The following is a 236,585-nucleotide window of genomic DNA, read 5'->3' as shown; positions in this document are numbered from 1 at the left end:
CTCGTGCGGTGGAATCAATGGCTCTCTCCTGCCCAGGGTTTTAACGGGCTCTGTGCAGGCCAATTGCGGTTATATAATACCGGCTCTGAAGCAGATGCTGCTGTGTTCGGGCTGGGAGATTATAGCTGGAATGCACAACTAATGGAAGCTTTCTGACAAATGCAGCCTTCCCTGCCAGGCGGGGGATGGCAGCGGCTCAGCAGCCCCTGCCCCCGCGCTGCCGCATCCCGGGGCACCCGCACCCGGAGCTGGCTCAGGATCTTGGGACTGTTGCTCTTGGGCAGCCTTCACCCCCCCAAAAAAAAAAATAAATAAAAATCAGATGAAGAAAAATATCAGCAAAAAATACTCTCCCGGAGGTGTGCTGGAGGTTTATAACTGATGGACTGTAACAGTTGTCAGGCACGGGGCTGTTGTTCGGAGGAAGATGATATACTGCGTCCGGGCTGGTTAGTGTGTTCATGTGGCTGAATATCTGATCGAATATTTCTTCCTGCTCCTTTGTGATTCACCACATGTTTGGCGTATCGAGTGTCTCATTACCTTTTTCAGCGCCGTGACTTGGCCTTGAGGCATGCGCCGCGCAGTGCCACCACCAAAATGGAACGGGCCTTTATCGCGGGGAGCTGGGTACAGCCCCGAGACAGGGTTTAGCACCTCAGTATCAAAAGGCTATCTTAACCATCCCAAATCTGCTCTGACTCTGCTTCAGGCGATCTCACGTGTTGGTCCTGCCCAGGCACGGCATGGCAGCCTGACCGTGGGGCTGTGCTGCAGCACTTTGGTGGCACCAGCTTCTGCGAGGCAGGTAGGAGACAGGAGGGAAGGAGAAGCAAAATCCTGAGCTGTCACTTCCTACAGTCCTTGACTTTCTGTGTAGTCGATACCAATCCCTGATGTCCCCAAATGTCTTGCGGTTTGACAGACACAGCGCTGCAGCCGGCTGCCTCCCAGCACATCCCTCCAAAACCCTGGATAGCTGTTTCGTGTTAAAGTGGTGGACGGGGAAGAGCTGCTTCTACGGATTCAACCCACTCATTGCTGGTGCTTAAAGGTTGCTTCACATCTGAATCCCATTGCAAAACCTCTGGTGGCCTTTTACTACCTTTACAGAGGAACAAGCCATACTAGAGATAGGATCCAGCTGGATCCTTTCCTTCCTGGAACCAAAAAAAAAATATATATAACATATATATATATAATTATATATATGAGATTATATATATATATAAAGTAAAGAAAAGAAATCAGCTGGACACCTCATGCTCATCTTCATTTTAACAATTTCCAGCTTTACCTCTTCTGTTTTCTACCGTCTAGCAAAACAGGTTTTTTTGCTATGTCTGCCTGCATCTGAGGCTTACACCTTGAGACGTCCCGCCTGTCAATACAGAGCACTGGGGGGAACTCCCAACTCACTTCCTAAATCCCCACTGAAAAGGGATATTTCTGATTAAAAATAAACAACAAAGGGTTTGTGTATGTGTGTGTGTGTCTGAAAATCTTGTGGGTGCCTTAACAGATATTAACTTCTAATTAAGAAACTTTAGTTAATCCTTTGCTTTCTGTTATACCCCTCTATGCACAAACCCTCCATCCATCCATTTAGCAGAAGGCAGGTAAAGCAGGCAGGTACCTCAAGGGGTTAAGCCACAACGTAACCCTTTGGTTGCACTTCTTGGATCTTCTTGGGATACAGCCCAGTGATACCTGAGCTTGCTCTAAGCCTGCTGGCTGGCAGCAGTCTAGCTAAAACATCACAGAGGTCAGCATGGGCTGCATCATTTACCCAAGAAAGACGATAAATCAGTTTATCGAGGGCTCTGTGCTCATGTCTGTGGTTACATTGCCACCAGCACCTGAGCTGTGCAAAGTCCATTCTGCAAAGGCACATCTACATGATGCTGCAGCTTCCAGCAGTGGTGTTACCAGAAAAAAATCTCGAGCTCCCACCACTGCCCAAACCACAAAGCCGCCCTTTCCTCTGTGAACAGCAGCTGCTTCTCTTCCCAGAAGTGACCACATTTCAGCGGTGGCTGTTGCAATGTGAATGTTTTCTAGCCCACCAGAAACATATGGGCAGAGTGAGGGTTTATGTTTTTAAAGCAAGAGGGAGCCCTTTATCCCTGGGTTGGTTTGTTCACGGGGAGCACAAGACCAAAAAGTCACAGATTTGCTGTTTCAGAGCAATACTGTCAGCTGAATTCAGCTACAAATGGCTCAGTTGGTTATTTATGCAAGAATATTAGAAGTGTTGAACCACAGGGGGAAGAGCAGTGATCCTTTTCATGAACCTAACTGTAGCAGAAGAGTACCTGGCCCTCCATGCGTTCGGGTACAGACAGTGATGCTGGCACCGGGCACCCCACGGCAGCTCTTGTGCTTCATTCAGAAAGCAACACGAAATGGGACAGCAAGTCCTGATGGCGCAGGCTCTGACAGTCCCACAGCCAAAGCAATACGCAGAGAGGCAATATGTCACTGTATATTTGGAAGGAAGCTGTGGAGGAGATTATAACTGTGGCCACTTCCACCAAAATCCTCTAGGACTGTGGTCATTTGCTTTGGCTTCTCTGGGGAAAGCAAAGATGATAGAGAGGACAACACATGTTAAGCAAAAAAATTTGAGCAAAACAGGCTTCAGATAACAAATTTACATTGCTGCTTCTCAACAGGGTACTTCTTATCCCCTTTTTCATTTTTGCATGTGGTTGGACATAGCTAAATTGTTAATAGCAGAGAAATATTTCCATTCATTTGAAAAGATACTGGATGATCTTGATTCTTTACAGCATCAGCCACCTAGGGCGAAAAATATCTTTGTTCATGGCCAGGTCTGGGTTTGATGTACGGAGCCTAGCTGAGGAGTGGGCTGGCTCTGGGCAGAGCTGGGGCAGCCGCACCAGCACAGTGCCACGCTGCAGCAGCTCACAGCCACAGTCAGCCATGTGGGGATGTTCTCAGTTGCTACAAAAACTCTGATGGGCAAGGGAGATTTCACCTCCAGGATATGATGCATCTTCAGGCTGGAGTGGTGCTAGAGAAAAAAGAAATTCTTTGACGTGTAACACCAAGAGTGGGACCAGGGGCGTCTTACACCAACTGGATTTCCAAGTCTGACCAAGGATGGAGATGCTTTTAGGCTGAACCTTAATGAAACAGAAAGCAAAAAAGGAAACAGTGTATGCAGAGAGAGAACTGGCAGAGTTCAATATTTAAGCATGATATTTCTGCGTGATGTCTTCAGCCAAAGCTACCCCTAATAAATATACATATAGTTTTGATTCAGTCAAAATGTTTAAAATAATGTTGATCAAAATGTTTGAATTTGGGACTTCGCTTGGCTAGTGAAAGAAAAACATCTTCTGGCTGCATTTCCCCCCCTGAAAGTCAGGGAAAGTCCTGGCAGAGCTCACGACTAAGCAGCGATGAGCTGATTACCTCCATGCAGAGACCTGGGAGAGGGAAAAAGGAAAGGAGCAGCAGCATTTCCAGAAAGCACATGACTGCTAACGTCTGTGAGCGACACGGGACAGACTGCATCCACCCCGTGGCTAGGGGGCATCAGTTGTCTGCTCCTCGGAAGGCATCTGTCACAGAAAAGGGGAATCCTTGACTTATTTTCCCCTCCCAGAGACCTGGGTCTTGCCGAGCATGCAATCTGTACAAAGTCCAAGCGTCAGCAGAAAGCTAGCTCCTGGAGCTTGCCCACACTTTCTCACCGTGATTTGTGGCAGAAGATTACATTTGCTCTACATAAAAGCCTTTGCCTGTGCACGGCTGAATGATTAACCATTTTTAATGTGCTATGACAAGGACGGCTGGGTCTTGAACCTTTTGGCCCTGCTGCAAGATCACTTTTAGCCTGCAGTGTGGTTTGAGATTTCCTGCTGAGTGTGGCAGGAGACATACCAAGATTTCTTAGATGCCTCTGTGCTCTGAAGAGAGGGACAGCTGCTGTTACGAGAGATGCCCAGAGCATCCTTTATGGATCAGCAGTAGTCATGCTGCATGTGGGGGTAGGAGGAAAGCGAATTTACTGCTGAGTCAGATGCATTTGTCTCACTCTGGCCTTGGGTCCTGTGACAACATTGCCATCACTGGTGAGATGAGTTGTCTCCACCACAAGGAGCCTCCTGTCTCCCTCTGTGACCCCCTGTAAACAAACAGGAAGAGATTTAGCAAGCAGGAAGCAAAGAGGACTGCAAACCACACTCACATCATAGGCTGCCAGCTGCCTGGGGCAGTCTCCAGCCCAGCAGGTTGTCTCCCCAGGAGTGGGGACAGCAGTACCCAGACCGTGCTTTGCATTCCTTGTGGTCATCTTCTTGCGAGCCAGCAGACATTCGAACTCCACCAACATTAGATTTTGTGGTGAGCTTGTAATGTAAGTGTAACTGAGCCCTTTTGTGGTTTTGGCTTCACTAACGTTGCACTCGTTTTCAGAGGGTAAAATAGCCTTCCTTCTCCATCCTCTAAAAATGAAGAGCTTGCTTTGGCTCCAACAAATGTCTTCAGGAGCTCAGAATGGAGAAGTAGAGTCCTCTCTGAGTAAATCTCTCTCCAAAAATCCTCCTGCAGCTGTGTATTTCCACATACATATACGCAGACTTGCCTTTGTGTTTTTATTTTTTACAAGCTGATGAGATTGGTCAGCCTTGTGAAAAAAACATCAGACATCCATTTTTCAAAGCCCTCAGTTCCTAGGAGCTTGCAGGGAATATTCTCAAACCAGAATATATCACACTTTTTGGTGATTCGGCAGATCAGAGAGGTGTTTCATCAGGACTGAACAGACAGAGGAGCAGCCTGACTGGGGAGCTCCCTGGGTTACTCCCCTGGCATGTGAGCCCTTTGTCAATATGATTATTCCCATACCACTAAACAAGACATGGGCAGGCACAGACCTCAGTGGGGGCACACCATCGTCTGGACCCCATAGCTGTCATCTTGCTCCTTGGGCACTTTCTAGTAGTGGAAGCAGCTCTGCTTGGGGGTTTCCCCAGATTATCCCTTGCCACCCACATTTAATCCCCCTATCTCCTCATATCTCTTCCCTTTTCTCATTGCTTCTCTCCCATTATCAGCTGCTTGTCTTCTTTATTTTTCTCTTACCAGAAGCTGTTTTTTCTTCTTGGGAGGTCTCGAAGCTTTGCTGGAGGCTGGTCTAGCAGTCAGCCCTGAAGTCTGAACTGTGAAAGATCTCCAAGACACTTCTGATCTGGTAAATTTGCAACTCCCAGACATCTTCTTCAGGGTTCAGTCTGGCCAAGGACTGTTCCAGCTAAGCAGGTTGGAAGGTGAGACCCTGTTCAGAGGGATCAGAGTTTAGTCCTGCCATGCTATGTAGTCTCTAAACAAATGAACCACCTATGTCTCATTTTGGTTACCAGCATGAAGGTAAACTGTATGAGCTGGAAATACAGCACAAAAAGTGGTCCATGCAAGTAAAAACCTGCCTGACTCACTGCTCCAAAGCTACTGAGGTCTGAGGTTGACACCGCATTTTTATTGCACTCACCAAATTCCTACAGCCAAAGTAAAGAAATAACAATCAGAAATTAATGAGGTTCTTTGGGAGTATATCCCTACGAATAGGGAAATAAGCAGAAAACTAGCACTTGGAGACAGCGCAGAGAGTCTCAAGCATTTTGGAGGGGTAGGGGAGCAAAGCCTGTTTCATGCTGGGTGTGAGGCATTGCCTTGGGCAGTGTGGTTTAGCAAGTGCTGTAAGCTAAGGAACTTTGGAGTCGTACTCAAGAGCCCACCTTCTCACAGCTCTTCTCAGTGACATGACACCCTTAAGAAAATCTGTGTCCTGCAGGCAGACCTGTCTGACCCCATTAGCTGGGGAGGGAGATGAGTGTTTGTAATGGGAGCTCTCCTCCTCACTCTTTCAAAGACCAATAAGACGGAGCAGCAAGGTGCAGACATCAGAGTGACTCACAGCAGGCTGAGCTGAAATAGAGATGATATCGAAGCATTAGAATCTGCATCTTTGCACCACGGCATTTAGAAAGTCAACTTTAATTATGGCAAAGCACAGCAGAAAGCAGAGTTAAAGGATAAAGAAGCTGGTTGTGAGTGGGCATCACTGGAAATCTTCCTTCTTCGATAAAGGGAATTATTTGCTGAGTAGGCGATAACATCAAACTGACACCCCTGGAAAGACAGCATCCCAATTTAGGATAACATCACGAGTATGTTTTGCTAGTCGCTATGAAGGTATTTACATGCATTTAATCCATGCAGTCAGCTGGTGTGAGAGTCAAAGCTCTCAAATTAGAGCTGGGTAAGGACCTTAAGCTTCAGGCTTCAGGGGTTTGGACACAGCTCTGAGACCAGAACTGTCATACTTGCAACCATCAGCTACCTACACCAGGAATGCAGAGGATTACAAAAACTCAGATCACCAATTACAAACATCACCAGATAAAAAGATTCCTACAAGATCAAGTTCTAATCTCTCTCTCTCCATTTTTTTTTTTTTTTTTTACTCTAGAGAGCCCTCACCAATTTTATTTGGAGTTTCCTCCAAGACAAATCCCTAAGGAGGATGTACCCAGGTTGCTTTCATGGAAGTGACAATATGGTTTTGCTGCAAGTACCCTTTTGCTGCAAATTCCCAATCTGCGTTGTGACACTGAACTGACTTGAGAGGTGTAAACCAGAGTCATCCCCCACACCCCATGTCACGTATAACCTTATAAAGCCCTACTACCCTTGTTAGATTTGGACAGGGGCCACATTTACCGCCTTCTGGAGCCTGGGTAGCCCTTCACCTTCCCCTTGTCAATGCCCAGGAGTGTTTCTATGCCAAGCACTCCAAGAATGCAAAGGCTGACTAATCTTCAGGCCGATCTTCCCACAGAGGCTGAGGTGTGAGGAGATCACAGCTCCTGGGTAGCAGGTTCACGCTCTGGCCCCTGAAGCTGTTAAGTCCTTGAGACCCTACCCAAAAATAAGCTCTGCAACCGTGGTGGCTTATGGTTCCCAGCACATGCACACCATGCGTGAAATTCAGGACCTTCTGGTGGAGTGCAAGAGCATGGGTGAATGGTGGGTGACAGATGGGGGCTTTATCCTCAGTGGTCACACCTGACTCCTGCACACCCATTTGGCTTCTTCTTGCACCATGCGTGCCTATTTTTGCAGTGGACAACTTATCTTCAGATGCACTAAGGCTCGCAATAGGGTCAGAAGTCCAGTTTTATCCTTCTGGTCAACCAGTAAAAGCTTGCAGCAAAATGAAGACCTCCCTCAAGCCTAGCAAGCCTCAGTCCGAGAGGAGTTAGGTGGTTTCGCTGCTGGCCTCCATTCTCTTCTCAGTAAAGTGGGATCATTCATTTAGCCCTGCTCTATTTCCAGTACTTTTAAAAGGAGCTGCATTTTTGGCAGGCACACACTCCTGGATAAAGAAGTTTCACCATGGTTTCAACAGCAACAAATTTAAGCTTTTAAAAAAATAATAATTAAAAATCATGGTTTTTTTTTCTTACCTTATACCAACATCCATCTTTTCATTGTGCCCTGTTCTTTGGAAAGGAGAGAAACTATGTGGCTTAAAACTGTGAATAAGGATAGCAGCACTTTGGCTGAATATTACAGGGTTTCGGAGGGGCTTTCCTCTGATAATGAGCAGGAAGAGGACTTGAATCCAAGTCCCAAACTCAACCTTGACTTTTAGAATTCAAATAATTAAAGGGGATCTTATCTTCTTTGCCCATATTTTCTAGTGCCTCACTTTTCTCTTTTGACCTACTGTATCTCAGTGCTGTGTTACACTTTCTGGGAGGTGAATCCAATTGCAGGAGCACATCCAGACCGCTGCCCTCTGTGCCTCCCTGCTGCCTGGACCCAGCGGTGCCAGGTGAGGACAATCAGGACAGCCTTCTGGGCAGTGAAGCCCTGAGGCTGGAGAGCCTGCCCAGCTAAAGCCTGCAGCTTTTCTCAGGGGATGAATGAATATGGGAGCACCATCTGTGCAGATAAGCAGTTATCTGTGCTGCACACACATAGAGTGTCCATTGTGGCATTGCACACAACCCTGAGCTACATCACTGCTGAGTATTGAGTTAAACATCTCCTGTTCGAAGGGTTTTGTCCCAATGTCATTACTGCTGATACCTTTTGGCTTACCCTCTCACCCATCCACTGCTCAATAGCTTCTCATACCAAAGCAAATCAAAATACCCGTGTACTCCCATCCCACACCTTTCTCATGTTTTCTCAGTTCCTAAAGTATTTGATGAGAAAGTTCCCTTCACAGAAGTGCAGCAAGGGAGAGAGGCACACAGGCTGCTCTTACTCCTAAGATGCATCCTCCCATCTCCTCATCAAAATGTACAGTAGGTTCTGTCCTGAACATCCTCCCACTCCATAGTAAAGTCAATCCAAAGAAATCTTGAGGCACCAGAACTGACAACATCTGATTTCCCATGCTTCTCGCCATGGAGTTGACGGTTGCTGGTGGTTAAGCAAGTGCAGATTAATTATTCCCCCTTCAGCTGAGGCAATTTTAAGATTTGTCATCTCTATTAAAATGTTTTGTCTTCCCTTGAGACCTGAACTCCTCACAACTTTCCCTGCTCCCAGAAGCCCCACAGTGGGTATCACCCCAGATGCTTATTTTCACAAAACTTGTAGGAATTCACTTACCTTTGAGTCTCCTTTCCTCCTTGGACATCATCAAGACAAGCCATGCCCACAGTTTCTTCCTAGTAGGACCCAGGCGGTGCTCAAAATAAATAAATACATAAATAAAATTTCCTTTCGATGCAATAAAGATGCAATCCACGATGTGACCAAGTCCACCAAGGGCTGGATTGCCCTATGTCACATCGGGACCCGTGACTCAAGGTTTGTGTCCTCTGTATGAATCCTCCTCACTTGCACAGCTTGTCCCTGAGCTAAAAATGAAAATTATTTGCTTTATGCTTGGTCTGCAGGTTTGAGGAGATTAAAAATTAAGACTAATGTGAACAACTGGGACAGTCTGTTTGAAAAAAAAAAAAAAAAAGGGGGTTGCAAACCTGGCTGCCCTAAGGGCAAGTGCTAAATTCCCTTAGGCTTTAGTATGACCGATTTCACAGATAACACAGACTTTTTAAAACACAGGTATGCGCTTCAAGTCACCTTTTGGCATGGGAAAGGATTTTAACTCCTTGCAGGGCCACTTTGCATGATTTTATCATAACTTCCTCAGTCTTTGCTGCTTTTGTCTTAAATCCTCGTGTGTGTGTTTTTGTTTGTTTCTAATATAGTTAGTAAAAAATAAATAAAATCTTGAAAACATGAGCACAGAATCGCAGCCTGGTGAGGCTGGCAGCACCTCGGGGTCCCTCAGGCCCAGCCTCTGCCCCAGCAGGGCCACCCCGAGCAGGGTGCCCAGGCCCATGGCCAGGCGGCTTTTGGAGCTCTCCATGGAGGAGACCCCACAGCCTCTGGGCAGCCTGGGCCAGGGCTCCACCACCCGCCCGGCACAGCCTGGGGGTCAGGGGAACCTCCTGGGCTCCATGCTGGGCCCACTGCCTCCTATCCTGGCACTGGGCACCACTGAAAGGAGCCTGGCTCCGGCCTTATTACACCCTCTCTTCAGGTGTTTACAGATGTCGATAAGGCCTCACTGAGCCTCCTCCTCTCCAGGCTGCACAGTGCCAGCACGGCACTCAGTACAGCTAATTTCCAGGGCACAAAGCCCCCCTAAGGCCACGGGCTTCCACAGTCTCGCGGCCCACCACCAGGCAGGGTGACTGCTGGGATCTAACCCTGGAAGCTGTCTCCAAAACTTTGCCATGGCATGAGCACACAGCCCAGGAGCCGCTCAGAGGCTTGTCAGCTTGCTAAAATAGCTCGAGTGGAGGTGCTGACAAAACCGGGCCCACACTGCGGTCCAACACCTCCGGCCCTCACGGGGTTATCGGTGACGTTTGACTCTGAAGCATTTTTTGCTTGCTGCCAATAGTTATTCCCCTTGGCCTATTTGCTTTCACATGCTTTCCCTTTGACACGGGTGCTATTTCTTTGCAATATGTAAACACTCAGAAGGATTTCCATGTTTGTTCTTCACCCAGTGAGGCCCATCTTTCACAGCTAGCTGGCAGAACTGACATGCAGAAGCAGCCCTATTCATTTACAGTTTTGTGGGCATTTTTTTCTTTTTGTTTCTATTCTTTCTTTCTTTCTTTTTCTTTCTTTCTTTCTTTCTTTCTTTCTTTCTTTCTTTCTTTCTTTCTTTCTTTCTTTCTTTCTTTCTTTCTTTCTTTCTTTCTTTCTTTCTTTCTTTCTTTCTTTCTTTCTTTCTTTCTTTCTTTCTTTCTTTCTTTCTTTCTTTCTTTCTTTCTTTCTTTCTTTCTTTCTTTCTTTCTTTCTTTCTTTCTTTCTTTCTTTCTTTCTTTCTTTCTTTCTTTCTTTCTTTCTTTCTTTCTTTCTTCTTTCTTTCTTTCTTTCTTTCTTTCTTTCTTTCTTTCTTTCTTTCTTTCTTTCTTTCTTTCTTTCTTTCTTTCTTTCTTTCTTTCTTTCTTTCTTTCTTTCTTTCTTTTTCTTTCTCTTCCCTTCTTCCTTTTTTTTTTTTTGACCATGGTGCTGTCTTTTTTTCTCGTGTTAAACCCAGTTCTGTTCTTGTCTCAGCACCCCAGCATATAGGAGAAAAATTCATCTCTGTTGTCAGAAACGCAACGCTTGCTGTCATCCCACATGGGTGTCCTTTAATACCAGAACCCAGCACAAGCTTCTCACGGCACCACATTTCTTTTTACTTCTGCTTCTCATACAGCAGATTTTGGTTACTATAAAAACTATGTCTAAATCTAAAGCAAGCTGCTAATATGTGTGTATATCTGTATATATATATTTTAAGTGCTTGAGTTTGCTTGCACTGCTCTTATTGTCTATGCAAACACAGACTTATTTCCAAAATGATCCTGGTATTTATGAGCTGATTTGCATCAGAAGTAGAAAGGAACTGAAACCACTGCAAAATCACAGGGTGAATCTGGGTGAATCTGGGGATTGAAGGGCCTGACTCTAATCTCAGAGACTGCAGACAGGTTTGATTGACTAGGTTTGAGGATTTGTAAATTCAACACAATTTGATTTCAAAAAGCAAGCAAACAAACAAAAAACCTTTGTAAAAACTGGCATTAACTGAGAAGCCAGTCCTCTTGGTTCCCTCCTAGGGCTGGAAAAAAAAAAGAAATCCTTTTGAAAAAAATAGTCAATATATTTATGAAATTTCATCCTGAAATGGGAAATATCTTAACCTTTTAGAAATTTCCCCAAGTTCTGCATGAAAAGGAAGAGAGGCCCATAACCCAAAACAGTCCCAGCACAGTGATGGTAGCACACACATAGGAGTTAGGCAATTCTGGTAAAAATCTAGGCATAGAAATCTTCACAGTAGGGATTATGACTAAATTTCCTTCCCATGGGAATTTTGCTGACAAATTCTAACAAAGAACATCCTTATTTAACCTGACACATCTCTGTAGAGAATTTTTTATTTCAATAAATGGCTCCTTCCAATCAAAAATATATTGCTGAAAAAATTTCAGCCAGATTTATTCCATATACATGAATACTCAGAAGTCATATGATTACAAGACACATTTTAGTAAATGCTTATTAAATATATATATATATATATAAAAAAAAGTCAGACTGCCCCAGGTTAATGTAAAAGTGATAATAATAGTAAACTTATTTTATTAAACTAACTCGACTGATTGGACTCTGACTGTAGTTTAAACTGGCTCCGTTTTCTTCTGTTTTAATGTGATTAGAAACCTTTCCCTGTTTAACTAGAAATCAGAGCACTGAAAAAGAGTAACTAAATTGGTGCAAGCCTATGTGGAGATAAGGCTAATTCAGTCAATGCCGAGAAGAGTTAAGGGAAGAGCTCCAAGTGTGGTCATCCATCTCCATCCAGGATTATGGCATGGATGATTGTTTAGTGAGAATTTTAGCATATAATGAAAAAATAATAACAACCAAAAGGCAAATCTATGTAATTACACTTGAAAGTGTAAGAAAATATATTACGTTTCAGTTCTCTTAGTGGGATCTCATATCTTCGGTAAAACTCCTACTCCTCCAACTAATTCTACCAGGCAGGATGGGTTGAAATAACAATGCAAGGCTCGTCCTATAAATTACTGTCTTTGAAGAAAAGCTTTTGAGTCTGCTTCAAATCCGGCTGAAGTACCCAGAAATTCTCCATCAATTTCAACAAGCTTTGGCTCAAGCCTTTAATGCCCAGTAGTTAGCCTTACAATGCAAGATGAACTGGAGGGGATTTCATTGACTGGCCTTCTAACAAAAGTCACTCAAACAAAGGTGGTGAACAAAGCCAGAGAAATCACATAAATGTTGGTAAAATAACAAATAATAATAATAATAATAATAATTGGCACAGGAAATATTTGTTATCCTTATTTATTTAATAAAGAAACATAATAAACTTGATTTTTTTTTCCAGGTACAAACAGCTTAATATGTCCTATGATATCGGCTGATATTTTCCTTGCTTTTTTTTGTAGCTTGAGTGATTCATGTAGTAGCTTTTATTGAACAAATCAACAATAAAAATGGTAGCACTCACCATGCTTATAGACAGTGTGGGCCAACTATTGAGTCAGTATCTTTAACTAAATCACTACTGCACTGGGAGGTCATATCGTTGCTGGATTTGGATCAGCATCTCCATTAATAAAGATCTGCAACTGAGGATAGTTGAAGTTTTTGAGGGGAGTTCTGCATACCATACAAAGATACCATACTTTCTTTGGATCTAAAGAAATGTTCAACAAAATTGAAAACCCAATGGAAAACCAACCTTCCAATTACAAAGCCTTTGAAAGTAATTTACAATTCATTTTTTAGATAGTTGCACTGGAACCATCTATAGTTAAGATCCTCTTTCAGATTTTTTTTTTTGAATTAACATTTTTTTAACAGGTTTTGGGTAGAAAACACAATCAGTTGTATTGCATTAGTACTACAGGATCTCACAGCAAGGACAATAAAACCTTTAACGCGAGGGTGAAATGACCAGAGAAAGAGCTCTTCTCTAATATAATCATTGACCAGCTAATCTTCCCATTACATCCTATTCATCATTGGCCTCACTTTTATTAAGAATATCAGTTGAATATATTAAGAAGGCAAGTTCTAATATAAGTGGTAAATAATTAAAATATTTGTAAAACAGAGTGATCAACACAGCACAGCTGTGTGAAGGTTGTTATTTATTTTTTTAAATTTTTTTTGAACAGTTTATATTTTATGATAAAAATCAGATAAGAAATGCTTCTTTTTCTAAGTATTTTTCCTTTTTTTTTTTTCCTGAAGCTTTAAAAGGAAAATAATTTTACCAGTCATCAGCCAATAAATGCTTGTTCAGCAAGTAATTCATGTACTATTTCCTAATTAAACAGTTTCATTATAGGCAGCAGCTTGTTTCTAACGATCAATAAATCCCATTGAGAACAAAACATTTTAATCAGTAAGTTGTGTCCTCTGAGTGTCAGCCACTCTATAAACTCACAAGATACTTATATATGTATAGGTATATGTATGTGTGTATATATATATATATATATGCATATAAATATAAAAATTGCATTCTCTTTCTGGGTGATATGTACAGTCAGAATAAGATTACAGCATAAATACACAGGGAATCTGTATAAAGTTTCTCTAATTTGAGAAGCCTTGAGCGATTTTCTTTTTTGGGGGATGGGGGTGGGGACTGGGGGGAGGGTAGTGAGGAGGGAGGAAAGAATAAAGAGTGTTTTCACTTTAAGGAACAAAGAGTAGTTCCCTTAGGTTAGAATCTAATTACATACAAGATTTAAAGGCAACAAAATCTCCAGAGGAACAGCCCTATGTTATACACCATAGACATGGGGTTAAAAGGGCAAGAGAGCATGATTATAATAATACTTATATAGTACATTTCATTCCCTTATAGCACTTTGCAACCAGAAAGTCTTACAACACCCCTGTGAGGTAGGTAAGTATTATTATCCCCATTTTACAGATGGGTAAACTGAGGCACAGATAGGTTCAATTATTTGCCTAAAAATCATGTAGTAAGAATCAGGAATAGACCCCAGGAATCCTGATGGCAAATCCTCTGAATTAACCAATAGACCACTCTCAAGTGAATGCCTGAGACACCTCTCAATGAATGGAGAGAATATATTAGCCCATATTTACACAGATACATAGTCATCCTTTTGACATGTTGTCTTTACATATTTTGACTTGTTTAGAGGACAGATAACAATGGCCATAGACAAACTTCACTGTAACATGTTGCTTTAATTCTTGTTGCCAACCAACCCCATGTGGATTTTGACACCTTTACAACCTGGGATGTAACTAAATGTCAATCACAATACACCTTAAATACATTCTTGATATCTTTGCTTCTCCAAGGCGAAAAGCACAGTTACTCTTCCTTAAAGTGCAATGGCTCATTACAGAAATCTCAAGATTTTTCATCAAGTCCAACCAAACCCAAGTACAATCAGTCTGAAGGTGAAAAAGAAAGAACTTGTCTGCAATGACAGATTTCTCTCTACGTTCCATAAAGACTTTCTCACATTCTATCAAGGCTGAAAGTTTAATAATAAATAATAATCTATGTTAGCATGTAAAACCTCTAATACTTTTCTACAGCCACACATCCACCTTCCACTGTGTCGTCATTTCTTTGGCCTGAAGCTGATGGATACATCAGCTGTAAATATTCCTTTGCCTGCAGGAATGAGGATATTTGTATTTTTTAGGAGATTGTTATTATTGGTTCCTCTATTTCTTGTCTTTCCTCAGTACTCTGACTGTACTGTCTGATAAAATGAAGGATGGACACTGAGAAGACAGGTTTCTAAACATCAGAAATTACATACAGATCCAGGGGCAATTCCCCTCCCACCTTCTTGATCACACTGTTGCAGGTGTTCCTCGTGACCCAATTGATGTTGTTATTATTAATAGTACTATTTTTTGGAGTAATGTCGATGCTCAGAGTTTCCAATAAGGCTGCTTAGCTCAGTGTTCTTGGGAAAATGTAACCTATCCCACGCCCTTAACAGAAATTTTGCCAGCATAGATGGTGCCTTGGAGCACTACACACAACGTGATGCACTACTTCTACGGTGAGTTTGATTGCAGTATTCAAAGCAGATTCTTGAAACATACTAAAAAAAGAGTGCTTTTATTAACAGTTTTACAAACAGAATCCATTACTGTCTAGTTTCCTGAAGGATAGAACAAGCCATTTCTCCTATTATTTTGACATCATTTCCTTCTCTGTTGTTGTTTTTGTTTGTTTGTTTTTGTTTGTTTTTTATTCCTGCTGATTAGCAGTTGCAAGTCCCAACGGGGAGGGCTTAATGTAATAAACAGTTAAAATGTCGCTAATTTGATAGTTTACTTTGCAACAACTTTCCTCTTCAAACGATGGGGATCCCACAAGTTCCTATTACCTTGACTCAGAGTTCATCATGAAGAGTGTAAGGATCATTAATCTCCATGGAAAAAGAGACTTTTTTTTTAAGTAAAAAAATATCAAATATAATAAATTTATGAAAGACCATTCACAACATATACAGTAAGTGTTACATCTTGCTACAGCAGCTGTGATATATTTTTTTTTCTTTTTAGAATGCAAGGTCATACATCGCCATAAGTAAACACACTATTATGAGTAAGACCTTAAATGAATGTATACAGCCAGGCTTTATCTGTGGATAGATATACATTGTGTTTACTGTTTTACAGTTTAGCATATTTGTATTCACACCATTGATATAACAGCTATGACCCTGCCAAGATTCTTCCTGTGCATATATAAATATAAATATTGAGCCAAGTCAAAAAGAGCAGGGTCAAAGGTTATATGACTTATTAGACTCCTGTAGTTAAGGGTAAAAACTCCATTCTTTCTTTTGCAACTAATGTTTAATAAGAAGGCTGCTTCAGTCATGGTGTAGTTACAGCATTACATTCTGTAAACAATATTTTAAAGCATTCTAAACAAACATTTAAACAATTGATTCTTTATCCCTGTCCGGCGAGAGCAGACAATCTATAGCCTCGTCGCTTTTGCTCGAGTCTGTCAGCTTCAGCTGGAGATTATCGCTTGTCCCTCTGGTGACGCTGTCGTAGGATGGAGGGAAGGACGTGGAGGACAGTGTTTCTGATTTGTCTATTGGCCTGCCGTAGTTTTCATTCATCATGAATGCAATGAGACCCTCCTTCTCGGGTGCATCGTCCTCAAGGATGCTGCCGTCAAAAGTTCTGTGCCGGTACAAGTAAGACGCCTGCTTCATGGAGCGCCGAAACAAATGTCTCCTGTAGGCCCGCTGGATGACAATGGCGGAGACCTCTTCTTGTTTCCGTCTGAGAGTTGTTGTTATTGGTTCGTACGAGATCTTAGACGGATTCGCTGCCATGAACTTTTCTTCCATTTGTATTTTAAGGGCATCCATTTCTCCAGATTCTCCTAGCACCCTTTTTGTAAAAGCAAACAAAATATCCAGGCAATGGATCCTATCTCCACTGACCATGGGCAGGTCCATTGCTATGAGTTTGATTTTGTTTGGTTTCGCTATGCGCAAAGGTTCTGACAGTGCATCTGCAAAGTCTGAAAGTGCAGAATACTCAATAAACTGAGTGGCTTCAGGGTCAAACTTCTCCCAGATTTCATAAAACATATCAAAATCATCCTCACTTAGAGGCTCTGTACTTTCCTCAGTGGCTACACTGAAGTTCTCTAAAATAATGGCTATATACATGTTTACAACAATGAGAAATGATATAATGATATAAGTAACAAAGAATAAAATCCCTACGGCAGGACTTCCGCAGTCTCCCTTTGAACCATTTGCATTTGGAAGGTTTGGGTCACAATACGGTGGTCCGGTGTTCAAAATAGGATTGAGAAGACCATCCCAACCAGCTGACGTTGTGATTTGGAAGAGACAGAGCATACTGTTAGCAAAGGTTTGGAAGTTGAACATGTCATCAATCCCATATTCCTTCTTAACATAGGCAAAATTAGCCATACCAAAAATGGCATAAATGAACATGACCAGAAACAGCAAGAGGCCAATGTTGAACAGAGCAGGTAAGGACATCATTAAGGCAAAAAGGAGAGTTCGAATTCCTTTGGCTCCCCGGATGAGTCTCAGGATCCGGCCAATCCGAGCCAAGCGAATGACTCTGAAGAGTGTAGGAGAGAAAAAATACTTCTGAATGATGTCAGAAAGTACGGTGCCTTGAAAAGAAAAGACAAACAGTGAGTTAGTACCTTGGAAATAACCCCTGATTCCCTTTACAGAAATCAATGAGGATTATGGACAAAATCAATGAAAAGTTCCACAAACTGGAAGACCCAAGATAAAGGGAATGGCATTCTCATTAGCATTTTCATGCCCATTTAATCCATGCAAATTTTGTTGAGACTATGAGCAAAGGTGTTGATGGTAGGGACAGTTTATTAAGGGAAAACTCAATTATTGGGAATGAGAAACCAGGATCAGTTCAGACAGGACACAGATATTTGTAGTTCTTGGTCATGACCCCCCTGAGCCATTTATCTGGAGTGCTGCTGGTCAGAATTTTTATGATTTGAAAATGTTTTTCTTTGCAAAATGTCAGCATTGTGTGCTGGGTCTGTTTTTATGAACTATCACCAAAACGGTGCAAATTCCTACTGGAAATCTGATTGGTTGCTTGCTTATTAATTTTTCCACTTTTCTAGATGGGTGCTAAGCTTGCATCCCTGTGGCTAAACTCTCTTCCCTGCAGAAATAGAGCAGTTTTGTCCAATGCCAACAGTCTCCAGACACAAGGAGCAATGCCCAGCCCATGTCTCCCCACTCCCATGCTGGCAGGGGCTCTGTTGGATAGCCCAAGTCCCCCCTGTATCTGAAATCACCTGTTTGATGTGGGACAGTGCTATGGCCAATGTGACGGCTCTGGTTAACTGGCTGCTATGGACAGGTCCACAGCATCCAGCATCAAGGCTCTGATGACAGCTGTATGCCTGTGATGTTCCCTGGTGACCCAAATCTCTGAAATCTGTGTGGGCTTGGCTGATTCAGTGCCCCCAAAATGCAGGCTGATCTCTGGGCAGCAGGGATCTCCTGCATTGAGACTTTGCAGGTTTCCTGGTCCACCAGAGGGTTTAGAGCAACAGGAGCATCAGTCAATGAGGAGATAGTTCTGTTTTCCTAACAGGTCACCCTACATTCACCTATACAGGGCTGACAGCAGCGAGACTCACTGCACCTGCCCACAGCTGACCTGAAGGACTTTTTCATGCTGTTGACCGAAAAAATAAATAACAAAACAATAGCAATTCACATGTGCCCTTTTCACGTGGCTTTTTCACTTCTCTGTCTTAGGCTGTTATCCAGAACACAGGTTAAGTGTATGGAGCCAAACCACATTTTATGGTCATGTACATTGGAAGCAGTACTAGGGTGTGATAGGATGATATTTGTTATCTTCATCACTACCATCAGAGTTTTGGCACTGAACAGATTTGGTTGTCTAATACATCCCATCATATCCATGATTAACACAAATTAGGCAGTGTTACATTGTATTATTTAAATATTAGGATCCAGTTCTCTAAGTGCACTTTATTCCACGAAGCCTTCAACTCTGTCTAATTAAGTTTATGTCGGTCTTGTTAACTTTGGAGTTTGGGTGAAAATGCTTCCCTGCCACTCAGATTCACCTACCTACAATAGACAGAATCACGACGACAAAGTCAAAGATGTTCCAGCCATTGGTGAAGTAGTAGTGTCGCAGAGCCAGCATTTTGATGATGCACTCCCCGGTGAAAATGGCAACAAAAAGCATGTTGATTTTGTGGAGGATGTTCACTTTTTCTTGACTTTGATCATCCGTTTCCACCATCATGGTAACCATGTTAAGGCAGATGAGAATCATGATGGAGACATCAAAGGCTTGTTTTGAGACGACGTCAAAAATAAAACCTTGGTATTTGTTCTGGAGGAAAGGAGAGGGTTGTTAGGAAATTTGAACTGTGTCAAAATGATGACATGATTGTCTCCTGATTCATCAGGAAGTAGAGGAAAATAAACTACATATGGTTTCTGATTAAAATTTCAGAAACAAGAAGATGATGACGGATAGTTGGATGATAGGGTTTTAAAACTCATTTACTCATTACAAACTACTGGAAAAAGACATTGGACTGGGGCCATGAATTCATTCAATGCAGACACATGGCCACTGGCATGGCTGCGTATGTAAATTGGACTGTTAATCAATACGGCAGAACAGTGGGAATTTTATACTACACTGTTCAGTAGGCTTGCAAATACTGGCCAAAATCAAAATATGTAAATTCAGAGTGGTTTTCGTCTGGGAACTATCACCTTTTCTACGCTGGGAAATTGAATTACATTTATTCTATTAAATAAATCTCCATCTATTATACATCGTTCAATTGAATTACGTCATTCTTACCAGTGGCCTTGGGATTGGCTTCTGAGGTTTCTTAGATCCCAGCTTTTTCATTGCGTTATAATACTTTTTCTGTTCTTCTGTCATAAAGATGTCTTGGCCACCTAAGTATAGGGTGAGAACAAAGTTGTTACTTTCGATGAAAAGAACTGTCTCCATCCAAAGTCCAGCGCTGCTGGATTTCTCTTTTCTTGTTTCTCTTTTCATGCAGCTTTCATCAAATATCTAACAAGGGTCTGAGAAGATGAAATGCTGGGAGCTGCTTATTGCATGGAAGCGAAGGGCAGGAGACAGAGCAGTGCAGACCACCGGGGGGAGCGAGGCTAGGCATCAGGTCCTGTCTGCACTGGAGATAAGTGTAGGGCCAGAGGGAAAATAAAAGAACTTCAGCCCTCTGTTTAAAGCCTACAAAGCAGTCAGAAACACAGCTCTTGGGTCAGCCTGCTGTATGCCTGAGCATGCAGAATTTGCACAAGACCTCCCATCTGCCTGGAGATGCTTCACTGCTTTCCGCAAGAAGTATAATTCCCGTCAGTATTTTCAGGACACTTGTTCTATGGGGAGATTAAGGGCTGCTACAACTGTGCTTTTGTAAAAGTCCCGCAGGATAGTTGTGTTATTGTTAATCTCAAGGCTAACGTGGCAAAGCTGCTGCTTATAAATCTGTCCCTTGCCCTGGTCTCTGCAGTGCCTGCAAGGTGATATGCAGCATATGCAACTACTTATCTTTTTCTTCTGTTGGTTAAAATTGTCAATGATGACACCAATGAAGAGGTTCAGTGTGAAGAAAGATCCAAAGATGATGAAAATCACAAAGTACAGGTACATGTACAAATTACATTCCCATTCAGGCTGCTCCTCACACTGCAAAGGGAAAAGGGAAAACATGAAAATGACACAAGATCTGCACAGATCAAAACACTAATGCAGTTCAAAGAAAGCTGTCCGTCAGCAACAAAGATTATCAAAGAAGAAAAACAGTGTAACTGCCACTAGCAGAGTCAGCACTCCACAGTCTCTGCTGAAGTTTACTACTGGTATCTGAAATGCCATGGTCAATTCAGCTACATTTCATAATACTGTCACAGCGATCACACTGCTTCAAAAAGTGCAACTTCAGAATAAATCCTATTAAATGTTCTCAGCCTGAACCCAGAAGGGGAAAAGAATCAGTCTTCTGCTTATCCCTAATTTTATACAAAGTAATAGTACTTTGAAAAAAAACAAAAGTATGATCGCAGTATGATTAAATGTTACTGAAAAATCTCTGCGCTGAGAATAAAGGTATTTAGAAGTAAAATCCTTCTTTTATGATGAGTAGAAATGAACCGTCAGATGGCTGCTGTAGAATCGTAAGTGCCTTCTTAATAGAGACCTCAGTATGCAAAGCATTTTGATAGCAATATCCGCATCAGAAAGAACTTTCCTAAGGAGGAAATGGTATCCAAAAAACCTATGGCACAAACCTGGAGTCACAAATCTCTGGAGTCCTGGGCTTTCAACAGCTTATCTAGCTCAGAGAAAGGAACAAATCAGCCTCTTTCAAAAAGCCTGGTTGCAGCAGGGGTGGCTCTGCCTTTCCAGATTCTCATCTGCTGCTTGTGTGGGCACATGCTTTTTTGGGGGGGCGCAAGAGCTGCAATGCCAGTGTTTGACTCTTACTGCTATCATTTTTTGCTCCCATAGTGTCAATATCTTTGAAAACTTGCACTAGGTAATGTCTTCAACCAGCAGCAAAGCTACCAGAGATCTCGCTGAAGTGCCGAGTGATGTGTTCTGATAACCTTAAACCACATTTACAGCAAAAATACTCAGGTTTGCCTTACCAGCTCCAGGTATCTGACCAAGATGCTTGTACTAGAAGCTCACTTTTCCCTAAGTGCCATATTTTCTCATGTGTAACCCTTGTGCTTCATTCAGCAGCAAGGAGGAGGTACATATACATCTCGAAGAAGACTAAATCAACACCATGACTATGCTGTAATAGAATCATAGAACACAGAACCATAGAATCACAGAGAGGTTTGGGTTGGAAAGGACCTTAAAGGTCTTCCAGTTCCACCCCCCTGACATGGGCAGGGACACCTCCCACCAGACCAGCTACTTCTCTGTCTTGTTGATGGCACGAGGATTTTCCACCATTTGTCCTTCCATTCAGGGCTCAACTCCCTGTTACTCAATTCACCCTGTCAAAATCCCATTCATTCCCAGTAGCTACCTCAAAAATTAACAGTAAGAGTAATCTTGTGCCTTTAAAATTATTAAAAAAGAAAAAGGAGACAACATCTCCTTCTATTCAAGAAAACTAAACAAAAACCAAACAAAAAATAAACAAAATACAATAAAACATGCGCGCGCGCACACACACACAAAAACTTTTAAATAAGTTCCAGTAATCAAAAATTAGATCCATGAAAAATATGGTTATCAGTGGTAAGAGCAGAGGAAACACAGAAGACAATTTAGGTTTTTGGTAGACTCAGTCTCACTCTGGAGGTGTCATTCTGAGCTGGGAGTTTTGCAGTACAAATAGATAATAAATTGGTTGTATAGAACCGAGGGCTGCACTTGATTTAATCTCAGGGTCATGAGAATTCAGCACCAGCTGCAAAAAAATGAAGGTCTGCAATGGTCTCAAGCAAAGTAGGACAGGGACTGGCAACCTGCATGTATTTTTGTTGTTGTTGCTAAACATCGTGAATGCTGGAAAAGTCAATGGAAAAGGAAATAATTCCTTTCCTTGCAGTGACCTACCTCTCGTGAATCCACAGCTGCATACATAATATCCATCCAGCCTTTAAACGTGGCCTGAAAAGAAACCACATAATACATAATTAAGCATATTAAATAAGCCTATCTTGAAATGATATCATCACTGCGATGACTTTCCAAAACACAGTGTAGAGCATGTTCTTCACAACTAATCAATTGTTTCTCCTTTAAAGCAACATGTACCCATGGGTTTATGTTCATTTAGTCATTTAAAATTGTTCCATAATGGTTTTCTCCTGGAGACTTTCATGTTGTTCTCTGATTTTCCGCAATTGCAGGGATACAACAGAAGCTTTTAATAGAAATTGAAAACATGGCAATTAAATCTTGTGAAGTTTGAGTAGGAACTTCTTTTGACCAGGGGAGATGGAGCCCATCCGTAATGCTCGTTCAGACTGACAGCACTGGGTATGTTTTAGGTTTGCACAGAAGTTTGTATCCTGACCTCCTCTAAAACAGGATAAATCAAGGCAATGTCAAAGCTGGGGAGCTGCACAGATCATAGCTGACTTAAAAGGAGCAAAGACAAACAGCACCTGCTGTGAGACTGGCCAAGGAAACTCAGCCTGCTTCACTATTCAGATTTGCCTCTTTTTTTTTCTTTTTTTTCTTTAAATCGGGGTTTCTAATTATTTTTTTAAGTGTTTAAAAAAGGAGAGACTCCACAGAAATCGGTATCTATTACTGGAGCCTGCAAAGAAGAAAATGAAGAAAGGACAGTGCTATCAGCTCCTAGAGGAAACACAAAGAAGTGATTTTTGCTATTCCGTAGCAAAAGCCTGACTCTGCTCTCAATATATGCCTCTCATTAGACATGGTCTGGTACCAAACATACATGGCATTAGGTCCTGCTCTTGCCTAAGCCACATTACCTTCATAATAGTCTGCTGGTGATGTTTCTCATTTGACTTCTGACCCACTTAATCTTACCCTGGATTTAAAATCGGTGAGTAGATAATGAGGCATTTTTAGATGCATTGATTTAATCGGATTTGCACTAGCATGCATGAAAGACCCATGCCCAGTATTTTTTTTTTAATCCTACTGACAACTAGGTTGAATTTTCTCTGTGGTCTGTAGGCATGCAAGTCCAGATAATGCTAATGGGAATTTGGCCAGAGGTTCCCAGGAGAAAACCAGGCATTTGTGTTGAGCTGGGTACATCCAGTGGTTTTAGAAATGCTCCATTATATACTTTCTGTTATTAAATTAGCCCTGAAGGTAATGCAGCCATTCGGTTTTCCTCTGAACACTACTGAGCCAAAGGAAAATGTTGTACCAGAGGTCAACCATATTTATTTCTCATGAATGTATATAAAAATAGTGTTTGAAAGGGTATATTTCTTAATCTACTGAGTAAAAGAGATTAACCCCCCATATCAGAACCCTTTAGAAAATCTATGCCATGCTGAAAACACTTCAGATATAAAGTGTGTACAAAAATGATCAGCAGTTTTATCGAAACAACTAATTATTTAAACCTGTCACACCAAACCTCCTTAGCTCTTCTAATATTTTATTTTTTTGCTATTCTCTTTCTAATCTGCTGAAAGATTTACTGGTGTCATCACAGCCACTTGCAGCTCCCAGCTCAAACTGCTGTTCAGGAAGGTTGGACAGGATGAAACAAGAAACCCTTCTGCCTGTGTCACACAATGTTATGATCTTAGCCTGTACTTTTCTCCCACTTGGGAGGAAATCTTTCCTCTGGAGCAGCTATTTTACCTCTCAATGTGTATCACAGAAGCAAGAGACTCTACTGCAAGACAGTGGTTTGTAGTGATAACAGATGATGAAGTGTTCTGATGAAAATAAATACTAAGAGAATGAAGAACTGTGATTTTCTGCTTTTCCCAGTTGTCCAGAAGGAGGGGAATTAAAAATCCACCAGGCTTCTGGAAAGCTTCCCTAGACACTTCATCTGCAGAGAGTAAGAGATACTGAGAATGAAAGAAATATAACACTGGGGAAAGAAATTATTTATCTGGAATTAGTAACCACTTACACTCTGGATAAGGAAGTGACAAAATCTTCATGGGAGTGTTTGTGATATTATCCTGCCTGGAAGCTATCCAGAGAAACACCATTTTCTACTGAAACTGTCATGTGATGAGATTATCTACTGATAAAATCCTGGGATGGGATTACGTGCTGTTATTTGACTGGTGGTTAGAGCTGCAGTGCAGCAAATTAGTGGGGAGGATCGGTGGGCCGGCACTACATGCCCTCAAGCCATTTATTGTATAACCAAATGGTACCTTAAAATAAAACAAGCCTCTACATCTGCCTGAGGGAACTTTTTTTTTCTAGAAAAGGATTGCGATACTGACATAAAAATGACTGCTGTTGAAGACAGTAGTATTGGTCCCCACGTTTCTGAAATGCTTCTTCAAGCTTTGCTACTGTTGACAGAAATTTCTGAAAGCTAAGACAGAGTTGCCAACAGTACAGCCAAATTACTCACATTTAAGACGGCTGTCCTAACACCACTATCTGCTGGCTTTTCCGTTGATTTTTCCAGTTTGTTCAATTTCATTGTATTATCAATTTTATACCAAATATTCTTTTAATGATTATTTTGCTGGGGAGGGCACCACCGAGCACTGGACACACCAGAGCACCCCAGGTGCCTGCATAGCCACTGGGCTATGTGGGCTCCAAGGGCACTGCCTCCTGAACCACTGCTTGCTCCTGATCTTTGCACATACAGAGAAATAAGCTCTGGTGTACCAAAATATGGTTTGTTCAGAAACGTATTGATTTTCTGAACATTTTGCATCCATGGTGAAAGTAAAATGCAGTATATTGTTTAGTGGAGTGCAAGAGATCATGTCACTCAGTAACTTTAGACACACGCCACTGTCTCATGACCATTTTGTAGCTGATTTATGAGCTCAGTCGTGACTTTGCATCTGGCCTGAGGGGCTGATTTAACTCTACAGCTCCTGGTTGCTGCACTGGTCTAGGAGGGCTCCCGTTGTCTTTCCATTCCCTGTCTGGAGACCCAGAGTGACAAAGAGTTGTAGGACCGAATTGCTGTAAGTCTCTTCCCCGCTAAGGAGCTCTTTTCCAAGCAAACCAGATGCTGGGTGAGAAACGACTTGTTCTCTTGGTATTCTTCAATAGATTGCTGAAATTACAAGCAAAAAAATATGTGGAGGTGTTCATAATATGAAGGCAAGGATCCTGCATTGGAAATGAAGAATTCCTACTGGAAATTTAAGATATGTCTGTTGAGATCTGCAAAGCAATTCTGGGAATATAGAACAAGCATTACTGAAGCACTGGGTTGTAGTAATAATTTTTCCTAATAGATTAGGACGTTAAGGGATTAAATCCCCAGCAGAGTGAATCATCCTTCTTGTAAATTAGAAAGTCATGATAATAAAGATCTTCTCCTCTCCATGAATAAGGTATTCCCCTTGCTTGTAGAATGAGCGGAGTCTGCACCCTATTTTAGTAACCTGTTGTGAGACAGTCTTCTTGTGAGCCCGAGAAGCTTAAATCTGGAATCACCACTTCACAGGGACGTTTTCACAGACTCATTAATTCAAAGAGGTAGTAGCTAAGGCATCTTCAGAACAACATCACTGATCCTAAACGACGTAGAAAAAAAGCAAAGGCTATTTGGGAAAAGTTTCATGAGGTTTTCAGCTACGTTGTCAGAAAGTCTGCATCTGGATAGCTGTAAGCTTTAAAGGTGCTGTAGTAGCAACTTTTCATTTCTTTCAAAGGCACTGTAGAAGTGAAGACAGAACATTAGGCAGACGGATTTGCTTTACACATTTCCATTTGGATTTTCAGATATATATCCCAGCATCTAAAGGTAATTCAGAGTCATTTAAAGAAGCTGAAAATGTCAACACTCAAAAGACAAGTCCCACTTAAAAGCTCATATTTTGCATCCCTGCGGGTTGTAACCAAAATGCTTATCTCATCATTGCTACATGCTGTCTCGGCATGCACAAAGATGCAGCAATGTGTCTGTCCTCTTAGGCGAGCTGAGCTGTTAACTGATCCCCTGCAATTCCTAAAGCAGCTTGCTCATGAAATGCGAGCCCATATGGAGCATATTTGGCAAGAAGTACCTGTAACCGACACTCCTCGGCTGGAGTCTGGCAAAAGAGATCCAGATGTTTGGGCTCCTTTTCTGTGGGTGTCATCTTTACATTTTATTGCCTAAGCCTGTTGTTAGCAGCAGACAGAAGAGCTCCAGGTGCAGGATGAAAGTCGAAATCAATCCCCTAATGGCATCTGGCTCCTGCTCTTCCTCCTGGAGGAAGGAGCCGGCACCTGCCCTAGAAGCTGAGCAAGGTTTTAGGACTCCTTCATTTCCAGTTATTTCCAGACCAGCTATGTTTTTGCTGCCATCACTGATCCCAAAATAAGGCAGTCCCACATGCTGAATGCAACCAGTATCACCAGTACCAAGTGCACAGCAACTGGTACTGCAGGCCAGCAGAAGAGAACACCTCGGGTTACTCCCTTGTCAGTGCTAATTTAGGGAAAATTGCAGAATATCAGAAAGCTGGAGTTTGGGTTTTGTAAAAGAAATGGTGAAGGAATAACTCTACCCTTTCCATCAGCAGGACCCACAAACTCAGGCCTGTCTCCTTCCTTTTTAGATGATAAAGAGATCTCAGAAATGAAAACAACATAGGAATTCATTATCTGGAATTTCAGTGGCCATCTGGAAGAAGGCTGCTCAGGTCTGGGTTCGTAATATTTACTTAACTCAGAGGCAGGTCTCCATAACTTGACTAGAAGAGAAATTCTGATACCTTCCTAATTCCTGTGTTCTTTAGAAAAGCTTTGCTTGGTATACCCTCTGATGCATTTTTTGACCAAACAAATGAGGCATCTGGCATGCAGTCATGGAGGAGATAGAAGCTTCAGGTGAGGCGCAGTACTTTAAACCTGGAAAATTTTGCTCAGCTAGATTGGATGTTTAAGTAAAAGACAAAGAAAGCACTATATAGAATGGAAAATCTAATTAAAGCTGTTCAAAGTGAGTTAATATACCCTTCATGGGTGAGCTGAATATCATAATTACATGCAAAAGATGAAAGCTCCTACTCTCAGTTCAACTTTTTGACATGAAAAGAACCAAAAGGGGTTTTGCACATTCTAACCCTTCTGCTTTCCAGAGGCTATGAAAGCAAAGACTCCATGGACAGTATTCAAAAAAACCTCGAACTCCAATGTATATGTACCAAGACCAGAGTATAGAAGGCTAAAGGAGAGCTACTTCACAAAGATAGCTCATGTGCCTGTGAAAGATTAAAAATACATCTGGTGGAAAGCAAATTTGCATCAGGGGAAGCAGTAGGTGTGGAAGAGAGGATGGGGGACCTATGAGAGGCCCACGTCCGCTCAGAAGGACAGGTTGGGGGCATGAGGCATTGCAAAGGGTACTGGACGCCTATGTACGACAACTGAACCAAGCACCCAGCATGCAAGATTTTATCTAAGTGATGACGCCATCACAGGCACTTCAAGACAGCAACCTCTCTGTCCAAGGATGTACCGAAGGATTTGTTTCACTCTGCCTACATAAAATCCAGCACAACCAACATTCCTAGCATGTGTCCATCCCTTGCCATCACCAGGCTTCAGAGCAAATTAGGAACAACAGAAAGAAGTATCACTGCTACCATTTTATATGAGGGCCCCATGGAACTGAAACACAAAGCAATTTGCCTTAAACCACTCTGCAGGCCAATGGCAGAGTCTGGACAGAGGATGGAGTCTTCTGTGGCTGTACCCATTAGGCTGTGCTGTCTTCCAGCACCTTCAATCTCTGTGTATACAACCCGTTTATCCATGTTTTACATTTCCTACTGAAAAAGGTCACAAAAGTGTCTCACTTCTGTCTTTATAGATCAAACACAGCAAAGGACTGTAAATCAAGATTCCTCCACAACTCCAGCTTTATACAATAACTTAGCTGAGCAGTTGAAGGTACTGTAACTTCATTTTTTTTTTTCCTGGCAGGGAACAATGATGTCCCAGTTGATTCAGGCAGGCCAGTGCACTCTGCACAAAAAGTCCTCCCCCTGCACCAGGACTTTTTGTTTCTGGATCTGAACTTCTCTTTGGATTACAACATTGAAAAAATAGTCTTAATTCACCTCAGTAGCTCAATCACCTCTAAGAAGACTACATTAGTGATGCATCGGAAGCTCAGAATAAAACCAGAAGCTGCCATAAATACCTCTAGGCCAAATGAATATGCCATATATGAGTCATTTTCACTTGAGGAAAGGCATTCCCCTAATGAGCATGGCTCAAAACAAAACAAAACAAAACAGAAAACTATAGAGGTTAACTCAATCCTATGATTCTGATCCATTTCAATGGGAATAAGCAACACTTGCCCATTAGAGTATACTTTCAGGTGGTCGCACTTACCACTTGTAGCAGAGCCAGGTACCCAGCCCCAACATTATCAAAGTTAACTTTAACTTTTGTCCAGTAAAATGTGCCAGAAACATTATAGAGTATGCAGTCACTCATGTTGTTAATTATTTTAGAGTCTAAAGGCATATCTCCTTCTGTCTTATTAATGCACTTCCCAAACTTCCCAGCAAACAGGTTCACCCCCATGATGCTAAAGATGAGCCAGAAGATGAGGCAGACAAGCAGAACATTCATGATGGAAGGGATGGCTCCCACGAGGGCATTGACCACCACCTTAGGTGAAAAGGGAGAGAGAAAAAAAAAAAACAGAATTATTAATGTTTTTTCCAGAGGGAAGATTTTTTTTTTTCCAGAGGAATCTTTTAATTCAGGAGCGATCTGCAAAGTCATCATGACCTCCCAGCTCCTACTGGATAATACACTTCAGTCAGACAATCTCGAATAATCATGCAATTAATTGGAAATTACTGGGGCGCATCACTATCTCAAAATAGGCCAGAAAAGGTTTCTGAAATCTTTTACTGAACTCAAGCCTCCATAACGCTTAGATGTGAACTCTAGCTGTGATTAATTTGGTTTGTTTAAATACTAATTTATTGAGATATACCGTACTAAATCAAGTTCCTCTCCATGGTCAGTGCGCATGATTAAATCAGTGAAACCATTATAATTTAACAGAAACAAACAAGCAGATAACAAAAACAATAACAAAACACCCTTTAAGTTTTCCCATGACATGCTGTGAAGTTCCACCACACCAACCCAGGCAGGGCTGTAAACCCCTGTGTAAAACCATATATCAAAATGAAGTTCAGAAGGAGTTTTTAAGGTGTTGGCATGACAGCATGGGTAATGGACACCATTCTGAAGCCGTATGAAAGGCATAAAGGTCAGAACATCTACCGATGCTCTACAGCTGCCAGTTTTGAACACAGCTTTATAATACCAGGGGATCAACCAGTCAGCATGCACTTTATTTAATGTCTCAAGTATTAAGAAGTTATGCGTGCCAGACGTCATGCTAAAGATGATTGCTGAGAGAAGAGCCCTATCTCAAAATGTAGTTCTTCCCCTTCCTCTGACCATAGTTTATAAGGTTTCTCCATACTCATAGCTTTTGGAGATCCTGCCATTGCATGGTCCAGGCAAAGCTGCCTGATAGCACTGCTGAAGACACCAGCCCCTCTGCATGGATTTGTCTCCATCTCTGTCTCATGCTTTAGAGATTAAAATCTGGTAAGCAGACACTGAGCACTTCCCCTTCTATGTTTCTGAAAGCGAGACAAGGTGATATTGATCCATAAAAATTAAATTTTATTCAGTTGTGAATCTGATTATGGGAAATGTCAGCTCTTGTTTTCTCTTGTGTTACTGTCCAATTTTCTGACAAGCCAATAATGTAAAATTTGTTTCCCTGTCATTTTTTTTCAGTGTTGAGGAAGAAGAAAAACCGGAAGAGTAAAATGTGCATGTATAGCGGCAGCTTCATCTACAATATACAATACAAAATTATGTAAATCTTTCAAAACCCAGATTTGTATTTTGTGCATTTATGAATGAAGATAATTTTCACACAAGAAAAGCTGCTTGACCTTTTTTGTTGTTGTTGTTGTACAAGCTCATTCCTAATGACTTTTCATATTTTCCCCCTAATTTTTTCTTTCAGTTTTGGATGTTTTTCAATTCCTAACCTAATTAAGACTGAGTTTACTGTGATAATAAAAATGTGAAATAATTCCCAAATCAAGGGCTTTTTTGAAGACACTCTCAGCCCTTGTCAAAATAGCTTTAATTTGCTTCTATGTGTGGCAATGTTTTTGTTCGACTTTAATCTGTGCCAGCACAAAGCCACTGTACTTATGTCACATCTGCACCCACCTCCCATCCGTAACCCTGCCACAGGACACAGACATCCAGGTTTCAGCAGGGTGAGCCACGGCCGTGCCTGCATCCTGCTTTTTTCCGTCTGCCAAATTATGCTCAATAGCTCGTAGATAATGAAACATGACATGAAACTGGAGCAAATCCTGCAACACCTCTCCAAATGAATTATTAACAGAGGATTTGATTCTTCTCTCCCTGCTGCTGCTCTTACACCAGCCTGATGCCATCTGGCCTCCTGGAAGCGCTCCTGAATTGCACTGGGACAAGCAAGAGGTCTTAAAAGACCTGGATATGTGAGGGCAAGTTATTATCATAAATTCACATTAAAAGTTTAGCTACTAAACTTGCCATGGGAAGGGCTGAATTTCTGCTGCATCTTGAAACAGTGTCATATATAAGTACTTTTAAGAAAAGGTTTCATACCTCTTGGTTTCCATCAGTGCTTTTATAGGTGGAACCACCTTCCCAGTGACTTCTTGAGGGATAGCCTAGAAACCGAGCCACCCCATGCCCTAATTTTCAGTGGTCCAAATCTCTATCTTGTGTACTGAAGGACTGTAATAGTCACCTCGTTTGTCAGACCTGCCCAAAGGCCTGTGTCCTGCTGACCAGCAGTCCCAATCCCTAAGTCCCTCTTAGCTGCTGTTTTCCAAGAAATGTCCCCAGTGACCTACTTTCCTGCTCCTGCTGTGTATGATGTGTGTGGTTTTATTAAAATGCATGTTGCACAACTGATCTGTTTTTTGCTGTGATCCAGATCAGTCAGTATAATTCCCTTATCTGTAATATCACTTACTACCCCACTCTGTGTCCTGTCAGCAAAGATTTTACATTTTCTTCTAGATGCTAAAGTCCAGATTAAGGACAGTTCTTACTGTGAAGAATCCCTCACCCTGGGACACTCATCACTGAATTTACAATGTCATCACTATTTACAATTAAAATTTTGAGATCCACCATCCATTTTAAGTTAATTTAAAGTATGTTTACTTGGCTTGGTACAAAGCTCATGCTTTTTATCACAACATCCCGTGGTATCAGATCCCTCTCTGAAATCTAAGGATATTATATCAGCACAGTTACCATCATCAGCATGATTTGTAATCAAATCAAAGGACCATATCAGTTTCACAAGGACTATTCCCATGAAATCATGCTAACTAGCATTAATTATGCTATTTCTTTCCTGCATGTATCTTGTAGCAGCCTCACCATGACTTTGCCTAGGATCAGTTTCACATTAAACAGTCTATCATCCACCCATTTATCCTTTTGAAATACTGCAATAACCCTCCTTGCTGGGAAGAGCCTTGCAGAGAAGTGGAACCTCTGGAAATAATTCCCTGATGGGCAAGAGATGGGGAGACATGGAGACTGCACGACCTGGGGCAGGCAGACCTAAGCTAATTTACTGTGGGCATGGTTTGGAAAAAAGTGGTGGCTGATGGGCGGTGGCGGCAAATGCACAACATGACTGGTCCTAAGGTACCTTTATATACCGAGTGTATTCACTAAAGTGTTGTTTCGGGGGGACAGAGGGGCAGGATGGCCTTCTGCCTTATTCTGCAGACCTCTCTGATGGGATGAGGGGTGCCAACACACACTTACTTCCAACACACAGGTCATTGGCCATCCACCAATGTGCTACTCTGTGCCTTAGCCTCAGGACCAGTTGTTTCCAAAATTTAGGTACATGAACTAAGTCTTTTACTGCAGTGACAACTTTCTTGCTCCTGCTCTTGCCATGCAGAAATCCTTGAGTTATTCAAGAAACAGACTTTATACTAGAGCAAACTATTATTATTTCCTTACTGTCGGTGTTTGCTTCTCAACATTATCATGATTTAATCCATCACTGCGCTGGCAATTTTCCTGTGCATTCTGGAGCATATGAACTCCTAATAATAAAAGGTCTAACTGTCCCTAGTTGTGTTAAGTGTGGTTAGACACACCAAAAATAAAATGATTTGATTTTCCAATAGCACGTATTCTCAATTACACTTTATCATAGTTTACAAGCTAATTCACTACCTCTGGTAGCTCAGAAAGACTGAATACATTTCAGCTGCAGCAACGGTACAGGAAGGAAAAGTGATGTTGAGTCAGGCACCGGGGGGAGTGACAACTATGGTTGTGTTTGTAAGGAAACTTGCTGGGCTGATGCAGCACCACGTGTCTACGCCATGTCGGATCTCCACCAAGCCAACCTCTTGCTGTTCTCAGAGAGCCTCTCAGAGATGTGCGCATTTTCACATTAGTTCTTTCCTATTTCAGTTTCTCACTCTTCCAATGCTTTGCTCTAGTCTGCCCACTGCTTTTAAGTTTGAATCCAATTTAATTAAGCTGACACAAAGTCACCAGGGAGCATTCTTATGTCAGCTTAGAGTATCTTAAAGGGGTTTCACTTGAGTTTGCAAATCCACCAGTAGAAGCTAAGCCTTCATAAGCCAAGTATAAATTGATTTGAGAGAGTCCATGCCCAAATCACTCTGGTAGTTAAACTACTACAGCTTTTGCAGAACCAACTTTTGTTCAACCATGTATGTTTCGTAAAGATGGAGTGAGGTCATCAGATGGCCTAAGACTGAGACCCTTATTAACGTCAGTAGTGCAACATCACTTTGTACCAGCTGAGGAACTGCAGTTTGCTTTTGTTCTGTTTTATGAAAAACCTTTACAATATTGCCTGTGTTTGTTGGAAGGGGTGTGATGAACAAACAATGCAGGTCTGAGTGCCCAGATGAATAGATCCTTTTGAATCTTTTTGTTTTAATACTAACACAGATGAGAATGGTCTGTGGTTACATTTTTCCAATCTTCATCCACACAAATTATGTGATTTAGAGAATCACAAGTTCTGTGGAACAAAACCATAGATCCTTAACATTGGCTATCGACAGAACAGGCAAACTATGGATAACAGGTTCTCACACATTGCCCTATTACCAGGTTTCCTGGGTTGTCTCACAGGTTAGGCTCTCCTAGCCTTCTGTCTGTCTTACTGCAATGGTATTGCAATGAGAACATTGAATTGCAAGGAATTCCACGCATGAACTACATGAACTACATTTAGTTACTGATGATTCAGACCAAAATTTTTGCCTATGCAAAATTTTGCCCTGAATTTTGCCTACACAAAATTTTACCCTGAATATACCTCAGTATAAGAACTGAGGTTTCTTTGACCTAGTAGGGAGATGTGAGCTCTCCAGAGAGAATGTGTGTTGTCTTACGTGGAATTTTGTCACAGATTGGCTTTATCTTGCTATGCAATCTGCAAGTAGCAATTAGCAGTAACCTCAGCTCGTACAGAAGATAGTTCTCATCTTTTGCAAGTTATGCATGGTGCAAAGAATTAAATAAACAAAGCACCCATCTAGACTGTGACTGATTAGTGCAGCAGGCTTACAAACAGAGAGGTATGCTATGCTGATACACCCATGCCGGCAAAGGAGGGAGAAAGGGAGAGAGATGGATCCCCAAGACAGAAAAACAAACACTAGATACACGGTTTTAATGTTAGTCCTGATATCACACATTAAAACTCTTATCTGTTCAAAGGAAAAACTTTGTGTATTTATTCATTTGCTTTCCATATCTTTGGCATTTTTAATTTTTGCTCTAATTATCAGTGAAAAAGTCCTTAAGAACTTTCCCAGTCAGTCTTATTTTAATACACGTCAAAAGCAGGGAGCAAACTTGTAGCTTGGTTATTCCCCTGGTATGCCTTATAATTGAGAGGTAATTGTTAGCCAGATGCTTCCTCAGCCAAAAAGCTGTTTTTTGAAGTGAAATGTGACAAGTTAGGCAGCAGGATTAGTTTATCATGAAATCCACCAGAGGATAAAGCTGTAACGATACAATTGTAATCAAGACAAAGGAGGGATTTCTGATTTTGTTGTTTTGATGCAGCATTATCCGTCATTTCCTTTGGTAGACAAAATGAAGACAAAACCAAGTGCAACAGGGCCCCGTTCCATGCTTGTTGTCATGCATCTCAGCTTTGATCGGTGCTTTATGTACTCTTACCCTCATCCCTTCAAATCGTGACAATGCTCTTAGTGGTCTCAGAGCTCGGAGGGTCCTGAGGGATTTGATGGGGCCCATCTCAGAGTATCCAAGCGTGTTGGCTATGAGGCTTATTAAGGAAACCTGAATGGAGACACAAAGCAAGAATCCAATCTATTAGTATGCTTCTGCCATTTTCTTTCTCTTCTGCATTTCCTTCCCGAAAAGAAACAGATGGTTAGTGAACAGTGGGAAAAAAAAAAACTTAAGTGGAAGCCATTAGATTAGATAAATATGCAAAAAAAAGAATGTTTTTACATCCATGCATATGCAGAACTCTTACCAACTCACCAAACCTTTGTTTCCAGTTTAACCCAAACTTTATAGAAAGACATTTTCAAAGATGTCAGTTTTCTTTTAACTAAGCACACAGAAATCCTCTTAACATCAGCTTGCACGAAGTAGATGAGAAAAGAGATCACCATTACAAAACCAGCACTCTGTGACACCCATGCTGTAGTTTCCTGTATGCTTCCCAAGGTGTGTGTGCATCTCCCACTATTAAAGATATGATGAGTCATGTAAGTGCTATAATTTAGGGCTTTCCAGATGAAAGCACCTGTAAGATCTAACCATTTCCAGCAGTGATAAAAGATTTTAGCTTTACCATTCAATTATCCATCTTACACTTACTGATTAGAAAACAAGCCTGCTAGATTGCTGATAGATTTGATTTAATACCACAGGCTCTAAAAGAATTCTGTTCATGACTTTGATTCTGCACTTTTTCACTTTACTCTGGTTCCTGTGCAGCCTCTAAAGGAGAAGGAAACTCAACAGGTGCTCAGCATTAAGGTTCACTCCTCTCAAATACTATTTCTTTGAAATAAACTTTGAAATATTTCCAAATCTGGAGGAAGCACGGAAGGGTTTCAATGCTTTTCATGTTCTCAGAATTTCTTTCATAGTGTCCATCTGGTCAGATGTGGATGGTATCAGGCACGGGACTGGAGCCTGGATGAACCAAATGGTAGTTGAGATTATGAGTCAGATGAGCAGACACAGGGAGGAGCTGGGGTTTGTGTGTTCAAATCAGTGTTCACTGCCTGAATCCTTACCGAGCAGGGAGTGAGAAACAAACAGCTTTCCAACACCATCGGTGTTTTGCCAAATTTTATGTATTAGGAAAGGAACCAAAACAAATCCCCACATCTTATATTAAGTTCTTTTCCTAGAAGAAAGAGACCTATGCACACTGCTCATCACAGTTCCCTTACACCCATCTTATTTCAGCTATTTGCTCAGCCCTATCATGGTATCTGAGCATCTCACATTCAATAATGTGAGTGTGCAAGGCTTACCTGGAAGAAATGTGTTTTATCGCCATTTTAAAGATAGAAGCTAAGTCTAAGTCTGGGATACTTCTACCCTATATGAAAAATAGGTGCTTAATGTAACAAAAAAATTGAGGCTCCCTCTTGAATATGGCCAGTTCTGATGGGAAATCATCCTATCTGTTTTAGGATGAGATTAATTTTTCTCTGAATCCCATGATATTTGTGATAAGGCCAAAAGGTTTGTGATGTGTCCCATATGGAGCAGGCTTTCTCCTTAACACATATTCATTTATGTACAAGTGCTGTCTGCATAGCTAAGCATTTCTGTAAAATTGCTCAATTTGTTATTTACCTATTGATGGCTTTATTGTGGCATGCGAGCAGCAAGCTTAAGGACAGAAGGTCTCAGAGACGTCATGCCAGGGCTGGGTGCAACAGGCTGGATATCTGTTGGGACAAGACAGCCCAGTGCTGCAGAGGACAAAGCGGCACAGAGGCTGACTGTCACACTTCAGCATGTCCCCCTTTAACAAGGTGCGACACAAACTGACCTCCCGTGTACAGACCCAGCAGCTGATGCAGAAGGAAGGTCTTAACAGAACATTTTTGCATTTTAGGGGTGCATTTTAGTGCTGTAACACCACAGAAGACAGGCAGGCTGGATTCAAGGTCTGATTCTGTAGGACCCTTATACACTGGGGAGGTAATGTCACCAGTAAAGTCACAAAGTATCCTTTGCTTCCATGTCTCAGGAAGCAGACCTGAACCCATGATATGATGATGCCTAAGAAGTTATTTTACAGTAAGTTACATTATATTTTTCACATATTCATTAGCAATGCTTTAATTTCTCCTGAATCCTTCTCAGCCAACACTCACAGATAAATATGAAAATCTGAGTTTGACTTCACAAACCATTTCAAACACACCAACACTTCCAAACTGAGGCAGCACCCATATTCTGTCTTCCCTATTTCTTACCAGCCTTGATTACAACCAATACTCCAAAGTTGCATTAATATACAGCCCAAAGCCTACTCCTTTTGTTTACTCTCCCCATTGAGTTTAATGAGAACATTGCCTAAATAAGGAGAAAGGGCTGAAGGAGTTCTCTAATAGCAGTAAGCAAATGTTCAACACGCTTATAAACTAGAGCTGTTCAACTAAGGCCTCTTAAAATTGTAATATAATTGGTAGGATTGAGATATCATGCTAAGGGGGCAACTCAGTGACACATATGTCTGTCCTCGGTGGAGAGTTGAGTGCAGAAAATGGCTTTAACCCCACAAAACCCTGGAGCTCCTTATTCAGAAAGGGTAGAGGTATAAGAAAAAAATGTTATGATCAGTGACAGAGCCAAGACCTGTACATTCATACATTACAAGGCGAGCTCATTCACTTTAAAAAGAATGTACAGATTTAAAATAAAATGAATCACTACAGAGCACTCAACACCCCTCTTTTTTTGCTAGCTTTACCCAGTGATTGAAAGTAGATCTTTTCAAGGTTTTCGAACTGCCCTGGTGTGTGAATCTGCACACCTCCTCCTTCCTCCCAGATTTATGTCCTGCAAATCTCCTTTCTCTCAAGAGGATTCCTGTTCAAATCCTGCAGGACCAGCCTTCAGGTCTGAGAAGGCTACCATTTTCTCTGGAGTGCCATAAATGTCACCCTGAAACACATCACAGGTGCTGTAGCCCTCCTGACACAGATTTACACAGCATTAGATATCTGTTCAGAGGATTAGGCCATGAAGCTGTGTGATATTTGGCAAAGACTTACAAGGCTGGAGTCAGAACTGAGTTTGAGACAACTTGTTTAAATGCTCGTCTGTTTGTTTTGAAGGTATCCCTGTCAAATATTATTTATAGGAGAATCACTAGCACAGAGGCTTGCCCATTTGGACTTGATTAAAAGTGACCGAGAAGGCTATTTTTAGGGAAAAAAAAATCAAGCAGTTTTCAAAATTGGTGCTGACTGTCCCACATAATCATAGCAAAAGGTGCAGTCAGCAGTTTCTGTAACTTTTTTTTTTCCTGCTACAGGGCTGTGAATCCCAGAGCTACTCTAAGTTTCTGCATTTGTCCTCTGCTCAGTATTAGAATGCTTCAGGCACCCAGAAAACACCAGCAGGGTCAACGTTACCTCCAGATTCATAATATTGCATGTATTTCTAACGCTTCCAGTATGTTTGCAAATGGTTTTGTATTTTTTTCAGGAAAAAATACCTCTGAAGACAGGTCAACACGGTAACATTATGGAACACAGGGGAATCCTAAGGAATTGTATTGCCTAGAAGTGTTTCCCATAAAACACACAACCTGCTGTTGGGCTTGAACCTTCATCTTGCGTGGCACATATGTTAACAGGTAAGCTACAGAGTGTCTCACCCTCCTATGTACCTCTTCTGACCTGAGATGTTTTATTATTGTTCTTATTTGCAGATGCTCTGCTTCTAGCATCTCCCTTGAGGGGTTTTCCCGATTGTGTTAGATTTTGCTAAGAAGCTTTCACTGTTTTCTCCCTATACCTTCCTTCCCTTAACTTAATCGAGTAATAACACCCTCCGCTTCAGCTCTAGGCTGTTCCATATCCCTTTACTTGCTGTTTATTTGGTTCCTCTGAAATCCCCAAGATGATCCTTTCATTGGAATTTGCTACCCACTGTGAGCCCCTGTGCACAGCCTGGCCAGCAATGAGGGTCTGTAAGGCAGGGAAAGGCCCTCCTAAATCACTGTACAGGATCCTGCCTCTACAGACATTAATGGCATGGGTCCCATCAGTTCCATGGGCTGGGACCTCAGTCCCATGGCAGCTCTTCCCTTTTGTTTTCCTCAGGTCATCTCAGCACAGCCCAACAAGAACTCAGCTTCAATTCTCTAAGCAAACTCCTAAAGATTATTCCACCCTCAAAGAGGGAAAGCCCTGAAAGAGGCAGTGCTTACCACCCAGCTCAATGGCACAGTTGAATTTCCCTGCAAATCCCAGGCTCCAGGCAAAGCACGGGTTGATGCTACCTACCCACCTTGGCTTCTTCTTGCCACTGTAGTAGGTGGTGTTTGAGTTCTCTCTTATCCTAACATGTAGGGAAATTTGTCAGCTCTCTTTCTCACTTTTTTCCCCCCATATATCGTTTCAATTATATATATATAAATATATCTAAAAACTAATATATCTATATGCAATTTATTTAGATAGATTTCCTTTGCTGGGGAAAATGACAGACTTTGAAGGAGTTTGCATGGCAGCCTCCTGGAGCTGAGTAAAGGGAGAGATGAATGAACACCACATCTTTCATTTTTGCCATTTTCTGTGTTATGCTCAAGAAAATATGAGAGCTTTTAAATCTTGTGACCGCATTGAACACCAGAAACGACAGCCATGGGGATTACCAGGCCCGTGCATGGTGTTTTGAAAGCAAACCTGCTGTCATCTCTGTGGTTTAGCAGCATGGGCCTGTAGTACCCATTGTATGGCATTCACAGGTGTTTCCAGAGCAAAATCGAGAAGAATCAATGAATTTAGACCACTAGAATACAAGCAATGATCTCTAGAGAGATCTCAAGAGACTAGCCTCACTGGTAACTCTTCAAAGTTATTGCTAACATGCATCTAATGAGAATAATGCCTGAATTTCTTAGTCAGTTTGACAATGCACTACTAGATTGTATTTGACCAAAACAACGCCTTGTCCAGGAATCAGGGCATTTTTAAAGTAATGGTCACTCTTTCAGGTTTACCATTTTAATGAGATATTGTCATTCTTGAGATGAGAAACAAGACTCATCTGTTTGGAGCCAGGTATGGCACATTTAGTGCTAGGCTCCCACTGTGCTCAGTGGTGTCCCCACAAACTGGCCAGGGTGTGCCCTGTGTCCCTCTGAGAGAAGCAAAGTGGTGGAGACAGCAGTGAGCTCTTCGGAAAATGCATCAGCTTCTTCCCAAGAGCTGGCTTTATGGTGTGCTTCTTTTGGCTATCAAATGTTTCAAGCTCCTTGAAGAACTCTACAGGGAGCACATTGGTGCTCACATAATTCATGAGTTAACATATATGCAGCATTTCTTGGACTACTGAAGTTACAAACACAGACGTAAAATTATTGAATAGGTATATATGTCTTCACTATCTGACGGTGACTTCAGAATTGTAACTCATGCAAACCCCAGTAAAGCTGTCAAAAGAGGATTTTAAGGTTAAAAAAAAAAAATCACAGAGTAGGAAGTGCCATAATGCAGCCTCCCTTCAGCAGACACAGGGGAAAGGGTCTTTAATCAAGGAGACAGACTCTTTTACCCACGGAGCTATTGCATTTATAACAGTCGTGAGATTACTTCCCATACATGTAGACCTTAATAGCACATTAGGAGCATGCACACCCTACCCAGGCGATCTTGCTGGTGCCAGAGGGCACAGTCTTTGGGAGGAGCGTTTCACCTGAGCCTGACAGAGTTTCCTATAGCAAGGAGGTGGGTTTGAGCTGCAGTAGGAGCCAGCCCTTTCCTTTTGGTGCTCCTTCTCACCAGCCTAAAAGCACATCCTTACAGATAACCAGTGAGCATCCCCTGCACCAAGATGGAAGGGGACCTAAGCAGTGCAATGCTGCCCAGCCATAGACTGCATCTTTGTATTGAGTCACATCACCCCCAAGATGAATTAATAGAAGAGACCAAGGAACAAATTGTTCTGTCTGGGCAGCAGTAAAAATACTCTTTGGCTGGTAATTTAAAGCCTAAAACCTATAACAACAAGAAGAACCCCTGATAACTACATGCCCTGTAAGCTGCTGTCTGGGAGAGGAGCACAGACCCCCATCCTGGTTAGGGCCACAGCACAAGCTTTATGCAGCCTGGGGTTTCATCAAATTAACCTGCTTGCTCAAATGAGAGGGGAGGAAGCAGGAGGGAGAAGAGAAAAATAAAATAAAATAAAAAAAGGCTATCCAAAAGGGAACACAGCAGCTGAGCTGAAAGCTCTGGCCACTTATTTAAATAAGCAGTTTCAGCTAATGCAGGCCCCCAGTGCTTTCAAATAGCTCTTTACATGCCCCAGGAACACCTGTCTCTCTCTAATTGTGCTTAAAAAAAAAAAAAAAAAAAAGGCAAGATAGAAGAAAGAGAGCTTGGATTACTTCAGGTGCCTCTTCTTTTCCTCTTTTCCACCCAGGCTAGCTTCTCCTGCCTGTTGCTGCAAGGAATGCCCACAGAGCAGATCTTCAGATCCTCCCAGGTCAAGTGGCAGCTCAGTGTCTTTAAAGGCCAGGCCCATGGTTCCTAGCTGGCCCTTTTCGTGTGAAAAGGAACAAAGCAAAGTCTATACCCCAAATGCATACTGAGAGAGAAAACACAGGGAAAGGGGAATTTGCAAAAACAGGTGAAATATCTGGGGCTTCTATTGCCTCTCTGAAATACCCTTGGGTGAAAACAGCTTGTAATGAAGTTGGTGTTCCCCCTACCACGTACCACTTCTGAGCAGAGGTTTATCATCCTCTTAATCTTTTCCCATATCTGTTTACCCTTTTGCTTGGGCATTGCATTTTCCGCCTCACAGCTGCTTAGCTGCATGACTGCACCTGTAGATCCAGGAACTGCATGGTATTAACGAAGGGCAAAAAGGTAAGGATCTTTAATTTAGGAGGCTAGAGAGACTAAGGTGCTCTGCACCAAATCCCCACCTCTGCTGCCTGCTTTCTTGAATCTTTGCTGCTTTTCTGAACCCTTGTGTTCAGGTGAGGACCATGGACTCCTGAGGGCAGCTCCGGAGCTGGTCCATGGCACAGAGACGAATGTGTCTGCAAATGAATTATCAGAGGGCTGCCCTCACCGGCAGCAGGCAGGTTACTGCTCTGGAGTGCTCTCACGTACGGTAATATGATGGGACACATGAGTGCTTAGGTTAATTATAAACAAGAAATTATCTCCTGGAAAGCCAGACACTACTTCTTATAACTCAGGTTAAAAGAGGCTTTCACATCATCCACTCAGGCTTTTTTTTTCTTTTTTTTTTTTTTTCTACAAGGCATTTCCTCTTTTTAAAAAAAATGCTTTTCCCCATCTAAAGCTCAAACTAAGGCTGTGAAAGTCTATTAATATTCCATCTTCTCAGCTTGTTTCCTGCTCCTTGTGTCCACGCTTTCTGAGGCAATGTTTCCCTTGCAGAGGGCAGCCTTGTTGCAAACAGCATGTGCCGCTCCTGTTGGCATAAATGCTTTTAAATAAATCATTCCTGCATCCTAATTGCTTCCTGGTGGTTTCCAGAAGAACCTCTTTATGTCTCGCTGTTCTCTTAATCTGTCACCTCCTTTACACCTGCTCAGGCTTTTCTAACAGCTCCCGTGAATTCCCAAGGCATATGGCTGCGAATCAAGAATTAAACCTCAGCTAATTTCCAAGGGTGAGCCAGACAACCCGCTGCTGTGTTCTTGCATCCAGCGAGATAGCAAAGGGCTTGGCTGCCCTTTGGGATTCGCAGTTTTCCCACCCCGGCCACTTGGAATGGGGTTTCAGGCTTTCTCAGTCCACCTTGACATTGCACCTTCGCCAGACTCCTGGGTCCCATTTACCAGCACTGGTAGGGCTGGCAGAAGAATTGCTGTGACTTTTGGGGACCGCAGGATGCCCCTCGATCGATCAGACCTTGTCCTGGAATCAAAACCTTCCTCCCTTTTACCGCAGCGGTGGCTGCGTGGGTGCAGCTGCTTGGGAAAGGCTGGCATTTCTACCGGGATTTGCAACAAAAGAATTTCTTCATTGTCAACTCCATTCTGCTTCTCATCCAGGCGCCGTGCAGAGACAGCCTTGATTCAGGGCAGCTGAGCAGGAATGATATTCTCCCCTTCAAAAGATCTGTGAAAACACCGCACGATGCATCCCTGGGTACCCTCTTGATGCTGACTGCTGTTGCCAGGTTGTGGACGGGGATGCGCTTGATTATTGTTTGCTATTTGAAGATAGCATTGTAATGCCAGGGGTGTGCATGGTGATTGCTGAGAGAACATCTCCCTGGGGTTCAGCCCCAACGGATGTGCTCCACTGCCATCGCAGCCGGTAGGAGCTGAGGTGCTGAGCTGAAGGGATGCTTATTTCTGGGCAGGATTAGGCTCAACCTTACTCAAATATGACACAATGCATAAGGAAAAGAGAAAAAAATCTGGGTGGGTTGGTTTCACAAGGTGCAATTCTGTATTTCCTTGTTTCCCTAAAGCATTTATTTAATCAGATGGTCCAAATCAATAGGGAAAATACCAAAACTGATGTGGCAAATACGACTTGAAAAACATCTCTGCATAGTTGAATTCTTGAACCTGACTTGGTCCTGATATTGTATTGACTAGGCTAGGATGGAGAGTGACCCTGACAAATTATAGAATCTCCAATTTCTGCCAAAAAGGACCCATTACAATGGTGCCATAGCACAAGTCAGAATCTTCATCTTCATCCTCCTCAGCGCAAAGCACCCCAAAGCCAGTTTCACAGCCATGCCACGGTGGGAGGCCAACCCAAAATCTCTACACCACTGGTGCACAACTTCCAAGTTTCCTCTGAATCCCTTTGATACCCCTCTGACTGCCACCAGCCTCTTTGGCAGCCCCTTCACCTCTAGCCTGGATGGAGCCTCAAGGGTGGTGATGGTCAGCAGCTGTTGGGGTTCTAAAGGTGCTGGTCACTGGGGAGGAGAACCATAGGACAAAGCTCCTCCAACCCTGTTGGACTGCTACATAAGGTCCAGGTTTCCCTCCCAGCACTGATCCTCCACCCAAGGGAGGAAATATATTCCTCTACAAGGAATTTGGCTGCTGTGCTCACAGCCATGGAAAGGGCCAGGCAGGCTGCACGCAAGGGCTCAAGGCTAAAATATCCATTTTTTTATTTTTAAGGATGCTCCTCTGAAAAGGAACATTGAAATGTGTTCCATCTTTAAATAAATTCAAGAAGTAAAAATGGTTGGTAAATCTAGTTCAGCAAAATCTGAGCTGAGTTGGGCTTTTTACACCCCTTTCAAAAGCTGAAATTCTCCCTTAATAATGAATTCTTCATATTTTAACCATTTTGTAACAAGTAGGCAGGCAGTAAGCTAGGTTTGTTGCTGGACTTTTCTCCTCACCTTTGTTGACCGTCCCTTTTCCCGTGGCTGAAGCATTTTTTGCTGTGCTTTGCCTTGCCTGAAATCCAGCTTGCACTTCCACTTGGCAAAGCCGGGCTGCTCTCCTTTTAGCATCTATGTGGTAACTAACATGAGGTGCAAACCAAGATAAGAAAAGACATTTGGATGTTTTCACATGTGTTATGTTGAGATAAAGCGTGGGGAGGCAGAAGGGAGATTTACAGTGTCCGCTGACCTGCTAACACACATTAAAACCGCTTATCTCATCTTCATGTGGATTTTTTTTCACTTACCCTGAATTAGGCAACATGTAGTAAAACAGTTTTTTTTTTCTTTTTTTTTTTTTTTTTTCTTTCTTTGAAACAAGGCTCCCTGGCTTCTGGAGAGGGATTCTCTTTTCTCTTTAGTTAGCTGGGAGGTTTACGTCATTGGCAGAAGCCCAGAAGAATGTGCACTGAGACATCTTCAAAAATCCCACAAGAGCATTTGCTTTGAAGAACTGAAGAACTGGAAGGAAACCAGTCAAAAACCTGCTCTGAGGTAATAATGCTCCGCTGTAACCTGTGGATTTTCAACAGCTCATAGAGAGCACTAATAAATTCACTCATAAACTGGTTCTCCAAGTGACAGGCTGTATTATTTTTACTCTACCTTGGCTGTATTTTTGTCATTCTGTTCCTGTGTGCTTTTCCAAACAGAAACTAGATGAAATCCACATGCTTTTAAGATACTTTCCAAAGAATACAAATTGGATTTCAGTGCTGTTTGGGAGCAATTCATTACAGCAGATTGTGTAATTACTGGTAAGGCAAACAGAAATCACCTTGCTAATCAACAGGGAATACAGATGGAAAAAACAATTAAAGTAATCATAAGCCATCAATATTTACTTCACACAGCAAGTTTTTAATTGTCACTTAAAGACAATCCAACACAAGGGCATAATTTAATTCAATTCAATTTTCAGCTAGGGATAGAGACTGCTAAAATTGTTTGTCTCAAACCCAAAGATTATTAGCTGTTTTTTAACTCGTCTGGCAGTCAAGTATTCTAAGTAGAAATCTTAGAGCAAGTGCTTTCCAGGAAACTATCTTGGAAAACATAATGTCTGTATTTTTTAACCATTCAAAATGTGTGTTTAATGACTGAACATCCATGAGCAGTTCTCAAGCATGCAGACAGGAAATTTGGCAGCAAACGGGAAATTTGGAAAGGCGCTCAATGGGGAACACAGATCTCTTAAGTAAAACTCTGCAGTGCCAGGAAAAGACCAGAGACCTGTTCTGTTATAACCATTCACCAAAAGGGGCAACAAAACCCTACATCTTATTTTACTATCATAAAAGCGTCGACAAATCCTTTCCTCCTGGGCTTGCTGTATAACTCACTTGAGATGCCTGGCCTCAAAATCCACTGCTGAGCCTTGCTTGAATTATTTTGCAGACAGAAATGTTGCTTACAGCTGTTATGACCTCAGCCCCCATGGCAATGGAGCAGGCTCATGGGGAAATGGGCTGAAAGGAGCAATCTCTCTGTGGTGGCTCAGCTGGAGAAAGAACTTGGTGAGGCATCAGGGCAGAGATTGGGACCTAGAGAGCATCTTCCCCTCCCTGCTACAGGATGGAGCTCTACAGACCATCGCTGAAGAGGACTGAAAGGGAAGGAGGCTTTAAAAATCACTTTAGGAAATACCCTTTCAAATCTTGCAAGGTGTTATAATCTTATAAAGAACTTGTGGAGAAACTCTCACCTCCCCTCATTTCTGAAATCAGTAAACAACAATCAGTTGTGTTTTTTTTTAAGCCTCGATTGGGACTAACTTTTGGTCAATTAAATGGAACGCAAAAGCTGCAATGGAGACGATGGATTTGCGATAATGGACTTTTGTAGAGAAATGACATCGGTGCCCGCTTAAGAGGATTTTTCTGTGTATGCCACAGGCCATGAAACCTGCCTGTGATTTTTTTCCAAGCACTGTTGCTAATGAGTTAGGGCCCTTACATCCCCTTCCCGAGAGCTTTCCCATGACTGCTGCAGGGTAGCGGTCTCTCCCCTCTGCCTCCAGTGCATGATCAGCAAGCGAAGAAGCTGCTGACTGCAACACCTCCACCCTTTGAATGATGCTGAGCTCCAGACCGATGCCTTCCCTGAACTGACCACTGCAAAGGAATAATCTGCCTGCTGTCGGCAGAGGCTGGGGCATCGCTCAGAATTAATTGGCTGAAGCTCAAACTAGATAAGCTTGAGATAATATTTATAGGTCAGAGGAAACAATTGAAAGCAACATCAAACGTGATACCAGCAGGCACGACCGGAGGAGTTTATCTGCTCCCTGTTTTAAAACCCAACTGTCTCTGCCTGTCGCGGGACGCGCCTGGTTGAGAGCAGTTTTCATAAACATTTGTTCTGAATGCCATGCGCCTTCGTCTCTGGCCAAGTTTGTACTTCTTGTTTAATCTGCTGAGTACAAACAGGTTTTGATTGCACGAATGCTTGGGAAATATCAATTCTTTGTGAAAATATTTGCCTGTGCAGCCTAGCAAAGAGGCTTCTGCGTAAACACCATTCCTGATGGTGACGGTGATGCTGATGTCTGTCTACAGTTTGGATACGCTACAGACTCTGCTTTTTTCTCATTTTAAAATAGCTGTGACTTGCAGTCCCCATCACACAGTTTGTGTGCATAGCAAAACTACATTTACAGTGTAGAAGTGGGTTAATTTTAAGAACATACATGTTATTTGCAGGGAGGTAATGTATGATTGATGCATTAATGCTTTTTGTTCAGTATATCCAAAATGTCTGCAGAAGTTTAAGGCATCTCTCCCAAGTGCCCTAGGTTGAAACAAGCCTCAGTTTTGTGGTTTGATTACTCCTTTCTCCCTTCCTCCCAAAGAAATCCATTGCAAAACTTTATTGTATTGCAATGTACTTAAAAGCACTCTCTTTTTGTTTAGCTACACTTGCACATTTCTTTGAGATGCAGAGGCCCATTATCAGAGATCATCCTTTAGGGATTCCACATCCAGCAAAAATAGCCCTCAGTTTGTGGATTACCGTGTATTTTGATGTTCAGGCTGTGCAAGACAGAACTTCTGTTAGTAATCCACAATCACGAGACAGAGCCTTTGCTGCTCCACAGGCCCAAATCAGTGTCAAAGGTCTTTCACTGAGCAGAGTAAGTATGGGGAAAAATAATAATTCTTCAGCAATGTGCTTATAACCCCTCTGGGTTCACTTCCCATTTAGAAATAGTGAATACTTGCAAATTTTAAGATGGTTTTATGAATTATTCACAGCAGAGAAAGAGTTCTAAGTTGCATTTGTACAATAAGAAAACACAGATGATAGATGGTTTCCCATGTCCAATGAAAAATCAACCATCGCAGCTTGAATTTTGAATACCAATACCAAACTGCTAATGAATAATTTGCAGATCAGGAATTTTTAAGTGAATAATTTTAAACAAATAAATTTGAGAAAATCAGACAAGTGGTTCATCTGCTTCTTTTCGAGCAGCTAATTCACCCATTCACTCCCTTCTGCGGCTCAGTTGCAGTGATTTGGTTCTCAAAGGACCAAAAGAAAATGTAAATTGAAGTAAAAAGTGTGCTGGAAAAATGACAGCATGTTACTCTGCCAATTCAGAGTGGCAGGGTGTGTGAGCAATAGGCTAGGAGAAGAGCATCTGTTAAACATGCTAAAAATATAATACCGGTTCTCATAATCCGTGTTGGCAAATGACTGTGAAGGAAATAATCGGGCATGGGGAAAAGCTTTATTAATTGGGAACACAAAAGGACAATTTCCTAGAGTCAGTTAAGTAACCAAAACAACTCAAGGGTGGGACATCTTTTTGGCTAGCTTGGGGATCCTGCAAAAACAACATTTACATGTGGGTTCAGAAAATAAAGAAGTCTAGGCCAGTGGGTTTGCTAGGGACAGGGGCAGTCCTGGGGGGCTGTGGTCTGCCTGCCCCCATAGCACTGGTTAATGCCCTGAGTGCGCTGGAAGTGGCAAGGATGTGCAGCTCCTTTCCCCATCCCACCCAAGGCTCTCTCCGCTATCTGACGTTACATTCACAAACTCCACCATGAAAAGGCAAACATGAACCTTAAATTTTTGGGCTACGTACTGACTTTGCATTCTTGTATAGCTCCTATTTCAACTGGGATTTTTGCATGGAGGACAGAATTTTGCTCCATTGCTGGTTTACTCTCTTTGGTATTAATTAAATGCCATGCTTTATGTATACTTCTAATAAGGACAGAACTCATTGCAAACTGTTGGTACTACAGCAGAGCACCAAACTGCCTCAGTGAATTCACCATGCAAACTCTCGTCCCTGTCAGGAAGACCCCTACTTATAGTTGTGACAATATTCAGCTCTCATCTAGCTCTTCCAGAAGTTCATTATGAAGATTAGCTCCAACAACAAATTCCTGGAAACCCATATAATACTTTATCTGAGTCCTACTAGTCCCATTTTACAGATGGAGGAACCAAGGAAGAAAAGCTATGCCACTTGACCTAAACCGCAGTAAGCACAGTTTTCAGGTTTGGGCTGTAACTTAGGAGCTGGTGGTTTCCAATTTTGTGGTTACATAATTAAACCAGGCCTTCCTTTTCTATTGAAACTGATCTGTGAAAAATAAGTGCCTTCCCTTTAAGAGGTTTCCAAGCATGTATGTGAAGAGGAATTTATGACCTACAATTTATGTAAAGAACTTCCTTTTCATAAATCAATTTATTAAAGCTCTGGAGAAGCTTCCAAAGGCTCTGATCCAGCAGGGCACTTAGACGTGTCCATAACTTCAAACAAGTAAATCGCCCCATTGAAGTGCTTTTCTGGGCTGGGGCCAAAGAAAGTGCAGCTCTCCCCCGAGTCAAGGTTCAGACGTAAAATGGGGGAAAAAAATAATTTATCAGAAGTTTAATAAGTTACAGTCACGGCAGAACTCTGCTAGCCTGCCACATTAATACCCTGAGCTAATAAGAAATGGCCTCGGGGAGATAATTGCCTCCTTATTGATACGCTGTGATGAAACGTTAAACCTCATCTGGAGGATGCAGTGCTTCTGGCCTTTCTGGAATTCATCAGATCCCACATCCAGATATTGTGAAACTTTGGGTTTTATGTGCTCATACCTGCCGATCTTCTGCATGGGGGTCAGAAACAACTCTGGAGAGGGCATGGCTGATTCTAGCAACACTCTTGGGGAACGAACTCCCTTTTATTTAACTATTTCTTGGTTTTAAAGATTGTTCTCTCAGGAGAACTAAGCGCAGAGACATTTCAAGGATTTAGAGTATTTTGTATGGTTTTGTAGTAGTGAAATCACTTTAGGTAGGGCTATTCACACCTTCTTCTGGACTCCTCCACTTGTGAATACTTGGGAGACTGAGCATCCTGCGAGGTGCTGCTGGCAGCCTCACGGGGAAGCTCTGCCAAGGACGGCTTCTCTAATCTGCTGAGACTTGTGTGTCGAGGTCATGTGCGGAGCACTCGGAGGTAACCGGACCTTGTGCTAGGCGGGAGTGTGGGACCAGACGTTAAATGCTAAGAGAAAGAGCGAGTTCCTGGAGACTAGAGGGGAACGTGACTCACATTAGCAGGGTAACACCTCTGCACAGCGACAGGGAGCCGTTTTCTCCACCCTGGCACGCTGTGTGCTGGGGATGCACAGTCGCAAAACGGCGTCTGGCGACCTCCTTCGAGGTTCACCAAAGGTTGTTACTCGGAGTCAGAGCGACAGCTGTCATTTTGCAGACGCAAAGCTGCCAGACTTAACAGCCTCTCCTTATGCACACCATAAAATCACAACACAAGCAGCATCGTAGCTCCCAAATGGTACTTACATCTACAATGAGGAAGTCAAGCCAGCACCAGGCGTTGGTGAAATACTTCTTGAAGCCATAAGCCACCCATTTCAAAAGCATTTCCAAGACAAAGATGTAAGTGAATATTTTGTCAGCGTATTCCAGCATGGTTTTTATGTTTTTTCGATCTTCAAGATAAATATCTTCAAAAGCCTGGAAGTGCAAAATATTGATTAAAAGCTTCTGGTGAACTATGTTGGAAAGCATCAGTGCTGCACGCAGTCTCATTTGACGGGACATCATGTACTGGCAGTGATTTCTGATATATTTTAATGTTACCATCAGAACGAGTGCACAGTCATAGATAGGACTGATCCTAACCTAATAGACAGAATCCGACCCTTACATCTAGTCAGACACGTCTTACTGCTAATGATGACAAATTGGGTTATTAACATGCTTACGCCCGTGTTACAGAGCACAGAGTTCCCTGGCTTCTGTTCAGCCATCACATTTCAGGTAGCTACAACTATCTGCCTCAAGAAATGCTCATTATTATTAACTTAACAGAGCAATTATGTTTTAAAGGTCAAGGTATCTATCTACCCATCTCATCTGTCTCCCTAACTAAGCTTGTGCAGGGCACCATCAAAAGACATTCAGCATCTGCATCAAGTACAAGCAACTTAATAACCCTTTTAAAATATTTACGATATAAAACAAATGTGCCTACTAAAATAAAACATGTAAAGCTGTCCCATAATTTAGCTTTCACTTTATAATGCACGTCAAATAAAAATGCAGGATCCCGGTGTCAGGGCAGCAGATATATGGCTCGGCTGGGAGCTGCTAAGTCGAGCAGTGGCTTCAGCCTGCTTCCCAGCTGATCATTATCCAGTCTGCCTCCGTGTCCCTCCCACTCGGAGGACCCAGGCTTTGATATATTTCTCTTGTCCCACTGCATGATCCAGAGCGCTTGGCAGCAAGAAAGCACAACGTTATTCGAGGGGGTCTGTGCTAATCGTCTTAATTATCTACATTTGAGTATTTCGAGATCTCTCGCTACTTTCTGAGGAACTTCCAAAAGTTAGAAAGCACCCAGTGCCTGCAGATATCAGAAGCGTGCTGCCTGTCACTCAGGCAGTCACACTGGTCTTTTGCCTGCCAGGAAACAGTAATTAAACTGACAAGACAGCTCTGGCAGCCCGAGCCAAAGCTTGTCCATTTGTCCCCACACTTCAGGGTGACGTTTTCGCTGCGACCCAGTCTCCTATCTTGCCTTCAAAAATGATATTTCAAGGGTGTGAAAGAGCTGTTGGAGAAAGCCACAGAAAACAATACACAGACAGACTGGAGTTTATCGCTTCTGGTAGGGGCTCGCTCACTTTGTCAGATGACTTGCTGTACTTTGCAATTACTGCAAAAATAACAGCAAACTATTTAAAGTGGTTTCCTCCTCTCCCGCTGCCGTCGCTCTCCTTGTTTGCTACTAACTTGTCAGAAAGCACATTGTGTTTGCCCTACCAAGAGCAGACCGTGAGCCAGGAAGCAGCTTAACAAGGGGTGAAAAATGTGCTACCCAAATGCCCCAGGTGCACCGTGCTTCTGAGCAACCTATGGACATTACCCAAAAGATTAAACTAAACATTAAGGTTATTTCTTCTGAAAAAAAAAAAAAAAAGGAAAAAAAAAAAGAGAAGAAATTAAACAGAATACCTGCAGTGTTATCCACATTTACTATTAAAACACAGACTTCCAGTTTGGGTGTTTGTGGCTTAAATGCACAAGAAAGGTTTTCAGACCTTTTGCAGTAAGCTGTAGACATACCATGATGGTTTAACCACCACATACGAATATACATTGCTTTTTAAACTCCCTTAAAAACTCAGCACATTGCAGGGGCACGGCCAGATGAGCTCAGTTTTTGGAAAAGTTCACTCCAGAATAACAGAGGGAAAAAAAAGTGTGTGTTGCCTCCCACAAGTCCAATCCCTATCCTGAAGAGCAGAGCTGATATGTTGAAGCACAGTGCGGGTACATGAGAAAGTGCAGCGAAATTTGCCCTTATACAGAATGGTACTGAGTAAACTGAAAATAAATTTTTAAAAAGGCAAATGAATGTATTCAATGAAAACTAAATGAGATTTATATCACAGTCTTCAGTATCTAAGGCACTTTTAATTACATATGTAAGGAAGTGCATTTGTCTAAAGTGTATTATAGCAAATGACATGCCCCCTTTAAAATGTGTTAAAAAATTAACACGCTGATCCCCAAGCTGGTGCAAAAACTGTCAGACTCCATTGATTTCAGCAAAGCTATGACAATTGTCAGCAGCCTACTATCTGTACAAGTTTTTCGGCCTTTTTCTTCTCATAATAAAAGAAAATCCCCTGGGCAAAATTCCAGTCCATCCCTAGTGGTCCTGGAGAATTGTCCATTCTGTTCATTTTGCAACAACATTTACGCATTGCCATCTTCTTGCCTCCCTGCAGAGACTTTCTTTAAACTAAATAAGCCTAGTACTTCTGTGTTTTCCTCTTATTTTTTAGGCCACTGACAATGTGCATTGCCCTCTTCTGGAGTTTCTTCAATTAGCCCACGTCTTTCCCAAAGTGCAGTGCCCAGAGCTGAAGCCTTGTGCTCCAGCTGAGGCCTCCTTGATGCCAACTGGAGTGGAAGAACATGCTTATTTATACAGCCTAGTGGGGTGTTCGGCTTTTCTGCAGTGCTGTGATGTAGTTTCTTCTGTTCTGTTTGTTGCCTGTTCTCTCTCCAGCTCTTTTTAGTAAATCTGCTACCTTACCAGTCAGCCTGCATTTTGTCTTTCTGCCCTTGATTATCCCTGGTGAGGTGAAGCAGGCACCTTTCTAAGGTGACTTTCATTTAAATACTGAAGGCAGATTCATCCGCTAGGTAAAGTTAATCCTGAACTTCAGAAAAACACTGCTAACCTGTCCAAAGATGGTATTGCCTGTGAATTTAGTAGGTATATTTCTTAACCCCATCACTGAGGAGAAAATCAGTGATCACCAGACCAAAGTCCAGAGAACTTCCAATATGTCTCTTTGCCCTATGGCCAACTAAAACCCTGGGAGAAATCACATCAATTTCAGGGACATTCTTAACCATGTAAATGACCCATGCAAATGTATGTTCACTGGGAGCTTCAAGCAACAGCCTTAAACAGAGGTGCTTAAGTTTTCTAAGTGACCCTGGAGGAGACAGGAGGAGGGACAGAAAAGGCAAAGTTGAACAGCTAGAGCAGCAATCCTTGCTAAAAGCAGGCTGGATTTGGAGTAGAGTGAGCAAGCCAGCTTACCAGCCCAAATTCTAGAAACTGCATGCTGGTTGCCACTGCCACAAAGAGCCCAGGGCTGGTAATACAGAGTGGATAATCCCAGCACCCTGTGGGATATCAGATGATCCCTTATCAGAGTCATGGGCAATGACCAATTGGCCTTCTTGTGTGTGCATTTACTCGGCTCCAAGCAGGAGGTATCTGAGCACAGAAAGGTATGTTGGGTTAAGCTAAGGTGCATTCAGAACATGATACGCATCCACCAGCTCCATTGGTAGCTCTCTGATTCACTGCTCACTGTACTTTGCTTTGAGAAATGAACAATGAGGGTTCATAAAATCTTGGATGCACCTAACCTCAGGCCACCTTCTTTTAGATCCGCATCTACTTACAAACAACGAGAAAACCCTGTCACACTTACCAGGGCTCCACTGCTCAGCAAGATCATGAATATGATGAAAGTTTCAAACCAGTTGTGTTCGACAATTCTGTAGCACGTTTTCCGGAGCCTCCACCAAATTTTGCCTGGAAATTTTGAGATGTCCACTGAACAGCATGGGAAGAATCGCACACAAACTGAAAAGGAGAAAAAAAAAAAACAAACCACAAAACAATTGTTAAAAAAAAGCCTGATTATTTCATAAATCTGCAACAAGTGCCTGCTAAACAAGGTTAATTCCAGCAATAAGCTACTGAAAGGAGTGTTTCCTACCTATCCTCCCTCGTTCTTATCATCATCTCTTCTGCTTTGCCTTCTATTTCTCCATCTCACTCCTCTATTCAAAAATACTCAAAATCACTTTAAACCTGCCCCAGTGGTCTCTCCCAGTGATTTTTGTGGTACAGAATATTTTGGTCGTGAGTCACTAGTGCCCCAGGTTGATCACATTGTGCTAGCTAAGCTCAGGCAGCCCTGCTGATCCAGTCTAATGACTCCAGCAGGATATTACCAATAGTTTGCACATCCTTCTGAATGTAGGAAGGATATTTTCTTGGTATTATGGTACCATTCGAATTACTGATTAAAAGTGGCAACCTGATGAAAGGGAGACGAGGGGAGGTGGTGCAGCAATGCAGATGGGACCAATGTGCTGAAGAGACTCAGACAGGAAAAGCAGATTTTGATTTCTTGGTCTCTCATGAGCTTAAACGAGGCATCAGGTCAACTTTGCAAAGGTACTTTGGTGGATAAATCCCTTTTGACATCAGCAGAAATTCAGATATCCAGCCTCTGTCCACAGCAAGTTCCCTGCTGTCACTTACAGCACTTTCTGACCTTAGCGAGGTGTTGCAATGACAAATATGATAGCAAAATGCCATGGTGGTAATGGGGACCACAGAAGGATCTCTGCTGGCAAAACCTTGGCATTTTTAGTCTTCTTAGCAACATTAAATTGCTATAGCAAAAGAGTATTGTTGTTAGTAACAGATAGATTGGTCTTTCCCATTTAAAAAGCACCACGTCCATTACCTTGTGTTGGGTAGGAACTTAAAACTATGATGAGAGGACAACCTGGTAGCCAGGAGTTATTCTTTTCCAGGCTGGCCATTCAGCCTTACGTCAGATACTTCAACTCAAGTGTCAAAACATTTGCTGATGAGAATAACCCTTAGAAACTACTTTATTTCCAAAAAGCAAGCTTTTTACCCTGCATTTAATCCGTGTGTTGTATAGAAAGAGACATTGCTGTGGAGTTTTATAGTCCCATCATAAGATGATAAATCACAGGCCAGCTGCTTCCTTAGCTGAAAGGTGGCTGAGGTCACGGACACGTCTCGAAGCACACAACAACTGCTCAGAAGTGACAAGGGAGGAGATCTCACTCTGGTGATGTAATGCAATGCTATTGCAAGTAGAAATAATATTTAGGCAAGGCATGTGGGGAAGGAAAGAGGGTGAGTGCCAAGGTTACGCAGACAGCAGATCCTGTTAATTCAAGGTGGCATAACTGAGGCGCTCAAGCTACATGTGATTTGCAAGGAGATCAAGTGCAAGTCCCAGGATGCCGGGATTCCCATGTAGCTGGAAGTGGGGATGTGCTGGCAGCTGGCTCTGCCAGGAGGGAGCAAGCTGCTAAGTCTGCCGTGCTCTTCCCGGCATTTTCTGTAAGTTTATATTAGCCCACATCCCTGCTACGGAGCAGCAGAGCTGTAGGGAGCTGTAGGTTGTCACTGTCATCGTTCATATATGAACCACTCCCAGAGCTGCCTTTTCTCCCCCATCTCTGAGATGTTTGGAAGGTGTAGGTTCTTGGCTGTATGAGGTTTTGGTATGGGACTAGCAGGACAGGAAACCCTTAATGCAAATGTAATGTGACAGTAATGCAAGTAACTACGTGTCGTCTAAATACTTCCATCACGCAGACCTGTACTCCCACTGTATTCTGGAATTCAGAGAAATTCTGGGCTGAGCTGAAATACATTAAATCAATTGAATTGCTTGAGAAGAGCATAATGCTAGGAGAAGATGCGACTGTAAGGACCGGCTCTCTACCTCTTTGTGGGTCAGGTACTGCTCCAGCAAAGGAAAGTTTTATCCCTCTAAGCACTTTAATCCAAAAAAACAGAAAATTGTGGCAAAGGATATAAAGTTATCATGTTAGTCAGAACTTTTTCCTAAAAACAGTACGGGGATAGTAATGTGTGTGAGTTGGGTATTTTTTAGGAAGTAGCTCCACGGAACAGAGTTCGGGTACCAGATCTGTGGTGCCAGGATCCCTGAGCCCAACGTCCTCCCCTGGCAGCTCTGCTTGGAAATGCCCATGCAATATATTCCCACCAGCAGGACAGGACACTGGGGGCTATCAGCTGCATCTCTTAGCAGTGCTGCCAGAAACCTCTTACACCATTTCTCACCCCACAACCCATGTGGTCACTGCCACCTTGCAGACGTCTGGTCCACACTCCGTGCTGTTATGCAGGCTACCTCATGGTCAACTCAACTTGGCATCAGGTGGACCCAAGACTTGGACTCAGATCCCTCATTTATCAATTGAACAGCCTAATGAGCAGGGTGTTCACAACTTAAGTGTGGATTTCTCATGTTAAGCAGAAATCCCCCTTTGTACTAGAGATAACCACTGCTTCTAGCAAAAGAAACTTTCCACAAGACTACCTTGTTCTCATACATACTTCAGAATATTTTGAAAAATCTGGATTTTTCTGACTTAAGACTTTTGTCTAAAAACTCTTCTCTCTTTTCTCCTAAATTACTTCCAAGATTCATACTTGGTGTTTTAGACACTTAGGTAAAGGCCTCCGCTCAGCTAGCCATAGACTTCACAAGCAGGATTGGAATAGGTTAATGTCTTCCAGCAAGTGGTTCTTCCCCCCCGTAAGACAGTTGGATAAAACATTCCTGGGAGAAGTCTGCTTCTGTTCTTCAAGTACACAGTGAGCTAACATGATTACCTGAGCCCAGGCATAGCTAAAATCAGGGAATCATCTTCAAATGAAATACTAATGAGCAGGGCAGCATAAGACCTTAAGTTATTTCATTTGTGATGGAAAATAGTTTTTAAATGGTAAAAACAGGCTATTGCTGATATAGTCAGCTTTCATCTGATAATCTACAGGTACAGAGAGGTATATTTAAAGACAGAAAGGCAGCTAGGACCACTAATCTTTTTTTTTTTTTTAAATGCTCTTTGATGGCAATTTCACGCAATTCTGCTCTGAAAAAAGAAAAAAAAAAGTCCTAGTTACTGACAGTAATACCTTGAAAAATCCAAAATAGCCTCTCAGATGAGTCAGCCCAAAATCACAGCGCTATTAAATCCCATGCTTTTGATTGGGCCCAATTCAGAAATGTTTAGACCAGATTCTGATACAATTACTAATGTCAAGTAGCACTTCCGTGAATAATCATGCTGGTTGCAATTCAGATGAAATGCTATTTTTAACTACTCATAAATCAAACAGAAGAAAAGAAATCTGAAAGAAAAAGAAAACTGACCATAAATAGGTTTTTAATGAACAAAGTTCTATTTCCATTTTGAATTTTATATTTTCCCTCAGTGACTGCTCTTTAATACCTGTGCTTTCCTGGACTGTCTAGTAATGCTGGTAGCCTACTGTTCGGTGACCTTGACCCAAGCTTAAATGATGAATTGGAAGCTTTACATAACACGACAAAAAAGTTTACTTGGCCTTAGTCCATGTTCCAAGAGTTGTTGATGGTGGATTTCTGTTTGTTTGTTTGTTTGTTTTCACATTTCCATGAAATCAAAATATTAGAAACATTCCAGTGTGTTCTAGGCATGATCTGGTGAGGGTCTGAGCAATCATAACTCCAGCTGACTTCTACAAGGCAGGTGGTCAACAGACTCCAGCTCTGGGTCTAGAAAGCTATTTACTTGATCCATATGAAGAAGACTATTCATTAACACCTTTTAACACAGCAAGTGTCAAGACATGAATAAACCCTTTGGCATTTCTTATAACAGCATTACTCATGCTGCCTAGTCTAATAGATCTGTGCTATCCCCCTGAAATCAATGCTATTAGGGAACTATATAGGGTTGCACAGAAGAAGCTGAATACCTCATGATTTGGTCAGGACTTAGTTTTGCCACCCTAATTCATAGTGGGCTACATGTTTTTGGAGAGCAAAATGATTCATTTCCATTACAGCATTTTGGATAGTATATGTCTGCTCAAGAGAAACACAGAACAGCAGAAAAAGTCCCCCTCAAAAGGTCAAGCTATTTGCTGGCAAATCAGTGAAACTGTACTGAGCTCCATTAGTGGTCACTTTGCCCAAGAACAGTGGTTGTTTTCAATTCTCGTTTCAACATTACGTACCATTTCTCATGAAAAAGAGACCCATTTACCAAGAAACCTTTCTAAATGCATTGGTTACCATGATATTATTTATTATTGTTTGCTTCTCAAAACAAGGGAATTGTTCCCTTCAGTCAGTGGGGTGTCCTATGGCATGACCACAAACTGCAGATTAAAATGGGTCCTATACTGCATCTTCCACTGCAGGTGTGACAGAGAAAGCTCTTACATAAGCATCTGTCACAACAATGACAAATTAAAAAAAAAAAATTAATTTACGGTGCATTCTGTGTAAATATTCCTTTAGCTCTACACTCACATTTTCTAGCCTGCTGCATTATAATCATGGAGCTGTTAGACCTGATTGCATTACCTTGGTGCATTAGGAGAAAAATCTCCCTGTAAATGTGGGAGCTATGCTGCAATAACTTTCTCCTGCATGCACAATAGCCAGACTACTTATTTCAAGTTTATGAGCAAAGCCTCTACAAATCCACTGCTTGTTCATACCGATATATACATTTAAATTTGCATTAAATTGTTAGATATGTTTTGGCTGGATTGGGCTCCATATTCTCTTCAGTAAACCTGGAAGACCAATTAATTTCTTGCATAGTGTGGAGCAGTAAGTCTGGTACCTTGTGTTTAAACTACAATAATTTCATAGCTACTGTTTCAGAGAAGATCCCAATTATTAGGGTATTCATTTTTAGAACAAAACAATATTTTGCTTAGCTTTGAATGTTGGTTATGATATTGCTTGGTTTGACACAAAGAAAATACAGCTTCCTTAGCATAAATTCAAGCAAGGAAGTATTCATAACTCAGTTTTAAGACACGTATCTGTCAAGCTGGGTTTCTAATGACCAGCCTGACTAGCTGTGCATTGCTCAAGCAAGAAGGCAAGTCTGGCTTGGAGGGCACACGTATCTGCTGGCCCTCCTATCTGCTCCCTTTCTCATCCTCTGGCCCCACCAATTCTCTGGTGTGCATGTCTGGGTTTTATGCTGTGCAGCTCTAGGGCTAACACAAAAGAGATTTGCTATCACTGTCTCCAGCATTTGGGTGCCTGAGATACACGTGGAGATTTAAGTCTTTCCTTGTGTACTACAACCGGGAGCTGCAACGACACAGCTTCTGACAAAGCCACAGTCTGCCAGGTGTTTTCACTCTTCCAAAGTCTTTACAAGGATATGATTCTTGTTTATCCACTGCTACTCTCCTCAAAACATACCCTCCTGGAGGTCACTGCAACTAACAGTGTGATGCCTTGAAGCAAAGGCAGTGGGCAGCCTGGTCCACCAGTGCTGTGAGCCCTGCTCTGAGCAGCGGGTTGGACGAGTTGAATCTGGAGGTCCTGTCCACCCCGACTTACTCTTTTTCTGCACAAGTGATGGGACGATAAGTGTTTTCTGAGGTCTGAGAACTCTTTACAACAAAATACTAGCATGCCCTTCCTGACCGAAAAATACCCTGTATCTCAGGTATTACGGCTAGAGAAAAGAGACTTTCGAACTTAGGTTTGTTCCATATATATATATATATATACATATATATATATATTTTTTTTTTTTTCTAGGATGACACTTAACATGTTTTGCTGGGCTTTGTTTGGTTTTACTCAGCTTTCAAACCTCATCTGGTGGCACAGCCCACAGCTCAGTCTAGATGTGTTCAGTTTAGCGGTCTGTTGGAGCTCCTCTTGGCTTTTGCATTTCTGTACGGCTGCTAAGAGCTGCTGGGGAGGGCATGACGCAGACCCCACCATTAACCAGAATAACTTCAGCGCTTTCCAGCTGCGATAAATGCTCCTACACGGTCACATGAAAACCTGGTTGTGGGCGTCCTGGGCGTCACGAGTTGCGATCAACCGCGTGTTGATCAAGGTAGCTCATTCTCGCGCAACCATCTGACCATATCCCTTTGCCAGCGGGCCGTGCCCGGGGAATTACGCTTGAGGGCTTGGTGAAAACTTTCTCCTATTAGGGTCTGGGAGAGAGGTGTATGCTGCGGCCAGGGGCTCTCTTTGGATGACCTTCTGCGGGACACAGAAGATAATGTCCAAACAGACAACAACTTTTGGTGCGGAATGCATACCAATGGAGGTAACAGCACTGGAGTGTTGCAAGGCATCTGGAGGGAAAAATACCCAAATAGCTGGCATTGCCTAGATGTTGCTTTCCCATCAACTGGCAACAAGAATGATCTCTCCATTTCTATCAGGTTTTTCCCAGCAATACTTGACCTTGAGCTGTGACCCTACCTTGACTCCACATTTCCTGACCCAACAATATTCCCAGTTCAGCCTAATCAAAGCTATTTTGAGATGATAACGAATTAACAAGTCTCCCCAAGAAAAACGACCTATGGCTAATCTGGGTCACCCAACTCCGGGAAAACTCTGACCTCAGCAAACTTTCAGCAACTATTTCCAGAACGTGTATTATCTTTGTGCCTTTGTTATCTGAAAAAGGGGGCTGAATCTGGAACATATTTGTCCAGGACACAGCCTATGCTGAATGTGTTTAGAAATGTTATAGTTTGCATTTAGATAGCTGGTGAGCTAACAAGGTAAGAACTTAACTCTCCCTCTCACCTCTCTTCATTTTACCTAATATTCTTTCACAAATATTAGCTGGCCATTCTTCCGAATATTCCAAATATTGTATCTCTTTATTAGAAGATGGCAAAGGCAACACTAGATAAAATAGCCCAGTGCTTGCCCTTCAATAATTCCATTTTAGTACTTTTATAACCTTGTCATGTCTTAGCTAAATAGACTGGTTTTGTTTTGCTTTGCTTCATTTTGTTTTTAACCAGACTGAAGTGATAGCTGCATTAGGCTTAATTGCGATGCTCACTTTGAGGGAAAATATTGGAAGGCATTTAATAAACAAAGATTATGGGAAAATACTGTGGTTTTCTCTATAAATACAAAGGAGTCCTAATGTCATTGCAATAAAAGTAATTTGGACTTTCAGTTTATGTCCCTCTGACTTGAAGTTCAATGAGGGAACACTCACGTGCCAAGTTTACGCATTTTTGCCAAATCCATGAGCAATACAATCGCATTTAGCCTACACAGTAGCCTCTGAAAAATCCGCATGGACGCATTTTGCGTGGAAAGCAGAGCAGATGTACTGGGGATGCCATTGCCTGCAACAGCTTCCCCAGTGCCCCCAGCCACCATGCACAGGATCAAGGGCTGGGAGCAGCTTCTGCTTCAGTTCCCCTTTTAGTGCCCAAGGCTCAGCTGGCCGTAGCCTAGGAGAAGAGGAGGACACCCTGATTTCAGCAGAGGCTGGTGAGGAACTAGGAGAGGAGAGGAATAAAAGGCAGCAGCAGCCGTGTTGCGCTCAGGGGGAAGGGATCAGGAGCCAGAAGGATGGATGTGATCAAGGGTAAGCCTGGGGTTCATCCCAAAGCTCAATTTCTACATTTCTCTGTGGTCAGGATGACAGGTGGGCTTCAAAACTAGGTTAATGCTTCCAATGATCCACCTCTTGCCACTGCTACCCCACGTCCCATTGACATTGGCTTCCAGAAAAATGTCTGGGTATTGGCGTGGGTCTGCATGATGGAGATTCGGGCAGTTCTGGTTATTTCAAGAAAGAGAAAATTACAGAATCCAGCTGTGCTGGGAATGACCCAGGGCTGTGCACTGAATGCAGTGATGGGCTGAACGATCCAAGCCTTATTTGTTTTAAAAAATGGAAGGTGATCCTGGCCAACCACGGTTTCATCATTTGTAAACTGTCTGGCATGTGACTGGCACTGGTCTTATAATACAGGCTTGTTTGTGCAATTATATAACATAATTTCTCACTTTGCAGTGCACAACATAGATTGCTGCTCACTGGTCTCATTAAGAAATATATTATGAAAGAATGAAAACACCAGATCTAATCTCTAAATATTATTGTCTCGGCCAGAACAGTTACAGCACAGTACCATGCCTTCTTCAGTCAACTGCATTAATTTTTGGCTACTGCGTTTAAGCAAAGCTGCCAAAAAAATGTTTAGATCCTAGGGACATTTGTAAGCCCTGCAGGGCTCCCTTACCTCATTCAATCATCTTTCTCACACATATAGAGCTGCACATTTTTGCTGACTTCAGGGGCATTCGTATACCCAGTAAATCATTTCTGTCTGATCCCATCTGAGCAGCTCTGTTTTTATTTATAATAACCCTTGAATTTTCAAGGGAATATGCTAACATTCAGCTAACCCTATTTTTCCTAACCCAGATTTAAAGGAAAATGAGGAATCTTACTGAGATAATATTTTGAACAGAGCTCACTCAGAAGAAAAAAACTTAGAATGTTATTTTCCTTTCAAACGTAGCTAAAATAGATCTTTTTGTGCAGCTGGGTTTCAAATCCGTTTTGGGGTAGCATGGTGTCAAAATTTAATAAAATACTGGCTTATTGGGTTATTAAAATAGTTATCTAAATATGAGTTGTTATCTGAAATAATTAAATAAAATGCCCCAGCATAGTACATCCCGGGTCAAATTAATGTTACTGGACATGCTTATCTTCATGCCTTTTAAAATAAATGAAATAGAGTCCCTGGGACTCGTGAGCACTGCAGACAGTTTATATTAACTGCCTATATACACCTAAGCTATAGAAACATCCCGAAATCATTAGTTCTCTACCAAGTCTGATTATGCACATATTTTGGAAGACAAAAATTGTCATTGGCCAAATCAGAAATATCAACCTTATTATTATTATTATTATTATTATTATTATCATTATAAAACTCAATAGCACAAATTTTGATGAAAATAAGCCTAACATGTTAGAAGCTACACAGGAATTTTGAGCATGCATCTGGCTTATCTTGCCTTGGAAATCCAAAGACTAATGTTAACAAGTGATTCTGGAGCATTACTGTATCTAAGAAATGGAGTGCATCCAGTGAAATACTATTGCAAGCGGCCAGAGCAACTTAGAGTGAACGTGGAGGCACGTTTGATAAGAGGACAGGAGTTTTCTCGCTTCAGCATTGCAGTGAAATATGCAGGCCCTTACCTTCGGGGAAGCAATCTTCAGGCTCCATCAGCTCCTCAGCAAACTCAGGGATCTGCTCCAGCAGTTCTGCGGGATTTGTCAAATCCACTGTGCTGCCTTCAGAAAGACTGATTTCATCAAGCTTGTTGTCAACAAGAGCAAAGATGAGGAAAACAAATTGATCAATTGCCCCGAAGGAAGTAGCTGAGTTTTTATTCCACTAACCAATATCCCAGCCAAAGCAGACATGACAGCAAGATTGCCATGCACTTCACACGGTGCCCACTCCTCGAGTGACAGCTCTGCCTATGCCGTGGTGAACTAATGGTTGACCCACCACCAACAAAAAAATTAACAAACAATTCTTTCTTTAAAAAAAAATAATAAAAAGGAACAACCTAAGAAATACAGTGAACAGCCACTGAATATTAATGGTAGATGGAAGCTTGGAACAACTGAGACACTCTTTTTTTTTTTTTTTTTTTTTTTTAAGATTTCAAGGTTTGTATGTCCTTCCCTCATATATAATGAAATCAAACGGGGGGACCAGAAGTGGAACCTAGCTCCTGAAATGCTGGAGGATGAAGGACCTGTGTTGGGTTCCTGTCTCTGGAACCTCATTCCCGAGGCTCCCCACCCACAGCTGGTGCATAAAAACTGCACCTTGTTGGTTAGGTCCATGTCCTGTTCCCTGCTGCCCCAGCTTCTCCTCTGAGATGAGCAGAAGTCCTTCTCTCACCATTGCATAAGCCACCCAAATATGAAATAGAAATTTCATAACATGTCTAGGCTTTCTTTTGACATAAAACATTTTCTTTAGAAGAAAACAAGATTTGTCTTCAAAATTTTATATAAGTAGCCAAAATAAAACATTTATTTTGTGTGAATCCAAAACTATATTTTTCTTGATTTTTTAGTTTGGCCATTATAGTGGAAGGTATAATATTTACACAGCCCTGCATTTGTTTCTGACTGTGTAGGAGAGATATCTGGCACAAGCAGGCAACATCAAAGGTAGGATCTCCTATGGATCATGTCAATACAAAATGGCCTGACAAGAGTCAGGACAAGTAGCTTATTTGCAAACTCTCTTATTCTCTTTCCTGAGCACCTACTGAAACCTTTTTGTGCTTTATCTTGCAATACTATTCTCTCCATTTAAAAAATGAGGACAGTAATACTTACCCATGCTTTTAAACAACCTGTGAGATAGTTATACGAAAGATGGCATGTACACATAAATTATTATTTTCATGAAGATGGAGTTAGAGAATAGGTACAGCTTTATATATATTATTAATGTGAAAATGGACCCCTTGTTTTCCAGCATACAAAGGCAATGCAAAATTTATAGCTGAATTCAGAGAAATGCTGAACCTGGGGTAAAATGGGCAAGACTGAACATTCCAGCAATGCTTGTAAGAGGGGATGGAAGCTACTTCTTTGCAATTAGCTGCAGCATCCCAAAGGTCATAGTCTTGGCTAGGGTTTTTAATGCTCTACTCAGAAGGACTGCAAACAATTGAGAAGAGACCATTTAAAAAGAGAGTCAGAACAGAAAGCACAGGCCAACGGCATGGATAAAGCTTCTAAAAAATCCATATTCAGAATGCAGCTGTCATACAGAGAATAGCCTATTTTCTACAGCCTACAAACGGTATATGATGGTGGCAAAGATGTTGTACCAAGTTTTTTGCACAATCAGAACTTTCTGATACTGTTCATTAGGGAATGCATTTAGTCATTATTTGTTCTGTTATGAAGACGTCAAAACACACATCACTGAAATAATCCTAAATCATATACAGCTGCAGGATGTAGAAAATAGGAGTTCCAATGAAAAAAGAAGCCTCGTTGGATATAATTCTTACCAACAGAGAGAAATCAAAGAAAACTGTGAGAACAACGTCAGCTTGATAGCATTGTCAATGAGAGTGCTGTATTTAGCAGAGACAGGTTACGAAATTCAGAGAACACAATTGCAGAACACAGTGCAATTATATTAGACCACAGGGAAAACATCTTAAAGAATCAAGAATGCTCAAGAGTTATTTATCAGGAGGAGTTTTCAAAAAATATTAGAATCCATCAGTGTCAAAGGGAGATAGGGAACATGCAAGGCAAAACAGACAGGATTTCTTTTGAAAAGCCTTCAAGGAAGAAGAGGGAGTGAACATGGATTCAGAAAACACTAGACAAAGCTTTGAGGGTATGAATACGGACTAGAAAAAGAATGAACCACACATATGACAGAGGAGGGAAAGATTAGGAAAGCTTGTAGGAAAAGAAGCAAAGGTTACTCTTTGCCATAAAGGTTAAAAGGATTAACGTTTTCATGAACTCGGTAATGGAAAGAAAAGAGCAAGAGACGTAATAGCAATTGATGAGGGAGATGTGACTAATCAAAATTCAGTTGCCTCAGAAAATAAACCCTTTTTAAAAGAATCCAACAAGGCGATCAATAAAAAGGGAGTGAGAGCTTGTTAGAACTAGAGGAAATGTAAGCAGAGAAATATCTAGAAAACCTGAAACAAACGCAAATCAGCAGATCCAGCCAACGCACATTGTAGGGCATACAGGGATCTGAAACACTAAGGTAACACACCATTAGCAATCAATACTTAATGATCATGGAAAACTGGAAAGAGCCCAGGAGAGCAGTAATAAGTAAACACAACACCGAGTTTAGAGAAGAGGAAAAGGGAATAATCATGGGAACCACAGATCACTAAACTCTTGCTGTAGTTTGTGATTAAAGTGAATTAAACAAACTCAGTGGAGAAAAGGCGAGTACTTTCTTGGAGGCCAGCTGAGCGAAAAGGCATGGAGCCATAAAGACACCGAGGCAGCTCTCCTGTCTGCCACGGATGCCGTGCACAAACAGGGAACAAGGAGGCCAAAAGACAAAAAGGACGAATACAGAATGTACTCTTTCTTTCTTGGAATAAGTGAGTGGAGGAGATATGCCAGGCAGAGACAACATCAGGAGCCTCTTTGGGAGACCTCCCACTTGAGCGCAAATTCATGCTGCGGAGGGTAGTTTTTAATGTGTTTCTGAGTGGTCTGCTCTGTCTTAAGTAGCTGGACAGGGCTTTTGTCTCTTGTGTCAGACACCACTTGTGTCTCTAATAGTGGCAAATTGATCTGAATGCTCTTTTTTTTTTCTTTTTTTCAAGAAGCCTGCAGCAGTGAGAAGCTGAAATCTCATTGAAAGTTGATGTTTGCTAAAGGTTTAACTCTCTTATCTTTCTCCCTCTCTCCCTTCCCTTTGAAGATCACAGCCTTAATCTACCAAGCTGACAGACGATACATAAATCTTAATAAAATACCTATATTTCTATTATAGAAAAGCCTACTTTTGAAATAAAGTGTAATTGGCTCTGATTCACCCATTGCTGTATGGAGAAAAGCCATCCTAAGGACCCAAATGTAACAAAAACTTTGTCTTCAGAGGAAGATACATGTAGGGATTAGAGTCAGCATTATCTTCACTAAAGATACAGAAGAGATACTGACCAATATAATTCTTATATTGGCAGATAACATTAAATTGAAGAGAGTATTGAAACCAAGGAGAAAGGAAGTGAGAAGTGAAACATGGAGAGAATATAGGAAAATGAGAATTGACTCAAAACACTACAAAAGAAATAGTTCAGGAAAAATTTCAATGGAAATCGTGGAAACTTGTAACGACAAATCACCTGGGGTAATATTAAAAAAAATAGACATGATTTTGTCGTGGAATATAAAGATGCAGAAATCCTATATGAAAGTATTGTGTCTATATGCTGAGATAGTACTTCTCTTTATAGTTCTGTGGAAATTTCATTTGGAGTACTGTGTTTAGTTCTTGGTAAAACAATTCCAAAGAGGAAAAAATGAGGGAGTTGAAAAAAAAAAAAAAAAGGTAAAAGGAGGAACAATGGCATGTGACTTTAGGGAGTTAACGAAATGCAAAAGGAAGCTAATAACAGTCTATTAAATCAAGTGACATTAATTCATAAAAACAGAATGACAGATAAAATCAGTAAAAGAAAGTAATAAAATTGTATTTTAAAAGGAAAAGAAAATAGGCTGATTATTAAGGCAATACACCCAGCCATGAGATTTTTTTTTTCTAGCTGAGCAAACTGTTCCCTTTGATAAATGAAGAAGTCTAAGTTGCCTGATACGTTTAAAAGTAGATTCCACAAGGCTGTACAAAATATTTTATGGGGCAATGTTTTGGCAAAGAAATTAACTGGTATGTTCTCTGAGGTCTTATCCACCTGCGACACCAACAATTTTATTTCTATGGTGTCTTTCTGTTGATTTATATGGGATGAATTTTTAATCATATAATGTATCCTTTACTGCCATCAACAGTGTTTTATTCAGAACACATTCAGTGCTTCCTGTGAGCGACTGAATAACTCAAAGCCCTGTCTCTTGGGCATACCAAATCCGTTAAGTTACTTCCTTGCAGTTGCTGGCTTTATTTGGCTACTCCCGGGTTCTTGGGCATTCATCAAAAAGATTACCATGTCCTTTTGTGTCGGCAGAAAGATTACTTCTGAACAGAAGGACTGTAAGTATGTAATGTCCACACAAGATTTACCCTTCAAAAATAGCATCCTTTGGGCTTTGCTCTTTCATGTTGGTATTCATAGCCTCATGTGAACTTCCGTTTGATTTCAAGTCATCCCTGGATTATTGCCATATTCCTCCACCTCTCTTTAAGAAGCCACAAATAGAATCAATTATAGTCTGCTATAGAAAGGTGACATTTGTGTTCCAGGACCTTTTGAAAGTTGAGGGAGGAAATGGGGATTATTTCTTTATCACGATGTTGCTGAATATATCAGAGCTAGAATGTTCCCTTCTTATCATGACATTTCATTACAGCACTAAGAAAGGACATAGTTCTCAGGCCTTCATGCTAATATAACAGGATTTTTATAGCTTACTAATATGGTTAAACATGAAGGATACCAAATCCCCTGTGAGAAAAAATTCCTGAGATGGTCTTCTAATCCCTACTTGTTGTAATTCATCTCATTATTTTAAAATCTAATGTTTCTTTTGGGTAAGTATATATATATATATATATGTATACATTTTTTTTCCCCTGAGATTGGGAGATTGGGATATCAGATGCTTGAAGTCTCCTTCCTCTAAAGTACAGGACCTTTTCTTTCTGAAGATGAAGTTCAATATGCCAAGAAGTATTCTGGTGAGGATTGCCCCTGACAGAACCACTTCATGGCTAGAGAATTTCAGGTGAATATCAGTGGAGTTTAGGTCACCTAAGTGTAGATCTCCACAGCTCGGCTAGTTACCCTGGGCTCCCTTTATAGTCACTGGATAGAAACAGGTACTTTAAAATATGATTCATCTGACCTAATTTAAATGTTGATTTCAGGAGGAGATGAGACACTTTTACCTAACTATATTGGCTCCTGATCTTTGTTGACTATAAAAGGGGCCTCAGATGACACGTCTAGATGCAGATGTCTACAGTTAGTTCAGTAAATTCCACCCCATGTGACACTAAGAATCAGCAGGCCTGGATAAGGTGAGGTCTGGCTCTGCAGCAGCCCTGTTTCCATTGACCTGTCAAGATTTCTGCATGGGATTGCTCCTGCTGGGCACAAGTTCGTCAGCAGTTTTACAGCAGAACTGGGAAAGGAGTGATGATAATATTAAGTCATTCTTTCCCTTTCATTAATTCAAACTCCCCAGACTACCACTGGTTCCAGTCTCAAGCTGCTATGGACTTCCCCAAACTCCCAGGACATGGCTCAAAACCTCCAGTTTCTGATTTCAAAGATCACTCTCCAATAATAAATGCAACATTCTATCAATAAAAAACTAAATCCAAATGGGGAAAAAAATCTCAACAAGTCATCAAGTGGGATACAGGGAATTTAAAACCTGCAGTCACTCAGCGTAAAATACAAAATGATGCATTTTTGGTATTCATGTTTTTAAAGACAACATAATCCTAGAAATTGAAAATAAAAGTCAACGTAGTCTACATATTGAGAAACAAAGAGCGATCCACACTTTGGCCAATAATAACCGAATGATACCAAGGCTTGCCATATAATTAGTAATTTCATGTCAGCTACTTAAATTCTGGCACCTCTCTTGGGTCTACGGTGCTAACAGGAAAAGAAATGGTAATCTTCTACAGAGAACAGGTGCCCTCCAGTGAACTCCAGGTACAGATCTGCCAAGTCAGCAGACGCCATTCTTGGAGCTACTTTTCAAGGGCTAAGCACACGCACATTTTCTCCTAAAATAAGACAGTAACATTACAGATTTTTTTTTTTCCAAAGCCTCATAAAATCCCATCTTAATTTGTAATGCACATTTTCCAAGCTTTCCAATTATTTTTATAACAACAAAATCCTTTCTCCTTTAATAAAACTGTAATACCTACTGTGTGCTTCTGCTTCCGTGCCAGTTGACAAACACATATTTTTCCAAGCCCCAACCCCCCACAAAAATTGGTGGCATGCACTATGGAGCTCGTGTGATGAATTGCATGCAGTATCAGGTAGGAAATTGGTTTCTGTTACCTCTTTTTGCCCTACTGGAGGTGGTGGCTCAGCCTTCAACTGCTTATCCATGTGCAACTCACTTAACTCTTCACAAATCTCAGAGTTCTGACTCCGGGCGCCTGGGCTTTGACATCGCTGCCCCCTCAGCTGCAGCTGCTTTTCCTGCTGGAAATAATCCTAGATGGGTTTATTTTCTTTTTCTTTGATAGCATGCTTATTTCTTATGGAGAACTCCCCAGCTAGAAGAGAAAATAGCCTGAACTATACTTGTCAGGGGATGACATCTTAAGGAAAAATGGCAAGCAACAAGATTACACAAGCTTATGCTGTAATTTTTCAGGTTTAGCAACTGGATATGTCAAGATAACTGTCTGTAAAACCGGAAATTACAGATAGACCAGATTATTATTTTTGAGCTGTTGTTGTGGGAGGGTGGGAGGAAATTTCCTTGTGTTCTCCACTTTCCATCCAGTTTGGCGACACAGGTTCTTCCAGAGACCAGGGGCACAGAAGAGGGCTTGCAGTTCAGACAACGGGTTGTGCTTTGTTTTTGGTTTTGTGCAACTTGAGGGGTGTGCTCTGAAGCCAGGTGACTGGGCGATATTCAGCATCACAGATGGGAGAAAGGCACCAGTGCAACACCCAGCACCCTGCCATGGGGCTGCTCCAAACGGTGTAGAAAAAACTCACCCTAAGAAGACAAGCTACACGTGGAAGGGAAGGAAAATGCCAAGTTTGTAGGAAGAGATAAAAGGTATCTAAAAGTAGATGCGAAAAAAACCTGCAGGTAAACACGGAAACGCGTGCGGCGCCTATTCAGCAAAGCACTGCAGACTACTTTGCGCCCACTGATATCAGCGGGACTTAACCGCAGGTTGAAAGGAGAGCACGTCCTTAAGTACTGCACTAAAAAGGGATGCGCTGCGGAATCAGAGCAATATTTTTTCCTGCAAACACGTCTGACTAGCTCCAGTGCCTGCCAGTACAAGCGGTGCCATTAAATCCAGCCACGCCGTCCTGGGGCGATGCTTATTGCCTCTGAGCTCTCCAGAAGGGCTGCCAGGACTAATGGCAGAGGAGAGCGTGTTTGCACGGTTGGCCCCTGCATCTGGAGCCCAGGTTCGCTGCTGGTGTAAATCAGTTCGGTTTTATTGATTCACCTGCAAGAGGGGTTGCTCTGAAAACTCCACAGCTCATCACAGCACTACCATCGTTCATGCCATTACTAATGCTGCTACTAAAATATTAATAAAACTCAAGCTGATTTCAAAGGGTTGTGCTGAATTGCTTAGAGAAGGACTTCCATGCTGAGAAAAAAATTACAAGCATAACAGGATTTCAACAGTAATTATTTAAACCTATTTATCTTTCACTTGTCCACCTTTTTTTTTTTCCCTCGGCTTGAGTGACATTCAACATTATTCAAGTATTAAGTGAGTTTCCCTTCCCCAGGGAGCCGCAGCCTACCTGCCTCAGTTCTAAAGCCACATCACCACAGGAAGTCCCTCAAGAGGTACCAGCAGCAGAAAAACACTTTATTCCAAATATAACTATCTGAGAGAACAGATGACACAAAGGAAGCAGTTGGTTAAGCAAATTGCTCTCTCTGTATAAATACTTTCGGACTGTCAGGTTTGTACCAATCCTTTCAAATGTTGTTCTGCGTTTCTAGCAAATTAATTCAAAATCAAATTACTTGTTTCCTGCTTCAGAGGGCATGTGGTCTAAAATATAATCTAGCTTTAATAAATTAAAGTATGCATGTGCAAGCCTGTACCCTCTGCATGAGAATGTATTACATGCAATTTCTAGGCACAGTTTAGCACCGATCTTCACAAGCTGGAGAGTATTCCGTAATCACTGAGCCCCTGCCAAAAAGTAGCACTTCTTAAAGAGCATCTTTGGAAATACTGTAATACTCAGGAGAGACGCTAGCATGGAAAGCACAGTATACTCAAATAAGGTGCTCAGCCACACAAAATTTGTGTTTTTTCTTCCTTTATGCAATGTGCATACAACTTAGTACCAAGTAATCTTAATGGCAGGGTATCAGTTATAGCACTAAAACAACAGGAACAATCGTGTCACGTTTAAAGTGCAAGGCAATCTGGGGTGACATCGCGAGTGCACTTATGCAGAAGGGTTGTGCACTCAGATTCATTAGAAACGAAGCTGCGTACGAGAACAGACTGTGTAACTCAGTTGATCTGACGAATATTCAAGTTGTTAAGCAAATTATTGCACTGAATAATTAAGCTAGCATCAAATGCAAAGTTTACACCGTTTCTCTACTGACTAAACCTTCTGCGCGGCACCAAGATTTTAGGAACAATTTCCTAGAGACTAAACTCCAGGAAACATGGCCCCAGCTACTTCCCAGAAATCACACTTGCACCAAGCATCCGACTAGTTAATATTAATTAATACTGATGGAATATATCCTGGCAAATTATCCAGTAGGGTTAGGGAATTAACTGGGATTTTGCAAATGACTGATGCCAGCCCTGGCAAGCCAATGCCATGGGATGGAAGGGTCTCAGTTCCAGGACACAGAGCCCAAGGGTCAGCAGGAACCTGCCTGGGGCAGGGTGCATTCACTGGGGTTTGTTCAACTTTGGGCTGTTTGCTTTTGCTCTGCTTCCAGATGATTTGTTCTTCTGGCGGCAATGGCAGCAAGTTTATCTCCTGTAAAGCTCCCCACCGTGGGTGGTTTATATAATTTGTTTTTAATTTTTGTATCAAGTGCCATGTTGCCAAGGCAATACACATTATGGTAATATTTATTGATTGACTTGTTTTCACCGTTTATAAAGTAAAACTGTTCAGCAGTACGAAAACTTCGTGCCTGTAAATGGCCGGTTGGGAGCCTGGGACAGGGGTTAGCTCCTTTAGAGGATAAACTACAAGTTTGCTCACCCCTGCTCGTCTCTGGAGCCTCCGTAGGAGGGCTTATTGCATGTAGGAGGATGGACCAAGCGTTGTCCCCTTGCACGCTGCAGGTCAGCTGCAGCACCACGAAAACAGCAACTGGATTGAAAACAGAGCACAATCTGGGTGACATCCCAAGCGTGCGTGTGCACGGACCCACATACTTGTTGGCTGGCACAAGTAAATACAAAGGCTCCACACCACGTCCTGCCTCTGAAAAGCACGGATCAGCTAATTGTTTCGGGCTCAGATGGGGATTAGTGCAAATGCCGCTCCTTTGGAAAGAAGACTTGCTGCTGGCAAAACAAGACAAATACCTGTCATCGGCGCGGATTCGCTTTATTCCTTCCCCATGGAAATATCACTTTTTTCCATCCTGTGCAAACAAATTTAGAAAGATGATCCCCGGGCCTGCCTCTCACATGGGGATCAGCTCGGATGGGCTCTCCTGACACTTCACTCACTACCTAGATCGTGACCCCGGCTCGGAGCATTTGTTCCCTGATTCCCTGGGCACGGCTGTCGTGGGAAAGAAGACGTGCAAAGCCTTTGATAGCAGGAAGCTTCCTCTCCCTGCGAGGAGGGGAGGTAAGGACTGGGCACTGGGATGGAGCCCTCCCCACTTGCAAATGTCACTGCTGATCCAGTGGGCACAGATGAAGGAGGTGCAGGATGAAGTTAATTCAACTTATTTTATGAGGTGGGCAGGGTAATCCCCTAACGCTGCTGGGACAGTGCAAATACAAACTGCCCTTTACCCAGTCTATGGTGCAACGGGAAATATCCATCTTATGCATTTTCCCTGCTCCCCACCAGGCTCATGCATCCCTTTGGCACCATGAAGATGAGTTTTGGACATTGCCCATTGCGGGAAGCACCACCAGCAGTCAAGGATTCTGGGAACAGAGGCATCGCTGCCTTAGCCATTTGGAGACGACCGACACTATGACACCGAGCCTGCTCAAGAGATGCCACTCAATACAGCAACAATTAGTCCTTTAATAGCCAGAAACATATTTTAACCTGCAAACCTTCCTACGGCCAGTTTTGGGATATAAAAAAAAAAATAATAGGAGCCTGAGGAGCTTTTCACGTAGAGCAAACCCAGCTCAGTGGCACAACACGTGTAGTAACGAGAGGACTGTTTACTCTGGGAAGTAACTGTTGATGTTTATGTTCCTCCTTGCAGACAGCTATGGATTTCACAAAATTGCCAGGCCTGGTAGCTATTGGCATCCTTTCTGGGCAACAGTTTGCATCGAGTAACTGGCACCCTTCCTGCGCGGAGAAGCCAAGGAGTAAACGATTGTGAAAACCGAACTGTTTGCATCCTACCTCTGCACAAGGGGAGAAGCAAGCAGATTGCAGTGCTGCTGAAAAGCAGCGAGCTTGCCTTACTGCAAGGGCAGCACCTGTTTCGTGTGTAGAGTCAACAGGAGGCTACAGTCAGCAGAGCTGTCAAGCTGACAGCTCTCAGATATGCTGAATTCACTCTGTCTGAAAAGCCTTCAACAGTCTGGGCTAAAACGGGAGGGAAATAAATAGCCTCGATCCAGGGAAACAAATGGTGGGGTTTGCTACCATCATTTATGATCCTGGTTCTCCTCCCATGAATAAATGTAAATCCTTGTAGCACCAATAAAATCAGTGGATTTATCTTTCTGCACGTTCAGCATGCAAAGAAAAACCACCAAATACATCAGGAAAATCCCCTTGCTTCCTAATACGAGATGGGGAAGATTAATATCACTTACTCTGCTAGGAAGAAAGGAGGGCTGGCACGCAGCTGCCTATTTTAAGCGTGTATGTTCAGGAATCTCTCTACCCCCATTTGAGGAATTACTTCTGCAAAGCAGGGTAGCTACTGCTCGGTTTAATGAGAAATCAGAGGAAAACCAGGAGCAATATCAGAGCACAGCACTAGGGACAGGACTCATGTGGCACTTTAAAAGCACGTTTCATTAGCAGACACCAGCATTTGTGATGCTGATGTGAAGTGCCTGAAGTCCTACCTTGAGTTTGCAGCACAGGAAGCGTGTACAAAATTTAGGGGCTACAAATTCATCAGCAGGGGTGGATGGGTATGAAAGCAGGAAAGAGAATGTGTAAACCCGGTGATATGAGGGGGCATCCTTACTCCATCTTACACCACCAGCTCCATCACTCCAACAGCAACAACTACACATCAGACTAACTTAGCCTCTGATTTTTGCCCAGTTTTGCAGTCCTTATCTCCCCCTCCCAGTCTTTCCTCTCACCATTCACCTGTGCAAAAGCCAGTCACAATCTGACGCAAACTCAGTCATAAAATATCATCAGAATGAGAAAGTCCTGCTCATATTTCCCATGTAACTCCATCTATGTTTTTTGTTTGTTTTTGTTTTGTTTTTTTTCTTCTTCTTGATGACACAGCCTTTACAGGAACCTCATTTACTAAAACCAAAACCACTACCAGAAGCGTGCAGAAGAGCAACGCAGACAAAACAGGTTAGATACAGCAGTCTGAGAGATCAGAAATAACGCAAGCCTGTTGCCCAGCTCCCGGTGAATGTAACGGTAGATGAAATTATGCCCTTAATTTGGATGTTCACAGCTCCCAAGGGAATTTTCAATTGTGTTGTCATCTCTCAGAGTGAATGCCATTGTAGTTTGAACTTACACCTATGTGGCTAAACACAGGACTCCTGGAGAACCAGCAGCTTTATTCCCTGAAATTTGTAGGGTATTTGGAAGCAAAGATGAGAACTTGTTTAAAAAAAAAAAAAAAAAGTATCTGTGAATATGCAGCTGGAAAAAAATACCAGAATCTGGGCCTTAAAATTGAGAGTGGCTAAGGCTGGCCAGAAACCACAGCTGCTGAGCAGAGAGTGTTAACAGCAAAAACTCCTCTGGTACCAACCCATCTTGGCATCTTGGCATGTGTATATATATATATATATGTATATATACAGTCCAATATAATGTGTTTATATATATAATGTATGTGTGTATATATATATGTATATATATACACACACACACACACATTGCCAGCCCCTCCTGGATTTTTTTTTTTTTAATTTTGAATAAATGTGAACTTTTTCCCCTGACAAACATAGTGCAGCTACCAACTGCTGCTCTCTGCACCAACCCTGGGTGCTTTGCCAAATGCCTTCCCCTGAAAAAGAAAAGGGCACTTTCGCAGTGGTCCTTCTTGGATTGATCCAGAACATTTTAAGTGTTTTAACTCTGGCCCTAGAGGAGCAGGGCACGTTATTTCTAATGGTGTGGTCCTTGCTGCCTGAGATCTTTTCCCACACTGGGCAACACACTGCCCATAATAAAGCATTGATTCATTATTCCAAGGGTTCAGTCTTAAAATTGGTTTAAGTGGGAGAACTTGGCAAAAAGATGGACTGCCAAAGTTAATTTAGCTTGTTATCAATTCAATAGGCTTAAATAGGCAGTGAAAGTGTTTCATAAGTGTTCATTGTTCAGAGTTCAAGCTAATACCTTCTGCTAAATTGCATTTTGAAGTTTAATCACACTCTACTTTATGTTTCTTTTGGTAATTGGGATCTCTCCACAGTATAATACGAAGAACTCAAACTAATGGGCTCCTCTGATTGAAGCTTAAATTTTGGAAGTTTGCCTCAAAGTACAGCGTGCTTTGAGGGACTGCCTGAAATACTACAGGTCCTCTCACCCAAACAAGGCGGTAATGTTTTGATCATTAAGGAAGACAAATTTTAATACAGGCAATTGCAACAGAATAATTGTCAGACTTTTAGATGCCATTATTTTAAATGTTGTTATTTTGGACCATCATTGAGGGGAGTAATGTCAAGCCTTCACGCCCCTTGAACACGCACACCCTCTGTCTCCCCTTGTCACAGGAGCTGTTTGAGAACTGGCTGCTGTTCATTTTGTCCGAAATGTTAGATGTTGGCATTTTCCTTACCAAAGGCAGAAACAGCAAGAAATGCTCATTTCTGGGCAGCATTGTGCTCCGGGGAGGGACATGGATCCTGGGAAATGGCACCCGGTAGGCTGTGACTGACGCATGGTCCCCGGTCTGGGCTCTTGTCCAAATGCGTGTTGACAAGTCCGCTACGCCTGATATCGGCTCGCTCAATGCCAGGCTTTTCTTTTCTTTTTATTTTTTTCCTCTTTCTTTCTCCTATCATCTCCCTGTGTTTCCCGGACCTTAGGCACTATGCTGCAGACAAACATATTTCCTGGGCACCGTGTCTACTGGATAAGCACCCTAAAACCTTTATACGCGGTGTGACTGCTACGATCACGTCAGCGGAGAGATCTGACACTGAGTCTTGTGCTGCCCTGTTGTACTGAAATGAAATAAATACAAATGCCATTCTACGTGTAAAAGCAAAGACAAAGATAGAGGTGCTTTAAATCTGCTGCTATGATTTACAGTCCTTTTTTTTTTTTTCTTTCTGTTTTTTTCTAATGGCCTTGCTGCTATTCTTCCGAAGGTGATTAATACAGATATGTTCTATTTTATTGCTAAAAATAAGATAAAAGCAAATAATTGAGTTCTACGCAGTTTTTCAAGAAATGCAGACCAAAACATACACTTTCAAAAAGAGAGAAAATCAGGCAAAATATGTATCTAATGAGAACAACAACAAAAAACAACACTTGCTGACTTACTTAATGATCAGAAAAATATTGGCCCAAATAAAGCTGACATGCAGACTGCTGCAAGATTTACTGCACATAGTGCATGTGTACACGTGGGCTCACTCTCCTACCAGTATAAACTGGGGAGTCATCAACTGACTTCAAAGGTATTTCATCCAGTTGTACTAAAAGAAAATTTGTCCCTAGGACTGTAACGGAAAACAGCAAGAATATAAATATTGCTTGAAAAGGCATTACATTTCCTGACAATAAACGATATTTCCTGCAATAAAAGGCTGAAATTAATGTACCTTGTCAAATAAACATATGACTTCACGGTATCTCTGATTTGTCGATGTTAGAATTATCAGGAGAGTAAGGTATCGTCACAAACAATTTATACCAAAATCTTTATGCAATGGCATTTTTAGGGCAATTATCAGTAATTTCAGCTCCACTAATGTCAACGTGGAATAATTCTACTGACTTTTACAGAATTCATATCAGTTTAGGAACAGGTCTGTACTGTACAGAAATTGTACAGTTAAGTATCCAATGATTGGAAAGGAACAGATGTGGGTCCAGATGTGCATGGTGAAGTCTCTGTTACCTGAGACATTTAATTCCCTCCTCTATCTCACAAATGATGTATCACAGTGAAAATAAACTTACAGGCTCTGTGTAGAAATTATTGCTTGAAGTCCTTGACTCTGTGCTATGAGAAAGCTAAAACTTGATGATCCCAATGGTCCTCTCTGCACTCAAAACTATTAATCTCTTACTGGTAGAAACATGAAAAAAAAAAAAAGCCATCCGAAACAGTTTCACCTTGTCAAGTGAAATCAAATTAAGTCAGTAATACTGAAAAAATGGGGAAAAAGAGAAGAAAAGCTTGGGGATTTGATCCAGTTCGGGGCAATATAGGAGCTGTATCACTGAACAAAGACTGTGGTCACGGCCAGCTCTGTCGTTGGCATGTATGGAGGAGGCACTTATCTAAAGCCTGGAAAACTGATTTTCCTGGGAGATGCATTTGACAGATCCCAAGCTGACGTATACAAGAGAGAAGACCTGCTAATCAAAAAAAAAGAAAAAAAAAAGAAAAAAAAGTGCTTTTGATTGAGAAAGTGATTTTTGTGGAGCAACAAATGTTTGTTGGGTGTGCAAAATCCAGGCAATGTGCATCCCTCCCTGCGAAAAAGCAGGTGAGAAACCAGGAAACCCTGAGGGGTGATGGAAAAAAACATCCCCTTCCCACAGGCAAAATTCCCCGCCAGGACATGGGAAGGTAAGCCCCAGCAGGCAATAACTCCCTGCCGTTTAAGGATTTCCACATCCAGGGGAAAGCCTCGGGCATTGGGAAGGGGCAGCTCTCGAGCATCTTTGCAGACTCAGATGCCACAAATCAGCCACGGTGGGAGCTGGGACCTGGCCGCTGTGAACCTCAGCGCGTCTGCCTGGTGTCGAGGAACGGGGAAGGAGCTGCAAAGCGCTTCTTCATCCCAGCAGCAGGCAGCGAGCACTTTCCATATGACCCAATTAGCCACTCCATCGGAACAAATCAATAATGGCATTTTCTGGAGACAGGCAGGCAAGTGCTGCTGGCTCGGCACTGCACCGCATGGGGAAATGCAGAGGTGTTATCTCTGCAGAAAGCAGCGTCCATGCCTGGTTCTGTCACAGCAGAAGGGGCAAATGTGGCCACGAGCCACTAGCTACTGCAGCATCATAGATTTTCTTCTTGGTAGCATGCCATAGATAGATCCAGGGCAGTAGTTAGAGTAAGGCAACACATGCTGCAGTTAAATTTAAGAAAGGGGAGAAGGCAATAACAGCCCTACTGGGCTGACTCAAACAACAAGCAATGTTTAGAGACGTTTTCTGACATTGTGCTAATGACATTTGCTGACTGGAGGACCTCGTCAATGCAGAAAATGATCCAAATACCTTGCAGAAACACACGGATGTCCTTGAGGCTTGGGGTAATAGAAACAAGACGGAGTTCCATGGTGTAAGGGCAGGACACCGTACTTTGGGGACTGATTCAGGATGTCAGCCTGGCATTTCTCATCTGGAACCTCCTTTTAGTCTGTCATGGTGTGTTGTTTTTTTTTTTTTTTCTGAACCACGAAGTGATGTTGCTGTGGTAAAGGCACACACCGTTTTGAGCTAGAGCTGTGGGCACTTTGCAGGATAAGCAATGATAAAGTAGGAAGTCTGAAGACTTATTTATCTAATGTAAAGGGTTCAAAGCCCTCTGATGTCTGAAACTTTCAACGCAGTTAAACTGCAGGTAAGTTCTGGCAGGATCTGCTGTGTCAGGTGGATTGCACACTGAATTGTCCCATCACATTACTGTCCCACAAAGTGGTCCTTACTCCTTACTCCTTTAGGAGCCTGAAGTTTGACGTCGCCTACGAAAAGATGGCCTTCATAAGCAATTACAGGAATGCTATGAAAACAGAAGAAAACAATTTCCAAATTTTAATTACTTAGGAAGCCAAAGTGAGAACCCAAAAGAACCTTGAGAAGATGCAAACTGTTGCTGCGGTTGCTGCTGAGCTTTTTGGAGTTGTTTCCCTGCTAGGACAACCCATATTTAAAATTGTACATCTCAAAGAAAGTGGAAAAATGGAAGACAGTTTCCCCTCTGTCTCACTCTCTTCTGCCAGCTTCTCACACCTGCGCTGACTTTTATTGCTCACCTTTTCTTTCTGACCCTTTCACCATATGTGTGGGCTATAGGCACGTGTCTCTTGGCTCTCCGAGCTGGCAGAGCATCTCACTTACATCTCAGGAACCAAAGGAAGCCACCAGGTGGGCTCTCTCCTCCGGAACCCTCTCGATGACAGTGCCAAAAATGGGTAGCTTTGGGAAATACGGCTGCTGCCAGTAAGATTTTATGATAGAAATGGAAGCTGAAATTTAAATGTAGAGATTTCTAAGGGTTTCTCATCACCTGAAATTTCAAACTGCTATATCTAACACTGTGGGGGTAATTTGTCTTAGCTAAGATGCCTTATGTTAGAGTAATTTTATGACTTCCCCAGAGAGACAAGCACTGGTACAGGAAATGTAAACTGAACTGATCCTCACCCTAAAATCTCATTGGGATCAACACTTTTGTGGTTCTGCTAGAGACCGACCTCCCTTCCTTTTTAGCCTCAGAATACGGCCCAGGATGTTCAGCTGACACAGCAAATGGGAAGGACATGTAAGGACTGTGTAGGTTCACCTGGCCACACACTTGAGAGGCATGTAATGAATATATTCCCTTTTCATACTGTTCTTTTTGCCTCTTTCCCCATGAAACTGCACCAAAATCTACATGCACGAGGAGGAAGGCAGGTTCTGGCAATATTGCCAAAGGGCTGCCAAATTCCAGGTCAGCCCACAACTTTAAAGTGAAGCAGGGTACATTTTCTTCTCCCCAGCAGTAAATCTACATGCACATTCTCTTTGTACATGCTAAAATATTTAAATATGTAAAAATATGGATTATAATTAGGGGAAAGTTAGAATAGATTTGAATGTTTAACGTACCCTTGGTAGTTCTTGTTTAATTTCTGTATGATGCCCTCTACACAAAAAGATACCTCACCGCAGTTGTGCCCTTTCAGTGCAATCATGTAAATTTTGCTTTTGTTCACATTCTTCCTTTGCGAGCTCTCTGTGTTTATCGTGACCATCCTGGAGGAAGGAGGTAAGAACCACAGCAGAGATGGGCTCACAGGATAAAGTATTCTGATAGAGAGCAGGGAATTTTAACCCTCTGTGCCCTTGAAACAAAAGCTTGCACGTTGTAATAGCCACAATGCTGCATTCAAGGAACTGGGATTTAATATTGACCTCCAGCTGCAATAAATGCTTTTGCAGTAACCTATGTGTTGATTAAGGGATTTATTTTTTTGGGTGGGTGCAGAGATCATATGTCTTTGGAATATGCACCACTAAAAATGACAGGTTTTTGAATCATTCAGAGTATGTTTTCCCATGGCTCTTCTCCTTATTGAGACATTTACAGCTGTGCAAATTTATTAGGGTTTTGCAGGAAAACAAATGCAAAGATCGTCCTGCAATTATCCTTTCTGCTGTTGAGCTTCTTCCTATTTTTTATTTATTTATTATGCCAACACGTTTCTAGTCTTTGAACTGGAGCCCTCTCACGTGCACATATTTTCCTCTCTAGACATTTGACAAAAGTGAATGCTGGACAAGTGAACTGGCTTCTTGTTGGGACCCTTCCAGCAGCAGTCCCCTAAGCTCTGCAGACAAAGGTTGAACACCATTGATCGGGGCTACGCACCAGGGAACAGCAGTGACCTGCAGCAGCTGCTTATCAAAGCCCGGAAAACACTGATGACAAAGCTAATGAATATATTTCTCAACCCCTTTCCTTCTACTTCATGCACATGCTAGCAGTGAACTACATTGCTTCACTAAAATCTAAACATTTCATGGCAATGCGACAATGCTAACCTAATGTTTATTGAACATTTCTCAAAACGATGCAGTGTGCAAACTTAGCACTTCGGTTTGTTTCTCCTATTCGGTTTGTTTCTTTCCATTTTGTTTCACTTTGAATCCTCAGTGTTTATGTTACGTATGATCATATTTTCGTATTATTGAAACAATTTGAAGAAGTTTTCTTAATATTTTCAGATCCATTTTTATTCATAATGATCTATTTCATTAAAATGCCTATTTTTCTACATCAGTTTTTTCTATATCAATTTGTTCCTTCACAACTCTAACAGATCTCACTAAAGCTGTAATTCCACACACACATGGACACACTGTGTAGCTAAACAGAAGTCCACATTTCTATATTTTTAAGGTACTATAAGCTGTAAATTTCCCAAACCCTCCATACTCCATGCTACAGTTTAGCTTGCAGTTGTGACCACTTATTTACCTTGAGGAAGGTGGGGTGCAGTGACACACCATACACACGTGTGCAGATGCACACACTCATGCTTCCAGCCCTCATGGACACTTACGTGCAAAGTTGCAACAAATTTTTCTCTGCATTGTAAAGGAAAAGGGTGAGAAATTTTACAGTTGTGACCTTCTGTCAGACATAGTAGAAATGTGTGGATAAAAAAAAAGTCAAACAGAAAAAAAAATCCTGATTTAAACACATTTACACACTATGATACATATTTATACCAGTCGGTATTGGTGGATTGGCTAATTCTAAGAAAGACATCTACTGTGTATTTCACTTTTCAAGTGTACTCCTCTTGTAGGTTTAACTAATACAAGCCAGGGGATAGGAAAAGACTTCAAAGAAAAAACAGATATTATCCCTAGAAGTCAGCCTACTCATGCCCCAAATGGTTTTAGGAATTCCTGCTTTATGTTCAGTGAGAAGAGAGAAGCAATGGACAGGACCTCACTGGAGCTTTGTCACTGAGCATACAATTACCCCACAAACCCCCCCAAAGACATAACCACAGTCAGCTTTATGTTTTCTTTTTCCTGTGCCACCAACACTGATCCACGGATTATTTCCATAAATGTATTCCTTAAAAAAAAAAGAAAAAGATACAAAATAGTCCCTAAAAGTGTTTGCCAAAATTTTCACTCTTCTTTTTTTCTCTCTGGAAGTCTGTTCAGACAGTGGGGCTTGCTGATAGAGTTTTCCGACCCCTTGCCCTCCCGCTCCCCAAGGTCTGCTCAATGCCTAAGACCTGCTGGTGGGCAGATGCACTAGCACCAAAGAGATTTCCACACTGATGTAGCAGAAATTAACATTTAACAGCCAATTTGTGCCTGCCTCCCTGGCACAGAATCCTTCCTCAGGGCTTTTTTTTTTAGCACATCCCTTCTCTAAGGACTCCTTTGCTTCAGATCTTTCTTCCCTTCAACCAAGAGATGGGGGATCCCTCCTGACAACTCAATCTGAAATGAAAGCTTTGATCCAGAGCCTGCTGAACTCCACACATCTCCACTGGCACCACAGGAGTGAGGGATCCACGTTAACTGTATATGTTAAGGGGAGAGGACAGAAGGAAAACCATTCCCATGAAGATTTTTCTTCTCCATTTTACACCAACATTTAAAACCACACACAAGTTTTCAGCCATTACTACTGAGAGCTTTTGGGAATAATAAAATCTGAAAAGTCACACCAAAGAACAGGTAAATGACTATTTTTCCTGCCTGAATACATGCGATTCCATAGCTTCTCACTTTCTCTGGCACACTGTCTCATCAGCATCTGCCTAGATTTATTTAACAGAAATACCTGGCCCTGGATTCCTGTTACCCGAATCAAACCAAGCCATTCCCCAGTACTGTACACCAAGAAAATCCCCTGTTAGAGGAACCTAAGATTTGTTCTGTGCCATTCCCATGATTCAGCTGAAAGAAAAACAGGCTCCTGTGTGAGAAAGGGTTTAATTGCTCTTGTTAGAAGAATTAATCTCGACAAGCACAAATAATGCAAAGGAAGGGAATGCCTCTTGTTGGAGACTGAATTTTGCTCTTGGATATGCAGGTGTAACTTCCTCTAAAGTTAGCAACATATCAAGGGCAGGATTAGGCCATAGCACATTTGCATCATGAGCCATGGATCCAGAGCAAGGGTGGGAAAAAAGGCCATTTTAATAAGATGCAGCTAACAAACATTTTCATTGCCTACCTGCTCCATTTCCGTAAACGTGCTCTGCTCCTCATCTTCCTCCTCAATATCAGATTCTCCCACAGCAATAGGAACACAAATGGACAGGTCAGGATTGGTCATGAAATCATCATTATCTGTAATTCCCAGGTGTTTCTCCCCATTTTTATTCATCCCATCCTCAGCGTGGTTCTCTTTGTGATTCTCCATGTCTTTGCCAAGCTCAGCAGTTGTGTGACTGTTCACGCAGTTGTTCAGGGCACCTGTATTCTGGGCAGCAAGCTTCATCATTGCCTTCTTTTCAGCTGTGGTCTTGGGATGCCGGAGGACATTGCAGCAAAAATCCCACGTCGTGCGTTTCACATACTGAAGACCCCTGTTGATCCGAGCAAAAGCAAGCTGCAGGTTGTTCATCTCCCCATCATCATCTGGTGCCGAAAGGTTGTCAGCACTGAAAGAGCTCAGCAGCAAGGCAAGGAACAGGTTGAGCACCTGAAACAAATAAAGTTAAAAGGAAATTAATGACCCTTGAATGTGGAGGGCAAATTTTGGTCTTGGAAGTGTGAGGATCTGAGTCTTGTCTCATCTGTGCTGCACTAACATCACCAGCATTTGTGGGATTGCCTCTAATTACGGGTGGTTTCACTGGGAATGGAGGTCTGAAGACTCTTCCAAAAACATTCATTTCAGGTACAGAAGTTCAGCATGGACAAGTACCCACACTGATATTCCCTTTCTCCCTCCAGCATCCCAAAACACAAAAAAAGAAAAGGAAAAGCTGAGAAACAGAATACGGGATAAAATTCTCATTCGAAGCTCTGTAGTGTAAGTATTCTTGTAAGCTGATATGAATGAATAATGAATTTCCTGTCATTGCTAGTATTTCATCTGGGTGAAAATCACTAATTGCAACAATTACTGACATCCAGAAGTGTACTGCTTACATGTGCAAAAAATATATATATATATATATGTGTATAGGAAGATTTTTCTCAGTGTGAATATTGTTATTTACATTTCATAGTACATTATGATATACATACGCATGGCATTTCACCCTAATAGTATATTTGGAAACCTTTCTAAATATTTGTATATATTTTCATGAGAACTCTTGATTTAAATAGCCTCTTGGCCTTGAAGAAAACTTACTGAGACAGTGAATAAATACCTAAGAGAACATATAGTTTCAAAACATTTGCCCTGTAGGAAAAAAGAACCATCACACCCTCAATTAATATGGCTAAAACTGAACAGGGCTCAGCCCCTAAGCAGGCTTGGTCCTGGAAATGCTGCTACTAATAAGGAAAAAAATATATTTGAATATATTCACAGGTTTATGTGAGATCCAGACTGAACCAGAGACTACAAGTTGGTTTCCTCTTACTTCTGTAACTTCAGAACTGCCTACCTGGGCTTTCAGAGAACTTCAAGATTAGATACAACTACACATTTCAGTAACATATCTGATATTTTAAGCTACTTTTTTCCCATCCGGTATGTTGATTTTTCCCCCCAATAAATATAATTATATCCAAGAAATAAAACCAGTTCCTTCTTAAAGGCCATTCCCAGTAGCACATCTTGCAGGTGATTATCAGCTGCTGCATATGTGATGTTGTACCTGTTTGTGGTCTAAGAAGGACTGAAGTACGGCTTGCATGCCAGACTGACAAGGACAAGAAGCTCACACCAGAGGGAGATGCTTGGGATGATGGGAATGGTGCAGAGGTGACTCAAACCAATATCAGCTAAAATATACTCACCCAAAATAACCTAGGACCAAACTGCCTGCTATCAACTCAGCTGCTGCCTGAACAAGGCTGATGGATGCCAGCAATGCAAGGGAGAGTTCAGTGTTGCAGCACTTCAGCCCTTGTAGCAATAAAAGAGATTTTGTGAAGATATTGTCTCTGTTATCTCTTAATGCTACAAGAAGTACTTGCAAGTCCCCTGGCTTCTGCCTTTCTCATTATATTTTAAATTGATAAAGTCTGCTAGCCTACAATAAACAGTATAAAAAGTATTTACATTTAACGGAGCCTTACCAAACAGGCAGAAATTTTGCTGTGTCGTGTCGTTCCCCTCCTCCGCCCCGCTCACCAGCTCTTTCGTTCAAATATTCAGAACACATGAGCTGGAATTTTGCAAACTACCCTGGTCTTAATCACTCTGGTGACATTTTATTTCAAGTGTCCTGTCAGTCCTGTTTCATAACGTACTCGTTGCAATCACCGTGATTATAAACGAAAGCAGTCAGTAGCACTGCAGATGCCCGTGTCCATTACGAACTACTGAATGCAGCAATGCTTTACTGAGCACAGCCCTGCTCAAAAATAAAGTGAGATTAAAGCTAATTGTTTCTTAGCTGGTCCATCGTATTGGAGTGTCGCTGAGAGCTTGCACAGATCTCCTCATGATCATTGTGGTTGTCTGGTGAAATCAGTCGTTCATCTCATATCCCATTCGGAGGTATTGCAAGTGATGTTCTCCGATAGCTGGTTGAGAATTCAGGCACAAGATCTATTGCCAGGCAGGTGGGAGACCATCTACAAACAAGTTTCTGGCAGAATCGCTTTAGCCATTTGCAAGCAAATTTGATAGAGGGATGAGGTCTCAGAGATATCCAGATTGATACACGCATCCTGAAAATAAGCACCTGTGCAGAATGAGACACTGCCCAGGCCATCAGTGTAGGCAGAGGTTGGAATGTGTCTCCTTCCTAGTCTAGGGACATGTGAAGGAGCAGAAGGATGGAAGGAGATAGAGAAATGCAGAACAGAAGTCTTCTGGACTGTATAGTTTTAATTCAGTTACTTTAGAGGTGTCTGTTGATGCTTGAGGCTGTGACATCAGCACCATACCTACAGGAGATGTGTGTGTCCCTAAATCTGCAGCTAACATCCAAGCAGGGCATGACAGGGCATCACAGCAGGCACCGGACTGATGGTATTTAGGGAACTGACACCTGCTTCAAGGACAGCAGCTGCCTCCAGCCACAACCACCAAAGCTTGGCACTCAAATGGGCATCTAAGCCCCGTTTCACCCAGAAGAGGTTCACAGGACAGTCAACAGAGCCTGAGAAAATACAGGTGACCCCGTTAGGGGCTGTGTGCAGTTGCCAGTAGGTAGCCATAAAGTGCCAACTGACCCCGGCACGGGCAGGAGGTAACTTGGGCTGATGCTACATACTCCTAATGGGAGAACTGCATCTAGTTGGAGGCCAGGATGGACACCCTATAGCATCCCCAGTGGCACTAGACAAAACTTGAGGCAAGTTCCAGATCTCCAGACTGCAGTGGTAGGTTGCACCCCCTCCCTGTACATAAACACCTCCATGTAGGCATCCAAATTTTGCTATTTGAAGCTGAATTTCCTCCTATACTTAGTTCTGATGTGAGAAAAATTATTTGTTTGAAATGCCTTGTTTTACTTTTTCATATTTATTTCAGATGTCAAACTACAGTTACAGAAGTCTATCCAGATACACTTACAGGTGTGTATGATTGGTGGTAACGTACTTACTGTTGTTATTTACCACGGCTTATCAAGGCAATGTTGTTTGCTTCCCAGAAATGCAGCTGACATTTTGCACAAAGAGCTATTTGCACTTCATGCTTTTAGCCAAAAATAAGTCTCAAATATCATTCCCCCTTTCCTTTATGAGCGGGTAACCTCAGAGGTGTATTGCTGGGTGTTCAAATAGAGTGAACTGCTGAATAAGCACTTTATGTTTACTTATTCCCCCCATTTCACTGTACACTGCATTTTCTAGAAAAAAAATATATGCTCAACCCATGACACACCATGTTTCCTGTAAAAGGTTACTAATAATATCCAGTCCTCCTGGTTGCCAACGCAATGCTTTCAGTTTAAGTAAAAGCAAACTAAAGACTAATTCAGTCTTCAAAAGCAATGGTAGATTTGCATGTCCATCTGTCCCTTGAAAAGGGATCTGTTTTCCAGTGACACCGACCATCCCGTCTCTGAAAGCAGGTCGCTTTTTCAGTCTTTGAGGTTAGGAATCAAATGACAGATGCACTCAAAGAAACCCCAAATCCTTTAGCATAATGACGTTAAGCATTTACCCTAATGACAGTACATCATGCTTTCACAGGCTTTCTCACTTTTAATGCCTTCCCAAAGCCACCAACTCTGGCTATGCCATTATAAGGCACCAAGGATCAGATTCATCCAGCCTAATGTCAGGTGCCTCCCTGAGGTGCTTAAGCTGGAGTTTTCCTAGGATGTCTGTAGAGGGTAGAGCCAGTCTGGCAGCCCACGAGATGCTGAAGAGCTGAACCATCTCTGGAGATGCCTAATGAAGTCTAGGCTAGCTTGACCACTTAATTAGATTGAAGCTAGGGCACTAACGGGTGCAGACCAAATAACTAACACAACTTGCCAAACCCAGCCATCACAGGACGCAACCAGACAGCTAAATTTTACATGACACCTTTTGCTCAAACCTCCTTGAAAAATAGATGTCTTCAAACTCTGATGCTGAAGTTAAAATACTTTAGGAGCAAAAGCCTGTGACTACTGCCTCATTTCCTTTCCATTCCTGTATTTATCTTGATTTGGCAAAAATGGAATGTTATAAATCTTTATGTATTTAGCCTTTCATCTATTATTCAGTTAAACAATGTGCAGCCCTTGCAATCCTCTGCTGTTCCTGTACATTGAGCCAGCAATGTGTTCTCTACCCTGTGCTCTCATTGGGATCACTGAGGCAGAGGGCATTTGGCACCTTGCTCAGCACTGCACTGAACATAGGCTGAAATCTCTCCTAAGTCTAAGGCCATTTCACAGCAGATTTAAAATAATTCTGTATTTTGATCAGCTAGGATGAAAAACAGTGTGACACTTGCATCAATTCAATGGCAGGGTAAAACCATCTCCAAGGCAAGGTTTTCAGCTGATGGTATTGTCTGGTTACAGAGGATCTGATATGAGCTCACTTTTGTGGCTTCTCCTGTTGCAGGATCTGTCCTGATAGCACACTGCCAACAAAACAAGACAGCTTGATTTCCAAACCCCCAGTCTTTTTCTGTCCATGAGGTTTGAACAAGCTTTCACACTGAGCAGCAACTAAGGCTAGATGTTCCCGTCTGCACCATACTGGACAAATCCTAGCAGGCTGGAGTCAGAAGGGAACTTTGCAGGGGGGGATGTTCACAAAATACAGCAGTCTGCTCAAGAGCACTTCTTTTGCCCGCAGGACCCTTCAAACAACTGAAAATATTCAGACTGAAGATGTGTGTTGTCATCTCCACTGCAAGAGATGGAGGATAGGAAGGACAGCTGAGGGCAGCTATGAAGACCTACATCACCTGAGGGTGCTTTCACACGGAAGAGGATTCTCCTAGGAGCCAGTTAAGCAATTTTTTTCTGTGACAACAGGGTCCAGAGCAGAAAACATGCTGAATCAATGAGTTCTGTCATGAGAAATAAAAAATAAAAATGATAAAATAAACGAAAGAAAACAAAACAACAACAACAAAACATTTAAAACAAATGGTATCCCTGTGTCAGTACATTGTCACTGCTGTCACTCAGCTGCACACAAAAGTCAGGGCAGAGCAGCACAGTGGGGTACCTGACGGGATCGTGACTACTCATCTGGTACTTTTTTTTTGTGGATAAAACAGTACCTGTAAACTTCAGCCTATTCAATACCACCTCTCCAGCAGTGTCTGTTAGCACAGACCAGCATGAAGATCCCTGACCAATATAAAAATCTGCTTTTCTTCCTTCCTGTTTGTTTTCTGATGGCAGCGGACATCTGCACTGCTCTTTGGCCATCACAGGTGGGAAAGATGCAGTTTTCTCTTAAGTGAGACCTTCTAGCAAGCCTAATACAATACGCATCAATTATTTAATTTTTGTTTGATGTAGCAAAATCCAAGAAGCTACAAAGAACAACTGCTCATAAAGGGGCTTTCACTGCACCAAGGAAGTATGAGTTCTAAGCTTCAGCCAGAGACCTGCAGGAACAGGCCATCTAGTCCATCTCTCTGCAAGTGGAGGATTATTTCTTTCCTTCGAAGTGCATTTTCCAGTCTTTTGTACTTTTTCATCCTAGGGCAAAGTTTACCGAGAGAGTACTTCTGCAGAAAGCAATTTACATGAATAGTTATTTTCTATATTCCCCTTTCTATTATTTCAGCTATTTGTGCTGGATAAGAGGCTTATATCCTCCCAGCCCAGTTTCTCTTTATCCTGTGTTCAATTCATAATCCCAGGCTTGTGATATCTTGGTTTCTTGCTGTCAAAATGATTGTGATACCACAAGAACAACACGTGGTTCTTCTGGCTCGGTGCAGGCAGCAGACAAGGACAAATCTTCCGTTTCTTGCCCAAGATCAGCACGGAAAACATGTGGAAATGAGGATAGGAATTTCCTGCCTTGCAGCCATGCAGCTTCCTTAGTGGACTGTGTTTGGTCCCACAAGGCAGGCTAGCAGTTGTAGATGAGATATTTGTGGAGCACCACAATACCAGTTTGTTGCAATAGGATATTTTTCTTATGAACTCCATGTTAACCTGTTTGGTGAATAAAAGGTTTGCCTGCTTAAATACAAGAAAATAAAAATTTAATGAAAACAATGCAGCAAAATCAGCTTCTTTCTCATGTACGTTCACTAAACTACTTCATGATGTAAGCAGATGTTCTGCATGGGAAAGAAGAATGGAAGCAGTATGATAGCAGAATTCACCCGCAATTCAAAGTAGCTATAACTTCAATCATATCATGTGAATTATTTCCATTTTCCCCCAGGAAGAAGAGAAGGCCTGAATTTTCCCCCCAGCCTCACAGCTACCCGTGTACCTTCTTCCTGCCTGCACAAAAGAATTGTCACAGGCAGCACGCTTGAAAAGCGCAGTGCTGGGGTACGCCTGATGGTCACACACGCCTGTCAAAGGTACCTGGGATTCCCTTTACAGGCAGGCTACTCCCAGCCCAAATAATTAGACAAGCCTGGGCCCAAGGTGTCTCATCCTAAAACTGACGGCTGCACAGGTGAGATGAAACGAAGGAGTAAAAGTGCTTTTGTTCTCCGGCTACCAGTAAGAATAGGAAGGGTGGCTGATACAGGTGTAGCCATCGGCGTGGTTGACTTCAGAAACCAGGTGAGATGAATGGCTTTCCCCAGCCCATCACCATTTTTGTGCTATCCACCATAAAGCTAAGAGTTTTGCTGATTGTCTTCCACTTCGGGTATTGACATGACATTTCCCTGCAGTTTCAGTGGGCTCTCGTGTGCCCGATTGCCTTCGTGTGGTACAAGGCAGGGCAGTGGTGCTAGGGGGCAGCTGGGCTCGCCCATGTCCGATGGTGTTTGAACGGCCACCCTATTCCTCTTGGGGCTTGAAGGGGTATGTATAATTAATGGGTCAGACTCCTCGGTGCTGTTCTCAACACTTTACACAGGGAATAAATCTGCTTGAGTAATGGAAGGGTAGATTAGGCCCATTAATTACACTCCACAGCACCTTTGTGTCACAGAGGGGTTTTCTGAGGTCACTTTAAGCTGCCATTCATCTCTGCCTGATTTCAGCAGAGATATAAAGCCAGGCAAGTACAGGGATCTGCCAGACCTGACATGGGCACATCCTTCTGAGAGCAGGCAGCAGGCAAAGGCCACCATGTAAAATTGCTCCTGCTGCCAGCCTGAGAGGCTGACCCTCAAGGTGGAAATGTTATTTTGGGGTGGGAGGCTGAGTGGGAAGGTGAGGCTGGTGCTTCCCCAGCTCCCATCCCACAGGGACCAGCCCCTAATTTCTGCCTCTCCTCACCTCCAGCCTCTGCAACACCTTGCCTCCATCCTCTTCATGCTGGCACACAGATTTGGAGCAACCCATGGCACTGCTTGCCCAACCTGGAGGATCTCCCATGGTACCACATCCTTTTGATCTGTTATCCACCTATGCAGGTATAAACCTATACACACACTGTACTGTGTCCAAGTGCTGGTCAAGTTTACTGAAATAAATTTAGATGCCTTCTTCACTGACGGACTTCCAGTGTTTTTTGAAGGTAAGCCCCTTAGAAAACTCAGAAGGCAAGCCTATGGAAACCAAGCACTCTCTGATCTGAAAATCTTAGTCTCCAAGTCTGAATGTGGAGAGGAGGGTGGGATGGTGAGCAGAGAGGTATCTTCTTCCCACTGCTCAAGCCACAGCATAAAACTAAACATGTTCCCACAGGTTTTTCATTAGATATCACAACAACACTAATTTGCCAGCATAGCAAGAGCTCCACCAGGGCTGCTGAGGACTTCTCAAACCAGTCTAGACGTACAAAAAGTGCTATCAGACAAGCCCAGTTGCAAACCTCTCCTAAAAAGACAACGGTGTCCAAGATGTTAAAGGCTCAACAGACCCCAAAGGCCTTATGGAAGTTACAGAAAGTTTATTGATTATAAACCAAGAGCTAAATGAAGAGAATTGTTTACCTGCCATGGTGACGAGGATGTGAAGACAACTGGAAAGGAAGACTGACTGCACTGGCTTGGACTGACCGTACATTTTTAAGAGCTTTTGCTATTGCTGCTTCCAGCAAGGAGTGATCATGGGCGAGGAACACCCATATTATCCTTGGAATATTTTCACTGCTCATATGCAAATTCCACCTCGTCAGCTGTTGTACCAACTACCACAAAATGACCAGGCACAAGAAAGAAACTCATTGTAGAAAGGCAGTCCTGACCCTGCGAAACTGGGCACATGAAGAGGACATTGCATGGTCACAGCAGAGTGGGATCCAGCCTGTGCAGCCCTGACCACAGCAGCAGCTCTGGACATTGAAACAGAGAAGTGCAGGGGCACACGCTATCAGCACTCCAGCTCTTTGCCCCATCCCTCCTTCCTGGAGTCTTCCCTTTACAACACAGATCCTACACCTGAGGTGGAGACACCCAGCCTTGATCAAAGACTGCATTATGATTTCCATTCAGTTTTCTACAGGTCATTGTGTCCCTTGGGCAGTCAGGGCTGGAGATCAACAGAAAGAGGTGATTCCCATTGTCACATGGCGGAAAACATCTGGGGAAAGGTAAGCTGCAGAGAACCAAAAGGAGAAAACGAAAAAAAGGCAGCAGAATAACAGAGAGAAACCCAGTGATAATGGCTACGGTAACGAATGACTTCCCTGAAGCCAATATATTGCAGCAAAGCAAAATCAATATGAGTGTAGGCCCAGACACTAGAAAATTAAATCACAGACCCAAGAAATAATTAATATTAGCATTTTAAATTATTAACAGGGAAGGGAACATTTTTAAAAGTTACTTTCTAGGCTGTTTCCCAGGCTTGATATTATAATTGTGAAATCACACGTTACCATTAAACGAAGTGCGAAAAGGAATGCCCAGTTAGTGAATTTGTGGGTCTAAGGAGGTTCAGATTTTGCATTTTGCATGTGTAGATTCCTGGAAGGGCAAAACAGAGTGACAAAGACAGAAGGGCCTTTCTTAGGAGAGTTACAGAAGAGATTTTTACTAATTATTTTGCAGAGTCTGGAATCTCCTGTCTTCAGAGCACGCAGCTGGGCTTGCAGCTTTGACACACCTGGGCTAGAGAAGACAGCTGGCCCAAACGTGGGACAAAATCATACCGTGCATTAAAGATAAAAGGCCAGAGAGTTTGGTGGTCCTGGTTACATCCCAAAAATGAGAGCCATCTTATATTTGCCAACAGAAGGGAGGGCAGAGAGGTGCTGATGGGCATGCCTTGTTGCTGTCCTAAAACGTGGTCCATTTCCTTTGCCATCTTCTGCCAGTGGTGGCCCCAGACAGCAACCTGACCCCTCTGGATTCGCCATGGCTTCTTCTAGGAAGGGCGGAGAATGCATGTCCTTTCTTCCCGTAGTGGATCTTGGCAGGATAAAGCTGATTTTAAGCTGTGCTTTGAAGAAAAGCATTCCCCAAAAATGTAAGAAAAGCACTTTGTGGAGGACTGGCTACCAGCAGCCTTCAAATCAAGTCTGTGCTCTACCACTTGATCAAAGCAAACTGCTCTTTCCAGACATGACGACCTCATCTTCGACAGCCTTCTTATGTCAGGAAATACAAAAGGTGCTTTGCTGATGCAGAAATTTGAAAGTGATTTTATTTATTAATTGTATTCTGTGTGCCTGGCTGAAATCCCAGCAACTGGGGCCACTCAAAATCTTTTTTTTTTTTTGTTCTTTTTTTTTTTTCTCAAGATGGACATAAAATCAGGGAAGCAAAGGAGAAAGTCAGTGGTGTGAGCTATCCATAAGAGCATTTTTATGAGTTTGTGCTCACTGCCAGTCTTCTAGAGAGAAAAAAGAAACAGAGAGCCAGACAGCTAGTCGGTTGGGTGAGCTAAAAATTACAGCTGCGGTAGTAAATAAAGGCAAGCCAAGACCTGTTCCCCAGCCCTGAGGGTAGGCAGCTGACCTCCCGGCCCCACTCTGCCCCCAGGCAGAACTGCTCCCTGGCTGCAGCCCACCCTGGGTTGTCCCCTGAATGCCCAGGCACCCGCTGGGACAGGGTTGCCAAGGAATGTGCCAACCAAGACGGAGGAGAGACACTCCTAATGTTGGAGTTCATGCCCTGGCCAGTTTATAGATGTAGCCACCTGCCCGTGTTTTCAAAGGCAAGGCATTTTGCACTTGCTGAAGCTCCCAGAAATGGGATGGCATCACAGCTAAATGTGGGACACGAGGTTACAGGAGAGGAGAAGGGACATGGATGTCCTTCTGGAAGAAACACCCGTATGAAGGAGTTGGTAGTACAAGGAGCACAACGACGACTTTAGTTGATCAGATACAACAAAAGATCATAGCTCCATACCTAAAGACAAATATAAATGCCTTTTGCATCTCCACAAAAATTCAGCATGGAAAATATCAACATTTTTAACAATATCCTTCAGTTCAAACCCTAAAATCAATTAGCATGTACCCACTTCCTGAGAAAATATGACAGTGATCCACTGGCCTTACAAGTGCTAGGTGGAGAAACGCAGATAGGAACATGTACTGCACATGGAAAAGATCAATTCTAGTCTCTTTTAAACACCATACACTTCCTACGAAGGTTAAGCCTGTCATGACTACCTGATCGTTCCACATATCACTTTTAACAGGCTATTTCTAGAGGCAACTGCTAGAATGAACCACTCACTGGTGCAGTTTTGGTGGGGAGAAATAATATTTTTAACTGTTTTAAATACAAGCATAAGATGTTATGAGTAATTAATAATGTACTAAATTTGTACCACCTGGTCTATTTTAACATTAAAACCTTGTCCTTGCCTCAGTGCATGCAAGGTCGAACTCTGTTGTCATTACCCTTTCAATGACATCCAGACAACTTGCACGGTGACATTAATATAAAGAGACACATTGAGTTGTACCTACGTTTGCACACTCTTGTCCAAGTAAATTTCACTCAGTGTCTTCTAGATTTTTAATAACTACCCTGCTATTAGCAAGAACTTATCCACTGACAAAATCCTACTTACACAATTACCCAAGCATAGAGATAATACAAAAATAGGCAGTGTTTTATCATACTGCTGCCTACTATACTAACAAGGTAACCATTTTTATTTTTATTTTTTATTATTTGGAAACTCAGCTCCACTTCAATCCCTGGACTAATCCAAATCTCAACAGAAAATTCACTCGTATCAGCCTCACAAATTATACACATATATAGTGTGGATCCTATTAAAAATATTGTCTTCTCAGTGTTTCATATAAGGGAGTCAATATATTTGATTTGGAAATACAAGTAGTACAAAGAGCATAAAGATGTTTTCCAAGGGGCAGGTTTATTGAACTAACATATTAGCAGTTTTCTTCCTCCACATTTCTAATGTCTCCCATCCATGAAGGTGAATGGGAGATAGTCTCATATTCCCTTACGTACATACCTACAAAAGAGGATAGCATTAAGGGACTTTATTTCTCTGTGATACATCCTAGATCATTTATAGATCAAGAAGAGATACCTTAAAATTCTACTGATAAAAATCTGTACCCAAGGCCAAAACCTGTCACAGGAAACCAATGAATCTGGTTTGGATTGTTGCTCTGGGAGATTTCTTATTTCATAGATGAAAAAAGAGCCCTGGTCCAGTTTTTGTTTTCAGTCTCCTTTGAGCTTTATCAGAAGTAAAAACTGACTCTTCTTCTGTACAACCACTTTTGTTAGGATTTTAGCCATTTATACTTTAAAATATCTACCTTTCTATGAATGGATGTTTCAAGGAAAAAGTTAGCAGATTTTATACCTATTCAACATGGACATTAAATAGTACCTTGAAAATAGGAACTGAACACACTTGTCCCCTAGTACAAGATGCTTGCTCAGATTTAGTCACCAAGTGCCAAGATTCAACTCTTCAGAAAAAACAACTGAGCCTGTAGCAGGATGCACAAACTCATAAATCTGTAGTGACGTTAGGAAACAGATTACTTTTTAGGAGAACATTTGGAAAGTAGTTTCTCCTCCTATCTGTTCCCAGGTGTATTTTCCTTATCTCTCTTGGGAAAGCAGTCTTACACTTCCCAGCCTGGAATGCTCTCTACTTATTCTGCCATACAATGGTATTTTTGAAACCCAGCCTTTTAGGCTGGTTTATCAAAAATATCCTGAGTTTGATTTCCCCAGACTTTTTAGCACCATCCTCTAGTGTTCAGCATGAGAGTGGGATATATCTGCCCAATAACATAAACAACAATTGTTTATGTGGGCACCGAATTTTAAAAGCCTGGAGTCTTAGGCAAAAGGTTTTTCTTTTGCAGGGTTTCCATCTCTGCTAGGAGTCATCAGACACAACTGGACTGATTGATGCTGGTGTCAGGATTCATCTTTTTAATTCATCACATGATGCCATCTGTTTCTGGTGGGCCTTTCATTCCTCTTATGGGTGTTTAATACTTGAGTAGATATGGCCAGATGTTTGCTTAGTAGCATCAGCTACCTGAGTGCTCTGCTTCCTGGACAGTGTTCAAGCAAGGATGGATAATGGGACATAAAAAGAGCAAAAATTGCTCTGGGACACAAGGACTGTGGTGGTAGCTGGCATGAAAAATACAAAGGGAGAAGCTGGGGAAAGTGTTGTGGTTTGGCTACGTTCCTCTGAGGTTTGGATTCTCTGGTATCGCACTAAATGTACCTGCTGCCAGCCATAAGGATACATCAGTGGAAGCAAAAAGGATGGTAATATGCTGACAGTTGTTTCAACTCTATTTCACTCGTGTCCTGAAATGTGCTTATTCATGTATTCTGGGCTGCTTCTCTGCAAAGCTGCATGTTACTCGAGGAGGAAAAGTCGCCTCACTTAAATAGGTGTCCAAGTTGACAAGACAGACTCGAATGACACTTACACTTCTTGTTAATGTTTCATTGGGCTCCCCAGCTCCTTCTGGACCCTCTCTAACTCTCCAGCCCCCATCTCCAGTATCCCCCCAGCTCTACCAAGGCTCCTGCAGCTTTCTGACACGTTCCCCTCTGCTGTGGTGTCCTGCACGCACCCCGCTCACTCGCTGCTTTGCAGATTTTGCCTGTCCTGATGCTGACCGTTCCTGACATGCCTATTCTCGCTTGTTTGTCTAGTGGCCTTCTCAGCGGATGTCACCGAAACATAAATGCACGTTTCCAGAATGTTGTGAGCTGCCAAAAGAGCAGATAAGGTGAGCAGTGGCATTCAGGACACAAACACGGGGGAGTGTAGGGGCCAGCAGAGCTCCTGTAAGACTTGAGACAATTCTTCCCCAGTTTTATACAGCTGTATCTTATCCCCTCCTCCTTCCATTTTGTAGGAAGAGGAACTGATGGGCTAAACATTGCCTCAATGAGAGCACGTGCTTGGTGGTTGAAGCTTACAAAGCTTCAGAGTGCAGACCCCTAAGATGGTTTAAAAACTGGAGGAAAAAAAAAAAAAAAGACTAAAATGTTGTAACTTGGGCTTGTAACGTCCTTCCCAAACTTGCTTTAATTTCCAGCAAGCGGATGTAACCTAGTATTTGCAGTTAGAAGGCACACAATATTTTAAGATTCCAGTTCGTTTATATTAATCATCAGCTGTACAACTGCAATATAAAAACTACATTTCCCTCTAAGGAGATTAACCTTTATTCACAGAGTAGAACTCTTCAGTGGCCCCCATGAATAAGAGCATGTTTGTCATTAAATACAAAAATAATTACTTGATTCAGGACAGCAAGAGTGTTTGCAACTTTTGAGTTGTACATTTCTCTAGGGATAGACAATAAAATCATTGAAAATGGGGCTTCAGTAGTTTTAGATTTGTGTATAATTTGGAAAGAAAATAAGCAGACAGCTGGAAATGCGCTATCGTAAGTCATCAGTGTTCCATTTTCATTCATTTATTGGCACAAGGAATATTAATGAATGAGGTCTTATTCCTTCGGGGCAAAGCAATCTTTAATCACCCTATAAAAAGCTTCATGGTCTCGTAACACCCTTGGGTAATGCTTCATGTCTCCTAAAAAGGCCAGAGTCTTGATGTAGATTCCCTCGGTGATGGTCCCTTCATTTCAGGCAAAAATACAAGTCTCATCTGAAGGCCTTCTTTTACTATCCTAATACACTTCTTCTGTCTGAGCTCTTGAAATGTAAAATTTCAATCCACTTTTACCTAGGTCTGCTAGATGCCTAGCTATTTTGCTATTACTTGTGATTTTACCACAAGCAACAGTGATAGTTCCCTGTATCCATTTCATTTAAAGAGAAAACCTGATACATTACCATAAACCTCTTTCAAGCTCAGCTGTGATCTGCTGAGAAATCTGCAGTGATGGAAATATATCAGTATTGGGTGAGACAGGACTTTATGGCTACTCCCACGCTAATAAATTAAATGTGCCCAGAAACATTTTCTTATGCTGAGGACAATTGAAGACAATCATCTTGCTCCGTGTTATTAAACTTCTTCATACTCTGTGCTGACCACAACCTCCCAGGTGGGGCAATCCCTTGCCTGTGAACCTCCTGGTACATCTGCGTGGTTGGCCAGCTGGAGGAATCCTGCCGGGCAGGCTTCTACACTGCGAGAGGGTTCGTCAGTTAGAGAACATGGTGCACAAATGGTAATACTCTGCAACTGACTCTAGGAAACAGTTTTATATAGAAACAAAGCCCCCATGCTGAAGACCACGCAATGCAACTAGCAGCCCTGTCTTACGCATTTATATACTACACATCACAGCTACCTCTCTTCTTTTTTTTCATGTTTTTCTTATGTTTGCTTGACTGCACACACCAAACTAAAGGCAACAATGCTAACAAAGCAAAGATGCAGCAAAGAAAGCTAATCAGAATTAAATATTATCACATGCTTTTGCTTCATTCTTAATATTTCAAAAATATACAGGAATGAAAACAATTAATGGGGATAGATGTAAACTTGCAAGCACATACAAAGTGATTTTGCTTAACTGTGGGATTACAGCCATAACTATTAACTGTTAGATAGATACATGGCACCCAATGACTCCTTGTGGTGCTTAGGGCCTGTCACTTAGGAGGGTGATTTGGGCCAGGAAATTACCATGAAATTATTCTCACAGACTAAGCATCACATATCCTTGTACTCGCTTCTCTTCCCAGCTCAAACCATCCCCATCTCAAACCCCTCTCTTGCACATCTGTCAGGCCAGAATGCATGCTAACTGGCCTTTCGTCCATCTCACTCTTCTTCTCAGGTATTTGTTCACATACAGGTTGCATTGGTGGTGCTCAGGACAATCTCTCAGTAGCAGGAAGACAGACTGTTGTGGAAGGACATGCAGAATTGGAAATAGTAAGAAATTACAATTTGCTTACGTTCCCTGTAGCTAGATTTCTTTCTCTCTTGCCTTGCTGCAGACACCTGACACTGCGGAGACCTGACTGACAGAACTGCTTCGGTGATATGCCATTTTACCAGCAAACCTTGGTTGTTAAATATTGAAATGGTGGTAAAAGAGACCTACTCATTTTTTTGGGCATCTTCTCGGTTTGGGAATCCACAGATTTTAACCAGACGGAAATTTAGCGGCACTTTCTCAGAACACCTCTTCAAGGAACCATCCTACACTGACTTGTAGTAAAAGAATGCACGGAAGGAAAAACTGCTATTTTCCAAGAATGTGACATTTCCAGGTTTCTATGTATCACAGTCATGGGCCATGTTAAAACAGAAGAAATATCCATTAAGGCTTCCAAAGATGTGGAAGTGGTATAAAAGGACAGGCTCCAGGGCATCCAAATTTTTTAGAGACAAGATTCTATTGGGTTTAACTAAAGCAGGCCACTTCAAATCTCATCCAAATCATGCTGAGCAGCTCCGCTGGCAGGCACTCGAATTATCATGGGGAAACAGGACTGCAAGGTCCTCTTGGGTCATCAAGTCAACCCCCCTGCTGACAGGCTACTTGTGTTGTTTCCTTCAGAAACAAGCTCCATCTCACAGGCTGCTGGGAAGTCCTGCCAGATAACATCATCTCCTTTTCTGCAAGCACCTATGAGTGATTTATCCTTCTCTGTTTTGGGATGAGCTATGTCCTGTAACTAAAATCACTCTCAGCCCTGCTTAGTTCTGCATTTCCCTCATCAACTTAATATTCCTGTGCTTTTCCCAGTTTGACTTAATCTGTCTTGAGTATCAGTCATTAACGGAATACATTGCATGCCCAGTGCTGCAGAGCACTGCAAAACAGCACTGATACTCTCCTTTTTCCTCTGTAATTACCGTTCCTGACACATATTAGAATTGCATTTACCTCTCTAACGGGTGCGCTATGTTGTTGGCTCAGTCAACCAGAATGGTAAGTACATGTGGGTGTCTACAGCTGAGTTAGCTTCCCAAGATTTCAGGGACTGAAATAGGTACTTTTAGGGTCTATTTAATCTGATGTATTTTAGATGTCTTTTTGGTTAAGATAATTTATGACTTCATGGACTCCATTGACCAGGTCCGACTACAAAGGCAGTCCACGCAGTTATCTCAGATACGTATATTTTTATTATCCCCTCAAACATTTCCTGTTGATAAGCTACTTGGTCATAACATAAATTCTTAAATAGGGCTGAGTGCATGACCTTCCACTTTGTTTTTCATAATTTCATGCATCATACATTAATTCAATGCTAGCAGTTATGTAATCCTTCCTGTAGGATAGCTGGGTACACTAGAAACTGGTGATGCTTTCTAACTGTGTGTTCTAAGAAAATGTCATCAATATTTTCTGGGTGAATAGCATCATTATTGGACAAAAAAAAAAAGCCTAAGGCTGATCCTAAAAGGGCACTTTAAGTCTTCTGTTTCAACTTTAATTCTAGTAAAACCCTGAAGATCTTCCCTTGTTATGGACTGCACGTCCTGGCATGCTTATGACCCCAGGCAGATGGGCACAGATTTACACAGTGGCATGCGGGTAGGAGCTGGTAGAACTGGCTTCATCCAGGCAGCAGGGAGAAGAATGAAAGGGTGGTTTGGCCATTGTACGTCAGGAGCACGCAGAGAGGTTGGAAGGTTGTTCTTTCTGTGATTGGAGTGTCAGTTTTATACATGCACGTCATTAGTGCAGTAGTAGTCCCCAGCCATTGCATGCAGCTGTCCCCTGAGAAGTGGCTGGTGTCACATCGGCTGACCCTGCAGAGCGAGGGCAGCAGGGGCTGTCTCACTACCCAAACTCCCCTACATCTTCTTAATAATTCTTGTCTCAGTTATTTTCCTTATTAACCTCAGTAACATAAACGTACACAGGAAATATGTTTAGTCTTTATAAAACTTAACAGTAAGCATAATTATTCAGTTAGCAATTTCAAAAGCTCTTATACACGAGAGAGAGACTATTTTATCATTCCCCTGGTTTGACTTTACCTTCCAAAGCCGCTTCAATGACTCTAAAAATGCCATCTGATGATAGCAGCAGTATTATTGTGCTAGCTAGTTACACAGCACGTAATTTTCCAACTATTCTGTAAAGTTCAGTTCTTTGAGGATAATTCAAATATCAGCTGACCATCAGCATACATTGTTGCATGTGGCACTGCCATGGTCCAAGACATTTTTGGGATATATGAATTCCAACCAAAGACTTAAGACTTACTAAAATTCCTTTCAGCAGCTCGACTGCTCTGTAACATGAAGTTGCCCAGGGCACTTACTAATTTTCCATGCTTTTCTTCCACCATTCCTTTGAATTTCTGTTAGTGAGGCTCGATAAGATCTGCAGACCAAATCACTGAGCTTATCACAGAATCACAATGCTTGTAACTCTTCCCATCCCAATTTTCAGGAAAAAAAAAAAAAAATACAGAGCTTGAAAGATCTTGGAGAAGTTAAAAAAACAGGTCTGAAATGCATAGATTTGCATTGGACAAAGTATCCACAGATACTACCAGAAGTAGTAGTATATGTGACAGGTAAATGTATTCAATTGATATGAGCGTGCACATATGCTACACAGGGGAAAATGATGTAGGATTTCCTCCATGCCTGCAGAGACCAAGAAAGAGTTAGCGGTCCAAATGAGATACAACCTCAGGATAATAGTGTTCATCTCCAAACTGACTCTTCAAACTCAGGGGAGGAACAAAGAACTCAGCAGGTTAAAAGAGAAAGCCTGGCACAGAACACACCAGAGTTATATGTAAAAATTTAGATCTCAAGTCTTCTTATGTTAGAGAGCTGGTAGTGCTTTTTGGCTACTGAACTTTTGTCTGATGCTCTTCAGCAAATAAGTGAGTTTGTGATTTCAGTCCACTCTCACTGAAGAAACCAAGACTTGATGGTGTCAGGAGAGACCTTCTTTCTACCTGCTAATTAGCATCATGAAATCTCCATGTAATGTGGTTGGCACTCGATGAGTCTCCTGATTCAGAATCTGTTGTTCTTTTCCTATTTGCCCAGTCCTGTCAGACCTATGGATCTTTTTATTTTGTTTTGTTTTCCACCCTGAGAGCTTTACTCTTATTCCTATAATCACTCCTATTCACCAGCCTTTGCTGCATGCTTACAGAACTGCTGGCTGAAAAGTATAAAGCTAGCATTTTTGCTTTCAGCTGACCAGTAACTTCAGATTATCCATGCTGACAGAGTTTTTCAGTATCTGGTTTTACATCTCAGACTGTCTTTTTTGAGCATGGGAGTTTAAATATATGCAGATGTTAGTGCAATCTCCTCTGAATCAGATTTCATATTTAACAATCCCTATGCAATTGATGAATTTTAATTTCTAAGGGAATCAGATGTTGCAAGTTCACTGAGTAATCCACTAATATTTCAAATGATAACATTTTCTCCAGAATTTCCCAGAATTATTTTCAGGTTTCATTATCATATACAGAATCCATTGACTAATAGTAGGGGGAGATTAAATATCTGAATTTAGGCTAAATTCCACCAAAAGTGCAGAAAGTCATAATTGGCCCCAAATCTTCTAGTTATGCATGAGAAACACACAGAAAGATGAAGTTAGGGAAAAAAATATTCTGCCACTTTCTGAGTAATCATAACTTAATCTTTTGACTTATATATATTAAAAAAACAACACTAGAAACTGTAGTTTCCCCTTGCAAATAGTATTTTCAGTGAAAATCTAATTGTTAAAATTTGATATAATCACAAAATTATGTTCTTTGTTTTTTTAAATAAACCCCTTCAGGAACTTTTCTATCCCAGGAGCTGAGAACCAAAACACTGGGTACTTAAAAGCAAAATAACCACTAAAAGCAATCGGCAGCAAAACCCAACATTTTTATAGCTGCATCTACTATTAAACAACTCACTACATAAACAGTAAGCCCATTAGAGCCACAATGTCAAAGATGCTCTGTAAGCTGAACGGGCGAAACATTTCCACAATGACTGCAAGCCAGCAAAGCGCTCCATAAGATGTCAACAGGGAAATACAATTCAGCCTTAATAGGTTCAGAGCTTATGTAAGCCATGCTTATGGGATACTCTATTAAAAAAGCAAGCGAGCAAGTGACTTTACTGTAAACATAACCTGCAGCTTCCTAGAACATGCAGGCTAAACACATTTGAAACTCCACTCAAAGACACCATGCTAGCTGTTCTAGACCAAAAATGAAGAGAAATAAAAATATCTTCTGATGTGGTGACAGTTAAGGTGATATTCACTCCTGAAAAGAGATCCGGAATCTCTTAAGTCCCATGAATGCCTTAAGGAATTAAATCATTATAACAAGCCTATGTGCCTTTTTTCTACTAACACATTACCTGTTCTTCTGCAACAACATAAGCCTCCATTCCTAATTAGCAATGCAATGCTACCAATTTTGTACTTGGGATGTAAACAGGTGTCTCTGGGTGAGACCCCGATTCAGCAAATTAAAGCCTCAGAACAACATGAGCTTTGCAGTTTCTGGATAAAAAGGTGTCCATTTGCACACACCCAACAGGAAAGGGAGAAGCAACCATCTGGACAACTCACCACGAGGTTTCCTATCACCATGACCAACAAGAAGACGAGAAGGCACAGGGGCTGCCCAGCCACTTCCATGCAGTCCCACATGGTCTCGATCCACTCCCCGCACAGGATTCGGAAGATAATGAGGAACGAATGGAAGAAATCATTCATGTGCCACCGTGGCAAATTGCCGGTAGTGCTTATCTTCTTGACATTGTCCATGTAACTTTTCCCAAAAAGCTGCATTCCTACCACGGCAAAAATAAAGACGATGATTGCCAGCACGAGGGTGAGGTTCCCAAGGGCACCCACTGAATTCCCGATGATTTTAATGAGCGTATTTAAGGTCGGCCAGGACTTTGCCAATTTGAAGACTCGCAGCTGTGAACAAAACATAAACAACAGTGTCAGTTCACAGAAGCAACAGACACTTCAGCTGATGAATTATTAAAGTGGTTAAAACACGTGAAACACGTTAAATGCCACAGTACAAGGGGATTTTAGCCACACTTCCCGTTAGCCTCACTATGTCTATCAATAAAATATCAGTTGTGCTTCTTGGATGAGAATTAAGCATTCAAGGGCTGTGCTCTTGCCTTGTTAGGCAGATGTGCTTTTAGAGGCTCAGCTCCCTGACATCATGGTGTGGAGGGGATGGAAGGAGGAACTCTCAGGTATCAATATTTTGTTTTATGTTGCTTTTCCACCTCAAATTAAACAGCCTGACAGACGTCTGGGGGAAGGGGGCTAGGGTTTGGTCCTGCAAAGGGAGAAGCAATTCCTCCGTGTTTCAGAGCAAGCCTCAGCCCAATGCTGTTAGCTCCCAGGGTGAAAATCACCTCTGTGCCGAGGATCCCACAGTCTGGGCACAACCCACATCCCACTTAAGACCTATTTTAAGGATGTAAATGGTTCCTACTCCTTGCGCTGTGTTTTCAACTGAAGGTTTAATTTCAACACCATTGAAGAGGCATTGCTCATAAAATGACAGGAGACTCTCAGGACCCAGCAGCAGCAGCAGCAAAAAATTTGCATTTTTGAGCAGCGCAGAGAATTTTGGAAAGGAAAAAGAAAAGTCTTCCACTAAATGTAGCCATAAGGGCTTATTTTCCTGGTCTTTCAAGTTATGAAGCCATATCATGGCCAGAATGATTAGCATGGACATCCTGGTACATGAAGTGCAACACAAATGTCAGGCTGGCAAGGAAACTACTTTTCTGTTCCAATATGCCGACAGTCTCTCATTAATCGAATGCCACTATCCCCTGCATAACAAAGGAGCTGACAGCAAAGGAGTTCCATGAAAGACAGATGCTGTGTTATGCTGATCAGTTCTAGAAAAAAAAAATCACTCTGTGAATAATTCAAAGACATTTTCTTTTGACAACATTTAAAAGAATGGTGGCATGTTTATAATATAATTTTGGAATAACAACTTCCAAAACGACATGTTACTAGCTCTTGCATTTCGTGGGCTATCAATTATCTGCTGATTGTGCTAACAGGTGTACAGGTATAAAATGGCAGATTTTTATTACAAATTGGATCTCAAACATTTTAAGTGTGCTACAAGTACCTGGCACAGCTAGAAGGAATCAAATTATGTTCTCATTTACCCTGATGTAAATCTGGAACAATTCCATTTATCCCGCAGTCTATAATTAGTGTCACGTACTGTTCACTGGTTTGCAGCAATTAAAGTCTTTATCGGTGGATGCATTTTTAAGAAAATATGTTGTGTTCATGTCAGAGTTTATACTTAATGCACGGAGAGGGGTAAAAGCAGAATAAGACCATTACCAGTCGAAAGGAGCGTAAAACAGACAGGTTTCCCATGCTGGATAAACCCAGTTCCATCAGGCTCAGTATAACAATTATGCTGTCAAAGATGTTCCAGCCCTGCTGAAAATAGTAGTAGGGGTCAAGGGCAATTACTTTGAAGATCATTTCTGCTGTAAAAATCCCAGTGAAGACCTGCAGAAAGAAAATACAAAGTGAAAACAGCCTTCTAAGCATCCCTCCTTTCTTGCAGACTCCACAGATACAGGTGAACACAGCAGAAAGCCAAAAACATTTTACAAGCAAATACTTCATTTTTCACAGCTGATTTTTTATCACTGTTACAGCACTGGCTTTGTCTGGTCTTTTCACCACGATGCTTGATAGCGCTGTAAGCACACAGCGACATCTGGGTTCAAGCTCTTGACAGGGATGGACGTTTCCATCGCCTTCTGTCGTCTGCAGAGTCTCAGTGGTAAAAAAGAAAGCGTAAAGGTGCCTTTTATAAAGGTTAAATCTATTTATTTCAGTGGAGAAACCTGAATGAATGGAGTGGGAGTGTTAAAGAGGTATTTGGGCTGCCATGTACTGGCTGTATTATCCCTTTTTATGTTGTTATTATTAATACCAGGACAGCAAGAGCATCCAGCCATTCTGAGGTTACTGCTGGCAGTGAAAGCGATTAGAAACCCTAATGTGAGCCCTAGTATTTTTTGTTTATTTTTTTACAAATAGTCACAGCAGTTTTCTTTTCACAACATCTTGAGAACACATTGCTTATTTATGACCCGGTTCAAATGTCATATGGTAGAGCTTTTAATTGGAACATTTTTCTTTAAAACAACGTATAAATATTACCTATGAGGCAGAGAGAGTGGAGAAGGGAAGGCTGCTGACAGTAAATTAAGTTTTGGATGCTTTGCAGAAATCTGTTAAGAGAACCAGATCTTGTCCTCTCATATGCCCTCCTTAAGCACCCATTTAAACACCCAACAGTCAGCTTAAAATGAGAAAATGTGGGCACATTGTTGTACACATACTGTTTTATTTCCATTCCCAGTCCCAGCACAAGGTACACAGATCTTTGGGTTCTGAAAAGTTCCACTTATATATCAAGGCACATGGTTTTCCATGAAACAGCCAATATCAATGCACTGTGTAGGTCAGAAAAAGGGGGGACCCCAGAGCTGACGTATCAGTAACCTACACTCAAGGAGAAATGCTTTCTACCCTATAAGATGAGTGTCTGAAGAGCTGTCCCAACACAAGCGATCAGCTCTATGCAACAAGACTAAGAAACTCAACGTGGTGTGGAAGGGAAAAGTTAAGGATATATAATTAAGGTATTAGGGAAAAAAAAATAAAGGATCATAGCCTGCATTTGAAGGTTTGACTTTTACTCTGCAATGCTTCAGGACTGAATAGATGAGTTCTTCCAAGCAGCTATTTCACACAACTCCTTAAGCAAAATACCTTCCCCTTATCAGGAAAATAATACCTTGGACTGTCATCCTGTCAATGCCGCACACCAAGAACCCAGCGAAACAGCCTGTCTCTGACTTCTAACCAACCAACAATTTCTGAGTCACAGTGGCTAGAGATACCAGAGATTCCCACCAGAACACCCCAGTTTCCCTAAGGACAGCGAACAAGCCCAAACTGGACAGCTATGAAGTTGTATCCAGGGGACTGCCTCGAAACCCACGACCACCATGCTGCCTACATTATGCAACCATCTTGCTGGGAAATGACTCAGGAGGATCACTTTCTTTGCCTGAATCATTTTAATCAATAGCCTTCTGAGCGGGAAATGTCACAGTAAGATAGGAAAATGTCTGAGCCTTCCTAAAGGCATCCGGAGTCGCGTACGTGCACCAGCGACGAATTTCAAATGGTGGTCATCAAATTGTCAGCACCTGGTAACCAGCTATTGTGCTCGTACGAGAGGCTGGATGCTGAGTGCGATAAAGGCTGGGAAGAAAAAGAGCAACTCAACATCCCACTGGCTATGGTTATAAATATGCCACTGCCGATTTGGAGGATGTTGTCTTTAAGAAAACAACCTCTTTTAACTATCATTTCAGCCACTCGGGTTCTAATATTGGATAATGGCATCTCAGTTTCTAAAGGAAAACAAAAATTGGGAAAATCTCACTCTTTCTTCAGCAGTGGCACTGCACAGGAAGCTGAAACGTGAAGATGTGCATGTGCTTTTGAGGCCTTGTGATGGGATTTTAAAATGTTGGCTCCTGTCAGGGATGAGCTAAAGGAGCTTGAAGGCAGCAGGTGCCACACAACCGCACGATGGAGATGGTGCCATCAAAGCAGGTCTCCAGCTCCTAGCAGCCAGACGAAGAATTACTCTCGGAGACAGCAAATTCCTATTCCACTCTCATTTCTTCCAGAAACACTTATTTTGAGGAAAAAATGCCAAAGATCTGCCCTTTTTAATATCTTCACCCACCTAATGCTCGTGTAATTGCTCAGCGAGGGGTGGATGGGATGGCAGGAGCGCAGCCGCTCGGCACTAGGGCAGGGGAAGCTCTGGCAGTCGGTGGCTGAGGGGAAGCAGGCACCTGGCAGCCTGCCCTGGAGCCGGGGCTGCCCTCCCTTTCATGGGAAATTGCAAAAAATCGCTCAATTCTCATTACAAATGACTTTGCGAAATCCTCCGCAAAATGGAATTACCTTCCTCTGACCTGCTCTACTCAAAATCATTCCTGTTATGCAGGGGTTTAGTAAAATCTGCTGGGGGGGGGGAGCCTCCCACCGACACATCCTGGAATCTCAGGGGATGGGTAGCCTGGGGCCAACTGCCTACTGAAGTAGCAGGCTGTTTTGCTTATTTTACACACACAAAAAAATGTTGATTTGTGTTAAGGTAACACAAATTTGTGTGTTAAGGTAACACAAATCAAAATTAGCTCTAAGTGGTGCTGAGAAACACAGGGGGAGACGCGTGTTTGGGGGGCAATACTTCACGAAATTTCCTTTGCAATTTTCCCCTGCCCTCTGCTCATCATCTCCATTTCCACCAGCCTTGCTGGCAGCTGGCGCAGCCCCACTCAGGTCTGCCGGAGCCATGTGGGCAGGAGGGATGCCAGGGGCTGGGGTTTCACTGCCCGTGGTCTGGCAAAGAGCAGAACAAGAAGCGTGCACATTGACAAGCCAGAGGGGGATACAGCAGCATTGCCACCTGCTCTGAGGGATGATGCTGGGTCCAAAGGTGCTTTTTTCGTCATCTGAAAAGGCCACAAATTGTTGAGCAACATCCCCACATAAGGGCTGGCTGCAAAGAGGAGCTGGGTGCAGTCCTGAGGGGTGATTTTCCAAGCTACCCTTATTTACGGCTTATCACCGAGGGAAATAATGTGGGTTTGGAGCAAGGAAAGGAGATCCATGTTTTTGCCTAGCATAACAACAGAGGGAGATTTACCAGGACACAGCAGCTGAAAAACTAGAGACAGGTCCCACAGCCTAGGAGAACCTCAACTTGCTTGAGGAGGCCTAGAGCTAAGAATAATGACCAGTGAAAAAGAAAAAAACAACAACAACAAAAAAACACAAAAGAAACCCACCACTAACGGGTGCTATACCACATATGCTAGGTAGGGCTGATACAAAAAGTCTGATTATTGCTACTACCCACCTAAACCTGCCAGTATAGGATGCATCTCAATGCAGACATGACATCTGCAGTGTCTCTGCATACTCCCACTATAGTCGATGGCCACTGCAGTCGGTGGCCTCCAGGGCACAGTTCACCTTATCCGAAAGTAAATGTCTTAAAAACATCAGGTTAATTGTGCCTTAAAATTGTCCATTTCCCTCCATTGACTTTAAAGGCAACCAGCTCAGACAGACACTCCTACGCTCAAATATCCCAGGTTAGGCAAAGTGAATCCCACCTTGGGGGAACAAAGTTTTTTTTTTTTTTTCTTTCCTTTTTTTTTTTTTTTAAATAGAAATAAAGGGTTTTTCTCATCTCTACTGTGAGCTTCTTGAATTCAGATTTAGCAGGGTCCACCTTCCCAGGTATTCCAGACTTTCTTTTGGTCCTAGAGTAAATCTCAGCTTCTACCACCAGACGTTAGGGGCAGTTCAGCCAAATCATAGCTAAATAGCCCGTGCCTTTTCCAGTACTAATTCTTCTAAAATTAAAAGGATTTTTAAACACTAAGTTTTAAAGCAATAAAACACAGTACCTTTTAAACATAAACTCAGAGAAAGACAAAGAAAAAGCTTTGGTTTTGTAGTGATTGCAAGATTTCAGCGGCCCCCGTGGGTTAACAAATTGTACCGCATTGCCCCTGGAAAGGCTTTTCTGCTGTCCCTGCAGCTTGGTTGGGGATCTGTCACTCTGCTTTTCCTTGGAGAAGAGCAGTCTCTGCTTACCTTGCAGCTCTCCCCAGCTGCTCCAGCCTGCATGTTAGGAGCTTCCCCTCGGAGCACTGCTCAGAGAGCGTTGCTGTGTGTCCCCTCTGCCCTGGGCTCTGCACAGCTCCTATCGCACACAGCTGCACAAAAGCAGTGGGACACAGCAGATATACCATAGGCACCTTCCTACATTGATATCTACCCAAACTACTTTTCCTTCCATGATCTTGCCTTGTTTTTCTATAGCATTTTTAACTTAAAATTGACTATTAGACATCAAGAGCTGCTTCCCTAGCATTGCTTTTACAGAAATCACAAATAAACCTCATTAACCTTTCCCTCATCTCATATCCTTAAACTGATACAGACAAGAAACCTACTGGAAACAGCCCAGAAACATGGCTTTTGTGGTTACCAATAACATTACAATGTAGTAGTTTAATGAAAATAGGTTCTTGTCCTTCCTTTGATCCTCCTCACCCCGAGGAGACATGACTGTGTGTGCCCTTGATATGACATAAGCAAAGCGATGCTGACAGCATTTTAAAAGCAGGTCTTCCCAAGGCCTAAGCCAAAACTTTAAAAAGCAGCAAACACACTCCTCAGACGGTATTTCACCTTTGCATTCACTTACCAAATTGCCTATGTAAAGCATGTGGTCAAACTCCTTCGTCATCTTATAGTGCTCCAAGGCCATGAAGAGTGTGTTCAGCACAATGCAGAGAGTGATGGTGAGGTCGGTAAATGGGTCCATTACCACAAACTTGACAAATTTCTTGATTAAAAGCCAAAACGGGCAGCAATCCCAAATGAGAAATTTAACAGCAAAGTGGTTCCAGCACGGAGGACATTTCTGGTGTGATTCCTCAAGCTCTAAGTCACAAGCAGTAAAATAACAGTCAGTGCACACTGAGTTATATGACAAGGGAACACTTAAAATGACTCACAACTTAGAGGAAGACCCTTGAATTACCCCCATTTTTTTTTCTTTTTTTCTTTTTTTTCCCCTTTTTAGGATAAAAATATTTATGTCCTAACAGGCTGGCAGATTACACATTTTGGTGTTTTTTTTTTTGCCAGTTGATAGCACTTAGCAGACAGTGGCCTATTCTGAAAGTAGGGACCTTTCAAAAGTGTCCCAAGAGAAAAGGAAGACTCACTCCAAACATGCAAAACCAAGTATTACACACAGGCTCAGATTTGTACTCTGTGTTCCTGGTTGGCAAGTGCAAGTGGTTAAGAATTCATTTCCAGTTCTCATTTTACAAGTATCTTAAGTAATACCTTTTAAAGAGTTTAAGAGATAAAAGAGTTTCAATCCGATATTTAGAGCTGATTTAAGGTCTTAAGAGCTGGTGTATCACTGGTTATCAATAGGATTTCTGTTCTTAGTGTCTAATCCAAAAAGGCATTAAGCATCTGATTTCTTCTAAAATCAGGGGAGTGCATAACTCAGTTTGAAAATGGTACTACAGCTCCAATGTGATTTTTAAAGGTGCTGTTAAAGTATTAGTTAAAATAGAACATTTATGTGTTCATTTTATTTGAGCACAAAAGAAGAGAAATGGCTTTGTAAGTATAATTTGTGTTAAACGGTGAAAAAGAAAAGCCAAACAAGACAGTTAATGTCTGAATGATCATGATTAGTGGAATTGCCTAATGCATTCCTTTTCTGATTCCTTTATGGGCATGGAATGCTGTATAACGGTTTTAGTCTATATAATTAGAACCTGAGCTAATAACAGGAAAACTTCAGCCAACCCTATTATTTCAATCAGTTTATAAGCAATCTCCTCTCTTAAGCCAGAATGCATTCTCTGCATTTTCACTCATTGGACAGCAGAGCTGCAGCGTTAGGTGCCTTCTAGCAAACCTTCAAAATAATGGTTGATACCCTACATGCGCACCTGCACTGCTGTGAGATCTCTGGGAGGCTGAATTGTGCCCAAGAGGTAGATCTCTCTTTCCAGCCTCTAAACACAGGGTATATTTAGATTAGACATTAGGAAGAAATGCTTCACTCAGAGGGCGGTGAGGCCCTGTCCCAGGCTGCCCAGAGGAGCTGTGGCTGCCCCATCCCTGGCAGTGCCCAAGGCCAGGCTGGATGGGGCTGGGGGCAGCCTGGGCTGGTGGGAGGGGTCCCTGCCCATGGCAGGGGGGTTAGAACTGGATGGGCTTTAAGGTCCCACCCAACACAAACCACTCTGTGATAAATGTATACACAGTCTGGTGCTCCACTACCCGTCAGCCCTCTGTACCTCAAAGTCCATAGGGGCACAAAAAACTACCAGACCCAACTTTGATAGTACAGCCAGCGCTATGTCAGGATTTTTACAAGTCTATGGGTAAGACAGTGCTTATATTGCCTTCTGTTAAGGAATTGCTTGTATTATAAAGGTCATAATAACCCTGTAATATTGTCTTACAAAACAAAAGAGTGCGAAACAAAAAATACTGTCTTGCAAAACAAAAACATTAGGGTTTTTCATGCTACTTTTTCCTGCCAATCAATGTTGTCTTGGCCTTCAGGCAGGAAACTAGAAGACACGTCTTACCTTCCAGAGCACTAGTGATAATGCTGACAGCGCTCACTGCCCTCTGCCTCTGAAAGGGTTCATCTGAGTGGTCCACCGACGGGCGGTGGGGCATTAAAAGCTGCTTCTTGCTCGCTTCGTCTGAGGGAGAGGTCTGTTGAAACGAACACATTGGGTCAGCTGAGTAAAAACGGGAAAAAATGCAAGGCGAATATGGGGTAGCATTTTTCAAAATTATCTAAGCGTTATTTTTTTTCTAAGAAGTCTAAAGCTTACCAATTTCCCAATTAGACATGTGCAGCTGGGGTACTGCTTTTGAAAATGGTACCTAGAGCAATTTTAAAAACTTTACCCTGCTTTTCGCCTTTGTGTAAACAGGTGAAAGACGCAGGTGAAAATAAAGGGGCACTTCTGACATCAGAGAAACAGCAGTGCTGCTTTACCACACCCTTTGCTAATGAAAGAAGCCCTGCTTAATTACATTAATTATACCATTATTTCTGAAATGTGTTAACTGTTAAATTATACTGCTAGAAGAGGAAAAAGGAGCATTGGTAACAGCTCCATTACAGGCCTCTGATATCATACCAAGCCAAATTACTCCTCAACCCATGTTTTTTCTTGCTCTGAAACACTGCCAAATCTGAGGAACATATTGGCATTCTGGTGATCTTTGGTGTCACAGATTCTGAAGCTCCATAATTACAGGAGAATCTCAGTTTCCTTTTTCTTTTTTGGAGGGGAAACAGAAAAAAAAACACAAACAAGCAAACAAAAATAAACTCTCTTGGTCTCCTGTTTTCAAGGAAAAGCTAAGAAAAATAAAGAACAACTCGAATACCAGAAGAGAAATAGAACTCCCAAGCTTTCTTTATTTAACATTTCATTTTACATTAGCTGTATGCTTTTTGAAGACTTGGGTTTCTGAAGTCAACCAGAAGCACAGCCTAACTGCAGACACACTGTATTTAATACTTTATATCGTCAGCTCACAGCAGCAAGATGTTAAGACTTTTATTATTACGATCCCCCACATCATACAGAGACAAATCCTGCTTGCTTTACTCCTCCAGCTCTCCCAGAGGAAGAAGGAAAGATGGTGTTTGTACTGTAAGGATCTGGGAAAGCCATGTTCAACTCTATTCTCCCCCACAGACCTCCAAGTAAGGATAGTTCCCAGAATAAATGTTTTAACAGCCTTGTCCTGCTCCTCTAAGGAGCTGTGAGACACTGTGTAGACACTGTGTAGGCAAAAGAGATGTGCTGAGATAGAAAGGTCCCAACGGCTCCCAAAATATAGCTCAAGGAAATGTGAAAGGAGAAATCCCTAAGAGGATGAGAACCCCTGGTTAATACAGATGTCGGAGAACTGCCCGTAGCCAAATGAGCAACAGGAATCTGATTCAATCTTCTGGATCTTCTCAGATCCCTTGGATCGTAAATGGCCCCAATTGCCCCCAAGCAGTGCCCATGATGCCAACCGAGACATCTCTGCTGCCTATGGCTGGGACACACACCCAGAGGGTCTCGGGATCCATCCTCTGGGCCACTCCTCTATCAAAACTGCTCTTCAAGATGGGCAATGTTGTGACAATGGGGATGAAGGGGGCTGAAGCTCTATGAGCTGTCTTTCTGGAGTGTGACCTCTTCAGGGCAGGGGAGATCCCTTTGTCAGGTGGCTGCAAAGGACAAGGCCACTACTTGGCCACTGGTTGATGCTAAAAATAATCGTCGGGACACTGGTCCCAACTCACTTTGAAGTACTGCAGATAAAAATACCAATGATTGCAAGACCAGAGAAGAGTAAGGACTTAAAGCAATCACTTAAAACATTAGCTAAGTTAGAAAAGCACTAATGCTTCAAAACCGCTTTTTTTTTTTTTTCTCCTCTAAAATGTTCTCTTTTGTTGGATCATTGGATCATTGTCCATTGAATTACTGATGCAGTTGTATCAAAAGGAGATGGGTAATCAGAGCCTATTCAAAAATACTTTCACTTGTGTGGTGCAGAACAAGAAATCACTCTATGCTTGGCTTAGGAGCTGGAGAAACCAGGAATGATGTTTCAGATGCATTAGTTCACTTGATTCCCTTCACCTCAGAAATGTCCAATAACAAACAAAGAAGCAACAAATGTTTTATTAATGAAGACAGCATTTACCAAATTGCATAATCTTTCACGCCCGCTTGGAGTACAGAGCAAATACATAGGAGTGAAATGAAATACCAAGAAAAGGAAAAAGAAAAGGCTTCAAGGGAAACGTATTTTTAAGTAGAGTAATAATAATAATCATAATCATAATAATCATAATAAGTCAAAACTAAGAAAAGCAACAAAAAAAGGTCAAATGAAAAAGCAACTCTTCTGCCATTTCCCTCTGTCTATAGAAGGAAGCATAAGAAATTCTCAAATTCCTCTGGATGATCTCTTTTTTTTAAACTGTATCATCTTCCCATCCCATCTGACCCAGAGCTTCACACATATCAATAGAATTTCTTTATACAACCTCGTCCCCAGAAGTGCTGTTTTTCTGTCTGTCAAAAAAGATATTATATTCCTATTGATGCATGCAGAAGTGCTTTTGCAAAAGTTATGGGATGGTGGCCTTTACCTGAAGGCCACCTTTTATTCACAAATGCAAAGAGGATTCACTATGGAAGTAAAATGTTTAAGGGAAAGCATTAAAATTCCTTCTTCCTATTGCAGGATTCAGCTAAAACAGGTTAAGTGAAGAGCCTAGGTTGAACCTCACCCAGCTTCAGAGCCCGCTGCTCCCTGCCCGCAGGATGCAGTGCCTGGGCAGGCGATGCTGGGGTGCAGGAATGCTCCTGAGGTCCTCCAGAAGGATGTGGTCTCTTTCACAATATAGCTGTAAATCTATCACGTGGGTGGCTTGTGATTTAGCATAAAGTATTTTTTCCAGAGAAGAAAGATTCCAGATGAATTCCTTAAAATTACTGAAGTACCTTGGGGAGGTTTACGAGCTTGTGTCCTTTGCAATGAATAGATCCACGAGGGGCTTTTATTATTTATTTTAGAAGAGAGATAGACAATAGTCACACAAGGAACTGGCAGTTTTTGCAGTCTGAGATAGAAAGCAGTTCCTGGAACTGGACAAGTACTGCAGCATAAAAGCTATCATCATCACACAGAGACTATACTCAAGCACAATGGTTCATTGTACTTATATGTCTATAAAAATTAAGCAAAAATAACAACAGTCTCTAGAGTTATGCAGGAAGCCTCCACGGCATCCAGATGAGGAACCACAATGGAGTTAAAATACAGGCACCTCCAGCAAGATGAGATTATTCGTGTTGCTCCTTGATTGACTGGAAATGTTTCTCCTTTGGATTAGCTAAATTCTATAGGGACAAATATACAATTCAGTAATTTACATGTAAATGAGGATGCATAACACTGCAGAAATATTTTATTCTGAGTGCCCACTGTACTGAGCTGTGTCAAAACTGCTATGTGAACATGGGCTTATATGTGGCAGCATTTTAAAGACCACATTTGGGAACTGGGACAGCTTTAATTTTCCTTGTACAGTAAAAATCTTTTCAAGCATAAAAAGAGGTGGACAGGGCACACCATGAACAATGGACCCAGAAAGGCACTAGCAGAAATATTTAATGAGATTGAAGGTGACCATAATAGCGCACAGCCTTAAAAAGAAGGCATTTAATTTTGAGGATACTCGATTATTTCAAGAGATGCACTGTAAAATGGAGCAGCTTGCAGTATCTGTGTCAAATCTGAATGATTTACTGCAGGTATGGCCTGGTTTGGGACGTGATAAAGAAAAATTTGAAGTGAACAGAAACTTGAGCCACGATGACAGCTCTCTGTGCGGCCACAGCAGAGGGCTAGCTAGCTTCCACCCATATGACTTCTTGGTGGCAATGTTTACATGACTTGTTATGTCGACCTTTGTCTGAACACAAAACTGCTAACACTTTGCCTTTTCACCAGTCCTGTAGCAAAGCAAGGAGAGGAAAAAAGAAATTTTACCTTGGGGCAGCTGTAAGGTCAAACAAAAAACCTTAAAATGATGTGGTCAGCAAACCAGTTTTCTGCTTAGAGAGAACAAAAAACAAGGTCTCTTCTTTTTGTATAAAAAAGACGAAAAATTCTGTCTAAAGATAAGCTCCTAAACCCTTAGTTTGGCATCTCAATAAACAGCCTTGCCTTTCTAAGGGCTCACACCCCAGTAGTTTCTCCTGTCAAGCAAGAGATACCTGGTAATTCTATTTTCCCAAAGGAGAAGAAAAAGTGTGATTAAGCGGAAATTCAGGAAAGGCTGGGAGATCCCAGGTAGCCCCAACCTTCCCTTGCTGCCCATTCCAGAGCCACATCACAGGCGGCCCTGCTCTGCTTCTGGATTATGTGACCCAGAGGGAGAGAAGCACTGGGGACCACTGCTGACATCCAGCTGTCCTCTTCCAGCTGCCTCTTCTAGTCCTGTGTCCATTTCTCTGTCCCTTTGAATCTCCAAAAGAATTGGAAAGTCGGGCTAAATTAAAAGCCATGTGATTTCCCTGCAAAGCTATTAAAATGGCTCCACTTGGCTTTAGGAGGCAAGAGGGGATGGAGTCATGTGTATTTTTTAACCTTCAAAAAAACCTTCAGAACCACAGGTGCTTTACTCATTCTCATCAGATCCCATGGATAAACCGAGCTCTAGATGACAGCTCATTAACTTAATCCAATTCTGTTCAAAAGGATCAGTATCTTGTGAAGGGAGATGTTATTCTAATCTACTAAATAGCTGAGAAACACCAAGACACAACAGAGCAATACATGACTGCAAATAAATACTATATGGACACACGGAAACTTTAGCTTGCGCCCTGAAGTTGCTTACATAATGATGGATTTTGTCTAAGAATGAGGAAAGTCCAAACCCCCAGCCCAGCAATCATTATGAGTAGTAAAGAAGGAATCATTTCCAAACCTCTCCATCTCAGAGCAAGCAAAAAAAATTTTAGGACTCTAAATGGAGTCACCAGGTCCAGCTTGCAGCCTATTTACACTGGGTTAAGTCTGCTGAAATCAACAGCTGCACTGTTTGAAGAAAGCTGGTGGGAAAACAGAAGCAGCCCTGACTCAGTCCTCTGAGGGGTAGGGATGCACGGAGATCTCCAGGAGAGTGACGTGGACTTGGCGTGGGTTTCCTGGGACCCTGAACACCTCTGAATTGAGCACCTGTTGCTCTTCATAACTAGGCAAAGATTGCCTGGCCCAGAGTTCTTTGGAGGGTGTCTGCAGATCACACTTTGATATCACACTTCTTTTCTCTTCATATAACCTCAGCAGGCTTTCTAGCTTGAAAATTGCGGCGTAACCCTTGGTGCCAGCAAGAGACGCTCCCCAAAAACTCTGTTGCTCCTTCTTTAGCCTCACAGGTGCTCTCATGTGTCATGGAAATATCACCAGCTGCAGAGACAGTGTGCAGAGACACAAGGGTTCCCTGCAGGGAAAAAAAAACATCCGTCCCTCCTCCTGAGGGACACTTCTTATGCATTGAAGCCCCTGGTGACTTGGTACAGCTTTGGTGCAGAAGGTGGCCTGGATGGATGCCATTCTGCACAGACCATGTCCAACACAAGCAGCAAATTGCTCACCACTCAGACTACCCCAGCTAACATGAGTGATGTGCCTAAGCACCAAACGCTGAGATTATTTAAATTCTCTTCTGTTTCACTATTTAGGAGGAGTATTTAGGGACTACAGGGAGGAGATGCTTTTTCAAGGAAAGGACTGGTTCTTTGTGTTTTGTTCAGGGAAGACAGAGCAGATACAGCACAGGTGAGTCCTTTTTCACCGTGGGCTTACACTTACATAAAACAAATAACAGAGGTTGATGGGGTTAATAAGGTAACTTCAACTTCACCCTGTAACATCTTTCTTCTGCCTCCCCCAAGGGAATATAAAAAGAAGCCAAAACTGCTAAGAAAGAACAAATTTAACTTCAAAAGTTTAACAACAACAAAAAAAAAAAACAGAAAAAAAACAGAAAAATAATCCAACACAGAGCCCCAGACAGTGTTCATTTATCTCTGAACACGCTGAGGTTTTGGATTTGCTCTTTCCTTCTGCCTGCGCCCCACAGACAGAGCTGCACGTTTGTGCGCAGCGCTTACGGCTCCTGTAGCAAATGCATCTGTACAGCAATGGGCTTCTTGCCAATTAGCTTTTAAGTCCAGCTCACATTTTCTGGCTAGATTAGATACCAGACCTCTTTTGCAGGAGACACAACATCCTTCACATTGCATCACTGAGGGAGCATCTGTTACTATAGCGCCTGGGTGCTATTTCCTAGACGACCAGGGAACTGCCAAGCGAGCTCACCCACCCAGGCCATTTCATTTTCAACATCCATTTTCAAAAGGCAGAAAACTGGCAAAGGAAAAGAAACGCCAGCAGAGCTCAAAGCCTCCCTGTCACCTCAGGGCCCGATCCTGTAAAATACCAATATTTGCCATAAAAGGTTGAGTCATGGCTTGTTAAGCTGTCTGACAGCCAGGAGAGCCTCAGCAGCCCACAGAGCGGATTGCCTTACAGAGTGGAAACCCACTGCTCATCTACTGAAGCCTTTCTACTTTGGTTCATTTTTTATTTTTTTTTTTAAATAGATGCACAAACTCCTTCTTCCATGGTTTCTTTAACCTGCAGCTTATTATGCACCAAGCTGTGTTCAACCGAAGTCCAGCATCTGTTTCTGTTGCTCTGCAGTCTAGAGACTGGCCTTCCTTGTCTGTGGAGAGTGCAAATGGGAATACCAAAGTCCTAAATGAGTGTAAGTGTGAACTTCTGAAAAAGCAGCAAGGGCCTCAAAATCATCAACCAAGCAGGTAATTCTCACCCCACCCAGCTTCCCATGCTGGCCTCTCCTCCCATTTGCAGTGTGAGAGCCTATTTGCAGGGCCACAGGGAGCGTCTGGATAGGTGAGGAAAAAAAAAATCAGACCAGTGCTGGAAAGGGAAGAAGCTGCCTGGCTCTAGAGAAAAAAGCTACTTCTCAATTTACTGATAATCTGACACCACGGCTGGGATCTGTCTCAATTGCCTTTCTTTTCAGGAAATACCTTGCCTAATACATGTTAAAATATCATCTGCTTTTCACCCTCTCAGTTTAACCCATTTTTGGCACATGGTTACTCCGGGTGGATTTCATCTCACCTAACTTAAGGCCTATGTGATATAGAGTTGTTTTTGCAGTCAAAAAAAAAAAAAAAAAAAAGGTACCTTCAGGGACAAAGATTATTCTGACACATTTTAGATCTCTGAGATGAAATAAATCTTGTCTCCACTTATGGCAGTGACTAGACTTACATTGCTTTAAAAACTATTGAGAGCGATGAGCTCCAATGTAGATATCCACACCAAATGAGATAAATTCCCACCACATCAGTCATATTTCAACCTGTCCACTTTGACCTGCCTGTGAAGAAGCTATTTTCAAAATAGCATCCCATGTTTTTCCATGTGCTTAGGAATTTGTGCTTAGGTCTTAATGCTATCTGTATTAATAGTTTAATTCCAGCCTTATGAAGTATTTTGTAACAGTGGTTCTTCGCAACAAAGATCCTGTAAATCTGCAAAAGGCTTGAAGTCTGCTGATGATCTGCTTGTCTGTCCCCTGCATTACTGGAACTGAATGCTTAGTTAGCCCTTCTGGGAACTACCCCTGGACTGTACGAACAGCCCTCCACAAGCAGCTATACAAAAGACCACAGGTTAGATGCAAATAGAAAGAAACCAGATATTCACTTGGCAAAAGGAACCAACTTAAAAAATGTCCCTACAAGAAAAGAAAATTCATATTAAACCCAAGATTTAGGTATTTGCCTCCAGCCGGTTCTGAAGAACAAGTCTCACCAGAAGCTGTGAACTTATGCTGCAGTGGACGCACGTCCGTATGGGAGCTAGCCCGTTGTCTTCCCACCCTGCCTAAGACGGTGGGTCTGGGTTTCTCACTGCAGACTGCATACGGCGTAAATAAATTACAGCAAACTCCAACAACATTCAGAAGGAAACAAGAGTGTGAATCACATACAAAAGTTATAAAGTACTCACCAGATCGCCTGTCCCAGGTTTTTCCATAATAACTGGGGGAAGCAGTAACCCTGCAGGAGAAGTAGGGTCTGGGTTGAGTGCCCCGGTGCCTCCTCCTATCAGGGAAACCACACCATTGCAATCCACTGAGCTGTTCCTTTTGCCCGTCTGGGTGTAGTTGGGAGTAGTAGGGTGAGAACTATGGCTCACTTGACTTTGCACGCTCGGACGCCTCCCAGATCTTGGAATTAAGAGAGAGCCCCGGTGGCTTTCATTTTCCCCAGCAGTGCTGATCTCATCATCGGCAAAATCTGTTTCGGAGCCAGTGTCTCTGCCACGGAGTCGGAAACTGAATATGCTTCCGTGGCTGGTTCTGCGCTTCACCAAGTTTGCACTGGGACCATAACTAATGCCAAGGAGAGTCTAGAAACCCCCGGAAAGGAAAAAGGGGAAAGAGAAATAACATTTTGCAACATGTTTTCAGGAGCGAGGAAGGTCTGGGAAGAGCACTAAGTTCCATTTAAAATCAAGTCCTTCAGAGAAAGATTTAATTACATGTATTCAACCTTAGCAAAGTTAAGAGGCTGAATAATCATTCCTAGCCTTTAGGTATTTGTCTAATACTCGACAGTTAAAGATGTACTGAAATAGGAAGGGTCAAGGTGGCATTCGCCCGGTAGCGTGATACTTCCTTTGCTTCTACTCCCTCCCCATCTGATAAGCGCCAAAGGACCTGGGAAGGCAGCACAAGGAGTGGAAGACAGGAGCAGGGAAGGGGATCCAGCTCCAGTTTACTGCATTATCACGCATCTTCGTAACAGCTGGGGAAGGAACGTTGCGGTGGGAGAACAAGAGATAAAGAAACAGGGCAGGAAATGAACTGCAGGGAAAAATGAGAAGAAGAGGGAAGAAGAAGCAGAATACGACGGAAGAAGGTGATAAAGGAAAAATAAAAATAAAAAAAAAAGAAGAGCAAGAAGAGGGATATGGTTTATTAGTTTGTAGAATGATTATTCCAATGCACATAACTGCTTTGAGGGGTAGGTAACCTAGAGTACCGAAGTTTCCTTAACACCTAAATATCACCCTTGATGATCCACTTTGACGTCTACTAGTGAGAATGCAACTCTGGCAGAGCATCAGCAAGACGTAGCCAAGCACTAAACACACCTAAACCCTCACAGAGTGAAAAGGATGTTCAGAAAATGCATAAGGAATTCAAGTCTATCCCCTTCCCTCATATCTGTGAAGAGGAAATTAATGGAGTAAGAGCATTTAGGCAGAACATACTTTTGATTTTATGACCTGCACAGAATTTTCAGCTTCTTCAGAACTTTTTCATGAACCAAGTATGTACGAAGAGAGGTCAGGTTTCCACGCTATCCACTAACCAGCCAACCCAAATGAACCTGATTTCATTTTGCACTGTAGCTCACATCACTGAATTATGTAACAATGCTATTTTCTGACATCGGTACAAGTAAGCATAAAAAAACCAGGCCCCTTCTAACTAAAAACAACCCATTTGGATTGCTACCAAACTTTAACTGGTAAAAAAAAAAAAAAAAAAAAAAATCCATGCCTGGGTTTCCATGACACAGTCATTGAGACTGATTTCTGATGGCAACACACTTCCAGCTGCTCAGATTGCATCTGAATGATGACTCAGCCGTACTCCCTCTAACCATGCCAGACGCTGCCTTGCAGTGAAGATTTACTATAAGCTTTGAAATGTGTCTCCCATGTTTCTCATGCATATGACATCCAGGGGCGAAAAGTGAAAACAAGAAATATTAATTTAAGGAACACACTGGCAATACACAGCTCCAGACCATGATCATTTTAGAATGTGGTGTCTTGAAACCCATCCAGAATGCAGCTAGAGAGCAATTCTAGCTTTAACAAAGGTATAATTTCTGACATGACCCACTCAACCAATGAGATGAAAACAAAAACTATAAGATAAGAAAGAGGCATGTCATTTACAGAAATCCAGCTCTGTGTAAATTTTGTGAGCTAGGGAGTCATTAATTGGTCACATTTACTTAAATCACGCGTTTTCTATCAGCATTTTATGGTTGCCAAGTATGCCTAAATTCACTGACACCAAAATACAAAAAGACTTAGCCCATTACATGGCTATTAAAAAACAACAACAACAAAACTGATTTTAACTGTGCCCATAGTTAAGCACAGACAAATTATCTGAAGCTATTTACCATCATTTGATACATAAAGCATGTGCAGATTCATATTCATGCATGTCAGTAACATTTATATAAAAAACCCTACTTAACAACTGTCTCACTCTATTTTTGTTCCTGCAATATACAATAGAAACAAGTGCCACAAAGTTTTGACTTGAAGGCAACTAGCAAAGGAATAGAAAAATGTTAATATTGTCTTTATATATCATTAAAAATACCCTCAGAGACAAGTTTCCTCCTTTTCTTCTCCTCTCTTTTCTTTTTAAGCTTTGCAGGTTTCTTCTAAGAATATTCTAGCTCTAGTAGGTATAGGATAGATATAATCAGATGAATGAAATTAGAGTAAGAAAATAAATCAGACTGTGGGTAATCTTGAAGCAAAAAAAAAAAAAAGTAAAAAAATTGAAACAAAATAGGTTCATAAGAATGCTTAATGAGCATCTTTAATTCATTTTGAAAATAAAGCACTAATATGTTTCCTTCCACAGTTCTAATACAAACTATCTGCAGGTCAGTCGCGACATTAAATATTGATTCTTCTTTCCGGCTGGAAGTTTCAGGTATAAATGCATATTCAGAGCTTGGTCTATCCAATGAAGTGCAGTGAGAAATAAGTGATGTTTCAGAGCATGGCTTACCATTCTCCTCTGACCATCATCGTATTCACACTTGGGATTCCTCTGGTCTTCCCCATATTCTTCCCCCGAAGATTTCTTTTTCTTTCGCCTATTTCTTCTTTCCTTGGCATTTTTGGATGCTAAAGGTGACATTTCCAATGAGCTAAGTGACATTGAGTCAATCCCTTTAGCAGCTAGTGCCTAAAAGAGAAGATGGTAGAAAGTGCAAAGTCCATTATTTGAGTTTAGGATCCCAGTGAGAACTAATAATTAACCTGTTCAGCAGTTATTTTTCATTGTAAGTTTTAAGGTTCTAGAGGAGATACATGAAAAATTCCAAGTGGTCATTAATCATAAAACTATCTCCCGTGGCTGGAACTGGTCTTAATCTAACATCCCTACTTAGCCATGAGAAAAATAAATAACAAGTGAACCAGGTTCCTAGTACAAATGCACACATGCAGATCTTCCATCCAGATCCTGTGATGAAGCATTAGGAATGGCTGCATAAAATAATCTGATTTATGGAGAGCTCATGAGCAATATTTCACAAGAGAACCAGTTTTTGGGCACATGCCTGCAGATGTGCACTGTGCATGCTCCCTCTGGAGTAATGTTTCTGGTGGTGGTCAGAAAGATCTCAGGTTGGGGCACCATAAGAAAAGCCTCTCCTGGGACTTCAGCCCCTCAAACCAGGAGGGCTGAACGGGTGGGGGGGGGGGAGCCAAGCTGGCTGCTGGGTTTTCCTCCCCAGTCGCAGAGGGATGCTAGGAGCAGCAGGCAATTCAGTTGACGTGTCTTTGTAAACACTTATGCCAAGCAGCAGCGCAGGCAGCTACGATCAGAGATCCAAAGAGAAAGCCATGGGCTTAACTGGAGATAAGGTGGACTTTGCTACGCCGTGTGCTTCAGTGCTGTGCTGCCTATCTGGTGGGATCACTGCAGGAGCTGACTGATAACAGACCAACCACTAGAAACCCAGCAGAAGCCGAATGCAAAAGCCTGAGCACACAAAGCAAGAGCTTTGAAAGCAAATGAGCAGCAGGAGGAAGAATCAATATATTCAGAGAGGAAGCTGCAGCCCACGCCAGCACACCGGCTCCCCATCCCCAGTGCAGGCAGGAGGAGCGAGGGGGCTCCTCTGCGGAGCCGGCTCTGAGCACAAAGCACGAGGTCAGGTTTGGAGATGCTGATGTACCAGCAGGAGCCACATCAATGACCCGGAGACAGACCCATTTGCAAAGCCTCCAGCTGGAGTACATAAAATGAATGAATTACGAAAAAAAAAAAACGAAAAAAAAAAAAACAACCACACAACAACAACCTCTCCAGGTTCCCAAGAACGGGAGGAACGGATGAATCCTCAGTGCTATTGTCTGCAAGCCACTAGAATCAAACAGGCAATCAGCTCTCCGCAGCAAAATACTCCCTTCCTCCCACAGGCATCAGTCCAAGGAAAGTGAAGGCACTTAACAGTCGTGTAAAGAATCAATCATGTATTTCAAGGAGTAGCGGTTGCTCTATCAAGCTGAGAGCACAACAAAACTTAATTCCTATGGGAAATATCTTTCATGAGCAAGCTGCTTATAGCAGAGAGAAGGAGGGCTCAGACACCAGTCTAAGCTGTTTTTCTTTTTTTTCTTTTTTTTTTTTTTTGAGTCAATTAATTTAATTGCTATGCTGAAGTGCTTTCCCTTCATAACGATTCAGCAAGTCTTTTGGTGTTAAGTTCAGGTTTAGGAATGTGTTAGACCAATTGCGTAAATTGACTGATGGTCCCCAAGCAGGTCTATCAATTATATTTGTGTTCGCTTTGTACTGCACAATGTCAAAGCTGGTCTAAGGAGTTTTCGTTTTCCTTTCTCATTGCTGTCATATTCTAGTGATCTAGAAAATATAGAAAATGTAGGTTATGTTGTTAGGCTTGCTGTACTCTTACTGGAAATAAGCTAATATTCAGTTACCTAGCATTTTCTTACTTATTGCTTGGGTTGCAACGTTTCAGCACTACAAACCACAGTTAACTCACAAGGCAGGGAAGGAGATTGGGACCAGGCGTGTCTGGCAAGGGTGTGCGGTAGCTGAAGGACAGGAGTAAAGCTTAGCTCACATGCACCGTAAAAAGGGGGTTATGCATGAGATGGGATGTAAGGCAAGAGCTTAGTGGTATGGTGAGAATGTCAAAACCAAGAACCCAAAGGCTTGAAGAGTGAGATTAAAACTGAGTAGCTCTTGCTGGGGCAAAGGACATCTGAAAGCTACATGGTGTAGCAAACCACTCAGATAACTTTCCTGAGAATCTTCCTCAGGATGTCTAATTTGAGATTTTGGGGACCGATATGCAGAATGACCAAACTTCACCTGAAGTCATGGACAACTTCATCTTGCAGATACAAAGTGGGGGTGATAGCTCCTGGGCATTTAGGCAGCCTAAGCTAATGAACACATTGGATCCCAGACTCTGTTTCCTAAACTCCTTCTCAATAAAACTGGGATAATTCTACAGGAGTACTGCAAATACAAACGAGTAGTTTTGAAGCACACAGAGTGTGAGCAGTGACAGGAAGTACTGAAAAACCTCTGAGGACATTAGTCATTTTGTTTGTGAAGCAGGCTTTGAATGCTCGGATCTGGAAGTCTGCTTGAGCTGGCCTAAGGCTACAGAGCAAATGAGGAGAAAGTGAAGAGCTGCTCTTGAATCATGCACTGTCCACCCTTTGTACTGACCAGGGCACAGGAAAAATGAGATGTGGTTGGCTAAAGAAAAGACTATGTTATAAAGCGTACAGACAAAGGAGAAAAATTTAAGTTTGCACAAGCAACCTTCATTTTGATACATATTGGCTTTCAGGACTTACTGTTCCTTTTTTTGTATACATACATACATATGGGTTTAACTGAAATCAAAGTCTTCAAAAGGAAATTCTTAAATATCTTTAATTATAGCTGGGGTTACCAAAGTTGACTGTTATTAGGAAGAGCTCAGCTGGAGTCAAAACACATGAAAATTTGTATAAAATAGGGACAAGTTGGAGTTCGGCTTGCTCCCTATGGTTATGGCAGAAAGTTACCCTGTTCATATATGGAATAAATTGCATTTACCTATCACTTAAACCACCAAAGTAGATCTTTAAAAGGACATAAACAATGCATAAGCCTCTGCTAGTACTTTGTCAAGAATGAATTGCATTTTCTATTTTCTTTCCAAGGATTTAAATGGGCTTTGGATTAGGCCCTGAAGCCATATGTATCCTAACGAAAATTATGTATATTAGTTTATATTGTGTATCAAGGATTTATTTCTCTGAACTACAGTGCTGCGTGTTATTTCAGAGTAATTTTCTTATTGTCTTCCTGCTCACAGCACTGAACACGCTTTCTTCAGCTGTTTAATAAATGCTTTCTGCCCCATACAAATCACAGTCAAATTAATCAGTGCTATTAAGGCTACATTGGCTATTAAGGCTTCCACACCTAGGCCTCCCTGTTTTGCTCAAACTACAACATAACATTAAACACATATCCTTTATATAATATGCAAAGCTTAACCTTAAGATCTGCCTGTTCACTTGTTCAGGTACTAAGTTATGTGTGCTTGGATATTCATGGCAGTACGGATGAAACAGTGTAGAAATGAACATGAGCTAAAGAAGGGGTGGTTCAGCTGGGGCTATGGCTGAATGACCAAAATAGATGTTCTGTGTTTGAATGCAGATGTAGTAATATCATCATGAAAATGTCTTATATGTCAACTAATATAAATTCCTCTGCTGGCATACGCTGGTACAGTTAAACCAATACAGCTCTGGATGTGTAAACGCTAAATAGCCCTAGTCCTAGCAGAAAGAGCCATCGCTTTTCTTTCAGAATGGACTGTAATAGCTCTACCCAGGACAATAAACATTAAGCTGCTTTCAAGCAGAACCTTATTTCCGTTATCACATAAATATGAAATAAAGAGAATGTGAATCTCAAGGGACCATCTTAAAGTAATCCAAGGCTAATCACATCATGCAGTTTACTCACCTCCTGCTCTTTCTTTAACATCTCCATGGCTTCCCGAAACTTTCTTTCCTTCTCTTCTGTTTCAGCAATAGTGGCTTGGTTCTGCTCTTCATACGCCATGGCCACCACAGCCAGAATCAAGTTGACCAGATAAAATGAGCCCAGAAAGATGACCAGCATGAAAAAGAGCATGTAGATCTTCCCAGCAGATCTGAGAGTCTGTAAATACAAAAGTAAATTCACTAGCAATTGTTTACAGGTTTTTTTGCCAGGAAAAAAAAAAAAAAGGTTGCTGTTTTTTTTTTAAAAAAAACAGAATCCCTTTCATGACAAATGATGATGTTATTCATGGAAATAACCTTCTCCACAAGAAACTCTTTTACCTTAGTCAAAAATTGTGTGCCTTGCACTACTATTCATTTTTAAAATAAGAATGTTTTCCTCTTTTACCAAATACTTCTGCTTGTTTTCTTTGACTAGACATAACCTTACATCAGCTGCAGTGAGAGGTTTCTTCACACAGACCAATCTATTTTTGTGCAGTACACAGAGACTTCCCATGCAGGATTCATTGTTTCCCTTTAACTGTCTACAGTATAGGTCCCGTTACAGTCAGTGGGGAGAAAAAGTTACTTTTATGATGTAATTCACCCAAGCATTATTTAGACATCTGCCTCAGAATAAGAAAAACTAAACCCTGCCTGCTGTTGACTGTACTTCCCGATTCCTTGCCAGATTTACAGGCCTAACTAGAGTTTAGCACAACAGGTTGAACTTACATTATAAATATGCCTCACAGTCAAGGACTTGACTCTAGTGATAGAAACCACTGTGTGCTATTATAGGGTCAAATAATGAGAGGAGTGATGTTCACCCTTATTTGCCCTGACAGTTTCAGCCTTCCAGAATTGTACATGTAGCTCTGTGCCAAATAAGTGAATGCAGTTGTTCAAAGAATCTTTGATTGCCTTCTTTTACATTTTCCTGACATGAAATTGTATAATTGTCTACATGTGAAGCAGAAATCCCTGGTACCTTCAAAGATGTTTACCTCAGTACCTTCAGAGAAGCACCTTTCTGCACTAACTCTCTTGATTTCCTTGGCTATGCACTAGTTTTGGCAATTTTGAGATGCAGAACTAAGTGTTCAATGGTTTCATGGACAGAGCATGTAATTTAGTACCAAATTATCATACGCAGTTCTTCAGAGTGTGCATACTTTGGGGAAAATGCACACTAAAATGAGCATTTACTAGCAGACCATTTTGCATGCATGATTGTAAGTTAACTCGATTTGTGCCCCTGTCTCTTAGGTCTCGGTGATGAGATGTTTACAGTAGGGAGAGCTGGGAGGTACTAGGTAGACTTGCTGGCCAGTGAATTTGTGTTCATTGACATGGTTTGCAAAAACAGGTATGCCAAATACATAGGTGCTTTTCGTTTCGTTGGTTGGTTGGTGGTGGGTTTTTGTATTTTTGTTGTTCTGAGCTGGACTCAAAAGATTAGTTTATGTTACATCAGTCACTAAACAATCCTTAAGCAGTCTGGGTGACCTTTATTAAGTGGTGAACTTTATTCAGATTCAGGTAATTTCAGAGCATCCTTCTCTCAACACCAATTTTACCCCCCTCCCCCAAATACCCAGTCTTATGCCTCCTGGTATGATCGACACCTCTGAGAAAAGAAAATAATTGTAACAACTGATGATACTTCTCCAGAACACACAAAGAGCAATTTAACTAATAACTAGGAATTCCTTCTTGTCTTTAATTATTGGATATTTAACTCTAATAAGATGATGTGTTTATTTCGTATTTCAAGTAACAAAACACTCTTATACCTGTTGATAGAGACGCTCCCAATAATCCTGAGTCATAAGACGGAACAAAGAGAGAAAGGCCCAGCCAAAAGTATCAAAGCTTGTGTAACCATGGTCCGGATTTTCCCCAGCCTTCAGACATATGTATCCCTCGGGGCATGTGCTGCAAAACATGAGAGACGGTACATGAAATATGGCATAGATGGCCGCAGTGTGGAAAAAGAGATTTCAAAGGGACCATGTTGAATGCTCTTGGTTAAAAGCACAGACGCTCCAAGGTAAATTCTTCCATTGAGTGAAAACACAGACATATATGCTAACTTCACAACACCAAAGATCTTTGTAATCTTGTTTTTCCTTTGAAAGGATAAGCTGGGAAATGGTAATCATTTACAGTTACAGTTCTGGGTAGTACTCTAATGGTGAACCTTCTCTCATTAAACTTTGAGACTCTTTACAAATAATTTTCTAGACCCATATGCCAGAAGAGAAAAAGAATGCTTTCTGCTTTAGAGCCAACAGTGGTACTAAGTACCAAATCACATCATCAAATGAAATAGCACCAGGTGGCAGAGATCCCAGGTCAGTGAGCCTCCCACTTTCCCAGCAATGGTGCAATAAACAATTAGCCAAAAGACCTAATACACCTGCACACTACAAGTTACTTTCCAAGCATAAGAAATGACCTATCAGAAACTGAAGACACTGAGCAAAGCGCAAAGATTTTGCTCCTGGATATATCAGGGAAAGAGAATATGAGATCAAGGAAATTGCCAGTGTCCTAAGGCCCTACAGTATTTGGGAGTTTGTTAGGTGAGAACGATCTAAGTATCTGGAGAAGCAGATCTCAGCGGAAATTTGCAGAAATGTACACAACTTTTACTTTTGTTTGTTTGTTTGTTTTTTCTCCCAGTAACATCCCATCAGATATTTCAACCACTGCTATTTTTCACCAAAGCAGAATATTGCTGCACATCAAAATGCAAAGCAGTAAAATAAATAATGAAAAATAATTTTTAAATGCCACCAAAAAAAAGAAAAAAGAATAAAGTGGACTCCTGAGAAAACAGACTGTGCATCAGCATGAAAATCAAGGGTTTTACCTATATATATGTGTATATTTATAGTATTGCTTGTTGAGATGAGACTATATTACTATAGGTTTTGAAGGTATACAAATCTATGGTGTCAGCCACCAACATTACATATTTAAGAATATTTTAAGAAACTTAATTTAACATTGTTAGTCAAGCACAAATTTTTAAATAAGTCTGCTTTGAACACTGAAAAAAGGAGTGCTGAAGCATTGCAAAATGTCTGCATAACCGTATTTGCAGTGGTCTTTAGAGAAAGCAATAAAAATGAAAAAGAACAGTTGATGTTTAGTGAATTAAATGTAATACAGAAGTGAATATTATAAGTGATTCCATCTTATTAGGTAGAGACAAGTTAGTTTATATCAGTTGAGAATTTAGTGTATTGGGTTTATGTGGCAAGGCTTTTTTGGGGCTGCAGTGGTGGCCTCAGTGACAAGAATCCAGCAGCTGCCCCATGTTAGGTAAGGGCCAGTTTCAACCGGCTCCAAAGGGACCCACTGCTGGCCAGAGCTGAGCCAGTAAGTGATGTTGTTTGTGCCTCTGGGAAAGCAGAAAGGGGAAAAAAAACCTGCTGCTGAACAGCAGCTGGGAGAGAGAGGAGTGAGAAGCAGCCCTGCAGCCCCCAAGGTGAGTGCAGCAGGAGGGCAGGAGGTGCTCCAGGCACGCAGCACAATTCCCCTGCGGCCTGTGGAGAGGCCCCTGGTGGAGCAGGCTGTCCCCCTGCAGCCCACGGGTCCCACACGGAGCAGATCTCCACGCTGCAGCCCGTGGAGGAGCCCCCGGTGGAGCAGGTGGATGTGGCCTGGAGGAGGCTGCGGCCCACGGAGAGCCCCCGCAGGAGCAGGCCCCGGGCCGGAGCTGCAGCCCGTGGAGAGGAGCCCCCGCAGGAGCAGGGGGTCTGGGGGGAGCTGCCGCCCGTGGGGGACCCGTGCTGGAGCAGTTTGCTCCTGGGGGACGGACCCCGTGGTACGGAGCCGCGTGGGAGCAGGTCTTGAAGAGCTGCTGCCTGTGGGCAGCCCCCGCAGGCTCAGTTGGGGAAGGACGGCATCCCGTGGGAGGGACCCCGCGTGGAGCAGGGGCAGAGAGGGACCGTGAAGGAGCAGCAGACATGAAGCATCAGGGACTGACCGCAGCCCCCAGTCCCTGTTCCCCTGTGCTGCTCGGGGGGGAGATATAGAAGAGGGTGGATGGGGAGAAGGTGTTTTAAGTTTGCTTTTTTTGTTCTCACTTCTCTAGCTTGTTAGTAATAGGTAATAAATTTGATTAATCTCCCTACACTGAATCTGTTTTGCCCATGATTATAATTGCTGAGTGATCTCCCTGTCCTTATCTCAACCCTTGAGCCCTTTCCATTGTATGTTCTCCCCCTTTCCTTTTGAGGAAGGGGAGTGAGAGAGCAGTTGTGGTGGAGTCCAGCTGCCCAGCAAGGTAAAACCACCACAGACAGTAATAACTATGTCTCACAAAGAAAGAAAAAAGGAGATTTGTCTATTTTTTTCCCCTACCTAGAAGTGCGTCCTTCTAGAGCTTTCTTACTTTAACATCCTATTGTTTCCTGATCGGAGACACATTTGAATAAAAAAGTAACGTAACATTACTGAGTTAGAAAAGAAGAATATGCTGATTTTTTTTCCTTTTTTTTTTCCTTGAAATATGCATAGGCATACTGAATGTCTCTTGTATAACCATGTTCTTTATTGAGGCAACATTTTCATTATATCTCCTCTGTCCTAGAGGCAGCATCTGCTGTCACTCTCTGCCATAGAGACATGAGATTTCTGCCTCAGATCTACTATTGCAGACAACCTACAGTGCCCGTGACATGCTGCTGATACCATTCAAGAGAAACGGATCCTCTGGGTTCTTTAGAAGGAAACCCTTTCTGTGCACTTGTGTTAAGACAGCATGCCCAGGCAGGACATGAAAATTCTTGTTAAGGCTCTTTCCTTTTGCCATGGAAATGACTGCATTAACAGTGTATTTGGATGGAAACTGAGTTATCATTACAGAGATGGACAAACTTTCCTTAGTCCTTCATGAAAGACAGATCCCAAGAAGCTCTACTGAGCTGGTGTAACTGCTCATATTTTAACGTTATTACTAATAGCCAAAACATCTGAGCATAGCTGTGAGAAACTCAGTGGTGATAGCTTTACTGGTGGACTTAAACCTAGGTTGGGTAGTAGGTTGGAAATAAACTTTCAACTAGAATAAGCTGGCCACATCTTAGACAAAACAGAAATGCTGCCATTCATTTCACGAGAGATTTTCATCTTAATTTCTTTGGAGTTTCCTAAGCCATCATTTCAAATAAGAGAGAGCTGTGCCTTAAAGAAAGGCAGTATTGGGAGTATTGAACTTGGATGTATTTTCACGCATCACCACGAGATCAGAGGTTTCAAAGTCACTCTTAGGTTCACTGCCAATGTTTCTGACTGGGGAAAAGTCCATTTTGAAGCAAAAAGGCAAAGCAGTTTGCTGCAATTGCTTGGAAAGCCCTAGGAAATGGAGATGCAACTCCTCTGACTTTGAAAGTGAACAATGGTTCCTCAGACTAATATTTTCTGTTTATAATACAGTTGCTATTTTTTTCATGATTTGTTCTGCCTTTGTGTGTCTCTAAAACCTTTTCCACTTAGCAATAGATTGCTGCAGTGAAAAGATCTGTCTGGCTCCATAGTGAGTGTACACGGTACTCTAATATTATGTGCAGGTGTACGAGCATTCAAATGAGGTGTCTACAGCACAAAAAACATGAACTCCAGCTCGAAGAATGCTATTAACATTAGCTCACATCCCTCTTAATGGAGACTAGATGCTTGAGACAAAAGTCTCTTATTTTTCAGCTTCTTACACTTCCTTACCCTCTTTTGTAGCCTGCAGAGGCAATAACCCACGGGTTGTAGGTATGCTGAAAAACACTGAGAGGAAAAGGCAATGCTGCTTCCCAGAAAAATACTCTACAGAAACTTAGGAGGAAGGCTCTCACATGAGAATATTATTCTGCAACTGACACCATTTCCTCGGAGGATTTTTTCAAGGAGTGTCAAGATTTTGCTGAAGTGTCTTAGATGTATAATAAAGTCTTCCCCCTCAGATTATTTTTTTTTCCAAAATCTTTCGCTTGTGTTACCTTGGGGAAACATTACAGAGGACTGCACTCTCCTCTGATGCACAGGGATGGGCAACAACAACAAACTACATAAATACAACATCCTGCACAGGAGCCTCACAGGATGCTGTTCAATTAATCACAATAAAATTAGTGTCATTGATTGGGAAAAGTTAAAAGCATCAGTCTACCTACCTATCCATCAGGCTGTAATCACCACTGTAAGCTGGCACTGGTACAGGAAATTAAAGAACATAAGAAACAGCTTTGTTTTAAATAACACAGATTGGGAATGCCAGAGAGTTGGAGCCGAGGGGCATAATTACAAAATGCTCTGGCTCAAGAGTTTAATCTCAGCAAGCCAAGGAACCTGCTGATCCAGACTGCAGTGGCCAATAAGGCTGTGCAATAAAAGAAGATTTGTAAAACAGCCATGTGCTGGGTTGTAACATTCAGACCCCGTACACACAGGGAGCGTTATCCATGTGCTACCAGGATTTAGTAACAAACCGCTGCTCAAGTCAGGTATGACAGCTGTAAAGTCAAGTCTACACCTTTATCTGGTGTAGGCTGCAAAAGCTCACTACGGCCTGCCACTCCAAATTGCTTACAAAAGAAGCAACAATGGGAGATAAAGTGCATCCCACAGACACACGCCAAAAATAATTAAATAAAGCCTTAAAAACAAACACACAATAAACATATCATGGTAAGGGCTCCTAGGTATCCCTGTTTTGGTCACATTTTAAGCCTAAGAATGCAGAAAACAAGCTGGAATGTTTACAGCTGATGTTTTTGATATGTGGCTAATTCCAGAGGATTGCCTGGTGGGCATGATGGGGTTTCAAAGCCTCATAGTAAGAGCTGGAAGGAGAAATGGTGCCTGTGGCCTCCTAGGCTTGGTGATGCGCATAGCAAAGAACTCCTCAACCTGCCTTTTCATGTTGAAGTCCTCAAGCCACAAAGCAAAGGCCTGGATCTCCTTTAGATCACACACGCTAGTGCTTTCCTCTGCACTTCCCACGTTTTCTCACTTCTCTTGGCTTTGAGGGAAGAAACCAGCGGCCAAACAAGGAGTGCCTACCAAGCAATGATTGTGGGGGAACAAATAAAGATCCTTAACCTAACATTTGCTCCAGCCTGAAAAGATGAAACTAACCATCTGAAACAGGGCAATATGTTTTATAGTATTTACAAAATGAACATTGTACGGGTGATTGGGCACGTAGGAGAAGGGGGCTGAAAGTCAGCAGCATCCCAGCCAAGGCCAGGAGTTGCTAACAGTATGGGCTTGGTCTGCCTAAAAGTCACAGGCTGCTCTCCTTCTCTTACTCTTTTTTTTTTTTTCCTTTTTTTTTGTGATATTAAGGACTAACCATGGTTAGAGGGTCTGACTTATAATTCCCCATTATTCACCATCTAAGAACCAACACCTGACTCGCAGAGGCACGCTTCATTTTGGATAAGTCTGACTGCAAGGAAGGAATGCCAGAAGTCTGAAAGGAAGTGCGAGCAGATCCAAACAAACACACGGAAAAAAAATAAATAAATAAATGAAAGGAGCTCAGAATAAAGAGCAACATCAGCCAGGTGCTGAAACTAGAGAAGCAAAGGGAAGGAGGCACAAGTCAGCAGGCTTGCTCACAGGCTCAGAGCACCCACTGGCCTCCGCATGCCACATACTTGTACCCACGGACTGTTTCAGCCTCTCCACTGGCTACTTGTTCAGACAGATGGAAAACCACTGGTTTCAGGCTATGTCAGACCCTTCATGCAGGCACGCAAGCAAGAGGAAGAACTCCCTCTGTTCCAAGATGACTTTTTTATACTTCATGTTCCAACAAGGAAGGCAAACTATCATTTATTCTCAATCAATCCAGTGGCCAGACACTGGATCTTCTGCCTAACCCATCAATCAAAATGTAAAGCAATTTATCATCATAAACACAGTGACAGATTACAGTTTAATGAAGACAGGAGCCCACAGTCAGTCTGCTTCTCTCATGTGGTTGATGAGCTTATTACAACTTTGACTAAGAGATAGTATTACCCATCCTTAAGAACTGAGTGGATTTAGATTTAATCCCACTGCTGTTCTTTAACCACAGACATGACCTTCCAAATACACAACTGATCCCCAGAAGTGGAGACTTCCACTGCTGACCTGAAGGCTGTACAGTACATAAAGTTATCCCCGATGGCCTCTGCAGCATCCTTCAAGTGATATACCTGTCTTGTGGTGTTTCTTATACTCAAGTGAGAGGCTTTCTCACCAGGAGCAAGCCATCCTCATTCTGATGTCACTGTAACCAACGCGGAGTAAATGAAAAAGTCTACGTGATTTACATCAGAATCTAGTTAAATTCATGCAAGGCATGCTGTACAGCCTGAAGGTTTGTAATAAGGTCATTGATATTGCTTACTAAACTGGGGTGTAATTAGGTTATCAGCTTTGGCAGCCTAAACAACAGACTTCATTCTTTACAAAACATCATCACTTCTGGAAGGAGTCACATTTGGGAACTGTATCCCCTTCCTCACTCCACCAGTTTTTCCAGCCTTTCCCACCTGTCAGCCAGCTACACCCCATCAGACTGAACGTGGTGAGCATTATGAGGACACCAGTCCCATAGACACACTCCAAAGCTCGCCAGGAGCCCATTTGCTGTGATGGGTCCATTCACATAACAAGTTAAACACAGGCTGCCAGACTGCACCTGCCTGGCAAAGCTGATTATCCAGAGATCACCTTGACTAGCTGTTCCTTGTGACATTCCCTTTTTTTGTCACTCCCCAGGAGAATATACACGAAGTGAAGACACCTGAGCACTATCTTCACCCCGACTTTTTCATGCTGGTGCCTCTGAAATACAAACCCTTCAGGAGAAGGGGGCTCTTCTTACTGTATTTGTCCAGCAGCCAACAAAACAATGCCTGAATCTGGGGCCTTCAGATCTTAAGACAGCAAGTAATTATAACAATAGCAATAATAACAACACAGGCTTACTTAAATTCATGCAACTTAGTGCTGCAGCGGACCTAATTGCCAGCAGCAGAATAAAAGAACCAAGTGGGTACATTATTCTCTGCTGCACTTCCTCAATTTTCAGCGCAGCTGGGGTTGTGTTACTGGCCACGTTTGCTTCTAATTGGGGGACTGAGAGCTGTGGGAGACCACACTGTTGGAGATATTATTCTGGTGGACATATATATGTGGTTCTAGGCTCTCTGCCTGCCAAGGGCTGAGCAAAAGCTGCAGCACTGGGCTGTGCAAGACAAGATAGAGCTGGTGGAAGCACGGGAAGCATCTGATTGTCACAGTGCTCCTTGATATGGTGCATGTTTCTTCTCCACCCTAAAGGGGTGTGATAAGCCCTTGCAAGGGACTTTAAATTACCCCATGGAGGATGCATAAAGGCAAAGGAATGTTATTACAGCTCAGAGATCAAAGTGCTACATCACTGTACATGCTGTAATGAGTATGCTGACAGCATGTTGGCTTGGAGAACCTACCGTAGAAGCGTGGCTTTCAGTATTCATGGTGGCTGTGAAAACAGGTATCTGATGCAATTTTATGTGTTGGCATTAATTACCTTAGTAAAATGCCATAACACAACAGGAAACAGTTTTATTCTGATGATACTTTAGAAACTGTTAGGACTTGCAAAAAACTTTGAGGAGCATTACACTACATGGTCCTTCCTGCATCTCTTATATGCAATCAGCTCAGTGACAGACGAATTTACCAAACCACGTAGAATCTTGACCCACTCTGTACATTATTTTAATGTAACCTGTTAAGAAAAATCAAGGTCATAGTGAGGATAAAGGTAGGTAAAGTTTCTATAGCAACAGTTACTAGGATGCAGTTGCCAAAGGTGCTTTCTTGTTACATCCTGAAGTAGCTTTACTGGCTGCTTTTCCTTCCTGTTCACTAGCCTTTTTGGTAATATCAGTACAGACACGATGCAAATGTACTTTCATTGTCTGTATGATCTCGTAGACTGTTCCTACCCACAAGCCGAGTATATAGGACATATCATGTGAAAGGACAAAAAAATAAAAATAAAAAATAGAACAAACAGTCTGGCCTTGAGACCCAGAGGGGACACAATTGACTTAAAACATACGCGTTTGTCTGAAAAAACATCTCCCTATAGTAGCTGCAAGTGAAAAAGTGAAAAGAACAAAGATAAGTTTCTCTTTTTCTGCTTGTTTACTTTGTACATTGATAGCATCTTGTCCATTTCTCTTTTCCCTAATGGACAAATTTCTTTGCTGCTTCTATTGCTCTTCCAAACCTTCAGGCAGAGAAGGAAGACAAAACAGCAGTCTAAGATAGAAAAATGTCCCTGTGAAATTACAACAGCATAAAAGCGGAACTGCTTTGGAGCTGAAATGTATCCTCCTTTTTCATGGACTGATAATCCCAAGCTGCGGCAGCCCCCATAAATCTTTGCCCTGTGGGAAACACAGGGCTCCACAGTATTGGGCATCTCATTAAAATGAATGGTTAATAACCATTGAGAAGGAACACGCTGTAATTGCATGGATGGCACGAGGCAGGATGGTGCAGCATGACATATAATGCTTCCCACAGCTCATTCACTGGGAGATTTGGTCTGGTGATCACAGCACAACGATGCCTGGTAGAGGTTCTGCTGATGTGCTCAGGCAGGATGCCACACTGGAGCTGAACATGGAATCAGGACTTCCCAAAACAACCCTTTTGCCCTGTGTTGACCATGTGCCATCACCTGGGGCCAGGCACAAAGTGTACCACGTACTGTGGGTCCCTCAGCACACTCTAAAACTTGAGTCCACCAATGGGTTTTGCCATCGGTACTATCACTGTACCCATCCATGCATATGTGCACATTTGACCTCAGGGGCCACTCTTACAATGTGAGATAGATGCCTCCAAAAGGCCCATGATGCGTGTGCTGGCAGTGTATGTTGCTGCGTAACACCCCATAGGCAGCTCAGTCACCTACTCTTCTGCAGCCCTTGCAAACCATAGTCCACTTGATGCTAAGGCTGGATTTCATGAAGACTGGAGCAGCTTTCACATTCTGATCCTAGCCAAGATCTTCCAGCTATTTCATCCTTGTACCGGATCTTTACTGGATCTTCCTCAGGGCTTAAAATAAGGTGTTCAAAATTGGATGAGATGCTAGTCTGGGAATTAAATTGAAAGGCAGATTTATAGAAGAACTTGTAATCCCTTTGAAAATAAAAGTAGTTGAGCTTTCTCCATTTATTTTAACCAAATCAAATAAAAGAAGCTGAAATTGCAAGGAGAACCAACTTGGATAAATCCCAGTGCAGCCACATCTAAAAGTACGAAATTAACCCCGAAACACATCTTAAAAAATAAATAATTCTGCAAATACACTACACTTTTTTTTTTCATTAAAAGAACCTTACTGCTATAGCACCACTTCCAGTGTCTGACCAATCTGTGACACATCTCAGAGCAGAGGATTTTTCCATTAATGTCGTGCTCTGAATGTGCTTGTTGTGAAACACCGAGCACGCGTCACAAACGTTCACTCTGAGCCAAAGAACATCTTTGATCACAATCATTTGATTTTCTCTCTACTCCAAACATTACTTTTTGTTTCCATTGGACTCTTTATTCCTCTTAAATACAAATAAAAGTCTAGCAGCACATCATGGGGAAAAAATGCAGTTGGATAAACAATACAAACATGACACAATTTCTATTTGATTAAGTGAATAAAAATAAAATTTCAGACATCCTGGGTAAAGTTTCTGAGGCATCACATGGGAAACCCGACAGACAGGTTAGTCCTTGTCCAACCAAGAAATATGCCTTCTCCCCAACATTCCTACCACATCTATGCAATGTGATTTTTAACATAACTCCTCAAGGTTGCTTGAACATACCTTAAAACATAAACCAATATTTTTTCTTCCATCTGCCAGGTATTGTACTGGAGACATGTTTGCTGCTTCTGAGTGACATCCATTTATTCAAATCCCTTCTGAACCAGAATCAATATTAGCTAGATCCATTACCTCCTGCTTTATTGGCAGTTTGGGTGCTTGTTCAGAAAACAGTCCCTCCTAGTAATGTAATAAAGCCCCCACCTTAGAGATAATTAGGTTGTCTGTGATAGAGCATCCACTGATGATCATTTCCCTGCTGATTTTGGCCTGCTGCTCCAGCTCAGGTTGCAGTCTCCATCACTAAACTCTCTTACATCAGACCATCTGAGTCTCATCACCTAATAATTGCCATAGTAGATTTATTTAGGTTTTTTTTTTTTACTCTTCTATAATAACAGCAACCAGCCAAACCTCAGAGTGTCATTAACATGCTTTTAAAATGCACTAAAATGGTTTTGTCAATTACCTTGAGATTTAATATCCCAGCCACAGCACAGATATCCCTCACCGTAACAACAAATCCCTCCAGGAGCGCACACATGGCACCACCCTTCCCTGCATTTCCTCTGGGTCCTCAGCATACCCCGGAGGCTAATAAATTCAAGCTATGTCAGAGTAAGGGCAGAAACAAGCTCCAAAAATGCTATGAACATTCAGACACAGTATTGCCAACTGTTTTCCCCTATTCTCCCTCTTGCCAGGTTCCCGACTTAGGCCCTTGTCATTAATTTCATTGCTGATAGAGAGGAGGACCATGATCTGAGGCATCCACTCACTTTTCACTCACTTCCCCTGATTCTGTGGTGCAGACTATCCCAAAATGTCTCGCTTATTCAGATCTGCAATTTTACTGTTGAATCTACTCACTCTTGGCTTTGACCATTGAAGGATTAAGGAAAAGGAGTCCTGCTCTGTTGGGTACGTCGGCCTGCGAATGATGGTCTTTGTCCTAACAGGTGGGAATACAAAACTTTGCAGGTCCCTTGAGGCCTTAGGATCGTGCCTAATTATCTCCATGTCTTTAAATAATGGGAGTGAATGACTGACAGGAACTCTGTGCGAGGTATAGGAGAGACACAATATTGCTATCGTGCAGAACATTTCCTGCTCAATATTATTGTCTGTTGCTTACAAAAGGCTGAAGTACACCAGTGTAGATAGATTGCCAAATCCTGGGATCCCCAGGAAATATCCCAATAGTCTTGGAGTCCAGCCTGAGCCTGAATAAATGCAATGTATTACAATCAACAAAGCACTTAATTAATGAATGCTGACATTGTACCTTCCTTGGAACAAACAAAGAGGAAAGCATGGCCCTGTGCCCAAAGAGTTTACAGTCTAAATTAGACTGGCAATACAGATCAGACATACAAAACATGCAGAGGGAAGGCTGACACTTCAGCTTTCCCTTTGTTTTTTGTAAATGCAGACATAATATAGTGGCAGCAGAAAATAAAGAATCTCTCTCCAGGACTCCATGGCTTTTCTCACCTTCCTGTCCACAAGCAAGTTTAGATTATATCTTCCTTTCATCTTCTTGCTGTCCCCCCGTACATGCATGCGTCTTTTCACAATAAGCTCTTCCTAATTTAACACCCCCTCCTTTTTTTTTTCCTTTTTTTTTTTTTTTTTTAAGTCTTCCACAATTAGTTCTACCAGCTCAGAATATCCTCCTCCAAAAGTACATCACCTCAGCTCCTCTCCTCACTTGACCTAGGTCATCCACCTCCTTGGTTCAAATACTCCCTCATATTTAGATCAAAAGCTAATCCATCCCACCACACTAAGGTCTCTATTCTTCTTTGTCATACAACTTCAAACACCCTACAGTCTCTGCATGGTTTTTAATGTCCCCTGCCCACACAGGATCCATCTCTCTCCATCCCAGATCAACTCTTCCGTTTCCATTAAGATCACAAGAACCTATCAAATAAAATCACACACCCAGACAATGCACTTACACCCTGAGGACTGGATGCAGAAGGAATCATTAGCGTCTACAGGTGGTAGGGCTATGAACGAAGTCCTTTATGCAGACTAGTAAATTAGTATAACACAGGAATTATTTGTGATTTCCTTGCTGTCTACATTGTAAGAACATGAAGTATTTGCAGTCTCTAAGCATATCACGTACAAATGTACATCACAACTTAAAACTGAGTACCCTCCCACCTCCAAAGCATGTTATTTTGGCAACTACCATTTGTGGGTTTGTTTATCTCCCTTTGCCAAAAGCCAAGAATTTGTCATCAGTCTAGATCTCTCTAGCTTTTCTATTTCCATTCATCTTTCATTTCCCTTAAAATATTCTCCACTCAGTCGAAGTGTTACTTAGCTTTCACTATTTTTTACAGAGAAAGTTAAACATATTGAAAAAGAACTGTAATAAGGCCCCTAACGATTTTAGACCTAAATAAGTGACACACACACAAACATCTCTTCCCTGCAGGTCAGAAAATAGTATTACCATGCACAATATTGTCAATATCCTCTCTCCTACTACTACTGACACAAGGAATTTGAAATATCTACTTTGTGCTGGTGAAAAGTGAAGGAACTGAAAGAACTGAAGGAAATGTAAAAACAAAAACACAAACAGAAGGGAAGCCATTTAAATTACTTACCCAGCATCAGTGCTATTGCCACACAGTAATACATCTTCTGTACCATTTTTTATGAAGTAGTTAACTGCAACAGAATTAGAGAAACAGCTTTTTAACAAGTACATTCTGGGAGTGATAACGTTCACAAATATTATTCACCAACTAACACATTCAACTGGCACAGTAATTGAGAAAAGAATGGCATATTTTGCTTTGTTTTGATAATTTTAACTTTTATGAATTGTAAAAACAAAGATATTTTTTCAAAGCTCTTTAAGCATTTGGTGCTTATATTCCAAACCTGACCAGTGCAATAGGGTGGCAATAGGGCTGTGAGCAAAGTTCGAAGGAAACATCATCTAGCCACGCGGCTGCTCTAAGTACGAACGATGTTACTGGATTCAGTATAGCAATGCCTAATGAAACTAATCCATAAGTTTGCCCATTTGGACTCTGCGTTGATGAGATATATATTAATTAAAGTTTGTGATAACAAATCCTGACTTGTAGGTTAAAATGCAACTTTGATATGAGTCAAAATGTAATAACACTGACACAGCAGCCCATTCCGCCAGTCTGGTGAATTTTGTTCAGGAGAGAAAATACACACTATAAAGCAAAAGAAATTGAAAAATGCGCATCGTTAAAGATCAGACAAACAAGGAAGTATTCATAAAGACAAATATTTATCAATGCAGTCATCTGTAATGCCAATGGAGAGAGACAGACACTTCTCAAGGGAGACTCAGGAGCATGCTAAATTTAAGTGCTCTGCATCATTCCCTTGTTGACTATCAATGAGACTTAAGGAAATTAGCATCCCCAGGCTAATGAGAGCCTTTCTGTACACACTCCCTCTCCTATCCCCAGTCAACAAATAGTCTAAAATTCAGAGAAACAGAACAGGAGGCCAACATCTCAAAAGGATAAGCAAAATCAGTTTTCGAGAGAGAGCCTGAAAAGAAGAGATGTTCTAAGGAGAATCTCTAAAACCTGACTGGCAGCATAGAAGAAAGGATAAAAGCATTGGTCATGCATCATAAATGCAAAACAGAGGCCAGCAGCTGACTGACGGAGGGTGGGTATACTGGTGTGTTTTGTTGCAGCAGCGAGGATGGATTCCCTGTTGGCACAAGACATGATGGTGGCAGCCTTACACAACATCTGTTTGCGAGCAAAGGGGCCTCTGCAGATGATGCTCTGAAGAGGTTCTTCATTATAGGTTAACCTAACCCCCTGTTGTGAAATGCTTTAAAAATCAAGAGTGACAGCTTATCGAGTCAGGCTATGCAAAGAATGCTCAATGGCTCAAGCCACTGAACAGATGTGCTGTGGCTTTCTCAGTAAGCTGCGAGCAGGGGAAAAGCCCTGCCCTGCTGCATGCCAAGAGGGAATTACTGTCCATGAGCTTTGTGGTTATGAGGGCACGTGATGGTGTTCACAAGTTATCAGAGCATATATCCTGCTCAGACTATATGCTTTTTGGCTTTGTCGTACATTTGGGCTTTCGACAGAAACATCTTGACTGACGGCAACACCACAGTGATCAACATGGTTAAGGAGCTGTGAAAAAATCACCAGAAAAGCAGGAAGGATGCGGGTTCATACATCTCTTTTCACCCTCCACTTCTGCTGGTGAAACACCTACTGTTCTCAGGATAGATGGTATCTTATTTGTTACATATACAGTTAGTGACACAACCCTCTGTGATATGGAGGAAACACAGCACATCCATGAAATAAGAGACAGACAAACAACTACAGAGGTTCTGCACCTTACTGGTAAGTGGTATTGCTACGCAGGATACCTTGAACTTTGCAAACATGCACAGCTCCCTAGGAATTGCAGCCTTTCATACCGCAAATGCTAGGACCAGGAGGACCACAGATCTGTCACTATACATTGACCAGTTTCTTCAAGGTATGACTGAAGCCCTGAAGACCAAAGCAACACCTCCTGCTCAGCTGAACCAGAAGATGAGAACAGAGTCAGAGCACAGAAATAAGGAGCAAAGAGAGAGCGTGTGCAAACAAGATGTTTAAAACCTCAGGAAGACACAAAATTCTGTTGTGACTTAAACATTTACATTTCTAAAACAAGCAATACAGTCGGTGCCAAAGAGCGATATGAAATGCATGCTGAGGAATCAGTGTGTAGACGCAGCTAGGAGTGGTATCTTCACCACGGGATCTGCAACTGTGCAATGGAGCATCACCACTACTGTGCCAAACTTCCTGAAGAAGAGCTGAATTACTGATTCCCTACTGATAAATGAAGGGGGGATTAGAGTATTATGCCCGAGGAGACAAATTGCTGTATTATCAAACAGGCACACAACAATCAATTTGTCATTCAAAGCAAGTTGGTTTGGATTTCGATCAAACATGCCATGCAATCAGAGGTCTTTAAGAAGCAAGCAGTCATCTCTCTTGCTCTTAAGAACAAACCACCCTGGTATCGTATTAGCCTGCGGCCGCAGCTTTCTATCACTTAACTCTAACATGACCAAAAAAAACAAAAAAAAACCCTTTTTCATTTGCAGTAGATGTTTATCTCTGAAAGGCAGACTGCTTGAACTGATAAACACCTTACAAAAACATGACTTTTTCATTGTCTTGGAAGATTCAAACTAACCTTTGTTTTGTTTTGTCAGCTTTATCATGGAAAAGTTTCTACCTATCAATGGGGAACACCATAGGAAAATAAAGCTGACAACCTCCATACTATATACATACATATTCAGTTTAAAGTCAAATCAAGCCAAAACAATAACATTTTCACACTTGCTTGTGTGTAAATAAAGTATATCCAACATGCCATTTTCTCCAAAGGATCTTTCTCTTTTTTTTTTTCCCCTTCCAGCTTTACTAAAATATTGATGTTAGAGTTATAGTGTGCATTATGTTTTTTAGGAAGTTTCCTACAGGAATTTCCAGAACTACTTGGTTATTTTAAAATAATAAAATAAATTATCAGAATAACACTCGCTTAGTATCTGTTTCTTCTTGGCCGCACATTATTTACTCCATTGGTGCCAGATAAACATCTATTTTTAAATAATACAGAACATTTCCTGTCAGCACTTAGCAGTCAAAAATTCAATAGAAACATGTTTTCCAACAACCAGATGCTATTTTCTCCAAAACATATGCACATTTGTATCAACTCTGAGCCTTATAAAAACATACTAAGACCCCGTAATTCCCATTGCTCCTAACATAGCATTACTTGTGCTACGCTGCTTCTGCTGCCAATAAATAGGTGCACTATGAACCCCTGTGTTGGTGTTGTCTTCCTTGGCTTGCATTTTAGAGGTGCTGAGTTCAACAAATCAAACCTGTAAAAGTGAGTGCTCACAAGCAGCTTATTACCTTCTTATAGAGTTTTGTCTGCCTGCAAGGGAAAATGTGATACTGGCAACTGCTTCAGCCAAGGTGGCTCAAGCACCATGAATTGCTGTGTACTGGGGTGATGAAGCTCGTGCTGCCACAACCTCACTGCAACTGGTACTAAAGACAGTTAGAGAGAGTAGAGGTTTACCTCCATCTACTATGGATAGCATCTCTTGGCATAGGCTTTATCAAACATCAACACAAATGTTGTACCAAAGAGTTCCTCTAGTCTATTCCCCTAACTGTTCTGAGGAAAGGGTTGATAACAAATATTACACAGCTGCTATATGTTACATTATTATTTGGTAGGCTACTGATGGTTGTCTTTAGATCTGACACTGAGCCCATTGAACAGAGCATCGTGACTATGGAGTGGGGTAATGTCCGCCCTTCTCCACCACCAGCAAAGGTGATGACCCTAGTTTTAGAGTTACAGCTGCATGCAGACAGTGAGCAAATACACAAAATCCTCTAGATTTTTGCAGTGCCTTCCTTCTAAAATAAATTCCTCTAACTTCTCATATTTTCTGCTGTTTTATTCTACGCTTTCTCCAATTTACCAATCTTTCAGGTTTCCACATTGCTCTCTTCCACACCAGGCAGTTCTAACAGAGCAAATATTCACAATGGCTCCACCTGTCAGGCAAACAAAAGAAAAAGAAAAAAAAGCCAAACTTCCCATAAAATTCCTCAACAAGACAATTAATTCTAATTAAAATTATGCTCCATCTTATACCTTCCACACCTATGTCACACCACTTAGCAGAAAGCTGCCGTGTAGAAAGCCCTCTGCAATTCTGTGTAGAAGGATGGGAAAAGTTTCCAGATGGAAAAAAATTAATGAGGTTAGAGTCAGCTTAGAAAACATGCTTCCCAAGCCCACCTTCTGTTCCTTATTTGAAGATCCAGCTAAAATGATATTTTGATTTACCGCAAAGTCATTGGGATTTGAAAAAAATATATATGTTATCACACTTGCGTAAAGAGCAGCATTCAAATATCATTAGTCACTGCCCAGAGTAGAGTCCTCTGGCTGACTTTCTAACAAAAACTTGAGAGAGGTGTCTGTTATCTTGGACTATTTATTGCAGCCACACGGGTACACGCTGGTTGGAGACTTTCTCCTTTCGCTACGGCTGGCATGGAGCACTGACAGCCAACAAATGTCCAGATCCAAATTTAAAATGCAATTCAGAAAGCCCCATCACCTTACAGTTGTGATACGTGACACAGAAACAAAATAGATAACACCCCCTCCTCGCCCTTTCGCCCACCGGCACAAACACACTGTACCTCCTGGCAATACATAATAATTAAAATGAATCCTTGCTGCACTTGCTGTGTGCACACTGTGTCACACACGGTGAAGTCTCTAATAAATGAAATTGAGTTTGAAGATGAAAAACATGCCTCTCACAAAAGCGATGGAACAAGCCGTATTAAGGGTATTATTAGGGAAGAATGCTTGGGAATAAATGGCACTGCCAGACAGTTCTTCCCTGCTAAAAGGGGTTGCAAATAATTATAATAATGAGGTACTCTTCTGTCGCTCACCCCATGACAGGGGATCTGATTTTCTTCCTCTCTCCCCTGGCATTTGCTGCTGTCGGTCCTTCTGTTAGGCTTTGCAAGCTCGCAGATGCTCTCCTCTCCCTTCTTGCTTCCCACCCTTCCCATCCTCTTGTCTTGTGCACCTGCTTCTGGTCCATCTCTCTCCTTTCACTTCACCCCTCATCATCTTTAAGGACATTTTCAAAATTTCAGTTAGAAAAGGAACAGGAGGAGCTAATTGTGAGGATGTTAGAGGGGGCAGAGTCTAAGCAGCCAACTTTTTTTGAGGGTCTTATATACAGCACTGGCTTACATATGAGTTTAGGGTAACTAGAGCCCTGAACAGCCCGGACTCCAGGGGCTTCTCTGGGTATGAATCATCCTGCAGGAGATATGGAGGGGCTGGGACAAGGTTGTAGAAAACCATAAAACAAGGTGCTGGGAGAATAGTGGACCCCTTAAGCTCGAGAGTCACTGGTAAGCTCCTATCATCAGTGCTTCCCCCCAGTGCTTGACACAAGCCAAAAAAGCAATTTCCCAGCCAGGGCTCCACCATCTCTATAAGGTAAAAAATAATTCATCCAATTTTGATAGAGCAGCTTTTACTCTCTTTGAGAAAAAGCCACTAAATATATCAATCAAGCCCTCTGCTAAATGGCTCCTGTGCACTACTAAGAGGCTCTGAAAACCTCAAAGATCCACAGCGCTGCACGGTCCAAGAGAAGGAAAAGCAAACCAGGAGCATTTGGAGCTGCGGGCCAGAAGGGAGCGGAGAATTTACACATTCCACCAAGGCTGTCAAATTGGCTTGGGGACCATGCCAAGCCCACGAGCATTTTGAGCAAGGTGAGACAGGAGACAACAACCAGCAATAAATATGTGTGCTGGCTATAATGATCTTCAGATCACCTCCTTCCGTGCCTCTGTGTCTGGTCAGCCACGCAGACCCAACGCTTGGAGTTGTAGGCTGCACAGTACACAACTAAAAGCATATTTAATGCCACTTGTTTAAACAAGCGCTTCACATGAACAGGCAGCAAAACGCTGAAGTGTGGTTTCTGGAAGTTTTGTAGAGGGTTGTTTTGTTGTGTTTTATATATACATATATATATATATTTCACACAAAGGAATTCAAATCAAAAGCTGCTACAAGGGCTGAATGCATTTGTGATTACAGACAGATGCAAAGAAAAAAAAAAAGAAAATACTCCCGCTTGTACTGTGATAAAGAAAACATGAATTGTCTCAAGAACTGACTAAGAGACAGGAAACAAAGATTAAAGATGAAAAGTCAAGGTGCAGAATCTCTGAAGGCTAATAGAGGGCTGTGTCTGCACTGGTTTACTACATTTGTAAGTACAGTGAAAAGAGAGGGTGAGCAGAGCTGAGGAAATCTACTGACAGCACAGTATTTTCCAGGTAACTCTAGTCCAAGCCAGGACTGAATGAGGAACACTATAGAGGCCTGTCCTGCTAGGAAAATGAGTGAAAAAAGGCAAAGTCAGATATTGTGTTATCAGAATGTGATGTAAAGCAAAGGAGAAAATCTCACCCATTCATAACATTGTCAAGTTTTAAATTCCCTAATTCCCTGTATCAGCTCCGGTAAGAGATACGGATTATTTATTTATTTATTTATTAGGAACCCTTAGCCAACATTTTTATCTAATTTGAAGCTGGGATCAAAGAAAAATGTGGTAGTGAGATGCAGGAGGAAAGGGATGCAGTGCCATACAAGAAAAAATATGCCAATTTATTAACCAGTGTCTTCTGTCATCCAGAAGTCAGAGCACAGCATTGCTTTCAGTAGGGCAACTGCTGAACTGCAGGGTATTGAGAAGTGGGTAAAAGTAACAAGAATGACTGGGAAAACTTCAATAAGATGAGCTATTGAAAAAAATTGAGGTCTTTTATCTTAGAAAGGGGGGTGACAATCAGAGTCAAATATAGCACGCGTTTTGTAAAATAAGAACAGGGATCTTTGTGTACTCCTGGACACAGAATGTGATAATAATGTTTTGGTTTTTTTGCCCTAAGAAAATGGGGGAAGAATCAAAAGCAAAGATAAAGGATTTTTTTTTTTTCACCGCACTTGTCATTTCAACTGCTAAAGTTACTGCCACAAGCTGTCCCTGTAGCCAAAACACTCAAAGACAGATTAGTTGCTTACATAGATAAGGATATCCGGAATTATAATAGTTATTACAAAATTAGAAAAATGTCTATACTCTGGACTGTACTAATTTCTTCTGGAACATGTGGGGCTGCTCTGTGCCACAGACAGGTGCTGCACCAGGTAAACCAAGGTCAGATTGAGCCTGGCAATTCCCTTATTCCATCTCTACCTCACTTGGCTGAATTCAGTGTTGATGGAAAGTACAGGAGAAAATATTTCCTGATGCTTAAAACCAGTGTGATAAGGGAAGGCAGTACTGCAAGCCATTCTCTGGTGGTGAGTTCATGCTGCACCTGGGCTGACTGCTCAGAGTTAAAAGCAGGAGCTACCTCTTGCCCTTGCAAGGCTCATTATTGCTGAACCTGCAGCAAGCAGAAGTCCACGGAGAGGCTCCGAAGGGCAGGGCACAGACGAGGTCCTTTTGAACAGCGCTCTGTGAGTCAAGTGTATATCGCTTCGGTAGTTTATGAACAGTTTGAAGGTGCAGGAAAACTCTCAAAATATTTAGGTTTAATCTTCTGTGGCAGATCTTTCCCCTAGCAGATCTCTCTGTGAGCCGTAATAATGCAGCGATGAGAGCAAAAGAAACGTATTTGGGGGGCAAATCCTCATGTTTAAAATTTGTTCTGAGACCAAGAACTTGCTCTTTCGCCACAAGGTCAAAAAATAATGCTACTGAATTTTCAGGAAGAGGCTGTATTGGGTACAACAGTACCAGCTCCTATGTTTCTCTGATCCTTGTACTTCTTCCACTGGGCTTTTCTTTTTCTATGTAGCTTAAAATGTTAAAGTGCACAGGTACAATACCCATGTTCATAACACATCACTGCATTAATGTTTGAGCATTTAAGCTATTTATCAAAAGATCCGCAGCACCTGAACAAAGCCGCAATATTTACAGTTAACGGCAGAGTAACGCAAGTAGCTTCCACGCTGACAAGCACAGCCTGAAAGCCCGGAGAGGTTCTTTGTCTTAATCATTGGTTCACACACAATCATACATAATAAAACACCTCTTTCCAGTCTCAACCTGATTTATTGCTTCCCTCTTTTCTCCCACCTCCATAATTACTCATCCAACACTCACTGTCTTCTATTACCACCTCAGACAACACCTCAAACATTTCAGCTCTCCCCAAACTTGCTACATCTATTATCTGGCTTGGACATCATTATTTTCTATACTCGTCACACAGTTTCAGAGTATCTTTTCATACAGCTCCATTTCAGTCGTTCTGAGAGCAAAAATCAAGCAACTCATCAGGCAGAGCTAATAACTAGGCACAGAAGTTGGATAAAACATGTATGTAGACACACATCTATATACACATCTTTTTTTTTTTATTATTATTCACATGTATACGCCTAAATATCCATGCCCATTTATTTAATAGTGTATTTAATAGCGCACTTATGAGTGCGCCTCGTTCAGATTACTTACTGGATGCAATTGGGAGATGCAAAGACAAAAGACTTAATATATTTATGTATCTTTCTAAATACAGAACCCAAAGCAACCGTGACTTTTCCGGGTATAACTGGAGGTGATGGATATTGTATTAAACTTTATCTGGATTATTATTATTACTATTATTAAAGATTTCTTTTTTCCTCAAACTTTCATTAACTACACAGTTTGACTTCAGAAGGAGAGAAAAAACACTGCCATGAAATGAATGTGAGAAAGTAGTCTGGAAGAAAAAAGCACCATCCCTAAAAAGTTGATTTTTAAGCTATAAAAATGGCAGTTGACTCCTCCCACCAGAAGTTTAATAAATCTTTATCAAACCTTTTTATTATTATTATTTCAACATCCTGGGCAGAATTACCTAAATGAAATGTGTTGTTTTTACATATTTATTTATTATTTTATTTTACAAGATACTGATTTTGAGGGAAAACATAGCACATTTTGAAAACAAGATCCTTTCAAAGCCTCTTTGGCTTTGAAAAAAAGTGGGGTACTTAGTTTAAAGAAAAAGAACACACTGGATTTTGAGACAAGCACTTCAAGAGTGATTTAATAACATTTTTGCTACATTTTAAGGTTTTCTTTCTTAAGTGTTTTTTCTTGTATTCAGTACTCAAACAGCCCTGCTCTACAAAAGAACACTCTATTTAAACTCAGGTTTCAAGTTACTACTCACTGATTAGTCAATAATCCATTTTACTAATGGCATACATAAATTACATTAAAGTTCCTACACTCATCAGCAATGTGAATCAACTACATTCAGTCCATTGGTACATCTTTTACTCTGCCTAAGCCAGTGACACATCAGACTTCATATAACTTTCAATGCAGTCATGGATTCATAAAGCTTCTCTTCATAAAATACATCTTTAATTTTAATACCACAACCTAAGGCTTTTGAGCATGCTAATAGCAACTACTTTCCTAGAAATCTTTACAAGCATTGGAATTAACATGGTAGGTTTTCAGTCACCTGCTATTTCTAAACCGTTACCTCTCCTAAAGATAACTGACAGCACAATAATTTTAGTATTGATACATTGATCACATATTTTTCATATCGCCGTGGATGTAAACTATCGCTATTTTGTACTTTTTTATCTATTTAATTTTTATACATGACCACTGCTGCATCTACAACTTCAGATTCTCATGTTTATTATTATTAATGTCTACAAATAATCCTATCTGGGCTTATTGATTGCAGTCCCTTACCAAATCTTGAAATGCAAGTATGAAAAATAAAATTACATACTAATAGCCAGTGTTCTCCTAGATAATCTAGCTGTCTCCATTTTAATTTTGAGCAGAATTTATCTTTGACATTTGACATCAAGATTTTTTAGCCTAATTCTATCTGTGCTCAACTGTCCCTCATCCCATACTGCTCTCATACAAAAAAAAAATAGTCCTGTGGAGGAGGCTGGGAGTCCTGATGAATTACTTCAGCCTTATTCTTCCTTTTTCTTTCTAGCTTTGGAAGAGTAAGCATCACTTATTGGAGGCAAAATCAGACTGGAATAACTTCTCTGATAAGAAAGGTCAGAAGAAGCCTTCTTCTTAGAGGTTGTTGCATAAATTGTGAAGACCTAGAGTCATTTCAATTTGAAAGAATGGGAGAATCCTCCTGTTTATCATGAAATAGACATGCGCATTGAAAGGCAGATTTTGAACCTGCATTTTCACTGTGAGGAAAGGAGAGACTAATCAGTTATCTCACCCTACTATGACCACTGTGCCCAGTAGCTAAGCTGAGAAACCAGCTGTAGCTGCAGTAATTTAGGTGAAGTTTCCCTCATAGAATTAAGCTTATAATGACAATGATCAAGAAAGTTCCCTTCTTGATAGTCAGACCCGAAATAGTCAGTTGTATCCTAGATCTTAGTAATTGGTGAACGTTGAACCTTAGAATTGGTGAAAGAAAACTCTCTGTGAATTTTCCCAGATAATCCCAATGCATAAGGGCTCTGTCTCTTGCTTTCCTAAGTTGCCTGGCTTCTCCTTCAGTTGCAGTAGCCACTGAAATGATGGAATTAACAAGCAGTGTTGGATGGAAAGGCAGGAAATCCTTAATCCTTATGGGATTTAGTTTACAAGATCCTTTCATGGCAGATGCACAATAACAGGAAAGAGCCCAGCAGCTCTCAGTGATGTTAGCAACCTTGCACATGAAAGAACAGCAGGGCTCAGCCATCCCTGGGTTGCAGCCAAGGATGGAGAATAGAAGCAGTGTAGGATCAACAAGCTCATCCAAGAAAGGTTAAGTAACAGGAAAAGGGCCAAAAGGGGAGGTGGAGGGGACTGACTTGTTATGGATCTATCAAGCACAAAAACAGACCAATTTATTTATTTATTTTTTGGTTCAAATTTAGGGGGGAAAAAAAAAAAAAAACATTTTTCTTCTGCCACCACAGTTCCTGCCACAACCAATAGTGGTGCTGGTTTGCTGCCTTTACTGGTGGTGGAGGCAGAAACAGGGGTAGCAGAGGTGTAGAGCAGCATCTGCACCGTCAGCCAAGATGGTCATGGTGACCACAACAACGTAGCAGGAAAGAACACAGTCTTGACTGTATAGCTCAGGGCTGGAGTCCCTTTATCAGGAGGACAAAGTGGATACATCCACAAGGATCAAACAAAAATTAGGCATTACCATGTAAATGTGGTTAAGCCAATGATGATCCAAACAAAGTTATTTTTATAAATTAACTTATTTCCCCATTTATTGGAAAAAAAAAAAAAAAAGTGTTGCAAAGACAGACGAGAGAATATTCCCTGCCTGGGGGTTGAGAGCAGCTAAGGGTAGAGGATACAATTCAGTCCACATACAAAATCAGTTTGGAATAAAAAGGGCAGAGCTAAATCTATCCCAGGCCTTCTACAAAACCAAAATATCTTCTGCACCAAGTGCCTATGCCTATTAACTAACCACAGTTAAGCTAAAATGGTCTCGGAAAGACTGAAAACTGAGTTCTTATATTTCTTTTCTAAAGATAAAGTCTAAATGACTAACTATTTTAGCTATTTCCTCTGCAACACCAGACAATTGCTAACTGTATCGCCCTTTCAAGGGGATCCACTCACTTTGTTTTTCCATTCATGCAAAAAAGGTTCATAAGGCACAAGAAGAGGCTGATGCTATTTCAGTGGTTTCCCATTGTCCTCTGAAACATTAAAACCTCTCTCAAAGAACCCAGAGCAAACTTTTGCTCTCCAAGAGAAGAGCTCTCATACCATCCCTTTTGATTCTTCATTTTGGTGTCCTGATGAACGAATTAACAATCCACTTTTCCATTTATGAGTGTTTTTAATTGCTGCATTTGTTTACATACTTCTTTTTTAAAAAAAAGTATTATCATGAATCTCTTCAGGCTTCTGCTTTCCGTGTTTTTAGATTACTATTCCTGATTCAAACTAAGTGACTCAGCTGCATTGGTTTTAAAGTCTCCAATGAGCCTTTGTAATTGTTTTTGCTCCCTTTGAATGAACTTTACTATCTCAACATGTTGGCCAATTTTCTTCTCTAATTCTTCCCCAAAATAAACACTGACACTACTCTGTTTCTTAATGTATTCTTCTTTTTATTTAATTTGGTCTGCCTACACTCTAATTTAACCATATGTATTGCTTAATTCCATAAAGTACTTGAAATTCGGACTGTTATTAAATTGTGGTCAGTACTACTCTGTTAAACAGTCACTTCATTTCACCATAATACTTACGTAAAATGGAATATAAAGCAATATCCCTTCTAGTTACAAAATGAGCCAGTCCTTCAATTTTGGAATTGCTTTGGCATAATTATCAACATTAAATGAAAATCCTACTTAATATTGTTCTTCTTAGTCTTATTGCTGAGCCACCTTCTCCAGCTTCTCGAGGAATTTTTATTCTGAGGTTAGTACGTTCTTCCTATAAATCTACTTTTCTTCCAGTTCTTCACTGGCCCTTGGCACTGACTCAGCATTTCAGCTATTTAAATATGTCTTGTCCATCCATCTTAACTGACAGTTGTTTGCCATAGTTCACTGTCTTTATTTTCCTATATTATGAAAACATTAAAACATTCATTTATATTATTATTGCTTACTATTAATACTGCATGGTCAAACTTTATTTCACTTTAATCCTTTATCTCACCAAGTCAATTAACCTTGTAATAGGTCAATCTACTTCAGTGATCATAAGTATAGTTTCCTGACCATATTACCCATTGCTGGATTTACCAAATGGATTTACATGAGTGTCTCTCCCCTTCCCCATATCAGACCCACACAAATAAACTTGCCCATGGCATGCTGCAGCAGCTGTGCAATTCCTTCCATTTAAAGCAATGCTGCAGCTGGCCTTGACAGTAACTATATTTTTTATAGAGCCTACCAGTGGTGCATTTACCCTACTTCCACTCCCAAAGAACCATAGTATCTTCACAGTTCCAATGTCATCCCTTCACCTTTATTACAGGGTTTTAAAATTCCAGCCATCAACTCTTTTGTCTCTTGAGACCTTTACGAGAGAGGGAGAGAATCACCTCACACAGATGCCAGTTACCTGTGGGTGTAGGACCCATGAGGTGCCTTAATACACCAGAGTCGCAGAGAATCATCGAATGGTTTGGGTTGGGAGGAACCTTAAAGCCCATCTAATCCCAACCCCCTGCCATGGGCAGGGACCCCTCCCACCAGCCCAGGCTGCCCCCAGCCCCATCCAGCCTGGCCTTGGGCACTGCCAGGGATGGGGCAGCCACAGCTCCTCTGGGCAGCCTGGGACAGGCCTCACTGCCCTCTGAGTGAAGAATTTCTTCCTTATATCTATTCTAAATCTCCCCTTTTTTAGTTTAAAGCCATTTCCCCTTGTCCTATCCTTATACCCCCTGACACAGAGTCCCTCCCCAGCTCTCCTGCAGCCCCCTTTAGGCCCTGGCAGGCCGCTGTGAGGTCTCCCCGGAGCCTTCTCCTCTCCAGGCTGAACAACCCCAGCTCCCTCAGACTGTCTCTGTAGAAGGGGTGCTCTGGACCCAGCCCAGATGCAGGACCTTGCACTTGGCCTTGTTGTACCTCATGATGTTCGCACAGGCCCACCTCTCAGGCCTGTCCAGGTCCCTCTGGCCAGCACCCCTTCCCTCCAGCGTGACAACCGCACCACACAGCTTGGCGTCATCAGCAAACTGGCTGAGAGTGCACTCAATTTCACTATACATGTCACCAACAAAGATGTTAAATAGTGCTGGTCCCAGTACTGACCCCTGAGGAACATCACTTTTTACTGATCTCTACCTGGACATTATGCTGTTGACTGCAACTCTTTCAGTGTAACCATCCAGCCAGTTCCTTATGTACCGAGGGCTCCATCCATCAAATAAACGTCTCTCCAATTTAGAGACAAGGATATCATGGGGAACAGCGTCAAATGCTTTGCACAAGTCTAGATGGATCATGTTAGTCACTCTTCCCCTCTCCACCAATGCTGTAACCCCATTGTAGAAGGCCACCAGATTTGTCAGGCATGATCTACCCTTAATGAAGCCATGTTGGCTGCCACCGACCACCTCCGTATCTTTCTCATGCCACAAGCTGGAAGCGTGGAGAGCATGGGTGGGAAAACATGTCAGCAGACTCATTACCAGCCAGCATAGGTCCAGTGTGGTTTAGTAGCTCTGGCACACAGCTCTTTCTCCTTTCAGCTGCTGGAAGGGACATTGAGGGGACACAACCTGACAACCAAGGTCAGCCCTGAAGATGGCCCTCATTTAGCCAGAGCATTGCATATGCCCTTCCTTAATGCTTTATTAAGCACATTATGCATTAACAATACCAATAGCTTTTTATTCTTTGAATTAAAGCTTACTAACACCACTCCTTCCAAGGCTGCTTAGAATGCAGGGAAAGGAACTGAGCAGAAAGGCCAGAAGTCACCCATGTGGAATGACAGGACTGCCCTTGGCTCAGTCCCTGAACCACATAACATAGTTGAAGAGCCATACAATTCTGAGAAGCAAGGCTGGGTTGGAGACAACCTTGTGCCAGTTCAACAGAGCCCTGGATCAAGCCAGACAACTGCCCTGAACCTGACTTAGGGGTGAGAAATGATGACTGTAGAGCCCGTACGGCCAGAGCAGAGGGACCCCATGACTCCGTGTTACTTCCTGCCAACCACATTTCTAGTTAGGAAATTGACTATGTGTTTCAGTCTTCTCAAAATAAATAAAATACCAAAGGTCACTGCTCACAAGCTCCTTGCAAGGCATATTTGTCTGTTTGCTTCCTTCTCTCAGAAGCATCACCGAATTTTCTCAGATGTGAGCTAATGTCCACTGCAGTCACTGGGGACTCGCTGGTGTCTCAGAGGGTCTTGGTGCAGGCCCAGCTAATAGCTGGGCTCCTTGTTTACATTCTGAAGTTTATTTACATGAAACACCTTTTTTTAAAATGTTAATAAATGAGTTCAGTGAACCTATTTCATTGTAATTCAAAGTCTAGCAGACTGTAGAGTATTAAAAATTGCTTTGGCCTAGAAAACAAGCCTTTTGATAATAAACATCAGAGCACCAGATACTGCAGGATGGTCCAAACCATATAATGAGTTCAGGCCCTAATAGCATGAGATTTCCGTAAAATAATGCTCCTGGGATTTTTCAGTGTAATAAATACTGAATTGCTCTGCTTTGCTTTTTGATTTTTAAGACTTTTAGTTCAAATTTTCAAGTTTTGCCAGAAAATGTTAGTGCTATAAATTGTCTTAAAGGAACAGCATGTAAAATAGACCCCCCCACACACAGCTGAAATTTCCACTTGATCACCTGATTCCAGAAAGGAAGCTTTAAGAAAAAAGTCATGAGACACCCTAAAACTGTGAAAATCACCAGTGATGTGACCAAGCATTTAGTCTGCATCAGGAAAGCACTAAAAAACTTTCAGCATGAATTGTGAATATACAACAGAAAATTCTACCTAGATCTTTCCAAACCACGTCAACTTTGTGAAGAGGCAGTAGACACATGACACTTCATTTGCAGTATGAATTCACATATCATTTTTGATCAATATGATAATAAATAAATAAAACGGATAACAGAGTAAAGAAAAGTATTTACCTGGATCATTAAGAAATTCCTCTGAGCTGTTCCACGTCCTACCATCCAAGTACAATGTGCCATTGGTGAAGTTAAACATGGTGTAGTCCCTGACACACTTGTGTCGCAAGTTGCCCATAAAGAGCTGGAGGCCTATGAGGGCAAAGACACTCAAGCAGAAAACGGTCAGGATCATCACATCAGCAAGTTTCTTAACAGACTGGATAAGTGCACCTACAATGGTCTTCAGTCCTAGGGAGATAAAAGCCAAGAGTTTATAGGTTGAGAGGCTGAAACACATGTGCAGATAGCTACGTTTTATGATGAAAATCTGCATGGAAGGGAAAATTGGAAGGGTTTCTACTACATGTTTGTAATTTGACGGCAGAAACAGGAGACAAGTGATCACTATGAACATTTAGTTTGGCCTACTTTTATCTGGACAAAACTCTTGGTGTTAATGTTACAAAAACACTCATTCAAAAATAGAAGGAAATAACTGGATGAAGGAACAGTGAGAAACAAAAACAAAAACTAGTCATGGATAAAAGAAAATACAGAAAGTCTTTTACATTTTCATGGAGCTGCAGTAAAGGCTGTAAAGCCTAAATCCCATTGACTTTTGAGAATGTGAATTGATCTTAAATCACTCAGGTGATTGATAACTTTATCCCTCACATAAACAGATGAAGAGCTATGAAAATGTTATATATTGCCTGATTATTTTACATTTTTAGCGCCAAATTCTGCTCACTGTCCTCATGTGAATAATTCCTCTGCCTTCAATTCATATGCTTAAAACAAGCAGAATTTGGGATTAGAAGTAAACCAAATAATATGGGCAATCACATAAACCCAATGGAAACTATTTGAGTAAAACAACCCAAGGCTCCAACAATACCTGGGTAAAGTTAATCATTTTATAATATATTGCCAATGTAGATAAATCATCTTATTATAAACACCAAAGGCCTGGGTAACGCAAACTGGCTCTTGTGTTATTTCACCCCATAACACTAGATTCAGATTATTATTCTGTAAGTATATAGATATAAATAATTATACTGTTTTCCCAAAAGATACCGCTTGCTTTTGAAGTGTTCTTGAAGGGTTTAGCAATATTTGAGCTAGTTGAACATTACATGAATATGACATAACCCACTCTTTTTTAAATAGACTGTTCTTCTAAATCTTGTATCTTTTAGTTGGACATTAATATCAACTGCACAATGGTAGCAATTTTGTTGTTTCTTCACTGCTTATATGTAATATTCAATAAGTATTAATCAGTGTTTCTGATAATCAGTGTCACCAGTATGGCAACAGTAAGAGAAATTGAGTTAAATGGAAAAATAGAAAATGCAAAAAGGAAACAGGAGGAATTCTCCTGGGAAATACTCAGAAGCATGCTGATTTGCTCACTGAATATGAACATACACATTAAATCTCAGCTCCCTGGAATTCCACCCCAAGAGTTTGGCAGCAATGAAGGTTGAGTTAGTGCTTTATAATTTAAAATAATGTAAAAAATGTACTTGAGGATGCGTAGGATGGCAAAATAGGCTTTTGGTCTTGCTTAAAATTCTGTAGATAAAGTAAGGGGGAAATCATAGCTCCTTAAAGGAGGATGAGCTGCTAGAATAGCACCAAGGTCCTAGCAGATTAAAACTTTCAGTGCTGTATAGCAGTATTGCCATTAGGTTAACCTGTGAATTATATTAATTATGATAAAATGGCCTTCCAACCAAATGATACTGAACCCTCAGGTGGAGTAGCCCTCTTTCTTCACTAAATATTCTGTTTGCCTCTTCAAAGCTATTTTTTTGGCACAGTAAAAAGGAAGAGGCCATAAATTTTCCTCTTATACACAAGAATAAGCCAAAAAATATTGTAGTACAAACATAACGTAAAAGCTAGATAGTCCTGGGATCTGCGTTCCTCATCAGAAACAGATTTTGAAAATGAGGTGACTTCTATTCAGGTATCTAGATAAAGCTTAGCTTTGAACTTTTTCAGTTTGCTAATAGATTTGATTACCAATTTTGATGCCTAAATGAAAAGCATAGCTTTTCTGATAATCTAGTCTTGGGTAAACTTTATACCTGAAGTGAAATTGGTTTTAGTTGTAGCCCTATTCTGAAGGACTTCCTCAGGTCCTGTAAAGCCTGGTCTTAAAAAAGTAATGGGGTAGGGAAAGAGGAATGTGATTTATAAATACAATAGTTTTTTTTTTTTTTATACTTCATTTAATATTCTGATTTTTTCTCAGTCATACTTATCATAGGCTGCCTTTTGAATGCACAGATGTTTCTTCCCTGAAGCCAGGGAAACTTGGGAAATCCAAATGCAAACCGAATTTTAAAGAAGGGAAAACAGCCAAACCACAAATTATTTTACTTCAGTACCCCCTGTGAAATCACTGCAGCACATTCATTTGTTTGTTTGACACAAATACAAGCTTGGAGACTGCATTTGTATTGCTTACATACACTAATTAATCTTACTCACATGAGCAAGGACAATGGGATTCCTAATGTAAACAGGGATAACATTAGGAAGCATGACCTACAAAATCCTAGTCACCAGAAAAGACTACCTGTTTTCAAATTCAGGCCCCAGTACTGTTAATTCCAAGGTCATTTCATGAAACGTGTTTTTCTCAGTTTATCTACTGGGGTTTTAAATAGAAGAGTAACTCTATGCTGTTAGATTTATAAGTTCATTCCTTGCAAGTATCAAATAATTTCTTTATGAGAGGGCTTTCTGCTTTACCTTCTTTTTTTCTTTTTTTTTTTTTTTGATAGAATATAGACTTCTGAACAGTCTAAGAAAATAACGCTTTATTAATACAATTACTGTAATTAAAGACCACTTAAAAATAACTTGTACTCTGCCTTCTGGAACTTTGTTGCAGCTGTCCAGGAAAATCATTTCAGGAGTTGTATACTTACAATCTAACTATGTTATTTTCTTACCCTTTAAAAAGAAAATTTGCCCAGAAAGTTAAGTAGCATCCATCGAGTGGCTTGGCACAATTCACTGCTAAGCAAAGTGTTTAAATCACCATTCATTTAAACTTTCTGTGCCTGGTAAATGGAAGGGCTAAGGGGAAGTAAGGACACCCAGAACCTCTTGCAGGTGCTCTGCACTTCTCTGAATCAATCCCCGTGTTTTGTAAAAGCAATGCTAGATGTATTCAAATTAGAGCACTGTTAAATCTTCTAGATAAATAATCCTCCTTTGAAATAGTGCCAATGAGAGCATTGCAATATAGCTTAATAGAAGATTCTATTTATGGGGCATTAAAGGCATTTATTTAATTCTTGCAAGTCAAACACCAACAGGCAGCATGCAGCAAAAACTGAGGAGCTGATCCAAAGCTGAGTAACGTCTACACCTGTTAATGAGTATGGCGCTGTGGATTACTCTTTATGGAATAATCGGTACAGTGGTCTCCTGAATCACTGAATTCTTTCCACACTTCTGGGCCAAATCCTGCTTGCGTGACATGAGTAACACCAGAGCATCCAAAATCAGTGGAATGAGGGCTGTACAGGCAGCCTGAAATCTGCAGAAAGCAAGAAGGATTTGGCCCAAACATTCCTGTTAATACTGGTAGAAATTAACACATTCAGAGGTTAATCAAATAATCAGTTTTCAAATGCAAATCAGAAACCATAGAAAATGCAAGCAACACCAAACAATGAGAAATGGCAAGATCCCACAGCACCATCCATTCCTCCTTTGAGATGTGAGAGTATTAGCATAATTCAGTATGACATCCATACCAGATGTTGGCAATCACCTACAGAACATCAGACACTTCCATGCACAGTTTGGAAACCAGTAGGGAAAAAAGGCAAAAACGGAACCAGAGAGTGTGACTTGCACCAGGAGATGTGTATGTACCTTGACCATGTCTGCATGAGTCATGTGCATGTAGGGAGAGGAGATTTCACTCTCTATGAACATATTTTGTCGCAAGTCATGATGAACATATTTTGTCATTAGCCATTGACAGCAGCAAAGACTTTAATACCACGTTGGCAAACCTGAATGGTTGTCAGCATTTCTGTAGACCATCTTTGCACGAAAATGTGACTGTCAGGCCAGTCTGCAAGGAACGTGCAAATTTTTCAACTCTGAGATACCTACTTCTTGAGTGAAGTGATTTACCCATCATAAGGATGAAATTTGTCCTTCTGCAGGGGGACTTCAGCGAGATTCAAGCAGTGAACAACAGTCTCCTCCACACAGCCTTAATTCTTGCACTCCAAGCTTTGTTCTGGCTATCAGTAAAGTACTGGATAACATTCACGGCACTATTTATAGCCTTTAGACTCACACTAACTTAAACGGGAGCTGGATCAGGCCCCGAAGTGCCTTGGCCCAATTTTCTATGAGGTCACCTTTCGCCTGTATCCTGTCATTTGATGTGAAATGTTCGTGATGTGCACGCTTGTTCTAGAAAGAGCAGCAGAGCTCCTCTGGATACGGGTACTTCACAAAATCCTGAAGATGACCATGGCCTGCATTTTGCAAGCTCTTGATGCTGGGGCATAGAAGGGTGTACCTGAAGGCTTTAAATTACCTCATTTCTTAGTTATTACAAAAACATTGGTGATTTCCTTGCAGATAAATTATAATTAGAGTCCTCTGTAGTCACAGGAAAGGTTCCTGTTGAGTACTCTGGGATTTGGGTACACCGGTGACGGGAGACAAATGAGTAACATCAGTGGGTTGTCCTACAAGCTGATCAAGGTTCCTATCTAGGATGAAAACGAATGAATCCAGTTGCCATGGCAATGTGCAAGATGCTAATTAATAAATAAAATCACTGAGAGTTAAAGGTTTTATGCTCCCATGCAGCAAATGTTCACTATTTCTAAGAACCTGAACATAAGGGATGTATGAAGAAATTAAAAAACATTTTCCTTAATGAGTCTAGATAAACAGATACCCAGCTACTGTAGGAAGCTTGTTTTCCCTGATATCTTGGGAAACTGGAAAACAAAACAAAATGTGTGTGCTTAGTGCAGGAAAGGGGAAATTGAGGGGATCCATGAAGGTCTTCGGGCATGTTAAAGGCTGTTACAGGCACTGACCCGATGTCTTACACAATGGCTGTAGGGTTAAAAATGATGAGCTGATAATGTACCAAGAGAGGAGGAGGCTGGAAGTGGGTCTGGATTCAGAGACAGGACCCACAGGAGGTGCCAGCATGACAGCAAGCCCCAGAGATGTAGCCCCAGAACTCCACCGAGCAGGAAGCACACAGCTTTACGGCTAGATGCTAACATTTGGGTTGCTGAATCTGGATCTGAAACCCTCCTCCCAGAGCAAACGTAAAGGTAGTGAGGTGCTAGACTTTTCGGGAAGATCATGAGTTGCATAAACACAGGCTAGGGCAAGGGAACGGACTCCAAGAGTTCGGGAGATCTTTTTGAGTCCTATGAGTCCACATCCCCTAAACGTCCCTGTGCCTGCTTGCGCATTTAGAGCAAAGCATTAGAGGTAGGTGAGATTTTTAAAAGCACTAATTGTTAGTTTTACTGACTCCCTCTGGAGTCAATAGTGAAACTCATTGATTTCAAGTGAAGTGGAATGCCTTTGAAAACCAGCCTCTAAGTGCTTTGCTGGACAGAAGCCTTACACCGTGGAGGACTTGGCCTGTTACTTTCAGTAAGCAATTTCACCGAGCATGCTGAGCCCAAGTACGTTTGTACAAACATAACTACTTGATAGAGAAGCGTGATCAATTTTATTGAGGAAAGGCTTAGATATTTGCAAAGGAGAGCACATTACAGTGCTCTTTTCCTAAGATATAAAAGATAGAAAAAAAATAACCTTTTTTCTGTTCTCTCTAGAGGTTGAACCCCAAAATCTCATGGAAAATATTAGTGTTCATCATCTCTTCCTTGTTAAGCCTGTTGTAGAACAATATTTCATCCCAGCATGAGCCTATGTTATCATTAAAAACTCAGATTGATCTCCAAGTAAACACAGCGCCATAGAATGGTTTGGGTTGGAAGGGACCTTAAGGACCATCTGGTACCACACCCCCGCCATGGGCAGGGACCCCTCCCACTAAATCAGATTGCTCAAAGCCCCATCCAGCCTGACCTTGAACACTTCTAGGGATGGAGCATCCACAACTTCTCTGGGCAACCTGTGCCAGTGTTTCACCACCCTTATTGGAAAGAATTTACTCCTTACATGTAATCTAAACCCACCCTCTTTTAGTTTAAAGCCATTTCCCCCTGTCCTGTCACTACACCCCTGACCAAGAGTCCCTCCCCAGCTCTCCTGCAGCCCCCTCTAGGCCCTGGCAGGCCGCTGTGAGGTCTCCCCGGAGCCTTCTCCTCTCCGGGCTGAACAACCCCAACTCCCTCAGCCTGGCTCCATAGCAGAGGTGCTCCAGCCCCTTGATCATCTTTGTGTCTGTCCTCTGGACTCGTTCTAATAGGTCTAGTCCTGGGGCTCCAGATCCCCAGCTCTCATGGAGGCTCATATCATGCCCAATGTTTCTTTTTAAATATATGCCTAATGGAAATAAATGAACTGATTCCTCTGAAATTATCTATTAAATTAAAAAACAAACAAACAAAAAAGTACAGCTGCATCAGCTGTACAGCTGATGCTAAGTCTAACATGACAGCTAAGTCATCATTAGCAATTTGTAGCTCCCTGCATCTGGAATTAAAACATTCTCAGGGCACAGGTAATCTTGACAATAAAATTTAAGGGCCAGATATTTTATTTGCATATCTTAATGCAGTTATGTCAGCAAATAATTCAGTTACTAGTATCTAAAAATGCAGTTATCAAAAGACTAATCAAATAGGCAGAAAGAAAAAATAAAAGGGAATGTGAGTTACTATGTACCACTCTAATAAATAATACTCCTCATCTTTTTTATTTTTTTTTCTTTAACCAACAAATGGAACAACTTAGTACTCAGTATCACTGAAGTGCTTGGTGAATTTCAAAATAAACTTTTTTGAATCTCTACACTCCTTTTTTTTTCACTGAAAAACAGACGCAATTTATCACTCTATGTAAAACAAAATACAGAACAACAGAAAATCACTGTATATATAACTCAGCAAAATTGGCAGGCCCTAATCTGAAAAAGCACAAGATCAAGACACAATGAAAAATGAAAAGTGTCCCCTGGAGATGTCTGTCCCTCCAAGTTACCCTTCAAATCACTAGCAAAGGAAGCTAGGAAACTCTCCTTTTCTTTCTGATTAGCCACTACCATTCCACATGATCTGTAAAACTGCTAAACTTGCTGTTCAGCTAAAGCTTTCCCAAGCAAAAACACTTTCACAGTGGAAATCCAGTTAAAGAAACTTTACAAAACCTCTCTGCTAATTTTTTCCTTTTAAAATTATAGACAAGAATTAAGACAGGAATCAATTTCAGGAAACACTAGACCTAATAATTAAGTATTTAAGACCTAATATATTCATTCTTTAAAGCTATATTTTGACTTTCATGCACTTTCAATGAAAAGTAGCTTGATTTTTCAATAATTTCACTGATTTCAATATTTTAACGTTGGAATGATGGAGTAAACCCTGGACTCTTATATATATTTCCTTAATCTCTTAATTCCAGAATTTCCATTTACAGTTTATACCTCCTGTGAATGTTGGTAATTAGTTGTAATACAAGCCCCTAAAAGTTTATGCCGTGGCATTCGTTTAGATTTATGTTTTAATGCAGATGTGAATACTATGGTGGATGGCAAAACCTTTCTAACTTTAAAGAGCTGTACGTGAGAATCTGAGCAATTTTCTCAATGTTATGAATATTTTTGACATGTAATTGCCAACATCTGTTCAGGATTATCACCAATAGGATCTACCATGCACGGTTTTTGCTATCTTCTCTACCTTGCCATGCAGGTTGGAGATGTTAAACACTGAGGCTGAATGAGACCTGTCCATAGATAATGCGTGGCAAGAATTTATTGTCATACAGTTAGTCCTAAGTGGACTCATATCTGCATAAATTACTAAACAAAAAGAATTACTTATTATTTTAAGAAACAGAAATAAAACAGATCACAAGCTGTGAATAAAAGCTTCTTTCACTACCTGACCTGTACGAAAACACTCTTATTTCTTCTTCAGCAAGGAGTGGGGGGTTGGAATCATAGTCTTTAAAACGTAAGAAAATGTGATTTGGTGAAAATCTGAATCTGCCAAAATCAATGATGGATTTTTTTCTGATCTATTCAAGGTCTGAAATTTAAACACCGTTTCTATCACATGCAAATGGATAAACAACAGAACAAATTGGGCTATCTGTGCTTGCAGTCTTGAAACCTCAGCTCATAGCACAGATTTAGATTCCTCTATCGATGTGCTCTTAAACACAAATACGCATCTTGAGGTCATTAACCTTCCATTTTTAAAATCAATATCTGAACACTTTAAAAGAGTTTCGTTGTCATTCTCATATGGTTCATGAATGAGCACTTTGTGTCTGTGATTCACGAGCCACTGCATACAGCAGTTCTTACAGCAGCACTCGTTTTAGTGAGGTCTGTACTTTTGGAAGCACTCTAATTCTTCCTGCCCACAAAAATGGTATTGGGAAATACATCAGACAAAGGTATTCTATTGACAGGTCACATTCCCTACATTCCTCCATTTCCTGATCAGTATCTATGGTTAAGTCACTCGTATTTACTGCGTTTACTACTGGAAATGGCATGTAGGCTTTAACTGCAGCCGGAGTGTTTAACCTGGTTTTCACCTGAAATGACTGAGATTGTTTTCAGCGCCCGCAGTACTCTGAACGTTCGCAAGGCTGAGACATTGCCCAGGTCCACAAATTCAGTTATGTATCTGTAACAAGGGAAAGTCACACACAGACAATGACAAAACACCAGCAGAAAACAACAGTCAAGGGGACAAAGAGAGACAGAGAAAGAATCACTTGTAGCTGAGAGCCAAAATGTAAGGATCAGGGCTTCTTACCTGGGATTACTGAAATAGTTTTTAAAGCTCTCAATACCCTGAAAGTCCGAAGAGGTGAAACACTGCCTACATTCACAAATTCTCCTACATACCTGTAGAATTAAGTCACAGTTATTTGGAATTATACAATAGAGTATGAGACTTGTCTCAATGAAGAATGCATTCATACATAGCAGGAGCTAACGCATCCGAATGAGAGGTGCATCCACTTTTCAGGCTGCTCTTTGATGCCATATGTCCTGGGTTTTTCATAGTACACATTATTGCAAATGTTTCTTGAACTATTAAGCTTATCTAATAGGCATCAATTCTTTAAAACTACCGGATGAACTTTGTTATCGTGCTGTTCAGCAACAAATAATACAAAGATTTTTCCATCATGTATTTTAACAAACATTCTTTACATTATAGAAAACATTAAGAATTGTTTTGCTGCTCTTAAAAATAAAAATAAAAGCTTCAAATACCCAAGTAATTTCATATAATAGCGTCTGCAAGCTACATATAGGACAACATGGGAAAGTATCAGTGCAAATATTTCCACTGGGTCATTTATTGTACAATGTACCGTGTGGTAAAGCAGATGTTGGTTTCAAGAGACGCTTAAAACTTTATTTTGTTTTATACATCAAATCCATGCCCTTTGGCTGCTGGAAGATGGCTTCTGAATGAATATAATTGCAATCCTACTAAAATCTATTTATGATTAAAATAGCAATCCCAGCTATTCACTGACGTGTCTATTTTGGTCATCATGGAGACCCGTGGAACAGCCAAGCAAAATGCTCCCAGGAGGGCCAGTTACAGCATGAGCTTGGGTTTATCATTGTTTTGCAAAATTATTTCCCCCCAGACAGTATGCAATAAAATCAAAATCACCATTGTATCTCTCAACCAAACAGCTCTTGGACCCTTTTGTATTAATATTTACATTTACATATTCTACTTTTTCGAGGCATTTGTTTTCACTTGTTAAGGATAAAACTCACCTGGCTATTTTACAAAGCCTGCTTAAGTGGGCTTTGTGCAAAAGCCTCTGGGGGAGGACAAAGCATCCTCTTCATAACTGCTAACCCAGGTTATGGCCTGGAAGAGAAATATTGCTTCTCCTCCGTATAATCTTACAGGGGAGTCTGGCATTTACCTGTCTGGTAATTCCTCACCAGGTTTACCCAGTGCTTCTCTCCCAAACTCTTCTGCAGCATGCAAGGGTGGAAAAAATAATTTGGGGAGAAGCAACAGGATGGGAATATGATTTTTCTGACCAAAGATTCGTACAAACAAAATAATACTATATGCACAAACATATTAAACAAATACTACTGCTGCTTGTTCACAATAGTCAATTAGTATTTATTTTGTCCATTTCTTGGATGGAATTGCAGCAGTTCAGTACCTCTGTAATGCGAAGTGAGAAGCAGCTGGAGTTCCCACTCCATTTTCTGTTTAGCAAGGAAATTGCTTATTGTCTTTAAAATTTTGGCAGGGCATTTTCCAACACAGTTAGAGCAGCTTCTCCCTCCTCATTCTGGAAAGTACTCGCTTGTTTAGGAAACAGTGATCTAAACAGGGCAGTTTCATAAATTCCCCTGAAGCCATCCATGGTCCCACAGAGGGTCACAAGCCATGGCTCTCCACTAACACAGGGTGGGAGAAAAGCCCTGGAGACCTGTGGCACCACTTAATCTCTAGCATGCTATTAAAAGCTACTCTCTGTGACCCAATCTGTGCCATTTCTGCCCCAAAGAGGAGGTAGGAAGTAATTCTGTAATAACTCTACAGTAACTGATGGTCATTCCACTGTAACATCCGCCAGTGAAACAATCACATTTTCAGTTAGCTCAAAACCCTTGGTCCATCTAAATCTCATGGCCCCTTATCAGGCTCTCCATCACATGCTGTTTTTGTTTCCAGATACAGAAATACCACTAGCTACAAGCAAAAACAACATTGCAGTTACCTGTATAATCAATCTTACTTTAAATTACTTGCAAATTGAATTTATATGAAGGATAAATCATATCAGAATAGTCCATTATCCAATGCTTTGTGCTATCTGCTGGTTGCATACTTGGGAAGCAGGTTTCATTGTACATATGACGATCATATTGCAGTCACTTTTAACTCTTTCCCTGCTCCTTATGGACTCATGAAAATGCTTGCAACTAGATATAAGTATAAATTCCTTCTTTTCTGTTCCAGAATTCAAATTCTTTTTTTTTCTATTATAAAATTGTTAATATAATATGCCTTAAAGTAAGAAAAAACAGGATCAGTTGCCATTTCTGAAGTTGCAACCATTGCAATAATTTGACGTTGAGCTTTATTTTTCTCAGGCCGCCCTGTTATAGGGACCTTCTAATTAAGATAGGGAATATTATTTAGACAGAAAATTGAAATTTAGCTTGGAAACAAAAAAACGAGGTCAAAAAAGTCTCAGGGAAATTTTCATGATACCTGACTGGCCATTCACGTTGAGAAGAATCAGAAAAGAAAAAAGAGGTGTAATCTCATAACGTCCGGGCACTAAATATTCGTTCCTCCCTGCAGGGGTGAATTGGGCAATAGTGCACCTCAAGGTCTGTGCATTTCTTAATCCAGCTCTGTAAGCGCCAACCCTCCAGAGGTAATCAGGGCATAATTTGAGGGATATCCAGACCTTGTCTGCACTGACTGCTCAGGCTTGGATTTCAGTGACAGCGACTGAGATTCTCCCAGAGGAGTTCTGCAGAGCTGGGGGGTGACACCCAACCTCTACCTGAGCTGAGAAGATGAGGTAGAGCAGATGCACTGTCAAGGATGCAAGTTGCTGCTTTTTTATCCTTTTTTCTCTGCTCATTTCTACCTTACTGTCAAAAGCCTCCTTCTTTCTAGAATACAGGGAAACCATGCACTGAAGCTCTCCAGGTCATGAAGAATTCAGAGCCCTGGAGATCAACTCCCTGCATCAACTATAGTATCCAATGTACAGGACAGTGGGCTGGCGACACTGGTTGTTCTGTCCTGCCTCTAAATATGGCAAAAGAATCACACTGCTTGAGGAAAGGTTTAGCTGAGAAAAATACCTAACATGCTGACTGCCAAAAGCTCCTCCCCACCTGCCTTGCATTTTTTGAAATGCTTATCACAATGGCCAGATGCCAGTTCAGCCAAATCCACAGGAAGGTAGTAACAGATCTGGCCTTGGGCTGACCTGCTAAAATAAATGCGAGTCTTCCCAATGAAGTCCATGTAGGTTTTACATGTCTTTGTGTTGTTCTTCTGCTAAATATTACTAAGAATGTTAGTCCTGATCCCTGCACCCCACCACTGACTTCAGTGGCCCTTACTGCTGTTTGAACTAAGTTTGGGTTGAGCATTTTTTCCCAGTTTTGTTTCCATTGAAATATCATGGGCCCAGGAGTTCAGATCAAATGTAAATAATTTCTCCAAAACAGTCTAGTGAATTGATAGAACAGAACAGAGGATTCCTCTGACTTCTTGCTCTGAAACCACTCAGGAAAACAAAGTCCATCCTAATATATTCAGCATTTTCTCATTTTTAGTACAATTTGAGTGAAAAAAAAAAAGGACAGCTAGATGATTTTTTTAGAAAATATCTACTGCATACCACTGTCTCAAGAAATACAAGGGAGTGCTACTTACGCCATAACAATAACACTGAAATCCAGCCAGTTCCATGGATCTCGAAGGAAGGTGAATTCTGTCATGCAAAATCCTCTCGCCAATATTTTTATCAATGACTCAAAAGTGTAAATGCCAGTGAAAGTGTACCTGGGGAATAAAGTGTCCAAGATAAGCAAGAGCATTAGCAAGCAGTTGAGGGAGAGAATGGCAGAGGCACACGCAGCCCAGTCCTACTCATATGAGACCCTTCTGCCCACCTTGTTGGGCTTGCTCGTGTGGGTCATGGCTGTGGCACTGGGGCTGGGTGTGAGCAATGTCACATGTGGACCAAAGGACATGTAAGAAATGGGAAAGCGCTCATGACAGCCACAGGATGAAGATAAGTTTCACCACAGGGCACACCCTGATGAATTCTCACCCGTTATGTCAAGCATGAACGCTACGCTGCTAAGCTGTGCTTTTGAAGCTCTGCCTGCAGTCGCCAATGAAAGAGGAATGGATTATGCAGCGTTCCTTGTTGTTTCTCATATTTGAAGGACAATGGTTGGTCCATTCATACCTCTCACCTCTTCCTGCCCAGGCCATTTTGAAGGACAGCAGTTAAAAAATAATGCCACTTAGCTTTCTTAGCTGAAAGGGTATCCCCCCTGCAAATTCCCCATTTCACTATCTGTGGTGAATCACTTAACCCTCAGAATCAACAGCAGAATGTCCTCACTGGAAAAGAGCAAATCAACCCCTGCCCCAATACTAAATGCTGCAATTTTGACCTGCTTGACAGCAAGAGACAGGAGAGTCTTTTTTCCCATGCTACTGTTAGTTGTTTATTACCAACAGTCTCTTCACTGTAATGATATTGGATAGAGCATACATCTTACCTTTCACAATAAAGATAATACTTGTAATAACATTTAGCAAATTCTCTGTGGAGGACAGCAACGTATCTGATTTATAACACTCAGATTGGTATCCATCTGGGGCTCTAACTACCAACAGAGACATACTTCAGGGCATACAACACCTCTTTTTTAATATGTTTCTACCTGAGACATCTAGCCCAATGGGACTTCTAGGTCCTATCTTAATAAAAATAATAAATGCTTAATATCCACCACTAGTATTCCCTACACCTTTTTCCCCAGATGAAGATACAGATGATACTAAAGCAGAGTTCTCATTCTCATGAGTCTGCCATATATATATATATATATATACATTACATAAAACATAAATTTCATAAGCCATAATGTTAGGGCTTGCACTGGAAACACTAGCTTGAGTTTTCTGTTCAGTTCCTAAACATCTGTAACTACGACATCATCAAAAACAAAACAACGACCCTAGAACAGTTGGCATTCCTGTTTGGTGGAGAGCGGAAAAAAAAAAAAGTGTAAGCAATTAAAGGTGGTAATATATGGAAGAACTGCAATATTCATAAAAGGAAATGAGGAAATATTTTCTCTTAGTTGTATTCCCCTGATCTGCAACTGGGCACATTTACAAGCAGTGGCAAATCTCATGCCCTCCTGTCATCCTGTCACACAGTAGAGCTAGTTACACATACTATAAATCCTCAGTGTGCTTCAGCTTAAAATGGAGATAAGCAGGACTGTTTTTGTGCAGCAGTGCATGTAAAATGTTTCTAACATCTCCTTTTTGACCACACACCTAAGCATTATCTTGTATCCAACTCTTCATGACTCCTATTTAGTTTTGTTCTGATATTACAAATATAGGTCACCCATGTGAAGCTCTTTAAAGCATGTGTATTCAGTAATACATGCAGAAAACACATGCAAAGAACTAAAAAAAAACAGTTAACAGTACATAAGCTCATTAAAATGATAAAGCACTTGTATTTATTCAGCATGTCAGATGGTTTAATTGATTGTATAATCATCATCAAATTCTAAACGCATTGGGCAAAGTCCTCCAGCAACTGAACAGCTTCTTTAACAATAGAAGTCAGGATTTTTCAAAGTTTTTAGTGGTGGTAAATTGAATTGAATTCTTTTTTTTTTTCTTTTTTTCCAAAATGATAAGTATTTATTCTGTTTTAAAGGAGGAAACTAGGACAAATATTTGCACAATGTTGCTCTTGCGCTTGTGCATCCCTTGTGAACAGCAGAAAAAAATGAGTTAAATGTATCTGTTCCAAATCCAATAATAATCAATTTGAATTAAAGTTTATTGGGTTAATTTGAGGAGAAAAAGCTGAGAGGTATGAGGGGACACAGTACAGGGGGAAACATGGAAGGGAAAGGTTTTACTCCATGCTGCATGATTCCATTTGCGTTTGCCCTACACTTCTTGCATGCCCTGCTCAATGTACTGATAACATCATCCACATTCTTCTGCCTAAGGAAGACCCAACAAGCACTGATATTTTCCTTCAGAAAGTTCAAATTCCCAGCCATAGACCCACTGACCAAGTTCTGACTCACGTGGATGAGATGTCCATGTTTCAGCTGCATACACCATGGGCATGGTACTGTGTGACAGTTTTCAACGAGGAAAGGACAACATCAGGGGAAAAGGAAAGTCACAGACATACTTGAGGGTAGTACAGTGCACAGAAATACATGAAACATCCTGGGATTAGGATGTTATTGTGATCGGATGAAATATTTGGTTCAGTGCTGCCTATAATTAGTAATTTATGGCCTAGAAGATGTGCCCTGCATGATTTTATGAAACCTAAAATAAGGGCATTTACTGCCTTTCCTCACAGCCCTGAGTAGACCAACCACCAGGCTATAGAACAGCAGATGGTTGTGTTTATCATATGTCAGTCAAAAATAAAAAGTGTGTTCTGATTGGTTCAATGAGCCAAAATAATTGTTTAATGCACTGTAGGTTGATTAGCTTGTGCATCTGGTATCTCTTTCTAAAAGGAGTATTTTAAAGCAACTTAAAGAAATGAAATGGGCTTTCTGAAGCCCGTTAGCCCCTTTTAAAATTCATTTTAGAAACAACTAGAAAGAACTTCTAGTGACACTTTTGCTATTTTTTTTTCTGAGGACTTGACAAGCTAAAAAGACAGGAATGCTGATAAAAGTGTTCCCAAATAATTTTATGCTTGCTTGTAAAATAAGCCTACCAATGATTACTGGGGAACACTTCTCATGATGTACTCGGTCTGAAAGAAACTTTTGTTTCCAATTCCAGTTTCAGGACAGAACTAACTACATCCTGGGAGTATTTTCTGAAATAATTTAACTTAAATTCCATCAGCCTATTTTAATGTGTCCAGCAATTGAATCTCTTGCATGGGAACTGTGGAAGGCCGGCCAGTTTCAAATGGAGTTCTCATCATATGTGATCTCATTCCGATGTAGCATAGCAGGTGCATTTAGCAGTAAGTATGAGCTTGGAAGACTGAAAAATGTTAGTTTACTTACTAAGGGAGTTTTCACAGGCAACAAACACCTGGCAAAACATTTTGTCAGGACAGATACTACGGTCAGTATTACTGGAAAGAAATTAGGTGACAGCAAACAAAATGAAAACGATGTAACAAATGGAAGAGGAAGGACAAGATAAGGATGGGGCAGCTGTGAAGCAGCCAGGATACTTACTCAACGTATTTATTCCATGATGGAGTCTCTGATTGTGCCATGAACACGCAATTAGTTAAAATAGTGCACATAATAAACATACTGAACAATGTAAATAGCTGAATTAAGGAAAACAATGCATATGTTATAAATTTTTATCATTTCATACAAGATGTGACAGCTCACTTATAATTTCCAAGATGTTTAAAAACCACTGTAGACATTTGTTTGCAATTGCATAAGGGAAAATATAATTATAGAAACAGAAAAAACAGGGGACTCTTTCCTGTTTTTTTCCATTGCTTACATTTTTTATGCATACTTCATACAGTAAACAAACACTGACTCTGCAGTCTTCTGAAAACACAATACCCCAAATTTACAGCCGTGTTGGTCAAATGACACTGTGCATAGGTGCACAACTTTGCATGAAAAGAGGGATTAGTCTCATGTAAGTACATACTGAAAAACCTGTCTCTGCAAATTCTGATTTCATTTTGCATCCTGAAACTTTTCTCAGGCAGTAGGGAAAGTTATATATCCAGTCTCTCTAATCTCTCTAATGAGCTTGAGGTCTTGCATTCAGTACACAGTTTCACCAAAAGCTAGCACGAGTTTCAGAGCATTAATTTCAAGTCTTGGTCTGCAAACCAGGCTGGCAAATACACGGACTTGTGCTGCAGAGCTGACTGCCTCTGCTGATGCACCAGCTTCCCTAACAGAAGGCTAAAATGAAGCTCTCAAGTGTATAGTCCATGCACTTAGCTGCTAAGCTGAGACCATAAAAATAAAATAAAATAAATTAAAAAAAAAAAAACAAATAAAATTCCTGAAATTCAAAACATAGTTCACTGAGCTGCTCTCCTAAAAGCACATGCCATTTTCTGTTAAAAAAAAAAAAAAAGACGAAGCATGATGGGAATTTCTTCCATAAATAATATATCCCGTGCTCCTGGAGAAATTGAGAAAATTTAAAGAATGAGTTTAAATGAACAGAAGTAAAACAGCCTACAATTCAGTCAATGGGCTGGGACACTCGGAGAAGGATGGTAGCATCCATATGTAAATTTCTACTTCCTTCTTTAGGAAAAAAAAAAAAAAGTTTTCTGGTTTTATCCCTTTACCAGTCCCATGGGTGGTAATATACAAGAATAGTGATCAAAGGATATCATTTAAAAGGTATGTCCTGAAATGTCTGCATAAAATCTGTCCTTTCACAGATCCAAAATCTCTGCTGAGTACAGAGTGGAATGTTTTCTGATGGGCCTCATAAGCCACTGCAAGGTTAAATTGGTAGTAACCAACTCACATACTCCCCTGTGCCATTGCAGAGAGCAGTAATTGAACTCAAAGGGACTGCTCATCTCACAAACATTTTCCACTTACGGGGCTGACACCTCCTGCTGAAGTACGGGGAAGGATATCTGATTTCTAGACTCATTTTCTTAAGTCAGCCTGAGATATGTCCCTGAAAGTAGTGTCTATCTGGTTAACAAAATTTAGGTTGTAAACTGCAGCTAGTGTAGGAAACAGTGGATTACTTTTTCAACAGCAGTGAAATGCTGTGAAAGTAATAGTAATATATCAGAGTGGTATCTTCAGGTCATGCCAAACAACAGCTATCCGTCAGTACAATTACAAGCAGGGAAATTCCTCTATAAAAAGAACATTTTAGGTTCACCAGTCAGATATATACATCGCTGTTTCCTAGTGGTGTAAGCTGAATCTAACAGCTTTCCCAAAGCTCACTTATAGGCAGGTGTCATCACCTTCTTATTTGGACACCAAAGAGAATATACAGGATGACACAGGTTGAAAATGGAAGAGGTCAGCTTTGCGGCATCAAATGCACTATCAATTCAAACTGAGTTTCATGACCATGCTCAAAACTTCAAAGAACAGAAAAGAAAGAATTACTCTAGTTGGTTGTGCACTGAAGTCAGAGGTCTGTGCAAGAAGCAAGAGAAAACAGAAATTCCTACAGAATGAAAATTAGTATTCCTATCTGAAATCTAAGGCAATTGTTCACATTAGAAAAAGTCAGTGATCATTATCTATTCAGAAAAGACAGAGTAAGTAAAGGAGATGAAATTGATACAATCTGTATTACCACCATTGTCTGTTCCTATCTTAGAACTGTTATTAATTCCAGTTTTTTGAAAGAACTGCTATTAATTCCGGTTTTTGAAAGCCTACTGATCCATGAGTTGACGTGAATCACACACATGGCTAATGCACTCCAAAAGGGAGAATGGGTTACACACTCTGTTACGAACCACAAATCCAATATACTAAGCTACTCATCAGGATCCCTTCTGCAATAAATTGAACCTGACATTTATTTCCAATATGAAGTTATAGAATGATATTATGCAGCCTGTATAAAGAATTCCTAAAAGTTATAAATTTTATCTTGTAGCACAAAGATAGTGAGTCAAACACAGCATACTTCTATTCTAGACTTCATTATGATGGATAATGGTTAATTAGCAGACCGAATACTAGTGGCTCTTTAAGTGATCATTGCCAAATTACATATAATATGGACAAGCAAAGGTTAGGTCCAATCAATAGTACATATAATTGGTACTTCACAGGGCCTCATTTTCCTTTACCAAGGAAAGTGTATAAAATCAGATGGGAGAGAAGTTGTAAGCAGAAAATATGAACACAAATTGTGAATTCTTAAGGAAGATTTTTATTTATTTTTATTTTTTTAGATGGGACAGAATCCATAATTCTAGCATCAAAGAAGATAATTTTGGCCAAAAACCTATTCTGGATCAGTAGCAAATTGAGAGCACTTATCTATACCTATACATAGAAAAAAAAAAAGAAAAAAAAAAAGGAACTAGCAATTGCCATGGATTTTATACAGGACAGCAAACTGCTTGGAGAAACCAGGGATAGCACAGAACAGTTTTTAGCTTGCAGGCGAGAAGAACTAAGAAGAGCCTTTTAAGCATACAGCATAAATGAAATGCTAGCAGTGGTTTAATCTTATTAATCGAATGAGATAGTAAATAAAGATGTTAATGGCCAATAATGATGAAGAAGGCAAAAAGTGCTCATCTATTCCTTCTGTTCTGTGTTCAATATAGACCAAAGGGATGCAGACCTACAGTCCCCATGTCCTCTGTGACAGAAATGGGCCAGGGCCTTGTTCTGGCAGCCATCTGGACTGTGGTCCTTTCACGAGGCCTCCTAGACTCTGAAGAGGAAGAGAGATACCTAGAAGAGGCTTAGGGGTATGTTGTTAATTGAATTCATTTACATCACTAGGAGGCTGCCAGCCTGTGGATACCTTCCCCTGGAAGGGTGTATTTCTGAATGACTAGACTAACCATGCTTGGTTGGATGAGCTGTGAGCATACAGGATCTATCTTGCCCGAAGTCTCAGAAGGACAACTCCATACAAAGGTACTTAACCAAGCAATGTCACCCCCACTGCTTCTGTACAGGATGATTTTACTCTGTCCTCTCTCTTCTGTTCTACTGTTGGCCTTCGAGCTACATTTGGTGCCTAGAAATGGAAATATGGCATCTGCAAAAGATGTTGCTTCAGACACTTACGTGACAGGGTACCATTTGTTAATGCTCTTTTTTGACTTTTGCCCCAGGGAAAATAAAGCTTGCTTGATTACCCTCACGCAAGACAACAGATCCGGTTCCCAGATTCATGTCTGTGATATTATCTGCTTGAGTACTTGCAGATTCAGGCTCCCTTCTGCCTGGGATATTGACTTCCTGCTCAGCCAATTGCCCTTTGTGTTTCAGGATGATGCGAAAGGCCTTTATTGACAGAAAACAACACCGTGCCTAATGCAGGGACTTCACTGCTGTTTCACTGGGACCAGAGCTGCGGCCTCCTGCCTGTGCTGGCTGAAGGCTGAGCTGTTGGATTGTCTGACATTATCAACAAAAGGTGATAACTTGGCTCTTTCTGGAACCAAAATACTGTTAGCATTGCAGCCTTCCACTCCTGAAACTTTACACTCCTTATCTGACTGTATTTCTGCTCCTGTCATGTCTTTGAAATTCACTCCTCCGTGCTCTTTATCCTTGGGAGTAATGTGATAAGGATTGCTTGCATAGTTATCTTTTAGTTGACTGCGTGTAGTTCCTGTGCATTACACATATCTGGGACCCCTTGGCTTCCCAGCCTGCGTGAAAGAAAGTGAGAAGACAGAACAGGCCTCCAAAGCTGGAGCCAATATTTATACATACACACTTTTTCTAAGAAGCTCAATTTCGAAATTCTTCTCTTAGCCATAGCTGTGCAAATCCACTGACCTCAATTAACCTCAGCAAGGCGGTGCTGATGTAACTGTACCTAATAAACACTGTTGGGCTCTGGGTATACAGCAACATGGGCTGCACTGCTTGCAGGTATAACCTGATCCATGAGCCAGTGCCTCTGGAAAATCCTATGCATTTTCTTCATAACATCTTGGATGATATCGCATACTCATTTTTTTTTTCATATAATTATTGTTACTAGAAGCTTTACGTATTTTTCTTCTCGTTAGAACATCTATATTCTCACATCTTTTTCTTTTTTTTTTTTCTTACTGCATGGTTCACTGGGAATCTGGTTTCTTTCCTTGTTTTTCCCCTCGAAATTTGATAATAAACCAATGATTCTAAGATGCTATCTGCTTAGTATTGTTTCTCTCTGGTGTACAGGGGCATTGCAGCAGAGGGATTCCCATTAATAAAACGTCACGCAATCAGTACGTGAAGTCTTTGAATTATCATTGCTAGGTCCCCCATGTGCACCGTAGAAAAAGAAGGAAACTCATAAAAAAGGGTGTGTTTTTAGTAATGTTCACACAAAGCATGCAAGCTGAGCATTCAGCTCAGTCTGGTCTTCCAAGAGATGTGACTATATCAGAATATAATGTTTCTGTGGCTGTGCTAAATAAATAAATAAAATAAATAAAATAAAATAAATAAAATAAAATAAAATAAAATAAAATAAAATAAAATAAAATAAAATAAAATAAAATAAAATAAAAAATAACAAAAAATAACAAAAAAACCTGTGCAGTCATCTTGCATGACCCCATATCTAGAGCTAGGGGAAATTAGCCATCACCCTTCCATTGAAAGCTCCAGCAGGCCAGCCTCTGCTTTCATTACTAGCTGGGTAGCAAGTTGCAATAACCAAACTGACAAAACAACAAAACAAATTTTAAAATGTTGCCTTTCAGGGCAAAAAAAATAAATAATTCTGAGGCAGTTCAAAATTAAATTGTGTCTGTATATGGTATCACAGAGTCTCATGGGAAAGGCTGCTTAAGTGCATAGTGGCAAAACTCTCTTTCAGCATACATTTTCCTGGGCAAGGTCCAGCTTCCTTGTTCCTTTCCTTTCCAAGGTACTGTAGCCAGTTTCTTCCAATGACTCCTTCATAGTCATTGGAAGGCCTTTCATGCCTTTTGAACCCAAGTAATTTCATCAAACTCTCCAGTACAGTTCACATTGTCTGCCAGTAGCAGATAATATAATCATATTTATAGCACACATACCAATATAAAATAGACCAAAAATCCAAGTGTGATTCTGCTTGTGCAAGCAAATCCGACCACAAGTTTTAAAACAGCTTAATGAAATCAAACATTTTCTGGGTTCCACACATCTGTGTTTAAAAATAATATCATATAACACACCAGGAGGGAAATCACCAGAAAGGATATGAATGTACCAAAATTTTAATTGCTGCTCTTCTGATTGGATGGAAAGGACTAAGTATATACAAGGCAGGAGTGGCACTAAATCGAAAGATTGTCTTCCCTTTGTTCAGTACTACAAATGTCTGGAAAACAAAATAGAGAATAAGAACATTCAGCACTTGCACCTATGCCCAGCTTGTCCCAGCTCACATCCCATTAGGAAATTCCTGCCAATATCCCAGATTCCTTCCTCACTCCCTCCCAAGATCCCAAATTCCTTTTCACTCATGGAAGCTTCTTCCAAGTCCCTCCTAGCAGAACCCTTGCCTGTCTTCTTGCAATATCCCAATTTTATTCCTTCACTGCTTACAGGATCCTGTGCCATCACTCCATCTTGGGGCTGCAAAGAGATATTTTAAAATGAAAGATGACCTGAAGACTAAAATGCAGTGGAGAGACTTTCATGATACTCTTCTGCTATGTTGTTACTCCATCTTCCCTACCTTGCACACCTTGTTGCTCCCAGACAATGTTTCTCGTCTCATCTTTCAAGTGAGAAGCTACGTGAGGCACAGCTCCACAGCACGATCTAAGCCAGGCAATGAGGCACTGTCACTCTATTCACATTAATATGGGTGGAGGAAACCAGGCATGTGAGTTATCATGAATCCAAAGCAAAGGTGAATTGGATGCTGGCCCAGTTTCAGAGCTCTGAAGATGCCCAACCATATATAGAGGGACTAGTACTCAGAGACAGGATCAGGCCACTCAGTAGATGAACTCTTAAGCAAGACACCCACGTTGAATCTAAGACCTTCATGATCCTATCACTGCAAATCTATATCCTGCTGCTTGTGCCTGGTGGTAGCAGGAACAACACAGCCATAAACACCTGTAAGTTAATTCTGGCCCTTCCAGGTAAGTAATCTATTTCTCTTTGTCTATTTAACTTTTATTCTGTAGTTGTTTCTACACCACTTTAATAGAAGTAGCATCGCGGTCATATTAATCCACTGTTTACAGGAAATAGCATAGCCCCAAAGCAAGAACATCAACACCTGAAAGACGTGGAAGCTGCCTAAAATTACACTGTGCTTCCAAGCCTTATTTTGTCCTCTGTGTTGCAAAATGTTTGGAAAGGGGAACGAACTGTAGTAAGCAGCCAGCCCAGCTCTGCTGTCAACAGCCTTTTGACAGATGCTGTTTGCACTATTGTGGCTTTGGTCCAGCCTACACGTGATTCTTCATCAGGTGATTCTCCCTTTGGGATGAAGCATACTGTTCTTCAAAGTGCCAGCACTGCCTACACATCCCTTCAGCTCTGTTTTGGTCATCTTAAATGGAGTTGACCGATTCCTCAGCAGGAAAGGAACCACTGCCTTCCAGAACAGCCTGCCTATCGTGTGAAGAGTGCTAGCACAAGGCTTAAGTCACACAGAAACCCTTAACATTAGTGGGCCTAAGTGGTAAACTTAGTGTGAAGAGTCGAGTCTCATGAAGATGTCAAGATGTGGTAGATAAAAACCTCTGGGTTCATTTAACGCAGCTACTGCTCTACTTTTTTCAGTCTCTGTAGATTCATAGTCATTGTCATCTGAAAACACCCAATTTCTGATTCTTTTGTGTCCCTCTTTGTGCTGCTGCTTAGATGTTTTCTGGGAGTCCTACTCGACGAAACTTTGACCCTTAAATCTGGAAAAAATATTTTTACTGACTGTAGAAAGATGAAAACCAGAGCCCTCAAAACAGAATGTTTTTATGGTTTAGCATAAGCTAAGAAGCAGAACATCTTGCTGATGCTCACCTTGCGATCATTGTAGAAGGGGTCAAGATCCTCCAATGGCTCCCCAATGAGCTCTGGAGGAACAGTCCCATAGATATCGGGCAGCTTCTTGCAAGCCTGCAAATCAAACTGAGGCTGAGGTTTTTCTTCTTCACCCAGCTGCTCTCTGTACTCCTGCTTCGCATTCCTTGCAAGCTTCTCTGCAATTCGTTTCTCAATAGCAGCCAAGGATTCAGGTGTGAACCGGTGGAAGCTGTTAGTACCCGGTGGTAACAAGAAGTCAGCCATCTTTTCATCCTGCTTTGTCTATACTGGTCTTTACTCCTAGTAGTGGAAAGAGCTGAAATGAGAAGGACCAAAGATTACTGACAGCAGCAAAGCAAGAAGAACAAAGCCATCAGAATGAAAAACAAACACACAAACCAAACAATAACTTGTAGGTTATTGATTACCAGGAAACTCTTCATCTATTTTTATGTGGTCAGTAGAACGTCAAGGAAACCAGAAATGATTGAAAGTGTTATTGCAATTAGCAATCACTCTGTGATCAGAGCTAAAAAGACTTTGTAGATACACTGTGGCCTATTCATAAGTTTTTAAGTCACTTGGGAGCTTCAGTCACATCTAAGGACTAATTTAGATTCATACAAGCTTAAGTTTCACTGAAAGTCACAGGGATTGGATTCCTAACTCATTTCTGAAAATGCAGCTCTGGGAGTGGATGAACAATGTGCCTAAGATGACTGCAGGGCAGATTTAAATCCACCAATCTCAGACCACATGATGTGAACTCTAAAAATGCCCCAGCTGTTCTATTCCAAATTTAAAAAGAGAAGGGTCAAGTTCAGATTCTTAAATCCCACCAAAATTCTTCATAATCTCTGTCTTAGGCTTCTGCAATGTATTTTTTCAGCATTTATTTTCCTTTGGGTATAGAAAATACCATCTTCAAGATATATGGCAGGACTTCTGAGTATTTTCTGCCCCTCCACACCCTACAATCCGAAGGATGCTAGAAGCCCAAATGTGCCTGGCAAAGCCCTGGAACCTTCATGAGAGCACTCCAAACTTCTGAGATGCTGAAAAACCCCTTTCATGTCATCTGAAAATCACGCTGCTTGTATCCAACACCAGTTTGAACATCTAACCCAGAACCGTGAGGTTTAACCATCTTGGGTTAAGGGTGCTTCAGTGTTCACACTTCCAATCCACGACAGAGTAAAAATGAGTGAGAAGTGTCACAACTCTTCAGCTTACATGAAAAAAGTGCAAGTGTGAAAATCACAGCAGAACAAAAAGTCCTCTTGTATCTGCACTAAACAACATGGATGGCTGTGAAAATTAATGTAAAACTACTGTTTGAAAAGGGATGAAGCTTATCCCCTTTCTAGTAGCCTGCACAAATCCGTTCAAGCTCACTGAAGCTGTATTTTGCAATTTAATAGTGACTTAAATGGCATTTTTTTCTAGCAAGAAAAACCCTTACTATGTAACAATTAGAACACTGTTCATAGAAGAAACACGACTTCTTTCCCTTTTTTTTTTTTTTTTTTTGAATACCACCAGAGCATTCATACTACATCAGAATCATCAGAATACATGCAACTGACAAAAAAAATTGTAGATTTTGAGGTGGGCTACCCTACTGCATTCATCAGTGTGTGCAGGCTACAATTCTTTGTTCAGCTGCAATTGTTGTCTTCTGCTTTCAGACAGTATTTGTCTATTTATAGTGGATAGTTCCAGATAGTTTGCTTCTATTAGGTTCTGTGATGACAGCACTTTTGTTAGCAAACAAGACTTTAACTGGACTCTGCATGACAAATAGCATATTTATTGACTCAATTTATTTGAGTAAAGTACTCTTTCAAACAACTACTGTTTTTCCTATTCTGACTTCATTTTAAAATGAATTCATTAAATTGTCATTGATCACAGACTATCATACAGGAATGATTTACGGGAGTTTGTACATTATACTCTGCATTACTACTTGCTTCAACAAGTAAGTCTAAAATAAATTAGCCTTTCCTGTATTTTGGGTATTCTGACATTCTTCTTTATTTAGCTATTCTCTTTACTCCTTTCCCCTCTACCCCCACATCATTTTTTTATCCCCTTCTTCCTGAAAAACAGGAAATTAGAAGCTTTCCCACAAATTGGGTTTTCTTATGCGCACGGCTTTGTGACTCAGCACCAGTGCAAGCAAATAGAATTTCACTTTCTATAAATGACATCAGTACAGGTGGCCAGAGGACTCTCAGGTATTTTGTCCTTTTGATTTTTGTTTCTTGACTTGTCTCACTGCTGAAGGGGACAACAAAGATCATTGGCCGATCGGTACTTCTGGGAAGGAACAGACCAGGCCTCTAAACCAGACAGAAGATTACTGAGGGCTGCCAGGCGAGTCCAGATCATCATTGGAGCTGTCAAGATGGTGAGTACTGAATGACTGTTCCCTTTTTCTCGTAATACAAGGATGGAGAAATGTTGAATGAATTTGCAGAGCAGCAGGTTTGAAGCAAACAAGGGAGCCACATGAAACTTGTTTACACCGGCTGATGTAAATGTCAAAAACAAACAAACAAAAACAACAAAAACGAGCCAAAAAAAAAAAAAGGATTCACAAAGCCACGAGACAAATCCATGAGCAAAAGTTCCATTAATGGTTTTAAACACAAAGACACTGCCTCTTACTGAGAAAAACCCTTAGCTGCAGAACCTGGCTACGTGCAAGGAAGACTACATACGCTTTCCCTATTTTTACTCTATCCCTAGGCTACCGCCCTGGAGGAACCCATGATCTGATCTTGTGCACGTCTCTCTTTACGTAGCACTCATGTCAATACAAGATAGCCTACAATGCCCTGGGCATGAGCTCAACCTGCCCCTCGACTTTGTGGCTGCCCTGAGCTTGTACAGCCTTGTAACCACATGGCAAACCAAAGCTAATTCCCCCATACACCTGCAGGTGCTTGACCATCTACCTGCTTCTAGTGCTTTGGATCATGGGCCAGACGACATCCTCCAACATTTAGATATACAATGGTTACTGGAAACCTAGTGGTAGCTTTATACGTACTCTTCTTTACATAGAAATTATCAGAGCAGGAGGTTATTAAGTCACTGGAGTATCTTGAGTCTTTGTACGGAGGTGTTAATAGTCTAAGACTGGAGGAAGTGGAGAATTAACCCCAACAGCCCTCTTCTGACAAGGAGCTGTGCTATTCTGGAGGAAAGGAATGAAAATCACACTAGTGGTGAACTTGTGCATGGCCCTGCTCATGCTTCATGAGCTGCGTCATGCTGGGGTGTTTCTGCTAGCCTGCCTCAGCCCAGCCCCTTCTGCAGCCCCTTCTCCATACAGCAGAGGTGGAGGCATGGTCATATAGCATGAGGAACACTGAGTGCTTATTGAGATAATAAGAGAATGTGTGGAACGCCTCTGATAAGTGCCGCTGTTTTCATAGATGTTGCTTAATCGCAAAAAAAAAAAAGAATATTCACCAGAATATTCAGCATCCTTCTCAGCGCTCCCTAAAGACTTCCTACAAGAAACTGTTCTGGCAATAAAACTTGTCAAAAATAATTTTAAAAATAATAAAAAAATAGGATAGGGAATTGCGAGGGAGATAAAATTGCCCAAAACCATATCAAAAACAGAAGTTTTAATTACTGTTTTAAAAAAAAAAAAAAAATTCTTTCTGCTCTCTCATTAAAATATAAAACTAAAAAAAAAAAAAAAAAAAAAACCAGCACCTTCAAACTACTTGAAACCAGATCTTTTGAATATTAAATGCAAATTCCAGAAAGTTAGCTTGTTGGGAAAAAAGTAGAAAATGCTCCACAAACTTTGTGAAAGCTTTTGCTACACTTCTGTTTATTTTTACTATAAAGAAAATAAGTTACATTATTTAGCATGCTTACAACTTAAAAATCGTCATATTTGTCTTCATATTGTACGTAAGTCAAAGTATCTACATTTTAACATATATATTTAGTATAATTCTTTTTTCAATTTCGTATGCTTTCAGGAAATGGACAAGATGATTTCATAGGTCCTTTCTATGTCTAATTTCTTTGAATCTATGAATTGCGAACACAAATAGCCAGGGTTAGTGCAGATGTTTCTTAAAAGGGTAAGAAAGCACCACTACTTAAAAAAGAAATCATTAATGACTGAATCAAAGAGCTGGAATGCCACTTCTTAATAGATAATAGCTGTTGTGACTCACATTTTTACAATATGAGCCTGGATTTTTCCATTCCTCTCAGGCATATTTTTGAAGTACAAGGCTTCAAAACACATTGTTTCTGTGATATCACCATGCACAGAATGAACATTTCCTTCTTGCTTTGTCTTTGTTAAATTCAGTTAACATCGGTTCGTGCTGATAAAAATGTACTGCTTATGTAAACAAAATGTGCATAAGAAAATAAAGCCCCAAGATGCATATTTTCTATGACATGGCAAGAAGTGGGAACAGTACAAAGATATTGTTAGCATCTGTATTTACTCAGTAAGATAAATGCCAGTTTCCACAATAGCTTTAGCCTTACTCTTGTCGGCTTTAGTCATCCCAGCTCAGAAGACCTTCCACGTTCTCCAAAGAAGACATACATGCCCTACAAGCTTTACCTTGGCTCCCTACGGATGGTTGACCAGCACCCAAAAAGCCACTTGGGCAATGGGATACAAGGAAAGTGGTCCTGCTCACTTCCAGCTGCCTGCCCTCCTGTTCTCGCGTGGGGTCTGCAGACTCAGATCACCACCCGAGTGCCTGACAATCACTTCCCATGGCTTGAGACACCGACACAAACTGGTAGCAAGGTCCCCCGTGCACTGGGGGAAGCAGACACTGAGGTCCTTGCCGTCCACTACACCTGGAAGAATACTGACTTCAAAGACCTGTCTTGCTTTCACCTCCAATGTGCATGATGGCTCTGGATTGCTTGCCTGGCACACAGGCTATAAAGGACGTACACATGTGTATTTCACACGCTTGGGAGCCATAATAATAAAGGAGCCAAACTTGAAGACCAACAGAGTGAAAGTGACATTCACAGAATGAAGACTGGATGCCATCAGACATGCTCATCTCAAGTAGGCTTTTATTCATACAACCCTTCTGAATTCAGTGATGATAACCAAAAAGCTACTACTGGCTGTGGAGAAGGATGATAGCACATGGGGGCAGGTATGTCTCCACCGTGATTCTGCCAGACATAAATCTTACACAATAACAAACAAGACTTCAAAATTCTCCTTTGTTTACAAAATGTTTGTGACTGAATGTAGACTTTGTGTTCTCAACTGCTGTGGTAACAGAAACAATCACGAGGACGGTTTCCCTTCAAGTGTTTGAGTCTGCATACAGCGCTGACATCTTTTTTTTTTAACCTCTTCTCCATATAATCTGTTTGGCATTTTTCTTTGACCTACAGAGCACTACAAAACATGAGAATAATAGGCTAGGGAAATAAGGAACGATGCAATGACAGATCTAATATAATGTCACTGGCCTAGATTCACAGATTCTTATGCATAAATTTACACGCATGCACACACAAACATTACCGTATCTAAGACTGCAAGGTGATATGGGACCACATGAAAATTTTATTCCAACCATGAAGCATGTAATGGCTTCATGGAGAATTCTTGTTTCTAATTAAGATCAAATAAAGAACTTCTACATAAAGATTAAGAGCCTACAGGAGCCTAGGCAACTTCGTAATTTTACTGACCGTCAACAGACAACCTTAGGAGACTTACTTTGCTTATATTTATACCTCACTTCATGCACCTCAGCTAGGAGGTGTCACAGGAAATTCTTTTTACTGAAATTTTTACTGAAACATTTCAGCCGCTGCTCATACACATTCTGAAGGCCTGTGTGCTCACAACAAAACAAGGGGGAACTGAATAAGACAGCCCTTGAACTTTTGCACAGCGCACTCATTACTTCTGCTTAAACTGATATTTGGTTTATTTTTTTTTTCCAACAGGCATAATTTTGTCAAGACCGTACACAACGGTTTCTTGCGGTACACGTTCCTAACGTATATAAAGAGCCTCATCTCCAGCTGGTGTAAATGAGCACAGCTCAACCCATCCCTGGGAAGTCACAGCAGCTAAGGAAGCAATCTACTAGGACCAGGAATATTTGGATAGATATGCTGTCTTTAAAGAGAGTACTGCTCAGAAACATCGCGTTGGGTGAACTTGGAGCCAAAGGTGAGAAAGGGGATGCTGCCAAACGTAGAAGAGAGTCTGGGGACATCAACACCTGCCGAGGACCAGGCAGGCTCCCATGGCTGGCCTGCAACAGAAAGGTTTGACATTCCACAACAATCTGACGGAAACGGCTGCTGTGTTCTTAGCACTGGAAGGAGATCTCCCAGGAAAAGCCGAGCACTGAGACGAGCCCCAGACTGACGCAGGAGGAGCTGTGAGACAGAGTTCCTCCTGCTGCCCGCGTCACGAAGCAAGCCTGCAGGTTGATATGACATCGCATAACGCACACATTTCCTAAAACGAGCCTTGTTTGTTCACCAAGCGTGCAGACCGAGGGCAGAAATAAACACAAAATGTCCGAAGTGAAATCTCAGAGTTACCGACCCACACGCCATTTGTCACAACCAGCTCTGCCTGTGCTGTATCTACTTTTAAATCCAGTTTAATGAGTTTTTCTGGCATCTCACTCATCAGAATCATGACATTCTGACATTACCAATGACTTATTGATAAGATAAAGTCTTCAGCAAGCTAACATGTGCTAAAAGGAAATTAATTCAGAAGATTTCATCCCGATGTTGTATTTGGGGATGGCAAATGTTATGCCAAGAATTAAGTGCTGGCACTAAGTCTTCTCTTATGATAAAATACATATTTTTAGTGAGCTAAAAATATTCTGCTTTCTTTGCAGGTGTTTTTGTTTTAAATTATGCTGCGACTGAATGACAGAAATAAACAAGAGGGAAACAGCATAAGATAGTTATCAGTGCACATCTCTATATTTTGCAGAAAATTGTAATTCTCTGCACCCAACAGGTTTTCATACCTATTTTAATTAACTAGAGATTGCCCTCAGAGATATTTTACTAGAAACTAGTCAGTCTTCAGATCCAGGAGAAGATTTCTCCTTTGCTACTCTGAACCAACAGAGCTTGCAGAAGAGCTACCAAGCAAGCCAAATGTTTTCAGCTAAGGATACAGTCAGTAACTTTTGAACAAGAAATAAGAAATCTACCGGAGAGCTCCATGTTATGCCAAATATAATATACACTACTCACACCATTAGGTGCTTTGAATGCTCCCATGAATAAAATATATCAAATCAGGTCCATTTTATTCACAGAGTGTTTTGTAAAGACGTTCTAACGGATATAGGAAGTTGTAAAACAGCTATTAAAATATATTCTGAAGCCATTATGGGGTAGTTATACTGCTTTAAGAAGGCAGGCTTTAGGCTGGCCACCAAAAGCTTTTCTGTATGCTTTTAGAAGAGGGGGAGCCACAGCTGAAGAGCTGGGCTATCTGATGTATTAACACAAGCTTATAAGGCATCACTGATTCACCCCCTTCTAAGTTATGGAGAGTCACTCATCAGCAGGAAAAAACAACAGACTTACAGAAACCATCACCAGAATTGGCATGTCTACATTAAAAAAGATGGATGAAACTGCAAGCAAAGCCAGGGCCTCTTGCAGTTTTAGCACTGAACTGAGACAAACATGATACAATAACTGAACTTAAAACCCATTTTTAAGAGTAAATGGTGCAATATATGTTTTCCTTCTTTCAGGTGAGAGGAACAAAAAGAGGATGAGATGAAGGGTCAAGAAAACACTAGATGTGAAAGGCTAGTAGAGACAGACCCAAAGCACACAAAGTTAAGCTACGGGAGGTGGCAAGTCCCTTTCTCACATCCAGCAGAGAGGAGGTCGGACAGCAGGTCCTGCGAAGTACTCCTCCATCTGCAGCATCAGCAGCACTTTGCTCCGTGACCGCTAACCTTTACCAGACTCCATCCACACACATACCTACGGTACACCCAGCTTCCCATCTTTCTCCACCTCATTCCCTTTCTTATTCATCAGCCAAGAAAACGAACTCACCCCCCCACCTACTTTATCCCAAACCAACATAACCCTTCCACAAACCTCTCCCTGTCCACAGCACTTAGAAATAACCCTCAAGTGACATTTGCACCAACCCTGAGTGATTTTGGCACAGCTATCTTATTCTCCTTAATCTCCTGCAATGCGTTTCTGTCTGTTCTAGTAGGTTCCCTTGGACAAGGGTGCAGGGTACCTATGTCCCTATGGGTTTGGATGGTGTTGGGTGCTAATGGTGCCCCAACAACAGGCAGGCCTTTTCAGTGCATTTTGCAACAAGACAGAGAATAGAAAAATCGAAAGGCACAGATGTAGAAGTGCACTGGCAATATTATCTTTTTCAGCAATGGAAATAGAGACCCATGAAATTGAACTGGAACACCATCAGGGAGAGGCTATTTGCTGCTTACTGGGGTATATTGAAGATTTGATTCATTATTTAGTACCCTATAAATTTGACAGTACTGTTTGGATAAAGCCAGTGGATCTTCAAATGTGATGGAAGGGAAGAGATTTCCCCCACCAAGAGACAGAAAGAGAATTACTGCTGTCTAAAGAGGAGGGATATTCTGCTTGTTTGCCATTGAAAACTTCCTGTGTTTGGTTGCCAAGTTTAGGAATCAGAGTTAAGAGCTTACCCTGGTGCTGAGGGTGCAATCCTTGCCTCACATCAGCCAAAGGGAATATTTTGTTTGACTGCAATAGGTGGTGGGTCAGATCCCTGGCGTCTGAGAGACAGAATTATTTCATTTCTGTCATTCCTTTCAGATACGGTTACTTCAGCGACTCAGTGCAGCTTTGTGGAAAAGATGCAATGGAAGCTGGTGCCTACTGACAGCTATTTGATTTGAATTACATAATGCTCTAAACCATTATGTAAATGAGGTGGACAAAGCAAGGATGCCGAGAAGCCAGGGATTTTTCATTGTTTCTGTTTTAATACCTTGTAGCCTTTAACACTAGCACCAAGATTGCCGCCTTCTAGCTACTATATTTTCCTGGCAGGTTAGCTGAATTAAACTTTATTTCTCCTGACACTAACCAAAACCTAAAGTGCATCTGAGCAAATGAAGGAGGGCATCTAACAAGTGGCGAACACAGATGATTTTAGAGGTATATGAGTGAGTCACATTACCAGGAGTGATTTTGGCTATGTCCCACTGATGTCAATGAGACTCACACTACTGAGAACCCCATGACTCTCCTGAATATCCCACTTTCCCCTTCTCCTCTGTATAATTTCCTCATCTTTTTTACATAGAATAATTTTACAGAGTAAATAACACATTGCACAAACAATTATTTTCCAAAAGTCATGACATTTTCTGTTAATTAGCAATAATATAATCATCCAAATAAAACTGCTGGGGACATTGCATTTACTAACAAGCTACATCCAAATATGCATTTATGTGTCAACGATGCATGCTTGAGTGGTTGGTAATACTCAGTTGGGCCTGAGGCACAATGCACTGGAAGCATACAATAGTGGCCTAGTATTGCAACCCCCTGTTGTGGCTTCTTGCTTAATTTAGCTTATAAGACCAAACAGTCAATGAGTAAAACAGAAAATAAGACATCAAGTGGCCTGTGAAAGAGTAACATCTGATGATGGTATGGCAGGACATTTTCTAAATGGAAAATGCACTAGCTCCATAATTTGGGAACTTGTTTGCACTTTCTAAAAGAAAAAGAAAACAACACTATTTAAAAAAAATAATATTCATAACATCAGTTATAAATGCACCAAGTGATCAGCCAATATCTTGATTCTAATCCCCTCCTATGTGCAGGTCAGCTTCCGTGCCAGAGCCCTACCTTACTATATGAATGCTGGCAATGTAGGAGCCCTCAAGGGACATTATTGCTATTAGGTATAATAGCACCTGCTCTGATGGGATCCTGCAGTGATACAGAAGTGATTTCATGGCTTGAACATTCAGATTCATTTATTTTTCCTTTCTTGAGATGATGTTTACTAAAAATAAAAAATTGACAAGAAAATGGCAGATTTTGTCTGGCTCTTAGTTTTTATTTGGCCATGTAAGAGCCTAGTAATTTAAGTACAGCCTACTCCTCTATACATTCATCTCTATCTTCATCCATCCTGCAGTACAGTTTCTCAGCTTGGACAGGACAAATAATGTATTACAGAAGTTTTTGGCTGTAAATATATGCACTGGACATGTAACTCATATGAAATAGCCTCATACATAGAACAGAATGAATCTATCTTCTCTGATGCAATGGAATTGACTGGCCAAACCAAAGAAATGCAGGATGTCAGACATTCAGGGAGAAGTAGACACTGTCAGGACATGAGTCATCTCTCCTGTTTTACATGTCTACTTTAGTGAGATAAACCAGACTAGACCGCAGCGAAGATACCGATGATTCAATTTGTTGATTAGGACACCTAAATTTAGGTATTGACATATAGATAGGTACCTGTGAACTCAGTGTCTATGCTGGCAATCTGCTTTTCTCTGACAGAGCAAGGGCATCTGGACGGAAATCCATCTCCCCCAAATTCTGACCACTATGGAATACGATTCAAGGTGTGTGTTGTGTGTTAGATTTTCTTCTGCTTGACTCTTCTTGGAAAAAAGGGACTAGCAACTTCTACTTGCACGGTGAAAAAGGAGCAGAGCATGGGGCTGTTCCACTCCTGCAGATGGCAAACTCCAACACTTCTACCTCAGTTTTCACTTCTACAACAGTTTTTCAATGCCCACTACTATTTTACCACATTCAGTATAGATATTCAGCTCCAACAAACTGCCTACACTTAATTAGCCAATGACAAACATGCTGTTCTCAGAAACATGTTCACTCAACTGAGCGCAATTCTCCCAGACACACCATTTGACTCGGGCATCTGGAAAAGATTGTCTACCTTGTATTTTACTTCTGCAGACTAAAGGGGTGGTGGAGACCTGGATTGTGCATTTCTGTGGACAAAAGTTGTTTTGAACTAATATTTCTTAAAGTAGAATGACATACCTACTAGTGGCATCCAGGACTCCTAGAGGCCATGAAGAAACAACCCAAAACAGTTGAAAAGTGAACCTCCATCCCAGTTTCCAGACAATTTCCTGTGCCACTCTTGGGCTTGTCTTACAGATTATGCCAAAGCATATAGTGATTTTAAAAGCAGAACAAGCATTACAGCACAGATCCTCTTTCCACATAACTGTGTTTAGCCTGGCTCCAAAATATGCTTCCCTGACTCTACTTCCATTCCAAAAATATTGACTAAACTTGTAGTGCTAACTACTGAAAAGCTGTCTTGGATTGTCATTCTCTCCAGCCCATCTCTACTGCTGGCCAGAGAAGAGAGAAATTTAAGTGGGGAAATAAAAAATACAAATTTGGATGGTGGTTCAGATGGCCCTTGTTCATTTCTTCAGGATTCTCACACTGTCTAGGGACCTCAAACTAGTAACCATCATTTATGGAAATCGTTCTTCTCACTTGATCTCCAAGTCAATGAGTTACAAAGAAGATAAAGAAGACATCCTGGAAAAAATGGTCCCAGCAGACCACACTGCAGCTCTGAACTGCAGCTTGGGCTACAACATGACTTCTCCTACCTCCCTTTTCCATCCCAAAACAATGGAGCTAGCTAAGAGAACCTCAAAAAATGCTGTCACAAAACACAAGAAAGTCTCTAAGCCAACCCTTACAAACAAGCAAGAACATTCAGTTTGAAAAATCAGACCATTAAAAGCATTACTGATCCTCTCAATTTTTACAATTTATAATATTCCCAGGTGAACCTAAATTCAATTGAAGATTCACTTTAAGAAAGTAATGGGAAATCCCACTTCACATACTTAACATTTACTCTTACAGTGGCTAACAAGAATTAGATCGTCCAGGACAGAGTTCTGCTGCTTATCTTAACTTATTTCTCCTTACAGATTTGAGGCAGAAGCACATCTCCATGTGGTCAACACAGCTAATCTACTTCTACACGTTATTTCAGTATGGTCTGATAGCACAAACCTAGAGCTCCTGACACTGCCTCCATTTGCCCCAATACACACTGCAATAAGCCCAAGAACTGACGGTCTAAATTTGCTTTGTGCTGGCTAGTACAGGTTGGTAGCAGAGATATATGCTCAGGTCTTCCAGTCTTTCTGATATGGCCATGCCACCAGCAGCTCTGGCCATCTCGTGGCTCTCTAACTGCCTCCTCCCTGCCTGCAATCTGTGACCATCCCCTTCCCAAAATTGCCTCCAAGCCCAGCGCCAGGACTGCTTGCCACACTGACCCTTGCTGCTCTTGCACGTTCCCACATCTCCCTCTTCGTTTGGAGGCTCCAAGTTAAACTAACATTACTATAAACCGAATGGAAATGGTTTACTGCGCATGTCTAAAAATAGAATTGCAATCATCTATGCTTCCGTTGCTTTAAAACTAAATTTATCAGGAGATTATTCTTCCGTGAGGTTTAGCACATGAGAAGTCTTATGTTTTAAAGTTCAATCATTTCACAGTTATTTATGAGCAGAAAATCTTGTGGATTAATTTTATAAAGAAGCACAATCAGCTTGAGGATCAGGCCTTCTTGCAGTATAAATGGTCAGAATAAGTCCATCAAGAGAGTTTTTGGCTTTTCTGTTTTTTTAATATTGTTTGGTATGTTCACAGATAATGTGTAGCTGAGCACCAATTAGACAAAGTATAAGGGTTACAATTCTGTTTCAGAAAAATCTTGCACGTAACAGCTAAGACTCATATAACTGAATAAGGAGGGAGAATAGACATATATTTCTCTGTTCTTTTTTTTTTAATTAGTTTAGTTTCTACATTACACAGTTCTTTGAGAGCAATTGATTTTATAGTTTCCTCTGTAGTTTCCAATTAATCATCATCCCTCTTTGTGAGGATGTTTAATACAAAAACAGGAGTCAGGAAAACGTGCTTATAAAACCACAACACTGGCATGGCTATGCAGAAGTGCAGGCTCTGTACGAAAGCACCCTTTTGAGAGGAAGGGGGAGCAGTGTTGCCTGCTGTATGTAACAGCTGACTGCAAATTTCCTATTGAAGTTCTATTTCTATAGAAAAATGCCTTTCCAATAAGAGCGGCATTTTAGTAAAGAGCATCTACTTTGAGATACAAATTTCTTTGTATAACAAAGAAGCCTCCAAAATGAAAAGGGAGCAGATTTCTCATAGAAAATCACATTTTTCCATGAGGAAATAAAAAACACTTTCTCTCCAAGAATGATGGAAACAGGCCAGAAATCAGCCTAATCACATCCCATTGCTGGTTCACCCACTGACTTGACATCGCTCTGATTGTGTTTGCAAAGTATATATAAAAAAAAAAATGTGGGAACTTAACGTAGTCGTTTTGATCCTAATACAAAAATGTATTTTAAAATTACTTGGTTTTGACCTTACAAGAGACATTTCTTTAAATCAGAAAGCAACAAATGGGACAATATCTACTCAAACAAAGGAAAACATGCTTTTCTTTTTAAAAGTCACCTTTAGGCTACCATCCAAGCATAAAACTTTTAAGTGAGGACAAGGATCTTTTGGAGGTTTGAATAAGGAACAATGGGAGTATTACAAAAATAAATAAAAGATGAGCAAGCTGCCACTTAAGCTATGGATTTCCCACTGCAACAGCTTCAAAACTTTCTTGAAACACAACAAATTAAAAAAAAAATAGGAGGCAGACGATAAGGCTCTAACTGATCACATGAAAACATCAAGCACTTTGATTCAGATTAATAAATAATGATGGCGTGTTATCCAGGAAACAGTGCAATGCCAAGTCTTTTTGATCTCAGACCAACTGTTGGGTAAAAGTATTCTGAAACACTCTCTTGGGCAAACAAGCCAGTTGCATCTCATCGCCAGGACTTTGATTATTTAAATGGGGCTTTTATTAAAAGAAGGAATTTCATCCTAGAAGAAATTTTATACCGTATGACTATCCTAAGGGCAAACCCCAGCCCTACTTGGATCATTCAGGGTGACGGGGTCATAGGAGTGGGGAAGCTTGGAGCACCCTCTGTTATTTCCCTCGTACCTCCTAAACTTAGATGGAAGGAACGTGAAAGGAAGAAAATAGGGAGCCCAACCCTTTGCATGTACAGGCTGTCCCAGGAAAACCAGGAAAATCATTTTCCCTTCAGCCCCCATGGCCCATACCAAGAGCTGAGAACCTCTGGGATTATCCCTTCTCCTTTGGCTGGGCACAGCAAGAAACATTACCCTCTTTTTATGGTTGGCAGCACACGCCTGCTTGGGTGCCCAGGGATGCTGAACTGTGCCACCATGCCACAACACAGACAGCAAGGCTGGTGGTGGAGGTACACACACGGCACCCCTAAAGCCTTCTGCTAAGGTCCACATGGCTGAGACAGCATGTGCTTTGCCCAGCTAGAAGCTCTGCCCTGGCTCTAGATGCTGTATAATGCCTGTCCTCCATTGCAAGCTGTGGCTCCAAGCCTCAGTCCAGCCCCTAAATGACATCCCAAGGCTGACAGCTGAGTTCATTGCCGTCCATTTTCAGAAGGCTGAAAGTGCTGCCTGCTGCCAGGTCAGTCTGCCACAAACCTCCTCCCCTCCAAGGGAGAGTTCATCATCTCACAGGTACCATTTCTGTTTCACACCAAACTCTAGAGAGAGAGTTGTTCTCTATCCTTCTCAAAACTCCTTAAAAAAATCTAAATTTACAAACTTGCATTGTCCAGGAAGGTGCTTCTGGACTTGTTCTCCTTTTTTTTTTTTTCAGCACAGTCATTCCTCCACAAAACATTCCACTGGACACATGGCTCTTTCCCTGCCAAAGAGGGCTTCGGCAGACCGAGAGCTCAGCAAAAAAAAAAACAAAAAAACACCCAAGCACTAATGCAGGAAGTGTAAAGAGATCTGATAAATGCTCCAAAGCTTCAGCTTCCTATAAACATATGAACTATAGCAACTGCCAAGAATTATGACTGCATGACATTACATCCAGCTCCTTGCTCTTACTAAAAAGTAAGCATGGGTATCCGATGTGCAGATGGGCAGAACCACACAATCTGCTCTGCTCCACAATCTGTGCTTTAATGGATGCTCATAGGTTGTCACAGAGCAAAAGTTTTCATCTTAAGGAAATACCTGGACCGTGCAAACAGCTGCTTTTATGTTTCCTTGGTAGTAAATGGACAGAAGTGAGTGATTCTGGACTTTTGGTTAGTTTTTTGCATGCTCTGAAACAAGATGTCCTCCAATCTGTTTCCTACTACAAAAATATACTACAGTCTATGAGTTTTAAATGAAGGAAGGTAATTTGCACATTTTGTGTAAGTGAAAGTTAGTATTTTTGGAAAATGCTAGATTGGTGAGCCTCCCTTTGCCTACAGACAGTGAGTACTGACAAGGTGAAAACCTTGGAAAAGTGACAAGATCTCTGACATACTCCATGCTGGTCTGAGAGATCAGTCCTAGCAAAATGAGGATTGTTGTACATTCCCAAACCTTGATCATATAAAGTATTAATTTGCTGTATTGTCTACAGGGATATTGAGGTCTTTGTGTGATCACACTAGTCTCAGCCTCACGCTCATAGGTAATAACAGAGAGATGATGTTTGGGACACTGTGAACATTAAAATTATTTTGGTCCACCACAAACTTCTGGCATTATTATCCTGAGATGTAAGAAAAACATTAAGTGCCTTTTTGCAATACTCCTGATCTATTTATCTTCAAATTCCCGAAACTATACATGATCCAAGGTGGGATAAATGGCCAAAGAGGTCTGCAGAAGGAGATGTAGGCAAGGAAAGTTTGAATTTGGGATCCTCCAAAAACAACACCATCCTCACTGTGCTGTGGGGTCCACAACACAGAGCCACTGCCAGCCTCAAATTTGCATTCCTCAAATTTCACTTCTGGAAATGCACTTCAGTCATGTTCACTCTCGCTCTGGGTAGCAGCACTATGATTCATTGTTAAGACTGCTCAGATTTTCCCCTTGCTTTTACAGATGTTGCTCCTTGGTGTACTTCTTAACAGAAATAGGGCAGCATAATTTATTGGAAGTGATGGTATTTTGATCTGTGACCATCAATAAGTCTATGGCCTTCAGACCAAACAGTATTATCAAGACATCCGTTGAACTGGAAACAGCATTAGAGAAGAGACAGCTAACTCAGCGTTAATCAAGACTTTCTTGTTCCTTCAGTATCTGAATATTGCCATCAGGCTTTCTGATAATACCAAACCTCTAGCAATTCCAGGCGGTCACACGCTGATTTATTAAGGTGGTCACGTAGACAGGTGACTTGTGATACTGCACTGCAAGGATAATGTACCAGATTGACAGCTAACATAATCATTTCTAGGGCCATGCACAGGGGCTTATGTTCACATCAGATTTTTCACGTCAAGACGCAGGAAACTGAAAATCTGTAAGACCACCTAGGAACAAATTTGTCTCACCCTACCAGCAACGAAAATTAGACAAGGAACAGGATACAATTAGAGACCAGATCAGTCTCCTGACGAAGCCCTAACTAAGTCCAGTGAAAATCACCAGTATAACCAGCATATTTGCTTCTCTGCCTCGCTGGTACAAGATGTACAACTCCAGTCCCAGCCAGAACTTGAGCCCAACTTGCATCTACAGGCTTTTTAGTCAGGAGCCCAGACTGCAGTTGCGTTGGTCAGCTCTAAAAGCAGCATCTCCACCGCCGTTCTGCACACAGAAATTGCAACTCTGGCTCTTTCCACCTTTCTTAATATTTATGCGTCCGGTCTGTCAGCACCCATCACTGGGGGGAGCCTTAGCAATAGGTGCCTCAGAGGGATGAAATAATGGCAATTGCAAACGAGACACAAGACAAACGGGAATGGGGAGGATGGGAGGGAGCTGCTATCAGGAGTCTTCCCAAGCTGGGTTATATGAGGCTATACCTCTTGCAGCACAGAAAAGAAAAAAAGCTCTACCGCAAATTAGCAGCAAAAGAAACCAAAGAGCCTGGGTTGGTTTCAGCAGGTGGCTGGGTGGGGGAAGCATTTGGTAGAAACAGATACAGAGAATATAAACTGCTCAGAGATCGAGGCCTGGGTAGAGGCATAAAAAAAGCATCTTGCAGCCTCTAGACCCAGACTGTGACCCACTCCTGGGCAGCACCAGTGCACACCTACATCTCCCATAAACCTACGCCGACAAAAGCAGGGGCAGAAGCCATCTACTCTCAACCTCTTCCAGAGAGCAAATTGCTAAAAGGCAGCAGCTCCGCAGATCCCGGGAGGAAAGGAGAGGGCAGACTTCAGCAGGAAAACTGCTTTCTGACAGCGAGCCATTTTCCGAGATTTCCTCTGGCTGCTGCAGGGGTTTCCTCCCAGCTGCGCACCTGATGCCATCGGGGTAAATGCGGCTTGGTCCTTTCCGGATGGCAGGCTGGCAGCGCGCAGATAATGACCCTTCTGAGCGCAGTGCTTCATTACGCACACCAGATTAATGACCTCCTCCCAGACTTCTCCAAGAAGCGAACTTGGCTGACTTTTTGCTGCATAGCCAGGGGCTTTAGATTAACACAAACAACAAAGCAAATTACTAATCCTGAGGACTAGGCATGGTACCAAGTGTTCCCTCATAATGTTAAACACCCAGCTGAGAAGGAAGGGCAGGGAGGGATTTTCAAGAGCGTACAAACTTTTTGAGCTTCTGAACGGAAGCCCAGCCCCAGAAATTCCTGTTGCTATTTTTCATTCTTTGACAGCAGCACCCAGAGGCACGAAATGCAATTACTTTGCTGCTTACCATTGGACAAACACAGCGTGAACTGAATGAACGGCAGAATGGTCTGAAGTTATTTGCCTCTTCCACCAGCAGGAGGAAGGGATCCCAGCTCTCCCAGGCTTTGCCCAGCAGCTCATCCTCTGCTTTCCCATGCAAGAAGTGCAAGTAGGTAGCTGCACCATGAGCTGTGTCAAGACACACTCAGAAGGTCTGAAAGCCCAAGCTAGCACCAGACAGAATCTTTTCACCTTCAGGTATGAATTTCACCTGATGTCCATCACCTCTGACAACCATGTTGTCTACCAGCTCATCTGAAAAAGCTCAAAGCACCAATTTTGAGTCATAAAACCTCTTTTTCCTGATGATGCTCAGGAGCTACCAGAATCCCAGCACTACAGCTTCTGGAAGCCAAGGTGGTCTCTCCAGACCATTTTCTGGAGTTCATTCCCAACCCTGCCCGGGAAATCTGCCTCGTGGACTTCAGCAATGTCTCAGTCATGTCATGACGGCTGAGCCAACAGTCAGAGAAGCAGGAAGGGAGGGAGGAGTGCTGGCACCCAGCTGGCTCACTGGCTATGTATGTGGGCGGCAGGTTCACGACCAGCTATTCCTTTTATTTCTGGATTTGTGTGTCTGCTTGAAAATTTACCAGCTTTGCAATATAAACGGAAACACAGAAACTGGGCTGGAAACACCAAGAAAAGGCAGAACCCCAAGCCTTATCCACATACCTTTCCTTTACATTTAAAAATTCACCCCCCAGAATATGCCTTTATGTAGCCTGAAATTAAATACCAAGTCTTAACACCTTCGCAGGCTTTAACTATTATTTTTCTTGCAGCTGTGGCTGCCTTTCCTTCCAGCATCCTTCTCTCTGATGAAAAGCTCCATTAAATCCAGCCCCTTTCCCTCACTTCTCCTGGACGGTGGGCTCACGACTAACAGCGCTTGCTCTGAAATGTACATGGGGATCAAAGCTCCATTGGCTTTGCTGTACAGGCAAAGTGGCAGCTGCTTATCTAGAGACCAAACACAATACCTCATGGTCTTCCCCACCTCCCAGTCTGCAAACCTTGATTTATGAACTGGCAGCTTCTAGACAGCAAAATGATGCCGACTATGAAAGATGATCGTCAAGTGTATATTTGGGACTGAGCTGGACACAGGCTCACACCCGTGATCAACTAAAACATGTCCATGTTCACACCTAGACCGAGAAGAAGCAAAGTCCTCATCAGCTGCTCTGGGATACAGAATGGCCAACCTGCTGGCGTGTCTTACAGCCCCTCAGTGAATAGGGACAGGGACACGAGGCTTGTCTCCTGGCCACTAAATCCTGTTTGGGCAAGGGGGTGTTCGGATGCAGTTAGCCTGGAGCCACTCCTTATGCATGCACAACAGATTTCGGCTCCCGAGACAGAGGATTGATGCCACATCAGTGGGATAACCACATTCTGTGTTCTAGGTGTAATGTAAACAGAGCAAAGGAGAGCAGCGCTTCAGTACGTGCTGCATCACTCATTTGTAAATACTCAGAGCTTGCAGTATTAACTACAGTGGATGTTGAAAAAACCAGGATGTACAGAGGACATCACAGGAGTCCTTGCACTAGATTTTTTTTTTCCCTTTTTAGCCTAGTTTTCTGAGGAAACAGGCTTATCTGATCATGCTGTCTGTCTTTTAATCCCCTCTAATAACTTTTGAATCCATTGGCCAATTTCAACCATACTTGAGACGGAAGTAGACGTTTTAGATATACTAAATGCCCACTCATCCTATTGAAATGAAGAGCTATGCAAAATAAATCAACCTTAGTGCCCCCATGGCAGCGTAACTCCAACCCCTATCCTGTTCTGAGAGATGGCAGCCAGTATATCAGTCAGTTTAGGGATGTAAATAAATCCTCAGTAGGACATACAGCCCTAAGCCATTGCACATATTGCCACTTAGCCCCACAAGTTGTCAGGAAGAGCCTATGGCCTTGGGAGGGCAAGTTAAAGTCACAAGAGCTAGGAAACAAAGCTGAATTAGTTTTGCTAGTCACAAGGCAATGAGTTTTATTTACCTTATTTTAGGGTAATAACCTTAGAAAAGCAGAATACGTTTTGCTGTTCAGAGATTAATGTTTTGGCTCCCCTCTTATTCTCTTCCACATTTCAATGGTAAAGTCTAAAACTTAGTTCCCAAAGCAAGAGGAGGAAACCAAGAGTGACATGAATCAATCCCTTAAAGCAGCGCCATACAGAATAGTGAGGCCACCAAAACCATTCAGCCCTCCCTGGTGGTATTCAGTCCTCGTTTGAGTTCAGGGGTAGCAACTTCACACAAAGCCTCTGACTAGAGCAGCAGAGAGGCAGTGCGAGTCTCCCACAGGAGCCTGACTGCTGGGCTGAAATCCTACTCTTCCCGAGAGCAGCATATGGTACACGAGAGCTGAAAGAGCAGGCTCTGAATTTACACACACTTTTAGCTTTATTTCCCTGGCTACATGCACCACGTTGTATATCTGCACGTAGAAACAGGACGTTGGGACCTTCTCAAGAGGTCTAGGGCGTGCATGCACGATGTTGTGCTGAAAGCACATTTTAAGCCGTGAGCAGGAATATGCTCCCAAACTTGTGTGCCCTTGCACACAATGAGCACTGGACTAACAGGACATTTTCCTACATGGCAAGTTCAACATGTTTCAAAGCTTCCACACCAAAATAAATAAATAAATAAATAAACAAACAAATAAATAAATAAATCAACTTAGTTCAGCTGCTAAATATCACGAGAAACGGCTGATGTGCACTGGCAGACTGCCTGGCTACCAGCTGTGATCCGCCTTCTATCCCTGCTAAAAACTGAGGTCTGCCAGTGAGTGGACACAGTGCCACGATAACTGCAGAAGACAAAACTCTGTCAAACACCTACCATGGCCGATGAGACACATGAAACTTTGTTGGCAGCAATTTAGGCAGCTGGGTTCCCTTCGCTGTGGCTACTACCGAAAACACAGTGTCCTGAAAGTCAATAGGAGAACTCAACCCCAGCTTCTGCCTGGAGGGCAAGGAGTTCAAAGGACTCCAGACTGGCCTGTGGCCAGACAGAGAGGAGTGTTTAACTGGGTGCCTGTAAGAGGCATTTCAGATATTCCCATAAAAATGCCATTTCCATGTACGTCCTACACAGGCAGGCTTGCTCTGCTCCTCTCCCAGTCAAGGAATGTAGCGATTATGCCCACAATGGGAGGTCATCTTCCTGCTCAACAGCCACGATGCTCCCCCATCAGTCAAACTCTGCTCCTGGGGGCAGCTCTCACCTCAAAACCAGCACCCGACAGACAAAGCAGCGCTGCTGGCTTTGAAAATATGGAAATACAAGATGTAATGTAGGTGGCCGAACTGGTGCTTGTGGAATTGCTTTTTGAGGGTTGGTCAGTGTAGGTCTGAAAGATCAGTGTCCACAGCCTGTCTAGGCACCCTGTGCTCTGTCCCTGTCCCTCTCTCGTGCTCATGTGAGCACTTCCAAGGCAGCCTGTAGACACTCTTGTGATATATTAGTCCACAATTATTAACAAGCCTGTGGTTTTCAAGCCCACATCTGCTCTATCTCTGGGATTCGTGTTCTTATCTTACAGGCAGCTGCAAGGCTGCCATCAGAAGGCAAGGCAGTACCATCTCTTCCCACAGGTTGGCTCATCCAGCTGCTCCTTCCCCATGACCCTTGTCTCTGCATTCCTTTATCTTGTGAACAGCTCTGTTGAGGTAAAGATGCTGAGAGAAATCTGGGCTGCAAAGTCATTTACACCTTGCTTATACAGTTCCACCATGAAAGCCAAGGACAACCTCGCAAGCCTTTTCTAAAAGGTGCAGCTCATTTGTTTCTCTGGTCATCCAGTCCCTGGAACAGACAGGAACCTTGATGAAAGCCAGGTGATTTTACCACAAATAAGATTGAGCTGTGATGTCCAGCAGCGAACTACCTTCAAATACGTATAACAAGAATAATGTGGGCTTTCTTCTTCCTCATCTCTCTGCAATGTGTCCTCTGGGTCATTTGCAACCTCTTTGTTTGTTTGTTTTTCTGGCTGCATTATATAAGGCTGCCTATGTTAAGATACAAACCATCCCTCTACTCATTCACAGCTGAATACAGGATTCTCCTTAGCGGAATCTCTCAGCTGCCATTTGGGATCTGAAGTCAGCTGCTGCTGTGCTCTGCCAGGTCCTAGAATAAAGATTGGTCCTATCATAACCAAAGCGCCGTGAGCCTCAGCTGTAGGGTGATAGGTGTCTTCTGAGTACTCCTAGCAAAACGGTAGATAATGCTATCACTGGGGGCTTGACTTAACACTTGGGCTTGATCAACACACAGTTCAGAGGAGGTGGGAAACAAAGTGTGCCCTTGGTGCCATTTCATGTCTTCACCAGTTCTCCTCCTTGCTAAACAGTAGTATATCTGTGCCAGCGGCAACTGGTGCCTAGCCTATGTGCCAACGTGAGCTGCGGCTCCCTATGTTCACTGGTTTATTGCTAACGCAACAAATAGCCTTGGGTGAGCAGTATTTGTTGTGACAAGCTGGAAGAAGTCCACACATCAGACGATGAAGTTGTTCTTGCTACCAGCAGGTACAATTGTCTTTTGCACTGAACTAGCAGTGCACTTTCTCCTTCTTTTGCTCTCAACTTTTTCGCCTTTTTGATTACTTTTAAAAATATTTTACAGGCATTTTGCTCTGATGGCTAAGCTCTCCAATATGTTTTCAGCAGCTTCATTGAGTCTGCATTTTCAGAGGCTATATGGGGCTAGGGTCAGGGTTAGAGCCACTCATGCTGAAATACTTTGAATGCTCTCTTATCCCTAACAGCACAACTTCAATATGCATGACAAAGTCCATGCAGAGCAAAAGCTAGGCAGGTCCCTAGCAGAGGTCCATTTTGAGGACTGGAGGGCAGCATAGACCTTGGTTGAACAACTCAGCCTCTGTGAAGACAACAGCTTTTTTGTGTTTGATCACCAAAGCACCACATTTAACCATCTTACCTAGCAAAGCACATGGTGAGAGTGCAGCTGCTCTAGGTGAATATGTCATCCATGCAGAGACAGAGGCACCTCCAAGCATGTCTCAGGTCACACAAGAGCAAAATTCCCCTTCTCTCTATCCCTGATTAACTGTGTAAGGCATGCATATGCCCCTCTCCTGTTAGCTAAAAGCCTTAATCCAGTGCTGTTTCTTTAGGTGGGAAGTTCTCCTGCTTGGTAGGAAGCAAAAGCAAAGTTTTGGAGGGGAAAAAAATGGCAGTGAATGACAGAAACTCTTGAGAGCTATGGGCAGAAAGACCCTTCATCAGCCCCCTGGGACTTGAGTAGAGTAGAGTAGAGTAGAGTAGAGTAGAGTAGAGTAGAGTAGAGTAGAGTAGAATAGTTCAGTTGGAAGGGACCTAAAAAATCACTGAGTCCAACTGCCTGACCACTTCAGGGAGAACCAAAAATTAGCTTAAAGCTAAACATGTGCACCCATGCTCCCAGTGCAAAATCCCATTGTCATATAAAGCTTTTACGTACATAACACAAAATTTTGCCACTTTCAGTATGAAGCTGCTACTTCTGGTAACAAGGAAGACCTCTTTAGACTTGCAAAACACCAACAAGGCTCCTATGGACTATTCAGGCATAAAAGTCACCATTTGACAAAGTAAGTTTTTTTCAGTCGGTTTTTAAACATCTCAGGACAGCAATCGGCCTCACAACCAGGATGGTACTGCCTGGATCAGCATTTTAAGCATGGAAAAAATTGTAGAAAACTGCTGTTAATTATCAAGAAACCATGAAAAGCACAATAAACAGCAAGCATTCACTTTAGCTATTTGAGGCTGTAAAATGGGATAGAAAGTCAAAACTAGCAACACCAAAACATAGTAAATGCTGAAAGGACTGCAGATAATGCTAAGATCCATTATTTTGGCCATGGGAACAATAGTAAGGCAGGGGTGGTCCTGGTGATGGGTCAGGATGAATGAGGCCTCTTTGCCTAACCCGGACTCACTGCATTTTCCTCCACCCTCCTCTGCCTCATTCCTCCTCTCCCCCATGGGTTTTCAACCCATCGGAGGGAGAAGAGGGCATGGAGCAGAGCAGCCGTGGCTGTGCAACTCTTGGGCTCAGCGGTGCGGGGGAAGGTGAGTCTGAGAAACCATCCCTTGTCCATTTCTAATCTGGGCTCTGTTGAGTTTTCTATTAGCAGCAGAGGGGGATGACTCATTGCACACCAGCGCTTGGACTGAAGCGCTCTGCACACACACACACACACTGAGTCCACAACAGAGCAAAAAGAAACCTACAGCCTCATGCAGTGATGGGGAACACGGAGACATCCCTCCCTCCTTCTCTCCCTCCCTCCTTCCCTCTCTGTAGTCCCCCAGTACCCTGTAGGCTCTAGAGCACAGCATCTGCAAAGGTAAGCTGTGCTGCCAGGCTAATTCCCCAAGCCTCCCAGTTGCAGTGCAAAAAAAAACATCTTTCCCAGTGCAGGGGAGGAGTGTTACACTGGGCATACCTAGGTCATGCCGTGCAGAGCTCCGTTAGAGATCCCTGGGCCGGTTCCAAATGAATAAAAGCATCCACAGCACATAACAATAATAGGTCAGGTCCTAGAAGCAATAAAACCACATTAGCAGCCTGTAAAACTATGCTAAGTAGGCTCTCCGGTTGTGCCCTGAAAAAAAATTGCCTCCTCTGGTAGCTCTTTACTGCAACCACTTACACGGGTACCTGCATTTTTTAGGTGCAGAGCAAAAGCTCTTGGGGCAGGGAACAGCCCTAGGGTGCAGTGGGATGGTGAGGGGTGATGTGGGCTCTTGCAGCAGAGTTTCCACCTATGTGGGGTTTGACCCCTTGTAAGGTGTCTAGCATTGGGTGCTTTGGGGTGCCGGATGGTTTGATGCCTCTTTAGGATTAGGGGCACTCCTTTGGCCAAGAGTATGGGAACCTGACTTCTGAACTGAAGAAGCAGACACTTAAATCCAAGAGTAATATTTGGCCAAAAACATTCAGAGATTCTCAAGACTAAAAATACTCTGCTCCCCCAGCGAAGCAAAGCTTTCTGACCAAGCTAAATTAACCATTATTATTCATATTTATAATTATTCTCAGAGTACATAAGAAAGGTGGGTGGTCCCTGCTCCAAGATCCCTGCAAGGATCCCAAAATGCTTTACACAGGAATTATGTTTCATCCCAGGGCCACCTGTAGCTGATGTTAGGATGATTGGGGAACCCAGCAGAGATTGACACTTTGTTAGACATTTTTCCAGATAATAACTGATTAAAGTTTGCATTCCAAGTACAGTTATGCTCTAGGCTTATGAAAATCTTCTCATTTGAAAGTCATTTTCCTCCGCTGCATCTGGGACAATCAGCAGCATGAAACAGAAAATAATAATAAATATGCATCAGCCCAGAGTTCACGTTCAGTCAGAGCCAGGAGGCCTTGGGTCTCCTGCTAAGGGACCCCAGTATCAGGAGGCTTGAAAGACTGAATTCTGGTACTTTCTGTAAATGAAAAAATCACTGGCTTGTAGACACTGAATCATAATTTGGGAAGCTGCCTTTCTTCCTTACAATCCTTAGCACTCAGCTCATTCACCCAGTGTTTGTAGCTCACCTCCCAGCCTGGGATTTCCCACAGAGCAGAGGGCTTCTCCCAAAATCCTGGGTGTTTCAGCCCAGCAAAAGAGTGCTGAGGCCACTGACTGTCCCAAGGATGCTGTTCTGGTGCAGTCTCCAGTTTAGGATGCTGAGGTGTGACTTACTGCTTGGCTGCAGAAAGGAAGTGGCTGTAGGATGTCGACTGTTTTTGGCCCTGGTTTCATTTTCTGAAGTCCCAACTACATGTTAGCAGAAACACAGAAGAAGGTGGCATGACAATGCAACCAGATTTTATGGGAGAAAAAGAGATTATTTGCAGCTGCCACCATATGATGGTGGTGTGATATGATAATGGTGTGGGGCTGTAGCCTCCTTAGCCTGTCCTGCATTAAAAGGGATGCATCAAGGTTTGGTGATGTGAAGCGGATCTGTTTTGTTGAGGCTGTCAACTCGGAAAGGATTCCACCCTTTATAAGATGTTGGGGACTTGAACTTCCTTCATTTCCCAGCTCTCTCCAAATACTTGCTGCATCGTCCTGCAAATCCCATGTTGGTCAGGCAGTGCAAAGAGAGAGAAAGGTCCAGCCACAGCATGACGAGGCAGTCATCTCCCTGGGCACTGAAGGGCTTGGAAAAGTTTCTGCCTCCTCTCCTGTGTCAACCGAAATACCTTACATGGTGCAAAGAAATGCTGCACATGTGCCACTGCGCAAAGCTTATAAAAATAAATGAATAAAATAAATAAAATAAAATAAAATAAAATAAAATAAAATAAAATAAAATAAAATAAAATAAAATAAAATAAAATAAAATAAAATAAAATAAAATAAAATAAAATAAAAGGAAGACAAGAATGATAAAAGTGACTTAGGTTCCAACAATAAAGTAAAAAAGACACAGTGAGAAATCTGTGGCTAGAGACATCACTGGCCTTTTTGAAGACAAGAATGAACTTTTCAAACACAAGGACCAAAATGTATTGTGGAAGTACTGTCAGGTGCAATGCCATAGAAAAGGCAAAAATGTTCAATACAGATTTCTGTTTTGTATTCAGGGCAAAAAAATACAACAGAGGAATAACACGCCGAGAATGACATTTTTTCCATTTTACAAATAACAAAGAAATACTACATACAGAAGCTTTTATAGCTTGACTTTTTAAATCAACAAGTCAGGACAACTGTACCCAAAGGTTACTAGAGGCTTGGCCAGAATGCACTCTGAGTATCAATGTTGCTTTCCTAGGTCTTGGAACACTGCTGTAAAGCACTTGTGGCAGGATTTTATATGGATAAACAGAAAGATCTGAGTGACCGTCGGCCTCTCTGCTTTCTGGCCAAACGAGCAGAATAGCTGATGCAGGGCTTGGTTAATCAGCGCTGAGAGGGCACAAATATAATTTGAATGTTGCCCCCTTACAGTGCTCAGTTTTGATGTCGCCAACTCAAGGGTTATGGAGATGAATTAGAAAGGCTGAGGGAAGCATCACCAAGGACGTTTACAGGCTGGCAACCAGACTTATGGTAAATGATGCAAAGAGCTCCATCATACCAAAGAGAAAGGGAAAGGATGAATTCACCTCTGTACCAGTACCCTTGGACAAACACAGCCACGACAATACTGCTACTCCGCATATTACAGAGGGCTTTGCAGCCTGCCAGACAAAGATAGAAGAAATCCAGTGGCCAGGAACTGGAACAAAAGATATATAAATAAGGCACAATGTGCACACTTTTAACAAAATAATTTAACCAAATAATTTAACCGTGATTTTCCGAAGACTGCCAATTTACCAAAGACTGAAGGACGGAAAATCCACCTCCCTGAATTCAAGTTTTCTAGGTAATATATGCTCTAGCTCCAACACTAATGAATTATGGGGACTCCTCTGCTATTATGGAAATGGAGGAAGTGATCACAGTCTCACGTTACAGTTTAATAATCTCTGATGGATGCAGTTGAGCCTAAATTCTATAACCTGTATTTATTTTTTTTATCCCACTACGAAATCAAGTGAAAGGCACAAACAGAATTCCTGCACTTGGGCTTGAAAACACTGCACAGTACAGCATTTATGTAGCTCTGTTACAAAATGTGAGGGGAGGGATGAGAAAGCTATCCAGTTGGAAATAAACAGATGCAAAGGTGAAAAATTACTGCTGATCTAGACAGGCATGGGGTCCCTCCCTGCCTGCAGGAAGATGGCTCAAATCTCCGCTCCTCTCCTGCTCCAGGGGCTGTGTTGCAAACAGGCGAGCATCGCCCCGCGACACCACCTCATTGGCACCCAGCATGACAGGGAGTGGGAGATAGTCAGCCTAAAAATAGGCTGTCCTCTGCTTTGGCTCTCCCCTCCCTCCGTCCCTGGGGCACAGGGCTGGCGGTCCAGTGAAAAACATCCAGAAAAGCAGCAGAGGGAGCGAGGCGGTATTTTTGGAGATGGAGGAAAGGAACACGGTGCGTGGGTCCCCACCTGACCTCACGCTTCTCGGAAAGAGCGTTTTCCACAATGTTTAGCACCGGAGCTGCAACCCGAGTCCGCCGTGAGCCCTGTGCGGGGACAGCACGGAGCCGTGCAGCCCGTCCCGGCTGTCCTCGGGGCGTCTGTCCCTGGCTGACCCACAGTCAAAGCGGCCATGGAGCAGCTGAGGCTGGCTCTCGTCGCGTGAAGAGCACAGATCCCACCACGGATCCCCCCATCGGAGGCTCTCCACGTTAACCACCCATTGCCAAGCCTTTGCTTACGCAGTCCATGGATCACTGTGATTTCTGGTTTTAGGAACCAGCCTTTACAGGCAGCAAAGCGTCACAGGACAGTTTTAAAAGGAATTTCATTGACACTGAAGTTTCTTGCTGGACTTTGAAGAACACTTGAACTTCAGTCTGACATTTAAGTACCAAAAATTCTGTATGAAGCCCAAATCAAGCGATCTTACTTTTTGCTATTGATGCTTTTCCGCGCATGCAGCTCTACAAAGTCTCTGAACATCAGTAACATTCCAGAAAGCATCGGTTCTGCTTTTAACTGGGCACGACAAGTCAAAATCAATTAGAGATTGATCTCAATTATGGCTTTTTTTAATTTATTTTTAGCACGCAGTTCAGTAACCAAAGTGAAGAAATGCAATCGATGAAGCTAACTTGCTTTTTAGCAAAGCTATTGCCCAGATTATAACACGTTTTTGCAAAGTTTCTCAGGCTCATAAAGGCAACTGTGTAAATAATGTCACTTATCGAATTCTGCAGAGTGCTCTAACAGCAAGACTGATGGGTTGCCTAATACATTGTGTAGTTGCTATAAGCAATAATCTCCCGTGCTAATCACAACTTTCACATTCATTAACATTATAGAAACCTACCTAAAGAAATAATGTACCAGGGAGCCATTCAAACATGCACAAAACTAGCTATGAATATAGAACTAGCTTTCAGGCTAGCATTAGGAAGAAAATTAGAACCAACATAGGGATATTTCAACTAAATGTGCAAGGTCCAGCATTTTGAGTTCTAGAATCCTAGAATCACAGAACGTCCTGATTTGGAGGGGACCCACAAGCATTACTGAGTCCTGGCTCCACACAGGACCACCCAAAACCCAGACCCTGTGTCCGAGAGCAGTGTCCAAACGCTCCTTGAACTCCTGCAGCTCAGTGCCGTGCCCACTGCCCTGGGCACCCTGTCCCAGTGCCCGACCACCCTCTGGGTGCAGAACCTTTCCCTCACACCCAGCCTGACCCTCCCCTGTCCCAGCTCCATGCCGTTCCCTCGGGCCCTGTCGCTGTCCCCAGAGAGCAGAGCTCAGCGCCTGCCCCTCCGCTCCCCTCGTGAGGGAGCTGCAGGCCGCCATGAGGCCTAGTTTGGGCCTTGCGGTGCTGCGAAGCACTTTGCTTGTTCAGCTGCCACAATTATCAGTGAGCATGAACTGATGGTGCTCTGCATTCAAGATGGGATCCTGGTCCACTGAAGTGAGAGAAGAAAATGTCCTTGCTAGAGCATTCCTCCAGGTTTCATTCAGGATCTGAGGAACCTGAAATCATTGGCATGATGAACACCACATGAGCTAGCAAACATGGAGCATGCTGGCATACCTGCCCTCTTGCACTTCCTAGCACGGTTTCTTCATCAAATGAACATCTGAATCTCTAAGTTGTGCTTGAACTGAGACACCAGACTTCACAGGAGCCACATGTTGCTGCTCAGCATGTTTTCTTGCTGAACAGGGTTGACATTGGGATGGGTAACTTGACAGACTCACAGAAGATAAGTGTTACTTAAAGACTATAAGTGTTACTAAAGGCTATATCCCAGCTATTAGCTCAGAAAGCTCACTACGCTATTAGCATCCTATGCAATATATAGGGGAAAAAAAGCATTTTGGTCTGTAAGCAATGGCAGAAGGCGGGTTTGACTGCTCAGGGAAGGCAAAGGCTGCAGCTAAGCGGGGTGAGGAGGAGGCGCTGAAAGGGGCCACCTCCGTGCTCCTTTGACCCCGGCCAGTCCCCGCTGTGGCTGTGTTAATCTCTGCTGGCCACGGGTGCCTCCTGGCAGGCTCGGTGTCAGCTGGGGATTACTTCTCCATTTTCCCTTCCTCGTACAATCTCGTAGCGATGGCCAGGGGAGAAGCAGCTGCGGCCTTGCTGCAAGGGTGCACATGCACAGGGGGGGTCCTCAGCACATCCCCTGCTGCATCCCAGCTCCGTTTGCACCAGTGTCATGCAATAGGCAGGCACACATCCTCCATCTGACACCACAGATGACAGATCCCAGCAAAAAGGGGAGTGTGCAACTGGTGGAGCTAGAAATTGCGTTCTAGTTGGTGCAGCTGAAAATTGCATTTTCAATAGCTCTGCTTTATTGCTGATTTTTATAGATTTGTATGTATACACATGGTTAGTAATTTATACTTGATGTGGTGCCAGTACAGACGAACATCTCCCAGGCATGCACAGCGACCCAGCCTTAGCCATGTGTGGGGCAGGATTAGAGTAGAAGGACAGCCGTGGCCCTCTGGGACAACATCTATGTCCCTCTTTCATCTCTTCTGGTCTTTATCAGGACCACAAACTCTTACAGCTGCGCACACAAATCTTTATGATGGAGTCTTCAGATGTGATTTCAAAAAGGGCCGAAATCCCAGAGCTTTGTTCCCTAAATTTCCTTTAAAACTATGCAATTATCTCTACGTAGTCTACACCTGGCATTATGTGACCTCATGAACCTGGTTAATGTAGGTTAAGTGGACACCAGACTGGCAGTGGGATACTAAAAATACAATACAATACAGTACAATACAATAAAAATTCTTCGAACAGTTCACTTTACTTAAAATAATCTGCTCCCCTATGGATCTCTGGAGGATTGGCTGTCGTGAAGTTATGTGGCTGAGTCACCCTACAGTCACCTTCTTTAGAATGACAGCATCATCTAGGTTGGAAAAGACCTTTCTCTGAGTCTCTCTACTCTCTATCCACGATCATCCTTTCTTTTGACAAAACTTGCACAGCCCAAATATCTTCTAGTCCTAAATCTCTGAGCCAAATTATCCAGCAGGTTCAAAAGCTACAGGACAGATAGGACAGATGCACAGTAAGGGCAATGGTAAAACCAGTTTTCTTTGGGAAAACAATCAACAAAAGATAGTTTTCTACAGCTTGTCCAATAAATAACTACATGGAAAATTAGAATTTGCTGTGCAACAGAATTATAATGCTATTTCCTTCTTATATTTAACCAATCCAGGCACTAAAGGGATACAAAAGACATTACATCTGGTCTAATAGTTAATCAAAAACCACCTGAAAGACACTTTTAGAAAATTCTAGGAGCAGGAATGGTGTTTCAGAAATATAATGCTTCATCCAAAGAAATCAAAAGGAGCTTTACCTTTGGCTGCATTGGGGTCTGGATCAGGCCCTTAAAATAGTGCTGGAAATGTTCCAGAAAACTTATTTCAGCTACATTTAAAGCCTGTACTTTGCAGCTATTCAGTAATTTTCACTGTTAGTATTAAACTGTCCAGGGGATTTTTATGCTCGTAAACAAATCCCTCATCTCCCTTATGTTGCACTTACGTTAACGCTGCATCACTGACTTCAATAAACAGTCTCCTGATTCACCGTGCAAGGAGACAGCCAGCAGAATTAGGCACCAGAGATGTGCCTAAAAGCCTTGGTTTCAGATTCTGAATATCACTTTAGCTAATTAATAAAAGAAAACCACAGCCCAGAATCTTTCAATGTTTTCAGACCATAACCTCACATTCAGCCACTTCCTCTGTTCCCAGGAGTCTGGAGTCACCATGAGTATTTTATTATTATTATATTTTTAAGTTTGGGGATCTTTTTTGCCACCTCCAAAAAAGAAGCCATGTGTGACCCAGTGCAGTGTTTCTGGGGTGTTGACAGCTACAGGACAAAGCAGGTTGCCCGAGCCACCCCGGACAGCCAGGTGGACATCTGTAAACCTTGCAGCTGCTTGTTGGGACACTGTGTGAGAGAACTTTGGGAACTGTCAAGTGTAGGCAACTTTATAGGAAAGAAAACCCAATGCAAATCAAACAAGACTTCCACTAAGGGTAAAGGAACCCAAGAACTCATAGACTTTCCTAGGAAGGTTTCTACTCACATTTCATCCTCCTGTGAAGAATTCAGAGCCTTGATTCAAAACTCCCTGAACCCATCCAGAACAGGAGTGCAATGGAAATTTGTTGCAGATCTTAAGCATTATGTTCAGGAAAAAAATTGCTTCTTTAGCTAAAGTTCAGAAGTGCCAAGAAAGGACATGACGGGAGCAAAAGGCACAGGAAGTGAGAGATGACTTGTTCTGTCTTTTTCCTCTGATATTCATATGATGATTCCTTTCTTTTTTTTTTTTTTCTCCTTTAGCTATGACATGTCGTTTCATAACAACTATTCACTTTTCTCTCTTTATCTAACAGCTGTCTGCTGAGAAAGACTGGTAAAAAAATCTAAACGTTAAAAATGAGAGAAACTATTCATATGCAATGTATAATTGCATGCTATATTTAAATTCTCGTACATTATCTTTCAAATTATATTTAGTTTCAACAGTAAGGGAAAAAAAAATCCTGTACTTTCTAACATTAGCAACAGAATTTGTATATTGTTTTCAAATACAACAGCTCTTTCTGAGAAACTTTTGCCAAGGAATAACTAATGATTCAAGACAGGGAATCTGGCTAGATCAGATGTATTCTGACACTGGCACACTAACTGTCACCCAGAGCGAAACCGGGAGGTCCTCGGGGAAGCTGCTGCACAAATCTGGATTAGCTCCACCGAAGTCAGATGAGTCGATCTGGATTTATGGAGCTGAGAGCAGAATCCAGCCCTCTGCTTGACAAATGAACCGAAGGAAAAAGTGACAAGGACTTCAGCAAGCTACGGGTAACTTTGCCACACACCGCAGCTCTGACGGGGTTATTTCCTGAGCATGCCGGCAGCAGCGCCTGCTCTCCCATGAATGGGAATTACATGCATGTGTTGAGGGAGATTAGACTTTTCAACATGGAACACTGTTTAAAGATAAAGAGAAAAAAAATCCTTAAGATACTTGCAGTGCTTCCCAGCCCCTCTTAGTACCTCCAGCCCCCTCCAGCAGCATGGGAGCCGCACATCACTTGATGTCGGGGCTTCAAACTCCAGTCGGGGAGGCAACAGAGATGATGTGCATGGCCCCAGGGAGGGCAAGGAGGTGGCTGCGTCATGCTGCCGTGCTTGCTGTGCTGTATCTGGGGAGCAGGGGTGGGTAGAAACCCTCGTCCAGACGCAAAGGACAACCCCTGTAACATAAGAGCAGGCATGGGCAGGTGAACCAGGATGAGGACACGAGCACTGGGGAGTTTTGGAGGGAGGAGGTCTTCTGACCAAGGGAATGGCACTGTTAGCTCCACCTGGCAAAGCATTTCAAGCTTCCAGGGAGGGGAATATGCGCTGGTGCAGGGGGTACCTTACCCGCAGCACCCAGCCCCATTAAAAGCAGCCCAATTGCCCTGTTGTAATCAGGCAGGTATTTTAAAGAGGCTTTGGCGTGATTTTATAATTGTGCATTATGTAACAGCTACTAACGTGTCAGACCTGGGACAATGCTAAATGCCTGTCTACAGGTCAGGCTGTAATGCTTTAATGATGCGTTTCCAAGCTGTGCAAGCTGGGCTGAAGCTCTCTCATCATTTCACGCTCCCCTTCCACCACCCGTGCTGTCCCGCGGCTTGTGCTGCATCTCCAGCAGCACAGGCACCTGCAGAGTTACCCACCACCATGCAAAGCCTCCCCCTAACACTTCTACCCCTTTTTGGTGGCTATATCATGGGGGAAAAAAATAAATTTTCATCACAGACTTGCTCAATTTTATGAGCTTTACACACCAGCGAGGATTTATTGGTTTATTTAATCGTCACCGGTATGATTTTTTGAAAAGTTCAAGTTTTTGGGGATTTCCCCAGGGCAATAGCTGCCCTCGTACAGCCCAGCAGCAGAAACGCTTCTCGGAGGACTGAAGTGGGCTGGCAGTGGGGCACAAAACCTCAGCTGGCTCTGACAGGGGTGGATTTTGCTCCCTGAAAATTGCCAGAAATGATCCCTCTGTGCTGCCCTGTTCTGATTACCCTGGGCCAAGTGGGCATCTGGCTCCTGCGACTTTTTGTCAGTATTCTGTAAGCCAGCCAGGGGGAATGGTGGCATATTGAGCCACTGAGACACAAACAACACTGCCTGTTTGTTTGCGTTAAGGGAACGTTTCATTACGATACGAAAAAGAATCTTTGAAAAATCACTTTATGAATAATAGAGTCATTGAGAATGGATTTTGGCCTCAAAAGTTAGTATCTAATTTATCTCCAGCTAATGGGTCTTGAAAGAATTTGTCCAAGGGCAAGTTTTCCTACACCTTCCTATTGCACAGATTCTTCAATTTCCCTTAAAGCATTTAGAAACAGAAAAAAAAAAAAAAAAGGAAAGAAGAAATAATAATAATAATAACAATAACAAAAAACCAACCAACACACGAAACAAACAACAACTGCATCCCACCAAGACAAGACAGCTCAAAAACCCTCAAACCTGGCTTATTGGTGAAAATCAGCCTATAAACTCCATGACTGAGAGACACTCCTTACTTCTAACACAGACACCTTACTCATGCCTACAGTCTGCTTTCAGTGTTATGCACTCAAATATTAACCGTCAGTATGACTTTTTAAATGTCCCATACTAACACTGGAGTTAGATTAAAATTAGTAAAGTATGATAACTTTCAAACGATGCAGAGCGGTTTTAGCATCTTAGGAATCCAGCAAGGTTTAAAAACAACCTGTAACCTGTTGGCAGGGCTTTCCAGCACTGAAGCAAAAAGCCTCTTTAGTGGATGCTTAGTGAGCCAGGGAAGTTGAATTCAAGCTGAAAGTTGAAATAAACAATCTGATAAGGAACAGACTTATTTTCTATAGGGTAAATAAGAAATGTTCTCACTTTAAAATCAATTAAATTCAAAAAAAAATAAAAGGAAGACTCAGTGCTGAACAGAATTTTAAAATTTTCAGCCTGCTTTGGTACAACTTTATTATTTGATGTGTGATATCTCTATATTTAAAAAAAGCTCTTGCAATATTATGATTAGAAAAAAAAAAAGAGCCATTTTTGTCATGCAGAATTGTGATTAAAATGGCTTTGTTGGTTTCAAAGAGCAGGGAGGCATGTTTTTGCCATGAAAGATAAGGGGTCTTTTGACATGAATGAAAATTTTGCACACAAAGGGTTTGCAAACCTCCTTGCAGGAGGCTGAGCCCCACCTCAAAGGTGGACGTATTAAAGGAGAGAGTCAGTTGCCAACTTCCCTGGTAATATGCCCCAGTGAACTGTGACTGTAAAGAAGGGATACAAATCACAACCACGATAGCTGGTGCTACATGTATTTAAGAAAACCACTGTGTCTCTTATTCTTATCTTGTCCCGCTCCTCTGTCCCCAGCCTGCTCAGGGACTAGGATGGGAACAACTCTTTGTCAGTCTCCTCGTTCTTCTCCCAGGCTGAAACCTGAGCAGCTCCACTGAGGGAGATCACCCACTGGGACCAGGCAGCCCGCAGCTGGCCCAGTAACACCATACTGGAACGAGTACGGAATAAAGAAGGAAACTGTTAATATAAGGAAAGGAAGGCATCTTTTTAAGAGTGACCACATCACCTGCAGCTCAACTTGAAGGAGGTCACTGTCTGACTGATGGAGCAAAAGGATCCTCCACAACAAACTTTCTGAACTACCAGTATCTCTTCTGTGACACAAAAACAGCAAGAAGGAGAGAGGGGTTAGGGACATACCAGTTCTGGAAAAGTTTTCTTTTCCTCATTATTAGTAACTCTAATTACTTTGAAAGAAGAGCAGTGATATAAATCCTGCAGAGCCAGAAATGTGACCTGATTTCCTTCCTGATTTAGAAACTGTCACTTTGCAAGAGAAACCCAAAGAGACAGAGCCAGGTCAAAGTGGGCCCATCAGTTTGGTTTGCAAAATAAATAATAAAACAAGATCAACAGAAATATAGCAGGGGTTTTGTATTGGCCAGTGTTCATAAGGACGATGGTTATTTTAATGATAAACAAACAGATGCTTATCTGAACTGTTTGCAGAGATATATGATACCATGGAATAGATATCCACTGTAAGCACATACGAATATACCCGAGTGACTTTGTGTCTTTTCCTCCAGGTTAGAAACAAAGAAAGGCTCGGGCTGAAAGGGACCTTAAGTACCATCCGGTTCCACCCCCCTGCCATGGGCAGGGACACCTCCTGCCGGCACAGGCTGCCCAAAGCCCCATCCAGCCTTGTCTTGGGCACTTCCAGGCATCAACAACAACAGATAGTAAAAGGGAGAAGCAGTGACAGAATTTAAAATATAAATTCATACTTTGATTAAGGCTCTACCACAAGATAGCATATAACACAAGCAGAAGTCAAGTATATACTTCAGAGAGACACTGCCTTTGTAAAAGATGAGTTTTATTTAACAGAAGTGAGAAATTACTTGTTGCCGCCTTTTAACTATCAGACCTATAATTTTCCAAAATAATTCTTGAAGACGATTGGAGACAACTTACAAGGTAGTAATTTTAAAGAAGAACTGAGCAACCACCCTATGAAAACAACAGGTCTCTTCTGTGTTTTTCAAACTGAGCTTCCAAAAACAAAGACATCTGAGGGGGTGACAGATGATAAACTGTTCCTTCCAAAAAGCATGACCAGGATTTCCGAATAACCACTCAACACGCTTTAACAGGCAACCCAAAATGTTCTTTCCTCACATACATGTCCAGAGGATTCTTTTCAGATACTAAACTGAAAATAGTAAAGAAGAGATGAATACCTGTCTAATACCAAAAATAAGACTTTTAAAGAAGTTAAAACCAGCTATATTTCATAAATCTTCTATGCCTTTCAGAATGTTATTTTCTATCAATACAAATTTTAAATATAGTTATGGCTATGCATTTAAATCAAGAACACAGTCACTACTCAGCCGTTTTCTGTACCTGTAAAAGTCTTAGGAGGTGTTAACTGGTCCCATGGGGGTTAGTCCATCATAGCATGAACAGAGGCTAGTTTCTGATTCAAGCCAAGAATACAATGCTTTCCTCTGTGTTGCAGTTTTAAACTCTATACCCATAAGCCTCATGATCTACATACACCCATCATGGTCAAGATATTTGGGCTACATACCCAATGATGCAACTGAGTTCCTCTGTGATCTCTAACAAGTGACAGAGACTATGAAACAATATCAGTTCTCAACCATACTGTACAGAGTTTTTGCATGCTTTAAATCTACAGGACTCCTCACAGCATAAACTACTTCTCCATGCAAACACAGTATCAAAATCTGATCCTCTGTGTCTGTAAAGCCCTTTGAGAGTCCTAAACAAAAAGTACAAATCTGCATGATAAAAGTATTCAGAATTAATTTCAAGAACTGAGAAAAAAACACGTTACAACATGAAACTCCAAACACATACAAGTTAATAACATATTCCTCTATGCTTATTTCTGGCAATACCGTGATTTGTCTCATACCAAAGATTACATAAACCCCACTACTTAAAGCTGAGACCTTTTGGCACATTAATCTAAAAATATCACAACTTGCAGCGCAGGCTTCCATTGCCTAATTGTTGAGACACTTTTCCCCCAAAAGACACACTTTTTTTCTTAGGCACCCTCTATTTCTGAAGGTCTCCGTCAGCTGTGTTTGCCATTTGAAAAGGCTACACCAGAAAAACAAAAATATTACCGAAATCATTGGGCATCATTCCAATCCCATTTGCATCATTCCTATCGCATCCCAACAGAGGGTTCCCCGCAACGTTTTTGGAACAAGACAACATCTCATCGGAGGCAAGACACCCAAACCAGTAAGCAGCAACACTCTCAAAACCACCACTTTCTTAGTCCATTAGAATAAGGGGGTTTCACTCCTCGCTGCCTTACAGCTCTGACCTTTCCAGTTCTCTGCCACCAAAAGCTTATAGGATCTGCTGGATCCATCTGCGGCTCCACCTGGCCTGCTTTCCCACGCCAAAAGGACGGATCAAATATACGTGTCTGAAAACACATCCCTGCGTCCTCGTCATGCCACCCAGGGGGGACCCTCCAACTCAACCTGCACCGCCTTAACCCGAGAGGAAGCCTCCAAAAACCACTCCTGCAAAGCCCAGAAATCCTGGGAAATAGCAGCAAAATGAACTTCAGCACCCTGGACAGGACACGTGCAAGCAAAATCGTGAAATCGGCACATCCGCCCTGAAAATGTTATGACTGGACATGACCCGTTAGGACACATCTGCGGGCCTGTTTATTTTTAGTATTGACAAATCCTCTTTGAATCGCCGCGGTTATTCCACCATACGCCCTGTATTTCGGGAATAGCTGCTCGTCGCCCCAGCTGTGGGAGAAATCGGGGCCACCAGTTCCGGATCCACCGCCCGTCTGTGGGATCAGCAGCTGCCCCAGTTGCAACTGGAAAGGCTCAGCTCAAGCACCCACAAAGCTCAGCTCATCCTTTCCAGGCAAAACAAAACCTGTTGCCGTAGGTGCACGCAGCTCGTGTATTTCTCCACTTTTTAGAAGCTCATCTCCACCTCCTCACCCAAATCTCCAGAAAAAAAATATAATAAAGAAGTCTGATTTATTTCCATTGCAGCCACACTTTGGTTGCATAAGTTTTAGTTTAATTTAGCTTTCGTTCTCTCTCGCGGTGCTCCCAGTATGTCACCGTTCCCCCCGGGGCTGCCTTGATAAAATCATGATCACCTTGCCGGAGTGCAGCACAGCTCTCCCTGTTTTCCTTTTACTTGCATAAGCCAAGTGGAGTTTTTAATGTATGCCGTTAAAAACTCCAAGTGTTTTAAGCACGGGTGTTCTACAAATGGCTTTGAGGTGAGTGGTGTTATTAAGATATATACTTAATATGTTATGACAGTTCTTACAAGTAATATCTGTAGCACTCTCATGATACAGGAGAATGATTAATTTTCCCTGCCACCGCGGAAATAACCATTCTAGCTCATTTCTTCCCTTCAAAACGTGCCACTAAATTTCCATTCAAAGACATCCGACACCACATGACATTACCGAACAATTTGCAGAGTATTTTCTGTGTTGTTATCTCTTTCCGGCACTTCTGGACGCGGAAGCGAGATGGAAACTACACATATTCCCAGCCAGAGTTCCCCTTCAACAGCAAACCCTACATCTCTACCTCCTCCACTTTTACACCCCGGCGCAAGCTCTGCTGAGCCAACTTCTCTCTCCTCCAGCCCGGCAGCCTCACCGTCACCCTGCCCGGACGGGACAGCGCTCCCACCTCGAGGGGAAAACTTTAGGGGAAGGCAAAATCCCCACAAGCCAAATTCCTCCAACATTTTCACAACCAGACATCTTTGGCTCTCCTTTTTATTACCAAGCAACCACAACAACAACAACAACTACAACAAAAAAGAGAAACTTACATCGGTTTATTTAATTTTTCCTGCTACCCCAAGAGTCCCAGAGCCACTTCATTGTATCCACAGAGTTTTTAGTCCCCCAGAGGAACGTCCCGAGGGAAGAGCCCGGCTGCGGGGCGCGCTGCCCGGCCGCCGCCGAGGGCGCATGGCTCGGAGCCGCCGCGCCGTGTGCGGCAGCCGTGGGAGCGCAGCCCCGGCCGGGCGGCGGGGGCGGGAGGGAGGGAGGGGGGGAAGGAGGGATGGAGGGAGGAGAGAGGGAGGGAGGGAGGCACATCCCGCCCTTCCCCGCCCCGTCGAGCCGGGCCGGGGCCGGGGCCGGCCCGCAGCGCCCTCTGGTGCGGTTGGGGGGAAGGGGGAGGAAAATTTTTTGGGGGGTGGGGGGTTAGGGGTGGGATGGATGGGGTGGGGAGGGGTGTTGGGTAGGGGGAGGGACGATGGGGAAGGGGGGGGAGAAGAGGAGGAGGGGGGAAATGGGTGGGGAGGGGGGAAAAGGATGGGGAGTGGGGAAAAAGGATGGGGAGCGTGGAAGAGGATGTGGAGGAAGGAAGGGGATGGGGAGGAAGGAAGGTTGGGGAGGGGGAAAGAGGATGGGGAGGAAGGAGAGATGGGGAGGTGGGAAGAGGATGGGGAGGAAGGAAGAAGATGGGGAGGAAGGAGGGATGGGGAGGAAGGGAGAGGATGGGGAGGAAGGAGGGATGGGGAGGGGGAAGAGAATGTGAAGGGGGGAAGAGGATGGGAAGGAAGGAGAGAAGGGAGGAAGGAGAGATGGGGAGGAAGGAGAAATGGGGAGAGGGAAGTCGATGGGGAGGAAGGAGAGATGGGGTGGGGGAAAAGGATGGGGAGGAAGGAGGGATGAGGAAGAAGGAAGAGGATGGGGAGTTGGGGAAAAGGATGAGGAGGAAGGAGGGTTGGGGAGGAAGGAAGAAGACGGGGTAAAGAAAGGCAAGGGGGAAAGGTGGGCATGGAGAACAGATGGGAAAGGGAGAGGGGTAGGAGGAAGGATGGGATGAGGAGGGCTGGGGAAGAATGATGGGAGACAAGGGAGGAAGGGGGACAGAATAAAGAGGAAGAGCGAATGGAGAGGAAGGTAGGATGGGGAAAGGATAGTCAAGGGTGAGGGGTGGGGAGAGAAGGAAGGAAGGATAGAGAGAGAAGGAAGGATGGAGAGAAGGAAGGGTGGAGAGAGTAGAGAGAAAGATGGAGAGGAACATAGGATGGAGAAGATAGGGAAGGATAGAGAAGCATAGGCAGGGGTAAGGGATAAAAGATGGGAAAGGAAGAAGGATACAGAGGAAGGAAGGGAGAGAAAGGAGAGCTATGGAGCAAGGTAGGATGGGCAGGTCTGGGGAGGAAGGTGGGGTGGGGAAGCAGGTGGGATGGAACTGCAGCAAAATAGGTTGGGGGAGAACAAGGGAGAAAAAAGGTGCTGAGGAGTGGGACATAGCAAGGAGACCCCAGCACCAGGGGAAGGTGGAAGGTGTGAGTAGTGCCAAAGCTGCCTTCTCTTCACCCCACGGACAACCAAACCCAACCCAACCCAACCCAAGAGCTCCTGCAGCTTTGTGCCGTGAGCACTTCAGGCCTTAAGGAACAGATGAGGCCAAGTCATGCTTACAGGGTAGCATGGAAGGGAGCAGAAACAGTTGCTTTTACCAAAAATAAGATGCCTGGTAATAAGTGGGAAGGTCACAGATGGACGCTCATAGGTGAAGAGAAGAGTGACCATTTGCCGGCAATATTGAAGTATTCAGGATGGTAAAACTGAAAGAAACTTCTGAAGAACTGCAAAAAGTCCCCACAACACTGAGCAAGGTAAAATATTGTATACAGGAGAAATGGGCATGGCTTTACTTGCTTGTGATGGGCTCCGAAGTGGCTGTTACTGCTCTGGAAAGAGTCTGGAGCTGCAATAAAAACTCCTGTGAAAGCAGCTCAGGTCTGGGTATCGAATCAACTATAGAAATGCTGGGAAAGGAGCAGATGGGGCAGGAAAGAACTGAAGAGGCTACAAAATGGTAAAAAAAAAAAAAAAAAAAAAAAAAAGTGGCCCCAGAAAGGTGGGTGATGAGGAGGTCTCAGTTCAAAAGGAAGCTCACATCCAAAGAAATTATCAAGTGAGGGATTCAAAATATGCATAGATGCTAGCTGGAAAAACAGGGAATGAAGGAGAAGTGTGTCATGGGAAAGAGTAGGAGGAGAGAGGGAGGGAGATGAGAAGAAGAGGTAGAGATCGGAAAAGTATTGGGACTAGAAAATGAAGAACAGAAATGAAAGGAGATGGAGGGGATTGAAGGCTACAAAAAGCAGAGGAGGATGGACGTGAGCAGGGAGGAAGATCCCTGATGGGAAAACAGCCCCTGAAAGCCTAGAGCAGTGCAGGAAGCTGTAGGAGGTAAGAGATAGAGGAAGACAAATCCTCAGGGAACAGCTCAACTTTTTAATCACTTGATGAGAAACTGAATAGTTGCTGTGCATAGGGAAGGACATTCTCACGAGGACCTAAAGCAGACAGAGGATGGGCATGTCTTCAACACCATAAAGTTAAACATGAAACTCCTGAATTTGCATTAAAGCTCCAGCAATGTCTGTGTAACATCAATCCGCAGAAGCAAACTCTGTTCTGTTAAAGCACAGGCAGGGATATAAGAAACTAAAAATGTCCTCAGATGCATACACATGTAAATCTTTGCTCCAAAAGCCTTGGCTGCTCAGCCCCTCCAGTCACACCCTGCTGCTGTGCCAGCACATTTCCACCCCAGAAGAGGAACAGCTCATTTTCTGCAGAGCTTATAGTAGTTTTTACCCCACATTAAATTAATTGGAGAAAGGACCTCACACCAGAGCAAAAACAGAGTTTGCTGGTGTCTCGAGCCCAACCCCAATGCAAACCCCTGCAGAGGGATGGTCACAGCATGGTCCTGCTGTGGAGGTGCCCTCAGCACCCAGAAACATCCCCAGATCTGGGGCAGTGGGACAAGCATCACCATGGGGGCCTCAGGTGGGAGTCTCTAACCCCAGAGCCATGCCCTAAGTTGCTTCTGAAAATAGCGTTTATTCCCCCAAATCACTAAAATATACTCTCAGTTTGTTCATGGGGGAGCTGGCTTTGTGCATAGAGAGGGCAAGTGAACCTATTGCTTCTTTCCATGGAGAAGTTAGTTAACAGACAGCTTTGGCTGTGATGTACTGCTGTCTGCACTGATGACAGCTGAAGATTTATGTTTCGGAGCAAAGATTTACATGTGTATATATTTGAGGGCATTTTTGTTTTCTTATATCCCTACCTGTGCTTTAGCAGAACAGAGATTGCTTCTGCGAATTGTATTCCAGACACTGCTGGAGCTTTCACTCAGATTCAGGAATCTCATGTAGAATGGGATTGACTGCTGGAAATTAAAATATTTTAGTCTTTCTCATCCAATTCTTGCTCCACTCACAATCTCCACGTGAAGAATCTCATCTCTACCTTTTCTCCTTCCTTAATAATCTCAGCAGTGACTGTGTCAGGGTTGATCCCAGAAATGAAGTGGCGTAGGCAGGGGGGAGCCACCAGCATCTCATTGTCACAGGTTTAGTGTCACAGCCAGGGAAAAGAGGAGAAAGCCCCTGAGCTTTCACTAAATATTCATCCACCAGTCTAACCACCTCATCTCTCTCTTTTGCAGTCAGTAATAAGTAAAGGTACTCCAAGTTTTCAACTCTACCGCTATTTTATGGAGGGAGAAAATGCACTGTATAATCTTCATTAAGCACCAGGAAAACCCATCTTCTTTTCATCTGTCTTTAGAAATGGAGAAATTATTCCTAACACTGTCAAATCCTAGTTCCTCAGCTCAGTCTGAGCCCAGCTTATATGAAACACAGAGCAGTATTTACAGAGGAAACAATGAGGATGAAGACAAGGTAGAAGGAAGGAGGGGAAAGGGAGAAGGCTAGGAAAGGAAAGCCATCTGTCAAATTTATCCCATGCCAGAAGCAGGACTGAGAGCATCCCCCATATTCTACCTCCTAGCTCAGCTCAGCCCAGAAAACCATTACTCGCCCCCAAGTTTTCAGATCAAATATGTACATGTTATTTAGGTTCTCGTATCTAAACTGTTTCCATCTAAGCATCGCTTCAGGAGATATGGAAATGCTACCAAGGAGCATATGCTGAAGGGCAGCACTTTGGGGGTGGGATCTGGATCTGTGCGGCATCAAACCGGTGCAGGAAGCATCCTTGGGACACGAACAACTCGTAATGGAAAAACTTATCATAAAGCGACCACGTTAACTGGAACCCTATAGGCAGATCGATCAGAGAGATAAAATTGATTAAATGTGCTGCCTTGCCAAAATTTTCCCTTCTGCAAGAAACTCTCAGGTAATGTTGACTTACTGAACATCTGTGAAGAAGTTCAGATGAGTCAGCTGAAACCAAATAAATGTGCATGTCAGATGGAAGTAGGTACCAGCAGCAAAGTAAATGCTATGTGGGAGATCAGTTGATGTCACCTTTCTATTCACTTCTCTCCAAAAAAATGTACCTTTTTCTTATGAAGCAATCATTGCTTTCTTAAAGAGATTACAGGCAGCAATGCTGGTTGCAAAGAGCCATTTATTTTTCCGAGGTATTTATAAAACCTTTCTTTCATCCCAAGTCTCCACACGTTTGTTGCCATCTGCTTTAAGGAAACAAAGAAATTGAAAAACATGCAGTTATGGAAACTGAGAGAGTTTGGAGAAGAGTTTTAGTCTAAAACACAAACACTGTTCTTTGTCTTAAAATTAAAAAAAAAAAAAAAACACTTCCTTAGAATCCCGCAAAACTTCACTTGCCAAAATATTTTTTTTTTTCTTCCAAACTTGAAAGGTTTCACTTTGCCCTCCCACCTTCGGTGTGAGTGCTTTTGATTGCCACAGACCACGGCTTGCTATAAAGCTTTTTACGAGCAGGGATAAGTGGTGTGAGAAGCTCCTTCAGCACCAGGTGCCATGAACTATTTAAAATATATATATATATATATATATATGCAATGCTCATTTTAGCCAATACTTCCCTCTACCGGGCAAGAAAAATATTGCTATTTGCAATAATTCTCTGATATAGAGGGAGACACCAGGACAAGAAAGGCTTTCCTGCCTAAAAACAATGGAGGATTCAAGGCACATGTGATGAAGAAAAGGTACCTGATTCAGCACATCACCAACATGTTGTTCATTTATTACCTGGGCAAAAGGGCTTTGGCCATCCCATATTGTCCCCGTTCCTGCTGGGACAATGAGGACTCCAGAGCCCCACAAGGTCCCTTCCCAGCTGCTTCTCAGCCCCACTGGGAGCAAATGGAGCAAACCTGCAGGGCTGGATCCCCTCCACATCCACGCCTCCTCTGTGCTATGGGAAGCATCAGGTCAGGTCCCTATTTGCACCAGGTTTTGCTGGGTCACATCAGGGGTGGTGATCAGGCATGACACAATCTAGGAGCTGGGCTTGTTCCTCCCTTGGCACTATGAGCCCTGACTTCTTCTCATTCCCTGCTTTGATTTTGATAAGCAAAGAGACCCTGACATAAACCCAGCTGCTGTGTCAGGATACATCTGGATCAGTCTTCAGCTTCCATCTTTTAATTAAGTGTATCATCCTGATGGAGCATCTCTCATCAAGCATCCATGGGGAAATCCTGTAACGCCTGGCTAAATTGCTACATTTGTTCAATCAGACTCAAAGATATAATCCTGAAATGAGTTAATCTAATTTAAGGGGGAAAAAAAAATTACAGGCAGTCAGTGAATGTGTCCAAGTGTGAAGACAGCATTCAGTGCCCTGAGAGACGCATAACGGTTCGCATCATTAAAATAAAAGTAATTTATTTCCTTTTCCCAGCACCTCCCTGAAATGGCAACCCCCCGCACAATTAGGCCACTTGTGTCACACCAGAATATAGCTGCATTTTAATGTGGAAGGGTATGAAGGTTATGCTGTGCTGAATTATGCCCCATTATGCACTCTTGCTGCCTGCGGACAGCACAAACATTCGGTGATTAGGTGGTTTAGAGAGCGGAGGAGCGGCACATGCATTTACATCAGCTCTAGTGATTAGCAGTGTCAGGAAGACACTTCATTTTCCAGCAAAGCTTTCTTTCTATTTCTCCTTTGTCACCTGCATCGTAACGAAGGCCTTTTCCTCAGGCTGGATGAATTTCTGTCATTCAGAAGGTTGAAAAAACTTCTCCTCATATGAACTTTCCTATGCCAGCTCCCTCCAAGAAGTGATCCAAACCCCTCCTTTCCCAGGATCAATAAGCTTTCCTGCAGGTTGAGCCTTCACAAAGCAGCCAAAAATATAAACACATTCCTTCTTTTGGAGGTCAAAAAGATGAACTCAAGCTGCCTTACCCCTGCAATCTCTCTACTGCCTGTCTCTGCAGTGCCTTGAGGAGCAGCAAGGCTTAGCCCACGAAGAAACCTGAGACAGCTCACAGGCACAGCTGGAATTTGGATGCCCTAAGATGTTTAGGAAGATAAAACCTAAACTTTTTGCCAAGCTCCGTGGGAATTTTGGCTGTGATTCCCATAGGAGGGGACTTCAAGGCAGCCAAAAAACAGGTTATCAGTTCCTAGAAAAAGAAAAAAAAAAAAAGAATCTAAATCTTCTCAAAACATTGCTGTTTTATACATGCTGAAAAGTTGACCATACATGATGTAAGATCATATTTGCGACACCTTCAAACCTTCTATGCACTTTCCTCACCTTGTGCAGGCAGTCTGAGCAAATCTTTGCCTTCCTTGTGCTGCCAGAGCCACCCCTCGTGCACTGTCCAGAGGATCAACCACTACACGCAGGCCTGCGTTAGACACATGTCTTCAGGTGCATCGTGGAGACATAGCTAATGAGCAGCCCCCCCAAAGGACTGGAGGCAAGATCCAAGTGATAAAGCCATTTTCTGCATTTAGCACCCCTATCCCTCTTCTTTCTTTTATTGCAGTCCAGCATGCCCTCCTTTTCTCCATTTAACACTAATTAAAGTCAAGCTTCCTTCCAGTACACTTAGTATTTTATGTGAATCATCAGCCATTTCCTTTTTTTTTTATTATTTAATTTTATTTGAATCTTCTAATTAATTGTAATGCCTATTAGCTTGTATTCAGAAACTACCACTTCAGTTTCTGGGAAGTGCTTGGGGTAGAAAGACTCAGCGTAGCTAAGCATTAAAACCACAATGTCTTTCAGAATGAAAATAATCCTGTCGACTTCTTTAGGACTGCTCTAGCCCTATTGCTGCTCGCAAAGTATTTATTTACTTTTTTTTTTTTTTTTTTTTTTAACCTTCTTCAAGCTGAGCAGTTTAAGGAGGCCCAGAGGGATAAGGGGCCTGCCCTGAAGCTGTTCAGTCTAAAACTTTTATACTGGTATTGCACAGGCATGGGCAACTTGTCTGAGCCCCATTGCCCTCAGGAAGGGCTCACAGACGTGCTGGTACTCATCCTCTTAGCAGGACGAATGCTTACTCCCGTTTCCAACTTGAGACTTCCATCAGGTCCCATCACAGCTTTGCCCCTCATCTTCCTTTTCCCAGCAAACAATTTTTCGACCAAAGCAGTTTCAAGACAAAGTTAGAGCCTCTGCAGAAGGACTCTCCAGCATGAATTACCTGTAACCCTAATATAATAAACCAGCCTGCTGCTCACAATGACAAGAAAGGGCAGGGGGAGGACAGCATTCAACCAGGATCTGGCTGCTAATGCAACAGGCACAATTACCTGCTGGGATAAACTATGGTAAAGTCACTGAGTCCTCCATGCATCTGAAAATTTCCTCTGTTAAAAATCAAGGAATCCTTTGAGTCCCCCTGGTTTGCCTCTTTGGAGAAGACTTTAAACAAAACTATAATTGCTCACGGCTCTCAGCTTTTCATACTTCATCCTTAATGCAATATCCTACCTCTGACAAATGGAGCCTTTAAAAACCGTACTGCTCTTGACTGGAAATCTAGCATTAAAGCACATCAATGCGTGCACTGAACAACCGCATTTGCTTTCCAAGCTGACCCCTTCTGAGTGCAAGGTCAGACCCTTGCTGGATATTGAATGCTCTCCTCAGCATCAAGCAAAGTCCAACTTTTTTTTTTTTACTTTTTTTTTTTCCTCTTTTTTTTTTCCCCTGCAGAGTTTGAGTGCTCTCTTGAAGAGTTTTTATTATTATTATTAGTATTTATTATTAGTATTTATTCCTTCATCCATTTTCAAGCATTGATTTGGGGGTGGCTTTAAGTGGGAGAGGACTGGGGCTTCTGCCAGATATTTGGGAGGGAATTGCTATCCTCAACACAAACACAGCTACCCACAGACAATAACACAAAATCCTAACTGCTGACTTTGGTCTCCAAAAGAGTTGGATGGGGTCAAGAGTAGCCTATCTTCGTGGGCACTCAAGTGTCCGATAGAAAGGATGGATACTGGAGAAGCACTTCCCGCTGCCTGGCACTTTTCATATTTTGCTTTTTCTAATGGATTTGCACTTCTGCTTTTTTTTTTTTTTTTCCCCTTTCCCCTTGTAGTCATGTTGATATCAAAAGAGAAGAAGAAAAAAAAAACACTAAAGGAGATATCTTGAACTGAGCTGGTTTAAATGGATGGTCTGTAGTAAAGGAAAAGTGTCAGATAAGCATACGGAAGAAGCAAGTACCCACTCCTGATTTGAGTGAAAGCTTACCCCATTTTTCTTGCTAATGCAGCCACCATTGTACTATTTTTGTGCATTACACCAGTAGCTCACTCATGTCAGTCCCTCCCCAAGGACATCCCACTGCTCTGCAGTCTCACTTCATGCCCCAAGTGTAGTATGACACAAAGACAAGCTCAGCTGTAAAACCCAGCATGTACAATGGACAAACACCATAGTTTATAAGCAAACAAAAAGAACAATTTATTCAAAACCAAAGAAACATCAAAGCTGGATGAGACCTCAAAGTCCACATACTCTGAACACCTAGCTCCAAAAATATCCCTAGCAAGCACTTCTCTGAGAAATACAACACAAATATATCTCAGCTCCATTACCTCATTAGACAGAAAGGCCATGACAGTTTTAGGGCCATAACTTAGCACAAGAAACTTCCTCCTAAAATCAAGATAGTACTGCAACCCCATTAAAGATTGGTGCTTTACAACTGTGAGGTTTGCATGGTTCTTCCCATCTTGTGAGAGTTGTAGTGGGATTCGTCTGCTCTCATCTGGGTGTCTAAAAGGTAGGCAAGTCCAAACCTGAACGAACCATATCACGTCTCCCCTCCAAAAAGCCACTGGAGGGGTATGTGATTCCCCATCCCTACAGGGATAAGATCAATTAACCTCTGGAGATGTCTTTTTCCCCTGCATTTACTGTATCTCCAGCTGGAGTTATACCATCACTAGCAGATAAACTGCACTTCCAGCAGGGTTCTTCCTGACTGAACTGCCTGGTGATCAGTAAGACGTAAAGGCACCCAGTCCCAGTCCTCCCACTTGCTTTCTGTACCTCGAAGAAAAGAAGTCAGCCAGAACTGCCAGTAGTGTTTTAATTGAAATGGGTTTTATTTTAGACAAATATACATATTTACTTCAACAAACTCTTTCACCAGCAATTTCTTCAACAGAGATACTAACCAGTTCTTCAGTTGGTAAATTCTTGCCATAAACACAAGCAGAAGTCCCCCCTTATGAAATAGCCACCACCTGGACAGTGCCTACTTCCCACAGATCTTTCTGGTATTTTGCCATCTGTAAGAGACATCATACTTAAGATTTTTCTTAGCTTTAGAGAAAGATGGTGACCGTGTCCTCCTGAGGAAAGAGCAGTGCCTGAAGGTGCACTCTAGAAACAGATCACAGGCGCAGGGATGGTGACCTATAAATCACACCAGTAATCAGTTTATTTGTCTGAAGAGATGTTGTTTGGAAGAGATGTTGAGGCTGATGTCAGCTAATGGGCTGCTAAGGCTTGTGCAAATAAATGAAAAATGGGTTTTTAAGGAAGTTTGCAGAATTTAAGTTATAGGGGATATGATAGGGTTTGCTAAATGGCTTGGTAATGCACCCGAGACTGACTCAGAACAAGGTTTAATCTAAATGGGAAAAAGAAATTCTGGATTTTTTCTAATGTATAAATTTAATATGAGATTGTCTCATGACTTACCAAAAAAAATACAAGCCCCCACAACCTTAGTTCAGTTCACAATAGTTTTAGCAGACAAGGCCCTCAGTAAAATGGGCTCAACACACTCAGCCAAGTGATAGCAGCTGAGGGCCTAGCTCAGGAACTGCATGAAGAAATAAAATGTGGGTAAAAGTTTCCCAGAACAATTAAAAATGAGTTAACAGCTGGAACTGCTGGATGGTGGTGGGTATCACTTTCTTTTCCTTGCTATTGTGCCAGAGCCTCAGTGGAAGAGGGAATCTGCTAATAAAATGTGAACTAATTGTCAAATGAACCTGAAAACTCACCAGCTGCCTTTTCCTTGAAAAAGGTCACTTGGAAAGAAGCCATCAAATACAGCAGGGAAGAGCAGGAAAAAAAAAAAAAAAAAAAAGAAAGAAAAGAAAAAAGATATATAATAATTCTGTGAATAAAGTATTCAAATTAAGATATTTGTCTCTGGATAAGCGAGGCAGAATGAATTCGAATTACATTTTACTCCTTCTACATGTAATGCAGACAAGGATGGGCATCCAGAAGGGATATTTGTAGTGTCCCTCCATCCCACCTGCACGCCCCGAAGTAGCCTACTTGTCTAGGACTGCTTTACATCAAGCACCCTGCATAAAAAAATATGACAGATGTTCTTGCAGGAGATTTGCCTGTATGGAAAGCCAAGTGCGTCACACAGCACAGCCAAAGCTGGTGGGAAGAGCAGAGTGAAAGAAACACGCACATCCTCACCCCTGCAAGCCCCCCCAGGCTGCTCACCATCGCCGCTTGGGATACATTTTGCAGCAGGATCCAAAAATGCTTTTCTGGTGATTTCTGCAGTCTTAGCCGCCTTCCTAGTCTGTAGCAGGGCCACATCCTGTCCTGCACAGCGCTTTTACATGGGATTTGTTTTACCTGTGTAAGCATCTTTAGCTCAGAAGTGGGACACACATTTTTCAACGATGTAATATCTGTCACTCTTGCCCATGATTGTCAAACACTGTTGCGTGAAACGGAGAGTTTCAGCATCCTCCACTTAAACATCTTCATCCTGCAATCTATGCCAACAAATACAGTGTGAAATATATCCTACCTGATCCGGTGAAACACTAAAACCTGTCAGTGGCTTATAGCATATGTAGGGGATAACGTCCCCCAAGTTATTGTGGTATGCCTTCTTCATGTCATAGCAATAGCACAACTGGGGCTGAACAAGCTAACACTGGTGAGGCTGGCCGACAGCTGGGTATCAATGGCAAAGCCATCACTGCACTACACAGGTCTTCACACCATTTCCAGAATCCAGCCACCTGAGAGGTCGCTTCCCTAGCATGCCATTAGAAGAGATATCGATGGACAGGATTGTTCCTGTGTTGCACCTCATGATGTAGTATCACGTCAGACACTCAGTTCTCATTTCGGAATAAAGCTGTGATTCGTGCTGCTAAAAGAATATTGAAAATATGACTTGAATGTCACTGAGGTAAGAGACCTGCCAAAAACATGAGCCTAAAATGTAAACAGCATCGTAGAAGTTAGTGAGAGATGAACTCCAGGCCTTGCTGCCCCAGGGACTCTCATAGCCAGCAAATGGTTTTAGCAATTGAGAAGTGCCAAAACAGGAAAATGGAAGAGATATTTTTGATAACTTCCCCATTTTGTGGGGGGGAAAAAAAATGAAATAAAATATTTTCTCATAAAACTCCTTTAAGACCACCAAGCAGAATGTTCTAAAGCTTCACTAAAATAGTGCTCCTTGTGTCAGGAATCAGAGAATCATTAAAGTTGGAAGAGACCTTCAAGATCACCTGGTCCAACCATCGCCCTACTACCAATATCACCCACTAAACCATGTCCCTTTCCTTTCAAGATTAAATGGTGATTTGAGGGGAGAAAACAGGAAGCAAGCCAAACATTTCAGGTTACTAATCTTATAAAGAGATATGATGACCCTGATTGGATTTTCTCCTTTCATGCATGTGAAAACGTACATCATTTCGATTCCCTTCAGGTTAAATAAGCATAGCCTAAAGCCACTGGTGGAGCTGCAAGCAAGCTCAGACTCATCCCGTCCCTTTCATGGCACTGAGTCCTCTGCTCCCACCAGGGAAGATGGATGCCAGGACAGAACACCAAGGTACTTTATAGCTTGCCAAGACAGATGGGTCACCTCCTTGAGATGCCCCCAGCCACAAAAGCTCACACCTTTTCCAAGGTCATCCAGTCCTTTCGAGCCCATCCAGCCTCCAGCTGCTACTCTTCAATCACTTCTTCTCCCTCCAAAACAGTGCTCAGCTATCTCAAACCTTTTTTTTTCTTTTTTCTTTTTTTTTCTTTTTTTTTTTTCCCTGATCTTTTATATCTTGCACCTGACTGTTAATAGCAGAATGGGTTAACCTTTTCCCTGCCACATCCAGTAAAGCTCCTCACGGTCAATCCTCACTCTTCAGCTCCCAGGGGAGGGAAAATTGGCTTTATGCTAACAGAGCTATAATGATCACAACAGGCAGTGGTTATGAAATTACTGGGTCTCATATAGGAGCATCGCACATACATCATGTACCTGCAATTTTAAAAAGGATGTTGAAGAACTGAGGAAGACTCTGAAAAGAGCCAAAGGAATATTTGATTGCTGGGGAAAATGCCTGTATGAAATACTTTAAGAAGTCATTCCACTCACATTAAAATAATAAATAGAGTGCTGATAGTGAGTAAGTGCCTTCATTGAATGAAACTAGCAAGCAGTAAAGAACCTTTTAATGCAGCATTAAAGGTATATCAAGAACCAGTGGCTTGAAGCTGAAGTCAAGTTCATTTAAATGAGAAGGTAGGCTTGTGATTTTAAGTGTAGGTCTAATTAACTGTGAAACAAATTACCAGGGAGAAAAAGTTTTCTTTCATGTCTTCAGGTGAAGAACTGTAATCCCAGCAGGACAACAGAAGGGAGGATGAACTCACCACCAAAGCATTTGGCAGATTTTAAACCTGTGTTTCTTATTTCTTTCAGTGGAGAAATGACTTATTTATATCATAGGGACCTGCAGTAATGACCCAGGCCCCTTTCAGTTGGTTTGTGCTCATAATATCCCAAACGAGACCATCCACTGCATATCAGCTGGTGCAAATCTTAGTTCAGCACCAGTCCAAAAAGCCTTTGCATGTTTGCCTGCAAATATATTAATGCTTGTGTTGCACATGACTTGTGAACATGACAGTCTGCTCTTCTACACGTATACCCTCCTACTAAAGTTACTTTGCATTTGTTGCAGAAAGTCTCTTTCTACCTTCTGGTGTTGCTGTACTAACACATCAGAAGTCACAGGAACCATCTTGATTGACTGGGTGGAATATGGCAAACACATTTTGGATGACTGGATCTAGCTGTTCTGGAGCAGCTTGTTCTACTTGATCAATGTAATACAGATGACAAATTTTCTAGGTGCGTTTTTCAGCTTTCTTCTGGGCCAGAGCGTTGGCCCATAGCCATGGGATCATGGGAAGATTCTTCTGCATGGAAAACTCACCACGGGGAAACTGCAACCCACTTATAGACTTGGAAGGAAGGGTGGCTGATGCAGGCTGTATTCAAACTAAGCATTTCTGAATGCTCTAGTTTAACCCTCGCTTACATTTATTCCCCTGTCAGAAACAGTCACAGCTCTCCCCTTTAGTTTCATTTTGTGGGATTAAGCATACTAGGCTTCCAGGCTTCTTTCTAAGCCTTCCTAATCCCCTATCATAGAAGTCCTTTAATTCTTGTTTGCTTCATATGAATCTTTCCTGAGCATCATTTACTAATGCGTGCATGGGTGCAGATGAGACCTCATCCATGCTCTTCCGTTGCGTTAACACTTCCTGGACTCCACTGTTCAGGTTATGGATAAAATATTGCTAAACAGGTCCCCACCGGACACAGTTTTATCAGAACACCATTGGACAAAATCTGCCACTTTCTTCTTTCTCAGTAAACAGATTTCAAACCTATTTTATTTTTTTTCCGCTTATCTTAAAGTCTTACATTATTTCCCCTCCAAAATGTGTTCCAACACCCTGGAATACACTCAGTTCAGATTAACAAGTCTCTGATTGCTTGAGTTGCTTTTTACCTCCTTTTCAAATATAAGTATTATATTTGGGTTTAGTTTTGTTTATTTATTCCTCCTGCTGCCTTTCCTGATTTGACACATTCCCACAAAATCCTCGCTGAGAGATCTGCAGTCCCTCGTGCCAGCTCTCAGCACTATTTCTGAACAGAGATTACTGGACCCCGACTCGATTGCTTTAATTCTCTCCTGTGTTCATCCACGGATGTACTCACATTTCCATTCAAACACTTCCTGTTAGACAAAGAAAAAGTAATCCCATGCTGAATATCGTCTTCATTAAAAAGTGAGAGAGAATATTTACCTGGTCTTTAACATAGAAAGAGAGAGATTATCTTTAACTAATGCTGTCCAAAAGCTCATCCATGCCCCACTCCAAGACAATCCCATATCTTCTTAATTTTTTGTTCATCTTCGTCATCATAGCTGATGAGTTATTTATTATTGCCTCAAATTTCTATTCACAGTTTAATTCTCTTTTACACTGGAAATTCTTACACATTTCATTTTCCGACCTTTAAGATGCAGCTTTCTCTTTGGACAACCCTTTCTCCCACACCCTCTAAACTCTCTGTTTGTTGCTAACACGCTTTTTAAGACCTTTATTTTTTTAGGTCTCAGTCTCTGTATTTGGGACAGAGCCCCCAACTTCTTTTGCACTTTGAATATGTCGTTTTGGTCTAAAACCACTAGGCGGAAGCATTCAACAAGTTGTGTGGTGCAGCTGTGGTGCAGTGTGGTGCAGATCCCAGTCTTAACTGGTAATTTTATGAAATTCCGATTGTTTTGAGTAGGAATCCACGGGCCTGCTGGGTCACACTTCCCTTGAAAATGTCATGGCACATAGTCCCGTGAAGAAATTTGCAACTATTCACCTTTCAGTCAGACTGGCTCCACTGCTTCTGATGCATCACTGTTTCACAACCTCATCCTCTGAATAACAGAAGACACTTCTAATTTCCAGGACCATTTTCTTCCAGGCTATTTTATTTGTATTTTAAATGCCTTTCTCCCTAGCATGTATTTTCCCACCTGCTTTATGCACTGAGAGTTCTGGTGTGTCCTCTCAGCTGTTATTTCTAAGCCGAACAAACCAAACTTGGATCTCTTTTCATATCACAAAGTGCTATCCATTCTTGTATTGCTTCTCTGCACTTAATCCAGTTTTAATTCATAGTCGTTGAATTGTGAAGGTCTTTGGCAAATGGAAGAAAAAAAGTTCTTTGCTTTAAAGTGCAATTTAGCTCCACGGATTTTCCCAAGTAGCTGAGAGACACTGAAC

The 236,585-nt window shown here is 41.9% G+C and overlaps 1 protein-coding gene across 12 annotated transcripts; it reads right to left on the bottom strand.

The window, feature by feature from the left end:
* Positions 1–12,416: 12,416 nt before the first annotated feature.
* LOC308189258 (sodium channel protein type 5 subunit alpha-like) lies at positions 12,417–221,255 on the bottom strand. Of its 12 annotated transcripts, XM_080579058.1 has the most exons (29): positions 221,056–221,240; positions 181,547–181,865; positions 179,775–179,885; positions 174,089–174,186; positions 170,529–170,657; positions 166,884–166,975; positions 166,660–166,751; positions 157,912–158,142; positions 142,249–142,312; positions 129,524–129,665; positions 127,705–127,902; positions 123,700–123,879; positions 120,876–121,277; positions 112,811–112,943; positions 110,890–111,128; positions 105,900–106,073; positions 104,124–104,480; positions 83,695–84,165; positions 69,516–69,662; positions 62,974–63,094; positions 53,574–53,728; positions 49,891–50,064; positions 34,615–34,737; positions 28,693–28,974; positions 22,264–22,317; positions 20,232–20,373; positions 19,513–19,613; positions 18,759–19,029; positions 12,417–17,284 (listed from the first exon to the last, which is right to left on the bottom strand). In XM_080579058.1, the coding sequence occupies exons 5-29, from the start codon at positions 170,562–170,564 to the stop codon at positions 16,050–16,052; spliced, it is 5,616 nt and encodes a 1,871-aa protein (XP_080435184.1). In that variant the 5' UTR covers positions 170,565–170,657; positions 174,089–174,186; positions 179,775–179,885; positions 181,547–181,865; positions 221,056–221,240; the 3' UTR covers positions 12,417–16,049. The 12 variants fall into 12 exon arrangements, with proteins under 12 accessions (XP_080435184.1, XP_080435187.1, XP_080435182.1 ...); XM_080579061.1 differs by lacking the exon at positions 166,660–166,751 and having other exon boundaries at positions 221,056–221,255; XM_080579056.1 differs by lacking the exon at positions 166,884–166,975 and having other exon boundaries at positions 221,056–221,255.
* Between the last annotated feature and the right edge of the window lie 15,330 nt (positions 221,256–236,585).

Source organism: Anser brachyrhynchus (assembly GCF_964034855.1).
Source record: "Anser brachyrhynchus genome assembly, chromosome: 2".
In the NCBI taxonomy this organism is placed as follows: Eukaryota; Metazoa; Chordata; class Aves; order Anseriformes; family Anatidae; genus Anser; species Anser brachyrhynchus.
Note: the sequence above shows the minus strand (reverse complement) of the source record. Positions and strands in the feature narration are given on the sequence as shown.

Excerpts from the sequence above, each read along its gene's own strand:
- LOC308189258 (XM_080579061.1), bottom strand. The coding sequence starts at position 181,813 with ATGGCTGACTTCTTGTTACCACCGGGTACTAACAGCTTCCACCGGTTC. Across the intron at positions 127,903-129,523 it reads GGGAGCGTCTCTATCAACAG|ACTCTCAGATCTGCTGGGAA; the intron begins GTATAAGAGTGT and ends TTGTATTTACAG. Across the intron at positions 104,481-105,899 it reads TTTTACGCTCCTTTCGACTG|CTGCGAGTCTTCAAATTGGC; the intron begins GTAATGGTCTTA and ends TTTTGTTCACAG.